Below are 249,395 nucleotides of genomic sequence, written 5' to 3'. Positions count from 1 at the left end.
TACCTGCCTGGCTTGTCACTTGACCAAAGCAGCAGCTGAAACCCTCCAAATGTGGGTCGAACCTCAAATCTAGGGCAGGCATAACCATTGACCACAGTTAATTAAGGGTTACTTCCATGTACCTAAAAGACACTTACGGATTAGCTGTAAATGAAGATCAGAAACGAGAGGCCTGAAGTGGGTTCACAAATGCAGAGTCCTTTGCCTCCAGAGGCAGCGCTCCGTTCAGCAAGCTAGTGCTGGGTTTCCCTGGATGTTTCGGATATTCATCAGAGAAACCACAAGTCCAACTAAGCACTATTTAGGGTTGCATCTGGTCTGGCCACAGAATATCCCTCCTACAAGCTTCACATCCTTTGCTCAAGGAAAGGTATAATTTGAAGCTTAAAAGTAGTCCCCCCACCATATGATCAATGAACTTCTCTGGTAGGGTGTACAGATCGATATGTGTGTGTGTGTAAAGTGCCGCCAAATCGCAGCCGACTTTTGGTGACCCCTTTTTTTTGGGGGGGGGGGTTACATGGCAAGAGACTAAAAGAGGTGGTTTGCCAGTGCCTTCCTCTGCACAGCAACCCTGGTATTCCTTGGTGGTCTCCCATCCAAATACTAACCAGGGCCGACCCTGCTTAGTTTCTGAGATCTGATGAGATCAGGCTAGCCTGTGCCATCCAGGTCAGGGCGCATTATCAATATACCCAACCGAATATAAGCCTGAAATTAGCCGTTTCAGCAATATTCGGGTTTTGGGTTGACTGAATGCCAAAACCTAGGAATCTGCCTGGAGCTGATTCCCGAAAAATCCAAATAGAAGAAGAAGAGTTGGTTTTTATATGCCGACTTTCTCTGCCACTTAAGGCAGAATCAAACTGGCTTACAGTCACCTTCCTTTCCCCTCCCCACAACAGACACCCTGTGAGGTAGGTGGGCCTCAGAGAGTGTGACTAGCCCAAGATCACCCAGCTGGCTACAGGTGTAGGAGTGAGGAAACCCACCCAGCTCACCAGATTAGCCTCCGCCGCTCATGTGGAGGAGTGGGGAATCAAACCCGGTTCTCCAGATCAGAGTCCACCGCTCCAAACCACAGCTCTTAATCACCACACCGAATAGATATTTGCCTTTGCTCAGATGCACAGCTCTATGTTTTCCTCAATTTTTCTATATTTTACTGGTTTTGTTACCTTTGGAGGTAAAAAGGTAACAGTAAAGGTCACCTGTGCAAGCACCGGGTCATTCCTGACCCATGGGGTGATGTCACATCCCAACGTTTCCAAGGCAGACTTTGTTTGCGGGGTGGTTTGCCAGTGCCTTCCCCAGTCATCTTCCCTTTACCCCCAGCAAGCTGGGTACTCCTTTTACCGACCTCGGAAGGATGGAAGGATGAGTCAACCTTGAGCTGGCTACCTGAAACCGACTCCCATCGGGATCAAATCACTCAGTCCCGTCTGGAGGGATATACCCTCCAACTAAAAAACGCCCGCTTCTACAGCTACTAATTGGGCTTTTGTCCCAAAGTTCACCAAACTTCAGTGTCCGTCTAAGGAGAGTCCCTTGCAGCTATGCTGCAAATTTGGTGATCCTATCTCCAAAAATGCCCCCACAGGAGCTTCAAAAAAAATCCCCATAGACTATAATGGACCCAATTTTTTTTCTGTAAAGCCAAAAATAAAGCAGAAATACCCCTTTACTGGTATGGGTACTTAGCTTATTCCGGGTTTACAAAAAAAAAATCAGGAGCAATAAACCCGAAATTTACCTAATTTTGTTTTTTTGCACGACCCTACTCTCTGGTTAACTGGTACACTCTGTAAAATCTGCAATTCTGGAACGAATGGCACCAAACAGATTAAAGTGACCAACCCCACTCCATTAAAAAGGAAAAAGAGATATCAGAACTAGGATACCATACCTCCCTTTAGTTTACGGGGCTGTGTGTACACCCAAGTGTCTAGTTTACTAATAAAACGAGAGCTTTACACCATTTTGTCGGAGGAACAGACGCTTGGGGGGAAATGGGGCCCAGTTCACACATTCAGCCAAATGAGGGGATGGAATGCTGAAGTGTTAACAACTGGACTGAACCCGCTGCAGAAGAAATAACATATTTTGACAGGCACCCCTATGTTAAAAAAAACCCTGCCACTAGCAGACCAGCATGGGTGGGGGAGGAGAGAGGGGGGTACACTGATATTCAGAGATACGCTGCCTTTGTACATGGCAGTTCCATTTTGCCACCATAGTTAGTGTGGCATAGCAGACAGGGCATAAAACGTAGACTCCGGGAGACCAACCCATTACAGTCTCTTGTGCCAGGGCTAGCGCACACCACAGCTGCTAAGAGACTGGTCCCTGGGGCGGACACTGAAAGAACAACAAAAAGACTCGGGATTAATAAAAGCACCAACTCCTGGGCAAAATCACAAGTTGCAACAAGAGGCGGGGAGCTTCGAATGTTTGCAGTTGAAGCAAACCCTGCCTGGAGGAGCTTCCTGCAACTCCTCCAGATCCCAAAGCAGTTTTCTGGGGGGAGGGCAGGCTATTCCCCTCCCCCCTTGAACCTGCAACCCAATGAGGTCATTTTACAGAAACAAACCTTTGAGACATAGAGTTCCCTTGACTCCCATCTGACCATAATAGGCATTTCCAAAGCTGCAGCCCTTCAAAATCAGCAGATGAGAATTCACCAGCAGAGCCTCAGCGCCTCCCCCCACAAAAAGAGCCCATGAAATTAGAATTTTGTTTAGAAAACACACACGCAGTGATGGTATGGAACGGAAACACACACACCCTCCCCGCAAGAAACATGAAACAGCCCTCTGGTGGGTCTCAGTGACAACTCAGCAGCTGTGCGCCACCCATGTGGTGGCAAAAGATCAGGAAAAAAAGAAGAGTTGGTTTTTATGTGCCGACTTTCTCTACCAGTTAAGGAAGATTCAAACAAGTTTACAATCACCTTCCCTTCCCCATAACAGACACCCTGTGAGGTGGGTGGGGCTGAGAGAGCTCTAAGAGAGCTGTGACTAGCCCAAGGTCACCCAGCAGGCTTCATGTGGAGAAGTGGGGAAACAAATTCAGTTCACTAGATTAGTGTCCGCCGCTCATGTGGAGGAGTGGGGAATCAAACCGGTTCTCCAGATCAGACTCTACTGCTCCAAACCACCACTCTTAACCACTATACCACGCTGGCAAGATCCCAAGATGGGGGAGACCTCCCATCCATTCCAGCTTACCCTGTAGGGTAGGGGACTCAAAAGTCTTCTGGAGGGCTGGGAAGAAAACGGGGCCGATCTTCCTCCAACTCTTCCTGTACTGAGACAGGAGGCAGAGGGAGCAGAAGAAGAGCTCTGTGAATGCATCAACACTCTTGTTTCCACACAGCACCACCAGCATTTGCAAGCAAAGAAGACCACTGGCTCCTGCCCCGAGGAGCATCCAAATGGAACAGGTGCGAGCCAACACAGCCAAGTCACCATGGGGGGGGGGATCTGAAGGGGAATAGTTGGCCCCATCAGGCAGATGGGTGTGCCAGGTGTAAGCAGGTCACTTAAGAGAGAGCCAGCGTGGTGTAGTGGTTAAGAACGGTGGTTTGGAGCGGTGGAGTCTGATCTGAAGAACTGGGTTTGATTCCCCACTCCTCCATATGAGCAGCAAAAGCTAATCTGGTGAACGGGGTTGGTTTCCCCAGTCCAACACATGAAGCCAGCTGGGTGACCTTGGGCTAGTCACACTCTCTCAGCCCCACCTACCTCACAGGGTGTCTGTTGTGGGGAGGGGAAGGGAAGGTGATTGTAAGCCAGTTTGATTCTTCCTTAAGTGGTAGAGAAAGTTGGCAGACAAAAACCAACTCTTCTTCTTAAGGGCAGAGCAGACTTGGACCGGAGGTGGAGTTCTGAAGGTCGCAGGAGGGGAGACAGTAGGAAACAATTGAGGCTGAAGACACAGGGCCTGGCCCAGCCGTGGTTCCAGCTGCCCATTTCACAGAGAAGTAAATTTTGCTTGCGTGTGTGTGTGTGTGGGGGGGAGAGATGAGGAGGCCCATCTCGCCATAATGAGAATCCAATGTTTTGGGGAGATGCATCCTCTGCAGGGATCAGTGGAACTGCCGAATGATCGGGACACGGAGCAGCCAAAAGGAGGATGGGGCAATTTATTTTATTTGCTTCTTTTATACCCCCCCCCCCATTTCTCCCCAATGGGAACCCTAAGTGGCTTACACCCTTCCCCTCTCCTCCATTTTATCTTCACTGCGACCCTGTGAGGTAAGTTCGGCTGAGAGCGTGCGACTGGCCCAAGGTCACCCAACAAGCTTCCATGGCATGAGTGGGAATTCGAACCTGGGTGTCCCAGATCCTAGTCCTACACTCTATTCACTACACCTCGATGCCAATGAGGGCGGCATGCCGGTTCCTTTCAAAGCCAGGCAGGAAAGGGGAGGTTGGCTTACCCTGCAACCCCCCACACACACACACAACAGTGAATGGTAGCTGCCCCCCCCTTTCTGCATCTGGTTAGCCTACCAACTGCCAGTGGATAGAGACAAAGGGGTCACTAGCCCCACATGTTCCTCCTATACCCCCAAACCTTTAAGAATCTCTCTAGCTCAAAGGGTCCCCCCCTTTCTTGGAGTTTAAAGACACAACTCAACAGAGAGCATGCACAGCACATGCCAGGCAGACACTTTTCAGAGGTGCGCAAGAAGCAAGCGCCACCTGTTTATGGTCCACCCAGCCCCAGTATAGAACTCAGGATCCTAAGAATCACAGTAGGAAAAGTCAGAGGCGGCAGGAGACGGACCTACTCCGTAAAGGAAACCACGCCACCCCCCCCTTTGCAAAAGCTGAGCGGGGCTGTTCAGAAGGCGCCTCGGTGGGCATGAATTCATGGGGTCGCCAGGAGTCGAAGCGACTTGACAGCACTGAACACACACAAAAATAGTGGCTTTAAATAAGAACAAAAAGTCTTGTTCTCAAGGCCTGTAGAAGCCTTGCTTATACCTGATATTTACAAGCCTCTCCACAATCTGCCTTACAGCATGTTAGAATCATAGAGTTGGAAGGGACCACCAGGGTCATCTAGTCCAACCCCCTGCACAATGCAGGAAATTCACAACTACCTCCCCACCCCACACCCCAGTGACCCCTACTCCATGCCCAGAAGATGGCTAAGATGCCCTCCCTCTCATGATCTGCCTAGGGTCATAGAATCAGCATTGCTGACAGATGTGGGGGGGGGGATATGGCTAGAGAGTGAATGCCCAGGGAAGGCATTTCAGTTGGTCACAGATTGGATATTGGCGGGCGAGAGGGGGGGGGGAGGCTTTGCAGATTTGCCGGCTTGTAGGCTGCAGGGAGCTCCGCCGCCCCGTCCCAAACTGCCTAAGCCCCTGCCTCTGCGCTTGCGTGTGCCAAAGAGAGCCCCCGTTGTTTTCCTGCAGAGCAGCTGCCGGCAGGAGTGCCGCCCCCGGGAACTTTCCCCAACAGAAGGCAACCCGCCCGGCGGAGGGGTCCCCCAGTCCCAGCCCAGGAGCCGCCCGACAAGGGAGGGAGAGGCCGCCCCGAGGATCCGCGGAGGCCCCGAAGGTCCCCCGCGCCGTTCCCGGCAGCACGGCAGGCACCAATCCAACCGGTGCAGCTGCGCCCCGTCGACCCGGGCTTGGGGGCCGCCGCAGGCGCAGCGGGGAGGGAGCTCGAGCCGACCCGCCTCTGGCCCCTGCCGTCTAAGGGGCCCCTGGGGAAGGGGCGCTCCGCACGTGCCCCGCCCCGCCCTCCCCCTGGCCCGGCCCTGCCTCCGAGCGCAGGCTGCGCAGCGGCGGGGGAAGCGGCGGCGGGACGACTGACCTGCACGACGGGGCGGCGGGGGCGGGGGCGGCGGGGCTCTCCTCCCGGCCCATGGCGCGCCTCGCCGAGCCGGGCGCTCCGTCCAGCCCGGCGGCTCCCCAGCGCCGCCTTTCCGCCCCGGGCGGCAGGGCGGGCGAGGCGCTGCACGGAAGCCGGGGCGACCTCGGACGGCAGGCAGGGCAGGAGGCGAGGAGGGGCGCCGCGCTGGCTGTCCCGCTCCCTCCAGCAGCCGCGCCTCCACGCCGGCGAGGCTAGGGGGAAGCCGGGCTCCGGCAGGCAGGCAGGCAGGCAGGGAGGGGGCGAGGCAGGGAGGGAGGGGGGCGGAGCCGCCCCGCCCGGCAGACCCGCCCCTCGCCCGGCCGCCCGTCGGAGGGAGCCGCGCCGCCGCGCCCCGACAGCCGCTGCCGCGAGGGCCGGGCGCTGCGGACCCTGGCCTCCACGTGGCGGGCAGCGCAGCCCCGCACGCCTCCCACCCCCCCCCGGGCTTCCGCGCCAAGGGCAGAGGGGAGCCCGTCCCGTCTGCAAGGGCGCTCCCCGAGCGGGAGGTGCCGGCACAGCCGGCGGGTCGGGGGGCGTCGGGCGCGGGCCCCCCTCCCCTCCCCGGCAGGCCCGCGGGGTCGCCACGGCGAGCCTGCCTTTGGAAGCGCCGTCGGGCAGCGGCGGAGCGACCTGTCGGGGCCCCCTGGAGCGTCCGCTGCTGCAGGGCAACACCCAACCGGGTCCAAAGGGTTGGCATTTCTATCGAGGGGGTAATTCACAGTGGGGAGCCGTGTTAGTCTGTTTGCAGTAGTCGAAAAGGGCAGGAGTTCTGGAGAAGGGGGCTGCGGCTCACGAAAGCTCACACCCTGCCAGAAAATATTCTTGTTCGTCTTTCAGGTGCTGAAGGTACCTGAAGAAGTGAGCTGTGGCTCACGAAAGCTCATACCCTACCAGAAAATATTATTGTTAGTCTTTAAGGTGCTGAAGGTATCTGAAGAAGTGAGCTGTGGCTCACAAAAGCTCACACCCTGCCAGAAAATATTCTTGTTCGTCTTTCAGGTGCTGAAGGTACCTGAAGAAGTGAGCTGTGGCTCACGAAAGCTCATACCCTACCAGAAAATATTATTGTTAGTCTTTAAGGTGCTGAAGGTATCTGAAGAAGTGAGCTGTGGCTCACAAAAGCTCACACCCTGCCAGAAAATATTCTTGTTCGTCTTTCAGGTGCTGAAGGTACCTGAAGAAGTGAGCTGTGGCTCACGAAAGCTCATACCCTACCAGAAAATATTATTGTTAGTCTTTAAGGTGCTGAAGGTATCTGAAGAAGTGAGCTGTGGCTCACAAAAGCTCACACCCTGCCAGAAAATATTCTTGTTCGTCTTTCAGGTGCTGAAGGTATCTGAAGAAGGGAGCTGTGGCTCACGAAAGCTCACACCCTGCCAGAAAATATTCTTGTTAGTCTTTAAGGTGCTGAAGGTATCTGAAGAAGAGAGCTGTGGCTCACGAAAGCTCATACCCTACCAGAAAATATTATTGTTAGTCTTTAAGGTGCTGAAGGTATCTGAAGAAGTGAGCTGTGGCTCACGAAAGCTCACACCCTGCCAGAAAATATTCTTGTTCGTCTTTCAGGTGCTGAAGGTATCTGAAGAAGGGAGCTGTGGCTCACGAAAGCTCACACCCTGCCAGAAAATATTCTTGTTCGTCTTTAAGGTGCTGAAGGTACCTGAAGAAGTGAGCTGTGGCTCACGAAAGCTCACACCCTGCCAGAAAATATTCTTGTTAGTCTTTAAGGTGCTGAAAGTACCTGAAGAAGTAAGCTGTGGCTCACGAAAGCTCACACCCTGCCAGAAAATATTCTTGTTAGTCTTTAAGGTGCTGAAGGTATCTGAAGAAGAGAGCTGTGGCTCACGAAAGCTCATACCCTACCAGAAAATATTATTGTTAGTCTTTAAGGTGCTGAAGGTATCTGAAGAAGTGAGCTGTGGCTCACGAAAGCTCACACCCTGCCAGAAAATATTCTTGTTCGTCTTTCAGGTGCTGAAGGTATCTGAAGAAGGGAGCTGTGGCTCACGAAAGCTCACACCCTGCCAGAAAATATTCTTGTTCGTCTTTAAGGTGCTGAAGGTACCTGAAGAAGTGAGCTGTGGCTCACGAAAGCTCACACCCTGCCAGAAAATATTCTTGTTAGTCTTTAAGGTGCTGAAAGTACCTGAAGAAGTAAGCTGTGGCTCACGAAAGCTCACACCCTGCCAGAAAATATTCTTGTTAGTCTTTAAGGTGCTGAAAGTACCTGAAGAAGTGAGCTGTGGCTCACGAAAGCTCACACCCTGCCAGAAAATATTCTTGTTCGTCTTTAAGGTGCTGAAAGTACCTGAAGAAGTGAGCTGTGGCTCACGAAAGCTCACACCCTACCAGAAAATATTTTTGTTAGTCTTTAAGGTGCTACTGGACTCTTGCCCCTTTTTGACTATCGAGGGGATATTCCGGTATTTAGCAGAGTGCCTTAAGCTTAGCAGCAGCTATACAGGTGTGCCTGTGTGAAAATTAAAAGGAGCATCAGTCGTTGGCTCTAATCAAACTAAAGTACATTTATTGTGGAACTACACACTGGATAGGAAAGGGCAGACAAGGGTTCTCTATCCTGATCTACCTTGCTAATTCTCTAGGTATAAAAGGGGTATCTGCCTTCCGCTCCATCTTGGGGTGGGAAGGCCTGGACGCGCGGAGCGCCCGGCTCCTAGATCTCGCTTGGATGATGGGCGAGAGGGAAGAGAGCGAGAAGGGAAGTTTCCCTGACAATACATCCTCTAAACATCAAAGGGGCAGGAAATGAGGGCAAGGTGTCACTAGAGATGACCTCCCCCTGTCCTGTCTCTATCTGACTTTGTGGTCAGTTCCCCCTCTCAATGTGCAGGCAAGTGACACCGTCCTTGAAGGGCAGATTTTCCAACACAAAGGGCCTTGCTAGGACCTCGAGGCCCAAATGGTGGCAAACAGGGTGGTGAGGTGGAGTCCTTGAAAACGGGCCAGACATATGGTTGCCAACCTCCAGGTGCTAGCTGGAGATCTCCTGCTATTACAGCTTATCTCCAGCTGATAGAGATCAGTTCCCCTGGAGAAAAGGGCCGCTTTGGCAATTGGACCCTATGGCGTTGAACTCCCTCCCCTCCCCAAGCCCCACTCTCCTCAGGCTCCGCCCCAAAAACCTTCCGCCGGTGGTGAAGCAACCCTGGCAACCCTAGCCATACAGTGAGTCCCTTCCCACCAGCAATGAGGTCTTCCTCAATGGGGTTGGTTCTATGGCAGATCACCACAATTATTTTAAAAAAATTAACGACAACATCTTTTAACACTAAACATTACCAAAGATATAATCAAAAACTTACCAAAAATAAACATAAAGAAAATTTGGAGGAACGAAATTCACACCACCCAACGTCAATGCACAGAAAAAAGTATTGGTTCACAAGAGTGCGTTTTCCTCAACAAGGGGATGGAATACCAGCCTGATGGAATACTCTTCCGAGTAACATCAAGGCCCTGCGGGACCTTCACAAGTTCCGCAGGGCCTGTAAAACAGAGCTATTCCACCAGGCCTACAACGGAGGGAAACCACAGGCTGTCATCGTTACTGGTCTTCCTCCCCCACAGGGCTTCTGATAAGAGGATTTGGCTGCTTGGTAAGGCCTCCAACAGCCCTGTAATTATATGAGTAAAGGTAAAGGTCCCCTGTGCAAGCACCAGGTCATTCCTGACCCATGGGGTGACGTCACACCCTGACGTTTACTAGGCAGACTTTGTTTACGGGGTGGTTTGCCAGTGCCTTCCCCAGTCATCTTCCCTTTACCCCCAGCAAGCTGGGTCCTCATTTGACCGACCTCGGAAGGATGGAAGGCTGAGACGACCTCGAGCCGGCTACCCGAACCCAACTTCCGTTGGGATTGAACTCAGGTCGCGAGCAGAGCTTGGACTGCAGTACTGCAACTTACCACTCTGCGCCGTGGGGCTCCTAAATTAACTGTATTGATTGTGTTGAATGGTTTTATGGAGATTATATATATATATATATGATTTTATTGTGATTGTTACCTGCTGTCAGGTAAGGGAGAGGAATGGGGATCTTCAGTAGCTGCCACCACTCTGGCGTGGGCCTAAACTCAGGCGGGCCCAGGGTACCCTCCCTGCCCCTGGCTGCTGCTTCTCCAACAGGGTGTACTTTCTAGGTGACCAAATGATGCGTGAGGACCCAGGCAGAGTAACAAACAGTTTATTAAAGAGGTCTTAACAATAATGATAACTCAAGCCACAACAGGATGACAAAACCAGTAAAGGCACGCAATCAAACAAATAAAAACCCCAAGTCGTCTATCTTTACTGTCCCTAACTGTCTCTTGGCACTAGGCCTCAGGCTCACTCACCCCTTCCTGGATGAGGGGATCCCTCCATCTGCAGCAGCCTCTCCCCAGCCCTGCTCCCTAGGCCTTTTATTCCTTCTCCCCAGCCACCACTCCCTTACCTCCGATTGGCCCTAGCCTTCCCTCCAAATCCTCTTCCACCAATCACAAGGCCCAGAGGGTACCTGGGAGATGCAGGTAACTACTTTAATATAGGCCTCCCGAGTGGCCTGTAGGCTGCACTTGAGGCCTAGAATCATGACACCCGCCCTAAGCCTGGCTTTGACCAGGAATAAGAGTGGGCTATAAATTTAACTAATAATAATAGGAAGGCAGAAGGTCATCAGAGGGGGCTCATTAGGATAAAGAGGTGAAAATCTTATTTTTGGTGTTAAAATGTACAAGCGAGAAGAGAGCAGCCTGCATTGAGAATTCAGATGTCTCTTTTTGGTTCCAATTGGCTCGCCTAAGGGCTGAGCTATAGAACTATTAAGCCGTGCACCAACGAAGGATTTGAGGATCCAGCCGCCAAAATGAAAGTCCTCCGAAATGTCCTATCTTTGACAGCCTTGCTCAGATCTTGCAAATTGAGGGTCGTGGCTTCCTTTATTGAGTCCGTCCATCTCTTGTCGGGTCTTCCTCTTTTCCTGCTGCTCTCAACTTTTCCAAGCATGACTGTCTTTTCTAGTGACTCTTTGTCTTCTCATGATGTGACCACAATACGATAGCCTCACTTTAGTCATTTTAGCTTCTAGGGTCAGTTCAGGATTGATTTGATCTATAAGGGTATAAATCAAATAAAATAATGAATACATAATAAATCATTGCTTTTACTTCTTATCCCAATTAGAGAGTTTCTTTTAAATGGCTGGGGTTCCAAGCAGGCCAAAATAGTTTTTAGTATTAAAAATAAAATATTTTATACTAAATCAAAGCCTTTTAAAACAAATTCAGCTTACACAGCCATATAAACAGCCCAGCCAGATTTTCAGAGGTTCCTCCATGGCCTCTCCCCCACCCCCCACACACCCAAACAGGGTTTTATTTTAAACTAAATGTGTAGGAAAAGACGATCTTTTGTTTCCCTGGGAGCTCAGCTTAGCAGGGCCCGCAACTCCTGTTTTGCACAAGGGCGCCTCTGTCTCACCAGAGCTTCTTCCTTCCTTCATTGGCTTTCTCTGGAACTCACACCATCTCAGAGACCCAAGGAAGCAGAGCCAAGCCCACGCCAACTCTTGCGTGTCTTCCATGACAGCCAAGAGCCAGGGTCCTTCTGAACTCCCTTTCTGCACAGCTGGCTTTTACGAGCCCCCCTTTCTCAAGCAGCCCAAAGCTCCAAACAAAGTCTGAGGGGTCAGTTTCTCACTTTTCATACTTGATATTTTAAAAATATCAAAGGGACCCGTCGGCCAAAACATTGCCCAGGGAAGCAAGCCCTGTTTACTTTTTTATTTAAAAGTAGATTTAAAAGTAAAAAAGTAAGTCTGATCTGCCACCTGGTGGCCACTGCAATGATTGCCCTGGGCATCTGAAAGCCAATGAAAAAATCTAGTGGCGCTACAGATTTAACAAAGTGTGTGTGTGTGTGTGTGTGTGTGTGTTACGTGTCACCAATTCGCTTCTGACTCATGGCAACCCTATGAATCAGAGTTCCTCCAAAATGTCCTATCTTTGACAGCCTTGCTCAGATCTTGCAAATTGAGGGTCGTGGCTTCCTTTATTGAGTCCATCCATCTCTTGTCGGGTCTTCCTCTTTTCCTGCTGCTCTCAACTTTTCCAAGCATGACTGTCTTTTCTAGTGACTCTTATCTTCTCATGATGTGACCACAATACGATAGCCTTACTTTAGTCATTTTAGCTTCTAGGGTCAGTTCAGGATTGATTTGATCTATAACACACTGATTTGTTTTTTTTTTTGGCAGTCCAGGTATCCGTAACACTCTCCTCCAACACCACATTCCAAAGGAATCTACTTTCTTCCTATCAGCTTTCTTCAATGTCCAGCTTTCATACCCATACATAGTAATAGGGAATACGATGGCATGAATTAACTTGATCTTGGTGGCCAGTGACACATCCTTACACATAACGTTTGCAAATCAGATGCATAACATTTGCAAATCAGAGCCAGCATGGTGTAGTGGTTAAGAGTGGTGGTGTGGAGCAGTGGAGTCTGATCTGGAGAGCCAGGTTTGATTCCCCACTACTCCACATGAGTGGCGGAGGCTAATCTGGTGAACTAGATTTGTTTCTCGACTCCTACACACGAAGCCAGCTGGGTGGCCTTGGGCAAGTCATTCTCTCTCAGCCTCACCTACCTCACAGGGTGTCTGTTGTGGGGAGGGTAAGGGAAGGCGATTGTAAGCCGGTTTGATTCTTCCTTAAGTGGTAGAGAAAGTCGTCATATAAAAACCAACTCTTCTTCTTCATATCAGCTCCCTGAGTGGGTGAGGACCACTCCCTACTGTGGATTGATAGGCATCTTGTTAGGGATGGATGCGTACATGCGTCTGATTAAAGGAGCGCTGAAATTTATGCTGGAATAAATCCTGTTGGTCTCTGTGCCACTGGACTCCTGTTTTACTTTGCTTGTACAGACCAACATGGCTGCTCCTCTGAATTAAAAGCCCATGGTGTGTCACAGGCAGAGAACACATGAACATATGAAGCTGCCTTATACCGAATCGGACCCTTGGTCCATCAAAGTCAGTATTGTCTACTCTGACTGGCAGTGGCTCTCCAGGGTCTCGGGCTGTCTTTCATTTCACCTACTTGCCTAGTCCCTTTAACTGGCGATGCCAGGGATTGAATTTGGGACCTTCTGCATGCCAAGCAGATGCTCTACCACTGAGCCATGGCCCCTTCCCTCAAGAGATGGTTTGACTCATTCAAGGAAGCCATGGCCCTCATGAACACATGAAGCTGCCTTCTACTGAATCACACCCTTGGTCCATCAAAGTCAGTACTGTCTACTCATACCGGCAGCGGCTCTCCAGGGTCTCAGGCAGGGGTCTTTCATTTCACCTACTTGCCTAGTCCCTTTAACTGGCGATGCCAGGGATTGAATTTGGGACCTTCTGCATGCCAAGCAGATGCTCTACCACTGAGCCATGGCCCCTTCCCTCAAGAGATGGTTTGACTCATTCAAGGAAGCCATGGCCCTCATGAACACATGAAGCTGCCTTCTACTGAATCACACCCTTGGTCCATCAAAGTCAGTACTATCTACTCATACCGGCAGCAGCTCTCCAGGGTCTCAGGCAGGGGTCTTTCATTTCACCTACTTGCCTAGTCCCTTTAACTGGAGATGCCAGGGATTGAACCTGGGACCTTCTGCATGCCGAGCAGATGCTCTTCCACTGAGCCACGGCCCCTCCCCAGGACAGCAGCCAGGACACATTGTATTGCAGTGACGCTGTGAACAAAGCACTGAGGAAAGAGGTCACGTTACGCAATCCCTTGACACCGTATTGCTTCCCACCGGATGTTATTAGGGTACTGTGGCCTTTATTGTGAAAGCACCATTGTTTAGGAAGGCGGGTGCCAAGGAGAAGATTGAGGATGCATTCCCTTCCTACGCACTTCCCTACTTTGGGCAAGATTGCAACCTTTGATACAGCCGGAGTTGGAGGTGAACCTTAGTAGCGGCACAGGGGCTTGTTTTGGTTGCAGAGAAAGCCTTCCCTAACCCTCAACCCATACTTCTTCTACAAAATTAAGTAGTAGAAAGGAGTCAAGGAGCACCTTAAAGACTAACAACATTTCTGGCAGGGTAGGAGCTTTCATGAGTCAGAGCTCACTTATTCAGATAACTCACGAAAGCTCCTACCCCGCCTGAAATTTTGTTAGTCTTTAAGGTGCTCCTTGACTCTTGCTCTTTTCTACTGCTACAGACAGACTAACACAGCTATCCATTGTGATTAAGTGAGGAGCCGTGGCTCAGATGCAAAAAATCTGCATGGCAAACAGAAGGTTCTAGGTTCAATCCCCGGCATCTCCAGTTAAAAGACTAGGCAAGTAGGTGTTGGATAGGCTCTCCGCCGGCCCCGGATAGAAACAAGATGGTTTCCCCCACGGACAAAATTGAGTCCTTTTGCACTCCGTCCCTCCCCGTTTGCACCTGGTCTCCTGCCCAAGATCTGCAGCTCAATGGAGACCCGCCCCGGTAACGGCTGATCTGATACCGGGTCCCGCAGAACAATACTGGGAGCCCGGGAAGATCAGCCACTTAACGCACGCATTTTACTCTGAATACTTTTGCTCAAGTCTTTACCGGTAGTTTGCTTCGGTATTGTGTCTTTGTTTCCAATAATACAATCAACCCCATTGTATCCACCCTATATATGTTTCAATATTCCCCCATACCTGTATGCTAGCCTTAAGTCTTTTGACCTGCTGAAATCGCTGTTCTTCTGAAATAAACTTTTTACTTGCTGTATCGTCTGGAGGAAAGTTATTGCTTGGAACGCATCGACTTGCTGAGGCCTGACAGTAGGTGATGTGAAAGGCCTCTACCCAAGGCCCCTGAGAACTACTGCCAGTCTGAGTAGACAACAGTGACTTTGATGGACCAGTGGTCTGAATCAGTATAAGGCAGCTTCATGTATTCATGTGAAGAGAAATAAGTTTAGGGGTGGGGCCATGGCTCAGTGGAAGAGCATCTGCTTGGCATGCAGAAGGTCAGAGGTTCAATCACCGGCATCTCCAGTTAAAAGGATCAGTAACATAAAGACCTCAGCCTGAGACCCTGGAGAGCCACTGCCAGTCTGAGTAGACAATACTGCACTGACCTTGATGGACCCATGGTCTGATTCAGTTTAAGGCAGCTTCAATAGGGGCTGAGGCTCAGGGGTAGAGCATCTGCTTGGCTTGCAGAAGACCCCAGGTTCAATCCCCGGCATCTCCAGTTAAAAGGACAAGTAGGTGATGTGAAGGACCCCTGCCTGAGACCCTGGAGAGCTGCTGCCAGTCAGAGTAGGCAATACAGCCTTTGATGGATCAAGGGCGTAAATTGGTGTAGGGCAGCGTTACCTGTCCAAAGCACAGGGGCCGGGTGCTGAGGAGGCTCCGGCCTGGCTCTGATCTGACCCTTGTTGAGCCGGAAGGCAGCCCTCTGAAGCCAGAAAGAGCTCACTCTTGGCAAGGTGGCGTGCCTCAGACGGCAGCGCAGCCGGAAGAAGAGCCTTTCTGGCCCGGAAGCACCAGGCTTGCCAGGTCCCTGCAACCAGCGGGAGGTTTTTGGGGCGGAGCCTGAGGAGGGCGGGGTTTGGGGAGGGACTTCGATGCCATAGAGACCAATGGCCAAAGTGACCATTTTCTCCAGGGGAACTGATCTCTATCGGCTGGAGATCAGTTGTAATAGCAGGAGAACTCCAGCTAATACTAGATAATAATAATAGAGCCAACGTGGTGTCGTGGTTAAGAGCGGTGGTTTGGAGCAATGGGCTCTGATCTGGAGATCCGGGTTTGATTCCCCACGAGCGGCGGAGGCTAATCTGGTGAACTGTGTTGGTTTCTCCAGTCTCACACATGAAGCCAGCTGGGTGACCTTGGGCCAGTTACAGCTCTCTCAGCCCCACCTACCTCACTGGGTGTCTGTTGTGGGGAGGGCAAAGGAAAGCGATCGTAAGCCAGTTTGAGTTTCCCTTACTAGAGAAAGTAGGCATAGAAAAATCAACCCTTCTTCTTCGAATACCTGGAGGTTGGCAACCCTAGCACCCCCTTTCTGACAGCCCACCAGGTGAGGGTGGAAGTCCTGGACCTGCGTTTATCCCCAACCTCCGGTACTAGGGTTACCAACCTCCAGGTGGTGGCAGGAGATCTCCTGCTATTACAACTAATCTCCAGCCGATAGAGATCAGTTCCTGGAGAAAGTGGCCGCTTTGGCCATTGGACTCTATGGCATTGAACTCCCTCCCTTCTCCAAACCCCGCCCTCTTTCGGCTCCGCCTCAAAGCCGGTGGCGAAGAGGGACCTGGCAACCCTATCCGGCACAAGAGGATGGACTGCTCCTGAACCTGGAGGCTCTGCTACCCAAGAGCGGCCGGCTTGCTCTCGAGGAGGCGGGCGGGATGGGGAGGGCTGCAGCCTTGCCCCTTGAACACAGATGAAGCTGCCTTATACTGAATCAAGACCCCCTTTGGTCCATCTAAGTCAGTATTGTCTACTCAGACTGGCAGCGGCTCTCCAGGGACTGAAGTCTTTGACATCACCTACTTGCCTGGTTCCTTTAACTGGAGATGCCAGGGATTGAACTTGGGACTTTCTGCGTGCCAAGCAGAGGCTCTACCACTGAGCCACAGCCCCCTCCCCATGGCTCTCAGGCAGGGGTCTTTCACATCACCTACTTGCCTGGTTCCTTTAATTGGTCTTGCTGGGGATTGAACCTGGGACCTTCTGCATGCCAAGCAGAGGCTTTACCACTGAGGCATGGCCCCTCTCCATGGCTCTCCAGGGTCTCAGGCTGAGGTCTTTCACATCACCTACTTGCCTGGTCCCTTTAACTGGAGATGCCGGGGACTGAACCTGGGACCTTGTGCATGCCAAGCAGATGCTCTACCACTGAGCCGCGGCCCCTCCCCTTCGGGCAGGCCGGCCGCCTGGCTCTTTAAGATCCCCCTCCCAGCCGCCGGCCCCAGCGGAGGGAGGAGGAGCCGGAGGGCGGCCCTGGCAGAGCCCAGGGAGGAGAGGAGGAGGAGGAGGAGGAGGAGGAAGGGCTGCCGGTGCCGCCTGGGCAGACAAAGGGCGGGCGAGGCGGCTCGCCCGGCTGAGCGGGGCCGCCGGCAGGTAAGTCTGGGCGGCTGGGGCAGAGAGGGGCGGGGGCTCAAGCCCCCCGAGCCCCGAGCCCAGGGGCTGCTCCCCGCAGAGCCCCCCCACCGCGCCCCTCCCCTGGGAATGGAGGTATGGGGGGGGGACCCTGCTTGGGGATGGGAGGGGGCGAACAAAGGAAGCCTGGCTCAGAAGCCTGGAAAGGGGCGCTTGGGGTTCTCCAGCGCAGTGGGGAGAAGGGGCTTTGGGGAGGGGGGGGCAGGCTCCAGGGATTTCTTTCTAGGAGGAAAGGCGAAAGCGGGGGCTGGGGAGGGGGCTTTTAGGGAGGGAGGTCAGGCTGGAGGCTGAGAAGGTCATGAGGATGGGGGGGGGGCTGGGGAAGGATTTTCCCTCGTGGAAGACTCGAACTCAGGGCCACCTCCTGGAACAGAAGATACAAGATGGACAAAAAGAGCCCTGCTCCGGCCAAGCCCCCCACAGGAAGCAGAGTACACATGAACACATGACGCTGCCTTCCACTGACTCAGACCCCCTTTGGTCCATCAAGGTCAGTATTGTCTGCTCAGACCGGCAGCGGCTCTCCAGGGTCTCAGGCAGAGGTCTTTCACATCACCTACCGGCCTTGTCCCTTTAACTGGAGATGCCGGGGATTGAACCGGGGACCTCCTGCATGCCATGCAGAGGCTCTACCCCTGAACCTCAGCCCCTATTTAAGCTGCCTTATACTGAATCAGACCATAGGTCCATCAAGGTCAGTGCAGTATTGTCTACTCGGACTGGTAGCGGCTCTCCAGGGTCTCAGGCAGGTGTCTTTCACATCACCTACCTGCCTAGTCCCTTTAACTGATGCCGGGGATTGGACCTGGGACCTTCTGCATGCCAAGCAGAGGCTCTACCACTGAGTAGGGGGGCACATGGTGGCATCTGGCCTTTGGAGCGCCCTCCCCCTTGAGGCTCACCTGGCAGGTACCTTTCGGGGTGGGCCAAAACCTTTCTTGCTACCCAGGCAAAGGGGGGGGTTTCCCCCTTTTCTTCTGGCCTGTGGCCGGTTTTATCCAGGACATTTCAGACTGCTCTATTTTGAGCGCTTTTATACCCGCCTTGCTTTTATTGGCTGTCTTTGTTGGTAAAGTTCTTGGCATTTATTTGTTTTATCGACTAGACCCCAGAGTGGCTGTCGTTATCCACTCCTCCATTTTTATCCTCGCAACAACAACCTTGTGAGGTGGGTTCAGCTGAAAGTGTGTGACCGGGATCTCATGACAGAGGTGGGGATCCAAACCTCCCGGATCTCTTGACCACTGCACAACGCTGGCTGTGGATTTCATTGATATTTTTATTCTTATTGATACTGTTTTTTCAAATGCCTCAAGCAGGTCTGCAGAGATGGCATACAGATTTTCTACATACAAATGTAAAACAACACACCAAAGGGTTCACAGCTATCAGTTTCCCCGGGCCGACAGGTGAGTCTATGATCTGCGAGACCCACCTTCAGATCCCCACTCGTGCCACGGAAGCTCGCTGGGTGACCTCAGGCCAGTCACATATTCTCAGCCTGACCTACCTCACAGGGTTGTTGTGAGGGTAATATGGAGGAGAAAACAATGTAAGCTACTTTGGGTTCCCGTTGGGGGGGAAAGGCAGGGTATAAATGAAGTAAGTAAGTAAATAAATAAATGTTCTGAGTCTGGCCCTTTGCAAGAAGCTGCCGTTACTTCTGAGTGCCCTGGGACGCTTGGGGGGGGGGGGGGAGGCGGTGGCTAAGCAATCCCTATGAGCCTGTAGAAGTTTTACTTAACCCCACACCTTTGGATAAAAGGAATCTTAGGAACCGCTGAAGCTGCTTTCTACCACTTCGGACCCACCGTCCTGGGGTGGTTTGACCAGCAGCTGCTCTCTGGGCCCCGGGGCAGGGAAAGTTACTTCCCAGGTTCTTCCAGCGAGCCTCTAAGTCAGGGATGTTGAACTCATTTGTTACGAGGGCCAGATAGGACATAAATGTCCCTCAGCCGGGCCAGGCCTCGCCAGCCCAGCTCGGGACTGGAGGGGGGTGGCTGCCTCGGCTGGCTCACGGGTCGGATAAAAGCTCTCAAGGAGCCAGAGCCGGCCCACGGGCCATATGTTTGACACCCCTGCTCTAAATGGCCCTTCTGCGTGCCAAGCAGGGGCTCTGCCCCCAAACCACAGCCCCTCCCCAAATCTCAGGTGTACCATACCTGCATGACCTTTGCATGCAAGTAACCATATTTGTTCTGAAGAACAAACATCTGAGTGCCCTGAACAAACTTTACTTTTGGGACAGGCCAGGGCTCTTGGAGCGGGAGCTTCAAACCCCCCCGCCCCAAGCAAAATCAGCAAGACCCAGATGCCGCCAGGCAGCACTGGAGGTGCCACTTCCAGTGGGGGGGGGGGGGAGAAAGAGAGACCACCTTTTCGTGACAGTGCAAAATGCCTGTTGGGGCAAGCCCCTCTGAAGGGGCTTGCCCCTCCTCCGAGCAAGAGCGGGGGAGGGTTAGCCACTGGTGGTGAAAGTGTTGGAACCCCCCCCCACGCTCCAGCTGCAAGCAAGAGATTCCCAGAGCGACCCCTCCCCCAATTCCAGCTCAACTCTGCTGGTTGAAATGCTCGGCTTTCTTGTGCCCCCTGCCCGACTCTGCTGCAAATCCGAGCTCTCTCCACCAACCTGCTCCAGAGGAGTCCTTTGCTAAGATTTCCCACTTTCTTCTTCAACAGTAATGAACAGCTGGAGGGAGCACAATTTCGATCACAGCATGGCCCTCCCGATCGGGCTATACCCTCCTCTCATGGACACCATTTCCCCTGACTGAACCTGCTGTTAGAAGAAGAAGAGCTGGTTTTAATACGCCGACTTTCTCTACCACTTAAGGGAGACCCAAACTGGCTTCCAATCGCCTCCCCCTCCCCACCACAGAAACCCTGTGAGGTAGGTCGGGCTGAGAGAGCTCTAAGAGAGCTGTGACTAGCCCAAGGTCACCCAGCTGGCTTCATGTGTAGGAGCAGGGACACAAATCCAGTCCACCAGATTAGCCTCCACCGCTCAAGTGGAGGAGTGGGGAATCAAACTCGGTTCTCCAGATCAGAACCCACCACTCCAAACCACCACTCTTAACCGCTGCACCACGCTGGCTACCTGGTTAGCCACTGTGTGTGTGCATGCGGGGGGCAGAAACAGGTACAATATTTTTGCTTTCCCCCCCCCCATGTGGCTGATAGCAGTGCCGTGGGGTGGGCCATTTTTGCAAGGGAAACAACTCTGTGGGAAACATGAATCCCCTTCCCTGATCCAAAATTGGACTTCCCACGACGGCTTTTTCATGGTACTGAAAAATGGGGAGGCCAGCCACCGGTCTCCTTCGCCACAGGTGCCGTTTGGGCCTCAGGCCCGCCTCTGCCAGGGGTTGTGCTCTGCCCGTCTCTTGCCTTTGGGGCACAGGCTCAGCCAACGGAGGCCGTTTTCTTTCGAGTGCCGGATGTTCAGGCCTGTGTGTGTTTTTTTCCCCTTATCATTAGAGCGGGCCTTCCCCTTTGCTTCATAGAAGCCGAGTGTGCTCCCTTCAGCTGCCTCCCGCCCAACGCTTCCTCTATTCCAGGGACTTTGCTCTGACCTTCCTGGTCTTACCACGGAGCTTGTACCGAATGCTGCAGGGGTCTACACCCCCCCCCCCAAAGAGTTTGCAAACTGGGATCTGCAGCCAGTCCTGGGCCCTGGACAATAAGGGGTCTTGGCAGTTCTCACCCCTTTGGCCTGACGTTGTGGACCCACCTTTGGCAGCAAGGGGTGTTTTCTTGAAAGCAATACGAGGATCGGCATAGGCCTCCCGGGGCCTTCAGAAACCGCCACGTAAATTACTGCCAAGGACATGAAGCCTGTGTGTGTGTGGAGGGGGGGTGGGGAGGAGGAAGAACTGGGTGAGTTACTCAGCAAGGGGACGGACGGGATGACTCGTTCAACCAGATTAACAACCCGCTTTGTTGCCAGGTCCTTTTTCTATTCCCCCCTGCTACGTTTGCAAAGCAAAGGCTACAATACTGTTACGTGTAATACTGTAAGCTTGCAAAAGTATTGTTTTGGGTCTCCCCTACCTTTTTTCCCCCTGAGCCCACAAATTGCAGTCAGGGTGTGCTATTTTTCCTCTTGTGCCACTGTCCTCTGTGGCCACAGGATCTAAAAATACAACTTCGACAGAAGTGAATACCGGTTAGCTAGTCTGCACGCACTTGGGGAATTTGGCGTTGATAAACATTTTGCAGGTTCTGATAGGGGTGGGCCAGCCAATATTTAGGGGCGGGGTACCTTCTGCAAGACACTCTTTGTTTATGTGTGTCCTGCCTTCCCACCCAATAAAAAGTGCCCATGGTAACGCTCCAAAACATACACAGGTAAACCACTTCGCCCAGAGAGACACTATTTAATCTACTAAAAGCGGCAAAGCATCCATTAAAAAAGAGTAGCCCTTGAAGGGCTGCCAGACAGCCCCTCCCCCTACCAACCACCTGTGGGCAATCTTCCAAGGGAGCCTCACTTAGGACACGTAGCAATAGGGGAACCTGGACGTTGCTAAGGCATACAGAACTGCGGCCAGATCCGTTCTGCCCCAGAGCGCTCCCACCTGGTGACTCAGCCTAAATTGCCTCGGCCTAAATTCTCAGCCACCGTGGCTGGCCACGGTCTTTGGGATCCTGCCATTTTTCACAGGTGGAAGCAAAGTTTTAAAGAAGCGAATGGAGGTTCTTTCCTCTTGGTTGGAAAAGTCTCTCGAATGGTTTATTTATATAAAATAAATGACATTGTTTATATAAAATAATGATTATTGATCAAGTAAGCAAAACCATATTTGAACAGCCAATTCTTTTTACAGCTAGGTTTGCAAATCAGAAAAGGCCGGAAAATACGTATGGGCAGTTTCAATCTTTTCCCAGTACATTAGAAATGTGGCCCAATATTCATAACAGTAGAAAAGAGCAAGAGTTGAGTAGCACCTTGAAGACTAACAAAATTTCTGGCAGGGTATGAGCTTTCGTGAGCCGCAGCTCACCTCTTCAGATACAGCTCATACCCTGCCAGACATTTTATTAGTCTTTAAGGTGCTACTGGACTCTCACTGTTTTCTACTTCTGGTGAACTGGATTTGTTTTCCTACTCCTACACATGAAGCCAGCTGGGTGACCTTGGGCAAGTCACACTCTCTCAGCCCCACCTACCTCACAGGGTGTCTGTTGTGGGGAGGGGAAGCTAACATGATTGTAAGCCAGTCTGATTCTTCCTTAAGTGGTAGAGAAAGCCGGCATATAAAAACCAACTCCTCTTCTTCTTCAACTCTCCTCCTCCACCTCTCTTCCCCAAGGAAGTGTTTGGGACAAATGTCCTGGGTTGCATAAGAGGGGGTGATAAAAATAGAAAGATCAGAGTTAGTAGGAAAGAGCTTTGTGCCTTTGGAAGCCCTGGTCTGATTTACTGGTGTCAAACATACCTCCTATCGGAGCAGACGTTAAAGCTTGAGGGAGCAGGGACTGAATTGGTTATCGGGCAGCTGTTAAGAGCGCCTGGTTTACAAGCAGGTGGTTCCAGGTTCCACCTTGGGCATCTCCACTGAAGAATCTCAGCCAGCAGGTCTTGGGAAAGGCCTCCCCCTGCCCAAGAACCCCAGGAGATAGGCTGTAGCTCAGTGGCAGAGCCTCTGCTTGGCATGCAGAAGGTCCCAGGTTCAATCCCCAGCATCTCCAGTTAAAGGGGACTAGGCAAGTAGGTGATGTGAAAGACCTCTGCCTGGGACCCTGGAGAGCCGCTGCCAGTCTGAGTAGACAATACTGACTTTGATTACATTGTGAATTTTATTTGGAGTTTAGAAGATCCACAATTGAACCCTGGTTACAACGATTTGGCCTTTTACATCAATCTATAACCAAAGAGAGTTTAATGATTCAATTTCTGCTCGAGGATAAAAATCCTGCCCCTTATCCTATGATGTAGCCAAATTTTGTCGGAAGGAATTCCAAAAGGAATGCTCAAAACAGAAGAGGTTATATTATTTGTGATGCAGTAGATGATGAGTGATGGATGAACCAAGGTTTTTCTTCTTCTTTCCCCCCCCCCCATGTTGATAAATGTATTTTAACTTGTCTGTTTTAGGATATATATTTTTTATTCTCTTCACTTAACGGCATATATGTACCTGCATTGTTTTGTAATTTTATGCTGGCCATTGGCTGTAACAACAATAAACACAATACTGACTTTGATGGACCAGGGATCTGATTCAGTATAAGGCAGCTTCAGGTGTTCATGTGAGAGACGTTGCCACTGCTGGACTCAGCAGAAAGCAGCTTCAGAGATTCTCTGCGTAGGGCAACAGGGACGGGGCAGTGTCTGGATTCCACCCTGTCCGCCCACTCGAGGGACCAAACCTTTTCCGTGGCCTAGATTCACTCAGTTCAGCTTCCTCCCACTCGCATGTTTTTAGCACTTTGAAACACAGAGCCCTGCGTAGACAGAAGCCCATTGCTATTAACGTCCAAAAATCCTGAGGAATCAAGGCTCCTTTCTTGTGAGTATTTTTATGCTGGGCGGGACATGCCAAAAGAAGAATGGTTTTCGTTTTCAAATTGTGTTTCAGGGGATCGATCCTCTCCGCGGCCCTGGTTTCCTGGTGAGCTGCAAATCAGGAGTGAGTCCAGAACTCACCCTCTTCCTTTAATTATTCCGTCTTGAAGTCTTAGTTTTGCTCTGAGGCTATGATTTGTTCAGGAAGGACTAACCCTTCCCACAAGAAGTGAAAAGAGAGGGGTGGCAGCGCTGAATCCAGTAGCCGCAGCTATTTCACGGCCAGAGATAGAAAAGTGGCAGCCGTCTTCCACATAAGATTTCCAGGGCGTGCCCCCTCCAGCAGTGTCTGGAGCTGGCTAAGCCCTTCTCCCTCTTGTTCCTGCAACTTCCAGTGTCTTTGGTTTGGGGAACTTTCACCCCCCCCCCCCCAGTTCCTGACAGCCCGCTCTGCTCTGTCTTTTCAGGGGGGCAGGTGAAAATGAAGCTGAACGAGCGGAGCTTGGCCTTCTACGCCACCTGCAGCTCCCCCACGGACCAGGCCGGTTTCCTCCACAAGAAAGGCGAGCGCAACACGGCCTACCACCGACGCTGGTTCGTGCTGAAGGGGAACATGCTGTTTTACTTCGAGGACCGAGAGAGCCGAGAGCCGGTCGGGGTCATCATCCTGGAAGGCTCGACGGTGGAGCTGTGCGAGTCCACCGAAGAGTTCGCCTTCGCCATCCGCTTCGGCTGCGCCAAGTCCCGCACCTACATCCTGGCGGCCGAGACCCAGGCCGCCATGGAGTCGTGGGTGAAGGCTCTCTCGCGGGCCAGCTTTGGCTACATGCGCGTGTTGGTGAAGGAGCTGGAGAAGCAGCTGGAAGAGATGCAGCGGAACCTCTCCGGCTCCCACCGGGTCCAGAGGAGGTCGCCCCTTTACCGGAAAAACAGGTCCGCTCCGAATTTGGAGCCAGCCGCCTCTGGCCCAGCCCTTCCTCAGGCGGCGCCGAGCCTCCCGATCAGCATCCTGCCGAAAGAAAACGGCTGTGCCTTATGGTATAATTCCGAAGGGCCTCGCAGCCTGCCCAGCGGGTACCCCCCAGATGAGACAGGGGCATCTGGGGGTAACAGCCACGAGGGGGGTCTCAAGCCGCCCCCTTTGCCACCACGGAAAAGAGCCTCTTCAGGGAACTGCTGTGGGGCCGGGGGCTCTGGGGTCGACGCCCTGGTGTACTCAGACAGCGCTTGCTTTTCCCAGCTCCACAACTGGTACGGCAGGGAGATTCTTGAACTGCGAAGAGTGTGGATGGAGGGGCAGAGGGGCGGAAGCCTATGAGCCGATCTGGGGCCGAGGGAGCCCCCTCGGAAAGGCTGAGCTGGACTGGCGTCTGGCAGGGCATGATGGCCGGTCATCAGGTGCTGTGACACAATCCTGGCTGCTGGAAACGTTGCCTCTCAGTCACAGGCTGACTGCGCTGGGCCCCCGCCGGAGGCTCTGGGAAAGCACCCGCCACACACAAGTCCTACTTTCCCGTTGCCCATGGGACGGTGGCTCCCGGCTCCCCCAGAGTCCGACAATTTCTTAAGAGAGGCCACTTTTAGAAAGCCCTCGCTTATAACAGTTGGCCTCCTGCTAGTTACAGATAAGCAGGAGATGCATTTGAAAGCAAAAACCATCCAGCGCGGTCAGAACCGAGCGCTTCACTCACCTGCGCTGGCTGCACCGATTTTGTGAAGTGGATCCTCCCTTGTTGCCAGGGGACTGAGACACGGGCAGGCGGGCGGGGTGGTGGTCCTCTGATGCTCTATGGGCAGATGTAGGTACAGATGGAGAAACGGTAGCAAAAACATTCTGGGACGTGTATGGATTTATTTGCAAGGCTTCCACAATTTCTAAACTTTTTTTCTAAAAAAAGGTTACTTGACCCTGTTTCCTCTGCATGCTGTCAAGCAAGGGGAGGGCAGTGTGGAATTTCGGGGGGGAGGCAAGGGGGCCCCTCAGGGGCTGGATGGACACCTTGCTTTCTGGGGGAGCAGCTTTAATTCTGAATTACACAGAAATGCTCAGTGGTGAGGGAAAGGCACTCTGTACGTGCTCTAAGACAGGTTATTTACTTCTTTAAACAGAGCACAGGCAAAGACAGGGTCAGTGGTGGGGACCAATGGGTGTGGTTAAAGAGGGAGAGGGCGGGGCTCTGCTATCTGACCAATCGCTTTCCCTTCTTACATCAGTGTGCAGACTAGTCCCAACAGGGAGCCCAGGGGGCTTCCGAGCTGCAGTTCAGACCCTGCCTGCCTCCTGCAATAATGGGCCACGTTTATTTTCATGGGGTTTGAAAAACAAAACCCTAAATATTAAAGGAGAAGACGGTGAATTCTCGGTGCGTTTGTGGTTTTCAAGTAACAGCAAAACTATTGGAAGCAATCGGGGGGTCTGTTTTTTTGTAAGTCAGAGGCAAAAAAGAACGGGTCCTGGCATCTATTCAACAGTTTCCCCAGCCAGGCTGTCATTCCACTGGAACCGATAAAAGTCAGGTTTCTTGGAGGCTGGTGCAAAGAAGATGTGCAGAAGTGGTCTTTCGGGGGGGGGGGGGGTGCATCAGCGGCTCAGAAGTTCCTGCTTCTCTCTCATGGTCTCATCTGCCACAAACCAGATTCCCGCATGTGAGCTCTTCCCCACCCCCATGCCATATACTTACTCTGTGGCGGGGGGGGGGGAGGGCTTCTGCAGGCCACAGATTAACATTTCTCTCTGTCTTCAATGTTGAAAACCGCATTTATGCAAAAAATGTAACAGAAGCCCCTCTTACAATTTGAGGTTTTCAGCTACATGCCAAGGTTTGCTGAAGTTCCTGGGAAATTGTAGCAGAACCTGAAATTGGAAGATGAATAATAGTAAGCAGGTTTCCTTGGAAGATCCACCTTCCATGGCTTCCCTTGTAATTTGTAGCTGCAAGTGAGGGTTTTTTTTGGGGGGGGGGCAGTCTGGGTTTATGTTGCCAGTTCAAGGTGGGGACAACCTGGGCCTCTGATGGGGTATGGACTCCAAAACACTTCTCTGTAATCTTCTTCAATTAGCGAAGTTTCCTCGGCAGTCAAGTTGGCACGGAAAGAATTTCCTGAAGGTACAGATTCTGGATTACTGCTCACCGGGTGTGTTGAAGCTGCTGGCAGTTATTTAAAAGGAAGTAGGTTTCTGAGGCTTTATGATGGGGAATCACATCTTCCATTCATAGGAAGCCAGGTCAGCTGTTTGTCCGTGAGTGAGTAAGTCCGAGCACATGAGTTAGCAAAGTGGGTGATGTGTTATGCCCAAAGGTTTAGTTTAAAAAAAGAGAGAGATGTGACAGGCAACCCCGTTGGTTCATGATACGCCTGAGGTAGGTTTCCTGCCAAGCTCTCCCACACCCTCCTTGTGCGCAAAACTTGAGGGAAGTCTTTTCTGGCTGGGTCTTACTGCAATTTCTTGCGAAATCTGGATTCAGGCACTTACTAATGGGAGCTTCTTTTCCAGTCCCCAGGATTCCAAACTACAGTTTAATAGAGGGACATCTGAATGCATCCACTGTGAGGACCCTTCCCCATTCTGTCATGAGATTGTGCTGCTTGTGCTGAGCATTACATGTCAGCAGGGCCTCTTTTCCCCACTCCTCACACATCAGTCGCCTCCACTCGCTTCAAGCAACCTGGCAACTGTGCTGATTATTTCCGTGCGGTGGCCAGCATTTCTACCCAAAGTTAAAAACAGTGTGCAGTGCATTTCGCTGTTGTGACTTCTGTTCCCCAGAGAATGTCAAGAAATGTGTTTTTGGGAGGGCGCTGAGAATGCACGGTGAGATCATCCTAGCTTTGGCACCCAAAATTCTTCGGCTGGAAGCCATGACAAGTCCAAACAGATTTGAAACTGCTTTAAATGTCCAGCGTAGATTTGCCTTCAGCTCCGAGTAAGGGCCCCTGCCCAGAGCAGCACAGGGCAACCTTGGTAGTGCAAGGTACCTCTTTTTTACATGCGAAGTTTTGCTGAATCCTGGCTTCTGCATCCACAAGGGGGTGAAAAGGAGGCATGTGAGAACCATACGTGGGAGGGCCTTGGGTGCCATCTCCATGCTGTCCTGGTGGTGGAAAGTGCTGTCAAGTGATAGTTGACTTATGGTGACCCCTCAAGGGACTTTCAAGGCAAGAGATGAGGAAAAGGTAGGTTGCCATTGCATGTCTCTGCGTGGCAACTCTGGACTTCCTTGGTGGTCTCCCATCTGAGGTATAACCGAACATAAGAAAAGCCATACTGGATCAGACCAAGGCCCATCAAGTCCAGCAGTCTGTTCACACAGTAGCCAACCAGGTGCCTCTAGGAAGCCCACAAGCAAGACAACTGCAGCAACATTGTCCTGCCTGTGTTCCACAGCACCTCATATAACAGGCATGCTCCTGGAGAGAATAGGTATGCACCATCACTAGTATCCATTTTTACTAGTAGCCATGGATGGCCCTCCCACCCATGAAAATGTCCACTCCCCTCTTAAAGCCCTGGCAGCCATCCCCACAGGGAGTTCCACAATTTAACCAGCTTCCGAGATTGGGCCAGCTTGGGCCATGCACTGGCTGAGCAAGGGGAAAGTTAGGCAGAGGGGGAGAGAAGAGGGTCTGAGACTATAGAAAGCCTCCTGTTTTTATGTTTGTCTCGGCGTTGCTGAGCAGCACCAAAACCAAACCAAAATCCTGCCTCCCCATCAAATGGAGAAGGGGGTCCGTAGAATGGTTATTGCAGTTTTTGGTCTGTCCCATTTGAAAGGGCCTCTCCCCTGCAAAGCCCCGCCCCTGTGGAATTTGCCCCCTTCTTTGTTTGGTGGTGTTTGCACAAGTCTGAAGACTGCTTGCCTTCTGTTGTCTTTCTGATGACCCAAGGGTTGTGGCCCATTCATCTCTTCCCTTCACCTTTGAAAAAGAAACTACATCTAGAAGTTTACCCTTGAAGGACGGAGAAGCGAAAGTAAACATGCTGATTGGCACACCCCTCTCTTTCACAACCTTTGCAGCACACATCAACTTGGGTGTGAGTGGTGTGACAGGAACCGGCTCAAAAAAGTTTGCCCTGCCTGATGAAGGCCACAAACAATACTTGGCTGATCAGAAATTACTTCCGGGTTCCCGGGAAAAAAAAAACATTATGAAGTTGGGGAAAGGGGCAGGGGCCAGATGCACGGAATTGTCATCTCACCACCTATTTCTGAGGCTGTTTCATGAATGAATTTATTTAGACCACACAGGGCAACGCAGAACAGTTTAATAATAAAAAACCTTGAATGCAGCAAAAAAAAAAAACAAAAAAAAAAAACCTTCACCCAGGAAAATATATCAACAGTATATTTTATGTGAGAGAGGCCTTTTATGCAATCTCAATTTCCTCATGTCTAACTTCCTGTTTGTTCAGGAATCCCCCCCCCCCCAGTTATGCACTGGTTTTGCTTCCTCTGATGGTTAATTCAATATAACATCAATTTTATGAAGCACAAAAGGCTGCTGCTTTAAACTACAGGGAGAAATGCTTCATTTAAAGCTGTGTGATGTCGAACCGACCATCAGAGGGAGCAAAACGCATTCAGAACTGAAACCTCCCCCCCCCCCCCCGCTCAAGAAACTGGAAGTTAGACATGAGGAAACTGAGAATGCACAAGGAACATTGGGAGAAAGAAAAGGAACTTGGGTCTCTTCCAGAGCCCCGCATGCGGTTATCAAAACTGTTATGATGCTTCCACAAAAGGAAGTTGAAATGTGATGTGGTTGTAGACCAAGATTCCTTGATTACCAGAAATGTTTGGAAAGATCCCCAGCCTTTCTGAGCCTGTGGGCACATCTGGAATTCTGACGTGGGGTGGTTGGCGCAGCCACAAAGTGGCTGCCATGGGAGGTGGAACCAACCACGCACAGGAAGCCCAAGTGCAGGGGAGAAGAGGGGAAATTAAAAAATACACTGGGAAAGAGAGGGAATCAAACCAGCACTGGTGGCAGGTACCACTGAAACCAATGTTTTTTTAATATGCATAGCCAATCAAACCTTCAGTGAAAAATCAGAAGCCCCTACTGAGCGAGAGCCCCACCTGGCCCCACCCACTTTCTAAAAACACAACTTGGTGGGTGCCAAGAAAGGTGCTGGCAGGCACCACTGTGCCCATGGGCACCAAGAAGAAGAAGAAGAGTTGGGTTTTATATGTCGACTTACTCCACCACTTAAGGAAGACTCAAACCGGCTTACAATCACTTTCCCTTCCCCTCCCCACAACAGACACCCTGTGAGGTAGGTGAGGCTAAGAGATGTGACTAGCCCAAGGTCACCCAGCTGGCTTCATGTGGAGGAGTGGGGAAACCAACCCGGTTCACCAGATTAGCCTTCCCGCTCTTGTGGAGGAGTGGGGGAATCAAATGCAGTTCTCCAGATCAGAGTCCACTGCTCCAAACCACCACTTTTAACCACTACACCACGCTGCCACCTGCATTTCCCTGCTAGCTTACTTCTAGAACCTTCCCACTTTGAAGCAGGCATTCTGCGGGTAGGAAGTCTCTGTCCAGCTGCAAGTCTGAATCTGATCCCATGCCATTCTCATAGAGTCATTCCATCCGCTCTGGGGCACCACCACACAGGAAATGCTGCCAACCTGGGATAAAACCCACACCCCGCTCAGGACTGGCCAGCCAAACCTTCAAACACAATAAGACACCAAACATGTTATTAGACAACTTCTGTATTTTTTTTTAGTGGCTCTTTTACAGAACTTGTGGTCCTTTTTCTTTAAAATGTTTAACCAAGTTCAATCTTGTAGAAACTTTTTAAAGTACAGTACGTGAAACTAAGAAAAGATGACTGACACCCCACCCGCCGTGAGCACAACAGGATTCCTCTCCGGGTTCAAAAGACGATACCTAAGTGCTTCGTTCGAATCCTGCTCTGCTACAGCAAATCTCTAGTGCGTTCGGGGGGGGGGAAGTCAACGGAACTGAATCAGCCTTTCATTTCCTGCCAGCTTGCAAGCAATTAAAAAGAAACTTTTTTTCAGGAGCGTCTGAAACCTGGATAGCGTTTCTGTGCCTTCAGAGGGCCAAATGGATTGGGCCGTGTAAAATATATATGTATGTGTAAAAATATTCTCCATTTTGAGAGGACTGCATACAGTGAAAAAGCAAACACCCCGGTCCAGTGCGGAATCTCAGAGCTCAGGTATCAGGTTTTCTTTCGACTGTCCTTTTAGCACCTATCTTCACCTTGCAAATATTTTAAGTCCTGGTGATGAACAGACAAGCGGCTGGGCAGAAAAGGGTGGGGGCAGACTAGACCTTTTGCATACCAGGAAAGGTTTTTTTTGGGGGGGGGGAGGCTGCTGCCCTTGGGGGGCCCCCACTAGGATTGCCAGGAGAAAGCTGAGCTGATTGGCTCTTGTAGTGCCGGCAATGCCACCAAGAGGCCGTTGCCTCCACTACTTGGGGGGGAGGGCGTGCACTCAGCCTAGCTTACTCCTGGGCTATTTTACCACCGGGCAGAAAGCTCCGAGAGAACAGCCGTGCCATCTGAAGAGCTGAAAATAAACAACAACGCCCACCCCCACAGATGGACAAGACCACTTCTCTCTGTATATGTGCATGTAGATAGATCATGATGGGTAGCCGTGTCCGTCTGTCACTAGCAGTAGAAAAGAGTAGTCCAGTAGCACCTTAAAGACTAACAACATATCTGGCAGGGTAGGAGCTATGAAGAAGTGAGCTAGGGCTCACGAAAGCTCCAACCCTGCCAGAAATTTTGTTAATCTTTAAGGTGCTACTGGACTCCTACTCTTTTTTACTGTATGTGCGTGTGGTTTTTTTTTGGGGGGGGGTATTTCTCCAAATACTAGGCCCAATGCAAATTGGCCCTCCCAATGCAGCTGAAGCAGGACAACCAGAAGAAAAGATCATGGCTCTCCCATCTACCGTTGTTAGTCCACACACAAGCAAAATCTCAACTTTTGAGGACATCAGAAGGAAGCTTCAGTGTCAATGAGGAAAAAGGAGAATGTGGTAGCTGTCGGAAGTGTGGGAACAAGGTCCAGGAGCCACGGAACTCCCATCCATTCTCCTTTGTTCTACACCAGTAAGCCAACAGCAAGGAGAACATCTCCATTTGGCATGGATCTCATTCTACAACAGTTCTAAGAAGTGGGGGGCAACATACGCAGATTTGCTGATCTGATCACACACAGGGACCAAGGCCGGCACGCTCTGTTCAGATCCTTGGCAGAGACGGGGTTCTGCGCCTAAACCATTAGCAGCCGGAGCTCAAGACGGCCTGGTCCCAGCTCCACAAAGTCCCCAGCCCAGGCTTTTCCTCCTAAAGTCTGACCGACTGTACTATACAGACCCAGAACCGGATTAGCAACAGGTGCTGCTGAACGGGACATGGGCTCTGCGAGAAGAGGCATCCTGCAGCCATGTCCCTCCGCCTCTGATTTGCAGGTGCATCTCAACCTTGTTAAGACCCTCTGTACAAACATGAGTCTATTTTATATACATTCAGTAATGATCAACTCTATTACATATATATAAGCTTTGAGCTTTTATACAATTATTATAACATAAATGCATAAGCTTTTGACAAAGAGGTGCTTTCACACATCCTGAATAATCCACTTTCAATCCACTTTAACGATCATTTGCAAGTGGATTTTGCCGTTTCACACAGCAATACATCTGCAAAGTGCATTGAAAGTGGATCGAAAGTGCATTATTCTGCATGTGTGAATGCACCAAAGGTCTTGTGATTATTTTTCCTTGTTTCATGTGTTGCTTCCTCAGAAGTCTGTTGGTTTTAATTCACAGGAGAATCTTAGCTGCTTATGAAGTCTTACTGACTCTTTTCCCTGTTCTCTATATAAAACAGAGTTGATAACATAAGTTTACTTTTCCTATATTAACTTATTTATTATACAAACAAAACAATATTGTTATATTTACCGAAGCAAGTATTCAGTTAAATCAGACAGACCACGCTCTGGGCTACGAATCAGTAAGACTTCATTAGCAGCTAAGATTCTCCTGTGAATTAAAGCAAAAGACTTCTGAGGAAGCAACACGTGAAACAAGGAAAAATAATCGCGAGACCTTGTCAAATGCTTATGCATTTATGTTATAATAATTGTATAAAAGCTCAAAGCTTATATATATGCAATGTAGTTTATCATTACTGAATGTATATAAAATAGGCTCATGTTTGTAACGTGAGATCCTTAGCTTGAGTGGCCATCCAGTAGGGCCTGCTAGCAACAGCTAACCCTTGGCATGCCTGTGTGAACGCCACTCACCCCCATCTGATGCCGTCTTGCATGCGCATGGTGGTTCTGGAATGCCCACAGTCCCACCAGATGCACAAAATGAACAAGGACAGCTCTCACGTGCCAGAGCTCGGGGTGCGCATCAAATCACATACAGGACACTGGACCGAGTTGGTGATTTTAAAAACTTTAGTGCTGCAACTGGGGGCAACCTCAACATTGGCTCCTTCCTGAAAGAGAACACTGAGCCAACACCTTGGGGACGGGTGCTCACTTGCACAAGGCGGTGACTTTCATGCACAGAAAAATGTAAACTGGTATGAGTTTGTCTTGGTTATCATTCAAGTCTCTCCTTGCCAAACCAAATAGATCCCAGACTTTTGAGCGGCCGAATTCACCTTTTTGAAATACGAAAAGATTTCAACAGCAGGCAGAAAGAAGGCAGCCTCCAACTGCAGCTGGATTCTTCTTTCTTCTTGCATTTTCTTCTTACTGTTTCTGTTTCTCAAGGGTTGCTAGCTAGAGGAAGCATCAGGACTACAGAATCAGTTCTCAAACCATGCTACATCGTGTTCAGGAAGGCTATTGAAAACATATTTCTACAACATATACAACGGCACGCAACACTTTCTTTTTCCTGCGTTACAAAAAAAGGGTTTCAAAACATACCACCAGAACTAAATAATGGACTCAGGATGGCATCGCAGATTCCAAATTTAGAGTCTTTGTGGACTATAAGACAAGTCTCTGGAAAGGTCGTAGCAATGAGGCGTCTTACAGACAAAAGTGGGGAAAAATACACCCCCTCTGGCGACTTAAAAGTGTGGTAAAATTTCGGTCCGTCTCAGAGTGCTTCTCGATGGCTTTGATCAACAAGTCTGGGTTTTTATCTTCTTAATTTTTAATCTCATCCAGTGGCAAACTACAGGACTTCAGTGGACATTTAATGACACAACTGATACAGTTTATAGCTATCTTTTTCATATCAAAGCAGCTAGAGCTGTTAGTAAATTCCAAAGTTTCCTTTTATTAAAATATCTAAAAGAGGTCTATAAATATTATTTTAATTTTTTTTCTTCTAAAAGTGTTCCCGGGTTTTTTTTTTCCACATTTAAAAACAAACAAAACAGTCAGTTTTTATCTTCCTGTCCAGAGCTAAGAAGAAAGAGTGAATAGGAATAGCTATTAATCGGTTTCCCACCCACCCCCAACGAAAAGGAGTTGGGTGTTTTTGTGTCTTCCTCAATCCTTGGTGAAATTAATAAAATATATATGTGTGTGTGTGTGGGTGTGTGTATATATATTTGTATATACACTCCACTGTGGTCCCCTGCTTTCTTAGCATATTCCAGTGAATTTGCATCAGAATTCCCACTCCAGGGCCTCGTCTCGATTAGCCGCCCTTTCTAGCCGATGGATGATGCTGTTGAGGTTTGCCATCTTCTCATGCCGCCGCTGGATGTTCGTACTGAGCTTGGCGTGCTGGGCAGCGCAGCCCGGGTCTGTGGTGGGACTCCAGCTCTGCGCTTTGGCGGCTCCCGCAGTCGGGGGCGACGGGGAGATGGGGGCCGAAGAGGACGGGACGGGAGAGACAGACATCATGAGGCCCGGAGAGGAGGCTGCCGATGGAGAGTTCAGGGAGACCTCTAAACTGCAGTGGGAGGATTCGGAAACAGATTTAAAGCTAATGGGGTCGGGGTGAGGCCTCTCCCCACTGTCCAACTCCACGGAGTTGTTGTGCACAGAGGAGTAATCCGGAGCGCCGGATACATGTGTTTTGCTGTGTGGGGTACTGCCCCATGTGAGGCTAAGAGTCTCGTTTGACCCTTCTGTGCACGCCGCTTCCTCCACCTCTTCTTTGAGGACCGACCCAGATAGAGGCTCCGTCTCTCCATCCAGGCTACCGGAATCCCCATGGTTCGAACAGTCATCTTTCTCCCCCGCCTCCACCTGCTCTTCCTTGATCTGGACCTGCGACTCGTTTTCCCTCTGGCACTCGGCGTCTCTGAATGTCGGTTTCCTGTCCTCTCCTTCCGAGTCGGGACTCTGAGGCTGGGGACCCTGGAGCGAGTTGCCGGCTGGGGTCACGCACTGCTCCGGGTCTGTGTCATCCTGCGCTCCCCCCACCAGCATCTCCCGGCGCATGCGAGACCTGCCAAAGAAAAGTCAGTGCAGCTCACAAGGGCAGATGCCAACAGTTTAGCAAGAACGAGAGCCGCTGTGGTCCAGGGGACAGAACACTGGAGGTAGATCTGGGAGATCTTGGGCTCGAGTCTCACCTCTCCCAGGGACTCTTTATGTGGGCATGGACCAGTCTCTCTCTCTCAGCCAGAATGCCTGCACTGTAAAATGGGAATAAACATGGCATACCTCAGTGGGCTGTGGTGACAGCAAGTGAAAAGAGAGAAGACAGTAAAGCCCTTTGAATTTTCACAAGAACAATCAATACCTCCTGTAACCCACTACCTTCCTGTGGCTTCATCTGGCCTGCCCCAGAGTTGAGTGAAATGCACTTGAGTGGGCTGCAGTGTCCTTTGAGGTCACCTCTTTAACTGTCAGCGGGCAAAGGTATTAACTTCACTTAAACTCTGCCCTCTGCTTAAAGAAACAGCAACCCAGGCGGAGCTCCTAAACGGCAAGGTAGTGAGCGAGGCGTCCCCCAGATAACCCGACCTATTCTGTACCTGTAGTTATGGAACCAGTTGATCACGGTGTTGGTCTTGAGATTCAGCTGGAAAGACAGCAGCTCAATGGTCTGTTGGGAAGGGTATGGTTCCAGCTGGTAGGCCTTTTTGAGGGCCTCCTTCTCTTCTGGGGCCAGGACCACTCTGGGCTTCTTGATTTGCAAGAGGCTAAGGTCTTGCGACTGGTGGCTCGGGCTGGGACATTCTGAGTGGGTGTTGGGAGATTCGCTGTCCGAACTGGCAGTGATCAGTCCATAGCGGCGCTTCAAATACGCTGCAAACAGAACAGAAAGAAAAGCATCTGGCCTTTAAGATATGCTGTTGTGTTCTCAGCTCATCAGGTGTTTCCTGCTTACAAACCAGGAGGAACGTCTCATGAGCCAACCTGAGCTGAGCAGGACAGTAGGATTCACCCTGTGGCTCATGGAGAGCCACATTCACAATTACCACCAACCCATATTTGCAGTTTTCATATTTAGGAACACACAGCACATATTTACAGCTACAGGTAAGTGTTCCCAAATAAAGCAGCTGTTTCTGAAAAGTTATCACAGATCCATAATTAGACAGAGAAGAAGAGTTCGTTTTTATATGCCGACTTTCTCTACCACTTAAGGGAGACTCAAACCGGCTTACAATCACCTTCCCCTCCCCACAACAGACACCCTGTGAGGTAGGTGGGGCTGAGAGAGCTGTGACTGGCCCAAGGTCACATGACTGGCTTCATGTGGAGGAATGGGGAAACAAATCCAGTTTCCCAGATTAGCGTCAGCCACTCATGTGGAGGAGTGGGGAATCAAACCTAGTTCTCCAGATCAGAGTCCACCGCTCCAAACCACCACTCTTAACCACTACACCACACTGGCTGGGGAGAAAACCCCCCAGAATATAATCTATGGCACAGTATGCAGAAAACTGCCACACACTGGTGTTTTGAGAAACAATCCAGCATTATGTGCAAGAATGCTCACTATTTAGAAGGTGAACAAATGTGAGAAACTGCCTGGCACTATGCATGATAGCAACTTGGAAGGAAGAATGACGCCTGGTTATGCTAGGATGTAAAATATCTTGCAAACTGTTCCAAAAAATCCCACAATTGTTAAAATTATCCATCTGCTTTTGCAGATAACTGCTAGATTCCAGTCCAGTGGCATCTTAGAGACCAAAAAGATTTTGGGGGTACTCTGACTCTTGAAAGCTTGTACCCTGACTCTTGTCGGTCTCTCAGGTGCTACCAGACTTGAATTTTGCTCTTCTACTGCAGACCAACATGGCTACACTCTGAAACAATTTCGCAGGCAAGCGTCCTGAACATATAATGCAATTTTTGTCTAAACATCAGGAATAACTTTCTAACAATTAGAGCGGTTCCTCAGTGGAACAGGCTTCCTCGGGAGGTGGTGAGCGCTCCTTCCCTGGAAGTTTTAAAGAAGAGGCTGGATGGCCATCTATCAGCAATGCTGATTCTATGACCTTAGGCAGATGATGAGAAGGAGGGCACCTTGGCCATCTTCTGGGCATGGAGTAGGGGTCACTGGGGGTTTGTGGGGAGGGGGAGGTAGTTGTGAATTTCCTGCATTGTGCTGGGGGTTGGACTAGATAACCCTGGTGGTCCCTTCCAACTCTATGATTCTATGAATTTATCAGCTAAGTGGAAATGGGAAGGAAAGCCCGACGCAGTTTTTTGCTCTGTAGTTTTGCTCATTTCCCCATTCAGCTCAAAGGAACTTGTGCTGGAAATGCTGGTCCTCATCACAGCCCCCCAGCCTCTTGGCAGCGTCCATAGCGGGAAAGAACAGGCACGAGCCCACAAGACACACTGATTGGGCTGTGGCTGCTTTTACACTCAACTTCACTCCAGCGACCCCGGAGAGCAACCGCTGCACTACGGATGCACTCCTGGGTCTCAGATGCTCACCTTTCTTCTCCAGCTTCTTCATGTCCCGGAGCTTTTCGACGTTGTGTGGATCGTTCAGCCAGAGCTGCATACGGACAAAGGGCTCCCTCCCTTTCAAGCTCAGCTTGTGCCACGGCTTGGGCCTCGAGAGGAGGTCGGAGACCGATCCCTGGGTCAGGCCCAGGATACTCTCTCCGAAAAGTCGCTGGCCTGGTGGGAGAGACAAGTTGGAAGGTGAGACCATGGCATGTCCAACAGCGACCAAGAAGCTGTTTTGATACTGCGATGGCCTCGGAAGCAACCGTTGCCACTGCAACGCAAATAGTAATCATTTCCACATGGGGATTTTGCCTCATGTGTACATCTAGATGCCTCCTCTTTGTGAGCTTCCACATAAACATAAGAACATAAGGGTGACAGATTCAAAACTGATAAAAGGAAGTATTTCTTCACACAATGCATAGTTGAATTGTGGAACTCCCTGCCCCAGGATGTGGGGATGGCTGCCCACTTGGAAGGCTTGAAGAGGGGAGTAGACCTGTTCATGGAGGAGAGGGCTATTCGTGGCTACTAGTAAAAATGGATACTAGTCATGATGCATACCTATTCTCTCCAGGATCAGGCCTATTACATTAGGTGCAGGATAAATGCTGCTGTAGTCGTCTTGTTTGTGGGCTTCCTGGAGGCACCTGGTTGGCCACTGTGTGAGCAGACTGCTGGACTTGATGGGCCTGGGTCTGATCCAGCAGGGCCTTTCTTATGTTCTTATATTCTTATGCTGGATCAGACCAAGGCCCACCAGGCTAATGAAAGACTCCCGAGATTTGCAGCAAACCACAGTTTGTTGTCCCTTCCAATCTGCACTCATTAGAACATAAGAACATAAGAAAAGCCCTGCTGGATCAGACCAAGGCCCATCAAGACCACCAGTCTGTTTACATAGGGGCCAACGAAGTGCCTCTAGGAAGCCCCCAAACAAGACGACTGCAGCAGCACCATCCTGCCTGTGTTCCACTGCACCCAAAATAATAGGCATGCTCCTCTGATACTAGAGAGAACAGGTATGCAGCATGACCAGCATCCATTCCAACTAATAGCCATGAATACCCCTTTCCTCCATGAACCCTCCCCTCTTAAAGCTTTCCAAGTTGGCAGCCATCCCCACATCCTGGGGCAGGGAGTTCCACAATTTAACTATGCGTTGTGTGAAAAAATACTTCCTTTTATCTGTTTTGAATCTCTCACCCTCCAGCTTTAGCAGATGACCCCGTGTTTTAGTATTATGGGAGAGGGAGAAAAACATCTCCCTGTCCACTCTCTCCAAACCATGCATAATTTTATAGACCTCTATCATGTCTCCCCTCAGCCGCCTTCTTTCCAAGCTAAATAGCCCTAAGCGTCTTAACCGCTCCCCATAGGACAGTTGCTCTAGTCCCCTAATCATTTCGGTTGCTCTTTTCTGCACCTTCTCAAGCTGTGTAATATCCTTTTTTAGGTATGGTGACCAGAACTGTACACAGTATTCCAAGTGTGGTCTAACCATAGATTTGTACAAGGGCAGTATGATATCAGCAGTTTTATTCTCTATTCCTCGTCTAATTATGGCCAGCATGGAATTTGGCTTTTTTACAGCAGCCGCACACTGAGTTGACATCTTCATTGAGCTATCCACTACCACCCCAAGATCCCTTTCTTGGTCTGTCACTGCCAGCACAGATCTCATCAGTGTATATGTGAAGTTGGGATTTTTTTGCCCCAATATGCATCACTTTACACTTGCTCACATTGAAACTTAGGTGGTGGTTCAGATGGAATGACACGCTCTGGTTTGCCATCAGTCCAGAAGGGCATCTAGTCTAGAAGCTGCAATTGTGGGCATGGATTCCAGTAGCCCAGAGGACTACAGTTTACTTTGGTCTGGTTGCCCTAGAGCAGCACCCTAACATTCTTGTAGGCCTCCCTTCCTCCCTCCATGTAACGAGCTGGGTGCAGCCCCAAATCCTGCTGCCATATGTTGGGGGACTCCCCAAGTATCCATACCAAGGTTGTTATCCGTTAAGACCTCTTTGACCTTCTTGGTGATGGAGTAGGTGTCCAGCTCTGGCGACATGGCCACTATCTCCTGGATGCCCACCGACCCCTGGCTGTTGGGACACGTCTTCCCGCTCAGCACGGAAGCCGACCTGCTCTCCGGCTGCTGGTTCTCTTTGCTGCTTTCCAAGGTTAGAATCAGCGGTTCCTGGGGGCTTTTCTCTTGCTCTGAAGGACTGGGTGGTGGGGAGGGGGAAGACTGGGTCTCCCCAGGACTGGCTGCACACAAAAAGGGGAAAGAGGGAAATCAGGTAACAGTCAGAGTGGAACATTGGTTTAATTTAAAAACACACATACTCACACACTGAAAAAACCCCTAGTGGTGTATGGGGTAGAAGAAGAAGTGTTGGTTTTTATATGCCGACTTCCTCTACCTCTTAAGGGAGAATCAAACCGGCTTATAATCACCTTCCCTTCCCCTCCTCACAACAGGCACCCTGTGAGGTAGGTGGGGCTGAGAGAGTGTGACTAGCCCAAGGTCATCCAGCTGGCTTCATGTGGAGGAGTGGGGAATCAAACCTGGTTCACCAGATTAGCGTCTGCCGCTCATGTGGAGGAGTGGGGAATCAAACCTGGTTCTCCAGATCCGAGTCCACCGCTCCAAACCACTACACCATGCTGGCTGTTGGGACACGTCTTCTCGCTCAGCATGGAAGCTGAGGTCATACTGTCCGGTTGCTGGTTCTCTTTGCTGCTTTCCAAGGCTAGAATCAGCGGTTCCTGGGGGCTTTTCTCTGCCCCCACTGCCAGGAGACTGGGGCAGGGAAACTCGACACCTGGAAGCCCTGTTGCCCCTGTACTTTATTGGGGAAACTGCACATGCCTGTCTCTGGGTGGGAAACCCTTTCCTCCTCTCAATACTGCATTTTGGCCAGACTGGATCAGGTCAGTACCACAAAGGTTGCAAAGGTGCATGTGCGTGTAAAGAGACATGAAAAATCAAATGTTACATTTTCAGCGCCTGCTGGCCAGAGCCCCCACAAAGAGGGCAAAGCTCTTAACAGCACAGCCAAGGGCCAGGCTTCGACCTGGGGGGAGACACGTTTTGCACCATTTTGACTGCTGCAGGTTTCTGATATTTTACTTCCGCTGCTGTTTTGCATTTCCTTCTTTTTTTTAATCTGTTGATGTTTATGTATTCAGTCTTCTTGGTATTACTGGAGAATAGCGAGCTGACAGGCAGATCTCTCCAAAGCAGGGCAAAAATTGCTTAAATAAGTAACTGCTACAAGGAGAGAGGAACCTCAAACCTCACGGCGGTGTGTGTGTGTGTGTGTCAGTTTTGGATTAAAGGGAGTTATATGCACCATTAACATGAAACTCCCAGTTGCTCCTCAGTCCTCGGCACAAAGTTTTGAAAACATTCCTTTCAAAGAGCTGTTTGAAGGAGACACACAACAGTTTTATCTCCTTGAGCATACTAATTAAGGAGGCTGGAAAGAGAGGCAGATGTGTCAAAACATCCGGCATCGGAAAGATGTAAGGAGCTGCCTTTTCAAAACTAAAAAAACACAGTGCTCTGGGTTTGTGTGTGTGAGCACCATGTGCTTTTTTTGTTGCTTGGGCTGTGAGATATCCCAGAGTCAAAAGGGAAGTGATAGGGAGTTATTTTTGTTAAGGAGAAAGAGCCCAAATTGTGTTTTCTAAAAAGAGAATTCTCTCGGAGCCAGTGTGATGTTGTGATGATAGGGCCAGAATAGGACTGGGGAGACCTGGGTTCAAATCCCAACTCTGTGACGAAGCTCACCTTGGTCCAGTCACAACCTTTCCCTCAGCCTAAACTACCTCACAGGGTTGTTGTGACTATACCACCCTGAGCTCCTTGTCAGAAGGGCAGGATAAAAAAATTAAGACAGGCATCAGCCTCCTTGCTTACTATGTTCCTCTCAAGGGGACTGCCCAGTATTTATCCACACGAATGTAGAAGATATTTTAATGATAATGTTTCATTGCTTGGTTTTCATCTGTTTTTCAATATCTTGTTTACAATTATTCAAATTGCTTTTAGAAAAACTACTGAGTTATGAAAAAGTCGTATGAAAGTGTCTCGCTCAATGTGGACCACAGTGGACAGGAGTTCGACTGGTTTGCTGTTGTGGTCCAGAGAACAGCAGAAAACAAACTGCTCCAGCAATACGCTGGAAGAGTAGACAGCTCATGGCACAACATGTGTATAAATTGGCACAACGTATAGCACATGTTCTGATCCAACACCTAACCTCAGCCACGGACTCACTAGGAAATGTTTGGCCCCATTGCAACCTGTTTTCCCTGTTTGCAATATGGGGATAAGAATCCCACAGCCGAAGCAACAAAACATTACAGGGATGTTGGAAGGAATACTGAAATAATATATGTGAAATTCTCACCACTTTTAACTCTCGTTTATATATATCTATATATATCGATCGATTGATAGATAGATATAAGGTTAGGAGTTTTCCTTGGCGGTCTCCCTTCCAAGTACCAGCTCTGCTTAGCTTCCGAGAGGTGATGAGAGCAGGCTATACACTGTGCTACCTCCCCTCCCTAGACTAGAATGTACCACTTCAGAAGGCAGGTGGGACAGACCCAGGAGCCGGACTTTCAGCCCGAGCCTGTGGAGAGGCCCCCCCTGCGGAGGCGCCGCAGGACACTTACCGTGAGGCTGGCCGGCCTGCTGGCTGAGCCCCTGGCCCAGCTGGTCCGTGAGCCACAGCTGCATCCGGATGAACGGCTCCCGCCCCTTCTGGGTCAGCTTGCTCCACGGCTTAGGCCGGGACAGCATGTCGCTCACACTCCCTTGAGACAAGCCCAGCACCTACAGCAGAGGAGAAGGAAGAAGAAGAGGTGGTTTTTATATGGCAACTTTCTCTACCACTTAAGGAAGAATCAAACTGGCTTCCAATTACTTTCCCTTTCCCTTCCCCTCAACAGACACTCTGTGAGGTAGGTGAGGCTGAGAGAGCTCTAAGAGAACTATGACTGGCCCAAGGTCACCCAGCTGGCTTCGTGTGTAGGAGTGGGGAAACCAATCCAGTTCACCAGATTAGCCTCCGCCACTCATGTGGAGGAGTGGGGAATCAAACCCAGTTCTCCAGATCAGAGTCCACCGCTCCAAACCACCCCTCTTAACCACTACACCACGCTGGCTCTCCTGCTCTTAACCACTATACCATGCTGGAGGAAAGAGACAGGCTGGGTCCGCGCACGGGCCTGGCTGCTAAAACAGCAACATGATGGCAGGAGGGGAAAGGGACTCGGATGGGACACGGAGGGGAGTTTTCAGGAGGAGTTACTGAGAAGGCGCAGTGGTCGAACTTAACCTTAGCCTGGGGTTTCCGGGTCAAGGCAAGAGTCAGGCAGAGGTGGTTTGCCATTGCCTGCCTCTGTGTAGCAACCCTGGACTTCCTCGGTGGTCTCCCTTCCAAGTACTAACCAGGACCGACCTTGCTTAGCTTCCGAGATCTGATGAGATCGGGCTAGCCTGGGCCATCCAGGTCAAAACAGCCTCAGAAGTCTCCAGCTATTCCCCAGGCCCAGATTTTTCGGCAAGGCTGAGATACCTTTTCCCCGAAGATACGCTGGCAGATCCCGTTCTTGGCCAGCTTCTCCTTGACCTGCCTCGTCAGCTCCAAGGTGTCCACTTCCCTGTACATGTACATCTCATACTGCTCCGGGGTCAAGGGCGGCACGGTGGGCTTAAGGGTCCTTGGCACGTAAGCTGGGTAATAAGCCAGGCGGCCGGAGCCCTGGGGATCGGGGCCGGCCCCTTCCGACTTGACCTCCAGCACCCTGTGCGGCTCATCCTCGGAGGTCAGGAGGTCTTCCTCGTTCGGGACGGCATCACCAGGGTCTCCTCGCTGCCACCCCCGCCCGTTGGCCATGCTGGAGTAGCTGGAAGAGGAGGAGAGGGAGGGCGACACCGAGGTGTAGGGGCGGCTGAGCAAGCTCCTCTCGGATGCCCAGTGCTGGTCGAAGTACGAGCCGGCGTCCCCGATTTCAGACTTGACCTTGCGGATGATGCTCTGCACAAAGGCAGCTGGGGAGAGCACCGTCAAGGGTGCCTGTGCTGTGCCGCCTCCGGCGTTTGGGCATCCCAGCATCCCTTCCTCCTGCTTGATGTAGGCCTGGACAATGTTCTGGCTGACGGCCGCCAGCGTGGAGCGCTCTGCGGGTGGCGTGGCGAGGGGCCTGCTGGCGCCGCCCGATTCTATCTCCAGCAGGGCCTGCTGCTGAGCCTGCATTTCCCGGCGGGCCTGCTCCAGGATGCTCTTGATGGTGTCTTCCGAGTTGCTGCCGCTGGTGCCATTGGCCACTGCCTGGGGGGCCGAGGAGTTCTTGGCATCCCCTGAGGAAGGAGCAGCCAGAAGAAGAGTTGGGTTTTATATGCCGAATTTCTCTACCACTTAAGAAAGAATCAAAACAGCTTACAACCACCTTCCCTTTAACAGAAATGGAACAAACTAGACAAGAAGGTAGAAGTTCCTTGCAGAGCTCCTGAGCATTTCTGTCCTCTGTAAATGCAGCTTCATGCACCGGAATTGGGACCATGAGCGGGGTGTGTGTGTGTGTTATGTGGTTTCCTCCTATGTCACCTTCCCAACATGAAAGGCTATATATGCCCAGTCAGAGGAAAAAGTCCTAGCATGCCACATGTTGTTTGTATCTTTGCCCAAATGAAGAAGAAGAGTTAGTTTTTATATGTCGACTTTCTCAACCACTTAAGGAAGAATCAAACCGGCTTACAATCGCCTTCCCTTCTCCTCCCCACAACAGACACCCTGGGAGGTAGGTGGGGCTGAGAGAGCATGACTAGCGCAAGGTCACCTAGCAGGCTTCATCTGTAGGAGTAGGGAAACCAATCCGGTTCACCAGATTACAGTCCACCGCTCCAAACCACTGCTCTTAACCACTGCGCCATGCTGGCTAACATGGGTGAGGGTGGAAAGCAGGAGGGGAAGGCTATGGTTGTGGCTCAGTGGAAGAACTTCTGCTTGGCATGCGAAAGGTCCCAGGTTCAATCCCCCTGCATCTCCAGTTAAAAGGACCAGGGAGTAGGTGATGTGAAAGACTTCCGCCTGAAACCCTGGAGAACCACTGCCAGTCTGAGTAGACAATAGTGACCTTGATGGACCAAGGATAAGGCAGCTTCATGTGTGAAGAGCTCACTGGGTGTCAACCGAGTCACCCTGATGGAAATTTAATTAGCCAACACGCACACACACCCTTGCTCTGCCCCACGGCACCTACTACCTTGAACACCCACGAAGCTGCCTTATATGGAATCAGACCCTTGGTCCATCAAAGTCTGTATTGTCTACTCAGACTAGTAGCCGCTTTCCAGGGTCTCAGGTGGAGGACTTTCCCATCACCTACTTGCCTAGCCCCTGTCACTGGAGAAGCCAGGGATTGAACCTGGGACCTTCTACATGCCAAGCAGAGGCTCTACCACTGAGCCACAGCCTCTCCCCTATAAATACACGAATCTGCCTTATACTGAATCAGACCCTTGGTCCATTGAAATCAGTCTTGTCTACTCAGACCGGCAGCGGATCTCCAGAGTCTCAGGCAGAGGTCTTTCACATCACCTACTCGCCTAGTCCCTTTAACTGGAGATGCTGGGGATTGAACCTAGGACCTTCTGCATGCCAAGCAGAGGCTCTACCACTGAGCCATGGCCCCTCCCCTTATTGCTGGACCGGGCCCCCTTTATCCAGAACTTGGCCACTCCTGAGGAGGTCAGCCTCAGGTGATGTGTGGGGGGATTGTGTGGGCCACAACCAACCAGATGGGGGGAGAAGGAGAAGTAGGATCTATGTTGTCTAAAAAAGCATGCATGCATTCCTAACCAAAAGCTCTGGGGCTGATGCCTGATGCATTCCTAGAGGGCTTCTACTGTGCTGCACAGTTCCTGTGTAGCCAGCACGTGTGCCTTGCCCCAGAATACACCGGGGACCCCTTCAGTGGCTGTCAAATTCCTACATGGAAGTCACCAGCAGAGGGCAATGCACACCACGCTAATTAGGACTCCGACAAATCCTGTGTATTTCTCCTCTCATGCAGAATTTCAGCCACCCCAAAGCGATCATTTTAAAAAGTTAAAGCAGCCGCATTGAACATCAACAAGACCGAAGGGAGGAAGGGTCCTACTTTAAGAGCATTCGTATACAGGACTCATCCCACATTTCCATCTTTTTATCTTCTTGTGGCTTGAACATGGACACACGTGAACACTGAACATGAATATGGACATGCACGGACACACATGAATCTGCCTTATACTGAATCTGACAATCAGCCCATCAAGGTCAGTCTTGTCAACTTGAACCGGCAGTGGCTCTCCAGGGTCTCAGGCAGTGGTCTTTTGAATTGTCTACTACCTCAGTGGAGGGCTGTGGCTCAGAAAGACCCTTTTAAACTACTCAGCATCCTCTAAAGCAGGGGTCCCCAACATGGTGCCCGTGGGTGCCATGGCACCTACGGACACCATTCCTGGTGGGTGGGGCTAGGGAGGCTTTTATCCAGCAGGGCTTCTAGTTGTGCAAGCTCAAAAGCATCCTGTTAAACAGAGCCTCTACCTGAAAAGTTGAAGAGTTACTATTAGAGTTTTATATCACCTTGGTCCCTGACATTTTGTGGCCGCCTCCGCCTCCTGCAGCAGCCATTTCATGGCTGGTTCCACCCCCTGTGGCAGCCGTTTCGCGATTGTGCCCACCACCCCATGTCAGAATTCCACATGCCGGCAGGCTCAAAAAGCTTGGAGACCCCTGCTCTAAAGCAACAGAATATGTGAAAACGGGCAGATCAATTAGGCCGAGCCTCTCTGGTCCCGTACCTCCTTTCTGTGACTCAATCTCCTTCTTGGCTTGCTCTAGGATGTTCTTGATGGCGTCATCGGAGCCGGTTTCTGGAGTTCTGATCCTTGGCGTGATGCTACCTGATCAAAGAAACACAAGAGCAAGGTGTTGCACTGCCCTCTGCTTTGAACCGGCTCAACATGTGTAATGTCAACAACAGAAGACACTCGGTTATTTTTAGGAGGTCCTGTTGGAAACAAGCAGCTCTCGACATCAGCCTTATTTTATTTATTTATGAAAACATTTATACCCCGCCTTTTCCTTGTGGTTCAAAGCAGCTTACAACCCGGTGGCTGGGGAGGCCAAAAGTCTCCTTACTACTGGCCTCGCAGATATGAACCTGCCCATTTGCAAGGTGACTTGCTGAAGCGCCGCTTACAATAAAGGGTGGGTGTTTTTGTCAGAGATGGGCCTTTTTCTCCCCGCTGACACCCCATCCGTGGAATGCCACCCTCAGGGATGTTCACCAGATTGCCCTCACCAATATTTTATTTTTATTTTGACGGTCACTTTGATCCCAAAGCGGCTTACAACATTCTTCTCCCTCCTCCATTTTATTCTAACAACCACCACCCTGTGAGGTAGGACAGGCTGAGAAAGAGTGACTGCCCCAAAGTTACCCAGTGGGGCTTTAATGGCACAGGGAGGATTTGAACCCGGGTCTCTCAGATCTTAGTTCGACACTCTAATCCAGGGGTGTCAAACTCATTTGTTACGAGGGCTGGATATGACATAAATAATAGAATCATAGAGTTGGAAGGGACCACCTGGGTCATCTAGTCCAACTCCCTGCACAATGCAGGAAATTCACAACTACCTCCCCCCCCACATGCCCAGTGACCTCTACTCTGTGCCCAGAAGATGGCCAAGATGCCCTCCCTCTCGTCATCTGCCTAAGGTCATAGAGGGGGCGTAGCTCAGTGGTAGAGCATCTGCTTGGCATGCAGAAGGTCCCAGGTTCAATCCCTGGCATCTCCAGTTAAAGGGACCAGGCAAGTAGGTGATGGAAAAGACCTCTGCCTGAGATCCTGGAGAGCCGCTGCCGGTCTGAGTAGACAATACTGACTTTGATGGACCAAGGGTCTGATTCGGTATAAGGCAGCTTCATGTGTTCATGTGTTCAATCAGGATTGCTGACAGATGGCCATCTAGCCTCTGCTTAAAAACCTCCAGGGAAGGAGCACTTACCACCTCCCGTGGAACAGACCCTCAAGAGGTGATAAGTGCTCGTTCCCTGGAGGTTTTTAAGCAGAGGCTGGGCCGGGCCCAGATCGGAAGTCGGGTGGGGTGTAGTGGCTGCCTCGGCACAGTGGGCTTGCCAGCCCAGATTGGGACTGGTGTGTGTGTGATTGCCTCATCTGGCTCACGGACCGGATAAGAGCTCTCAAGGGGACAGATCCAGCCCACGGGTTGTATGTTTCACACCCCTGCTCTGACCACTGCATCTCCTCTAGATGCCAAGTAAAAGCTATTTTATTTACCAAGGCCTCAGGTGGATTTTGAGCCCCATGGCGCAGAGTGTTAAGCTGCAGTACTGCAGTCAAAAGCTCTGCTCACAACCTTTCGATCCCAACGGAAGTTGGTTTCAGGTAGCTGGCTCAAGGTTGACTCAGCCTTCCATCCTTCCAAGGTCGGTCAAATGAGTGCCCAGCTTGGTGGAGGTAAAGGGGAGATGACTGGGGAAGGCACTGGCAAACCACCCCGTAAAACAAAGTCTGCCTAGTAAATGTTGGGATGTTCACCTTTTACCTGGGTGTATTTTAATTATGAACATTTGAAAGTTTTTTACATAAGCAACTCTAAGCATTTACAAATAAATAAATACATATTCTGATGTGCTGGAGCATCTTATCCCTGGCAGGATTAGGCCGCCCCTCTCCCTAGTCCCACTGAACCCGTCTGTCCCTTTGTTAAACAGGAGCTTTTCCTGCTTGTGTCTCGCCTTCTACTGGAATAAGGGTGCTCCAGAAATGCACCGCTCGTTTCTCTTCAAGGGAAGGGCCCTGCTGCGATCTATTTATTTATTAAGGGATGTTTTAAAAGGAAAACAGGACTCAAAGCCCAGCAAGCCCGCATGGCAAGAAGAATTATGATGAATAATTAAAGGCCATTTGTCGAAACAGACGAATAAAACATATTTTGCAAGGCGTCTGGTGCAGTTTCGTTTTTGACGTGTCATTTCCCAAGCCGGCAGGGATCCCAGCTGGAGCCCCTGAATGGCTAGCAGTGGCCGCTTTTGACTAGGTCACATTTGATCTTCTGTTCGGTGTTTGGAGAAATTTTTAATTCAGCAGAGTCCTGATTTCTACATATTTCTCCTTAGGCCGAGGGTTACTGACTGGAACCAAATATAGCAGCAAAAATCTGGGTTCCCCACAAGGGAGAATCAAACTGGCTTACAAATCACCTCCCCTTCCCCTACCGACAACAGACACCCTGTGAGGTAAGTGAGGCTGAGAGAGTGTGATTAGCCCAAGGTCACCCAGCTGGCTTCATGTGTAGGAGTGGGGAAGCAAATCCAGTTCACCCGATTAGCCTCCACCGCTCATGTGGAGGAGTGGGTAATCAAACCCGGTTCTCCGGATCAGAGTCCACCGCTCCAAACCACTGCTCTTAACCACTACACCACGCTGGTTCTTCAAGGTTTTACCAAGGTTAAAGAGCATAGGGGAACCTATCTGTACTTCCCTGAATGAACTGCTCTTGGTGCAAAAAGGAACACTGTCAACCATGTCTGCCAGCAAACTTCCTACCTGGTCCACTCACCTCTCTGGCGCACCTGAATGGTCCTCAGAGCCAAGACGTTCTGCTCATCAGAGAGAAACTGCTTCATCTTGATGAACGGCTCTTTTCCCTTGACGGTCAGCTTGCGCCATGGCTTCGGCCTGGCCAGAATCTCGCTGACGGAGCCTTGTGAGAGGCCCAGCACATAGTGGCCGAAGACGCGCTGCCCGATGTTGTGCTTGAGGAGCTGCTCCTTCACCTGGAAAGCGATCTCGGCCGTGTCCAGCTGCTCCTCGTCCAATGAACCAGTGGAGCTGCTGCCTTCAGACTGGTCACTGGGCGGGCTCGCCTCGCTGGCTGGGAGGGTTTGACTGGGGTTGCTGGGCAATATGGCCCCTTTGGAGGCATAGAAAGGGGACGGGAAGGCCCCCGCGCCGCTGTTCTCACTCTTGTACGCGGGAGGCCCCATCTGTTTGGGGAGGAGGGAGTCTAAGGGGATCCGTTCGGCAGCGCCCAGGCTAGGAAACGGAGACAGCGAGAAGGTCCTTGGTACTTCCTGAGCCACGGCGGGACCCAGTAGGGGCTGGATGAGTGTGGGGGAGGCAGAGTCTTCCCTGGGCGTGTGCAAGAGCTGCTGAGGGGAAGGGTAGGACTGGTCCGTGCCCATGGAGTCCTTCACCGACTCGTCCTCCGAGGGGTCCTCCTCTAGAGACCAGAGAGAGAAGGAGAGACACACACCAACTATAGCTTCCCAGGAAAGTTCTCATTACCACGCAGAGTGGTAAGCTGCAGTACTGCAGTCAAAAGCTCTGCTCACGACCTGAGTTCGATCCCGACGGGATTCGGTTTCAGGTAGCCGGCTCAAGGTCAACTCAGCCTTCCATCCTTCCGAGGTCAGTAAAATAAGTACCCAGCTTGCTGGGGGGTAAAATGTAGACGACTGGGGAAGGCAATGGCAAACCACCCCTTAAACATAGTCTGCCTAGGAAACATCAGGATGTGACATCACCCCATGGGTCAGGAATGACCCAGTGCTTGCACAGGGGACTATCTTCGCCTTTAAAAAATAAAATATTTTTCTATTATACAATTGTATCTTTTCCACCCAACCTTGGGTACCCAGCTTTTGGTTTTTTAGGTTAGGTTTCTCTCCCCCCCCTTTTTTTTTTTTTTGGTTCGGTGAGAGTAAAATGGGCAACAGCCTGACATGGACATCTAGACACCTAGAAGAATGGGGAAGGGGGTGTTTCTCCAGACATTCAATTTAAAAAAAAATTAAGGTAACATTTTTCAACAGCAGTGGCACACCTTTATGCTTCAATCCCCAAAAGGTTTACTTTTTAGATTGTTTGAATCTCACCTCTGCCACAGGTTGACCAGGTGGCATTTGGACAAGACACTCTTTTAGCCTGAGAATCACATACTCATCTACCTTAAGAGGCTGTTGTTGGCATTACAGTCAAGATGATAAAGGAAAGCACTCTTAAAAGAGCAACGCAAATGCTAACTGTTAATAAAAAGACCACCACCATTTTGACCTGAGCCCAGAAACTCAACAGCAGCAGTTGCCACTGAATACACCTTTGCCCAGGTAGGTACAAATCTACCTATAAGCAGAGACTGTTAGACCCCTTTGTCAGACTCCTCAATATTTATGTTATGTTCTTAGGAGGGGACCGCTGCCTTTAAAGGGGGAAAAACTCTTCTCCTGCCGAAACCAACAAGAAACTAAAAAAACTCTATTTCAACACTCACCATTCCAACATCAATATTTCCAACTTACCAGTATTGTGCCCAAGGCTGGGTTTTTCCAGCAGATACTTCTGAGATGCGAAGAAAGATTCTTTTCCCAGAAGCAAAGCGTCGCTGGGTTTTGATATGCTCTAAAGGAAGTTAAAAAAAAGAAAGATCACGGTTTGGGAAGCTTTCCTCAAAAAGGTCATGGGATTTTGCTAACATTTCCTGAGCAATCCTTCATGCCGTGCGTACTTGCCTGTGAAAGGCTGCAGTTTGAGGAAGCCAGCTTCATTGCCTTCAAGATGCTGAAAGAGAAAAAGGGCACACACAAATGTACACACTGAGCTGCCTGATACGGAATCAGACCATCAGACAATCAAAGTCAGTCTTGGTCTACTCAGACTAGCAGCAACTCTCTAGGGTCTCAGGCAGAGATCTTTTGCACCACCTACAACCTGATCCTTTTAGCTGGAGATGCCAGGGATTGAACCTGGGACCTGCTGCATGCCAAGCAGATGATGTAACACCGAGCCACAGCACTTTCCCCAGCTTTAGCGGCGGGCTGGAGAAAGGCCCAGATGTGGGTCTCAGACCCTTCTTGCTCACTGAGTGGCTAGGCTTGCAGGACAGTACAATCGCCAAGGATCTGAGCTGTGAGCCTCAAAGGCCCCACTTATTCTACTCTCACATGAACACATGAAGCTACTGTCCCGAGACGGCCCCTCGCTCGGTCCGTCCGGGACTACGGGGCCCCGATGCCTCTAGGACCCCACAGGAGGGGAGGACTCAGGAGGGGGTGGGGGACACCCAAGGAGCCGACACCTTACCTGTCCGTGTGTTTATTCCCACAGGCTCCGCAGCTGGCAAGGGAGCCGCCCGCAAGGAAGACCCGGCCGGGGGGGCGGGCCGGGAGGGAAGAGACGGCCGACCCCCGAGAGAGGGAGGGGGGGGCCGACGGACGGGGGACGGCGTTGGAACCCCGGGCGGCCACGGAGCACACAGGGGTCTTGCCGCCCCAGCGGGCCACCGGGAAGACCAGCCCTCCGAGCAGCTGACAGGCGGGCGGGCGCGGCCTGGGCGAGGCCGCGGCAGTCCCGAGGCGCCCCGGGCCGGCAGGTTCCCCTCAACCCTCACAAGGGGGAGGGGAAGAGAGGCACCGGCCGGGAGGTAGGACCGGAAGCAGAGCCGGTATGGCGACCTGCTTCCGGAGGAGGGCCCTTCATCCCTTATAAGGTCTCGGGGGCGGGGCCTAGAAGGGGGTGGAGCGCAGCCAGGCCTTTATAAAGGCCAGAAGAGTGGAGGCCAGGGAGGAGAGAGGTCAGGTGTCTCCTTGACTGTCTGCCGGCAGTAGAGAGACTCTGGCTGCATCGGGGGGAGAAAGTGACTCTGATTCTCCCTCCGCATGTTCTGAGGCCGATGAAGCCCCGTTGGCTCGCCGGGGAGAGGCAATAGAGGAGCAGGGGAACCCACACCCCAGGGCTCCAGCTCCTACAGCTACCTTATATGAATCAGATGCTTGGTCTATCAAAGTCAGTATTGTCTAAGACCAGAAGTGGCTCTCCAGGGTCTCAGGCAGGGGTCTTTCACCTCCACCTACTTGCCCAGTCCCTTTAACGGATGCTGGGGATTGAACCTGGGGACTTCTGCATGGAAAGCAGATGCTCTACCACTGAGCCACAGCCCCTCACCGCCCCAAACCTGAAAATCTGGGGACAGAAAAATGGGCTGGGTGCCCAAGTTTGGGTGGAAAAGATAAAATTGTATAATAGAAAAATATTTTTATTTTAAGGCACTTACATCTTGGTTAAAAACATTAAAAATTATAAAACAAGGCGCAATGGCAACTCATAAGGTTGATAGACCTGAACCACACAGACCATGCGGGTTTCGGCCTACAGGCCTTCCTCAGTGGTCAAATAAAAACTCATATAATACACACACAAGTATTAAACAAATGTACGACCATACATAGATAGATAACTTTATACCAGCCCAGGCATGTATATAGGATGTATAAACAATTTCAAATTAGAGATCCCTCTATGTAGAATACCTACTTGCATCCACACTTTGCATGAGGCCCAGGGTTTTTCTACTATACAATTTTCTTTTTTACCCAACCTTGGGTACCCAGCTTTTGGTTTCTTAGATTGGGTTTCTCCCCCCCCCCCATTTGTGTGTGTGTGTGTGTGTTCAGTGAGAGTAAAATGGGCAACAGCCCGGCACGGACATCTCAGTGCCGAGAAGCAAACAACTGCCGATGAGGCCACCTGGAGGCCCCAAAGCACTGGGCGGGGGGAGAACACAAAGAGACTGTGGATATATTGGGAGGGGGGTACCTCAGTTCAGTCTTGATCTCCTCATAATCCGACTGGGCTCTGAGTTTGTCTTCCAGTTTCTAGGGGAGAAGAAAAGTCAGAATTGCGTAAGAACAGCCTACGCTGGATCAGGCCCAGGGGGTCCGTCTCACCCAGCCTACTGCTTCCCTCAGTGGCCCCACCCCACATCCCCCAGAAGGTCCAGAAGCAGGACATGAAAGCCAAAACTTCCTTCTGTGGTGCCCCCACCCACTGGCGCTCAGTGGCACAGGGAACAGGGCAGGCCATGCCCCCACCCCCCAGCACCAAGTCTCTGGGAGAGCTAGATGCAAGTCCAGATTCAAGCCAGCTTCCCTGACTCTCGAAAGTTCTTCCCCTAGAAATCTTGTTGGTCTCTAAGGTGCGGCTGGACTCGAACCTAGCTCTTCCACCACAGACCAACAGGGCTACGCTCTGAAACTATCTTCATGCATGTCTTTGGAGAAACCCTTGTGCATTGGAATCCCCGCCTACTTCGATGGCCTCGTTTTTGGCTGCCAGCTGCCGCTCCAGGTCTGCAATCTGATTGGCTGAAGACTCTTCCAGCTCCTGCATAGACGTTTGCAAATGCTGGATCTCTTTGAGAAGCCGGAGGATCTCCCGGTCCTTGGCTGCCAGCGCCGCCTCAAGCCGTGGCCCCGGACACAAGGAGTAATTCACTTTATCCTACAAAAGAAGAGCTTTGAGGGCAGGGAGACTGAAACCTCCCAGGACAGACATGCAAAAGGACCTTGCAGGCAACCTGTCAGGGGAGGAGGGATGTCTTGAGAAGCTGCCAGGGCACGTCCAATGGCGATTCGCACCTAGTCCAGAAAATATTGTTTTCCCTGAGCCAACATGGTGTTGTGGTTAAGAGTGTTGGACTAGGAAGATCCAGGTCTGAATCCTCACTTTGCCATGGAAGCTTGCTGGGTGACCCTGGGCCTGTTACACACACTACCTCACAGGGTTGTTGTGAGGATAAAATGGACGAGAATGACGTAAGCCACTCTGACTCCCCCACTGGGGAGAAAGGCAGGCTTTAAATGAGGTAAATAAAAGAATATTCCCTTCTGCCTTATGCTACTAGATCCACTTTGGCATATACGTTAAGTTTGAGTCACCGGTTGACCAATTTAACAATAATAGAACGAACTACACAAGAAGATAGAAGTTCCTTGTGGTGCTCCCGAGTATTTCTGTCCTCTGTAAATGCAGCTTCATGCGTTGGAATTGGGACCATGAGCTGGGAGGGGGGTTATGTGGTTTCCTCCTATGTCACCTTCCCAACATGAAAGGTGCTATCTATGCCCAGTTGGCGTGCCACATGACATTTGTATCTTTGTCCAAATGGGAAAAACAGCCACTCCATTGGGCTGTTAAAATGGGGTGGGGGAGCTTAATCCCCCCACATCTGTATCAGTCTCCCATGTGCCAGATACTTATAAAGTAAAACCTCTCAGGAGTTCCCAACGTGAAACTTCCAGCATGCCTTGCCTAGCTTGGCCTTCAAATGGAGACTATGTCAGAGGCCATTTCCTTCCGAGCCTGAAATGCTGCTGCTACTAGGCCTGAGTACAAACGGTCCCTCATAGCTCACTCAGCTGTCCCAGGCCAGAGAGATTCCCCAGTTTGGGCCCCAGAACCCCCAATCGACAGTCTTCAGTTCAACATACATGAAGCTGCCATATACTCAATCAGGTCCTTGGTCCGTCAAGATCAGTACTGCTTAGTCAGACAGGCAGCAGCTCTCCAGGGGTTCAGGCAGAGGTATTCTGCATTACTTTCAACCTGATCTTTTTAACTGGAGATGCCAGGGACTGAACCTGGGACCTTCTGCATGCCAAGCAGATGCTCTGCCACTGAGCCACAGCTCCTCCCCAGAACACATGAAGCTGCCTTCTGCTGAATCAGACCCTCGGCCCATCAACATTCAGTACTGTCTACTCAAGACTGGCAATGGCTCTCCAGGGTCTCAGGCAGAGGTCTTTCATATCACCTACTACCTGGTTATTTTTAACTGGAGATGCCGGGGATTGAACCTGGGACCTTCTGCATGCCAAGCAGAAGCTCTTCCACTGAGCCACGGCCCCTCCCCTGAATTGTTTCTCACAGGATGCCTGGCATCAAAAAGGGACCCAACTAGGTCACTTCCTGGTCGGCTGACCGCTGACGAGCACCCCCCTTCTTGGTCCTCACCCCACTGGGTCCCTGCGGAGAGCAGCAGGCCAGGCGCAGGGAGCTGTTTACGGACGCAAGCTGTTCCCGAAGACTCTCGACCTCCCTCTGGGCAGCCTCGGCTCTCTGCCAGAAGAAGAAGAGACAAAACATCACAAGGGGCTCCTCTGCATCTCGCTGAAAATGCCAGCAACGCGCCTCAGCCCCAGCTCCTTACCTGATTGGCTTTTTCGAGATTTGTCATGATCATGGCCACTTCGTCTGACCTGGGGCAGCAAAATAAGGACAAGTGGTTACAAGTCAGAACACACGATGCTTGGCGGAAGACACCTGTCACACAGCACACACAGCTCTAGAAGGCGGAAGGCCAGCGGGGAGCCTGCGTTTGGCCCCCAGTGCAATTTCATCTGACCACTGGGATTTAGTGGGAGGAAAGGTCAAAAGATTGACTGCAGTTTTGCTCTTAAGGGAAAGGGCAAGGAAAAGAGATTGTCCACACTCTAAAAAGACAGGACTCATTTTTGGTTTTGTGTGCGATGTGTAACCCTGGGGAGGGGGTGGAAAGTGCCGTCAAATCGCCGCCAACTTATGGCAACCCTGTAGGGTTTTCAAGGCAAGAGATGTTCAGAGATGGTTTGCCATTATCCGCCTCTATGTAGGGACCCTGGAGCTCTTTGGTGGTCTCCCGTCCATGTACTAGCCAGGTCTGACCCTGCTTAGCTTCTGAGATCTGAAGAGATCAGGCTAGCTGGGCCATCCAGGTCAGGGCATATCTAACCCTACAGTCACTGTAGGTCACTTAGCTCAAAGAACAGCACTGGCTTGATTATGCAGCCTGGGCCGTGGGCAGAGGATTGAGCGGGTGGGAAAATTCACTTCAGGCAACATCTGGGGGAGTCACCTTATTGCCTGCGGCAGCCCAAATAGTAAAGAATCTTGGGGCACCTGAAAAGCTAACAAAGCCCAGATTGTCAGATACCTCACATGCATCTGAAGAAGCAGACTCTGGTTCACAAAAGTGCAGACTGCAGTATTGGAGTTAGTCTTTAAGGTATCATGGGGGGGTAGGTGTATTGGGTCAGTTTTTGCGGGAAATAATTTATTTAAATTTATGTATGGAACATTTATAATCCTGCCTTTCTCCCAGATAAACGAGATCCAAGGAAAGAAACAACAGTAAAAAAAGTACACCCCCCTCCCACATAATTCTAAAAACAATGGAATTAATACAGCTAGTGGGGAAAAGAAGCTTTAAAACATAACACTAAAGATTATCATTTTTTCAGTATACCCACAGAGCACAATTTTGAGGCGGCCGGGTCTCTTCTAAAGCAATCTGTTTTACAACCCCCCTGGAAATGCAAGAGAGGTATAGATCTTCTAACCAGACCCTCTCTAACCCTCTTCCACCCAGACTGGCCCTCTGGTCTATTTATGCCTCTCTGGTTCCTGCGTGGATCTGCCCTATCCAACTCTTGTGTACAGTGTGCCATCTGGCTGGTAGGGATCAGGAATGAGAGTGCCCGCATATCTCCCCAGAACAGCCACTTGGGACATCCACTCTTCTCCGGGACAACTTCCAGAATGTGATTCCCCACCTCCTTTCAGTTCTTCCACAGTCATTTGTCAATGGAGGAATATTTGCAGCCACTTAATTGCTTCCCACTCACCATTCCGCCCCAGCAGCCCCAAGACATGCTGTCATGCTCCATTTTTTGTGGCAGAACAAGCATCCAAAGCTTCCAACATGACATCTAACTAACAGCTTTGTAGGACGAGGGGATGGAGCCCCCAGAGGAATGCTGGTGCCAAGGAGCAGAAGGGTGTCCTCTCTGCCCCCAACCCCAGCTTCATTCTCCCTCAGGCAGAATGCACCAGCTACAGCCTTAATCAAAGACATTATTTACCATCCTGCACCCAGGCCAACGGGCACGGGATATGATCACAGAACATCTGCTTTGGTATGATATGATTAAGGGTTGCAACTCGGTTGCATCATCAGAATGAGAAGTTTGGGGGTGGCAGCTGAGGTTGACATTAGCAAGAACATCAGAAAGTTTAAATAGCTGGGAGGGGGCGGGGAAGCCACCCAGTTTTGGCAGCTTCTTGGGTTTGCTGCCGCCAAGAAAGGAAACGAGAGCGGAGGAGAGAAGGCAAAGAAATCCCCTTTCACGCATAAAATAAACACAAGCAAACAGGTTTCATTAAGGCTGTTAAATGTAATCTCCATCCTCGAGGCGGGGTGCGTCTGGAGGGTTCCTCTTGCTTCTGGGAGCCTGCCAGTTAACGGAGAAAGGCTGATTTGCATGTCTGGGTTCTCTTCCATACACAGGATTGCAAAAGGAGAAAACTGTTCATGTTCTTAGCAGAGGAGCATTAGGGCTGTCGATTCGGTTCATCCTGAACCAAAAAACAGCCGAATTTTCCCTGATTTGCGGGTTTCTAGTTCTGATGGAACCAAATTCAAAAAAGGCGGGAAAACGACGAGGCGAGTTCGGGCGGACACCGAATAAATTCAGCGCCCCCAAAGCAGCATTCTCCCGTGGCCAATCGATGGCCAAGCTGGGTCTTTTTCTGGCCAATCAGTCGCGGTTGAGTGCGTGAGCCCAGCTGCTGTGCGGCCTGGGGAGAGAGAGTGTCTGTTTGTGTGAGAGAGGGTTCCCGGTGTGTGGGGTGCATGTGCACATTTGTGCCTTTCCGTGGCTCTGGGGGGGGCATGTTTGGAAGTAGAGGTCCCAAACTTTCAGTGTAGATTGAGGGAACCCTTCTTGCAAGAACCCCCAGGTTTTGTAAAGATTGGGTCGGGGGTCCAAAGTTATGGGGCCCGGAGGGGGTCCCCCCATCCTTAATGTGCATCTTTATTCCATTTACAGTTATGCGGTCTCCCCCATCCACCCACCGGAATGATTGGGAGCAGGCGATCCTGTTCATCTAGAGAGCGGAAATTCCAAGGCAAAACCTCCCGTGCATAAATGGAATCGTATTGGATTACTCCTGAGTCCTGACTCCTAGTCCCTGCTCCTGATGGAAGAGAAGACATCCACAGTAAGACCCATTTTGGGGCTTTTCTCAATAATTTTTTTCCTGTGTATGTGGGGGGGGGGAGATTCTGTGTGTGTGTGTGTGAGAGAGAGAGAGAGAGGGGAAGCCAAAGGGGGGTGGGTTTACCTGTTCTGCTGGGAGGTGGGCTTGATTGCCTCTGTGGAGTGTAATTTGGGGGGGAGTTACCTGTCTTGGGGGGGAGGGTTTGAATTCTTTGCGAGTGTGATTGTTGCTGTAGAAAATTTGAATCCAGCAGCATTGAAATCTATCAATACTGAAGTTACGCAATTGGCGCAGGTCGCACTTACGCTAGAAGCCTTATGAGATGCACTTTGGCTGTATTGTAATGAAAAGATACGTTACCCATGCTAGTTATGCTGTTTACTTATGCTTTGAGCATTGTTGGATGCACTTTCAGAATAGTTACATTGGATGGGGGGGGCATAAGTCTGGACCCCCTGACCCAATCTTTACAAAACCTGGGGGTTCTTGCAAGAAGGGTCCCCTCAAGCTACACTGAAATTTTGGGACCTCTACCTCCAAAAATGCCCCCCCCAGGAGCCGCAGAAAGCCGCGACTGTGCTATAAATGGAATAAAGATGCACATTAAGGATGGGGTGACCCCTTCCAGGCCCCATAACTTCGGACCCCCTGACCCAATCTTCACAAAACTTGGGGGTTCTTGCAAGAAGGGTCCCCTCAAGCTACAATGAAAGTTTGGGACCTCTACCTCCAAAAATGCCCCCCCCCCAGCTGCGGAAAGGCACAAATGTGTTTTTAATGGCTTTTAACGGCCGAATTTTTCCCCGAACTCCGAACTTAGTGCCGAATTCCACAGATCCGAATCGGGGGAGTTTGGACTTCGGCATTTCCCAAATAAAAACGGGCCAAATTTTGCCAAATCCGAATTTTACCGAATTTTTTTTCAACAGCCCTAAGGAGCATTACCGAAGATGCGGCTGGCTCGGCCAAGATCCGTGTCTGAAATTCGGACCCTGCCCACCCAGGCTTCCCTTCTTGGCCTGCAGGTACGGTGGCCAACTGATCAGGAAGAAAACACAGCCCTGCCTGCTCTTCTGCCTTTAAAAGGGATTGGCAAGAGGGTACCCTTCCTCATCCCTGAGGCTTGTGAATCTCAAGGCTCCCTTCTATTTGGTCCATTTTTCATCCATCTCTTGGCTGCCCTGTTCCTTTAGTTCCCCACCACCACCACAACTTCTCAGCTACCTTTCTGTATTCATCCCTCTTCCCACTCACTTCTCTGCCCCCCATGCTCATAAATGTCTTTTTCAAGTACAGCTCCATGCCAAATTGTCCTTTCAGCTCCTTCATAGGAACTTTGAAATTCTGCGGCTGATCTTCCTCCCATGCACTCTCAAGCAAATACAATCTTTGCAAACATCCCATGACATCACAGCAATTCAACCAATGGCTTCGAAGGAGGACTGCAAGGGAGAACCAGCACTAGCTTTATATTGGTTTATGAGTATTTTGGCGTACCACGGCCAGCATTCCAGCACAGAGCAAACCGAGCCAAAGTTGGGATGTAATGCTGGTCTTGGGGAGTTCCGCTGATCCTTCCGCCAGGAATGTGCATCTGTTCATGCAAACTGTAAACTAAATGGACTAGAATCTTTACAGAGGCACAATTTCTTTCGCCATCAGTGATTCCCAACCGATTTATAACGTGTCAAGGAAGGCTTGTATGCTGAAGGTACAAAGTTGTCCAACTTACTTGGAAGCGGCCTCTTCATCATACTTGCAGCGCAAATCCACCAGTTCCGTCTGTGTGGCCTTTAGTGCTGACCAGCAAGGGGAAAACAACACAACAACAAAAAAGAACACACACAACTGAAGGTGAGGTTCATCACTCAGTTAAGAATGCCCTACTGGGCATTGTCCCGTTTTCTGAATTTAGGAGGGTGAACACCAGGGATGGGGCTTCTCAGTTGTGGCCCCTCTTTGGTGAAACTCCCTCCCATACAGAAATCTGGGGCAGCTGTGACTACAGGAAATGTCAGAAAGGTGTGCTTGGAGAGTGGGGGGAGGCACCAAACGGAGCCTAGAAAATGAGGAAACCTGTCTTTGAGGGGAGAGGCCATGGCTCAGTGGAAGAGCCTTTGCTTCACATGCAGAAGGTCTCAGGCTCAATCCCCGGCAGCTTACAAGTTCACAAGGTTGGAAGAGACCCCAAGGGCCATTCAGTCCAACCCCCTGCCATGCAGGATCCCACAATCAAAGCACTCCCGACAGATGGCCATCCAGCCTCAGCTTAAAGACTCCAAAGATGGGGGCTCCACCACCCTCCGAGGCAGCGCATTTCACTGTCGAACAGCCTTCACCATCAACCCTCATCTCCAGTTAAAGGGACTAGGCAAGTAGGTGATGTGAAAGACCTCTGCCTGAGACCCTAGAGAGCCACTGCTGGTCTGAGTAGACAATACTGACTTTGATGGACCAAGGGGCTGATTCAGTATAAGGCAGCTTCAGGTGAGTGCAACAAGACACCTCCGGATCCTTAAACTACCTGAATGGAGAACTTTGATCTTTTCCTCTGCTTCCCCCAACCGAGCAGCCAAAGTGATCTGTGCTTCCTGTAGGCCCCTGGAAGGGGAAACACATCAAAACAGATCTCCTTTTATTTCCTTCCAGAATGGAGTACTCAACACATGCCAACAATTAGGATGTTCATTTATAAAAATTAATCATGTCCTTTGTGAAACGTACTATGCTTAAGCTTCCCTTTCGGCCCCACAAAGGACTTTATTTTTTAATTGCCACAGATTTTATATAAACATGAATCTCTACTCTATAATTCAATCTTTATGTGAATAAAAGTTATACAGGATTAATAAGTCTTCAGTATTTCCTGTCCCATTCCTCCATTTTAACAACAGATCGTGGACTCTGAAACACCAGCCTGTTAGTCAACACAGCAGCGCCAGGAATCCACTCCCGGCCTGTTTCCCAAAGTCTCCAGAAACGCAGAGAATCCAGAGGAGGGGAGGCCTGCTAACTATGCCTATGTAGGAAGCGTTGCAAGAGACTTGTACTTCTTCCAACCTTTGCAAAAGCTCCGTGTGAACTGGCACAAGCACTGGACTTGGGAGAAAGGGGTGGGGTTGTTTTTCTTGGGAGAAGGAGCCCCACAGGGCCACTTGCTTTTTCTTTCCCAGTGGGTCCCTCAAACTGCTTTAGCCTTCAGTGAAGTCCAGCACAAAGTGAGGAAGACCCCTGCCCTTCCCAGAGCCCTTCGGCACAAAAAAAGAACTTGGGAGACAGGTCATGGATAAGCACAGACTTCAGTTGGCTATGAAGCCAAGCCAAAGTTTGTGAAGCCCAGAAAGGAGAGTTCACTGGGGTGGGGGTGGTGGGGACATAGTGTGAGTAAGGTCAGCAGTTCTGGTTTGGGAAATACCTGGAGATTTGGTGGGTGGAGCCTGGGGAGGGGATGGACCTCAGCAGGGTATAATGTCCTAGAAGCCATCCTCCAGAGCAGCCCTTTTTTCTAAGAGAACCAATCGTGGCCATCTGGAGATCAAATGTAATAGTGGGAAATCTCCAGGTGCCTCCTGAAGGTTGGCAACCCTAAGTATGAGGATTCTGCTGCCTGGGAAGAGGTTGAGCTTGACTCGCCTCTCCTGCCAGCCCTGCAATTTTCAAGTACGCATGCACACACAAACACGTCTGCACGTCAGCTTCAACTTCTACTCCTAGATGAACATCCTCTACATGGACATTAAGGCCCTCATCTCAGTTTCTCCACCTTACGTACTTTTGCTTCTCAACCTCATTTCTCTGCAGCAAGGTTTCTGACCGGAGCGCTCTGCTGTCGATGCTCGTGAGCTTGGCTCCCTTAGGCCCGGCAGGCTCAGCTGGAGGCGTCCCTTCTTTCAGTTCTATGGGTAAAAAAAAAAAAATCCACGTCAACAGCATGAGAGGCATCAGGCGGGAGGGAAAATAGGAGCACAGGGTGGCAGGAAGCCTTCCAAGGCCCAGAGAATCAAGGGTTAGAGAATCAAGCATCAGGACTTCAGCTACAGATTAAAGACGTCCAGCAGCTTCCACTGTTCAACGGCACTGCAGAGTCACAGCGGAGGCACAGGACTCTGAGAGCAGGCCTGGAACCTGCCGAAGGGGCTGCTTTATAGCTATTAGCCTCCTTCGGACCACTTCAGTTTCCAGCGGTCGAGACAGCTGCCAACAGCCCTGCAGGGCTGACGGAGTTGTGCCAGAGCAGGCCTCGCCAGTCCTGTGTCCAGATAATGCTGCAGAACTTTGTCTCTCTTTGGTTCTTGTAGGTTATCCGGGCTGTGTAACCGTGGTCTTGGAATTTTCTTTCCTGACGTTTCGCCAGCAACTGTGGCAGGCATCTTCAGAGTAGTAACACTGAAGGACAGTGTCTCTCAGTGTCAAGGGTGTAGAAAGAGTAATATATAGTCAGAAAGGGGTTGGGTTTGAGCTGAGTATTGTCCTGCAAAAGTATTGTCCTGTAAGTATCAAGATAATGTGCTAATGAGGGTATGGTATGTTAATATGGAACCATTGTATCCTGAAGTGATCTGTGTAATCCAAAACTAATCTGTATGGCTATTGTTGAATGTTGTCTTTGTCTGGAGGTGTTTCAGGGCAGGAAGCCAAGCCTTATTCATTCTTAAACTCTCCTCTTTTCTGTTAAAGTTGTGCTGATGTTTGTGAATTTCAATGGCTTCTCTGTGCAATCTGACAAAATAGTTGGTAGAATTGTCCAGTCTTTCAGTGTCTTGGAATAAGACCCTGTGTCCTGTTTGTGTCAGTCCATGTTCAGCCACTGCTGATTTCTCAGGTTGGCCAAGTCTGCAGTATCTTTCATGTTCTTTTATCCTTGTTTGTATGCTGCGTTTTGTGGTCCCGATGTAAACTTCTCCACAGCTGCAAGGTATACGATATACTCCTGCAGAGGTGAGGGGGTCTCTTTTGTCTTTTGCTGATCGTAGCATTTGTTGTATTTTCTTGGTGGGTTTAAACACTGTTTGTAGGTTATGTTTTTTCAAAAGTTTCTCCATCCTATCAGTGACTCCTTTAATAAATGGCAAGAATACCTTTCCTATGGGAGACTGTTTTTCTTGAGTTTTCTGATTTTTGTTTGGTTCAATGGCCCTTCTGATTTCATTCTTGGAGTAGCCGTTTGCTAGCAGTGCGTGATTTAGATGGTTAGTTTCTTCCTTGAGAAACTGTGGTTCACAGATCCGTCTTGCACGGTCCATTAATGTTTTGATTATTCCTCTTTTCTGTCGGGGGTGGTGGTTGGAGTTTTTGTGTAAGTAGCGATCTGTGTGAGTTGGTTTCCGGTAGACCTTGTGACCTAACTGAAGGTTTGATTTACGGATGACAAGGGTATCAAGAAATGGGAGTTTACCCTCAATTTCCTTTTCCATGGTAAACTGAATGTTTGGATGGATATTATTAAGATGGTTTAGAAAGTCCATTAATTTTTCTTCACCATGGCTCCAAATGGTAAATGTATCATCTACGAACCTGAACCAGACTGTAGGTTTGTAAGGTGCTGATTCTAATGCTGTCTTTTCAAAATATTCCATGTAAAAGTTTGCTATTACTGGACTGAGTGGACTTCCCATAGCTACTCCATCAATCTGTTCATAAAATTCTTGATCCCATAGGAAATAACTTGTTGTCAAACAATGGTGAAATAAGGCTGTTATATCTTCTGGAAAAATCTGGTTAATCAATGAGATTGTGTCTTTAACTGGAACCTTGGTAAAGAGGGATACAACATCAAAACTGATTAATATATCCTTTGGATTGAGTCTTAATGGACTGATTTTGTTGATGAAGTGAGTTGAATCTTTGATGTAAGAAGTGGTTTTTCCAATGTGGTCCTGTAGGAGGGTGGTCAAATATTTAGCTAATTCATATGTTGGGGAACCAATGGCACTCACGATGGGTCGGAGTGGAACGGAATCCTTATGAATTTTAGGTAGTCCATATAATCGTGGTGGTTGTGCTTCAGTCTTGCATAGTTTTCTGTGTGTGTCGGGATGAAGAGTGGAATTCTTGATCAGAATGCTAGTTTTCCTGGTAATTTTGCAAGTTGGATCTCGTTTTAGTTTTTTGTATGTGGCAGGGTCCAGAAGTTCCTCAATCTTCTTTTTGTATTCTTCTGTTTTCATGATCACTGTGGCATTGCCTTTGTCAGCTGGTAGAATAATGATTTCTGGATCTGCATTGAGGGTCTTGATGGCGTTTCTCTCCTTGCGTGTTATATTGCTAGTAGGGGGCTTTGCTTTTCGTAGAATTCTTGCTGTCTCTCCTCTTATTTCCTCAGCATCTTCTTCAGGTAGATTACGAATGGCAGATTCTACATTTGCAATGATGTCTTCCACTGGAATTTGGGTGGGAGTGACTGCAAAGTTTCCTCCCTTAGCTAAGATGGAAGTTTCTTCAGGTGAGAGTTGTCGGTCTGTCAGATTGAAGATAATCCGTTTGTTGTCAAGTTTTGGACTGTTCTGTCTTCTTTCCTGTAATTTGTTAAACTTCTTTAACTTTTCTACTACGATGCAGAGACACTGGAACCATTCCATCTTTTCTCACAAGTAAAAGAATCTTTAAAACTTCACGAGCTAACCGCATTTATGACCATCTAGAACGGGCTCTCTTACGAGAGAGAATTCACACTACCCGCAGAGAACTTGCTGCCACAGACAAGGAGTTGTTTTCCTTACATATCAATACTAGCCACAAAATGAGAAGCCATGATTGGGACAAGATTGATAATCTCACCTACAGAAAAATGGAACAGGGGTTAACCAGCCATACTTCCAGACAGAAGCAAAAGTTTAACAAATTACAGGAAAGAAGACAGAACAGTCCAAAACTTGACAACAAACGGATTATCTTCAATCTGACAGACCGACAACTCTCACCTGAAGAAACTTCCATCTTAGCTAAGGGAGGAAACTTTGCAGTCACTCCCACCCAAATTCCAGTGGAAGACATCATTGCAAATGTAGAATCTGCCATTCGTAATCTACCTGAAGAAGATGCTGAGGAAATAAGAGGAGAGACAGCAAGAATTCTACGAAAAGCAAAGCCCCCTACTAGCAATATAACACGCAAGGAGAGAAACGCCATCAAGACCCTCAATGCAGATCCAGAAATCATTATTCTACCAGCTGACAAAGGCAATGCCACAGTGATCATGAAAACAGAAGAATACAAAAAGAAGATTGAGGAACTTCTGGACCCTGCCACATACAAAAAACTAAAACGAGATCCAACTTGCAAAATTACCAGGAAAACTAGCATTCTGATCAAGAATTCCACTCTTCATCCCGACACACACAGAAAACTATGCAAGACTGAAGCACAACCACCACGATTATATGGACTACCTAAAATTCATAAGGATTCCGTTCCACTCCGACCCATCGTGAGTGCCATTGGTTCCCCAACATATGAATTAGCTAAATATTTGACCACCCTCCTACAGGACCACATTGGAAAAACCACTTCTTACATCAAAGATTCAACTCACTTCATCAACAAAATCAGTCCATTAAGACTCAATCCAAAGGATATATTAATCAGTTTTGATGTTGTATCCCTCTTTACCAAGGTTCCAGTTAAAGACACAATCTCATTGATTAACCAGATTTTTCCAGAAGATATAACAGCCTTATTTCACCATTGTTTGACAACAAGTTATTTCCTATGGGATCAAGAATTTTATGAACAGATTGATGGAGTAGCTATGGGAAGTCCACTCAGTCCAGTAATAGCAAACTTTTACATGGAATATTTTGAAAAGACAGCATTAGAATCAGCACCTTACAAACCTACAGTCTGGTTCAGGTTCGTAGATGATACATTTACCATTTGGAGCCATGGTGAAGAAAAATTAATGGACTTTCTAAACCATCTTAATAATATCCATCCAAACATTCAGTTTACCATGGAAAAGGAAATTGAGGGTAAACTCCCATTTCTTGATACCCTTGTCATCCGTAAATCAAACCTTCAGTTAGGTCACAAGGTCTACCGGAAACCAACTCACACAGATCGCTACTTACACAAAAACTCCAACCACCACCCCCGACAGAAAAGAGGAATAATCAAAACATTAATGGACCGTGCAAGACGGATCTGTGAACCACAGTTTCTCAAGGAAGAAACTAACCATCTAAATCACGCACTGCTAGCAAACGGCTACTCCAAGAATGAAATCAGAAGGGCCATTGAACCAAACAAAAATCAGAAAACTCAAGAAAAACAGTCTCCCATAGGAAAGGTATTCTTGCCATTTATTAAAGGAGTCACTGATAGGATGGAGAAACTTTTGAAAAAACATAACCTACAAACAGTGTTTAAACCCACCAAGAAAATACAACAAATGCTACGATCAGCAAAAGACAAAAGAGACCCCCTCACCTCTGCAGGAGTATATCGTATACCTTGCAGCTGTGGAGAAGTTTACATCGGGACCACAAAACGCAGCATACAAACAAGGATAAAAGAACATGAAAGATACTGCAGACTTGGCCAACCTGAGAAATCAGCAGTGGCTGAACATGGACTGACACAAACAGGACACAGGGTCTTATTCCAAGACACTGAAAGACTGGACAATTCTACCAACTATTTTGTCAGATTGCACAGAGAAGCCATTGAAATTCACAAACATCAGCACAACTTTAACAGAAAAGAGGAGAGTTTAAGAATGAATAAGGCTTGGCTTCCTGCCCTGAAACACCTCCAGACAAAGACAACATTCAACAATAGCCATACAGATTAGTTTTGGATTACACACATTAACAGATCACTTCAGGATACAATGGTTCCATATTAACATACCATACCCTCATTAGCACATTATCTTGATACTTACAGGACAATACTTTTGCAGGACAATACTCAGCTCAAACCCAACCCCTTTCTGACTATATATTACTCTTTCTACACCCTTGACACTGAGAGACACTGTCCTTCAGTGTTACTACTCTGAAGATGCCTGCCACAGTTGCTGGCGAAACGTCAGGAAAGAAAATTCCAAGACCACGGTTACACAGCCCGGATAACCTACAAGAACCAATGAACTCTGACCGTGAAAGCCTTCGACAATATTTTGTCTCTCTTCTTCCTGGGGAGGTGGTAAGCTCTCCTTCCCTGGAGGTTTTTAAGCAGAGGCTAGATGGCCATCTGTCAGCAATGCTGATTCTGTGACCTTAGGCAGATCATGGGAGGGAGGGCACCTTGGCCATCTTCTGGGCATGGAGTAGGGGTCACTGGGTGTGTGTGAGGAAGGTAGTTTGGAATTTCCTGCATTGTGCAGGGGGGTGGACTAGATGACCCTGGTGGTCCCTTCCAACTCTATGATTCTATGATTCTAACTCTATGATTCTGCATCTTTGCACTCCAACAGATTCCCCACCAACACACATATCACTTCGCACACATATCGCACACATATCACGTAATCATTTACAGAGCTGTAGAACAGAGTCCTGAGTCTCAGATCTGGGAATGGGGGAGGGCTGTTGTTATAGCTCTCTACCAACTATACTACCACGAACCTACCCATGTACTCCAGTTGCCTTCGGAGGCCTTGCTTCAGTTCCCCCTGCCATCTGAGGCTAGACAGGAGGCCACCCGAGAAAGGGCTTTCTTGGTCCTGGCACCAAAACTCTGGAACTCCCTCCCCAGAGAAGTCTGCCTATGTCTTCCACCAGCAGGTGGAGACTTTTTCATTTTGTTTGGCATAACCCCCCAAAACAGTTATTGGCCCTCCTCCCTGGTTCTGTTTTGTACGTTTATGTGTTGTTATTGAATTGTTTTATAATTTTTAATGTTGTTTTTCATTGTTCAAATGTTTTTAGGTCCACCACCTTGGGAACCCTGATCGGGCAGAAAGGAAGCATAAAACTGATTTTACCGCTATCCTGCTTTTCTGTTCAAGAATATGCATACTAATATATATTACGCAGACACATACAACATTTATTTATTTTTCTCAACGTTGAAGAGGAAGAAGGCAACAAAACAACCCTACCCACTAAGACTGACTCTACGAAGAGGCAAGGGGAGGAGAGGGCTGTGGGTGACAAGATTTTGGCGAGCGTCAGCTTTCCCTGCCAGTGCCTTGCCCCGTTATGGCCATCGCCACCTGCCCCTTTTCGGGGAGTTCACCCTCCTTCCCTCCTCACTTCCTAAGTGCCTTTGACAGTGTGGAAAGCCATACTTGCCCAAGAACACTTCTTGAGCCTTTGGCTTTTGAAATTTCAACACACATTTTCCCTCACCTTTCTGATAGCATCTTCAAAGTCATAAGACCTAGAAACTCGGCCAGGGGAAAGGGGGTAGAACAAGACCTGGGAATTTTCAGCAATCTCTGCTCTGTCCCTAATCCCATCAATTTTGTGCACTGCTGTGAATGCTCATGACACGCACTGCCTGATCCTCTTGGCTTGTTGCCAAGTGTGGAGCTGTGGACTCTGATCTGGAGGACCGGGTTTGATTCCCCACTCCTCCACATGAAGCCTGCTGGGTGACCTTGGGCTAGTCACAGTTCTCTTAGAGCTCTCTCAACCCAACCTACCTCACAGGGTGTCTGTGGTTGGGAGGAGAAGGGAAGGTGATTGTAAGCTGGTTTGATTCTTCCTTTAGTGGGAGAGAAGGTCGGCATATAAAAACCAACTCTTCTTCTTCTTGAATGACATACAGATTCAGGCCGAAGTGCCAGGTAGTGGCTGGTACCTTTTGGGCAGGGGAGCTCCGAGTTCTTCTTCCACTTCCTGTTCAGCTCTTTCAAAGGAGGGTTCTCAGGGCAATGCAGCTGCTGCAGCCGGCTCTCTAGGCTTCGTGCCGTTTCCAGGAAGGGAACGGGATCTAGACAGGGAAAGGCACAACAAGGGGAGTGAGACCTCACCACCTCAGCGGAGCGAGCATGCCAGCCCCGCCCCAAACAGGAAAACGTTCAAAGCAGGAATCCCAGTACCACCCGCCATGAGAAGCGCCACAGTCCACTCTATCACCTCGTTTTCTTGGATCAGGCCTGGTCTATTCCACAAAAAGAGGAAAGACTACTCAACCAAAGACGACTGGGTAAACCAAAAAGGTTGAGAAAGCAGGGAAAAGAAAAATGTCTAATGCAGTGCACAAATCGTGAGCAGTTGAGTTATGCGTACATGGCACTACACAGATAGTTTAATTTAACAACAGCTCAGAAAACAGAATACAACTGTTCCCATACAATAAGACAAAACACCTCATTTTCCTGGATCCGACCTGGTCTGTGCAAGCGGCAAAGTGAGGAGGCAGAGCAGACTCCACCACTCTGGAGGGTGTCCCTTGTTTTTAAAGATGCCTCTCCTGTGTAAGAAGCGTCCTGCGAGCAGAAAAACTAGCAAACCAGGGAGGAAAGTTCTATTGCAACCTGCTCCCTGCAATGTTAGCTTTCTGCTTTCAGGGAATATTAAAAAGTGATTTTCCCCTCACTTGCAATCTGGAATGATAAAATCCACTCCGCAACCTCAGGACTCTGCTGCCTCACTGCTGTCTCAGTGGTTGGGAGCTTCTCCTTGGTTCCATCCCCCCCCCCCCAGTTTATACCCCCAAAGGGCCCTCTGAGCAGCTTGCAAAGAATGAAAAAGCCATTTAAAAAAAGAAATACAACTGTCATGTAAACACTGTAAATAATCAATGAGAATATCCACAGCAGGGGTGCCAGCCCTGCGGGCACCTTTAAAATTCTGACATAGGGTGATGGGTGCGGCCACAAAATGGCTGCCACAAAATGGCTGCCGCAACACTATATTGGTGGCTGGTGGGAATACTCTTACAAAGACAATCCTCTGCTGATTTCCCCCCATTAAGGAACCCCAAACATAGCTGCCAATCTCCAGGTGGTAGCTGGAGATCTCCCGCTATTACAACTGATCTCCAGCCCATAGAGATCAGTTCACCTGGAGAAAATGGCCACTTTGGCAATTGGACTCTATGGCATTGAAGTCCCTCCCCTCTCCAAACCCCACCCTCCTCAGGATCCACGCCCAAAACCTCCAGGTATTTCCCAGCCTGGTGCTGGCAACCCGAACCCCAAATAAGGAAACCAGACTTCCACAGAGCCGTATTTACAAAAAACAAAACAAAACACCAAAACATCCTAATGGATACCAATCTCACTCCTGAGGAAGACATCCCAAAAGCAAGACTCTCTCTGAACATCTAAGGCTTGGCTCATACATCTGGGAGAATGTGGTGGCAGAACCCAGTTAGGGGTCGAACTGACTACCCTTTCAGAGAGCGAGGAGGGTGGGATTCTGGCTTTGAAGGATCCTTCACAACTAAAGAAAAAGCTCACTGCAAGCGGAAACTAGCCCAGTACAGAAAAACGTTCCATTCCTTAGCTGCTGGTTTTCTATGTGTAGGGAAGCATCCCAAAATGCAAACCCTATGGCCTGAAATGGTCCGGTGCATTCTACCACCTCATTCCCTTGTGTGTGTGAACCAAGCCTAATGGCGCAGGGAGATTCAGCCTCCTTCCTTTCTCCCTGGGCCCCCCCAAAGTAGTGCTGATGTACGTGCTGCCCTCCTTCAGAACACGGAGGCCCTGTGTACCGAGCACGCCTCCCTCGGTGGAGGTTATTAGTACTTTCAACTGTTTGGTAGGAGCAATCCCTGGCAGATGCCTGGTCCTTTGGCAGCGACCTTTCTCTATTTAAGACAGTATTTTTCTTCTTTAAAAAATGAAAAAGCAAACCAGTATACACAACAAATGATAAACACATTAATTCAAATTAAATGTCAAAAAGTCAGCATCAGCATAAGACATATCTGTGCTCTACAACTATGTATTAAAAGTGTGTGGGGGGGGGTGAGAAATGAAGGCCAGAGGAACTGAAGCAATGGAGAGCTTTGTTTACTTGGACAAGTAAGCCTGGCCACTCATCTGGCTTTGAGATTTCAGCAGACACTGTTTCAAGAATATCTTTCATCATCATAAGAGCTAGAAACATTATTTTTTAAATACAATATCAAGGTTCTCAGGAAGCTGAGTTTTCCACCTTGCTCCACGTTCGGCACAATTTTTCTGAACTCCTGCGAAATCACGCCACGAAGAGCCCTGTTTGCTACCGATCGGAAGGGAAGAGGCCAGGCTGAAAAGTGGGGTTGCCAGCTCCGAGTCGGGAAATACCTGGATGTTTTGGGGGCGGAGCCTGAGGAGGGCGGGGTTTGGGGAGGGATTTCAATGCCGCAGAGTCCAATTGCCAAAGCGGCCATTTTCTCCAGGTGAACTAATCTCTATCGCCTGGAGATCAGTTGTAATAGCGGGAGATCTCCAGCTAATACCTGGAGGTTGGCAACCCTACTGAAAAGCCGGGGCTTCCTACTGTCTCTCTGCTAGTGAGGAACAGCAGCCCAGGAAGGCCAAGTCTAGCAGCCCTCTGCGACTGCCAGCCACCACCTGGGGCCGGCCCGCTAAGCCTCTCCCATCCCCAGCTTAGAGGATTTTCTGGCCAGGTCGGCTCCCTCCCGCAAAGCTGCCCTCTGTTACCATCCAACGGCACGTTCTGCCGATAAGGCCTGTTTGCTTAGGCGCCGGCAGGCGTGGACAACGGCGCTTTCTGCGGAGGTAAGCAGGTGCATTCCAAGCAGGGCCATCTTCTCCCTTCGGCAGCGGCCGTCATTAGCCCGCCTCGGCTCAGCGGGGGTGCGCCATTATGCCTCCCAGGGCCGATGTAATTATACATTGACATAATTAACCCAGCAAGCCCATTAGGAAGGCCAGCTAAAAAATTCATCCATAATTATTTGTTGTGTGCATGCTAATGAGCCCATCTGCACCGCCATTGTATAACACGAACAAATTAATTTACAAGTCCGGATCTTTTTTAATAAGTTCAAGAAAATGGCTCCTATTTGCTTGGCTCATATTCTCCTCTTCTACTCTCCATGCCAACACTTCCCCCCACCTTTTATTTTTGAGAAGCAATAAAAAACAAGAATAAGAAAAATTGATTTTTATATGCCAACTTTCTCTACCACTTAAGGGAGACTCAGACCAGCTTACAATCACCTTCCCCTCCCCTCCCCACAACAGACACCCTGTGAGGGAGGTGGGGCTGAGAGAGCTCTAAGAGAGCTGTGACTAGCCCAAGGTCACCCAGCTGACTTCGTGTGTAGGACTGGGGAAATCTAATTCACCAGATTAGCGTCCGCCACTCATGTGTAGGAGTGAGGAATCAAACCCGGTTCTCCAGATCAGAGTCCACCGCTCCAAACCACTGCTCTTAACCGCTACACCACGTGAGAATAGGAGAGGAAGCAAGCTTTTCCTGTCCAAATGGCAGATTAAACCAGTGATAAATCCTCAATTAATCCATGAAGAAGAGTGATACAAAAAACCCGGAACTAATTACAGGTGAGGGTGGAGAGGGTCTCAGAAGGAGATGTCTTGGGCCACCTCAGAAAACAATAGTACTGAAGCCCCATTTGCCCAAGGGCCCAAAACCTTTCTGCAAAGATCCAGAAATGGCAGAACTGTCATTTGCTGAAAAGCCCTCCCCACGACCATGTCAAATATCTAGAAGAAGAAGAAGAGTTGGTTTTTATATGCCGACTTTCTCTACCACTTAAGGGAGACTCAAACCAGCTTAAAATCACCTTCCCTTCCCCTCCCCACAACAGACACCCTGTGAGGTAGGTGGGACTGAGAGAGCGTGACTAGCCCAAGGTCACCCAGCTGGCTTCGTGTGTAGGAGTGAGGAAACAAATCCCCTTCACCAGATTAGCGTCCGCCGCTCATGTGGAGGAGTGAGGAATCAAACCCGGTTCTCCAGATCAGACTCCACCGCTCCAAACCACCACTCTTAACCACCACACCATGCTGGCTCTACTTTCACATCCCACACCTTGACTTGGCAATCGGGAGGGCCTCAAGACAGGCAAAAATTTTACCCGAGGTTACAGAAGGGGTGGGGGAGGCATCACCACAAGCATCCTTTCAAAACCACATAATCCTACCCTCTGCGTTTAGGACACCTCTGTCCAGATTGAGCCCCAGATAAAAATTTTCAGATTGAATCAGAAAATGAAGGCGGCGCAGGAAGGCAACGGTTTTGCTCTTAGGCCAGATAGTTGAACTGCCGGCTCCCTCCGGCGGTTCGGTTAAGGCAAGGCGATAAGCAGACGGTGCAGGCCAAATGTAATTTATCTGGACCCTTCTGCCTTAGAAGCAGCCCTCCACACTTTTTCGACTGTGCCGCCACCCTTATCAGGACAGGACAGAGAAGCGATTCGTCTCTCACGCTTGACCCAGTGAGGGTTTCCATCCGCAGCAACAAGGCTTTATCAAGCCTGCACATCCCTCTCCTCGTCCCAAAGCAAACTTACACCCTCAGCCTGAAACCAAGAGCCAGTTAACTAGACAGACTTTACAGCCAGCGCAAACCTTGCCTTTGGACGCAGTTCCAGGTAGTGCCACTGGACATCAAAATGGGGAGAGGGCAAGCACTCTCTCCCACTTGCCATCTTGTGAAGAGGGGGCAAGCAGAGAGAGGCAAACGTGTCTCAGCAGAAAAAGCTGATTCTTGGTTTTTAAAAAGCTCCGTGCCTTCCTCAGTTGTGTGCCAGGCCAAAATCCAGCAAGCAAAGCTTTCCCCATTTATGCATCTCCAGCCAACATCAACAGCTGAATTTCTGCCTGTTAAGTAGCCACTGGATGATGAAAGCTCTACACCATGCTGGCTCTCATAAATGCTGGAAGCTCTCATAAACTGGAAGGTCCTACGCATAGGCATGAATGCACAAAGCTGCCACATACTGAATCAGCACCTTGGCCTTCCAAAGGCTTCTCTATTGGCAGTGGCTGTCCAGGGTCCCAGGTCTTTCACATCCCCTGTCACCTGATCCTGAACCTGGGACCTTCTGCGTGCAAAGCAGATGCTCTTCCACTGAGCCACAGCCTCCCTCCTACAGTAAGTCGTGGCCTCAAAGGTCTCTTCTTCCTCCATCAGTCAGCTGAGTTAATATTCCTTATCAGCCACATCCATATTACTTTTGACAGCTGGTGCAGATGTGGGGCACTTCATGACCTGAAACCCCCCCATGCCAACTCCTGTCTCTCCCATTATGATTGTCCAGATTTAGCATCCCTGCCAACAGACTCTCTCAGTCTGTTGAAAGAAACACACAAAAATACACACATGAAGTGGCAGATTTCACACAACCAGCTCCAGACACGATATCACTGAGCAGCCTTTGGCAAGTGGCTCTCTTTCACTCCTACCCCCTTACCCCTTATCTGCAAAACAGGGATAATATTATAGGCCTACCTTGAAGGGTTGGTTGCTGTCATAAGGACAGACAAGATAAGAGATGAGAGGCACCCTGAACCTTCAGCAAGCGCTAGATAAACACGAACGTCAGCAGAAAGAAGACACCGACTTTTCCTATTTCGCACGTGCTTTTTAACGCAAACAAACACATTTTGTCCTTAAGTTAAAAGGCGAGCAAGTAGAATCCTGACACCCGAGAAACCACAGAAGCCAGCTTCCCGCTCTTTCTGGCAGTAATAAAACCGGAAGGCAAGACATTCAGAGGCAATCAAAGAGCAGCCCTGTCTGTTGGATGGCTCACAATCCACCTGTAAGACTCCCAGGAGGGGTGGGGGGGGGAGAGGTAATCAAAGGAGACACCAAGCATCGCTGTGTTTGGGCAGAGAAGAAGAGCTGGACTGGATAACTTTACAGCCGTTAATAATGTTTGCAGCTGTGCCAGTTAAGATAACAATACGGGTAATTAAAGTGCATGCTTCAGTCTGCCAGCTGATGAGACTGCGCTGGCCGGGAAAGTACGTTCCAGCCTCCGCACATCATTTGGGTGGGCCGGCAAGCCTTCCTTTCGGCACAGAGTTCTTTTGCAGCCGGGGCCGAAAGCCAAGAAGATACATGGCGAAGTTCCCTGGTTCAACCTCAGGAAGCAAGGCCGGGCAAAAACCTGAGCGCTTGGTCTTGGAGAGCTGCTACGAAGCTGAGGCAGTTGGGGCTAGAGTCTAGTGTTTTTAGTAAACGTTGTCATTCAATTTCTGATTGACAGGGCACTTCTGATCACATTTGTAATCTGCCTCGAGTCGCAGTGAGCAAGGGGGACTATAAATGAAGCTAATGAGTTGTGGGCTAAACTATTCAGATGCTCCAGATCTCTGAGTTCAGATCCCCAGAAACATAATGGAGCTTCAAAAAAAAAAAAAAAAAAAAGGAGCTTTGGAGAATTGGGGGAGGTGATTCATCAGAGCACCAGGGAATAGAGGGTTAATTTTTCTATCCCGGGGCATTTCCCCATAGAACTGGCTGCCCTGGGCAGCTTTAAGCCCTGGAGGAGAAAAACAACTTGTTTTTACATTAGGAAAGGTGGGATATCAATAGCTGAAATATATTTGAAATAAATTAAATGTAAATCTTCCTGGGACCTAAAGGAGGGGACCCCCCCCCTACATACACCCTGAGATGTTCCAGTTTCATGAGCGGCATCTGTACATCTAAGAACATAAGAAAAGCCCTGCTGGATCAGTCCAAGGCCCATCAAGTCCAGCAGTCTGTTCACACAGTGGCCAACCAGGTGCCTCTAGGAAGCCGACAAGAAAGACAACTGCAGCAGCACCATCCTGCCTGTGTTCCAGGCACCTAAGATAACAGGCATGCTCCTCTGATACTGGAGAGAATAGGTAGGCATCATAACTAGTGTCCATTTTGACTAGTAGCCATGGATAGCCCTCTCCTCCATGAACATATCCTCTCCCCTCTTAAAGCCTTCCAAGTTGGCAGCCATCCCCACATCTGAATCATCTCCACCACATTTTCTTCCTCTGCGAGGTCTACTCACATGCTTGGGCAGACACTGGAAAACTTTAACCAAAACAAAGTAAACCCCAAGACTGCCAACCTCATTTCTGCAGAAACTGCCACACAATAGACAGGTAATGTATTTTGACTGTGTAAGGCAGAATCCTCACGGGAGATCAGAACTGACTGTTTCCCCCAAAAACGCTTAACGGCAAACTGAAATAAAAAAACAACTCTGTTATTAAACAAATATTAGCTATTTGAAGCCTAGCCACTAGAGGGCAATGTTGCATGCTTCTAGAAAGCTACTGTTTGTTCCTGAAACCCGTTTTTGGATCAACCCGTAAAACTTTCCAGGTTATTCAGGTTGGGCTTTTGAGTAATAAAGCATCGGCTCCTAATGGCTTCCAGAAGGGAACACACACACACACACACACACACACACACACACACGTATTTATTTTACAGGTGGTGATGAAGAAAAAAACAAAACATTTTTCAACATTCTGTGAAGGAGGGGTCACATAGACTGGGCACAGACCATTCACTTTTTTTTCGGTTTTGTGGCTCGTATGCATGAAGATCAGAAAGGGAATGCAAATCAGGGTTGTTGTTTTTAGTGGCAAGTCACAAACCCTGCGGCTTTTGCTGAAGGAGTTCTCCTGGAGAGAGCTTCTACGGGGTAAGGTTGCCAACTCCGCACAGGGAAATTCCTGGAGATTTGGGAGTGGAGCCTGGAGAGGGCAGGGTTTGGGGAGGGACCTCAGCAGGCTATAATGCCCTATAGTCCACCCTCCAAAGCAGCCTTTTCCTCCAGGGGAACTGATCTCTGTAGTCTGGAGATCAGTTGTAACCCTGGGAGATCTTTGCGTGCCACCTGCCGTTAGCACAGTGGCCGGCCCGACTCGACATCATTCCCTCTACGCTGCACAGCGGAGCGCCACTGAGCCAAACAGTGTCGTGAGCAGCTCATTCCCAATGGAAAACAATCCAAAGCAGAGTACCACAGAAGCCTCTATAATACACAAGTTGAAAACAGAACACACACCCCGCATCCAAAAGAAGAAGAGTTGATTTTTATATGTCGACTTTCTCTACCACTTAAGGGAGACTCAAACCGGCTTACATTCACCTTCCCTTCCCCACAACAGACACCTGGGAGGTAGGTGGGGCCGAGAGAGTGTGACTAGCCCAAGTTCACCCAGCTGGCTTCGTGTGTAGAAGTGGGGAAACCAACCCAGTTCACCAGATTAGCCTCCGCCGCTTATGTGGAGGAGTGGGGGACTCAAACCTGGTTCTTTAGATCAGACTCCACTGCTCCAAACCACTGCTCTTAACCACTACACCACACTGGCTCCACAGCTCACCGTACCAATTTTCTAATTGTTTGGGTACTCAAAAGTGGCACAGTTTCGAGCACAGAAATTCAAAGCATGATGCAAGAGTTTGCAACAAAGCTTCTGCCCATCTTTCAGAAGCAGGGAGATGAACGGAAGTGGACACCCTCCCTCTGGATCAGACCAAAGGTCAATCTAGTCATGAAGACATGACACACGAAGCTGCCTTATAATGATTCAGACCCTTGGTCCATTAAATCAGTATTGTCTACTCACACTGGCAGTGGCTCTCCAGGGTCTCAGGCAGAGGTCTTTCACATCACCTGTTCTCTTTAAATGGAGATGCCAGGGATTGAACCTGGGCCCTTCCGTGTGCCAAGCAGATGCTCTGCCACTGAGCCACGGCCCTTCCACAGCCTGACTTTGCCAACAGTGGCCAGAGATGGCAGTGTGGTGCAGTGCATAGGGTGTTGGACTAGGAGAGGCAGACCCAGGTTCAAATTCCCAGTCTGCCATGAGGGTCACTGGGTGACCTTGGGCTAGTCACTCTCTTGGCTGAACCTACCCCACAAGATTATTGTGAGCAGAGGAGAACAATGTATGTTTCTTGAACTGCTTGGAAAGGCAAGACAAATATGTTGCTCCCAAGCACAGTTTTCTTTCCCTGCTGCCTGCCTCCAATGGTTGGTATTCAGAGCTACAGTGCCCTTGAATACGGAGGTTCCATTTCACAGGTTTGTTCAACAGCTGGTGATAGCTCATGAGTTTATTATATTTTCTTTATAGGAACGGAATTATGAAGCGATTTAGGGGAATGAAGGCTAACCCCCTCCCCAACCCCCTGAAATCTTATTCACCCACCGCTATAGCTCCTGGGGTTTCATGAGGCAATTTCAAGTTTATTTCTTCCAGCCCAAAATCTGGTTTTGCACCTAAAAGCACAATGAAGAAATCAGCCAGCACCACTGCACAAGTCAAAAGGGAGGCTTAAATCAAACCATTCTCAACAACAATGACATTAATTATGCTTTTAACGCAATTTTACTGCTTCCCCCCATCCTAACACGCAGACGCATGCACATCCCGCTTCTTCACGCCACATCTGTGTGAACAATATCAAAAAGATTTACGATTTTCTTTCCGTAATTACAGACATCCATGCCGAGGCTCACTTTATCAAAATACTTGCTGAGCAATCACACTTGGCCGCTTTTCTTCGTTTGAGGTTTGCGTTGACAGAAGCCATTCGGGGGGGGGGGGATAAGAAACCCGCAAAAATGTTGAATCAGGAACTCATTTCTTGCTTTTACAAAGAATTTGCTTGTCAACAAATATATGTGTATTTATAGGTTCCTACCTGCAGGGACGTTTCATTCTAGGAGAGAGTCATGAAGGCACAAGGAAAACCGAACGCGGATGTGTTGTTGAGGGAATCGGGAGGGGGCCACAGGGGGGCGGGAGGGTGACCCTAAAAGGAAAGCGGCTCTCCTGACACAGGGTAAAATTTAACAAGGGTTTAAAAAAACAACAACCCGGCAACACATAATCCCTTCAGCCGGCCTTAATTCCCTCAAGAAACCATTAAAAACATTTCTGCCATTCCTAAATGTCTAGAAAGTGAATTAATGTTCCCCACCACAGCTCTCTTGAATGTCTCCAGCAGTTCGGAGCTCTCCAGACTCAGCATGGTGGCGCATCAGACGGAGAACGCTGGCTCCGGCAAAGAGAGACCGTCAAAACGGCACTCCTGACGGGGGCTGGACAGAGCCACAGCCGCTCAATTTGGATGCACGGCAGCATGAGGTCCCCTGCCCAGTGTCCTCGCAGCTGGACATCAAGCCGGAGGGCAGCAAGGACTAACCATGGAAGGACAGAAGGCCCGTCCCCAGAGCCAGTGTGGAGTAGTGGTTAGAGCGTCAGAACATGATCAGGGAGACCAAAATCCAAATCTCCCCTTCGCCACGGAACCTTGCTGGGTGACAGGATTGCCAACCTCCAAGCGGTACCCCAAACCAAAATAATTAGTGCTGTATATTAAAGTTTACCAAATTCACAGCACTTATGGCTATAACACAATTACAATAATCAAGCAGTATTAGTGTTTATATACATATATTTAACCGAATGCGTGCAATCCTATATCTAAGCTAGCTTACTATCTGTTACAATAATACAAACTAATGGATATCATCAGTACACTAAACACATTAAGAATCAGCACAATTACATCAATCCAGTTCCACGTTATGTTGGTTATGTTAATGTGGAACTGGATTGATGTAATTGTGCTGACTCTTATGTGTTTACTGTACTACTGATGGTATCCATTAGTTTGTATTGTTGCAACAGATTGTAAACTAGCTTAGTTAGATATAGGATTGTACACATTCGGTTAAATATATGTATATAAATACCGATACTGCTTGATTATTGTAATTGTGTTATAGCCATAAGTGCTGTGACTTTAGTAAACCTCCAGGGGGTGGCTGGAGATCTCCCAGAATTACAGGCGACACAGATCAGTTCGCTTGGAGAAAATGGTCACTTTGGAAGGTGGACTCTATTTCATTATATTCCATTGATGTCCCTCCCATCCCCAAGCCCTGCTGTCCTCAGGCTCCCCCCCCCAAAAAAAATCTCCAGGTATTTCCAAACCCAAAGTCCGCAACCCTACTGGGTGACCTTGGCCCAGTCCTACACTCTCGGCCTAGCCCACACCACCAGGGGTTGTTACGAAGATAGAATGGAAGAGAGGAGAATGACAGAAACCACTTTGGGTCCCTAATAGGGAGAAAGAAAGGGGGTATAAATGAAGGAAATAAACAAATAAATACAAACATATAGCAGGCCTTGGTAAGCTTGATACTGCCTACCAACCAGAGGGGATACTGCTGCACACTCCCATCTCTAGGGTCTCTCCTAGAGGTGTACATCAGATAAAGCCAAACCGAAACCACCCACCCTGAAAAATACCTTTTCGGTATTTGGAGGGGGGAGGTTATACCGAGAAAATAGTGGCAATAAAAGGAAGCCGAAAAGGGGATCCCGTACAATGCCAAATTTATTCAGCATTATTCAGGGCCACTTTTGCTTTGCGGCCATTTTTAAACCCCTCTTCCCCTCCCTCACTTACCTGCTGGCTGGGTCCGCCGCAGCAGGGGACGCCAAACTGAAGGCTGGGTTCTCTCTCTGCACCATGTATTTTTTGGGCTCGGGTTTATTAACACGAAAATTTTCGATTTTCCGGGAAAAAGCAGAATAAGTTTTTGGCTTTCCCCAGATTTTTCGAACATTTCCAGATCTATTAAACCCGAACCTGAAAAATACCCGGAAAAAATTGGTGCACACCCTAGCCTCTTCTACTGCTTCATCTGTAAGGATCAACTTTCCCATTTCGCTCTTTCTACAAAAATCCCAGTCGGTGTTCCCCCAACTATGTAAAGTGTATTGGATGAGATGAGCTCTGGGGGAGACATTTTTGGAGGTAGAGTTCCCAAATTTTCAGGGTAGCTTCAAGTAACTCTCCTTGCATGAACCCCAAAGTTTGGTGAAGATTGGATCAGGGGGTCCGATTTTATGGGGTCCGGAAAGGGTCACCCTCCTCCTCCATAGAGAAGCATTGCAAACTTTACCATACTTCTCTATGGAGGATGGGGGTGACCCCTTCTGGACTCCATAAAATCGGACCCCCTGGCCCAAACCTCACCAAACTCTGGGGTTCATGCAAGGAGAGTCCCTTGAAGCTACCCTGAAAATTTGGGAACTCTACCTCCAAAAATGCCCCCACACAAGCTTAAAAAAAAACCCCTATAGACTACAACGAACCTGATTTTTTTCGGTAAACCCAGAAATAAAGCCAAAATATAAATTTACCAGTATGGGTATTCGGCTTATTCTGGGTTTACACGGAAAAAAATGGGACCAATAAACCCAAATTTACTGATTTTTTTGGCCCAACCCTACTCTTAAATAAAAGCTAAGACACTCCATTAGAATTCCAAAGCCTGTGCTTGCAAGTTGTAAACGAGAGCAGACCACTGTGCTCCTACCACTAAGACCCTTCGCTGGCCACCTTTCCCCAAGCACGTGAATGTTGTTTGCTGGGAGGAATACCTGAGAGGCACAGCCATGCACTTTGCAACACCCTCTCCCGCCCCCAAGCCCCTCTGATCTGAATTCCATTCTCTGCCCCTCTGCTGCGAAGAGAGTTTAGTCATCTTAGTTAAGCGGCCGTCAAACAGATGAGCGTGGATCGTTGCAGCGTCATTACAAGGCCTGAGCAAATGTATTCCTTTTCTATTGTCAAGAAAGATTTGGCTCAGCTACTGAGATATGGCGAGAGCCAAAGACGTTTCCACTTGTCTGTTGCGCCAGCACTTGGAAATGGAACACAAGGGACACCGGCTCAACGCTTTCCCTTCCAGCAGCACGGGAAGCCGTTTGGCGAAAGCAATAAAAATGGCTCGAGTGATGTAGGACCGTCAGATGGCGCTTATGCAAATAAATAAATCAACAGTCTGCATCAAGGTCACTTAGATCATCTGCACCAGGAAAACCTGGATTCTGTGACCAGTATAAATGGCACTGTAAAAGGTAGGGGAAGCATTTAGACGGACAACACAGGCTTTGTCTCCAGAAAACCCTTGGCATCTACAGGTAACAAGACTTAGGACAGGCCTCCTCTGCAGACCCTGGAGTGTAGTGGCCTCTAAGGGGAGACCCAGCCGGGCTACAGAGCTGGTGTCTTCAGTAGCTAAAACACTGAACTTGGAAGCTGAGAATCTCCAAATCTCACCTCTGCATGAACACATTGGAGGTCTTAGGCCCTGACTCGGCTTCATCCTCCTAATCTGCATTATGGGAATAATAACCTATTTGCTGTAAAGATTACAAGACACTGTATGTGACGTGCTTAGATGTTGTAATAAATTCAATCTTTTATCGGCAGCAGCTCCTTGTACCTCTCCGTTTATTTGTGCTTATTAAATCATTGTTCATTTTATGCACTCCTTATGTAAATGCCAAGCTGCCTTATACCAATTCAGATCCCTGGTCCATCTAGCCAGGTAATATATTGCTTTGACTGGCAGCGATACTCTCCAGGGTCTCTGGGAGAAACCCCCCCACACACACCTGAGATCCTTCGACTGGAGGAGCCCAGGATTGAACTGGGGACCTTCTACCCGCAAAGCACATGCTCCTCCACTCAGTTTTGGCCCCAGTCCTTGTATGACTGAGACCTGGACAGCCAGGAAGAAAAAGATATCTCTTAATACCTGCTGAGTGAAGATGATCTTATGTGAGGATGTACATCCGGAGGGGGGGGAGTAGCCCCCATGCCACATGCATGCACACATACACAAGAATCCCTATGCGGCCCCTGAAAGAAAGGAAGCACACAGACTCTGCAGTCATGGCTTCAGGCTGAGATGGGAACCCCAAAGAAACAGGTCCTGGCTCCCTGCTCTACCAGGTCTACCAGCCAGAGGAGAGAACATATGAACACATGAAGCTGCCTTCTACTGAATCAGACCCTCGGTCCATCCAAGTCAGTCTTGTCTACTCAGACCGGCAGTGGCTCTTCAGGGTCTCAGGCAGGGGTCTTTCACATCACCTACTTGCCTAGTCCCTTTAACTGGAGATACCGGGGACTGAACCTGGGACCTTCTGCATGCCAAGCAGATGCTCTGAGCCATGAGCCATGGCCCCTCTCAATGGCTCTCCAGGGCCTCAGGCAGAGGTCTTTCACATCACCTGCTTGCCTAGTCCCTTTAACTGGAGGTGCTGGGGATTGAACCTGGGACCTTCTGCATGCCGAGCAAATGCTCTACCGCTGAGCCACGGCCCCTCCCCAACTGCACGTACATCCAAGGTGGGACATTTGGCCAACAGCCCAGCCTTCTCCCAGCCTGCAGAATCCCCACCCAGCCAGTCCCGTCCGATTGACTGCTACAGGACAGTTCACCATTCTGCTCTCGGCCAGGGCAACACCACCAAAGACGGTCACTGGGTCCTCACTCTGCACCACCAAACTACCAGTCCCCCAGCGCCCGTCTGATGCTGGACCCAGGAGTGCCTGCCTGCCCCAAAGAACTTTCCAGTCCTTGGGCCTGAGCTGGTCAGCCTTGTGGACTGGCAGGACACCAGGGCACCCAGAAGGCCCTGCACACCTGGCCTGCAGGAGAATGCTCAGACAGTGCCCCCTTGCCTACAGCGTGGTGTCGTGGTTCAGAGTGGTGGTTTGGAGCGGTGGACTCTGACCTGGAGAACAGGGTTTGATTCCCCACTCCTCTACATGAGCTGCGGAGGCTAATCTGGTGAACTGGATTTGTTTTCCCACTCCTACACATGAAGCCTGCTGGGTGACCTTGGGTTAGTCACAGTTCTGTTAGAGCTCTCTCAGCCCCACCTACCTCACAGGGTGTCTGTTGCGGGGAGGGGAAGTGAATGTGATTGTAAGCCAGTTTGAGTCTCCCTTAAGTGGCAGAGAAAGTCGGCATAGAAAAACCAACTCCTCCTCTTCTTCTTCTTCTCTCTTGCTCTGAGGACACTCACCTCTCCACTCCACCTACCAAGCATTTCCCCTCCAGACCTGTTGGCAACGACTAAAAGAGCAAGAGGGATGAATGAGAATGCCCCGTCATCTCCCTGCTGCCTGTGTCCTTGGCAAGAGCCTCCAGGTCTTCAAGGGCTGTCATGGCCCAGCCAGGTTCGGGGGGCACCGATGTCTCCTCTGATGAAGAGTCACCCAGCAGCCCTGGCTTCTATACACAGCCAGCAGCGGAAGTGGCACAGGAAGAAGCAGCCCCTGTGGGGCCAGGCCCAAACCCGCAGCCGGGGACCAGCGCAGCAACTCCTCAGTCCTCCAGCCCTAAGTCAGCTGCAGAAAGCCAGCTGCCTGTCTGCTCCCCCGCCCCCATCATCAGAGCCTCAGGAACGGCGCAGGAGGCGAACACGTAGGACTTTACAGGATCAGAGGTGAAGTGCTAGACTGGCAGTACGGACAGCGGGGATGAGTGTTCGCAGGAGCAGGTCTGAGGTGGCTGGCAGGTGCATGGCATTACAGGCTGCCTGAGTGGTGTGCTGTTGATAAGCAGATGGAAAGAGTGTAGCTGTGTGGAAGCAACACGCCTATCTACTCCTGGCCTTGCAGTGAACTGTGCCTCGTGGAAGCCCACAGGTGCCTCCAGGAAGCCCCCAAACAAGACGACTGCAGCAGCACCATCCTGCCTGTGTTCCACAGCACCTAAGATAATAGGCATGCTCCTCTGATACTAGAGAGAATAGGTATGCAGCATGACCAGTATCCATTCTAACTAATAGCCATGAATACCCCTTTCCGCCATGAACATGTCCACTCCCCTCTTAAAGCCTTCCAAGTTGACAGCCATCCCCACATCCTGGGGCAGGGAGTTCCACAATTTAACTATGCGTTGTGTGAAAAAATACTTCCTTTTATCTGTTTTTAATCTCTCACTCTCCAGCTTCAGCAGATGACCCCGCGTTCTAGTATTATGAGAGAAGTTTTTCTCCCTGTCCACTCTCTCTATACCATGCATCATTTTATAGTTCTCCCCATAGCCGCCTGCTTTCTAAGCTAAACAATCCCCTGTGAGGTTGAAACGGTTTGGTGTGTGTGTGCGTGTGCGTGTGCTGGGGGATCACGACAAGGGCAAAGGCCTCGCTCCCTTGTGACGTCGCCTCCTGACAGGGCAGAGTTGCCCAATACCTGCCGTTGTTCTATAACAAGGTCCGGAACGAAGCTGGCTCAGTCCATGAGATCATGGCACGAAGAAGCCCACGCAACCCACCGACGGGCTTCTTCACCTCAGGAAAGTCCCCAGGCTGAGCCTGGGAGCGAAGGCTGATGGTTAATCGCTCCCAATCCCCGGGAGTGGCCATTTTCCTCCTCGACTCAGCCACAGCAGACGAGGCGTTCCATACCTGGCGCTTGGATTAACTGCTTGTAAACAGTCAGGAACGCAGCTTCCGCCTCCTTGCTTCTTTTACTAAGAGCAACCACCTGAAGGGGGAAAGGGGGGACACAAACAAAAAGACAGAGGAAGTGAGGAGATGCAAAAGCAAGGAAATAAAAGACGCCGTCCAGAAGAAGCCTCATGGCATCACATGAATGCATGAAGCTGTCTTATAATGAATCAGGCCCTTGGTCCATCAAAGTCAGTATTGTGTACTCAGACTGGCAGCAGCTCTTCAGGGTCTCAGGCAGAGGGTCTTTCACATCCCCTACTTTCCTAGTCTCCTTTAACTGGAGATGCCGGGGATTGTACCTGGGACCTTCTGCTTGCCAAGCAGATGCTCTACCACTGAGCCACAGCCCCTCTGACATCAGCTGTCCAGAGTGCGGGAGCGAAGTTGCATGTAGTTAATCCACACGCCTTTACCAGATGGGGCTTCAAACACTACTATGTCTGCAGCAGAAAACCCCAAAGCCCCCCTCCTTCCCACCCACCCCCACTCCTCACAGGTAAAAAAATAATATACTAAATAATTGATAATCAGATGACTTTTTAGTACTACAAAATCAGCTGCCTCAGCCTGGCTACTTCTATTTGTTGATTAAAATATTTATACCCTGCCTTTCGCACAGCCTTCAAGGCAGCTAATTGTTCATACATAAAACCAGAGCAGAACAATAAATGAAAGGGCCATCAAAAATAACATCAATCAAGGAGCCACCCGCACCTAAGGCAAAAACATCAGTACAGGATGCAGCAGACAGGAATACATCAAACACCACACACATTTTGGATTCAAATCACATCGTGCCTGAAGGCAAACAGCAACTGGGCGAGGCAAACCACCCTGGGGAGGGAGCATGCGCCCTAGCTTCGGTGCCACTTTGAGAAGGCCCTGCCACAGGTGGCCACCCTCTACACCTCAGGCAATGTGCAATAGGGTCTCAGAGGAAGATTGCAGGCTCATGCAGGAGACAGCAGTCTTTGATACTTTTAGGAACCAGATGGATTAATTTTTTAGCGGTCATAAACAGCACATTGAATGGGGCCCGGGCACCAGTGGGAAGCCACTGACGGCACTGCAACTCTGACAGTACATGTGCTGATCAGTACTTTGGTGGCTGCGTTTTGAACCAATTATAGTTTCTGAAGGCCTCACAAAGATCCAGCCTAGATGGCACTAGGGCATGTATTGTTGTAGGAAGGCCTCAGCCACAAAAGGGCATATCAGACTGACGGCAACCACCACAGTCGCCCGGTGGGGTCTGTCTCCTGGCACTTACTCTAAATAAGTGTATTCATAAACTAATGGCCTGTCATTGGTGGCAGTGTGTGTGTGTGGGGGGGGGGTCAATGACATGGCAAGACCATCCCTTCCCCTCCACTCAGCTCTTTTGCTGATGGATCAGGGAATATCTACGCTGCAAATTTACCTCAGGGTTATGGCACTTTAGACCATCATGGCTTCCTCCAAGGATTCTTGAGGAAGTGGACAGCCCCCTCACAGAACTACAGCTCTTCAGCAAGAGGGAATGGCTCTTAAATCAGTCTTTATTGTATCAGGCGTCTCTGAGTTTAGCCACAGAGGATATTCAGCTCATCCAAGATGGCTGCCATAATACTACTTGGCTGTTGGTCGATTCCTTTCCCTCCACCTTTGCTGCAGGGGTAGATAACTCTGTCTCAAGCCACAGCCAACTCTTCACGACTGCCTCTTTTCTTTGGAAAGCATTTCCAGACTCCGACTTTTGTCACGTATTCTGATACGGCACTAAAATCCAGACTATGTATTTTGAAACAGAAGTCCAGCGCGATGTGACTTTTCATGCCGCATCAGGTTTTTCTGAGCAACTTTGAAACTCCACAGTTTCTCCAAATCCAAGCAAAACTGCTCAACAACGTGGCCTGCTGTGTTTGGAATCTTTCAGTACGGATGGCCCAATTTTGCAGCCTGATCCATGGCCCAGTTTTACCCAACGGCTGAATTTCAACCAATTTATTCATCTGTGTAGAATAATGAGGATGGTGCAAGTATCGGCAAGGATCTCCTCTCCTCTGCCCACAGCCCAAATCTCCTCCCTCCCACTTCCCTGGGATCAAGATGGTTAGTGAAATCCCATGGTAAGTGTGTACCGCATATCAAACCTCTTCCCCAGCTGCCATTCAAACTGGCAGGAAGACCCAAGAAACAATTAATCTCCTCTAATTATATGTCAGACATGTGGACCAGCCTTCTCTTCAAGCCTTCTGTCTTAGGTGGAGCTAAAAGGAAGTGGAGGAAAAAATGAGCCCGTACACATCCTGCTGTACAGACTACCAATGGTAGAGGAATATCATGGGGGTCTAGGTTTGCCAGCAGGGGGCTGGGGGGACTTACTGCGTAGTGGGGACCCTCGCTGGCAACATGCTGACTTTGCCAACGATGTGCTGACATCCTTTCCTGTGTGCACTGCAAATAATGTCAGCACGCTGCTGGCAATGCACTGGAACTTGGGCAAAACTCTATGGTTTAACCATAAATTTTGCCCGAGTGTCCCCAGCATCACCCAGGGATGTGCTGATGTCACTTCCAGGCACACAGGGAGTGACATCAGTGTATCAGGACACTTCTGACATCCCTGTACCATTTTGGCAGCATTTGTCCCCGCCGCCCAGCTGTGTAGCTGCAGGGAGGAAGGGCCTGGCAACCCAGGTGTGTGTGTGTGTGCTAGTGGGCTACTACAGATGGCAGGTGTCAACCGCTCACATGCCACTCAGCTTTGAAACAGGCAATCTTCTACAGGTGTGGCATCCACTGTCTTCATCCCATCTTCTCCAACACTGTAATTGATATACTAGTAGTACTTCCACCTTCCTCCAGCACTCTTAGGAGAGCAGTGCTGGGTTGCAAATGGCACTAAACACACGAAGCTGCCTTATACTGAATCAGACCCTTGGTCCATCGAAGTCAGTATTGCCTAAGACTGGCAGCGGCTCTCCAGGGTCTCAGGCAGATGCTCTACCATTGAGCCACAGCCCCTCCCACCTCTTCAAAGCTGCCATTTGTAGGCAGAGCAGATAGAACAAAAGCCCTCCTATGCAGAGGAAGGAACTTTGGTAGGCCCCAGCTTCAATCGGTGCTGCAGCAAGAGGATGTGACAAGGGTTGGAAAAGGCAGCACTTCATCATGCTGCTCATGTGGAGGAGTGGGGAATCGAACTCGGTTCTCCAGATCAGAGTCCACCGCTCCAAACCACTCCTCTTAACCACTACACCATGCTGGCTCCCTGTACCCAAAAATTCAGCAGTTTCTGCCTGAGAACGTGAGTGCTCGTTTTTAACTCTGGACACTTTTAGATTACAGAACAATAATCCTAGCAGTCCATGACACATTAAGAATTCCCTCCCTCCCGCTACAGTTTGATAGCCAAAGCATCACCTTTCCTTGGACAATCTCACCCAGACAAGACATATATTAACAAAAGGCAGTACCAACTCAAGCCCATTTACCATTCTGGTTCTGGCGTGGCATTACATGAAAGCGCCCCGTGGCCTTGGGCAAAATCTTTAATGCTTCCGTAATATCGTGTCATTGTAAATCTTTGATGCTCTCTGAGTAAAGGAAAATTATAATTTAATGGCAGGTTTTAAATAAAAAATCAGATGCCTCCGCCCATTTTGTTTAGTGTTGGAGGAAAGTGACCCTCAGGAGATGGCTGCCAATAGCTCCTCCATCTCCCCTCAGCTTGCCAGAACATCCAAGGTCTTTTAAGAGAATTTGGGGGGGGGGAGAGAAGAGACCCAGTCCTATGAGGAAAGGTTGAAGGAGCAGGGTAAGTTTAGCCTGCAGAGGAGAAGACTGAGAGGGGATATGAGAACCATTATCAAGTACTTGAAGGGCTGTCATAGAGAGGAGGGTGCCGAGTTGTTTTCTGTTGCCCCAGGTCGGACCAGAACCAACGGGTTGAAATTAAATCAAAAGAGTTTCCGTCTAGACATTAGGAAGAATTTTCCAACAGTTAGAGTGGTTCCTCAGTGAAACAGGCTTCCTCGGGAGGTGGTGAGCTCTCCTTCCCTGGAGGTTTTTAAGAAGAGGCTGGATGGCCATCTGTCAGCAATGCTGATTCTATGACCTTAGGCAGTTCATGAGAGGGAGGGCATCTTGGCCATCTTCTGGGCATAGAGTAGGGGTCACGGGGTGTGTGGAGGAGGTAGTTGTGAAATTCCTGCATTGTGCAGGGGGTTGGACTAGATGACCCTGGTGGTCCCTTCCAACTCTATGATTCTAAGAGAATCAAACCCTTTACATCTGTGCTTCTTCCTCATTTCACAAACCAAATACATTCCCCCAAGATGGGATTCACGTCTCTACGATGTCCGGGGACACAAAATAAAACCCTTCATTCTGCTATTGAGCTGGTGGTGGTGGTGGAAGGTGTCATCAAGTTGCAGCCAATTTATGGTGATCCCACAGGATTTTCAAGGAAAGAGATAAACAGAGGTGTTTTGCCATTGCCTGCCTCTACATAGCAACCTTGGACATCCTTGGTGGTCTCCTAACCAAGTACTAACCACAGCTGACCCTGCTTGGCTTCTGAGATCTGACCAGATCAGGCCAGTCTGGGCCACCCAAGTCAAGGCAAGAGATGAACAGAGGTGGTTTGCCATTGCGTAACAACCCTGGACTTCCTTGGTGGTCTCCCATCCAAGTACTAACCACAGCCGACCCTGCTTGGCTTCTGAGATCTGATGAGACAGGGCTAGCCATCCAGGTCTGGGCATTCTAGGCTTACCCCCTGCAAAAAAGCAGGCACGTCCAGAATACTGTGATCTGGGAGGTCCCTAGTTCAAATCTTGTCTGTCACAAAGATGGCCTTAGGCAAACGACGTTCTTCACCTCCGCCCCCCTTGGCAACACGGCCTACCTTCCAAGACCATGGTAAGGACTACAAAATAATAGACAATATCCAACCATCCCTGCACAAACGTTTTCAAATACTCCTGAAGCCCCTTTCCAATTCCCAAAAAGATAATTCCTGGGGTTTCTGGGATCCGTGCAAAGGAACAGCTGTGCAGGTTGGTGGGCTGGAGTGAGGAGGGACTGGAGGATGAAATCCACCCCTTTCCTCAGCAGAGCTGTGCTTGCAGAAAAGGTAGAAGGAGACATTTCTTGTCATTCCAGCCTTCCGGCTCTTCCTGCACACGGGTTCTGCAACTCTGAGTCCTCCTGGGAATCAGAAGGGGCTGCAGGAATGGAGAGGAACATGGGAAAACTCTGCATCCTCTGCATGGAGGGTAGGACACTGCCCAGTGTACGTGAAGCTATTAATTACAGTTATTGCTGTTGTTGTGGAGGGAGGCTGGAATATATTAAGGAAAGCAGATTCCCTCCTCTCAGGCCCGTGCTCAGCTCTCCCTCTCCCCAAAACTCTCTCTCCTTGAAAATCTCACAAGCTCTTAAGGTTCCACAGAACACTTTTGCACCCCTGCTAGGGAGATCACTACCTCAAGGCAACCACAAAGTTCCGGGTGTGTGCTTACACATTATGTATTCTGGGGAAATGTGCTGCTTTCCTATGTAAAAACTCAGGCATTTTTCACAACTCCATTTGACTCCGGCTGTAATTAAAACTTTGTTCAGAACTTGGGTTCAACTTCACGCCAGGCATGATGGATTCGCCACCAAGCAGCTTCCCCCCACCCCAGCTTTTCCGTTCTGCTGAAGTCAGAAAATCATCGCTTGTCATCTTACAGTTCTCACATGGCGGGGCGGAGGGGGGGAGGAGGCTTAGCATTAACCCGGGGAAGGCAGCAAAATGCAGGAAATGACAAATCTCATTCCAAAAGAGAATTCGGGTGTTAATATGCCTACTGAGCTGACGATTTATCACAAGGCATAAACAGTGAAATGACACTCCAGGGGAGCACAGCAGAGGAAGAAGGGAGGAGAGGTGTGGCTGAGTGACAGAGCATCTGCTTGGCATGCAGAAGGTCCCAGGTTCAATCCCTGGCATCTCCAGTTAAAGGGACTAGGCAGCCTTAGACCCTGGAGAGCTGCTGCTAGTCAGAGTAGACAATACTGACTTTGATGGACCGAGGGTCTGATTCAGTATGAGGCAGCTTAATGTGTTCACGTGAGTTAAGTTAGGTCTGGTAATATTTCCTGAAGTTCTGGGATGCTGACGGCAGAGCCAGATTAATCCTCCTGAGTACCCAATGGTTTCTCCGCCCATTAGCCTCCACCCCACCCCACCCCATATTGGGATCCCTCAAAACAGCTCTTTCCCCTTAGTTGCTTCTTTAATCTCAGTATTCTTTGGAGCTGAGTTAAAATAAAAAAGAGCAGCTCCACCTGCTGACCGTTACAGAAAACAACCCCACCGAGTACTTCAATACATTACAGTGTGGTCCAGCAAGCCTAATGCATTTTGAATAATTCCAGAAGTGCATACCAAGGTGAAGTTCATTTTGGGGAGAAACGCGGCAACCGGTCTTATGACAGCTGTAACATATACTGAGGCTAAATCCAGTTGCTCTTTCCAATCCGTTTACCTTTGGAAAGTACAATGGCAGGCAAAGCTTGTGATCTCAACACAGCGAGAGCATTCACAAGATCACCCTAAAGTCATGTCCCCTTTAAAAAGGAACAACCCTATAGAGCTAAAAATAAGACTTCTAGGTCTTGATTAGCGAAAGCTTTTCGAACTGTGAAATCTCGCCCGTGCGGCCTTCCAGAAGCCGCCTTCTATTTGGCTCTGCAAACACGCAGCTAAAAACTCCAAAGGGCCCTGCCACCTACATCCGAACCTGGCAGCGCTGTTATTAGCAAAAGTGTGATCATCAGTTACAGCCAATCCCAAGCGGCCGATTTGATAATTATCAAATGAAGTCCGGCCCTGGTGCGGTAGCAGCTAAGCCAATCTATTGAATCTACAAGGGGGGAAAGGAGACGGATTCCCCCCTCCCCTTTCTTTTTGCTGCTTCAAAACCGCTTCCACACAAGACTGAATTTAAATTGCTTGTCATTCACCACAAAAGCTGCCCCGCTCATTTGTAATTCACCAGGCCACCTGAGCAAACCAACTTCCCCTCCTTCTCCACTCCTGGGCACTGAAGCACAAAGATCTTTTTTATTTCCCTCACCATTGTTAACATTTTGCAAGCCGCCTGTCTTTTATACAGACCTAAGCTTTCACATTGTTTTTTCTTTACATGCTTCCAGCAGAAGCGGAAATTTTGCAAAGAGTTTCTTTCTCAGTTTCCAAAAACCAAAACCGCCCTTGGAGTGTTTCGTAAAACCACAAACTCAGTTCTACTGAGCTTGTAACCTCAGCTGAAAATGACTGGAGCTGTTTAGTCCAGAGCGCACACACAGCGGCCTTTCTTAGCATTACTATTTCATAAGTAACCATGGTTCAATTATTGTACCTAAGAGATGCAATCTCTGGCCAGAATAATTGCAGTCTACCAAAGGTGCCATCAAGGTAGAAGAAGGAGTTGGTTTTTATATGCCGACTTTCTCTACTACTTAAGGAAGAATCAAACAGGCTTACAATCACTTTCCCCTTTCCCCTCCCCACAACAGACACCCTGTGAGGTAGGTGAGACTGAGAGAGCTCTAAGAGAGCTGTGACTAGCCCAAGGTCACCCAACTGGCTTCATGTGGAGGGGAAACCAACCCAGTTCACTAGATGAGCCTCCGCCGCTCATGTGGAAGAGTGGGGAAACAAACCTGGCTCTCCAGATCAGAGTCCACCACTCCACACCACTGCTCTTAACCACTACACCATGCTGTGTTGTGTTTCATAGATTTTATCTTTGCTGTAAGCTGCCTTGAGCTCCATGAGGAAGAACTGCAGCTAATAAACATTTTAAATGAATAAATAAAATACTAGCCCCTGATGGACCTGTCCTCGGTGATCACCCTTTTAAAGCCATCTAAACTAGTGGCTGTCACAACATCCTGTGGCAGGGAGTTCCTTGTGTGAAGAAGTCCATGTTTGTTTGTCCAGAACCTGCTGCCCACAGAGGAGGAAAAGAGGTTTCTTCGGGATGACCCAGATGTGGTCAGACGGCTCTAACAGGGTCACATGGCTGCCTGCCTTCCTGGCTCCCTTAGGCTGACAGTTTCCACTTCAGTTGCTGGAACTAAATGTTACATTTTCTGCAATGTGACCAGATAGATTACAGACTGGTATTGTACCTGAGTTCCTACCTGACTCTTGTAAAAAAGAAAGAAAGAAAAGATGACGCTAAATGTCACCGTGCAGCCGTAATCTGGCATTCAGTGATTAATGAACCAAAAGCTTGCTTTCACATCTGAGCTTTTCTCCAGCCAACGGGGGCCCCTCCAGCTCTGTTGCTGGTTGGAAATCTACACTGACTTCACTTCGGCACATGGGTCAGCAGCATCTCGGGGGCAGGTAGCTTGGAAGCCAGGCGAGGAGTTCGCTAGACAACTGTCCTCAAGTCGGGCTTTGCTGCCACTTCTGAAAAGCCAGTGTGCACGTCTTGGTTGCCCAACGAAGCCCATTTCAGGTTGTAGCTGCCACTGCGTACACCATAGAACCTTTTTAAAAAAAATACACACACACCTCACTGGGAAAATGTACATCCTGACCTCTTAGGAATGAAATTGACTACCATGCTGCTTTCCCGATGTAGTCAGTTTTACTGTTCTATTTGCTTATATTGCCCTGTCCTGAATGAACACATGAACACACATGAAGCTGCCTTATACTGAATCAGACCCTTGGGTCCACCAAAGTCATTATTGTCTACTCAGACCGGCAGCAGCTCTCCAGGGTCTCAGGCAGGGGTCATTCACATCACCTACTTGCCCAGTCCTTTGAACTGGAGATACCGGGGATTGAACCTGGGACCTTTTGCGTGCCAAGCAGATGCTCTTCCACTGAGCCACAGCCCCTCCTCAAATGGCCCAGGCTAGCCTAATCTTGGAAGCTAAGCAGAGTCAGTCTTGGTGAATATTTGAATGGGAAAACACTAAGGAAGTCCAGGGTTGCTACGCAGAGGCAGGCAATGGCAAACCACCTCTGAACATCTCTTGCCGCAAAAACCCTACAGGGTCACTGTAAATTGGATATAACTCAGTGGCACTTTCCACCCCCATTCGCTTATATCGAATATGGTAAACTGGTTGTCATTTAGGAATGAGAAAAAGAGAGCGCTCCCCCCCATGCAAGTGAGACTCCCACTCCACTCCATTTCATTTTGTGGTTATCAAACTATCACTGTTGGATAGGGGCTAATGCCAAGTCCTGCTACAGCATGGTGTAATGGTTATGAGCAGTGGACTCTGATCTGGAGAACCGAGTTTGATTCCCCACTCCTCCACATGAGTGGCGAACTCTAATCTGGTGAACTGGGTTGGTTTCCCCACTCCTCCGCATGAAGCCTGCTGGGTGACCTTGGGCTAGTCACAGTCCTCTTTGAACTCTCTCAGCCCCACCTCCCTCACAGGGTGTCTGTTGCGAGGGGAGAGGAAGGGAAAGAGATTGTAAGCTGGTTTGATTCTCCTTAAAAGGTACAGAAAGTCGGCATATAAAAACCAACTCTTCTTCTTCGAGGTCTCAATCTATTGACTGCACTGACTTAAACTGTGTAACCCATTTTGGGTCCCAACAACAAAGGCAGTGTATAAACATAGTTAATAAATAAACAAAATTTAGTATGTGTTATCTATCTGCTATTTGCTTTATCCTGCTCTCACTATACCGTTTATACCTATGTAATACCATTTTTGCCCTGACCTGACGGCCCAGCCTAGCCCAATCTCACCAGATCACGGAAACTAAGCAGGGTCGGGGTTGCTACCCCGGGGTAGGCACAATGGCAAACCACCTCTGTTTGTCTCTTGCCTTGAAAACCCTACGGGGTCACTATTAGTCCTCTGCGGCTTGATGGCCCTTTCCACAACCACTGATAACCATTTTCCGCATTGCGCAACATCTCATGTCTAACTCTTTATGCTTTTTTCAGATTTCAGTTTTCTGTAAATCTAGTCCTATTATATTGCTTATTTGAGGTCTGATCCACTGACTTTGTCTGCCTTCAGTGAGAAAGGCAGGCTATAAATAATGTAAATAAATAAAAACAAATAAAAAGGGAGATTCTCTGAAGAAATAGCCATCAAGCATACAACATTCAAGTCAGGCTTTCTGCTTGAGAGCCAGCGTGGTGTAGTGGTTAAGAGCAGTGGTTTGGAGCAGTGGATTCTGTTCTGGAGAACCGGGTTTGATTCCCCACTCCTCCACATGAGCAGGGGAGGCTTATCTGGTGAATCAGGTTAGTTTCCCTGATCCTACACACAAAGCCTGCTGGGTGACCTTGGGCAAGTCATATAAAACCCACCACCACCACCATCACCTCCTCCTCCTCTCTGCTTCTTGTTCTTCTTCTCCTTTACAACACTTTAAAGGTTCTCTGGCTGGCCTGAAAACTGGTTCAGGCTCCAACCCCAGCCTTTGTTATGAGCCATAAGCCACGGGGCTGAATATCAGCACCCCTCCCCAATCCACTCATGATGTAGTCCGTTTGAGATAATGAACTGTACATATTCTGCTCTCTCAACCCCCTGTGAAGAAAGCGGGTGAGTCCTCAGCCTCTCACTTTTATACACTGATGTATCATTAACTTTTGTGTGTGTGTGCCTTTCCACCATGTGCACCAACTCAAGGTGAGAAAACACAACTGTGCACAGCAACGACTCAAGATTGATGAATTACATTTCTGTGCTGGGTCCTTTTCATGGCTGGTGACTTTCCAGCAAAGCAATTATCACCGTAGAATGCATAATGGCCTAATTAATTACTACTGTCAGGCTGGCCCCTGTGCTATGATTATACCTTATCAAGCCAACTTAAAAAAAAACATTTGGAAGCAAAAATATTATTGTAATTGACGGGTAAAAAGGGTTGCGTTCTTTTTCGCTCTGTCTTTATCTCTTTGTTGATACGCTGCCCCCCCCCCCCGATCAAGGCTTGGTTAAACACAAACAGATAAAAAGTATAATCGTCTCCAGGTCTAATTGCAACTGAAGGAGATCTGGAATCAGCCGCAAGCTCACGCCAGTCTTTCAAACCACCAGTCTGATGACAATTACGTTTTAATTCAAATTGCCATTAAAAAAACGAGAGTCGAGTCAGAAGCCTGAACTTGAATAAGCATCCTGCTACCTACAGATCCCACAAAAATTTACTGGGAAGGAGGAGGAAAATCTTGTGCCAATTCTTAGTTCTCTTTAGTTCAACGTACACAGCTACTGCAGTTATTCCAATGATAATGCTACTGTTGGTCTTCATCTATAAGTGATCGTTCCTTCTATAGTAGCAAAGTTCAAAGTCAAATGCCTATTGCTAAGGTAGCAAAATGGGGCCCAGGATTCTGGGCACTTTCACACATGCTGAATAATGCACTTTCAATCCACTTTCAATGGATTTTGCCATATCACACGGTAAAACCCATCTGCAAAGTGCATTGAACGTGGATTGAAAGTGCATTATTCGGCATGTGTGAAAGCACCCTCTGTCTTGGAGGATAGTAAGTAATACATGAAGCTTCCTATACTGAATCAGACCCCTGGTCCATCAAAGTCAGTATTGTCTACTCAGACCGGCAGTAGCTCTCCAGGGTCTCAGGCAGAGGGTCTTTCACATCCCCTACTTGCCTAGTCCCCTTTAACTGGAGATGCTGGGGATTGTACCTGGGAGCTGGGACCTTCTGCATGCCAAGCAGATGCTCTACCACTGAGCCATAGACTTTCCCCAAAGTAAGAACCATCTCCAGAAGCAGCAAACGCACTCAATACTCCCATGGAGGAAGCCCTCCAAAGGAAAGAAGGAAGCCTTCCATCCCTTGCTCCTCTGCTGGAAGCTATTATCTCATCCTACGACTCTGATAAACCATCTGCAACTCATTTCAATGGCCTTATACCGGAGCCACTCTCCTGAGGACTGCACTGCAAGATCTGAGTTTTTACATTCCAAGTAAGAAACAACATTTCCACGAGGCCAACACTAAAACAAAGCAAAAAAGCCCAGAAAAAAACCCACAAGCCAACCTCAATTCATATTAAAAAGATCAATAATCTGAAACTAAAGCACAAGAATTCTAACTAAAGAGAAGACTGTTTATTCAAGACTCTTCTCCCCTAAAAACGAAATCAATATTATCCTTTAGATGCTGTTATTCCTAATAAGAGCGATACCAAAGATCTGCAGTGAAGGACTGCTTAACAGAGGGGAAGGGGGGGAAGGGAGGGGGCTTTAAATAATTTACTTCGCCAAGACGCCACTGCTGAATCAAAGATGGCCAATGCTGATAGCCCTGAGTTATGTTGTAAGACTTCCTGACAAGAGTAATGAAGTTCTGCCTGGGGTTCTTGGGTACCAAAAGCCAGAGGACGCTAATATCATGGGCACTCAACCAAGGCGGCCTCTGCCTGGAGTGGCACAGCCAGGACACCGCAGCTATGACTGAGTGGACTTAGGCTGAAATCCCCACTCAGAATCCCCATCAGCTTGATCCACCTTACAGGGTTGTTATGGGGATGAAACAGGGAAGGAGAATGCAAGGTGCTAGACTGGTCTTGTCTCTTTTTAAAGAGGCTGCCTGTTGTGTCTGTGTGTGTCCTGGACCCACCTGTCTCCTTCTAGTAAAGACATGAAGTCCATATCAGTCATTTGTGCAGAAACGTGCTGGGAGTTTTGCGATCCTCTAGGGGTAGGTGATATCCTACCATAGGCTTACTAATAGCCTGGCTAGATGTGACATTCCCTGTCTGAAAAGCAGCTCAACTCGGACAGGCATTTGGGCAGCACCCAGGAGCAGTCTGAGCACAAGGAGAGTCTGAAGGGCCTTCTCTTCACGTCCTGCTGAGAGAAGAGGTGGCTCTGTTGGACCCTGGATTTGTCTCTCTCTCTCTCTCTCTCTTTATCTCACTCCACTAATTTCCTGTAGCAACCTAAGCAGCAGGGGAAATTAGCCAGGAGAGATAACAGGAAAGAAAAGGCCATCCTGCTTTTCTTAAATGGAGACCTTGCGGAGCCTGTCTGTTTTTTCATAGTAGCAGTTAAGCTCTTTGGGATATAAGCTTTTGAGAGTCCCAGCTCCCTTCGTCTGGGGCTGCTGGACTCAAATCTAGCTGTTCTACTGCAGATCAGCATGGCTACCCCTCTGAAGCTAAGATCTGAAGAGAAGGAGACTGAGAGGAGATATGATAACCATCTTCAAGTACTTGAAGGGCTGTCATATAGAGGATGGTGCAGAGTTGTTTTCTGTTGCCCCAGAAGGTCGGACCAGAACCAACGGGTTGAAATTAAATCAAAAAAGTTTCCGTCTAGACATTAGGAAGAATTTTCTAACAGTTAGAGCGGTTCCTCAGTGGAACAGGCTTCCTCGGGAGGTGGTGAGCGCTCCCTCCCTGGAGGTTTTTAAGCAGAGGCTAGATGGCCATCTGTCAGCAATGCTGATTATATGACCTTAGGCTGTTCATGAGAGGGAGGGCATCTTGGCCATCTTCTGGGCATAGAGTAGGGGTCACTGGGAATGTGTGGGGGAGGTAGTTGTGAAATTCCTGCATTGTGCAGTGGGTTGGACTAGATGACCCTGGTGGTCCCTTCCAATTCTATGATTCTATTATTCTATCTTGGAACCCAAAAGGCTTGATTTCAGAATGCCTCAAATTTTAATCCAGAAAAGAAGAGTTTATTTCACTAATCAGCAGCTCAGAAACAGCAAATGAGATGGTTATCCACAATAGCTAAATGGAATCTCCGTGTTCTGGGACAGTATTCTTCTAAATACAATTCTGCCACTGCAGAAATAACCAGGATTCTTCTGACACCTTAAAGACTAATGAGTTTATTGGAGCACAAGCCTTGAGAGCCAGAGTGTACTTTGCCAGGGGCCCTGAATACCCATCTTCTTGGATGGGGTTGGGGGGCAGCCAGGGGGACCTAACGATGTCATGCCAGGCTTAAGGGCCTTCCAGGTGGCATCTGGTTTGGCAGCCTCAGTGGAAAACGGTATGCTTGACTGGAGGAACCCAGCAGGGCTCTTGTTGTGTTATTATGAGGAAATATATTTTAAAACAATAACTCTAGTACCCAAATTGTTCTTTCAAAACAATTGGACAATTCTGATAGGGCTTATTTAAAAAAAAAAAAAACACAACTCCTCTAGCAATCCATGCATCCACCAATACTGCCGACCTGCCCACACCGATGCCCCATCTGAAGTCAAAGAGCTGAGAGGAGGTGATTGGTTTTGGATGGATGGCCCAGGAAGGTCAGACTGGAGATGTGCTGTTTTCTTTCTTGCTTTCTGAAATGTTTGGTTGCTTCAAGGAAAGATGCAAAAAGTGGGGGGGAGAGAAAGAGAGCTTCATTTGGTAGAACCCAAGTTGAAGAAAGGGAAGGAAGAGAAGAAGAAACTTGCAGCAGATTAAAAAGTCTTTTATGAGAACAATTTACATTCCATTTTTTACAATTTACATTCCATTTTTTACCCACCCACCCCCGGAGTAAATGAATTGCTTAGCAAGACTGTTCCAGTGTATCACTTCTTTAAAGACAGCCAGATCTCAACATCTTCCCATTTGTGAACTCACAGTACTAGTAAGAATGCTGCAGCTTTAATTAATAATTTAATCAATTCATTTCTAGCCCGCCTTTTTCGCCAAAAGGGACCCAAAGCGGCTTACGTCGTTCATCTCTCCTCCATTTTATCCTCACAGTAACCCTGTGAGGTAGGTGAGGCTGAGAATAAGTGGCAGGCCCAAGATCACCCAGCGAGCTCCCGTGAAAAAGTGGGGATTCAAACCTGGGTCTCGCAGATCCTAGTCTGGCAACTCTAACCACTACACCACCCTGGCTCTTATCTGCTTCCTCTTGGTCCTAAACCTGATCCACCTAAACCTGTCACATCACAGGACTTGGGGGGAAGTGCTAGCATTTGCCCTGGAAACTCTATGGTTTCCGTACAGTTTGAGGGGAAGTGTCCCCCTGGTGCGATTCCGGTGCTTCCGCATCGCGCCGGAAGTGACATCATCACGCAAGGAAACTGATGGCACCCCCCCTTTCGGTTGGGCCTGCTTCTGCCCGCTGATCAGCTGAGTGTCGGCAGGCAGGGGCAGGAATCGTCAGGAGATGGTCCGCCCTTAGCGGGCAGCTGGGAACCCAGGGATGAAAAGGGTTGTGCAGCTCAGTCGAAAGAGACCCCAGAAAAGCACCAAGGTTCAGCCCCATCTCATCTCCACAGAGAGGGATTAAATCCTGAGCAACCCTTCAGGACCCAGGACTTCAAGGGTACATAATTAGACTTGCGCACAGGCTCTGTTTCGATTGGAACACATGCAGAATTCCACTTCCCAATAATCTCAGCTGTCATGTTTAAAAAGGCAAGCTGCTAGCCCTTATGATTAACAATGCATGAGGAACTGTATTAGTGCCTTAATACGTCGGTTTACCTCACTTGTCAATAGCAAAAGCCAAATAAAACTATGCAAATTAAAAGAAAGTGGTATAAGTTTGTACAGGTTGTAGAATTCCCCTTTTTACACGGAGAAAGTATTTTTAAGAATGCAGGACCTTATGTTTGACCCTTGCAATAATCAGTGTCCAAAACCTACACCACTCATACACAATTCCACATTCATATTTAAGGAGGTATTACCGTCCAGGTGATGCTATTTACCTCCATGCCATGGAAAGCTTGATTAGAACAGAGGTGAAATGTTTGGGGGCAGAAAATTAGCATCTTTAGTGAGATAAGAATCCTATGTTCTTATTCAGCCTTGAGTGGGGGGGAATCCATAGTTTTGAACTTGTGAATGAACTCAAGTTCAGAAAGCTCACAGCAAGCTCACATTGTTATCTCCTCTTGAAGCTTCTCTGTTTGAGGATTGCCACTCTTAGGTCAGAAATTGAATGACCTGGAATATTGAAATATTCTCCCACTAGTTTTGAATGTTGTGGTTTTTAATGTTGGATTTGTGTCCATTTATTTTTTTGCATAGGGACTGACCTGTTTGTCTGAAGTAGAGAGCGAAAGGACATTGTTGATAGCATATATAATATTGGAAGATGACTAGGACTCAGAGATCCCCATTCTGACTTGTATTGATGACGGGAGCTTTGACTCTCGACAGCTTATACCTAAAAATCTTGTTGGTCGCCAAGGTATTACTGGACTCTTCTACTCTTCTGCCGCAAACCAACATAGCTACCTTCTGAAATTGTTTATTATTACTTACTGATTTTTATCTTTCCCTTCCTCCATTGAGTTGCAGGGCAGCATATATGATTCTCCCTTCCCACAAGGCTGAGAGATCCTGCCTGGCTCATGGTCAGCCAGTGAGCTTCATGGCAGGTGGGGATTTCAACCTGGGTTTCCCCAGGACATGTCTAGCTCTCTAACCACTACCAGCATGGCAGAGAGGGACAGGATTGGTGCCTGGCCCAGTGGTTCAAACTGGCAAGACTGAGCCAGAATCCAACTCAATAGATTCAAACTGCTATACAACCTATGTAGCCCGGAGTAAACTGTGCTCACCCTGAAAGTAAAAAGAAGAAGAGTTGGCCTTTATACGCCGACTTTCTCTACCACTTAAGGAAGAATCAAACCGGCTTACAATCACCTTCCCCTCCCCTCCCCACAACAGACACCCAGTGAGGTAGGTGGGGCTGAGAGAACTCTAAGAGAGCTGTGACTAGCCCAGGGTCACCCAGGTGGCTTCATGTGTAAAAGGGGGGAAACCAACCCAGTTCACCAGATTAACGTCCACTGCTCATGAGGAGGAGTGGGGAATCAAACCTGTTTCTCCAGATTAGAGTCCACCACTCCAAACCACCACTCTTAACCACTACACCACACTGTAAGGAACTAGCTATGACTTTCCATTCAGTGTCATGGCAGTCTTCAATCTTATAGCCCATATGTTTGCAGCAATGGTTTAGTCACCTCAAAAGGCCCCAATGCTTGGTTCCCGTGACTCACCGGGAGTACCGCTAAGGCACCCTGTCCATTATGGCAAACGCCGTCCATCCCCAAGACAAACGTCAAGCCACACAAAAAAATTCACCTTCACTACAGATGTACCCAAACTTTTAATTTAAATTTTTTTCATCCAACCAACAGAAGGAAAAGAAGGAAGAAGAAAAACCAGGAGGGAAAAAAAATAAAGTTTCAAATAATGACTGTAATAAATGAAGGCAATTAATTGTAGTTTGTTCCTTAACTGTCTAGTCAGCTTAATTTTACCTTTTCATCTAATAATGAGAAAATAATTTTTGTGCTCTGAGGGTTAATGATATGTAACTGCAAGAGCTGCTAATTGCATGTTGCAAACTATTCATCAGAAATCCCCATCTGTGCTACTTGATTATGTTTGCTAAATTATTGCTTTGAATTATCTTTCATAAAGCAACTTTTGTAATTAGCGGGGTTCTGGCTTTGCTCTTTTCTCCGCGAGCAAGGAGACTCACAAACTTTGGCCATTTCAAGCTGTCGCCGTTCCGCACCCATCACAGGAAGCCTTTTGTCTTCGCTGCGACAGAAAATTAAAGCTGGGTTTTATTTATTTAATCAGGTTACCAAAAGGAAAGCGGCTGCTTCTCTCGCTCTTATCGGCTTCCCCCACGAAGATGCACTGTATCCCTTTCTCCACCACCAGGACTATGAATTAGAACATAAGGGAAGAGAGGGGTCCCCTTCCATAGAGGGTACCTTGAAAAGTCCCCCCCCCAACTGAAAGGGTGCTGTGGAACTTTTCAGGTTATGCCCTTGACTGGTTTCCCAATGCCAGTCATTCCTTGCCTAGATAAGAATAGAAAGCATAAGTCAAGAAGGTGCAATGTCTGTCTATCCAGTAGTACCTAAACCATAAAATATATAACAATTACATGTATTCTCAGACACAGTATTGAACAACCATACATAAACAGAGTAATGAACAACCACACAACATATTCCATGGAAGTCTTTAGACTAACCCATAGCATTTTCTTTATCTTTTGCAGGAGATGTGAAAAACGAATACATCACAGGAAAAGGTGAGTAGAAATACAGTTGACCATATGTCTTGAAGCTTGTGTTTCTTTCCTTATCTCTGCAGGTAACTTATACAGAAGACAATATCTTTCCAAAGGAGAATCTTCAAAGAAGAGGACGGCCAGGCAGCCTCATTCAAGAGCAGTTTCGCATTGCTCAAATTGAGCTAGGCTTTTCCAGTTCTCTAAAATAATATTCTTATAAATTCATCCCCATACAGACAGCATCATATCACTGTTGTGTCCATCCTGGTGGATCAAATCACTTATTTTATGATTTAGGTACAGATAGATAGATAGATAGATAGATAGATATTGCACCTTCTTGACTTATGCGGTCTATTCTTATTTAGGTTACATTGTAGTATAAGGGTATTCCAGTTTTGTACCATCCATTCCTTGCCCGTCAAAGAATCACCCTGCACATGGGAGTGGGGTGTCTTTTGCCCAAGATGAACCAAATTCCTACAGCCAGCCCCGCCTGTTATTTCCCACCCATTTACTCCCTCCTTCCAAATATTAAGTCATATATAAAGACTTGCTTAACATATCAAAATGATGCTGCCTTATACTGAATCTGACCCTTGGTCCATCAAGGTCAGTATTGTCTGCTCAGACTGGCAACAGCTCTCCAGGGTCTCAGGCTGAGGTCTATCACATCACCAGCTTCCTGATCTTCTTAACTGGAGATGCCAGGGATTGAACCCGGAACCTTCTACGCGCCAAGCAAATGCTCTACCACTGACCCACAGCCCCTCCCTCGTCTGGTACTGATGATGTCACATGCACAGTTGCATTCCTCAGTTCTAACAAGCTTCCATGCAAACTAGGAAGGCAAAATCTGGCTTGCTTTTCCACCTGCACCACAGGTGAACAAACAGCAGTACAGGTTTACACGGGTTCCCTGAGTGGCCCAGCAAGCCGAAAGCTCAAGGGCTTGGTCATGATGTTGTCAGGGCCCCCCTCCCCCCCTGCACTGCCCTGAAGATAGGCAATACTTTTGGGTTTCAGGCAACTGGTTTACAGTTGAATGGGGGGGGGGATATTCCACTAGTTGTGAGTCAAAGATGTATTTGAGATACCCTTCAGGTACCAGAAGAATCCCACTGACCCCAGGGGCCTATTCATTTAGCCATTTATCTCCTGCCATTCCCAAGTTCAGTGCAGTTCACCAGTTCACAATCAAACCAACAATGCAACCTTCAGTACAATCACGACAAAACTCCAGCAGCAGCAACCACATTAGCCCACAGGAAGAACTCAGCAGGGGGCATTAAACACTCCCATGAAAAGAAATCTCCTGCACCCTTTTATGACAGGTTAAAGGAGGATCCGATGACCTCACCTTATCTGGAAGAGCATTCCAGAGGGCTGGAGCTGTCACCAAAAGAGAGCCAGCATGGTGTAGTGGTTAAGAGCGGTGGACTCTGATCTGGAGAACTGGGTTTGATTCCCCACTCCTCCACATGAGCGGCAGACTCTAATCTGGTGAATCGGGTTGGTTTCCCCACTCCTCCACATGAGCAGTGAACTCTAATCTGGTGAACCAGGTTGGTTTCCCCACTCCTCCACATGAAGCCAGCTGGGTGACCTTGGGCTACTCGCAGCTCTGTCAGAGCTCTCTCAGCCCCACCAACCTCATAGGGTGTTTGTTGTGGGGAAGGGAAGGTGATTGTAAGCTGGTTTGATTCTTCCTTAAGTGGTAGACAAAGTTGGCATATAAAAAACAACTCTTCTTCTCCTCCTCCTCTGTCTTTTAGACTTCAGGGGGTGGACAGGAGCCACAATCAACGGCACATGTTGGTCGACTCTTATTTGTCAAGGGGGCTCATGAATGGAGATGCAGACCTTCCGGTAGGTGGTTCCATTTAAAGCTGACACTCCAAACCTGGATTCACTGCTGGGCCCTCTCAAGACTTAATGCTCCCAATCCCACAGCTGTTGTGAAAGAGTTGCAATCTGGACTGCGGGGTCATGGCTCTCTCCCCTGCCATTCCACATCACCAACTGCGGGCAGTTCCCTCTCGTAGCACATCCCTCATCCTCTCCCACAGGGTCTAATGACGTCTATTGTGAAAGAGGCAGTATTTAAAAACTCTGGAAATATATTCCAATTGTTATCATTCTCTTTTATGTGTTTACGCCGAGCATTTCGGAATGAATCAATACCGGATTGCCCTATAAATAAATAAGCATATCAGTAAAAACCGGGTAATAAAATGAAGTGATGAAAAATATGGAAATCAGCTCGCATTTGTGTAAATCCAGTTATTGTTTACTTTAATATTTTCCTTATGCCGTTATGTCGTTCCAAAGAGACAGATTTTAAAAGTAACGCAAAGCTCGCAAGATGACAGACTCTAATGTGTTGTTGCCGAGTGCTGGCACCTCTCTGGGGGTTTCATTCTAAGCATGTTAGAAGCGGCGCAAAAGGCAAAACACCTCCTCCTCTCTCCCCCCCCCACTGAAAAACGAAAAGAACGATCATTTTAGGAACATTCCCAAGTGTGATATTTCTCCCATGCCTGCTCCCGCACCCCACCCCGGAAGGATTTAAATCTCTCAGCGCCACAGCTCTGTTTAAAGCCAGCACGGATGTTGTATCCTCGCTCAGAACTCAAAAAACAAAACCAGCTTCGATAGACAGAACCAAAGAACGGAACAAACACAGTCTGTCTGAACTTGGAAGTATGAGGATTTGCAGAGGGAAAGAAAATATGGATTTGCCCCAAACAAGACAGCCATGTGCAATGTGTGGCATGCACATTCCTCTTGTACACATATTTTGACACAAGGAGATCCCCATGTGCATACAGAACTGGCTTCTTCCTGTGGCATGGATGTACCCTTTCAATCTACTACATAGTGTAGCATGGTGTAGTGGTTAAGAGCGGTGGACTCTAATCTGGAGAACCGGGTTTGATTCCCTGCTCCTCCACACGAGTGGTGGACTCTTAACTGGTGAACCGGGTTGGTTTCCCCGCTCCCACACATGAAGCCTGTTGGGTGACCTTGGACTAGTCACAGTTCTCTCTGAACTCTCTCAGCCCCACCTGCCTCACAAGGTGTCTGTTGTGGGGAGGGGGAGGAAGGCAATTGTAAGCCAGTTTAGGACTCCTTAAAGGTAGAGAAGATCGGGGTATAAAAACCAACTCTTCTTCTTCTACATGTGCCCTGGCATTCCCATGTTCACAACAAACTGCAGAATTAGGGACAGCACGACAACGTTTTTGTGTTGATCAGGAATCTCAGACCCGGGACTATGGGAGCAGAATGCACACAGGAGGACGTTGCACGACTACTGGAGCTGGCCAGAGGGAGGACCTGCTGGTCTGCTCTCTTACAGCACCACCACCGTGGATGGCCGGAAGTGGTATTGCTGCCACCAGCTCTGCCAGCGGTCAGGTGACACCTGGTCCTATACACCTGCCCCTGTTGGGAGCGGCTCCTCCTTTTCAGCACTTCCTTACTCAGATACAAACCAAACTGCTCTCCGACTGTACTCTGAACCCTTTACTTTCTAGTTGAACTACTGTGTTCTTCACATATTTTATCTTCTCTCCCTGTCCCATCACAATCCCCAGGATCAACCAAGACTCCTTAAGAAGAGGAAGAATTGGTTTTTATATGCCGACTTTCTCTACCACTTAAGGGCGACTCAAACTGGCTTACAATCACCTTCCCTTCCCCTCCCCACAACAGACACCCTGTGAGGTAGATGGGACTGATGGAGCTCTAAGAGAGCTGTGACTAGCCCAAGGTCACTCAGCTGGCTTTGTGTGTAGGAGTGGGGAAACAAATCCAGTTCTCCAGATCAGAATCCACCACTCCAAGCCACCGCTCTTAACTACTACACCAAGCTGGAGACATGCTTAAGTCCAGAAGATCTCAGCCCCACGTCAATTTTTTTGGTGCCAAAATCCACAGAAAGTTGTCTTTGGTTGGTGCAAAGGTATCTCTTTAAAAGGATGGTACGAACGGTTCCACTGAGTAATAAATGCAAGCCATTTGGGATTTCCGACAGCAGAAAATCCCAGCCTATCTGGAGACCAAGTCCCCCCTTTGCTAAGGGCTGGTTTATATAACCAGCGGATTCACATACTAAATATGATCCCTGGACCAAACTACTGCATGTTTAACACAACAGCATGTTTCATTATCCCCCCAAACAACAACCACTCATAGAAAAAATAGTATATCAGAGAAAAGTCTAGTCTGAATCCTCCACCCCAACATGCTAGTTTTCTACATGAACACACATGAAACTGCCTTATACTGAATCAAACCCTTGGTCCATCAAACTCAGTATTGTCTGCTCAGACTGGCAGCAGCTCTCCAGGATCTCAGGCTGAGGTCTTTCACATCACCTACCTGCCTAGTCCCCCATAACTAGAGATGCCGGGGATTGAACCTGGGACCTTCTGCATGCCAAGCAGAGACTCTACCACTTAGCCACAGCCCCTCCCCAACATTAATGAACACGTGAAGCTGCCTTATACTGAATCAGACCCTTGGTCCATCAAAGTCAGTATTGTCTGCTCAGACTGGCAGCGGCTCTCCAGGGTGTCAGGCTGAGGTCTTTCACATCACCTACCTGCCTGGTCCCTTTAACTGGAGATGTCGGGGATTGAACCTGGGACCTTCTGCATGCCAAGCAGATGCTCTACCACCGAGCCACAGCCCCTCCCCTGTAATATGCAACCCCCCTCCCACTTCTGAAAATGAAACACTCCAAGATGTCAAATGACTGGGATCCTTTAACTACAAAAAGATAGGCTTCTAAATGCTGTCCTAGTACCTGTCAAGCTGCTGGCCTGCTAGGGACTCAAGCTTGCTATGAAATTAATAGTTTGACATGGATTGAAGAGCACTCCTTCCTGCCCCTAAAGAAACCTGGGCCTTGTAATCATATAAAGGCACTGAGGATTACTGGACCGATCATTCTTTGCAGAATGACATTTCAGGGTTCTCTGACCGAGAGTCATCAGGAGGATAGACTTACCACTAGCTGTAAGCAATGATAGCTAAATGGAACCTCCATATACAAATGCAGTCTACACACGAGTCCCAGGTGCTAGAGGGACACCTTAGGGAAAGGCCGGTCCCTCCATACAGTCACCTTGTATACAGTCACCAGGGCACACCGAGCGGGTTACTGTTAGAAAGGGGATGCTGAATTAGAAGGGACTTCGATCTGGTTCAGCAGAGGGCTTCTGGCATTCTTACAGAGCGATGCCTATAGCATAGACTAACTCAAAAGTCAGAGACGATGCTAAAACCTGGAACAAACTTTGTCCTTTGGTCCTGTACATTTTGCCAATCTCGGGCTCCCCACACCTTGTGCGGGTTCCCAGAGCTGTTTATAGTTGCCACCACAAGGGCCAAAGAGTACCCGGGGCACAGATGGTTTCTTACCTCTGCCTGGAAGCTTTTTAAAACAGGCGCCACCATCTCTCGGACTTCCTGAAAGAGAAAATGGGGGGAAATGTTGAGGGCATTTTTATACAGAAAAAGGACTGCATTATAACAGAATTATTTAGGAAGATGTTTCGCTGGAGGGACCGGGTCTGTGGCTCAGTGGTAGAGCATCTACTTGGCATACGGAAGGTCCCAGGTTCAATCTCCAGCATCTCCAGTTAAAGGGACCAGGCAGTAGGTGCTGGGAAAGACCTCTGCCTGAGACCCTGGAGAGCCGCTGCCAGTCTGAGTAGACAATACTGACTTAGATGGACCAAGGGTCTGATTCAGTATAAGGCAAATTCATGTGTTCATGGCTATACTGTGTGTAAAGTGCCGTCAAGTCACAGCCAACTTATGGCGACCCCAGCAAGGGGCTTTCAAGGCAAGTGAGAAGCAGAAGTGGTCTGCCATTGCCTTCCTCTGCAGAGTCCTCCTTGGTGGTCGCTCATCCAAGAACCAGCCCAGCTTACCTTCCAAGATCTGATGAGAATGGGCTATACTATACCATTTCACATCCTGTGGACTATACTACTAAACTGTAGTATCTGTTGCAGTATGGTTTTATCTTGCTCTCCCTGCATTATACTTGTACTTACATAATTCTATTTCTTGCATAATTCCATTAACAACAACCCTGTGAGGGAGATAAAGATAAAATGGAGAAGGCGAGAACCATACCGATGCGAGTTCCTTGGAGGATGGGCCCAACAAAAATGTAAGAGATACAAGGTTGAGTTCATCAGATCTGTGACAGGGGCTTCCCAGGGTCTCACGAGGATTGAAAATGGGCAACAGCAAAAAGAAAACCAACCAAAAGATGGCAAGAGACAGAAATTGTGGGGGACAGTATTAGAGTGATGTGCCACCACAGTGGAAAGGATTCATCTGTGGCCATGACCTACCTCACTTCTGTTGTCAGAGGAGCCAAGAGAAAGGTCTCTAATGATAACCATCATGAACAATCAAGTTCTTATCAGAAGAGGCAGCCCTTGAGATCCACCGAGTCGTAAGAACATAAGAAAGGCCTTGCTGGATCAGACCAAGGTCCATCAAGTCCAGCAGTCTGTTCACACAGCAGCCACCCAGGTGCCTCTAGGAAGCACACAAACAAGACGACTGCAGCAGCATTGTCCTGCCTGTGTTCCACAGCACCTAATATAATAGGCATACTCATCTGATCCTGGAGAGAATAGGTATGCATCATGACTAGTAGCCATTTTTACTAGTAGCCATGGATAGCCCTATCCTCCATGAAAATGTCCACCCCCCCATCTTAAATCCCTCCAAGATGGCAGCCATCACCACATCCTGGGGCAGGGAGTTCCACAGTTTAACTAAGTCCAGACTGCTGAGACCTTTTACTGAACCCCAAAGGTGACTGGGAGTAGGGAAGTACCACACAGTCACTGTGGCAAGGGAAAGAATGTGTGCTTTATATGCAGGAGGTCTCACATACAATCCCTGGCCTCTCCAGTTAAAAAGGAACAGGCAGTCGGTGATATCAAAGACCTTCACTTGAGACCCCGGAGAGCCATAAGCAGTACTGAGTTAGAGACACCAACAGCATGACCTGGCGTAAGAGAGCTTCATGTGTTCAGATTTCGGACCCCTGGAAGATTCTGAGAGGTCTTCAAAGGCAGCCCTGCCTGGAGCATGTTGTAGAGGATGTCCTACTTCTCCAGGCTCCGTTTTGTTTTGAGCAAGGATTGTAGGACCAGCGATAAGAGCTCCACCTACCAAATTAGATGTGCGCAATCTGAGTTGCAAGCAAAGGGCACTTCCAGCCACTCCGTAGCCAGCGTGGTGTAGTGGTTAAGAGTGGTGGTTTGGAGCAGTGGACTCTGATCTGGAGAACCAGGTTTGATTCCCCACTCCTCTGCGTGAGTGGCGGAGGCTAGTCTGGTGAAATGGATTTGTTTCCTCACTCCTCCACATGAAGCCAGCTGGGTGACCTTGGGCTAGTCACAGCTCTCTCCGCCCCACCTACCTCACTGGTGGTCTGTGGTGGGGAGGGGAAGGGAAGGTGATTGTAAGCCGGTTTGATTCTTCCTTAAGTGGTAGAGAAAGTCAGCACATAAAAACCAACTCTTCTTCTTCTCCTCCCCAGATGAACAGCAAGGGAGGCTTTGGCACAGTCTCCCCCCCCCACAAATTATGCAATTAACCCCCCCCCATCACTGAGCCCAGACAAAAGCAAGCAAGAGTGAGCAGCCAAGGGGCATAAGAGGAGGGCTCTGGGGCGGAGGAGGCTGAAGAGCCCTTTGCCTGGACATTATGTTAAGAGAATGGAGGCTCTTTTGGGAACCAGCTGCAAAGCGCTTCCGGGCCAGATCGAGCCTCGGGGACGCCAGTTGCTGACCCCTCTTCTAAGGGTCAGATGTGCAGAAGGCATTCTCACTGATTAGGAAAGAGACATGAAGGGGTACTTTTCGTAAAAGTTGTTTACTCCCTTAATAATAGAAGGTCTTAATTGAGACGCAAGAAAAAACATAATTAAGAGACTGGCAAGAGGATGGGGGGTGGGGAAGCCCTCGACTGTCAAACTGATAAAAATAAAAATTATTTTGGGGGAAAAAAAGAACAGCAACAACGATAACAACAACAACATGCTTCTCCATCTGGCTCAGAGAGGCGGGTGCCAGGATTTCAGCAAGCAGACTTCAATCATTTGCTTTTTATAAACCACTCGAGGAAGAAGAAAAAAAGACGCCAAGACCCTCTTCCTTGAACAGAAAGTGCCATGGGCCCGATCCTCTGAGGTACTCAGCATCCCTGGTTTTCAACAGTTCCCGAAGTCTGGAAGAACCACCCCACCACCACCACACTGCTCAGTGCCTTTCAGGATTGGGACCCGGGGCCCTTTTTTGCAAAAACGGCACCACTGGAGGTAGAAATAATAAGCAATAATTGAACATTTGAGGCTATAATTTGTCTTTGTGGCTAATTACCTTCTTCTTTCCTTGTTAGTCACTGATGTCTCCAGTTTGTTTAAAAAAACACACACACACATTTGAGCATGAGGGGGAAGAAAATACGCCTACCCACCGAGTTAATTCTATAATAGGAAATATACTGTACCTCAGGTACATTTTTCTTAAATTCCCGGCTGAGCTCAATTAAATGTTTATGAGAATGTTCGCTTTCTTCCTGCCGCGCCGCCAGTTCAGAAGCCACAGAATTAAGCTCCTTCTGGAACAAAACAAAAAACACAACATACGAAAAGGGGAAGAGAGAGACAGAGAGAGAAAGATGGGTTGGGCTGTTCGGCATCTTACGGATCATGCATAAAAATGCTCCTAAGCAAGCTTTCCCCCAGCACTGACGAGGAGATCAAAGATGGGTGCTGGGTGTTTCCAGGCCTCAGAGAAGGACCGTCTGTGCCCCATCCATCCATCCATCCATCCATCCATCCACCCACAAGATAGTAGGGCACACCAATAGTGGGGGCAAGAGGCAACAGCGTTCCTTTCAGACAGATGAAACTGGGTTGTTGCATATCTGCTTTTCGCTTCTGCCCCAGGAAAACAAGCATGACAAGCTTTGTTAAAGTGATCCTAGGCCTGTCGGACCCTCTCATCCTCAGCTACCTCACAGAGTAGAAGTAGTAGAAGAAGATGAGGAAGAGGAAGAGGAGGAGGAGTTGGTTTTTATATGCCGACCACTTAAGACAGAATCAAATCGGCTTACAATTACCTTCCCCTTCCCTCAACAGACACCCTGTGAGGTAGGTGGGACTGAGAGAGCTGTGACTAGCCCAAGGTCACCCAGCAGGCTTCACGTGGAGGAGTGGGGAAACCACCCCGATTCATCAGATTAGCCTCCGCTGCTCATGTGGAGGAGCAGGGAATCAAACCTGGTTCTCCAGATCAGAGTCCAGTGAGGAACAAACGAGGAAGGCAAAACTAGCTGCCCTGAACTCTGCTAGACAGATAAGCCTGCAGCTGAATTCAGTTTAGGGTTGCCAGGTCCTCCCTGGCCACAGGTGGAGGATACCAGATCCAGGTTGGGAAACTCCTGGATCTGGCATCCCCCACCAGTGGCCAGGGAGCCTGAATGGAGCCTGAACACGACAGGGGCCTCAGTGGGGTAAAATGCCACATAGTCTGCCCTCCAAAGCATCCGTTTTCTCCAGGGGAACTGATCTCTGCCCAGGTCCCACCTGGAGGCTGGCATCCCGAAGTCAGTCTAAGGCTGCTCCTGTTTCCACACTTTGTTTTCAACAAGCGCGTGTCCCCAGAGTCCCCCCCCTCGCCCCCATTCTATATAGATGAGGAAGGACCTCACGGGCAGGCTGTAGCCAAACCCATCTTCACCCCAACTCGTGGAGGGGGTCCTGGTCACATCCCTGAGAAACGGGCTGTGCCACGAGTACAGTTTGACTGCACATGCCTGCCAAAATGAAGAGGCATCTGCCCGCTGCCCCCCGTGGGGCACAGGGCTGTTCTTCTCTGCTCTCCTTCCCAACCCACAGCCCAGGTTTTGGTTATGGTGCCTGCCAACCCCTGCCACCTGACACGTTTGGAGCACAGGGGGGAGTCTGTTCTACAGCCAGAAAAAGAATCCAGACTAGAGAGGTTTCCGTGTAAACACATACAGATGGGGGTTCAAATTAAAAGCAGCACTCGGCTGATCGATACTCTTAATATCCTCCCTCCCCCTCTTTCTTCGGGAGCCGCAAGGAAAACACAGCAATAGTGTCAAAATACTAAAGGAACAACATATTGCGTGGCGTGATCGCTTTTCTTCACTCCCAGCCCAGCCCACCCCCATGAATATCAGCCGAGAAGGAAGATGTCCAAGCTATAACTTACTTATGCTTTTAAGCATTCATAAATAAGCTTTTAAAGACCTGTATGGCTTTTTAATTTCAGTGGAATTTGGGGGTGGGGGGAGACTGAAAGCGCCAGGATTAAGTAAACTGACCTTTTGTGTACTGTGCTGTAAATCAAGCGCAGGTCACTTCAAGAGCAGGGAAACATTTCATTAAAGAATTATGGATTCATACCATGCTGGTCTGGAGGACATAAACCTGCATGCATGAAAACCATTAAGGAGATGTGGAATTTTATCTCTCTCTCTTTTTTTTTTAATGAAAGAAGACAGGTTTCAAAAAAATAATAATCAAAGGAGACGGGCTGCATCTATAAACAGGAAGCTAACCCACCCCAGGATCGGTGTGCAAAGAGGACCACGACAGAAATGCATTTGGCATCCACTGCCCCACCTCTGGGTGGGGCCTGGAGATTTACCAAAATTACTGCCAATCTCCAGACTACAGAGATTTCATCTCCTGGAGGAAAGGGCAGCTCTGAAGGGTGGGCTCTATGGTATTGTGGCATGCTCAGACCCCTCCCTTCCCCCCACGCTCCACCCCCAAAACAAATCTCCAGGAATTTCCCAAGCAGAGTTGGCAACCCTAGTTCCACTGCGCATTTCAGCAGAATTCTTCCTTGCCCTGCTGCTGCCTTATTGGTTGCCATGTAATTTGTTTGCTTTGTTTCCTTTAAAAAAAAATTTTTTTTCTGGGGTCAGTGTCAGAACAGACAAAGCTAAACATGAGGGACCGGTGGTGGAGGAACTCTGCGTAAGGCAGTTTCATAGGTCCCACAAAGCTGTCCTTAAGAAGAGCACTGAATTCCAGGTCCAGCTGGGACCTTCCTTAATTCAGGGGAAGGGCTTAGTGATGGAGCATTGGTTTGCATGTAGCAGACCTCACGTTCTGTGCCTGACAGCAGCAGAAAAAGGAGAAGAAGAGTTGTTTTTTATCTGCCGACTTTCTCTACCACTTAAGGAACAATAAAACCAGCTTACAACCACCTTCCCTTCCCCTCCCCACAACAGACGCCCTGTGAGGTAGGTGGGGCTGAGAGAGCTCGAAGAGAGCTGTGGCTAGCCCAAGGTCACCCAGCTGGCTTCATGTGGAGGAGTGGGGAAACCAACCCAGTTCACCAGATTAGCCTCCGCAGCTCATGTGGAGGAGTGGGGAATCAAACCACAGTCCACCGCTCTAAACCACCGCTCCAAACCACTACATCACGCTGGCTCTCTTCTGAAGGACAGCCTTGCTGGTTCCACAAAGCTGTCCTTAAGAAGAGCACTGAATTCCAGGTCCAACTGGGGCCTTCCTTAATTCAGCCCCCCACAGAAGGCCCACAATCATGACATGAAAACCAAAGCCCCACTCGCAACTGGTATGCAGATGTATGCTGCCCTGAACACAGTGTCCTACTCTGCCCCCACCCCCCAGGACACCATTTCATGCCAGCGCTGCCTCTGAATGCCCACCATGAACCTCGCAAGGCCTCAGAGATCATCACGTTTAACAGAAGATGCCTTCAGAGACACGGCTGGGTTCTTGCACTTCTGTTTCCAGATCTGCAAGCGAGATTTGGACTCTGTTGCGAGGTTGGCTGGGGAAGGTTGTTAAAAAGGAGGGGAAATTGGCTTCCCTCAGTGGCAGGGATGCCAGAGGAAGGTGACACGGAGAGGTGCCGTCTTGCTGCCACGCTTGCAATGCAGGACAGGGCACGACAGGCCGCAGAAGGCAAGACGGATTGCCCTGTGCCCGGCCTCTCGGTAGACAGGCGGGTTTCCTGGAGCTATCAATCATTTTCCTGCGTATTATGTAAATTCCTGATGCTAAAGATGTATGGAGTCAATTACCAGGGGTCACGGCAGGGGTGTTAAATTCATACAACAAAGCTCCTCTCGGTCTCCAAAGAATTGGAGAGAGATTGCAAGCTTTCTGCTTTTTATTGGACCATATAAATATTTCACTGTTAGATATAAAAAAATATTGGAGAAAAAGCAGATAAAACCAAGTTCCCATGTGTATACAGAGAAACAAGGAGCAAGAAAGAAGAGTCAGCAGCTTTTTAACAGCCTTGCGGCCTGTTACAGGAATGCCACAGTCCGGAGGCAAGTTTTTACCACGGGCTTCTGCATTGCTCAGGACAGGGGTTGCGTTAAGGGCAGCCTCCCATTTTCACCCTTCTAGATGCCGACTAGACCAAACAAGTGGGGAAGCCGCTCAGTCAGAAATCCCTAAACTGCATGCTGCCAGAAATATAAAAACCCACCCAACACAGAAGGCTGCCCAATATGCGTCTGCTCTGACTCTGCTTCCTTTCAATTCGTCTCCTCCGAGGCCAGTCTGGTAGGTTCAGAGCAATGGTTCCCAAACCTTTGCATGCCACTGCCCACTTGGTTCCATAAACCCATCCCCAGTGCCCCCTACCCTACCCTATAAAAAGCATTATTCAGACTAACGGTTTGCACTAAGGCAGACAGTAACGATCAAGTTCAAAACAGTAACAACTTGGAGTGAGATTTGCCAGGATGGTGCTAGAGCTTGGCCAATCATAAACAGGTGAACAATGCGGTCAAAGGGCCCCTCCTCCAGCACACCCACCCACTTCCTTGCCTCTTAGTGCCCCCCAGGTAATCCCACCTCCCTCCAAGAGGCAGTACCGCCCACTTGGGGACCCACTGGTTTAGAGCAATCACTGCCCCTGACACGGAGGCAGCAGAATTCCCTGTCTTCAGAATATGCTACCCATTGCCCCTCTACAGAGATGATGTTCTAGGCTTGATGGTAGTGGAAAGTGCCATCAAGTGACAGCTGATTTAAGACTACCCTGTGTGTGTGTGGGGGGGGGGGGTCCCCCTTGGGGCTAGGGTTGCCAACCTCCAGGTGGGGCCTGGAGATCTCCCAGAATTACAACTAATCTCCAGACTACAGAGATCAGTTCCCCTGGAGAAAATGGCTGCTTTGGAGGGTGGACTTTACAGCCTGAGGTCCTTCCCCTCCCCTAACTCCACCCTCTCCAGACTCCACCCCCAAATCTCCAGGAACGTCCAGGAATCTCCATTCCCCTTCCCCCTTTGGTTTTCGGAGCTAAACATGGTTCGCATCATGCCATGGTTTCCATCGATCATGCTTGGCTCCTTTTGCAAACCTGTTCCTAACTATCATTGCACAAAATGGGGTTTGGAGCTAATTGTGAGGCTGCTTATACAGACGAGAGTTTGGAAACGGAAATGCGATTCGATAGGTAGAAATGGCAGTGGTGGGGGTGGGGGGAGAATTCCCAAATAAGAGAGGAGAAACCTAAGATTCAATGGGGCATTTCTGGTCACCTTGCCTGGGCCAGGCAATCCAGAAGCATTACATCTTCCATTGATGCCCAGTATCAAGGGCTGAAAAGGCCATTGTTGTGGGTAAATAGTCTTGTGTTTGAACAGATCACCTATCGCCCTCCCTCTCTGGACTCCCTGGCAGATGCAGCTTCTGTTTGTAATATGTTACCCGGCATCACTTGATATCCCCCTCTTCCCACCCCCGAACATCAACTTTAATATCTTCCCCCAGAATGAACATCTAATGCGCTTCTGTCCTTCTCAAGATCCCATTACAACCGTTTTGATAAAGCACCCGAAGCCAGAGATTCCATTTTAGATTAGGGAAGATCATAGTCGACGGAGAAAGAGAGAGAGAACAGGATTGTCTCCAAAGAGCTGAGCTGCGTGGCCTGCTAAAGCTTAGATGAGACACAAGCAGAGATGTTTTTGGAGACGGAGCATTTTAACTTTTTAAAATTTATATCCCCTTTTCGCCCTAATCAAGACACAAAGTGGCTTATCATATCATTCTCCCCATCACCACCTTATCTGCATAACAACAACCCTGTGAGGTAGGTTAGGCTGAGGTTGTGATGGGCGAAGGTCACCAGGCAAATTTCCATGGTCAGAGCGAGGATTTGAACTGGGCTGACCTGGGTCTTAGGCTGACACTCTAACCACTATGCTAAATAAAATTATGCATGGTGTGAAGACAGTGGAGAAGCTTTTCTCCCTCTCTCATAATTCTAGAACACGGGGTCATCTGCTGAAGCTGGAGGGTGAGAGATTCAAAACTGATAAAGTATTTCTTCACACAACGCATTGTCAAATTGTGGAACTCCCTGCCCCAGGATGTGGTGATGACTGCCAACGTGGAAGGCTTTAAGAAGGGAGTGGACATGTTCAGGAAGGGCAATCCATGGCTACCAGTCAATATGAATACTAATCCTGATGCACACCTATTCTCTCCAGGATCAGAGGAGCATGCCTATTATATTAGGTGCTGTGGAACAAAGGCAGGATGCTGCTGCTGCAGTCGTCTTGCTTGTGGGCTTCCTAGAGGTACCTGGTCAGCCACTGTGGGAACAGACAGCTGGACTTGATGGACCTTGGTCTGATCCATGGCCATGGCCTTGCTTATGTTTTTATGTGTGCTACACCTGAACATACAAAGTAACTGTGAATGACTCTGAGCATGTGCAAAGTATCCAGCTCATTACAGTGAATAAATGTAGCTTGTCCCTATACATCATAAACTGGTACATCATGGTAGCTCAAATCACACCTTTGCCATGTGCTTCACAGCTGTTCTCTCAGCCTTCACCTTTCCAGTATCGAGAGAATATTGGCCTTCCGAGGTCGAAGCACTGCTGTAAGGCTTGGCAATTTATCACCCGTACCCAGGGCCGGTGCCACCACTAGGCGAACTAGGCGGTTGCCTAGGGTGCAGACCTCAGAGGGGCGCAGAATTGGCCTGAGGGGCACAGTTTTAAACAGATTTGTTTCTTGAAAAAAAAAATGCAACTGACAATTTATATATATATATTATTTTAAGATAAGTACCCCAACAGTGCTATGGAATATAATTAATTATAACGTTTTATAAAAAGTTTTGTAGGAATGCATCAGGCTTTTATTTTTTCTACAAGATATCTGTTTTTGAAAATTGGTTAGCAATGGGGGGGGGCACAAGTAGTTATCCTTGCCTAGGGTGTACCTAACTCCCTCCAAGGAGATCAGCGTGGATTACATCACTGGGCAGTCTCCCACCCAAAAACACACCTGTTTCATTGCAATGGCCTTAGGTAGACATGTAGTGCATCTGAATCTGTCATTGATTCACCAAGTTCAGTATTGTCCACTCTGAATGGCAATGGCTCTCAGGCAGAGAATGGACCTCCCCAACATCTCCAGACCAAGATCAGCCCTTTGGTCCACCTAGCCCAGGATTGCTTACTTTGGCTGGCATGGGCTCTCCAGGGTCTCAGGCAAAGAAGCATCCATCCCAACACCTGTGACCCAAGATCCTTTTAACTGGAGATGCCAGAGGTTGAATCCAAGTCCTTCTGCGTGTAAAGTAGTGCTCTAACCACTAAGACACAGCCCCTCCCCTTCCAGTATTCCGCAGCTACCAAAATAATTTCACATGAACCACCCTGAAACTTCGAACATGCTGAATAATTCCATTCATGCAAAATACAGAGTTGAGAATTCAGTGTACCAAGATGGGAGAATTTCCCCAGCAGCTCTTAAAAACACAAGTGGCTAACCCTTACAGCTGCAAAGTAATGCTTAAAGGCATGTGGGGAACACCTGCCCCTGATTGCCACTCCTGGAGGCTGGGTTAAGCACTTGTTGCAAAACCCTATGTGGCACTGCAGCCCAACTAATGATGAACGCTAATTATGCAAAGATGGGAAGCATGGCATTTGCAGTCTCGGTTTAAGCAGAGACACACCACCCACTATCATGAGGGTTGCCAACCTCCAGGTACTAGCTGGAGATCTCCTGCTATTACAACTGACCTCCAGCCAATAAAGATCAATTCACTTGGAGAAAATGGCCACTTTGGCAATTGGACTCTATGGCATTGATGTCCCTCCCCTCCCCATCCCCACCCTCCTCAGGCTCTGCCCAAAAAACCTCCCACCAATGACGAAGAGGGACCTGGCAACCCTAACTATCATGCCTAGCCCCACCCTCACGCATCCTAAAACAGGGGTATCGAACTTAATTGTTACAAGAGCTGGTATGACATAAATGTCACTTGGTCGGGCTGGGCCATGCCCCGCCAGCCCAGATCGGGACTGGGGGGATGGCTGCCTCGGCTATCTTGCGATTCTCCCTGGTTCCCTTCAGCCCTACTGGCACTGACCCCAGAGAGGGAGGGAATGGGGTGATTGTGGTATGCCTTACCAGTTTCAGGGCAAGGTGTGGCTACATGCTCTGGAAAGGGCTTCTAAGCTTAAGGGGCGACTAGAAAGCCAGAAACTCTTGTTTTTTTGCTGTGAGTCTTGCATTTGTAAATTTTATATTTAAATTAGACTGCCTAATGCCTCCCAAAGTCTTTCTTTGCCACCCTGGCTGGGTCACCACCTTGATCTTCAAGACCTTGGGATGATTTTCATTTCCAGGCTTTGACCACCTGGGATTCTCACACATCATATTATGACACCACCATCAATCCTGGTGACCCAGAGTTGCACCCAAAGGGCCTCCCCAGCTCAACAGGGGTGTCCTTACAAAATGGATTGAACTGACCGGGAATTGCAATCAGCCTTACGTAGGGCACAGCTGGGACCTCTCAGTGAATTATGGACCTCGTTGCATATGATTCTGCCTTCGGTGCACGCTACCCTTTGCCTGGCTCCTGAGAGCGTCAGCCTGGCAAGAGTGCTGCTCCCTGGTGCCGGCACCTTCTCCCACATCTGGCTTTTGGGGACGGCACTTCGACTGCACTGCCACAGGAGTGATATACGTTTGGAAAGCAACACATAGTGCTGTACTCACTGGGCATTTATCTCACAGATGTATAGGGTCTGTTACAATGGCAGGAAGGAAAGAGAATTTGCAATTTGGGCTCACAAAAGATATGGAAATGCGTTCATCAAGAGACCCATTATTGCCTGGCTCACATGCCAGCAGCAAGGAGCCACCCAGATAAACCGATCAGCTGCTTATGACAGCTCAGCAGTGAGCCTTTCCTTACCAGGCTCCGTTGCTGTGCTTTGATAAATTCCTAATTGCAATAAATTTGTACTCCCCCTTTGAAACCATCTCACTGTGTTCCTCCATCCGTGCCTTCATGGGAAATAATCTGTTAGCAATGAGTTCACAGGACGATGTTCCGCCATTCTGGGGAACAGGAAACAGCATCTTTCATTGAACTACGCGGGGGGGGGGGGGAATCCGGGCAACCCAACGGAAGTAGGCCATCAGCCACAGTGCTTACATTCCAGCCCTAAAACTACCCCTAGCCCTGACTGTTTGTGAAGACATAATTACTGAAGGTACTAGCCAGAAAGAAGAAAATAAGAAGGAATTAGCTGCTTGGGGTCCCCCCCCCCCTCCTGTGACTTCCAGTGGGCATACCTTGGTTTACATGCAACTGCACGGATGCGCTACGCCACGCATATAAGCGTTTTATTGAGATTATTGTTCTAATGATGTCGATGATTTTATGTATTTTAATTGTTGTTACCCGCCCTGAGCCTGGCTTGCTGGGGATGAGGGCAGGCTATAAATTTGAAAAATGAATACATAAATAAGTTTGAATGTTGCTCCAGGTCTACGGGACCTGGATGAAGGTCCAGAGGAAGAGGAAGGGGGGCCACCTGCCTGCAATGAGAAACCACCCCCAAATAATCACTTTGTGGCCATTTCAAGTAAAGAGGGATTTCCTTCCAGCAGATGCCCAGGTAGTCCTTACCTCTGCTGGGGAGCCATATCAAGTAGTCCCCGGCTAGCTGGGCCTGTCATCTTCACCCATCCCCTCTCATCTCTGGCTTAGCAATCAAAGGCCCAGGAGATATTTTCTAGGAGGGCGCATCAGACACAGGGGCCGATTTTCACCACAGAGCAGAGCTCAATGAGTTGCTGACAGCGTGTGGTAGGGCTGCCAAGGCCTGCCAGACCAGACCAGGAGGAGCCATGGCCCAGTGGCAGCCGTCAAGGTAAGAGCTGACATCGGCTTCCTGCCTGCCATGGCGGGGGGGGGGGCTTTCAGACCAGCCGAGGAAGACGCCACGGGGCCCAGCCATGCCATTATACACTTTTATTGATGCTGTTCCGAAGAAAGCTAATCAATATATTAGATTTCCCAAAGAAAGAAAAACAGCAGCTGCCAGAGAGTTTTCCACCGGGCTCTGAGAGCTTTCAACAGCGCGGGCTGAGGTCATCGTCAGGAAGGGGACGGACTCTGGTTCCTGGCCGCGTCGGTTCCCGAAGAGGAAGAAGAATAGGTCTGAAGAAGAGGCAGAGGGAGGCCAAGTTGGGCCGATAATCGGCGCGGTTAAAGCTATCGAAAGAACTGGAGGAGTACAAAATGTGCCCCAGCTAAAGCTGGACAACAAGAAGAGTTGGTTTTAATATGCCGACTCTCTCTACCACTTAAGGAAGAATCACATGAAGCTGCCTTATACTGAATCAGACCCTTAGTCCATCAAAGTCAGTATTGTCTACTCAGACCGGCAGCTGCTCTCCAGGGTCTCAGGCAGGGGTCTTTCACATCACCTAATTGCCTGGCCCCTTTAACTGGAGATGCAGAGAATTGAACCTGGGTCCTTCTACATGCCAAGTAGATGCTCTACCACTGAGCCACAGCTTCTTCCCTCAAACCGGCTTACAATCACCTTCCCCTCCCCACAACAGACATTCTGTGCGGTAGGTGGGGCTGAGAGAATGTGACTTGCCCAAGATCACCCAGCTGCTGGCTTCATGTATAGGAGCGGGGAAACAAATCCAGTTCACCAGATTAGCCTCCGCCACTCATGTGGAGGAGTGGGGAACCAAACCCGGTTCTGCAGATCAGACTCCACCGCTCCAAACCGCCGCTCTTAACCACTACACCACGCTGAGACTTGTTTCCTTAAAAATAACAGAGACAACTACCTTAAATATAATGCACATTATCAGTAATGTACGTTTAAGTTATACAACCCACTGCCAGAAAATACACTGATGGCCACCAGCACAGATGGCTTCAAAGGGGGTAGATAAATTCATACAACCCTTAATGGATGTTAGTCAGGATGGCTAAATGAAACCTCCATGTTTGGAAGCAGTATACCTCCCTTCAGGGTGTTGGACTACACAGGCATTTGGCCTGATCCAGCAAGGCTTGTCTATCGTTACAAGGGTCAGGATTAGTGTGTAGATGGCCAGCAGCATTTTAGAAGAGGCAGTGCCACCTTGAGTGAGGCATAAGGAAGAATGTCTCCTCCAAAATGTACATTTTCTGCCATAGGTGAGTGTTACAAAGAACAAAGAAAGCACGGTCTTTGCTACTTCAAGAGCAACTGCTTTTATTCGTATGCAGCTTTAATCTATTATTAATTGCGGAAAACCAATACAATTGACGAAGATGCCATTAATCCAGGGGCAGCCTGGGGTGGGAGGGAGGAAGAAGCCCTTTCTACTCCTGGGTAGCCAGAAAGTTTGGACTGCCTGTTGAATAAGGACCAGGGCTGCACTAGGCTGTTTCAGGCGCTTTGTTACCTTGTAAGTTGTAATGCTCATGACAATCCTGTAAACTAGTTAAGTGTCAGCATCCCCAAACGCAGATTGGGAGGACAGGCTGAGGTACGTCAGCTTACAGCCATCTAGCAAAAAGATCATGGCACAGGCAAAGCGACACTCGAACGCAAGACTCAATTTAAAATTCTCTCGGCTATTATTTCATGAGCCCTGACCTGGATGGTCCAGGCTAGCCCTATCTCATCAGATCTCGGAAGCTAAGCAGGGTGTACTTGGGGAATACTTGGATGGGAGACCGCCAAGGAATACCAGGGTCGCTACACAGAGGCAGGCAATGGCGAAACGCCTCTGAACATCTCTTGCCTTGAAAACCCCACTGGGGGTCGCCATAAATTGGCTGCAACTTGATGGCAAAAAGAAATTCCTGAAGGGAAAAGCAATTGCAGGGGAGCAATTTAAATTAGGGAAAATGACAGTAAGAGAAGAAGAAGAGTTGGGTTTTATATGCTGACTTTCTCTACCACTTAAGGGAGAATCAAACCGGCTTACAATCACCTTCCCTTCCCCTCCCCACAACAGACACCCTGTGAGGTAGGTGGGGCTGAGAAAGCTCTTAATAGAACTGTGACTTGCCCAAGGTCACCCAGCTGGCTTCATGTGGAGGAGTCGGGAATCGAAGCCGGCTCTCCAGATCGGAGTCCACTGCTCTAAACCACCACTCTTAACCACTACACCACGCTGGGTTAAGAAGGGGTTAAGAACCATACCACACCTCCTTGGTATTGTGGCCCTAATCTGGTTTTAGACTCCCACCATATGGTTATTTTTAATTCTTAAAAAAAAATCAGGTGGCCCGTTTCAGGTTTTTTTTGGGGGGGGGGGTCAAGTCACAGCTAGGTTCAAAGAACTATACTTTGGGGTATATCCCCCTTCTCCCCAAAGTAGCACATTTTAAAACGATTCAGTATGGTTACTTCTTGATGAGCAATATGGAAATACAGGCACATTTAAGTAATGCTCACACAGGATTTCTGAGCATCTTTCCAGGTGCCTAGGTAGATTTTTCTGGTGTCGGGGTTTGCAGGATCCACCGAGAACCAGGGAGCCCCTCAGGGCCAATCCAGCACCCAGCAAAGTATCCTCACCTGGTGACCAGTTCCCCTCACAGTCAGAGTCCACACTCATACTACCTTTGCGGTATGGGAATCCCTGGGGTATATGCCAGTGGTTCTCAACTAATGGTTCGTGTACCATCAAGTGGTAGTCTAGGTGGGATGCAGGGTTTTCGTAACGATTACCGAGAACTGTCTCTCTCTCTCAGTCTCCATATCCATCTGCAAATGTTACGTGCCATCTCATGATGACCCCCCCCTCCCACCACGGATTATCCATCTGGAGAGCCAGTGAGGTGTAGTGGTTAAAAGCGGTGGTTTGGAGCGGTGGACTCTGATCTGGAGAACCGGGTTTGATTCCCCACTCTTCCACATGAGCGGCGGATGCTAATCTGGTGAGCCGGGTTGGTTTCCCCACTCCTCCACACGAAGACAGCTGGGTGACCTTGGGCAAGTTACAGTCCTATTAAAGAGCTCTCTCAGCCCCACCTACCTCACAAGATGTCTGTTGTGGGGAGGGGAAGGGAAGGTGATTGTAAGCCGGTCTGATTCTTCCTTAAGTGGTAGAGAAAGTCAGCATATAAAAACCAACTCCTCTCTTCATCGGTGATTTTTTGACATCCTGGCAGTAACCCTGGACACTCAGTTTTTCTCTGAATCCCTGTCCCTCCCCCGCCCACCAGTCAGGTGTCTTTGATGTGCCACTTCCTGCCGACCCTACCTGCCAGGGATTATCCATTGTGCTTCTGCATTTTTTTTGTCCTTGAAACCTACCCTGAATGATAAATACAACAGAATGCTTGAAAACTTAGAAATGTCCATCTGTGTTTCTATCATGGTGTGATCTGGCAGAGTGGTTCATGGGATGTAAGATATGAAAGGATGCGAAACAACGGGTAGATGCCATTTGGCTTCCACACCACCAGGAGCCACGGCTAGGGTTGCCAACCTCCAGGTACTAGCTGGAGATCTCCTGCTATTACAACTGATTGCCTGCCGATAGAGATCAATTCACCTGGAGAAAATGGCCGCTTTCGCAGTTGGACTCTATGGCATCTAAGTCCCTCCCCTCCCCAAACCCCACCCTCCTTAGGCTCTGCCCCTAAAACCAGTTGCCAAGAGGGTCCTGGCAATACTAACCATGGCTCTGTGACTCAGCAGGGCCAATTGCATGCAGGAAGGACGATCTCCAGTTGAAGGGGATCTGATACCAGTTGCTGGAAAGAGCTCCTGGGAGAGCTGCTGCCATGAAAAGGAAACAATGTTCAAATAGACAAGACCAAGAATAGACCCCACTGAGCAGGGTGGTAACTGGGCCAACAGCAGTGGCTAGGGGAGGAGCAGAGCCAAAGCACCAGCTCTCCTCCTGTTGCCAGCATGGCGCATCCACAGGGTTGCCAGCTTTGGGTTGGGAAATTCCGGGAGATTTGGGGGTACAGCCTTGGGATGGAGGGGTATGCGGAGAGTCAGATCTCAGCAAGGTATAATGCCATAGACACCACCTGCCAAAGCAGCCATTTTCTCCAAGGGTACTGATCTCTGTCATCTGAAGACCCATTGTAATTCCAGATCTCCAGGCCCCACCTGGAGACTGGCAATCTAGGAGCACAAGAAGGGGCCCATCTTCTCCCCTGCCAGATTCCGGAATCACAAACATTAGAGACTCGTGAGACCCTTGCAAAGACAGGGACTCCCTATTTCCCGAGGATTGTGGGAACCACACCAGCGATAAAGCAATGATCTGTAATACGACTGCACCAGGCTACACCCAGCCACACCAAAGGGGCTTCTACCGGTAGCACAATCTTTCATCCATCCAGCTGTAAAAGGTTTGGGGGAAGGGAGGGGGATGTGGAAGGGGGGCTCAGAGAGAGGCAAACAAAAGAGGAGATTTAATAAGCAGAAACAGAGGGGGAGGGGAAGAACACAGCCCTGCAGGCCGAGATGGTTTTACATATTTTTTCCAGGGGGCGTGGGGGGGGGGGGCTTATTGCATTTAATTGCAATCAACAGCAGACATCTGACGCAAGTGACGGGCTCAGCAAAAAATTGCTGCTGAGAGGGGAGAAATCTTTGTCTAAAAATAATCAGCCATTCCGCACGCCGCTGGATTTTTCTTTTGCGTTTTTTTTTCTTTTTTGCTATAATGGTAATCGATGCTGGAGGCTTTGAATTCCATCAATTTATAGATCTGCCCCGGCTCTGCGCTGGCGATTGTCTGCCGGCTGGCAGGAGGGGGAGAGGGAGGAAGCAGCCCAGGCCCCCACTGTGTGATTAAGATAAGCTCAGATGCCGTCTATAAATTCCTTTATCAGTTATTAAAAAAACAACACCAAATTCCCCACTAGCCTGCCCGTTCCTCCCCCACAGATGCTCATACCCCCCCTGCCCCCGGAGAAGTTTGCAGCAGTTAAAGATTAGCCCTGGCTTTTCAGACGCCAATTTTTTTTTGAGGGTATCGATCAATAAATCAAATCAGAGGCAAATCAATCGCCCAATCAGAAGCGTCTCGCCGATGCATTACGGCTGGCGCCTGCAACCCAGCCTGGCCTTCCGTGGCTTTCATCAACACAGCCCTCTGCTGGCCCCCCGCCAGCTCCCACTCCCGCCTAATAGACTCCCCAGCGCAAGAGCTCCAGCCCGGCGCAAGAGCAATAAATTTCCCATCTAAGAGCAGATCGAGAAACAAGGTGAACATCTGTTTTGCTGCTATGAAACGCGCCGGGCTCTCCGGCAGCCGCAAACAGGCTCTGACACAGAGCACCCCAAAGGCCGCTTGGACGACCCCCCCCCACACACACACACATACACACACAAATGCTGGAGGGGTTTTCCACCAGTTATTTCTATTAAGTAATTTAAAAACACTTTGCATCCCTGCTCTCAACATCCCCCCTCCAGTCTCCTCCCCCAACCCAGCTGCAGCTGCAAAAGAGAGAGAGAGAAAAGAAGAGAATTGCAGTTTGCTCAGTCGATAGTAAAAGCCGTCCTGGGACCCTGTAGCATGAAGGCAATTTTATGATACCCATTATGTAGCACTGTAACTTCATTAAAAGCTGTTTATCCGCTCTAAGCATTTCAAAGCACTTCCCCTCACCCGTAAAATGGGGACTGGATTAGCCCAGATGCCAAGAAGGGACAACGCCCGGAGGGAGGGGGGTCGTTTGGGCAAAGGGTTCGAATAAGGAACTTTCAGCCTGCCTCCCATCCATTTTCCACTAAGGTAGTCCCGGGAAAGGGCTTAGTCCAATAAGATGTCGCTCCCAAAATGCGGGAGCACAGAGCATCGCTGGGCGTAAGCCAGTGTAGTGTCCTGTTTAGATTAGGCTCTTGCAGATCCAGGTTCGAATCCCTCCACTGCTGTGGAAGCTTACTGGGTAATATTGGGCCATATATGCCCTCTCAGCCGAGCCTACCTTACAGGGTTGCTGAGTGTATAAAATGGGGATGGGAGAAGTGACCTATGTTGCCCTCACCTCCCAGGAAGACGAGTGGGATAAAAAATACATCAGACAGGGCCAGACTGGGTGAACCTCAGCACAACCTCCTCTATAAGGTCATTGTGAGGATTAAAAGGGGCCGTCACTCAGCGGTAGAGCATCTGCTTGGCATGCAGAAGGTCCCAGATTCAATCCCCGGCATCCCCAGTTAAAGGGATCAGGCAAGTAGGTGATGTGAAACACATCTGCCTGAGACCATGGAGAGCCATGGAGAGGGGCTATGGATCAGTGGTAGAGCATCTGCTTGGCAAGCAGAGGGTCCCAGGTTCAATCCCTGGCATCTCCAGTTAAAGGGACTAGGCACTTAGGTGATGAGAAAGACCTCAGCCTGAGACCCTGGGAAGCCACTGCCGGTCTGAGTAGACAATACTGACTTTGATGGACCAAGAGTCTGATTCAGTAGAAGGCAGCTTCATGTGTTCAAAAAGCTGCCTTCTCCTGAACTACCCATCTTGCATAATGTCATCTACCTCTGACTAGCACTAGACTCCTCAGGGTCTTGGGCGAAGCAAGATTTTCCCCCAGCACCCCCCAGCACCCCCCAGCAATGCCAGGGACTGAACTTGCTCTTAATTGCTCTTCTGCACGTGAAGCAGATGCTCTGCCACTGAGCTCTGGATCTATTCAAATACAGCTGTTTCGTACAAAGCCAGACCACGGGGCTATTTAGTTCACTGCTGTCTCCTCTGCCTGGCAGCAGTTTAGGCAGAGAAGGGCCTTTGGAAACACCTGTCCTCTGAGGCACCAGGTACAGAACCTGGGCTTCCCTACCAGCAAACCAGGTGTTCTAACAGTGAACTAGAGCCCCTCTCCATCTACTCCCCCCCCCATGAAAAGTCTGAAAACCATTGCAACTATCACCTCACCTGGGTGTTGTATTATTTCATTACTTAAAGGGGGAAAGCAGTCTATATATTTTAAATCCTATTATCATGGTTTCAAAAAAAAAGACAAAAGCTGATGGATCTTCACCTAAGAGGGAGACAATTTAGGTAAGTCAAAGGTCTGGTTTTATTGTGTACATTGATAAAGGGGGGGAACAACCCCTTCTAAATGAAAGTGGGGGTGAGAAACTGGTTCAATACCATACTTTTACTGCATATAAATAAGACCTTTATTACAACTTTGATATATCCTCCCCCTAACGACTTTTAAGGGCAGCCCAATAAAGTTGAAAGGGAACAGGGAAGGAACCAACAAATGTTTAATATTCAATAAATGTGTCAATTTTACATACGGAGGCAAATAGGCCTTTATTGAGGAATTGGTAAATTTCCTTGGAGGAAAGTAAGTGCATTTTAGCCTTCAAGGGGTCCCCAGTGAATGAAAATGGAATGTGATTTGTGATAAAACTCAGCTGCTCCATAAAAGACGTTAAATAAATGTTGCTGTTTCACTTGGGATATACAGAATTGATTGCATTATAGACCTGTTCTAAGATGCACAATTCCCCCGCAAGGTATCTCGCTCCTTTCCGCGTGTTTTGAAGCCAGGGAGCACAGACGATTTAGATTACATCTTAACTCGCTGGTAATGGTGGCCTAGAATTTGCTAGAGAAGAAGAAAAATACACATTAAAAGGTTTGTTCCTCCTTTGTTTGAGGTTTACGTGACGGCAACGAGCTCAGACACCTTTAAAGAGGGTTAGACAGATTTGCGGTGGGAGAAAGAGAGGCCTATCGGCATGATGGCAAAACAGGACCTCCATGGATGGAGGCACGGTGGCCCTAAATACCAGTAGCTGTGGGGGGAGGGGGCCTCCTTACAGGTTTCCTGGAGGCATCTAGCTAGTCCCCCATTCTGTGGAAAGCAGGATGTTGCCCTAGATGGACCCACGGTCTGATCCAAATGGTAATTCTTGCATTCTTTAATCCTCTACTTTGGTGGGGAAATAAAGCCACCCTGTTACCTACACTGGAGATGTCCAGCCTGTTTTTCAGGGGACTGCTATAGCGGTCCAAGGACTGGAAGCATATTTGATGCACAAAATTGAGGAGTCGGGATTGAGAACTCAGTTGAAACATAACAGTAACCACTTCTCGAATTGCAGAACAGATTACTGAGGTGCAGCATTGCTTGCAAGAATGTATCTGCAAAAGAGCAACGCTACATTAAAACTGCAGAATTTTACAGTTTTTCTTCCTTTCAAGTGAAATGATGTACAATAATTGGATGGTAATTTTTCAGGGCTGTTGGAGGCCAGATATGGCTGAATCCAGCCCCAAAAGTCTTTGTCTAAATTTCCTTCTCTCAATTGCTCAAAGGCTCCCACAAATCCAATGTTAGAGGTACACTGGTGAGAAGGGCCAACTGGAAGGGCTTTTCAGTTCTGCACTAGAGAGGTCCAAGGAGAAAGGTGAGGATGACTCAGTCCCACCCGCCATGCTTAAGGTAAAGTGCTTGCATGGATCTTAGCTCTGTCTGAACAACAGGACAAAATTTTCTGTCCTCTGAGCATACACAGATTACCTGTACTCTTTTTTTCTATATTCCCACAACCACTTCATCCAGGCTGAGATATAATTATGCTTGTGGCCAGCCAAGCAAGCTTGAGAAAACCTCTGAGCCTGGTTCATCTTCCTCCCAATTCTTCTTCTTGCAGGGCCTGCTGGCACCCAACAATGACCACGTTACAAGAACTGGACCTCATTCTAACAGGGGAGGGACCATGGCTCAGTGGAAGAGCCTCTGCTAGGCATGCAGAGGTCCGAGGTTCAATCCCCGGCATCTCCAGTTAAAAGATAGTAGGCAATGTGAAAGACCTCTGTCTGGGACCCTGGAAAGCCGCTGCCAGTCTTAAGTACACAATACTGAGCTAGAAGGACTAGCTGTCTTGCTTGGGATACAATTATTTCATAGGACCATGGCTCCATGTACATGCAGGTGGGGAGGACCTGTGGCTCAATTGAGCCAGGTTCAATCCCCAGGGTCTCTAGTTGAAAGTAACAGGCAGTAGGTGATGTGAAAGATCTCCATCTGGGACCCTAGACAGCCACTGCCAGTCTGAGTAGTCAATACTGATTTTGATGGACAAGTGGTCTGGTTCAGTATAAGGCTTCTTCATGCGTGTTCAATCAGAAAAACACACAGAAAAATCTGGATGAGCCTAAACATAAGAACATAAGAAAAGCCATGCTGGATCAGACCAATGTCCATCAAGTCCAGCAGTCTGTTCACACAGTGGCCAACCAGGTGCCTCTAGGATCCCACAAACAAGACAACGGCAGCAGCAGCATCCTGCCTGTGTTCCACAACACCCAAGATAATAGGCATGCTCATCTGATCCTGGAGCGAATAGGTATACATCATGACATCCATTTTTACTGCACGATTCAGAAGGGTGGGAGACAACTTGAAGTCATGTGACAATCTGACCTCCCCCTCCTCTCCCTACCACCTCCTGCAACTGAGTGGTCTTAAAGTCTGGGAACTGTTACCGGTCACACTCACACACACACACCCCACCTAAAATATATGATAAATGCAAGAATGTTAGCATGCCATAACCATGCTAAGCAAGCGTTTGAAGCTGGGGTGGAAAGAAAGGGAGGGAGGGAGCACCGCGTTCCGAGGGCAGTCAATTATCCCCAGATAATCACAAACAGTAATAAGACAGCCGAGAAATAGTAAATGAAGCCCAGCACAGTGAATGTAAACAAAGCAATCTTCATACAGACAAAATGCTGGGGGCGGGGGGGGTGAGGAAGCGCCACCACGGCGAGCCCAAGCCGCAAAGTCAGCATGCTGCTCCAGCATCCCCTAGAATCAATCACGGCCTGGGGTTGCCACCGTTCGGCCCGGCCCGAATCCCCCGCTTTGCCAGGAATCAGCGTGGCGTTTAACAGTCTGGCAGCTCCTAGCCAAGCTAATCCATGGGCTGGCTCTTTCAGCCTTGCTGGCGTTTTAAACAAACCTAAACTCCGATAATTGTTTAATGCTTATTTTTCTTCCGTTTTGGTTCACATCCTGTGCCTCTTCATGACAGAAATTGATATTTGCCACTTAGGGTTTAAAAAAGGAAAAGGAAAAAAAGAGAGAGAGAAAGAGAACACTCCGTAGATTTCTGTCACGCAATTCAACAGGAGAGGTAAACTTGCGTCGCCTACATGAGATAAATGGTTCTTGCAAGAGAACTAACTTTATTCAATCAAGTAATCAATGGCGAAAATCTTCCTCAACCCCACGTAAGCGCTTCTCTCTAAAAACAATGAGAACCAGAAACTTGGGTGCCTTCACACAAGCTGAATAATGCACTTTCAATCCCCTTTCAGTGCACTTTGTGCGCCAAAATCCACTTGTGAACTATCACTTAAGTGCACTGAAATCCGACTGAAAATGCACTATTTAGCATGTGTTCTCTCACCTTTAAAAACAAAAACTGCTAGAAATTTAGAACGACATTGCTGCTGATTTTTTTAAGGTTAATCGCTGATGATTTTTGAAAATCCAGGGGGAGATGTTAGCTCCGTTCCTTCCCTTCAAGCCCCATGCAGGTCCTTTACCACGTGGCTATCTTCTCTGTCGCAGGAAAATGACTGTTGACTAGTTGCCTGGGTCCTACAACAATCGGCCAGCCCTGGTCATCCCTGCTGACTGGAGCCTGCCAAACGCACACGATTTTTAGCAACACCCATCCTTGACAGAGCCTCCAGCAGGGCAGAGCCATGCTGGTCTACAGTAGAACAGCTAAAGTCTTGCTCAGCAGCCTGAGGCCTAACAATCCTACATATGAGGAAGGACGCTGGACTTAAATGTGGTCAGGACTGGCTCCACTGAAGTACCTGGAAGAGGTGGAGCTATAGAGGTAGGTAGAAAACCTTTCAGTGGGTGCCTGGGCTCTGCTGCAGCAACAACTCTGCAGACCAGCTCCTTGGCATGTGCTTTGGGTTGCCAGCTCCGGGTTGGGGAATACCTGGAGATTTTGGGGGGTGAAACCTGGGGAGGGACTTCAATGGGGTATAATCTCATAGAGTCCAGCACCCATTTTCTCCAGGTGAACAGATCTATTTGCATGGACATCAGTTATAATAGCGGGAGATCTTCAGCCACCACTTGGAGGTTGACAGCCCTACATGAGCTACGGACTGGGCAGCTCCCCCAGGACATCCGCAATCTTGCCCTGAATGTGGCTAGCCAGCTCCCCTGAGCTCCCTGCCCTGCTTCATCTACTAGAACCACCGTGATGTAGTGGTTAAGAGCAGTGGTTTGGAGCGCTGGATTCTGATCTGGAGAACCGGGTTCGATTCCCCACTCCTCCACATGAGCAGTGGAGGCTAATCTGGTGAACTGGATTTGTTTCCCCACTCCTCCACATGAAGCCACCTACCTCATAGGGTGTCTGTTGTGGGGAGGGGAAGGGGATTGTAAGCCAGTTTGAGTCTCCCTTAAGTGATAGAGAAAGTCGGCATATAAAAACCAACTCTTCTCCATCTGTGAGACCAAGAATCCAAGTTATGAAGCTCCCACATTGACAGGAACATGTCACAAGTTGTGCCTTACTGAGAATTTCTCATTTCATGAGAAATTTCTGGAAAGAGGGCACTCAACAGCTCTGGCAGAAGAGGTCACCTCTTGTGTGTGTGAGCGCATACAACCATAGCTTGGCCTAAACAACATCCTTTGCCCAACACTCACTTCCCATTTTGTCTTTGAGCCTGGGTTGAAGGTGCCCCTGGAAAACCACGGGAAAGTGATGACCCCCTCTCCCCCAGGAGATCCATCATGTCATATCAGCAACTCAGTTTCTTATTAGCAATTTCCCATCCTATCGAATTAATATTTGTTTTCACTGATACAATGCAGAAGTCTTATCAGATTAGCAACTTTCGGATCACATTAGTGCCAACAATTACTAATACGATACAATACTAATATGACGGGCTCTGATGGGAGACAGCTAATGTGAGACGACTTGTGATCTGCCATGTTAGTAGCGTGTTCCTGCAGGTCTCAAGCGGGTGAAGGTTGTGTCTTTCTAAAAATACCAATTCATGGCACAGAGGAAGGTGAGTACACCTGTCCCCTCAAAGCAGGGAGCATTGCTCAGGCAGTGGATTAACTCTGAGAAGTACACAATCTTGCTAATGCAATTAGAAGGGAGCCATGTTGTGGGGGCAGCTGCACCCCACCAACCTCTACAGACAATGCTCCAGCCGCCATTTTAAGGAGAAGGAGAAGAAGACGACTTGGTTTTTAACTGCCGACTTTCTCTACCACTTAAGGAAGAATCAAACCGGCTTACAATCACCTTCCCTTCCCCTCCCCACAACAGACACCCTATGAGGTAGGTGGGGCTGAGAGAGCTCTAAGAGAGCTGTGACTAGCCCAAGGTCACCCAGCTGGCTTCATGTGGAGGAGCGGAGAAACCAACCCGGTTCTCCAGATTAGAGTCCGTGCTCATGTGGCGGAGTGGGGATCAAGCCCAATTCTCCAGATCAGGGTCCACCGCTCCAAACCACCACACCACACTGACTAGAAGCAAACTAGCTGAGGCTGCATGACCAGCAGAAGGATCTAAACACTAAGTCACCGCCATTTTTACTCCAGAGGTTCCATGAGCGAATCCTTGGGCAGCATGGCCCACCCTTTCCAGGTCAGGGGGCCTAGAGGGTCAGTCGACTTAGTGGGGTAGCAGAGAAAGGCTTCTAGGAGGGGTAGGAAGGAAAAGACCTATATTAATTTAAATTATCTGGAATTAGGGGGGATTATATAGGAACGTCTGGATCTCGAAACTAGGATCCACCACAGAAGAACAGTGTTTATTTTCTGCTGTTTTATTTACTTCATTCTGCAGCCAAGGAGTTTCAACCCCATTAAGAAGTTTTCTGTTCTCAGCAAATTTTTGGTTCTACTGAATTAAGAATTTTGTATTCAATTAGTGTTCGTGTTCCCTAATATGATACAAAAGCGTAATCATGTTAGCAACTTTGAAGTCACATTAAGACTGCATAATGGGAACACATTTCTGCCTGGAATTGCTAGTTCTACTGTTCTTAACACATGGAAAAACCAAAATTATGGTCAGATGCTGCACTGCAGCACACAGATACCTAGAAGCAAATTTCATGGAAACCAGCAAGAGTAAAAGTGGTCAGGATCCAGCTGAGACTTGCTTTGCTCTTGCATAAATATATAGCCTGGTGAACTTACTGTGTTCAAATACCTGCAATGGAGGCATGGGGAAAGATGGCAAAAGGGCCCAAACGCTTAGGGCTGTTTAGTTTGGAAAGAAGGCAGTTAAGGAGAGACATGATAGAGGTCCATAAAATTAAGTATGGTATGGAGAGGGTAGACAGGGAGAAGATTTTCTCCTTCTCTCATAATACCAGAATGTGGGGTCATCTGCTGAAGCTGGAGGGTGAGAGGTTCAAAACAGACAAAAGGAAGTATTTCTTCAAAAAAAGCAAAGTTAAATTGTGGAACTCCCTGCCCCAGGATGTGAGGATGCCTGCCAAATTGGAAGGCTTTAAGAGGGGAGTGGACCTGTTCTTGGAGGAGAGGGGTACTGATGGCAACTAATCAAACTGAATACTAGTCATGATGCATCCCTATTCTCTCCAGGATCAGAGGAGCATGCTTATATTAGGTGCTTGGGAACAAAGGCAGTACAATGCTGCTGCAAATCATCTTGTTTGTGGGCTTCCTAGAGGCACCTGGTTGGCCACTGTGTGAACAAACTGCTGGACTTGATGGACCTTGGTCTGATCCAGCAGGGCCTTTCTTATGTTCTTATCCACAAGGATTCTGACAGGATTCCCACTGATAGGAAAGGGAGGTGCCCAAATGAATTTCTGAATTGTGTACGGACATGTGAAGCTGCCTTTTGGTGGGGTCAACCACTGACCCCGCCCACTTGCTAGTGTCCACTCTGACCGGCAGTGGCTCTCCAGGGGGACTATGCAGGCTGAAAACAGTCTTTCCCAATACCTACTAAATGCAGCTAGTAGGAACTGAACCTGGAACCTCCTGGACGCAAAGCAAGCTTGCCTCTTCTGAGCCATGCCCCTCCCCAACTCTGGCTCAGAAGACCTTCCAAGGGGGTAGTGCAAGCTGCTATTTCCAAGCTGAAAGACATCTCCCATTTTCAGAAACCAACTGCAAACCTTTGTGTCGTTTTGATGCCATGATTTACAGGGACGTTTTCCTCCTCCTTTGCCCTCACTGCCCTTGGCCTTCTTTACCCACACTGTCATTTAGTTATATTAGCCATGATGTCATTTTTGTCACCGATATCACAGTGTTATGTTTGAGCTGATGACGTCTCAGATGTCTGTACACAAAATCATACAGGTCACTGCAGCCAATTAGACACGGTGGGGGAAACAAGGTGCAGGACAGCGAGGGCAAACACGCAGAAGGGAATGGTTCCAAGAAGCAGCAACAGCAGCGGGAAAACAAAAAGGATAACACAGAGCAATAATTCAGTGTTTTTTTGTGATAACTGGATCAGTTATGATGAATATGCCACTTTAGAAGCAAATATCAAAACATATTTCAGCATAATCCTGTTTAAAAACCAGACATGTTTTAGCTGAAATGTATGATGCCAGGGTTTCACTGCTTCCCCCATACCCAGTTTCTTCAGTGTTTCCCATGCCAAGTCTGCGTGTATTTTGCCACCATGCACAAATGCGGTGCTTGTTTCACAGTGGGCGCATCACTCAGAATCTCAGCTTTTTATGTTTTCTGTTAAAAGCAAATCTATAACCCTTATGGCCGCTTTAAAGAAAATCCCATCAAAGTGCATGGGAAATGCCTGAGGAAATCTCAGAAGAGGATTCTGAGTATCCGTTCAGACAACCAATTTACTTCAACAATGGTGTGATTTTGGCAGGAAGAAAGTGACTGGCCAAACTCAAAGCGGTTGTGAAAACTGGCCCTAATTTGAGGAGCTACAAAGAGACGGATGAAAGTTTCAATTCCACGCTGCAACCTTAACTCCCCCCACTTCAAGTCCCTTGAGGCCTAAGCTGGAAGGAACCTGTTTTACATGCTGTACAGACAGAGCGCATTTATGTGGCGGGGAATTGATGGGGACAGGCAGGGAAGGCGGCAGAATTCCTTCACGGGTTTGGAGGAGGCGAAGTTCTCTGCCTTACAAATGAAAAACACTCTGCCTCATTCAAAATGAAAGTCTCTTAAGGCAGCGGAAGTTGAATGGCTTCCAACCCGCCCGCCCGATTTCCCCCTACGGGCACTGGTGACCATCCCTTTTCCTATGTATCCATTAGCACGAGGGCTTGACAGGCCAGAGCTGCTACCCAGCAGTTTTTCTAACTGCCCTGTTCATTTTGCAGTTTTCATTTTCTGGGATTAAATAACATGTTCAGATGCCAAAAATAGCCCCTCAGGGCAGCCGGAAGTTCCTCAGCCCCTGAGGGCCAGAGACCAGGCCCAGGAGCTGAGCAGAAGGCCCTGGTTTGCAAAATGAACTCACCGCAGCGGTCCTTCCCACAGAGTTTCCCATTAGCTGTCTGAAGCCAGCTTTGACTGGATGAGCCCCTCATATAAACTGTTCCCTCTGCCCTCATAGAATCATAGAGTTGGAAGGGACCACCAGGGTCATCTAGTCCAACCCCCTGCCCAATGCAGGAAATTCACAACTACCTCCCCCCCCCACACACCCCTAGTGACCAGAAGATGGCCAAGATGCCCTCCCTCTCATCATCTGCCTAAGGTCACAGAATCAGCATTGCTGACAGATGGCCATCTAACCTCTTCTTAAAAACCTCCAGGGAAGGACAGCTCACCACCTCCCGAGGAAGCCTGTTCCACTGAGGAACTGCTCTAACAGTTAGAAAATTCTTCCTAATGTCTAGATGGAAACTCTTTTGATTTAATTTCAACCCATTGGTTCTGGTCCGACCTTCTGGGGCAACAGAAAACAACTTGGCACCATCCTCTAAATGACAGCCCTTCAAGTACTTGAACATGGTTATCATATCCCCTCTCAGTCTTCTCTGCAGGCTAAACATCCCCACCTCCTTCAACCTTTCTTCATAGGACTTGGTCTCCAGACCCCTCACCATCTTTGTTTCCCTCCTCTGGACAGGAGGACAACAAAGATAGTGAGGGGTCTGGAGACCAAGTCCTATGGGGAACCCTCCACCTATGGTTGCAACCTTCAGGTTATACTTACTATAACATCAACTGTCATGGGTATCCCCATAGATGGCTCTCAAAGGGGATTAGGCAAAGATATGAAGGAATGGCTACTTAGCCATAATGGTGAAATTGAATTTCTATGCTCAGAGGCAGTACACCCCTTAATGCCAGTTGCTACTGGGAGGAGCAACAAAGAGAGACGTTTTGGCCTGTATGCCCTGTTTGTGGGGCCTCAGGGGTGTTTGGCTGGCCACTGTAGGAAACAGCATGCTGGACTAGATGGACTTCTGGTCTGATCCAGAAAGGTTCATCAGGCAGGTTAAAAGCATCACCATTATAATTACACCAAAGAAGTGTTTTAATCATATTATTGTTTTTGCTGTTTTGACATGTATAAGGCCGAGCAGTTTCAGGTCTACCCCACTTAAATTGATCAGTGAACTCATGCTTAAAATTCATGGCCAATTACCCAGCCAGTAGAATTAGCAGCCAGCTGTGGGTGCCCAATGAGGCAGCCGAGAGAGAGAAAACGTGTGCGCCCACGTCCTGCGAGAACTTCTGGTTAGGGTATGCAATCTGCAACCCCAATCCACCCTAGAGTACATTGTTCCCACAACCTGAATAGCATCTTTATCTCACTTTCACCCACGTGGCTATAGACTGCTGCCCCCATCCGAGCGCCGGAGCCCTGAGAAAATTCCAAATTTGCTCCACCGGTGCTGTATATCACTTTGAGATATATACCATATTAGCCAAAAGAACTGAATTATATTGCATTCATGATGCAATTAAACACTTCACTAGGAATCAATGTAAAACCGATGAGGCCTGAAAGTACTGCATATGGCTTAGAACATTATAAAACATTACCTTCACTCAAATCCTTTTCAGTAGCAATTTAAATCTTCTTACAGTTACCGCTGCCAATGGTAAACCATCTACTGATTCATAACAGCGCAGGGGAATGGATGAATTAAAAAAAAAATTTATTCAACTACTAAATTACCCATGAAACCGGAATAGCTGACAGTAGTAATCTGAATTATTATTGGGCCCGGCAAGTAGTCTGCATTAGCCAATTTAAAACCACGGCTCATGGGTAGAAGCCAGTTAATACAGGCAGGGTGTTAAATGACGACCACGGTTCTTCGTTTTATTGCTGCTTATGTTTAAAAGGTCAAGAGATAAAAATTACAGATGACTGCAAACACAGAAAGAGTGTTTATCTTTTTCTCCTCCACCTCCTCTTTTACATTCCCTCCTCCCTGGCAAAATCTCCTCCTTCGGTCAACCATAAACTACAAGGGGGGGGGGATAAAAGATAATCACATATGACTCTTAGGGGAAAATATGATTTGTTAAAAAAAAAAACTCAGCTTCTTTTTTTAAAAAGACCCAGACAAAACAACATAACCTTTTCAGCTCTTCCCTCTGCCTCTCCAAGAACTTTTGTGCACAGTAAGGTACCAATTTGGTCGACCTGCCTTTGTAGTGGGCCGGTTATAAGCCTTAGGGCAATTGAGAATGACTTCTGGAGTTTATTAGATGGACTTGGCTAGATTCCAAAATTCACTCCCCCCCCTCTCTCAGCACAACTGGTTGGGATTCTGTGGGTTTGGTAACATTTTGGCACTTCTCTGCAAGATCAGGATCGCCTTGGTGTTTTTTGAATCAGGGCAAAAACAGGCAGAGGTGTATTAGCAGACATTTGCAAAGAGACTTTTACCTGGTTGCTTGTGGCAAGTCAGAACTGGCTTCAGACAGCCAAGTAGGGAACATTTGTAGAAAGGTGGCAACCCATTAGTTCGTATGTGGCTAGATACAAGCGGAAAGACCAGTTAGTGTGGACAGCTGAAAAAGATGGAGGAGGAGGAGGAAGAAGAAAAGAGCTGGTTTTTATATGCCAAATTTCTCTACCACTTAAGGAAGAATCACACTGGCTTACAATCCCCTTCCCTTCCCCTCCCCACAACAGATGGCCTGTGAGAGCTCTTAACAGAACTGTGACTAGCCCAAGGTCATCCAGCTGGCTTCATGTGGAGGAGTGGGGAAACCAACTCGGTTCACCAGATTAGAGTCTGCTGCTCACGCGGAGGAGTAAGGAATCAAACCCAGTTCTCCGGATCAGAGTCCAGAGGACTAGGAACCTAGGGGCTTTTAAAAATAAGGCTGCATATGGAACAGGCAGTGTAGAGGACAGTGGCGGACCTACATTTTGGGGGCCCTGACGCTTGAACTGTTATGGGGGCCTCTTCGCAACCAGCAACAATAGGGCAACATCCAACAAGGCCAGGGCCCCAGCCTGATGGAACGTTCTTCCAAGTAACATCAGGGCCCTATGGGACCTTCAGAAGTTCTGCAGGGCCTGTAAAACAGAGCTTTTCCACCAGGCCTACAATTGAGGGCAACCACAGGTTGTCATCATTACTGGCCTCCCTCTCCTCTCCCTCGGGGCTTCTGATATGAGGATTTGGCTGCTTGGCCGGGCCTCCGATGGCCCTGTAATTATATGAGTACCATCTTGTTAACTGTATTGAATAGTTTTATGAATTTTATTGATTACTGATGAATTTTAGATATATATGATTTTATTGTGATTAAAATATTGTCGAAGGCTTTCACGGTCAGAGTTCATTGGTTCTTGTAGGTTATCCGGGCTGTGTAACCGTGGTCTTAGTATTTTCTTTCCTGACGTTTCGCCAGCAGCTGTGGCAGGCATCTTCAGAGGAGTAACACTGAAGGACAATGTCTCTCAGTGTCAAGTCTGTAGGAAGAGTTATAGTCAGAAAGGGGTTGGGTTTGAGCTGAATCATTGTTCTGCAAAAAGTATCAAAGGTAATGTGCTAATCATTGTCCTGTACGTATCAAGATAATGTGCTAATGAGGGTGTGGTATGTTAATATGGAACCATTGTATCCTGAAGTGATCTGTTAATGTGTGAAATCCAAAGCTAATCTGCATGGCTATTGTTGACTGTAGTCTTTGTTAGTCTGGAGGTTTTCAGGACAGGAAGCCAAGCCTTATTCATTCTTAAACTCTCTTCTTTTCTGTTAAAGTTGTGCTGATGTTTATGAATTTCAATGGCTTCTCTGTGCAATCTGACAAAATAGTTGGTAGAATTGTCCAGTCTTTCAGTGTCTTGGAATAAGACCCTGTGTCCTGTTTGTGTCAGTCCATGTTCAGCCACTGCTGATTTCTCAGGTTGGCCAAGTCTGCAGTATTTTTCATGTTCTTTTATCCTTGTTTGTATGCTGCGTTTTGTTGTCCCGATGTAAACTTGTGATTTATTGTGATTGTTGTTACCTGCTGTCAGGTAAGAGAGAGGAATGGGGATCATCAGTAGCTGCCACCACTCTGGTGTGAGCCTAACTCAGGAGGGCCCAGAGCACCCTCCCTGCCCCTGGCTGCTTCTTCTCCTAACAGGGTATACTTTCTAGGTGACCAAATGAGGCATGAGGACCCAGGGCAAACAGTTTATTAAAAAGGTCTAATAATAATAACTCAAGTCACAATAGGACGACAAAACCAGTAAAAGCAGGTAATCAAACAAATAAAATCCCTAATGTGTCTAACTTTACTGTCCCTAGCCTTCTCCTGGCACTAGGCCTCAGGCTAACTCTCCCCTTTCTGGATGAGGGATCCCTCCATCTGCAGCAGCCTCTCCCCAGACCTGCTCCCTAAGAGTGAACTCCCTCATTTTTCAGGCAAGGCCTTTTATTCCTTCTCCCCAGGCACCACTCCCTTACCCCTGATTGGCTCTAGCCTTCCCTCCAAATCCTCTTCCACCAATCACAAGGCCCAGAGGGTACCTGGGAGATGTAGGCCTGGTCACTACTTTAATATAGGCCCCCCTAGGGCCTGTAGGCTCCACTTGAGGCCTAGGATCATGACACCCACCCTGAGCCCGGCTTTGACCGGGACTGAGGGTGGGCTACAAATTTAACTAATAAATTTAACTAATAAATAATAATAATAATAATAATAGGGAGGGGTCATCAGAGGGGGCACATTAGGATAAAGAGGTGTTAAATGCATAAGCGAGACGAGTGCAGCCTGAATTGAGAATTCAGATGTCTTTTTATGGTTCTGATTGGCTCCAGCCTAAGGGCTGAGCTATAGAACTATTAACCATGCACCAACGAAGGATCTGAGGATCCAGCCGCCAAAATGTAGGCTATGAATAGATTCTGGTGAGCTCAGTGAACCCTTACAGCTGGAGGTTCGAGCGCTGCAAGCCCCCAAGAAAATTTTGAAATCTGACCAATTACAGGAACCAATGACAGGGCCATGTGAAATGGGTATTATTAAAGCATATTCTAAAGTCAATATGAAGTACTTCAACCCATTGGCTTATGATTCTATCACTAAAAAACTCCATCGATTTTGTAGAGAAATTCACTCATTAAAAAAAAGTTGCTTCGGGGGCCCCTCCAGGATTGGGGGCCCTGAAGCTTAAGCTTCATTAGTTTCACAGTAGATCCGTCCCTGGTAGAGGATCCTTATGCAGAGCTGATGACTGGTTCTAGCAGAAGCACGCCAGAAAGCCAAAAACACAGCAAGCCCTGCTACTGGCCTCTAACGTCTAGGTTTCAGGCATGGCGGACCACCCCAATGCCTTACTAGAAAAGTTCCCAATGGCCCTCCACCCTGAAGTGCCACCCCCCACCCCGAGCTGCCTGGAGCAAGTTCAACAAAGTGACTCCTGTAGAGTCGCCACTAGAATCATAGAATAGAATCATAGAGTTGGAAGGGACCACCAGGGTCATCAAGTCCAACCCCTGCACAATGCAAGAAATTCACAATTACCTCCCCACACAGACACCCAGTGACCAGAAGATGGCCAAGAGGCCCTCCCTCTCATCATCTGCCTAAGAGGTCACAGAACCAGCATTGCTAGACCTCATCCTGATATACATGACATTCAGAATTTTTACCCCAACACTTTATTTTTATTTACACAGACTCTCATACCCAGCTCCTCTACCCATTCATCCAGGATGAAGAATTCCATTTGGAGCTCTCTGCAATTCACTAAGGTTTTCATCACCCTCAATAATTCAGAGGGTATAGCCATGTTGTTCTGCAGTAGAACAACTAGATTCGAGTTCTGGAAAGCTTATACTCCCAAATTCTTGTTGGTCTCTAATGTGCTACCGGACTCAAGTCTGAAATTTAGTATCAACCACAAACCTTGTGCTCAACTTAATGATTGCACATATTTTATGAATAGGGTTGCCAACCTCCAGGTACTAGCTGGAGATCTCCTGCTATTACAACTGATCTCCAGTCGATAGAGATCAGTTCACCTGGAGAAAATGGCCGCTTTGGCAACTGGGCTCTATGGCATTGAAGTCCCTCCCCTCCCCAAACCCCACCCTCCTCAGGCTCTGCCCCAAAAACCTCCCGCCAGTGGCAAGGAGGGACCTGACAACCCTATTTATGAATCAGAGTAGTAGCACCGGTCCTTGAAAGACCAGCTGCTTACTTCTCTCCTGTGCAAAAGCTGTCTGTTCGGACCTACCCTCTGCTTGCTGTTCTTTAACCAGGTATGATGGCCACTACTGATTTGCTTCCGTGGCCCCCCAGATTTTCTGGGTGGCCCCCCAGAAAAGAAAAAAAAAGCTGTTGATCAGGAAGGCATCCAAAACTAATTTAAACAACGTGACTTCAAAATTCATGGTCTGTAGCATGAAAGGAAAGGAAGAACCCAACAGTGTCTTCTGAAAAACAAGCAGCTATCCTGGAATAACAGGTGAAAGTCGAAGGAACAATTGTACCACCATAAATAAGCACGGAAAAGCAGCAGGGAGCCTCATCACATTAATATAATGAGGAACGCACAATAAACCGACAGTCAATCAAGACACCATAAATCCACGGGTTTTATGAAGCTGTCTGGGGTGGCTGGCATTTCTCCTCCCTGTTCAGCCAGACAACCGTGCTTCATTTATTCAAGCAGAAGCTCAGCTGAGTATATATTTCCAGTTGTGGGGAAAAGGACCAACTAAATTCATTCACTCCCCCCACCCCCCTGGAGCTATACAAAACTACTGCATACTGACTGGATCTACTTTCCATCTCAGGTACCACAACAGCAGCAAGCAAGCAAGCACTTCATGACACAGGAGAGGCAGTATGGTGTAGTGGTTAGAATGTTGGACTAGGACAGAGGTGGGGACCGTGACTTCGTGGTAGAGCACCAGCTTTGCACGCATACAGCCCTATGTTCAATCCCCGGCATTTCCACTCAAAATGATCAGGTAGTAGGTGATGTGAAAGGCTCTGTACCAGAAACCCTGGAAAGCTGCTACCCTTCAGAGAAGACAAGAATGAGTTTGCTAGACCAACACCCTGATTCACTAGAAGGCATCACTTCATGTGTGTTCCCCTTGGCTCAAATCACAGAATCGTAGAATCATAGAGTTGGAAGGTACCACCAGGGTCATCTAGTCCAACCCCCTGCACAATACAGGAAATTCACAACTACCTCCCCCACACACCCCAGTGATCCCTACTCCATGCCCAGAAGATGGCAAAAATATTAACAATTAAAAACAACAACCCTCCAGGATCCCTGGTCAATCTGGCCTGGAGGAAAATTGCTTCCTGACCCAAAATGGCAATCGGCCATACCCTGGATAGGCAAGAAAGGGCCATGAGAGCCAAACACTGATGCCAACCTTCCTGCCCTCCCTCTCAGGATCTGCCTAAATCCCTACTTGCCATTCAGCTTCCACGTGACCTTGGGACGGTTACTCTCGTTCATTCTGACCTCGCAGGACAGTTGTGAGGATTAAATGGAGGAGCAGAGAACCGTGTACATCATCCTGGGATGCTTAGAGGAAGGGTGGGATAAAAGTGTACTAAACAAATAAAAGCAGAGATGAGCTACTCTGCCCTGGGAAAGAAGAGTCCCTTTGCAAGGAGTTGAAGGAATAAAATGGGGATTGATCTGTTATTTATACGTATGAGAGCCAGAGCGGTTAGAGTGCTGGACTGGGGTCAGGGAGAACCAGGTTCAAATCCCCACTCCGCCACAGAAGCTTTCTGGGTGACTTTGGGCCAGTCACACACACACGGTCTACCCTACCTCACAGGGTTGTTTGTGAGGATAAAGTGGAGGAGAAGATGATTATGTAAACCACTTTGAATCTCCACTGGGGAGAAAGGCGGGATATAAATGAAGTAAATAAATAAATAACAAATATAGCACAGCAGATTGTTCACCAAGCTGATCAAGGGCCCGCGAAATGCCTTGTGCTTTGCCTGCAGGCCCAAAGTCTTGGCGGTGTTTCACACACACTAAGATTCCCCATGTTAAAACAGCAGCAGATAAGCGATGGGCTCAGAAGCCCAAATCGGCTCACTCAGCTGCCTGCTGCTGATTCCACACCCCTGTGAGGCGCTATTTGGGAGAAGTCATTTGCAAATAACCATAAATAAACATATTCCAGAATGGCAGCTGTGTCCATTTGTGCCAGCTACATCATAAAGAGGACTTTCGCCCCCTGAAAGAATAAGAAATAAGGGGAGGGGCTGTGGCTCAGTTTGTAGACCTTGGCATGCAGAAGGTCCCAGGTTCAATCCTTGGCATCTCCAGTTAAAGGGACTAGGCAGGTAGGTGATGTGAAAGACCCCTGCCTGAGACCCTGGAGAGCCACTGCCGGTCTGAGTAGACAATACTGACTTCGATGGACCAAGGGTCTGATTCAGTATAAAGCAGTTTCATGTATTCGATATGTGTGTTTTGGAACACATCAAAAGTCACTTTCTCACAGGAAGGAGGAGACCAGAGAACCCAAAATCCGTCTCTCTCCCAACATGGCTTTTCTCCCTTCACGTTCAACTCGCTTAACCTCAGGGTGGTCAAACAGCCGATGAATTTCTCACTTCCATCAGCAGAAACCTGGGGGAAGGGGCCGCTGCCGGTCTGAGTAGACAATACTGACTCTGATGGACCAAGGGAGGTCTGATTCAGTATAAAGCAGCTTCATGTGTTCAACATCCTTTTTTCATATTAATAATAATCTGGAAGAACAGCTAGGACTGATTCACAACTGATGGACCATACCCAAGAGAACCGTGGGGTGGTTGGCGGGGTCTCACCATAGCAGACCAAAGTGGAACTTCTTCTGTGCTTTGGAAGGAAGTGAGGTTGTCACAGTGGGATGTGGGACCATCAGCAGGGCCTTGCATGCGCAAGCAAAAATATCAGCCCCCTTGCTCTCATGCACCCCACCACGGAAGCCCATGGCGGGCTTCAAATAAGCATTCCGCAAGGTGTCCGAACGGCTTCTTACTCTATTTTACCTCATCAATAAAAGGTGACAGGTTCAGTTGGGTTTTCAGGAAGAAAGAACTACGCTGAGGCAGAGGGAGAAAAAAGAGGGGGGAAAGAGAGACAGAGAGAGAAGCATTGTCTCTTTAACTGAACATAACAGTGTATCATCCTTTCTCTTCCCATTCTTGGTTTTATTAGCAAAGCAGCCCAATGTTTATACTGGTGGGTATTACATTTGCCACAACAATTACAGTATGACAAATGGCCCATCAGCGCAATCCATCAACCGGGCCCAGACAGGAATCCTTTAGACGGGGCTGCCATTAATTCCACGGCTCCGCTCTCAGGGGTCCCATACCTCAGTCTCCATGACAACGCAGAAGACGCCGAGCAAAAATGGCATTCCGCCATGAAAGATGGGTACCTTATTGGCACCGATGGAATTTAACCTTTTGACACCTGCACATTAGTTTGTGGCAAGAAAGAAATTATAGGTTCAGAGGCTATAAATATGCAAGGGGGGGGTCTGTCTTGCAGGTCTCCGGTCCTCAAGACCTGCTCAGGGGATAAGGCCAAACACTTTTAAAATTGCTATTGTGGGATGCAAGGGAGGGGAGAGAAAAGCAGGCTTTGAAGGTGGAGTAAAATCCTCCACCATATTTCAAAAGCCGGAATCTGCGAACGTATCACCCTTTCAACAGAGAGCAAGAGTTCACCGACAGGACAAGGAATACGTTGGCAATCCCAGGTACGATTCCCGGCATCTACGTTTACAGGACCTCAGGTGTCGGGTGTGGGGAAAGACCCTTCTTTGACTGAGACCTCGAGAGTCACTGACCATCGGAGGAGACAAAATCGAGCAAGACGGAAAACAGGACTGACTTGGTTACAAGGCAGCTGCGTAGCATCTTATACGGTTGCAGCTCTTTGAAAGATCACTGTTCACAGCAGCAAGAGAGTCCATGACACTCGTCCTGTGTGCAAAATGCGGGCCTTCCAAATGGAGATGCGCTCCAGAAGTCTGACAGTTTGAACACAAAAAGGGCTCCCCCCCCCGCCACTTCCCCTTCTGACAAATCAATCTGGCCCCAACCCAAAGATGGAAGCAGACAGAGACAGCACTGCCTCACCTGTTTTATTAAGCCATTACCAGAATCATTTTATTCCCATTTATAATGTTCAATACATGCTCTGAAGCCTCTTCTAATGTAGTAATTAGATGGAACGCTAGATAGATGGATTAAATTGGGAGCGTGTTTTTTATGCCAACTGCACTGTCACTTTACAGCCTTGATTTAAAACCCCAAAAGGTGCCATTTTAATTTTTCTTTAGCTTCATCTAGAATAAGCTCCCCCCGACCACAAATATTTTATTCATCCCTTTTTAGAAATCAGGTTGTCACTTAACTTAGCAGAATTAAAGGAATCCTTCCCAGTGGGGCTTGTGTTAAAAATACAAGCAGTGGCATCAGAAGCATCACATCCTTGATTCCTACACTTCCCACCGCTGTGCCATGATTTTCATCTGAATTAAAACTGGAAATATCCAGAAAGTCTAGCCTTTAGCGCGTGTAAAGGTAGGCATCTTCCACTCTCAGGAGTCCACCCCCTTGTATATGAGCAAGTTATTGGCAGGAGACAAGCAGAGCTGTGACTCATGCAGAGATATAACATGAACACTTCTGGGTATGTTTAGCCTGAAGAGGATTGAGAGGGGATATGATAACTATCTTCAAGTACTTGAAGGGCTGTCATATAGAGGAGGGTGCAAAGTTGTTTTCTGTTGCCCCAGAAGGTCAGACCAGAAACAACGGGTTGAAATTAAATCAAAAGAGTTCCCGTCTAGACATTAGGAAGAATTCTCTAACAGTTAGAGCAGTTTCTCAGTGGAACAGGCTTCCTCGGGAGGTGGTTAAGTGCTCCTTCCCTGGAAGTTTTTAAGCAGAGGCTAGATGGCCATCTGTCAGCAATCCTGATTCTATTACCTTAGGCAGATGATGAGAGGGAGGGCACCTTGGCAATCTTCTGTGCATGGAGTAGGGGTCACTGGGTGTGTGTAGGGGAGGTAGTTGTAAATTTCCTGCATTGTGGAGGGGTTGGACTAGATGACCCTGGTGGTCCCTTCCAATATGATTCTATGAACAGTTAGAGTGGTTCCTCAGTGGAACAGGCTTTCTCGGGAGGGGGTGAGCTCTCCTTCCCTGGGGGTTTTTAAGCAGAGGCTAGATGGACATCTGTCAGCAATGCTGATTCTATGACCTTAGGCAGATCATTAAGAATTTTCTAACAGTCAGAGCGGTTCCTCAGTGGAACAGTCTTTCTCGGGAGGTGGTTATGTGCTCCTTCCCTGGAAGTTTTTAAGCAGAGGCTAGATGGCCATCTGTCAGCAATCCTGATTCTATGACCTTAGGCAGCTGATGAGAGGGAGGGAATCTTGGCCATCTTCTGGGCATGGAGTAGAGGGGTCACTGGGTGTGTGAGGGGGCGGTAGTTGTGAATTTCCTGCATTGTGCAGAGGATTGGACTAGATGACCCTGGTGGTCCCTTCCAACTCTATGATTCTATAATTCTACTGTTTATAGCCTGCCTTTCTAGCTGAGACCCAAGGCAGATTACACAGTTTAAGGCTATAAAATGGAATAGCATGAGACATCCAACAAAGTATGTGATTTACTGCTAATCTAGAAGCCCCTTCCCCAAGGGCATGTAATCCTGAAGTATCTGCATATCGAGATGATAAATACAAAGACTGTACCCCACAGTTCTCAGCTGAAGCTTCCAAGGCAGCAACGACCCTGGCCGACCTACAAAGGGCAGAAGTTATTCTCCCCAGCAGAAAATCACTGGAAGGAGTTGTCTAGAACTGTTCATCGTACAGAGATGCAGCAGGCAGACCTCTTTACAGCAGTGTGCATTAGACTTGAGTACTTAATTGTATTTCTCACAAACACAGCACACAGTTAAGGAACAGAATGTTTTAGAAGTTAAGCAAAGGATTGGAATCCAAATTTCATGGAGTGTTTTGGTTCACACCGGGCAAAAAGAAGGGGGGGGGGAGTTCCAGCCCCCAAAGAAGTTACACTTTAAAAAGTGACAAGGTGGGAAGAGATGGGAAATGCAGCTGTACAGTGGGCTTCACTGGGGTTGTGCTTCAAACTATACCATTTTTATCCCACCCTTCCTACAATGGGCTCAGCAATCCAGTACCCCATTTGCCTTCACAACAAACCTGTGCGGTAATTTAGGCTGAAAATTAATGAGCAGACTTCCTAGTTAGAGCTGCCAGCTTGCCGGTGGGGCCCAGACTTCTCCCAGGATCACAACAGATCTGCAGAATACAGAAATTATTTCCCTTGGAGAAAACGGCAGCTTTGGAAGGTGGGGGCTCTATGGCATCACATCCCCGCTGAAGTCATAAGAACATAAGAAAGGCCCTGCTGGATCAGACCAAGGTCCATCAAGTCCAGCAGTCTGCTCACACGGTGGCCAACCAGGTGCCTCTAGGAAGCCCCCAAACAAGACGACTACAGCAGCACCATCCTGCCTGTGTTCCACAGCACCTAATATAATAGGCATGCTCCTCTGATCCTGGAGAGACTAGTATCCAGTTTTACTGGTAGCCATGAATAGCCCTCTCCTGATGAACATGTCCACTCCCCTCTTAAAGCCTTCCAAGTTGACAGCCATCACTACATCCTGGGGCAGGGAGTTCCACAATTTCACCATGCATTGTGTGAAGAAAGACTTCCTTTTGTCTGTTTTGAATCTCTCACCCTCCAGCTTCAGCAGATGACCCCACGTTCTAGTATTATGAGAGAGGGAGAAAAGCTTCTCCCTGTCCACTCTCTCCATACCAAACTCTTTACAGTGATGTGCATTAGACTTTCCCTACTGGAAAATATAAATTGTGCTCAGTTAAGGAACTGACGCAGGCAAGCCCTAAAACATGAGGTTTTTTTCCTCCTCCCATCTGTCAGGATTTCCTAAATCATCGCCAAAGCAGTTCTAACCATTTACTGGTGGGACATTAAACATTACGGGCAGCGACTGTATCAAATTACACTATGAAAGATTAAGTTTAGTGGGAAAATGAATTTTTTAAAAAGCTGTTAAATTAAAACCTAACCAGAATAAAATTAGAAGCTTCTAAACTAAAATGGCTTTTTAATATTTCTGCACACACATATATGGGAGTGGGGAGGGAAATATAAGTCCCAAACATTTTTCCCCCAAGCTGACAAGATAGCAATTTGGATTGAAATGTAAATGGAACCAGACAGCCCGAACTCATTAGCAGAAGGACCGGCAGCAGCTGTTTAAAAGAGCTACCCACATCGCCACCCCACCCTAAAACAAATGCCTCCTATAAACATATGTGTGGTTGGCTAATTGTGAACATAAGAACACAAGAAAAGCCCTGCTGGATCAGACCAAGGTCCATCAAGCCCAGCAGTCTGTTCACACAGTGGCCAACCAGGTGCCTCCAGGAAGCCCACAAACAAGACGGCTCCAGCAGCACCATACTGCCTGTGTTCCACAGCACCTAAGATAATAGGCAGGCTCCTCTGATCCTGGAGATAATAGGTATGCATCATGACTAGTATCCATTTTGACTAGTAGCCATGAATAGCCCTCTCTTCCATGAACATGTCCACTCCCCTCTTAAAGCCTTCCAAGTTGGCAGCCATCACCACATCCTGGGGCAGGGAGTTCCACAATTTAACTATGTGTTGTGTACAGAAATATTTCCTTTTATCAGTTTTGAATCTCTCACCCTCCAGCTGACCCCACATTCTTGTATTATGAGAAAGGGAGAAATGCTTCTCCCTGTCCACTCTCTCCAAACCATGCATAATTTTTATAGACACTCTCTGGTAGCAAAAGGGTTTTGCCAGGCCCTTTTACCAGAGCCTCCACACCTGGACCAACTGGGCCACAACCCCTGAGCCACAAGCAGGGTTGGGAACGCCAGGCTGGAAAATTCCTTGAAGCTTTCTGGGAGCAACAGAGTACCTTGGCTCAGCCTTCTCCTGGCTCCGATCACGGGCCATGGCAAGATGGCAGAGCTGCCATTCCAGTTCTTCAAAGGAGAGCTCGGAACCTCCCGCCTCCAGTTCGGCTCTAAGTCCATAGGGAGGCCTGCAGAATGCCCCCCGCCCCCATGAAGAAGAAAAATAAGAGCTGGTTTTTATATGCCAACTTTCTCTACCACTTAAGGAAGCCAGCTTACAATCACCTTCCCTTCCCCTCCCCACAACAGACAACCTGTGAGGTAGGTGGGGCTGAGAGAGCTCTAAGAGAGCTGTGACTAGCCCAAGGTCACCCAGCTGGCTTCATGTGTAGGAGCGGGGAAACCAACCCGGTTTACCAGATTAGCCTCCACCGCTCATGTGGATGAGTGGGGAATCGAACCTGGTTCTCCTGATCAGAGTCCACCGCTCCAAACCACTACACCACAGTGGCTCCCAAGCTGACAGGGCCTCCAATGCAGATTCATGGTCCCCTACACCTGTAGGAATCTGTGCTGCCCCAGAGCCACGACCTTGTCTAGAGCCCAGCATGTCCCTCCTTCAGCACTGCTCCTCTTTCCCATGCCATTTTCCTGCCTTAAATGGGCTGCTGTTGGCCCCATTGGGATACATACAAGGCTTAAACTACCCCACACCGAGTCCCAGACCCAATCAGATCTGGTCCACCACATGCTGTCACTGAGAGGAGGGTAGGGAGCGATTCCTGTCGGCAGCAGAGGATAGGACTCGCAATAATGAGTTTACATTGCAGGCAGAAAGGTACCGGCTGGATATTAGGAACAAAATTTGTACAGTAAGAGTTGTTCGACAGTGGAGTCAGCTACTAGGGAGGTGGTGAGCTCCCCCCTCACTGGCAGTCTTTAAGCAGAGGCTGGAAAAGCACTTGTCAGGGATGCTCTAGGCCAGGGGTGGGGAACATCAGGCCTGGGGGGCATATAAGGCCTGCAAAGTCATTTGGTCTGGCCCTTTGTGGGTCCTGGCAGAACTCTAGCTCAGAAGGATCTAAGACTGGTGATCCACCCCCTCCCACAGACAGGAATAGCCTCTATTCAAGGCGGATGTGAGTTTGTTTTGCTGAGAAAAGGAACCTTTTCCCCCCTTGCAGAAGAGTCATTAGCTATGGAGCTGCTAGGACCGCCCAAGAAACCATGTTAACCCTTTCCCACCTGGGCCGTGGAGAAACATATTTCCTCTGCACTACAAGAGGGCTGGGGGTGGAACTGGTGCCAATGAGGGGTTAAAGGGGGCAGGGCCAGAATGCATGGCCCTCGGATGATGTTATAAATATCCAAATGGCCCTTGGCAGAAAAAAGGTTCCCCGCCCCTGCTCTAGGCTGACCCTGCAGTGAGCAGGGGGTTGGACTCGATGGCCCGCATGGCCCCTTCCAACTCTACGCTTCTATGATAATAAATTAATTTTTTTTTAAATTGCTGGGAGCTCTCTGTCCATGGAACTCCCAATGCCGCGTGTAGTGGAGTATTTTCTGCTCTCTTTGGATGCCCAATGGGTGCCAGGTACACCTTGTGGGCATGAGCAAGGAGGATTAGCCGGAGCTGGTTTTAGCCCCTAGGACTGCCGTCGAATGCCCCACTCAAGACTTTCTCCACAGGCCAGAAGACCCTCCAAGGCTCCTCCCTGACCCCACGTGCACCACCGCTCTCTGGCCTTATCTGCTCACATCTTGATCCCCTGCTGTCTCTGCATTGATAGAAGAGCTGCATAAACAGCCTCGGCAATGGCATGCGTCTATCAATTATTAACACAGGCAGATTTAAACACATACACAATCAACAGTAAGAGGGCAACACAGATCAAGAATGCTGCACAGACGTCTTAGAAAAGCCTCGTTTGAAAGCTGGGATCAAGCTTAATTATACACAGATACACAGCTGTTGTATCAAATCAGCCAGTGTGGTGCAGTGGTTCAGAGCAGTGGTCTCGGATCTGGAGAACTGCATTTGATTCCCCACTCCTCCTCATGAGCAGTGGACGCTAATCTGGAGGACCGGGTTGGTTTCCCCACTCCTACACATGAAGCTAGCTGGGTGACCTTGGGCTAGTCACAGCTGTCTTAGAGCTTTCTCAGCTGCATCTATCTCACAGGGTGTCTGTTGTGGGGAGGGGAAGGGAAGGTGATTGTAAGCTGGTCTGATTCTTCCTTAAGTGGTAGAGAAAGTCGGCAGATAAAAACCAACTCTTCTTCTTCTTCATTCTTAGGCAGAGAGCACCGATTCAGACACCCAACAACTACCGCTAACAGTGACAGTGGAATTGCTGCAGACTTTCTCTCCCCCTCTCTGCTGAAGCCCCAAGGCGCTTTCCCAGCCTGGGTACTTACCCTTAGCCCCACCTCTTAGCCCTCAAAGTGGTCCTGAACTGGAGCTGGGCCTTCCCAAGCCCCTCCCAGCACTAAGGCTCAGCTCTGGCAGATAAGAAGCAGTCAGGAAAAGACATTATCGAGGTCTATAAAATTATGTATGGTATGAAGAGATTGAACAGGGAGAAGTTTTTCTTGCTCTCTCATAATACTAGAACGCGGGGTCATCTGCGGAAGGTGGAGGGGGAGAGATTCAAAACTGATAAAAGGAAGTCTTTCTTCACACAACGCATAGTTAAATTGTGGAGGAAGAGGAAGAAGAAGAAGGAGTTTGTTTTTATATGCTGACTTTCTCTACCACTGAAGGCAGAATCAAACCGGCTTACAATCACCTTCCCTCCCCCTCCCCACAACAGACACCCCGTGAGGTAGATGAGGCTGAGAGAGTGTGACTAGCCCAAGGTCACCCAGCTGGTTTCATGTGTAGGGGTGGGGAAACAAATCCAGTTCACCAGATCAGAGTCCGCCGCTCCAAACCACCGCTCTTAAACACTACACCACGCTGGAACTCTCTGCCCCAGGATGTGGGGATGGCTGCCAACTTGAAAGGCTTTAAGAGGGGAGTAGACATGTTCATGGAGGAGAGGGCTCTCCATGGCTACTAGTAAAACAATACTAGTCATGATGCATCCCTATTCTCTCCAGGATCAGAGAAGCATGCCTATGATATTGGGTGCTGTGGGACACAGGCAGGACAATGCTGCTGCAGTCATCTTGTTTGTGGGCTTCCCGAAGGTACCTGGTTGGCCACTGTGAGAACAGGCTGCTGGACTTGATGGGCCTTGGTCTGATCCAGCAGGGCTTTTCTTATGTTCTTATATTCTTATGGGTCAGAGGCTACAGTTGTGCAAGAGCCCTACGGCCTCCTACTTACACACTGTCTGTACCTCCAAATGCTCCCACAATGACACACACATCCTTTCCCATGCGCACGAATACCTCTCACCCCACCTGACTCCAGAGATCTTCACTACCTCCCAAAGTCTCACAAGAAAAGGAAAATTGTGTCCCCGTTCATAGGAAGGAGCTATGGGCAACTGCTGCACAAGGAGGGTTTGCAGTCAGTTTCCCCTAAAGCAGTCCTACAGACCCCATTCAGCCCAGGGTCTCCCTCCACTCAACCCCATCTGTATGTTCGGCACTGTGTCGTGATAAATGTGATGGCACAGAACAAAGCCAACTGCCCTCTCGCCGGGCATCCATCAAGTTAAATGCCTCCAGTCCAAGCCAATTTTAAATTATCACCTAGGCGCATTTCGACATGTTGCAAGACACTCTGCTGGTTTCTCTCCCCCACCTCCACTCATCAATATATCATGGAACTAGCTGAACATGGAGGGAATTCAAGCTGTCCCCCTCATTCTGATGAGCAGATAGTGATACTCAGCAAGCGGGGCCTCCCCGTCCTTCTAATGGTTGGGTTTTAGCCAGGAGGGGACAGAAAAGTTACCATAGAGATTAGTGGGTTGTAGTGGCCAAGAGTTCAAGGCAATGGTATTCTTCAGTGTCATTGCTTCATACCACCGTGAAGTTGCATTCACAAAGCACTGAATTGCTCCTTCTAATAGGGAATGTGAGCTGGGTTTAAAACACTGCGAAAATGGTTAGTTTTACCCTACTGATGATATGTTCTTACAATAGTAACCTGGCTTAGTATGGCAGGAACTGCCCTGACCTGAATGGCCGAGGCTGGCTTGACCTCATCAGCTCTTGGAAGCTAAGCAATGTTGGCCCTGGTTAGTACCTGGCTGGGAGATCACTGAAAAAGTCCAAGGTCGCTATGCAGAGTTAGGCACTGGAAAACCACCTCTGCTCATCTCTTTTTTTGAAAAGCCTAAAGGGTTGTCAGCCCTGACCTGGATGGCCCAGGCTAGCCCGATCTCGTCAGATCTCAGAAGCTAAGCAGGGTCAGCCCTGGTTAGTATTTGGATGGGAGACCACCAAGGAATACCAGGGTTGCTGGGCAGAGGAAGGCACTGGCAAACCACCTCTGTTAGTCTCTTGCCCTGAAAACCCCAAAAGTCGGCTGCGACTTGGCGGCATTTTACACACACACAAAGGGTCGTTCTAAATTAGCTGCAACCTGACGGCACTTTCCACCACAATAGGAACCGCAGGGCCTTGGTCATATGCTTAGCTGAGGAGACAGTAGGGTGAAGTGGCCCTCCAGGTTTTGGGTTCCCTGGGTATGCCCACCACCTGCTCCCTTTCCACCCACCCACCCATATTTACTCCCTGTAAATCAGTGGTTCCCAACCTTTTTTTGACCAGGGACCACTAGGACTTTTTTGTTCGGTGCAGGGACCCCAAGGTTCAAAATAAAAATTCCAAGGATTTGAAAATAAACTTTAATCATAACTGTTAGTTAAACATTAAACTTAGAATAATATTTGAATATATATTTTTATAATAGAGAACTTTTAATTGAAAATATTAATTTATTATGGGTTTATAACTTTGTTTTGCGGACCTTAATTTAGTTCTCGAGGACCCCTGGGGGTCCGTGGACCCCCGGTTGGGAACCAGTGCTGTAAATAGACAAGGACTTAAAAAACAATTCCTCCTGCCACTGCTTCTAGCGGCAGCGAGCAATGGGACCTGGGGGTGGAGGAATCTGCCCCCATTGGCTGCTTGGCAGCCCTGGTAGCACCTGCCAGGGCATCCCTTGGCACCCACTGCACTCTTCAGGAAGTGGGCGGGGCCACTGTAAGGCAAGGCTTGTTATTGGCTGCCCTCATTCCAATGAAAGAGTTCTCCACGGTTGCAGTAGCAGCAGCTGCCAATGGAGGATCAGGAGGAGGAGGAAGAGTTGGGTTTTTTATGCCACCTTTCACTACCACTTAAAGAAGAATCAAACCGGCTAACAACCACCTTCCCTTCCCCTCCCCACAACAGGCATCCTGTGAGGTAGGTGGGGCTGAGAGAGTGTGACTAGCCCAAGGTCACCCAGCTGGCTTCAACTGTAGGAGTGGGGAAACATATCGAGTTCACCAGATTAGCATCAGCCGCTCATGTGGAGGAGTGGGGGAATAAAACCCGGTTCTCCAAATCAGAATCCACCACTCCAAACCACCGCTCTCAACCACTACACCACGCTGGCCTCCTCCCTAGCAAACATCCAGCCTTGAGGTTCCATTCCACCTTCAGGCTTTCTTCTTTTTATTCCCCCTTGAACACATGAACACGTGAAGCTGCCTTATACTGAATCAGACCCTTGATCCATCAAGGTCAGTATGGTCTACTCAGACCGGCAGCGGCTCTCCAGGGTCTCAGGCAGAGGTTTTTCACATCACCTCCTTGCCTGGTTCCTTTAACTGGAGATGCCGGGGGATTGAACCTGGGACCATCTGCATGCCAAGCAGATGCTCTACCACTGAGCCACAGCCCCTCTCTATGGCTCTCCAGGGTCTCATGCAGAGGTCTTTCACATCACCTGCTCGCCTTGTCCCTTTAACTGGAGGTGCCGGGGACTGAACCTGGGACCTTCTGCATGCCAAGCAGATGCTCTCCCACTGAGCCACAACCCGTCCCCTTCTTTCCAGGCTTTCCTTTCTTTTCTTTCCCTTTCTGCAATCCTTTTGCGAAACGAGGAGGGAGGTATTGTGTTTGGCTCCGGCTCCCCCAGCAGCCATTTTGGGTGGCTACACCAGCTGTGGCAGACATTTTAAGGCGGCGCCCACCCAACCCCTCTCCAGATTCCAAAGATGTCACAGGCTCAAAAAGGTTGCCTTACAGCAGCAACTTCATTCAGTGGGGCGGACCAAACAGCACAGGTCCTTCTGAGGCCCACCTGGAGGCCTTTGGCAGCTCCTTCTTGACCCACCCTAGAGGCCCAAACAAAACATTTGCCCAAATGCACCCCCCCCATGCTCAGCCCAGACTGTGAAGCAGCAACTGCCTTGAAAGCAAAGAATAGGTTGCTGTTATGGGGGGGGGGGCAGGAGGGAGAGAGATTAAAACTATCAACAGTGTTGTTTAACACGGACAGGATCCTTTTACAAGGAAATGAGGGGGGGCTTTGAGCTGCAAGAGTCCCATAATGCCTCCCATGCCCGTCGCGTCCTCTGCTCCTATCAAATAACAGCCACATCGCAGCCGCCTAACTTTTTAAATGGTCTTTTATCTGCAGATATTATTTATTGCTCTGTTAAACTGGCAGCTCCCTGCATGGAGAACCTCCCCCCCCCCACACACACACACATACACTTGTTTCTTTTTCAGAAGATCGCAGACGAGGGGGCTAGCCTTCCCGACGCCAAAGGAATCATCTTCTTTCAACAACATTAATTATCTCCGGCTTTCCATAACAAGGGGGGGGGGACATCGTGACCCCTCGGCTTGCCAGCAGTTAAGAGAGCCTGAAGCAGAGAAGTCTTTTATCTTTGCATCACGGGAAAGAATAGCCTTTGATCTGCCTCTTTCTCCCCCCACCCCATCCCACCCCCACCCCTTCTTTATCAGGGTTTATCAAAAATTTCTTGCAAAAAATAACTCGGAGCCAGCTTAGAGGGGATGGGAAGATGGAGATCCAATCGCGCGGGTGAGAGTTCCATCCTGTTCTTACTAGTGCCCCCCCTAGCCAAATTCTTGGCAACACTTCCACAGAGAGGGGCTGAAAACCACTGCCTCCAACTTGGGACCCTGACGGAACATTTGTACCCATGGTCCAGCCGCCACTGCAGAATCTTCCCCATCTCTTATACCAGAGGGCCTTTCGATTGGACCTGGCAGGCACCGAACCCAGGACCTTTTGCTTGCATAGCAAGAGGCTGCTGCTTGTCCCTAGGGCAAAAGGGGAGGCACCCAGTCCCCCAAACGAGAACATACCAAAAGGGGGGGGACACACCTGCTTTTGCCCACTTCAGAAACCCAGGCACCAGAACTGACCCTTGAGGTTGCCTCTTGGTGGCTGGAATTTTGATTTCCCCCCTTTCTCTGCTATTTGTTTTTGAACCTTTCAAGCACTTATTAAAATCCCCACGATGGCTCCAAACCCCTTCCGCTGTGTACTCACAAGCCCCAATTTGATTCCCTTTCCCACTCAATAAATATCTTCATAAGTAATGAAAATATTCTGTTCCTGAAAAAATGAAAAGGTAAAGAAGGATGCCAGTTTGGAAAAGAGATTGCTTTAATTTTAAATTAAAGTTCAGGATTAAAGGCAACTGGGGCTCTTGTGCGCTATTGTGAAAAGCATTCTCAAAAAGTCCCAAGTGGTTAGCCCATAATCTTTTTTCTTAGTGCTAAATTTAGAATTTGTGTATACATGCTCTTTGGGAGTATAAGCCACAGAGTTACAAGAATGTAGGACTTCCTCTTTGCTTTTAGTTCAGTAGGTTGCAGAAAAAGAAATGCATTTGGCACCTGAAAAAAAACCTTTAGGTTGTGTTGAACCCACAGACTGCAGCCTCTTTGAACAAATCCACCAGTGGACTAGAGAAACAGGACTGGGGGTGCAGTGCAGTTCCTTTCCCTTCCCTTTTGAACACATGGAACACATGAAGCTGCCTTATACTGAATCAGGCCCTTGGTCCATCAAAGTCAGTATTGTCTACTCAGACCGGCAGTGGCTCTCCAGGGTCTCAGGCAGAGGGTCTTTCACACACCTACTTGCTTAGTCCCGTTAATTGGAGATGCCCGGGATTGAACCTCGGACCCTCTCCATGCAAAGCAGATGCCCTACCACTGAGCCACAGCTCCTTTTAAATAGTCAACTAACTAGGAGGCTGCCACCTCCCCAATGTCCTCTCAGGATTAATGCTGAGCCGAAAGGTGGGGACCCTTTCCATCCCCACTTTGAGGTTTTTGCAGGGAGGGCCTCTGAAAAGGAGTCAAAGTGTTTGACCTCTCAGAGATAGAGCAGGAAGAAGGGCCCTTGCTCTGAACTGGCTTTCCAACAACGCACCCTAGCAGGAAAGCCTCACAGGCTACATAATGCAGTAAAATTCACAATACGATTCACCAAATGGCTGAGATCATGTTCTCAGGAAGATGCCGCAGTCTGACTAGAGAGACAAGAAGAGGAGGGTTGAGATGCACAATCTGCCCTCGATCCAAAGAACTAATTTTGCACAAAATGTTGCCAGGGGACATTTGTCGCTGCCATGTTCACAGTTATTGCAGGCGCCAGCAACCGGCCATGCTGGGCTCTTTCTAGATAAGACCCAAAAAGGGGCTCAGCAACAGCCAACTCTTCCATGCCTCTGCTCTCACTGGGCGGTGGGCCCAGGTAGGTCCCAGGAAATGTGCCCCAGCATCTGGCCAGATCCCCCCAAGTCAGCTCAGGGCAAGGTCTCCTTGCTGACAGGGTCCAGGGGCCTACAAAGAAGAAGATCGGACACACCTGGATAGCAAAACCATGGCAGGAAGAGGGCTCTCAGCCATAATCTACAACTCTATAAGCCTCTTCTTTGAAGAGTGAAAACCCGTGCATGATTTGGAAGCACGGTGCAGTATTTCTTGTTCAAAATTAAGGCAGCCTCATGTCTTTAATCGGCAAGAGGTATCGGCACCCCACTTTGATTTAATTGGAAAAAGAGACAGAGTGTGTGCTTAAGCAGTAGCCTGCCCTAAGCTCTGGGGATGGGCAGGGCAGAAATTCAAATATAAAAATGCCATCATCACATCTAATAAATAAAAACAATTGACTAAGTTCATAGCTATTTGAGATGATGAATGCTTGCAGATATATAACCACTGTTCAGGCAAGTACTACATTACATGTAAATCAATACCATAAAGAACAATTTGCTAAAAATATCAACACCCTGTTTACTTTCAGACTGTATTAATAACATTTGGATCCTCATGGCCTATAACTAAGAATCCTCCATTCGTTCCCGTGGTCAGAGTAAGGCCAGAGTTCTACTGAATCCCCACGCGGCCATGGAAACTCAATGGGTGACCTTGGCCAGTCGCACACTCTCAGCCTAAGCTTCCTCACAGGGTTGTTGTGAGGTTAAAATGGAAGAAACAATAACATAAACTGGTTCTTGTAGGTTATCCGGGCTGTGTGACCGTGATCTTGGTATTTTCTTTCCTGACGTTTCGCCAGCAGCTGTGGCAGGCATCTTCAGAGGAGTAACACTGAAGGAGTGTCTCTCAGTGTCAAGTGTGTAGGAAGAGTAATATATAGTCAGAAAGGGGTTGGGTTTGAGCTGAATCATTGTCCTACAAAAAGTATCAAAAGTATCATTAGCACATTATCTTGATACTTACAGGACAATGATTAGCACCTTTGATACTTTTTGCAGCACAGTGATTCAGCTCAAACCCAACCCCTTTCTGACTATATATTACTCTTCCTACACACTTGACACTGAGAGACACTGCCCTTCAGTGTTACTCCTCTGAAGATGCCTGCCACAGCTGATGGCTAAACATCAGGAAAGAAAACACCAAGACCACGGTCACACAGCCCGGATAACCTACAAGAACCAATGAACTCTGACTGTGAAAGCCTTCGACAATAAGCTGCTTTGGGTCCCCACTGGGGAGAAAGAAGAGGAGCTGGTTTTTATATGCCAACTTTCTCTACCTTTTAAGGAGAATCTAACCAGCTTACAATCTTCTTCCCTTCCTCTCCCCACAATAGACACCTTGTGAGGTAGGTGATCCTGAGAGAGTTCAGAGAGAACTGTGACTAGCCCAAGGTCACCCAGCTGGCTTCATGTTTAGGAGTGGGGAATCAAACCCGGTTCTCCAGATTAGAGTCCATCGCTCCTAACCACTACATCACGCTGGCTGGGGTTGGGAACAAATAAAATACAAAAATTAAAATAAAATGAAACAAACTTGAAATGGGGCTACTTGAAAGTAATCTCATTTGAAAACCAATGGGACTCGCTCCCAAGTAAGCACGTTTGCTTGAAGCCTTTGATATCTTGTGCACAATAAGGTCCTTATATAGACCTTAGCCAGGATTCACCCATTCAGCATGTGACTAAAGCCCTTCTCATGCACCAGACACAAGCCCAGATTTGCTGCCAAGCGCACATTTAACAGAGAAAACTCTAAAATGTCACAACAGTGCACGAGGTTGCACATTTTGCATCTTGGCTGTGCTCCAAGATTACCCGGAGCACTGGTCTTGACAGAGAGGTGGAACCCATACACTTGGAACTGTCACTTCCTTGCATGTATATTCTGCCTTTACTTCTTCATCGAGCGCAGGATTCCAACGGGAGGTCTCCCCTCCAGGATGTGACTGGGCCAGGACCTGCTTAGCTTCAAGCAAACCAACTGCATCATGTGTCTTCCAACCAAACTCATCCACCATCAACAGGGCCAGCGAACCTCCTCTTCCGTTCAACCACATGACAAAATAATGAAGTCAGAAGACCAGACAAATAACCCCCAGGCCCTATAGCCCAAACAGACAAGATAATACAAGCTAGGATAACTTGCCCCGGCATCAAGGACTGGTCTGGCAATCGCAGTATTTCCCAGGTACAAATGACACAGGCTACCCAGCTATATTTCAACCCACAACTTTGAGTCAAGCGCCCCAAACCACAGACACAAAAACTAGATTTTTGGTCCTTTTCAGTATTTCCTCCAGCTTTTACCCATTGCTGTTTTATCCACTGCATGCATGTCTTTCCTCCAAAGAGCTCAGGAAAGCATAAGAACATAAGACCATAAGAACACAAGAAGAGCCCTGCTGGATCAGACCCAGGCCCATCAAGTCCAGCAGTCTGTTCACACAGTGGCCAACCAGGGGCCTCTAGGAAGCCCTGATCCTGGAGAGAATAGGCATGCATCATGACTAATATCCATTTTTACTAGCAGCCATGAATACCCCCCTCTTCCATGAACATGTCCACTCCCCTCTTCAAGCCTTCCAAGTTGACAGCCATCACCACACCCTGGGGCAGGGAGTTCCACAATTTAACATAGAAGATCAGCTTCCATTTATACATGCAGCCACCATGTGAAGCACCTGAGCCTGGAGAAAGGGATTGGCTGAAAGACCGTTTCATGGCTGAGCAGAGGTTTCTACTGGGGTCTCCAAGGTATAAATCCAACACTCTTGTCTATCACACTGGCTTGCTGATGGAACTCCCTGCCCCAAGAAATGCCCTACCCTATTCAGTTTTAGAAAGCTGGAGTAGACCAACGGTGTTTCATCTTTAATCCACTCCATCCACCAAATACTCAGCATTATCACTTAAGCCTCCCGAACCACAAATAAAAAAATCAGGACACAGGAAGCAAACCTAACATTAAGGAATTGGCTATCAGGTGCAAACATCTCATGGGACGTACATCTGAGATCTGTGTATCATGTTCATATGTATGTCTTGCCTGGAGTGCAGTTTCTGTTTGCACCTGACAGCCATCAGACAATTCCTTAACATTAGGTTTGCTTCCTGTTTGCTGCGTTCTAGCTTTTTTAAGGGCCCAGTGGAGAAATCTGGGAAGTTACCCTCAGGGTGAGGTAACACTCAGCCATGGCTGTCAAATGTCATTCCTAGTGGGAAGAAGGAGTTATCTGAACCCCCAATGGGGGGGGGGTTCCCTTTCTGGGAAAGCTTTTAGTGTCTTAATTTCTGTCCTGGAGGGGGTTAATTTTAAAAATCTTGTAGATAACTTTATAATATATTTATAGATTGCTGGTTTTATTTTTGGGTCTTGTTCATAATTTGGATTGCTGCAAGACATGTGCTATATTAAATAATATGACTACAAAATATCGGAGTATCTATTTAGCTGATTCTTCCAAGCAATGCAAATTCCATTGTTCATTTTTTTAAATTACATGTTCACCATTGTTTTCCAGCCCATGGCATCTTCTAATCACCATCTACAACTAATTCAATCAGGATTAGTTTCAACATATCTAGAAGACCTGTGAAAAAGAGAATAAAACTGCTGATATCATACTGCCCTTGTACAAATCTATGGTGAGACCACACTTGGAATACTGTGTACAGTTCTGGTCACCACACCTAAAAAAGGATATTACAGAGCTTGAGAAGGTGCAGAAAAGAGCAACCAAAATGATTAGGGGACTAGAGCAACTGTCCTATGGGAAGCGGTTAAGACGCTTAGGGCTGTTTAGCTTGGAAAGAAGGCGGCTAAGGGGAGACATGATAGAGGTCTATAAAATTATGCATGGTTTGGAGAGTGGACAGGGAGAAGTTTTTCTCCCTCTCCCATAATACTAGAACACGGGGTCATCTGCTAAAGCTGGAGGGTGAGAGATTCAAAACAGATAAAAGGAAGTATTTTTTCACACAACGCATAGTTAAATTGTGGAACTCCCTGCCCCAGGATGGGATGATGGCTGCCAGCTTGGAGGGCTTTAAGAGGGGTGTGGGCATATTCATGGAGGAAAGGGGTATTCATGGCTATTAGTTAGAATGGATACTAGTCATACTGCATACCTATTCTCTCTAGTATCAGAGGCGCATGCCTGTTATTTTGGGTGCGGAGCAACACAGGCAGGACAATGCTGCTGCAGTCGTCTTGTTTGTGGCTTCCTAGAGGCACCTGGTTGGCCTCTGTGGGAACAGACTGCTGGACTTGATGGGCCTTGGTCTAATCCAGCAGGGCCTTTCTTATGTTCTTAAAATTCTACCTCCTTATAACAAATTGTAAGGATCTCCATACTAATTACCACCTGTAAATTTTCCTTACATGCTAGAGTTCAACTTTGTCAAAATCATTTAAATATAACTGCATGGTTGTCTTACAAATTAGTGCTGAAAACGTCTCAAGAATTCATGATAGTGACTAATAGTGACACTCCCCCCCACCAATACAAGAAGCCTTCCTTGGCCTCTTGCAATGGGGAAGATACCACCCATTAGGGGAAGGGACCCACGGGGACCCCATCCATAACATCTGTTGCATTCAAGAGCACTAAATGAGGTTGTGAATTAGGACATGCCAATTACATACTAAGAAACACTTGTTTCAAAATATACCAGCCTAGCAGAGCAGGTTCCACAGGAGTCTCGGTTGCCTAAGCAGGGTGCCTCAATCCATAGAATCCACCAGTAGATCCCCTGCCCAGCAAAGGGAAAGGGTGTGTTTACTTGTTTGCTTTGTGGTAAGATTCTGGAATGGGTGGAAGTTGAGCTAGTCTCTCGCATTGCTCTGACCATTCCAGGAAAGCCAGCCCAAAATGGAATCTCAGTGTCCCGTCCTCTGCTTCCAAATCTTATAGGGAGCACAGGACAAAAACAACGAAGCCAACACCGTCTGTGTTCTGAGTCCTAGCATTTGCCCATCCTGGATGCCCTCTGCTTTTTGCCATGCTTTTGAAGTGGTCCAATTTGCCTGAAATTTGGGGATTATTTAAAGGACAGGCACCAGCAGCTCCCTGATATCTGGATCTGGAAAATATCATTTTTGTTAAGCTGCACATCCCTAAAGGCTACTAGACTGTTCTATTTCCCAAACTGCCTCCACAAGAAGCCCTTCCCCCAAAAGTGACTCCACAGGTAATTTCCTAACTTTGTGACCAAGAAATAAATGAAAAGGCTCCCTTGAACCCCCAGGAGGCTGCCTGCTGTATCTCTGCATGATCTGCTTCTCTGGTATGCCTCCTTCCAACCCACCTGTGCAGAGGATGATGAATCGTGCCATGTTTCTGCATAAGACTTGATTGGATTTTTCCATTTCTCCTGATTTAGAAAAATGACCTGCCCTGGGAAGAGTTGTGACTCTGAATGAGTCACTGATTTGCTCTTGCCTCTTTCCAGTCAGGCTGCAGACTGCAAGAACAGCACATGCCTTCAAATTTAACACTGTGAACTGGGAAGAGCACCTCTACTACTGTAAATTTGGGAAACCCAGACCTACACACAGGGGAGCTACACTTCACGCATAAAAAGCCCCTTCCTCTCAACTCACCTGGAAACCAGGTGCTGACTGTTTCAAGAGATATCTGCAGTTGTAACTACATAACTCAAAATAAAAAGATGAAGCTCTAACACGGTGCAATTAAAGCAGGAGGTATTGATTTCTGCACATTACTGGCCTGCCTCATTAATTCCAGATGCTCCTACAAACCAGGCCTTCTTTGCAAAGGAGGCAAAACAGGAGGATATTGAATTCTGGAATTCCTCCGCACAGCCAAGAAGCAGGTTAGGAAACAGACACCACCAACGTGGCTCACTTTCTCCAGACCAGCTTCCTCTGTGGCTCCTACAACAAGCCCCATGTGTATTGTCCGATGGTGCCAAAATATTGCCATGTCCAATGCCGCGCAAAGCATATAAGAAATGTCACAAGCCACCTGCTGGAGCAGACCAGGGACCCTCTTAATTCTGGCCCAGCAATCTGCATTCAGCAATTACCAGCCATGTGACTGCAAATACGGGGACCTGCCCAAAACCAACACAGATTATTGGTCTATATAGCACAGGATGGTCTTTGCTGATTGGCAGTTGGGTAAGACCAACTGAAGTGCTTAGTCAATTAATTACGGTAGTTAAATCACTTTTTAAAACCCCTTCTGATAGACTAAAATATACTCCCCAGTTAACTGAGGAACAATTTTTAAAATTATAATGCAAGTATATATAAAAACACCAGCCGGCATGCGCCATCTTAGAAGAGGCATTCCTCAATCCCTCACGCAAGGGAAGGCATGCCACGCCTAAGAAGATGCCGGCTGCCACAAGTACATCTCCTTTAAAAACAAAGATGATGTGTTTTTCTCCCCCTGCCCTTGGAACCATTCTTTGTAAGGATACACTTCTACAAATTTAACATTCAAACCAATTTGTAATTCATGTCCTCAAAACAACAACAACACAACCCTACAATTCTATGCATAATTTCCTTGGAATAAACTTTACAGATGGCATGAGACTTACTTCTGAGTGAACATGCATTGGCTTGTACTACTGCTAGTTTTGTTTTGGGTTTTTTTTTTGGCTAATCTGAACAACAGTCTTAAATAAAACATTAAACCACAGTGGTGCGGTCACTGCATGTCATTCATGGTCAGCACGCCAAAGTTCCCCAAAGTTTACACACTTTTTGGACTTGTAGCTTTTGGTTTCAAAATTCAATTGGCGAATGTTAATAGTTCCAGTTTGCTGCTTTTCCGTCCCCTGCCTGATAACCAAGAAGCCCCCCTGCTTCAGATGAAGGGCTTTCTTTGTCTGGCTGCTGCCCCCACTCAGATATTGGGCTGACAGAGGGGCGAGTGGCATTTTACGGTAAATAAAGCGCCAGCTTTTGAACTGGCAGTTTGGTTGCCCACATCGCTCCTCCGTTTTCGCAGCTATCATGATGAACAGAACAAAGATCATTTCATGCACCAAAGACCATGTAGTTTCAATTGCCAATTCAGAATTCTCACAGTTTTAATGAACGCCAAATCTGGGTGTTTTCCCCCCCTTGATAATCTCCAACGGGAGCTACAATCACAGATGAGGAGGGCAGGGGGAAACCATGTCCTGGTTTTCAACAAAGGTTAATAAACAGCAACAGCATTAAGTCTCTTCTTATTAACCGTGGTGAAAGACACTGTTGCAGTATGCAGCATGAAATCATTATGGGATTGAGCACATCACATAAAAATTAAACACTAGTTTTTATCTTGGGCGCCTGCACTCCCCCTCTCAAAAGCTTGTTTGAATTCTTCACCAACACACACAGAAATATCACTGATCAGTCTGTCTCTACCTGCCTTGTTATGGGAATGGCATTTTTTTCTTTTTGTGCAAAGTATTTCACAATAGAAGTCAAAAATGAGGAATACTATAAATTAGGCCCTCCCTTTTGGATGCACACCTTAACATAGTGAGGGTTTTTGTGTGTGTCAGGGAAGCTGAGAGCAATACCGTAAGGGGTCTAGACTCAATCAAGAGACTAAACTCCTAGCAGAGTCACTCAAGACGGAATGGTCACAGCTGAGACACCAGACGAAGATGCATCCACCCCCTTAAGGGATCAATGGCCACATCCGCAGAAGAGAACAGGCAGCTCCAATGGTGATGGGAACAGAGCAATCCTTGAAGGTTAGCTACTGGGCAGCCGAAGTAGTGGAAGGTGACACTGGTGGAGGATCTTTTGTAGACAATGGCAGTGCTACTACAGCTAACCCTAGTTAGTACTGCACAGAAGAAGGCACTGGTAAACCACTTCTGACCAACCTTTACCTTGAAAACCTTATGATGAGACAACAGGATGTTGATTCATAGGGTTGCCATGAGTCGGAAGCGACTTGACGGCACTTAACACACACATAAATTAGGCATTGACTTTCTGCTCACTGCGCCCCCCAGGCCTGCTGAAACACTCACAAACACCTGGAAACACCTGGAAATCCTCCTGTTCTGAGGAGTCAGGTGACTCAAGAGGATCAGTTCGGTGCCACTAGCTCATGCCACATGTGCTCACCACAGCCAGCTTCCACCAGTCTGGGAAACCTCTTGTAGGCAGGTCAGGTTCTTGCTCTTGACTGACATACCCTTGGTCTCCTGACTGCCCACCAATACACAAGTAGGTTGCAGGTTTCTAGTTAGCAATATCCAAACCACATCCCAAAAACTCAGCTTTAAGAACAAGCTAATCCCCAGCAGTACCAACTGGAGCAACAAAAGGTTATTGGTATCTTAACCAGAAACTGCCCTCACCTGGATAGCCCAAGCTAGGGGAGGGGCCGTGGCTCAGGTGTAGAGCATATGCTTGGCATGCAGAAGGTCCCAGGTTCAATCCCCAGCATCTCCAGTTAAAGGGACTAGGCAAGGAGGTGATGTGAAAGACCTCAGCCTGAGACCCTGGAGAACCGCTGCCGGTCTGAGTAGACAATACTGACGTTGATGGACCAAGGGTCACATTCAGTAGACGGCAGCTTCATGTGTTCATCTCATCAGATCTTGGAAGCTAAGCTGGGCCAACCTGGCAAGTATTTATTTATTTATTTATAATTCTTATATCCTGCTCTCCCTGGCAAAGCCACGCTCAACAAAATCACCATACATATAATAAATTACATAAAATGATTTAGCAGGCACTCACATTCACAGGCACGCTGTACCCATTGCCATGTTTCCTATGCTTCTGGGAACCACCGGTATGCACAAAGCCTGGACGTCAGAGAATCAAGCACTTGCGAGCAAGGGGACATTGACACACATGCCCAGAGTGCCTTTTTAAAAAAAAGCATTCCAAAAAACCCAGTTTCAACAAACGGGTTTGTTTTTCCTGTACTTTCGATTGTCCCTTCCAAGTTTTCAAAAACATCACACAAGCAGACACACACAGAGTGCAATCGCTCAGGGGTCACTGCCTCAATCAGGAAAGGAACTCCTTGGGGGGCCGCTGCTTTCCCGTGGCTTTCCCAGGCTAAGGCCACCACGTAGAGGGGATATCGTTTGGGTAGGGGGCCGATAAAGCCTTTGCATCTGGCTGCGAAGAGATTAAGGCTGGGACCAGGCCCCTCCCCTCCTGCCGCTGAGAGAACAGACAATGATTTAGTAGATTGTATTTCCAAGTCCCCTTAAACTGTAATGAGCAGTAAAACGTGGGGCTTACGGACGGCACATCCATTTCATCGGCGCCCCATTAACCCACCATCCCCCCTCCGCCCCCACCTGACGCACAATCTCTAGTCCCTCACTGCCTTTCCAGTGCAAAGCACTCAGCAGGGATATTGCAGGGGCCCACGCTTAGCCAGCCGTTTGGTTTTGGTATCTGCTGAGTCCTCACGCCCAGCTAGGGTTGCCAGCTCCAGGTTGGGCAATACCTGGAGGGCAGGGTTTGGAGAGGGGAAGGACTTCAATGCCATACAGTCCAATTGCCAAAGCAGCCATTTTCTCCAGGTGAACTGATCTCCATCGGCAGGAGATCAGTTGTAATACTGGGAGATCTCCAGCCACCACCTGGAGGTTGGTAACCCTACGCCCAGCACTTGACATGCAGAACCACCAGCATAAGAGTGCCCTCAACTATATGCTCAACCCAAGATTGGGCCAAGATACTGTGGTACAAAAGCAGTGCAATTGGTGGGGGGGGGGAGGCAAAAGATAACCTCAGCCTACAAAAGCCAAGTTCCTCTGAGACCACCAAGGAATACCACAGCCGCCACGCAGAGGCAGGCAATGCCAAGCAACCTCTGAACGTCTCTTGCCTTGAAAACTTGCCATAAGAGAGCCAGCATGGTGTAGTCGTGAATAAGTGGTGATTTGGAGCGGTGGACTCTGATCTGGAGAACCGAGTTTGATTCCCCACTCCTCCACATGAGTGGTGGAGGCTAATCTGGTGAACTGGATTTGTTTCCCCACTCCTCCACATGAAGCCTGCTGGGTGACCTTGGGCTAGTCACAGCTCTCTCAGCCTCACCTACCTCACAGGGTGTCTGTTGTGGGGAGGGGAAGGGAAGGAGATTGTAAGCCAGTTTGATTCTTCCTTAAGTGGTAGAGAAAGTCGGCATATAAAAACCAGCTCTTCTGCTGCTGCTGCAACTTCACAACTTTCCACCACCATCCACCAAGTCTACGCAGGAGCGCAGTCTTAATTGACTGAAGTTTTAATGACTAATCTGTAAAATGCAAAATTTCATCCATGGGTCTGCGTGTGAAGAGAGTCCACATGCTTAATTTTAAAGCTGTTACACCAGAGGAATATTAACGACCACCTTCCTTTCAAATAAAGAATAGTAGCTTTGTTTATGAAATGGAAAGTCATCTCAAAAAGGCATTGAGGATTCGGCAGTATGGAAATGTATATAAATTGACACTCAATTTAAAAAGGCAGATTACCACTCAACTGAAAATTCCTTAAATCCAGTTGACGGTCTTAATATCCCAGCAAGCTAACCAGTCATCACTTGCAATTACAGTTCACAACAATAAAGAAGATTTTAACACTAAAATGTTTATTTTACGTTTCCAATTCTGATGTGTGTCTAAACAACGGTTCCTACAGTGAAACCCAATTGTTTCATTAACCTCTTCGCTCCCGCTTGGGTTACAATCTCACTGCAGCAGCTCAGACCGGGCTGGCAACAGAACTTTTCCTTTTTTTGATGCAACGTATTTGCTGCCAATTAAAACCTTGGGAAGTCAAGGCGGCCACAAGAAGAGGTCAATTTAAGTAAGTTTGAAATATACCTCTCTATCATCTGAAATACCTTAAACAGAGCTGGCCCTGGTAGTTGTGTTTCTCTTTGCTTTGACCCCACACCGAGACTCAGAATAGCTGGCTATCCCATAATTCCATGCACCAAAGAGAATGGATGAGACGGGCACTGCAGAGAACATTCTGCCCAGCTGTTTACACCCATTTGCATTCAAAGGACAATCAAAAATATCGGAAGGGCGTCTCATATACACATATATCTACGCTGGCTTCCAATTTGCTTCTGGGCTTACTTCAAGGTGCTGGTATTGACCTTCAAAGCCCTGTACGGCCTGGCACCAACATAGCTTAAGGACCGCCTCCTCCCAAAAGAACCTACCCGAACACTCCGGTCATCTTCGGAGGTCCTGCTTTGATCGCCCCCATCATCTAAAGCTAAAGGGATTTGTGCACCAAAACTTTGGAACTCCTTCCTTGGGTAGATTTGTCTGTCTACCTCTATCAGTGTCTTCAGCAAGTGGCAGGATCCCAATCAGGTTATTGGGCCTCCTTCTAGTGTTCTTTATGTGTTTTAATTGGATTATTTTATAATTGTAACTGTACCTTTAATTGCTTAAATGTGTTAGTGTTTTTTTGCATTCGCCACTTTGTGTTTTAAATAAAAAATAACCGTATCTCAGAAACCCTGCAAAGTAGGCCTGTCTTATTGGTCCCATATTGCATGCTCCTCAACTCTCCCTTATTTTCTGACCCGTCCCTAGTCTCTTGTTTTCACCTTTTCTAAATACGATACATAAATGTTGTGACGTTGCTTCATCCTTCAGGGTTCAACTTTTCGCCTTGGAAATGCCTGTGCATGAACACTAAGGCACAACGCAGTGCGCAGCTTGCCTTTTGTTAGTCTTTAAGCTGCTACTGGACTCTTGGTCTTTTCTACTGCTTCAGACAGACTAACACGGCTACCCATCGTGATCTATCTCCACAGCAAGGCTCCCTGTGTGTGGTACATGCTATCTATATAATGCCATATGCATTATCACATTCTTAGTGTGTTGTGTTTCTACTTATGCAATACCATTTGCTGCTTTAGAAAAGAGCAAGAGTCCAGTAGCACCTTAAAATTTCTGGCAGGCACAGAGCTTTCGTGAGTCACACCTGAAGAAGTGGGCCATGACGAAAGCTCTGTACCCTGCCAGAAATTTTGTTAGTCTTTAAGGTGCTACTAGACATTTGCTCTTTTCTACTGCTCCAGACAGACTAACACAGCTACCCATCATGATCTGGCTCCATGAGATTTATAACGATACCAAAGGAAGGCTGTACTCTGCAAGAATGGAAGAAGTCAACTCTTTCCGGAAACCTCAGAGCCTTTCCAGAAACCTCGGCAAAATCCTAACAGCTGACAGTCAAAAAAAAATTGGGGGGAGGGGAAGTAACTCTTAAAAATTCCCAATGTCAAAGTATGTCTCCATCAGGCAAATCCTATTTTCTTTGTTCAGATCAAAGGGTTGACCTACAGATGGGACTTTGATTCTTTGGCTCCTTGATGAACAGTCCTCAATGGAGGCACATCAATTAGCTTCTGGCTTGAGCATCACCCTCCCCAAAGGTCATGTGTCATTGACCATGGCCGCCATGCATCAGCCAAGTGCAGACTGCTCGCTGCAAAATCCAGCCAAAGCATGCTGGGAGCTGGGAGAAGAAGCCCAGCATCTGCTTTTGCTAAATATCAAACACACCGTGCTGACGAAGCAGAGCCCCCACAAAGCAAAGAGGGGGACGCTCAGGGTCCATCCCTCCATGGCACATCTCCACGTTTGCCCAACAGGTGTGCATTTCGCCACCCACAAGTCTCAGCACTCCCAGCCATTAACTGTCCCCTAAGCGTCTTCCCAATCTGCAGTTTCAAATCCTCAACAAGAGAGAGAGGGAGAAACCTCCTGGTGCCTGTTTTCACAGCCACCCACAACCATGCCACCAAGCCATCTGGCAAATGAGTCACAGCTCAGGGGCAGAGCACACATGTTGCCCGCAGAAGATCGCGGGCTCAATCCCCAGTTAAAAACGAGCTGGGAACCACCTCTTATTAGCTGAGACCCAAGAAAGCCATTCAGAGCAGACAATACTAAGCTCAACAGAACAACTGATTTGACTTGGAATAAGGGTGTTTCCTACCCTGACCTGGATGGCCCAGGCTAGCCCGAACTTGTCAGGTCTCTGGAAGCTAAGCAGAGTCAGCCCTGGTCAGTATTTAGATGGGAGACCATCAAGCAAGCCCAGGATCCCTACACAGAGGCAGGCAATGGCAAACCACCTCTGAACATCTCTTGCCTTGACGTGGATGGCCCAGGCTACCCTGATCTTGTCAGATCTCTGAACAGGGTTGGCCCTGGTTAGGACTTGCATGGGAGACCACCATGGAAGTCCAGATTTGTTACACAGAGGCTGGCAATAGCAAATCACCTCTGAACATCTCTTGCCTAGAAAACCCTATGGGGCTGCCATCAGTTGGCTGTGACTTGACAGCACTTTTCACCACCAAGGACGTCTCCTAGGGTCATCCGATACGCTCCCAAAAGAAACATCACCTAACCCATAGCATTATCCATGGTGATGAGGACAGTACAGCCCACCATAAGGGAGGAAGTCACAACTTTCATGAAGACCCACTTTTCGAAGCAAGAAGGAAAAGACTCAGATGGCAAGAAAAAAAGGCCTGACTCCTCCCTGCCAACTTCCAGCCAGAATCTCAACTGGTGGAAAGAAACAAATTCTGCCAGAAAACAGTTTGCCTGTGTGGACTCATCATCTCCTCCCAGCACAGTTGCAGGAGTGAGCACTGGGGGTGTTATGGGCATGCTCTTGGTTTGCACGGGGCAGCACCACCACCCTATGGGTGTGGTGCGTGAACTGTGTATGCACCGTAGAACACACTCCAGAAGAGTTTCCAACACCAGCCGCCAGGGCTTCCTTGGTGGACGAACTAATGTAAAAATGTCTCCTGAGGATAACCAGCTTGGAATCCCCTCTCTCAAGCAGGACTAGTTTGCGCTTCCCTCCATGGCCCAAGATTCAAGTTGATTGCACCTGCCACAAGGAAGTCCCGTTGGCTGCTTGCTTTCCCATTGCTACCTTAAGTGGGTGGGATCCTGGGCGCCCAATCCACTAAAAGTGGCACGTCCCCCCCAGCATGGAAAGCCGATCACAAGAGGCTCTTCAAGGCTCTTTGGGGCAGAAAAATCCCAACCCATGGTTCCAATCCCACCAACGAACAAGCAATTTTGTATGATGATGAAGATGAAGAAAGAAGAGTTAGTTTTTATATGCTGGCTTTCTCTACCACTTAAGGCAGAATCAAACTGGCTTACAATCACCTTCCCTTCCCCTCCTCAGGGTGTCTGTTGTGGGGAGGGGAAGGGAAGGTGATTGTAGGTCAGTTTGATTCTGCCTTGAGTGGTAGAGAAAGCCGGCAACTCTTCAAGATATTTTCTTGGAGACAAAAAGGACCCTTGTTTATTTCTTTTTGATATTAAATAATATTTCAAGCAGGTGACAATGATGTTTTGAGAAACTGATCAGTAATGAAAGGAGCTTCATACCAGCATGCCATCAGTCCCCATTCCCCCTCCCCTCGATGTCAACCGACTGTCCCCCTTTGCAGACTTGTCAAAAGATGACTGACAGCTGTCAGTCAATATTACGAAGTACAATTAAAAGGGATTACAGGGTTGATCTCGGGGCCTGGGAAGCAACGCTGGTCGGAGCCAGCTGCCACCTGAGGCAGGAAGGGGAGGACTGGAACTCGGAGGCAGAGACAACGCAAAAGCAGGCCCCCTTCCCCCAAGGGTGAACCGTAAAGATCTATTGGCTGATTTGAATCCAGTACAGCTAATAGCAGCCAAGTCCAGATCTGATTCAGGTCTGAGGAGCGTCTACCAGGAAGCGAGGAGCTTATTTTAGCAAATGGATCTGCCAGAAGCAAAGCTACAGAGCTCTTTTCTGCTCACAGCTTTCCTTTCTCTTTGAAAGCAAGGGAAGAACCGCAACCCATCGCTGGAGAGGTGGGACACCCCCCCCCTTTGCGCCTCACTTTGAAAGAGAGAAACATAAGCATTCTTGTTTTCCAGGAAAATAATTAAAATAAAAAAATTCCTTCTAGGATGGTTATCACTGGCTGATCGGTGCACTGTTTGTGCAACCTCGGGTACCCAGCAGTGTCAGGATCACCTGGGTCGATGGCCCTTGCAGGAAGCCAACAAAGCAACATGACAGAGGAAGAAAGGACCACGTTGTCCCAGGCTTGGCCCACCATGGCTCTACCGGCCCCGTTGCCTCCTGCAAACTGGCCTGCCAGCAAGCAGAGTCTGGCAGGTGAGCAACATGAAAAACGTACGCCGTCAGCAGCTTTCCCAGGGACTGAGCCACAGAAAGGTCTTCTCCAACTGCTGCTAGTTAAGCAGAGACAACAGGAGTTGAACCCAGGACCTTCTGTGTGCAAAGCTATGGCCTTTCCCAGGCTTCTGCTTGCCGAATTGCTCTACTGTTCCAGCTTCCTTCAGAGGGCTGACGGTCAACTCTGCTTCTGGACCGACCCTCCCTTTTGACCTGCCCGATACTGACACAGTTCCAGTCCTGCAGAAGTCGTGTCTCCATCTCACACGAACACATGAAGCTGTCTTATACTGAATTGGATCATCAAGATCAAAGTCAGTTATTGTCTACTCAGACCAGCAGCGGTTCTCCAGGGTCTCAGGCAGATGTCTTTCCCATCACCTACTTGCCTCGTCCCTTTAACTGGAGATGCCGGAGATTGAACCTGGGACCTTCTGCATGCCAAGCAGAGGCTCTGCTACTGAGCCACAGCCCTTCCCTATGTGCTTGTCTGCCTGCAAACCACAATGGGTCAAAAAGAAAAATTCACCTTCTCTTCTGTGAGAGCCAGCGTGGCGTAGCGGTTAAAGTGTTGGACTAGGACAGGAACCCCCAACTTTTTTGAGCCAGTGGAAACCTGGAAGAGGGTGGAGGGCACAACCGCACAATGGCTGTCACAGGAGGCAGAGCCAACCGCAAAATGTCAGGGATTGCGGTTATGCACAACTCTGATTGCAGCTCTTCAGCATTTCAGGCAGAAGTTCTGTTTAACAGGATGCTTTTTAAAACGAACACATTGTTTACTAACATTTTCTTGCATACATACAAGTATACACAGCTACCTAAGAAACACTCATCTGGCAGTATCTGGTAGATCTCCAGTGGCCCATCAGAAGACCTGTTGGCCCCAACAACTTTCAAAAAACATCTAGCGGGCACCACGAAAGGTGTGCATGTTGGGGGTCCCTGGATTAGGATCTGGGAGACCGAAGTCCAAATCCCCACATTGCCATTATAGGTAACCTTGGGCCAGTCACACTGTTTGAGTCTCACCTGCCTCACAAGGTAGCTGTGAGGATAAAATGGAGGACAGGAGAATGGTGTAGGTTGCTTTGGGTTCCCATTGGGGAGAAAGGCAGGATATAAATAAGGTAAATCATCATCATCTGAGCAGTGGGAAAATGCAACTTCCCCCAATCCTTAGAACTGCCTTCATGAACAGGCCCTCCATTGAATTAGAAAACAAATACAGAGGGGATTATATAAATATTAATTTGATAGAGGAGGGGAGAGGGGAAGTCAGAAAAGTCAATACTGATTAGGCTGATTAGTTTGAAATGGTTTTATTTTATGTAACTCTGCAGATGACAATATTGAAATTGAATGTGACTTAATAAGAAAAAAAAATGAACAGGCCCTCCAAGAGAACTCCAAATTCAACAGGTTGGAAGCCCCTTACCGGGAGCCCCCCGTGATCTTCTTCCATCCCGCCTTCCTCCATGCAGCCAGAACGCTCTTCGTGTGCACAGAATAGCTACTGAATTACAGTAATCAGTAATCTCAGAGTTCCAGGACTCTGCACTTTTCAGCCCCAAGCATTCTCCTATGTTTGCAGCTATTGATCCTTCAGTGTGTTCTTTGGAATCACAACCTATTCTTTAGCGTTCCCCAACTCCCACCCCTCTGCCAGCATCTGTACATATTTTCCGAGGTCTCTGCTGGGATTTGTTGCTAAAAGGATTTCCTTCCACACTGCTGCAGACACCCACACGGTTCACGTGAAGCTGCCTTCTCCTGAACCAGCCCTTGTCCAGCAAGGTCAGGGCTGCCTAGTCAGACCAGCAGCGGCTCTCCAAGGTCTCAGTCTTTCTGCGCTTTAGCACTGAGGGGCTTCTAGCTTCTTTGAAGCATGACTCCTTTAAATCCTCATGGCAAAAAATCTTAGATGAGAAATCATCATTGTTGGGCTTCACGCTGGATATGACATTAGATCTTGGGAAAACTGAAGCATTCGCCAAAATTAAAAAGTGCATTAAAGAGCTCGATTATAACCGCACCACCACCACATGGTTTGCCCCTTATTTGACAACTCCTTGTCATTCTAGAGCAGTGATGGTGAACCTTTTAGAGACCGAGTGCCCAAACTGCAACCCCAAACCCACTTATTTATCGCAAAGTGCCAACACGGCAATTTAACCTGAAAACTGGGGTTTTAGTTTAGAAAAAACAACTCATACGTTAACATCTTTTGCCTTAAAAGAAAAACACAATAGCAGAGCTTTCAATGATACAAACAACTTTTTATTGAAAGGCATGCTTTTGAACAATTACTGTGATTTTTGCTGTTGTGTGCATGCTGATAATTTGTCTACCCTTGGCTCATATTTTGTAAGTCTGAGAGCAACACATGCAGCACTCAGGTCATCTGTTAGTCTGTTTCTGGTGTCAGATTTGATATAATTGAAAGCTGAAAACAGCTGCTCACAAGCATAAGATGATCCAAACAAAGTAAGGAAAGCAATCCCAAGTGCTTTCATGGACTTACAATTATTTGGAAGAGAATTCCACACTTTAAGGATTTCATTTTCAGAACTAACTGTGCTATCCTTTGTCATCCATAAAATTAAATCATGACAATGACTGACAACACTGTAAATTTTCCCCATCTGCATTCTCAAAACTCTGCAGGGGGGCTTATTGTTGAGTTGTGCATCTGAGTGGCAAATCCAAGGCAAAACCTCAATGCCCAATAACCCCCCATGCAGAGTTTTGAGAATCTGGATGGGGAAAATGTGCATCTGAGTGGCAAATCCAAGGCAAAACCTCCCATTCACAAATGGCCAATAACCCCCCAAAACCCGGCAGCGCTGTGAGGGGAGGAAAAGGGGGGGAGGAGGAGGGCGCTTTACCTCACACACTGTCCTGCGACCAGCCCTTCCTGGGGCGGCGCAGGCTTTTCCCCGGTCCCACCTCTCACCTGGAAACCGGGAGAACCAGGAGGCGGCCGCAGCAACCTGCAAGGAGGGAACGGGGGCGGGGTCCGGCTGGGAAACCGGCCGGACGATCCAGACGGCAGGGTGGCCAGGAGGGCGGTGGCGAAGGAAAAGGGTGCCGCTGTAAGCCCACGGGAGCTGGGTTGGCGCGCCTCCTCCTCAGGGGACCCTCCTCTTCCCTCCGCAGGCTGGCAACCTGACCTGGGATCGGGCGGAGGTCCCAGGGAGATGCACCGCGCAGGGCCCAACAGCCCCCAAGAACGCAGTGGACCGCTGCAGGGGCGGGCGCCAGGAACCACGCGCCAAGGGGGACGAGCGAGGGGGAGGCGAGGGGAGGCGGAGACACGCGCCGCAGCTTCTGAGCGGCCAGCTGGGCGTCGGAAGAGCACGGGCGGGGCAGAAGGCGAAGGGTCAGACCTCAGAAGCTGACAGCGCGTGTCTCCGCCTCCCCCTCGCTCGTCCTCCTGTCTCCCGGCCGTTTGTGGGGAGGTCCCTCGCTGTGCTCCTCTCTCGTGCCGGCAGCAGCTCAGCTGAGAGAGAGGGAGAGAGCTGCGTGCCGGCAGAGAGGGCTACCCGTGCCGGAAATGGCACGCATGACATAGGTTTGCCAACACGGTTCTAAAGCCTTCTGTTTAGCTAGACTGAATGCAAACCCCTCTATGGTTATGCAGGGCAGGATTTTGAACATACCCTACCCAGACAGGACCTGTCCTTGCTCTTCTGGCTCTACTGATTCATTAGCCTCCTGCCCTCTTGGAATGCCACTTTTATGAGGAACTCCGATCACGTTATCTCTCTCCCCTTTTAACATATAAATCTAATGCCTCTGTGTCTGACATAATGCCTTTTTTATTAAGTGACAGGGATCCCAAGGCTACATTGTCAGTGGCAAGATTTATTTCAGTCCTTATATCCCTCAAACATTAGATTTAAAATTATGCTGCTCAAGATCAATGGATCAAAGAGCTTCTAAGGCAGGGGTGGGGAACCTTTTTCCTGCCAAGGGCCATTTGCATATTTATAACATCATTTGCGGGCCATACAAAATTATCAACTTAAAAATTAGCGGACCAAGCCCCAAGCAGGTATCTGCCCCATATGACACCCCCCACGGCGGGCAAGCAGGCAGGCATCCAACCGGTGGCGTACTCGCCCACCTGGTGGCACAGGATGGTCTGTTGCACCAGCTGGGCGTAGTCATCCAGCCGCACGCCGGAGTTGCTCCTGCTCTGCATGGTTGGGGCCGGATTATACAGCCGGCTCCTGCTACCTCTGCCTGCAGGGATGAAATGACACACTGGCTAAGAACTCGCACCCCCCACACACACACACCGCGCATTCTGGCCCTGCCCCCTTTAACCCCTCCATTGTCGCCACTTCCGCCCCCAGCCCTCTTGTAGTACAGAGGGAATACGTTTCTACATGGCCTGAGTGGGAAAGGGTTAACAGTTTCTTCGGCGGTCCTAGCAGCTCCATAGCTAACGACTCTTCTACAAGGGGGGGGGGGGGAAAGGTTCCTTTTCTCGGCAAAACAAACTCACATCCACCTTGAATAGAGGCTATTCCTGCCCCCTGGAGGGGATGGATCACCAGATCCTTCTGAGCTAGAGATCTGCCAGGACCCACAAAGGGCCAGACCAAATGATTTCACGGGCCTTAAATGGCCCCTGGGCCTGATGTTCCCCACCCCTGAAGGGATAAAGGAAAATCACCTACTACCCCACCCATTTAACTGGAGATGCTGCAAAAAACCAGAAGTGATGCCAACGTGCTGTCATGCCATTGGCACACTAGGTTCCACTCACTATTGCTGCAGCCTGGTAACCTAAGCACCACAAAACACATCAGCAGGCATCATGGTGCCCACAGGCATCACACTGGGGACTGCCATCCTACAATGTGGTCGAATTTGTTTTAGGCAGATGCCTACACAGACAGCCATGCCTTCTGTTGACTGATGCTTACTCTTTACTTACAATTTACTTATTCAGTTTACATGTAGATGCTGGGTCTTTTTTGCAGCATCTTGATATTTTTGTCTCCTAGCTGTGGCAGAGATGAAAGCCAAGGCAAGTGGCCCAAACTCCAGCAGTAGCAAAAGGAGAGGAGGAAGAGGAGGGGGAGGAGAAGAGTTGTTTTTTATATGCCAACTTTCTCCACCACTTAAGGAAGAAACAAACTAGATTACAATCTCTTTCCCTTCCTCTCCCCACAACAGACACCCTATGAGGTAGGTGGGGCAGAGAGAGCTGTAAGAGAGCTGTGACTAGCCCAGGGTCACCCATCTGGCTTCATGTGTAAAAGGGGGGAAACCAACCCAGTTCACCAGATTAGCGTCCGCCACTCATGTGGAGGAGTGGGGAATCAAACCCGGTTCTCCAGATTAGAGTCCACCACTCCAAACCACCGCTCTTAACCACTACACCACGCTGTCCCCATCTCCCTTTTGGGAAATCCTTCCAGGATCCCTGGGAAATGGGCAGAAACAGTTGCCTGTTCTAGAAATGCGGCTATGAAAGGGCTTCATCTGCCCTCCTGTCCCCAATTAAGCAGAACTACTCATCTGGCCAGCCCAGGCAGCTTTGTTTACCCTTCCTGATACTTGCACACAGCTGGTGGGCTACGCAGCATCACAATAACATCTCATTCATTGTGTGATCCCTGACTGGGTGGAATCACTGTGAAAGAGACAGGAGCCCTAATTGGGGGGGTGTCCGTAGCTGCAGCAGCTCCTCGCAGCAGACTCCGGTGGTGGTGGGGAGGTAATGTTCCTAGAGTTCAGGAAGTTTTTTGGGTAAGCCCAAAAGCACTACAGTGATCAGAACAGGCAAACGTTCAGCCTGACCTCTCCTTTTAAGTCGTTAATTTAGCATTTTGCAAGACTCAAGTTATTATTATGCAGCAATCTATTTATACACACACACTTTATTGACACTCAGAGCATCTTAAGAAGAGTTGGTTTTTATATGCTGGCTTTCTCTACCACTTAAGGAAGAATCAAACCGGCTTACAATCGCCTTCCCTTCCCCTCCCCAAAACAGACACCCTGTGAGGTTGGTGAGGCTGAGAGAGCTGTTACTAGCCCAAGGTCACCCAGCTGGCTTCATGTGCAGGAGTGGGGAAACAAACCCAGTTTATCAGATTAGCCTCCGCCGCTCATGTGGAAGAGTGGGGAATCAAACCCGGTTCTCCAGATCAGAGTCCACTGCTCCAAACTGCCGCTCTTAACCACTACACCATGCTGGCTCCCACACCATGCTGGCTTTAGAGCTCAAAATAACAGCCAGGACAGGGCGTGTGGCAGAAGGCAGGGCAGGCAGGCCACGGGGCCACCTGGAAGTGGCAACCAGTCGCCCTGGGGCGTGGGCAGCCATCTCCTGATCCTTGGTGCCAATTGCAATCCTTGGTGCCAATTGCAATCAGTGGATGGAGGGGGAGAAAGTTTTTTATTGAAGTGGCTCCCCCACCACGCTCTCTTTATCCTGCTACCAACACAGTGTGCAAACTGAAGAGTTAATGAATTAACATTTTAGATGGTGGGAGAGTGTTCTGCTCCTCCAGGGCCTCCCACTCACTCTGAGGGATGCGCGCCGTCTCCTGTTCTTGTTTTTCAAACAGATTAGCATGGCTTGCGGGGAAGCGAAATGAACAAACCCACTGGGATGGGCCTCAAAGTTAAAGCAAACAACCGCTTTCATTCCCTGCCGCCCCGGCCCCACAAATGCCAAACCTCAAATCAAACCCTGCTAAACAATGTGCTTGTTTGGGGGTCTCCGCAGATTTTGTTAACTTTGCAGGGCCCACACAGGCCTTGCAAAGTAATCTCCTCCAACGCAAACACAGAGTTCAAGCAGAAGAAGCAACCAACTCTGGCAACATCCTAACACAGCAAGCTCTAAAGCTTAAGAATAAGGGCTACAGTATATCCCGGGACCTCTGTGCATAGAAATGGCCAAAAGCAATCAAATCCAATATTAGCAGGAAAGCCATCTGATTGCACCTTTGCTGACTACAAAACCCTGAGCAATCCGCTTCTCCTAGGGTTGCCAACCTCCATGTAACTGTCGCTGTTACTATTCCTAACTGATTTTATGGTATCTTCTGATTGTGCATGAACTCCCTTGGAAGTGTGGCGCTGAGAGGCCAGGGAGAAACAGGTTGGATAAATAAAACCAACTACCCTTTACCTTTCTTTGGGGAGAGGCTGTGGCTCAGTGGCAGAGCTTCTGCTTGGCATGCAGAAGATCCCAGGTTCAATCCCCGACATCTCCAGTTAAAGGAACTAGGCAAGTAAGTGATGTGAAAGACCTCTACCTGAGACCCTGGAGAGCCACTGCCGGTCTGAGTAGACAGTACTGACTTAGATGGAACAAGGGTCTGAGTCAGTAGAAGGCAGCTTCATGCGTTCATGTGTTCTTCACAACCAACAGAAGTGGGATTATGGGGAAATTAAACGCACACAAGGTCATTTTACAAACATAATGTAGACGGGTGCAGAATCTTCATTTTCCTTGTGTCGGATTTGGAATTTTTTTACACTTTCCCAAACTAGCTGTGGATTTGGCTTAAGACACAGAGGAAGCAATGTGCAGTCCCAGCCTGCCTTGCTAAACCACTGGAGAGGGAAGGGCTCTTTCAGGGCGCCCTCTGAGGAGGCCTTCTTTTCAACAGTGGGAGAACCCCCGGGGTGAGACTAATGAAACCCAAACCTGGCCATGCATCTTAAAGTGAGTTCCTGAAGCCCTCTGAATGGGCCGTGGGACTCTGAATGAGAAATTCCACCGCCATGCAACTAATATACTTAGGAGGCCATTAACAAAGTTTCCCTAGACTCCCCGTTCTGCATACTGTTGGGGTTTTAATCGCACTAGCCATTTCTTAATTCTCGGGCTGGTGGGAACAGTAGTCTGCTCCCCACCACCACCACACACACCCAGAATATCTGAGAAGCAAGCAACACAGAAATGAGACAAGGTGAACAAAGGAATATTTCTAGCTCCCCCTCTCCAATTGGAGGTGTCTGCAGCTCTCTGCCAGTCTTTGCAAAGTACCACTGCCAGCTTGGCTATCTCTCCCTGCTGCCACTGCAGGCTCCTGGGGGTGGGGAGGGAAGAGAGGGCAAGTTCTGCCCTCTGACACAGAGGCAAACAGCTCCCAGTTCAAGTCAATTAACCGACAGACATGCCAGGCCAAGTCCTGCCCCCTCCAAGGCATCAACAAGTTTAACAGGAAAGGCACCCCAGATTTCTTTTGCAGAACAGGAAGTCTAAGGCCATTTATGCACGGGCACTTTCACTCACGTTCGCCCCTGGTATGTCTCGGTTGTTCCTTGGAGTTAAGCATGAGTTTTCCGTCCATTAGAGATGACCTTGCTGCCAGCCCTCTCAATGTCCGGGTCTTCCCATTCCTCTGTTAACCCAACTCTTCCATCTTCCTTGAACAAAGCCCGGGTGAAATCCCCATGCAGAAGGCAAAGTGCGGGGCACACAAGCTTGGTTTCTCTCACAGCTAATTACAAAGCAGTGTGTCCAGAGGCAGGGATTGAAATGCTTCCTGCTTCCCGGGAGCTCTTTCTGAGCAGAAGAAAATCTTTTTAAAACCGAGGCTTGGTTTGCTCCCCTCCCCTTTCAGATTGCTTTGTTTTTTATGTTGTTGTTCTTCAAATGCTTTTTTATATGGCAATTGGGTTTGGGGGGGATTTTCTCTCACAGTGAGCACTACAAGTAAGCCAATTAAAAAGCAGCATTTAAAGGGGTGGGGATTTGATTTGAACTTGGAGACTGTGGGGCAGAAATACCCAATTGGTAAGGGTGGTTCCAGTCAGCAACAAACCTAAGGTAAAATTCCCATGCATAAATGGCCTTGGCTACAAAACACACCACAAATTCAAAATTGCAAAATGATGCTAAGGAGGCTAAACATTGGAACCTGCCCATTCTCTGCATGTGCAAATCCACCGCCCCCTTTCAAATCCCTACTCAAAATTAATTCTCTTTGCAAGGACTTTAACCCCCTGTCCCCACTGGAAATCCATTTAGGTGCATGCAACTTCCATCGGTTTCCTCCATCCAGTGCCTTGGCTTTCCTTCCCCATGCCCTGCTGCAGTCTGTATGCCCCTTGGGGGCAGAGACCAGTCTCTCATTTTGCTTACCCCCTGCTTTGGGTATGGCCGGAGATTCCCCACATATCAGGGGAGGGGGATCCGGGCCTCTTCGGCTTTGCTCAGTTCAGACCCAGCCAGCTGAAGCAGTCCAGATGGGACTGAAGAGTGTCAAAAGGTGAGCAGCAAAACAGTCATCCGGAGCCTTCCACATTTCCCAGGATTATCGATCGCAAGGCAGTAACAGCTGATATAATTTTGCTTAGCTTCAAACATTTGGCGGATTGCGGACGTTTTGGCCGTAAGGTTATAAAGCATTCTCTAAAAACATGAGAAAAAGATTAAGCTCGCTTATAGCTAATAATGCCCTGTATGCTGTCCATCAGGGCTTGCCACCAGAAGAAGCTACTATTCGGCACTTATTTAAAAGGCCTTTCAGAGGCTGGTCAGAGAAGTGCAGCTATGCATTCCCCGCCCCCCTTGGCAAGGAATACTGGAGATAAACATCAATTCACTCCTGCAGATCACAGTAGCAGTAAATAAATTTTTCAGGAACCAAAGTTCCACACAAAGGGCTCTGGTTTCACACAACATCAATGTTTTTGGCTGCGGAGAAATAAAAACCTCCAAGGTGGCTTTATCCAAAAGCTAAAATTATCAGTTGCCACTGCTTAGAGGAAAAAGGGGCAGAGAAGCTGGGGCAGAGAAAGGAAAAGGAAAGGGAGAAATTCCCCAGTGGTGTTTTGATGGTAGGGTGCAGCAGCCAGTTAGCTAGTGTGGTGTAGTGGATAGAGTGGTGGACTTGGACCCTGGGAGACCTGGGTTCGAATCCCCGCTTCTCCCATGGAAGCTCCCTGGTTGACCTTGGGCCTGTCACAAATTCTCAGTCTGGCCTAACTCACAGAGTTGTTGTTGTGATAAAATGGAGGAAGAACAACGTTCTAAGCCTCTTTGAACCCAAACTGCGGGAAGAAAACTGGGATAAAATTAAATAAATGCAAGACATTCAGTACCGAGTGCCAGATTCAAAATGCAGAACATGCCTCCTTTTCAAAAAAAATATAGTAAACAATCCAACAAAATATTGCAAGAAATGACGTTTTGAATTCGAGTCACTGTCCTCAAAACACATTTTGTTTGAGAGTGGCAAATTCCTGCCTTCAGCCAGCTCTGGAGAAAATAAAACCGCCAGGGATGATATAATATGCGTATTTAACCTTCTGAAGTCACTAATGTTTTTAATCAGGAGCTGATATATCTTGTGTTCCGCTGACACGCAGAAGAGTGCATAATAAGCCATTACTGCGGTCATTACTGAGCTGCCTGGATCTTCCAGGTGGTTTTTTAAAAGCTGCATTTATGCTATTGTCATAACACAGGGAGTCTGTATTAAGGTAGGACAGGAGTTCCTCTGGTAGCAGGCACAGGAGAGGGGAGACACCCCCACAACCCCCTCCATCCAAGCTATTTTTGCACAGGGAAAACCATTGGCCCTGGTTTTTTTCCAATCTGCGACACCTTTATTCCCCCTCCACACACCTTTTCCCATAAAGGACTCAAGGCAGGATACTTTGCAAGTGTTAAAAAAACAGGATAAAACACAATCACACAGAAAAGAGGAATAACACTAATGGGGCACCTCACTAACAACACTCACCTCGTAATACCAAGGCCTCGACAAGGCCAATCCCCCATTTCAGAGATGCACACTGAAACCTTTTGGCAACTACCGTGACTTCATCAGGGAGATCAGGTGGGGGCCACCCCTGAGAATGCCCTGTTTCAAGCAGACATCCATTTTCTCTGTCTACAGGATGGCTGTTGCGTATTATGTCCATGCCATCGTACAACTAAGGTGTGAAATGTACACAGCCTCTAAGGTGGACAACTTATGAACAGCACAGCTGTCAGCCAGGGGAGCAGGGCAAAATGGGAACATCCCCACGGCCTGACGCCAACCATACAAGAAGAAGAAGAGTTGGTTTTTATATGCCAACTTTCTTTACCACTTAAGACGGAATCAAACTGGCTTACAATCACCTTCCCTTCCCCTCCCCACAACAGACACCCTGCAAGGTAGGTGGGGCTGAGAGAGCTCTAACAGAGCTGTAACTTGCCCAAGGTCACCCAACTGGCTTCGTGTGGAGGAGAAGGGAAACAAACCCGGTTCACCAGATTAGAGTCCGCCACTCATGTGGAGGAGAAGGGTCTGAACTTCTGGGGCATCAGAAAACAACTCAGCACCATCCTCTTTATGACAGCCCTTCAAGTATTTGAAGATGGTTCTCATATCCCCTCTCAGTCTTCGCCTCTGCAGGCTAAACATCCCCAGCTCCTTCAACCTTTCTTCATAGGACTTGGTCTCCAGACCCCTCACCATCTTTGTTGCCCTCCTCTGGACACGTTCCAGCTTGTCTACATCTTTCTTAAATTGAGGTGCCCAAAACTGAACACAATACTCTAGGTGAGGTCTAACCAGATCAGAGAAAAGTGATACCATCACTTCACATGATCTGAGCACTATACTTCTGAAGGGCAGCCCCGAATACTTCCTTTGTTAAGGCGTTCCAGCAACTGTTTCTGTATTGTGGGGAAAGGTGATGCTGTTTTTAAAATAATTGAGGAGGAATATATAAATATGAGATTTTTTTAAACAAAAGAGCAATCCATAACATTCACAGATATATAAACCGCGGCCTGATAATCAAGTTATCTCAAACAGAAAACCGCCAGCATTACAAGGCATTGGAACGCTAATTTAATTAGGTCAGTCGGTCCCTCTGTGCCTCCGCATTTTCCACGAAAGCCAGAAGCCCCGTTCCATTTCACTGGCTTCTTTTTTTAAACACACAAAACAGAAAAGAGCTGAATGCACATTCAGATGTTCCAGAGATGCCCGACTCGCACTGTTCCTTTCTTAGCTTTGCTCGTCTGACTGAGCAATCTTACTTGGGGTGCCCAAAAGCCAATACCAAAACTCAGAAGAGCTTTTACTTTGGCAAGAATGACTGCCCTTCCTTCGGCGGTTTTGGAGGGCAGATATAAAAAAGTGCCATACTCAAATAGAACATGTAGATGCTCACATGATAAAGCTGAAACTACTGTAGATATGATCACGGAGCGTCCTACGTTTAATGAGCTGAGGGACAGTTTAATTAATCCTTTATTTATACATATGGAAAAGTCCAACAAGGCATCTTGCAGTACGAGGACGCGGGTGACGTGGCTACTATCAGATACAAATGACAGATGGAGGATAGAGGATAGAGAGAGGATGGAGGATAGAGGATAGAGAGGATGGAGGATAGAGGATAGAGAGAGGATGGAGGATAGAGGATAGAGGGAAGATAGAGAGAGGAGAGAGAGAAGAGAAGAGAGAAGAGAGAGAGAAGAGAGAGAGAAGAGAGAGAGAAGAGAGAGAGAAGAGAGAGAGAAGAGAGAGAGAAGAGAAGAGAGAGAGAAGAGAGAGAAGAGAGAAGAGAGTAGAAGAGAGAAGACAGAGAGAAGAGAAAATAGAAAACAGAGAAGAGAGAGAGAAGAGAGAGAGAAGAGAGAGAGAGAGAGAGAGACAGACAGACAGACAGACCAAAAGCCGAGCTGGTGCATCTCGCCCCGTGGAGACTCTGCTCCCTGGCCCTCTTCACTAGATGAAGTCATAACATTTCTAGGCGGGTCAAATTCCAGCCAGGCCAGGGAATCCCTTGGCCCACCAGAACTTTTCATCTGGTCCTCAAGCCGCACTGGCCTGTTAGACAAGGGCTAGCAAGCGGGCCAATGCGCCTGAAAAACTGCTTGGGGGCCGAGGGCCATTAAGAGCAGTAGAGTGGGAGAGAGCGCCACTTCTGGGTCTGCAGCCACTCTGGAGGTCCCCGAAGACCTGCCATCAGAACTGGAGCCCCCCCCCCCCCAAAAGCAGACAGAACCTCAGATATGCTCCTCAGGCTGAACTATCTCCCTGCTCCTGAGCTAGCCAATCCCTAGCCAATGTAGACCGCCTTCTCCTATATGAACCTGCCCATCCACTCTGGACATCATTATAGGCCCTGCTTCGGGTGCCCCCATCATTTGAGAGTGGAAAGGTTGCAACCTGAGAAAGGGCCTTCTCAGCTGTGGCACCACAATTTTGGAACTACCTCCCCAGAAAGATCCGTCTGTCTCTCACAATCATTGTCTTCCGCCTGCAAGCGAAGACAATTTTTGTTTTATTGGGCAAACTGCCAATAACTGCTATTGGCCCTCCTCTCTGGTTGTGCTTGTGTGTTTATATGTTGTTCTTGAATTGTTTCTTTTGCATATACTTTATTTTAAGTTGAATATCTTTAGTGCAGCTCCGCCACCAATAGTGTTCCTTCCAACCTGAAACCACCCAGCCCCCCCCCCCCGACACTTTCTCCATTTGAGACTCACAGGCCTGCTCACAGCCAAGGGAGAAGGAGCACGTCTGGAGATTACCATTCTCGATTCCCAGTGCTGAAGCCACTCCGGATCAGGCCCAGAGCGCTCCTTGCTGCTTCAACTTGCCTTTTACTTTTAAGCATCATAGCAGGGGGCGGGGAAGGTTTTTGAGTGATTGAGTCAGTACTAACACAGGGATCACGTAGTGGGACTCGAGAACCTCTTGCAAGAGGAGGATGCATTTTCCAACCACGATGCCTCCGTGGCGCAACCTCAGAGTGGTTTCGCACGCAGCCTCTCGAGCACAGGAGATGGGCCAGAAGCAGAAGCTGGAGCAGCAAAGGGTCGTTTTGTGGGAAGGCTCTTAATGGTTTTGTTTCTGAAAAAGGTTGTTCATAAGAGCCTCTCGATATTTCCTGCACGTCATTTTATCCTTGTATTCTTTTGCTGCCTTGTTTATCGGGGAAGCGGGAGTCATCTTTTATTTTATTAAAACATTTATATCCCCCATGGCTCAAGGCAGCTTACAATGTGTGTGTGTAAAGTACTTTCGAGTCACAGCTGACTTATGGCGACCCCGTAGGGATTTCTGGGCAAGAGACGTTCAGAGGAGGTTTGCCATTGCTTACCCCTGCGGAGCAACCCTGGACTTCCACGGTGGTCTCCCATCCAAGTGCTAACCAGGGCCAACCCTGTTTAGCTTCCAAGAACTGACGACACTGGGCTAGGGTCTGCTCTGGTTAGCACTTGGATGGGAGACCACCAAGGAAGTCAGGCCGCACCTGGAGTATTGTGTGCAGTTCTGGAGTCCTCACTTCAAAAAGGATGTGGACAGAATTGACCGGGTGTGGAGGAGAGAAATGAGGATAATCAGGGGCCTGGAGACCAAGCCCTATGAGGAAAAGCTGAGGGAGTTGGGAATGTTTAGTCTGGAGGAGGTTGAGGGGGGACATGATCGCTCTCTTTAAGTATTTGAAGGGCTGTCACTCACAGGAGGGCAGGGAGCTGTTCTTGTTGGCAGCAGAGGATAGGACTCACAATAATGGGTTTAAATTGAGGGCGGAAAGGTACCAGCTGGATATTAGGAAAAAATTTTTACAGTAAGAGTTGTTCGGCAGCAGAATCAGCTCCCTAGGGAGGTGGTGAGCTCCCCCTCACTGGCGGTCTTTAAGCAGAGGCTGTACCAGCACTTGTCAGGGATGCTCTAGGCTGATCCTGCGTTACGCAGGGGGTTGGGCTAGATGGCCTGTATGGCCTCTTCCAACTCTATGGTTCTATGATTCAAGGGTCACTACACAGAAGCAGGCAATGGCAACCCACCTCTGAATGTTTCTTGCCTTGAAAACCCCATGATCCTGGGGTCATCATAAGTTGGCTAAAACTTGATGGCACACAACTATTATTATTATAGATGGTCCTATTTGGGCAAGCATTCAGCCGAGTGTCTCCATTTTCCTTGCAAATGCCGTGACGGCAGGCAACTGAAGAGACCTCAACCAGAAATGTGGTGAGCCACCACATAGTTGCAGGCAGAAGGAACACATGAACATTGAACACATGAAGCTGCCTTATACTGAATCAGACCCACAACATTAAGGAATGATTTATTTTAATTTTATTTTACTCTAACCTTTATCCTTTTATATACTGCAGATTGTACTATGCCAATAAAGGTATTTGAAATTTGAAAAAAAAAATTGAATCAGACCCTTGGTCCATCGAAGTCAGTATTGTCTTCTCTGACTGGCAGCAGCTCTCCAGGGCCTCAGGCAGAGGTCTTTCACATCTACTTGCCTAGTCCCTTTAACTGGAGAAGCCAGGGATTGAACCCGGTACCTTCTGCATGCCAAGCAGATGCTCTACCACTGAGCCACGGCCCCTCTCCCATGGGATTCATGAGAACAGAAGGCTTAAAGATTCAAAAACAGGGAGTAACTCAGAAGAAAAGGAAAACCTTTGGTGGAAGCCACTGCCTGAAGATGTCCAAACGCCCCCAACCGACCTGGCATCCTTGCATCAAATTCAATCAGCAAGTGGTAAATGGAGAGCAAGCCAAATTCTCTTCTCTCTCTCTCTCTCCTTTTTTCCGTCAAGACAAGGAAAACAATATTGCTGGTGTAGCTGCAATATTGCTTTTTAATTGAATTCAATGGCGGCGTCAGACTGACAGGTTGGGGTGATGCCGAAGAGGGAGCAGCAGAGGGGACGAAGCTAATACTTGAATTAGATTAATCATTCTTACCAGAAAGAGGAAAGGGTCCCCCAAAATGAGTTCTGAAAATTGGAGCAGACCCCTCTTCCAATTTAAGGTCCTAAAGGGATTTCACAGTCTTGCTGGTGCAAGTACAAAGTTCTCTAATACTGACAGTAAGTAACATTTGAGCAGCTGAAGAACTGGAACCGTGGTGCTCGTTTTTAAACAAAATCTCATGGCTCAGCGGCTGTCAACGTGTCGAGTAACACTTGCTAGAAATCAGAGAGAGCCTAAGTTACATCTTGAAGCTAACTGAAGACTACATAAACTTTTCATCTCTTGCAGTGACAAGGTTGTGGCTAGGAAAAAACAGTGTTGCTTACCTGTAACTGTTGTTCATCTAGTGGTCTTCTGTGCAGGCACACATGGGTACTGAGCACGCGCAGGCCAGCCGCGGAGAATTTTATGCTGGAAAGCTCTAGAAAGTTCGAGCCGCTCGCACTCCTCCCCCACCCAACGGCTCTTCCCGCCAAGCGGTCATGTGGCAGGTGAGGGGCAAGTGGCCGTCCCTCCGGTTCTCCACTTCACCGCCGCGGTACTGTCCCATAAAGAGAGCAACCCACAGCGGGGACGGAGGGAGGGATGTGTGCCTGCACAGAAGACCACTAGATGAACAACAGTTACAGGTAAGCAACACTGTTTTTCATCGGCGTGGCTTCTGTGCAGTCCCACATGGGAGAATAGCACGCTAACAAAACACAGGAGGCGGGAGTGCGGTTGCAACTAACAACCGTACTGAGTTCAAAACTGCCTCACCCACCGCTGAGTCACAGCGGGCACCTATATCCATGGAGTAGTGGCGAACAAAGGTAGCCAGACTGGACCAGGTCGCAGCCCTACAAATATCCACTAATCTGGCCGAGCCTTGGAAAGCAGCCGAGGACGCCACTGCCCTGGTGGAGTGTGCCTTTACATTAAGCGGACACTCCTTGCCGGCTGACTGATAGGCAATGGAAATGGCCTTGGTTACCCATCGTGCGATGGTATGTGCTGAAGCCTTGCAACCCTTCTTTGGGCCGAAAAAACATACAAACAAGTTATTATCTTTTCAATACTGTTTGGATCTATGCAGATAAAATAAAAGCGCTCGTCTCACATCCAAAGTGTGCAAGCATCTTTCTTTGGCCGACAGAGGGTTAGGAAAGAAGGTGGGCAGCACAATATCTTGAGGTGTGAAATTTAGAGACTACCTTAGGGAGGAAGTCGATGCTGGTGCGAAGGACCACTCTATCGTTATGCACCTTCAGGAACAGAGGGTAGTGACACAGTGCGGATAAATCACTGACTTGCCTGGCCAATGTAATGGCCACCAAAAACGCCACCTTATAGCTGAGATAGTATAGCTCACAGGAGGAAAGTGGCTCAAAGGGCTTGGCCATCAATTGGGATAACACCCTGGTCAGATTCCACTGTGGCAACGGTGCCTTGATGGAAAGGAAAATATTATTAAGGCCCTTTAAAAACTTCTTGCACAGGGGGTGGGAAAATAGGGAACGATCTCCTACACCCTCATGCAACGAAGAGATAGCTGCCAAGTGCACCTTTACCGACGAGTTTGCCAACCCTCTCTCCTTCAGAGATAGCAGATATTCTAGTACCCGGGCCAGGGGACATGAGCTTGGGTTAAGACCTCTCCCTGTTGCCCAAACTTCAAACCCCTTCCACTTGCTGCTGTACGAATGTCTGGTGGAGGGTTTCCTGACTGCTACCAGTACTTCCATCACCTCTCTAGGGAATTCCTCCACTACTGAATCAGCCACGCTGTCAGGTGGAGTGACGTGGGATCGTGGGGCCACCCCTTACTGTTATCATGTCTGGAAGTTCCCAGAAATGTCCCTGAGTCAACTTCCACAGCGTCAGGAACCACGGACGGTCTCTTTGGCCAAAACGGGGCTATCAGAATCACCTGAGCTCTGTCTGCTACTATCTTCCCCACCACCCTGTGGATTAGGGGAATCGGGGGGAAGGCATACATCAGCTGCCCCGTCCATGGGACCTGAAACGCGTCTCCTATTGACAGTAGCCCTGCAGCCCTTGAGCAAAAAATGGGGCACTTTGTGTTCTCTTTTGTAGCAAACAAGTCTATGGAGGGAATACCCCAACGATCCATAACCCGTGCCAGGACGTGATCATTTAAGGACCACTCGTGCTGTCTGTCCAACTCTCTGCTGAGAGCATCGGCTACAACGTTCGACTGCCCTGTGACATGAATGGCCGTCAAAGAAGCGCAGTGCTGAACGGCCCACTCCCAAATGTGGATGGCTTCCTCGCAGAACCGTCGCGATCCTGTACCACCCTGCTTGTTTATGTAGTACTTCGCGACCATGTTGTCTGTTGCAATCAGAATCCGTTTCCCTTGTATTGTCCCTGTGAAAGAGATCAGAGCGTATTTTATAGCCCTGAGTTCCAACAGGTTAATGTGTAGCTGGGACTCCTCCAGAGACCACCTACCCTTGGTCCGCAGGTGGCCACAGTGTGCCCCCCCCCCAGCCTATCTGGGAAGCATCCGTGAAGATCTGAATGTCATGAGTAGCCACCCCAAATAGTACTCCTGCGAGCAGGTTACAATCCCGTCCCCACCAACTGAGAGATTTGACCACAGTCCTAGGGATGGAGAGCATCTTTCCCTGGTTATCCACATTCAGACGGAAGTGTTGTAGAAACCACAGTTGAAGCGGTCTCATCCTCAGTCTAGCCATAGGTATCACCGCCGTGGTGGATGCCTTAAGCCCTAATAATTTTTGGATACAGATAGCCTTCTGAAACCTGTTTCTCTAAAAGGCCTCTACCATCGATTGAATTGCCCTCACCCTCTGTAACGGGGGGAACAATTTGGCTGAGAGTCTAATACAGACCCAATGAACTCGATGTTCTGAGTAGGCTCTAGTCTAGACTTGGTCTCATGTTTGGCGTTCAAGGGGTAATGACGCTTCAATACTAGCACTGCCTGCCTTTGAGCTTGGCTTCTGCGCCCATCAAATACATAAGAACGTAAGAAAGGCCCTGCTGGATCAGACCAAGGTCCATCAAGCCCAGCAATCTGTTCACACAGTGGCCAACCAGGTGCCTCTAAGAAGCCCACAAACAAGACGACTGCAGCAGCATTGTCCTCCCTGTGTTCCACAGCACCTGATATAATGGGCATGCTCCTCAGATCCTGGAGAAAATAGGTATGCATCATGACTAGTATCCATTTTTTCTAGTAGCCATGAATAGCCCTCTCCTCCATGAACATGTCCACTCCCCTCTTAAAGCTTTCCAAGTTGGCAGACATTCCCACTTCCTGGGGCAGGGAGTTCCACAATTTAACTATGCATTGTGTGAAGAAAGACTTCCTTTTATCTGTTTTGAATCTCTCACCCTCCAGATTCAGTAGATGACCCCATGTTTTGGTATTATGAGAGAGGGAGAAAAGCTTCTCCCTGTCCAATCTCTCCATACCATGCATAATTTTATAGACATCTGTCATGTCTCCTCTTAACCACCTTCCTTTCAGGCTAAACAGCCCAAACGTTTTAACCACTCCTCAGAGGGCAGTTGCTCTAGTCCCCTGATCATTTTGGTTGCTCTTTTCTGCACCTTCTCAAGCTCTGCAATATCCTTTTTTAGCTGTAGTGACCAGAACCGTCAGTAGATATGAAGGGACCTTTCGCTTTGACTCTGGAAATTGTATACCCCCAAAATCTTGGGGGTCTCTATGGTGCTGCTGGACTCAAATCTGTCTCAATTAACACTTTGTTTTTACCTGCCCTTCCTCCAAAGAGCTGAGAGTAGCATAGATGCTTCTCCCTTCTTTCATTTTGTCCTTACAACAACAACCCTGCGAGTTGAGTTAGGCTGAAAGATCGGCACTGGCCGAAGGCATTCCATGAAGCTTCATAACCAGGCAAAGATCTGAATCGAGATTTCCCCAAATTCAAGTTTGGCACTCTATCCATTACACCACAATGGCTCACTGCAAAGATTTTGGTCCTCCCACCCAAGGAAATGGATGCAGTAATGATTTTACTAATCCAATAAAGCCACAATGTAATATTCCACATTCTAATATAGCAAAGATGCCAAGGTGCGCCCTGGCGACCACATGCCCCATTACCCAGATGACAAGCTATTGGCAGCTCCCCCCCCCGCTCCCCCCCACCCCCACTTCATCCATTAAGTAGAATTTCCCCATTGGCAAGTCAATAAGAGCGGATAACGGACTCAACGTTTAGCCAGCGCTCTCATCTCTTAAGCCAGGACCAATGGATTTTCTAACAGATGGATCAAACGCACACGATTTGGGAGTCAGGAGTTGTTGTTGTTGGTGTTTTTTTTTATAAGTGGTCAAATTTATTTCGAGGTGGAGCTTTGTTCCAGCCGTGAGCATTTGCGTATGGCGAAGGAACAAACCCCACTCCTGTAAATAAGCCAATCCCCCTCCTCCATCCCCTTCGCCATGATGCTACGCTCTTATTGAGTAGGTCAGATGTTCTGCTGATTAAAAATTGATCCATTTCAAAATCTAATCAAGAGAATAGGATTCTTTCATATGTTATCAAGCCAGCTGCTGACAACAACCAAGGATAAACCCGCCCCCAAACCAAAAAAAAAGAGCCTGTTATTAACCCACGAACCTCAATGACCCAGCCCTGCCGGAGACCAGCCAGTGTAAATTATTCAGTGGTCCAAGAGCGATATTGGAGGCCTGATGAATTTACACACCGGCTGGAGCCTTGGTGGGTTAAAGCCAATATCACAGACCCCGCAGTCCCAGGGGAGCGCAGGTCATGACATGCTGCCATTCTGTGTCATGACTGGGAATACATTACCGGTGCCTCGCATACAAACCCCTCTCCTCCTCCTCTATAGTTTTCAGCTCAGAACCACACAACTCAAACTGCTTCCTTCCCTTCCATGGCTGAAGAAGAAAAAGAGTTGGTTTTTATATGCCGACTCTCTACCACATAAGGAAAAATTCAACTGTATCCAATCACCTTCCCCTCCCCACAACAGACACCCTGGGAGGTAGATGGGGCTGAGAGAGTGTGACTGGCCCAAGGTCACCCAGCTGGCTTCATGTGTAGGAGTGGGGAAACCAACCTTGTTCACCAGATTAGCATCCGCCGCTCATGTGGAGGAGTGGGGAATCAAACCCGGTTCTCCAGATCAGAGTCCACCACTCCAAACCACCACTCTTAACCACTACACCATGAAGTTTCCCACATTCATACAATGTACATACATAGGTGCCTTATACGGGACCCTTGGTCCATCAAAATTAGTATTGTTTGACTGGCAGTGGTTCTCCAGGGTCTCAGGCAGCGGTCTTTCACATCACCTACTACCAGATCCTTTTCACTGCAGATGCCATGCTGGCTCAGGGCTCCTGGGAGCAAGGTCCCATCTTTTAGGCTTATGGAAGGGCCACCACCCTCAGAAAGCTGTTTTAATACATAGATGGTACACATTTGTTATTGAAAACATTTCTATGCCAGGCTCTTACAAATAAAATTGACCAAGGCGGTGTCCAAAATAATGCAACCCCAGAGCAAAACAATAAAACACAGACCAATAAGGGATACTAAATCCGCTGCCCTGAATTCCTCGGAGGAAGAGCAAGACAAAAACGAGAGTGAACAAGCACAAATAACTCAATAAAAGATGTACGGCTGATGCAAAAAAAGTTCACAACGTGTAATGTTATAACAACCATCACTAACAAACAGACAAAAAAAGAACTAGCAGCCAGCACAGATAGAACAACTGCCGGGCCCCTCTGGCCATCTAGAGCATCTTTGTCTTGTTCCGGCCAGGCCAGGAGATGAATCCTAGACCCAGCAAAGATTCCAGGAAGCTGGAGGCGGGTTTGGCTGTTCAGCACCTGGGACAGCTCACAAGAAAGACCTTGCTTTCTGATCAGAGCTCAGCAGAGCCTTTTGATAGCACCACAAGGACTATAATGAAGGCCCAAACCCAACCCCTTTGCAAAGAGCTCAGAGCAGTTGCTGGTGGGGCTCTATTTGCTAGGAATCAAGGTGCTATAGATCCTGGTTCTCAACTCAGCCTTGGGATAGAGTCAGGTATCAAGACCTCGTCTTCTGGGTATCCTTCAGGGTACTCTCCCGTGGGTCAGCCTGGGTCTGCCAGAAGCCATAGAGGTCTTCACTGCCTCAGAACCACTGATCAAGGTAAATGAGGTCTAGAAGAGGACCATTTTGCCCCTCAAGTCAACACTCCTTAGCTAGGAAAAGAACCAGCTCTGACAAGATTCAGGCCCTTCTCTTGCCCTGAGATGCCTGACCCTGGGGGGAGAGGCACAAGGCCTGTTACATGCATCACAACAGAAAAGGGAAAGGGTTTGGACAAAGCAACAACTGCAAAACTGCATGAACCTTAACAGGTGATTGTTCACACCCTCTCTGGTCTTTATGCTCCAAGGCTGAGTCCACATAAGAAAGGCCCTGCTCGATCAGACCCAGGCCCATCATGTCCAGCAGTCTGTTCACACGGTGGCCAACCAGGTGCCTCTAGGAAGCTCACAAACAAGACGACTACAACAGCATCCTGTCTGTGTTCCACAACACATGGGCAATAACAACTGTAATTGGATCTTATTTTCTATAAAGCATTTTGGACAAGCCACTTAGAAGTGCCATGATAACATGATCAGTGCCAACTGCCTGTTTTCCCCACCCTTTCAACCCTGCTCAGAACCCCCTTTTTGCCAGGAGGCCCTTGACTTAAAGTTGCAGTAAAGTTGAAGTATACGTAAGCTGAATTTGCAACCTTTGGCCAATGTCTGGTGCAGACTGCAAGTTCCTTGGGGCAAGGACTTTGTGTGTATGCATGTCCACATGCATATGTTTTGCTTGTGAACTCTGTACAGTGTCATGGATCTAAGATATTTCTATTCCATCTTTTTGGCCTATTACTATGTATGGGTGTGAAAGCTGTACAATGAAGAAAACTGATAGGAAAAAGGTAGATTCCTTTGAAATGTGGTGTTGGAGAAGAGTGTTACGGATACCAAATCAGTGGGTTATAGATCAAATCAAGCCTGAACTGACCCTAGAAGCTAAAATAACTAAACTGAGGCTATCGTACTTTGGTCACATTATGAGAAGACAAGAGTCACTGGAAAAGACAATCGTGCTAGGAAGAGTTGAAGGCAGCAGGGAAAGAGGAAGACCCAACAAGAGGTGGACTGGCTCTATAAAGGAAGCCATGGCCCTCAATTTGCAAGATCTGAGCAAGGCTGTTAAGGAAAGGATGTTTTGGAGGACACTGATTCATAGGGTCACCATGAGTCGGAAGCGACTTGATGGCACTTAACACACACACAAAGCAAAGAAAACACACAATCCTGACCACGCTGACAGCTGAAGGGCCCGGCCTCTATCACAGAGAGCAGCATACAAAAATACTGCAAAGACCTAGTACAGAAGAGAGAGGGGACTTGATTGGGTCTCAGGGAAATTCACCAAGCAACACTCCAGGAGCGCTTCTGTAATCCAACAATGATGGCACAAACCAGACAGGTCTGAACCTCCAAACTGCTCCAAAAGTCCATCACCACATCCAGTGGCTCTGAGTCCCACAGCTAAAAAATATATTATTGTCTGATTCCATCCTTGGAATTTTACTGCCAATGAGGATCAGGCCCTCCTGACGGCCAGCAAAAGAAGCTGGAATTGACATGCACCAATGTTCCCAAATCCCTACCCCCTCCTTTTTTTGACAACACAATTCAATCTTGGAGTTACTGGGTTAATTCAGGAGGAGAAGCAGCCATAAAACATGACTGAGTGGAACTCTGGCGCCGCAGACCCATTGAGCCCTGTCTAGCTTGAACCGTCTCTTAAACAATAATATATTTATAAGCATGGATATCACTCTGACCTCTTCTGGAAACCAAAACAATCAACCCAAGGGGGCCTCTCAGACCTGATCATATTGATCTTGTCTGGCTTGTGATTCCACAGCAGGATGTCATGCAAATCCACATCATAAGGGGCTGTGGCTCAGTGGTACAGCATGTGCTTGGCATGCAGAAGGTCCCCGGTTCAATCCCCGGGATCTCCAGTTAAAGGGACTAGGCAGATAGGTGATGTGAAAGACCCCTGCCTGAGACCCTGGCGAGCCGCTGCCGGTCTGAGTAGACAATACTGACTTTGATGGACTGAGGGTCTGATTCAGTATAAGGCAGCTTCATGTGTTCAATATGCATGTTTCAGAACATATCAAAAGTCACTGTCTCACAGGAAGGAAGAGGCCAGAGAACCCAAAATCTGTCTCTATCCCAACATGACTTTTCTTCCTTTGCGCTCAACCTCAGACTGAGCAAAGAGCTGATGAATTTCTCACTTCCACCAGCAGAAACCTGCAGGAAGGGGCCCACTCAACTTCCCCAACACAGGATTCCCATCTTATGTAAATTCCCAGAACAAACAAGACAACTGCAGCAGCAGCATCCTGCCTGTGATCCACAGCACCTAATATAATAGGCATGCTCCTCTGATCCTGAAGAGAATAGGTACACACCATAAGAACATAAGAAAATCCCTGCTGGAAAAGACCAAGGCCCATCAAGTCCAGCAGTCTGTTCCCACAGTGGCCAACCAGGTGCCTCCAGGAAGCCCACAAACAAGACAACTGCATCAGCACCATCCTGCCTGTGCTCCACAGCACCTAAGATAATAGGCATGCCCCGCTGATCCTGAGAGAATAGGGATGCATCCTGACTCATTGCGAGGCGACTGTTGACATCACCCTGCAGCCGGCCTCATGACTAGCTCTGCCCTCTCCCCCCTTTGTAAGAACTATGCCTCCCCTCAAGGCTCAGCTCCCATTGCTCTTGATGTCAACACCAAAGTTTCTAGTCCTCAGCTTTGAAGCTTCTCTCTTCTCTGAGCGTGTGCTCTCAGCCACCTTTCCCCTTTCATCCCACCTGGCTCCGTGCCCTTCGTAAACAGATTGGGCGACTTGTTTACCTTGAGCAAACCCTGGAAACTGGCGCAACGCTGTTCAGTCCGCCTCGACCATTCCACTCCCCAGAACATCCTGTGCCCCCTTCACCCTTCCTTTTGATTTCCCTGCATGCCTCCTCTCCGTTTTTTCAATGATGCATGAAGTTCATCCAAATTATTGCTCTAGGAAAATCTCGATTCCACAGCTTACATAAATTATGCAAATTAATTATATTTTCATAATTTATTCAGCCTCTCGAGGCACTAAAGCCTCATCCAGTATCTCCTGCAATGCCTGCTCAGCCTTCTAAACTGCCCTGAAACATGTCCATGGGCCTGTTCTTTGCTCCACAGGGGCTAGAAATTGGCTCAAAAAAAAAAAAGAGATAGCGGCTGGTTTAGAATAGTATCCAGGAGAATAAACTGTGATCCAGCAGGTTGCTGGCTCATTTCTAAACTCAGCCACCAAATAATCCAAGTGGCTTTAAGCCAGCCCTTCAACCCCCCCCCCCAACAGTCATAAGCAGATTAATGACATTGGCCTATCGTATAGGGCTTTTGTGAAGATTCCTAGTTGGCCACTGTGTGAACAGTTAGATGGCCATCTAACCTCTTTTAAGAAGAGGTTAGATGGCTTTTGTGAAGATTCCTAGTTGGCCACTGTGTGAACAGTTAGATGGCCATCTAACCTCTTTTAAGAAGAGGTTAGATGGCCATCTGTCAGCAATGCTGATTCTATGACCTTAAGCAAATGATGAGAGGGAGGGCATCTTGGGCATTTTCTGGGCATGGAGTAGGGGTCACTGGGGGTGTAGGTGGGGGGGGAGGTAGTTGTGAATTTCCTGCATTGTGCAGGGGGTTGGACTAGATGACCCTGGTGGTCCCTTCCAACTTTATGATTCTATGATTCTAACAGACTGCTGGACATGATGGACCTTGGTCTGATCCAGCAGGGCCTTTCTTATTTTCTTACAGCAACCCTGGTTTTTACTACTGAGATTTCCCAGTTCTAAATAAGACGCTCCATCCTGTCAGCCCCAAAGTCTCTCAGCAGAGTCCTCGTCTCATTTACCCGCCTGGCTATTCTGCACAGACAGGACAGGACCCCGTGACGGCACTTTCCAACATGCCAATATGCCAATTTGATGGTTTAATATCGTTACCGGTAAATGTCAATGGTCCATTTCTCCTGTCACTGTCTAATGAAAATATCACACCGATTTGGACACAGAAGAACGCCGCAGTTTTCCCTCCTGGATAAATCCAATATGTCGGATGATTTCGTTAGGCGACAAGGTAGATATTGGTAACTTGATCTCGAAAAAGATGCGCAGCTCAAAGAGGAGTTTTGGAAAGCTTGGAAATTACTAGGAAGACAAGAAACACACACACACGGGCGCTCATATAAAGCTTTCTTTGGTTTCATATTAAGATCAATAGAATTATAGGTCTAAAAAGGGGAATTAAATCAGGTTTCTGTATGCATACTCTGAGCAACCCTAAATTCTCAAGGTGAAGTACAAGACCAAGTGCGACGGCATTTATCCCCCAGCTCTTTACTTTTTTGGTGCCAACCGAGTGCTTTTAGAAAGTGGGCAAGGCTAGGTGCAGGGCTGGGTGCAGCCCTGCCCAAAAGGCATCCCGTTAAATAGAACCTCCGTCTGAAATGTTGAAGAGCTAATATTCGAGTTATATATAACCTTTTACGTAGCGCTCCAGGGTGCAAAGTTCTTCCTGAATATTATTATCTTGTTGCCTCACAACACCCCTGTAAGGCGGACCAGCATTCTGCTTTGGTCTCTGGCTGCTCTCCAGGCCCCAAAACACCTTCTCCAACGTTGATTTCCCACAATTCAATACTGGGGCTTGATCTTGGGGCATTCTGCATGCCAAACAGACACTCTCCCACTCAGCCACGGCCCCTTCTGAAACAGAAGGGACTTCCCAAAAGCTATTTGGAACACGGGCTGTTCTGCTAAGGGGAAAAGAAGTTATCCACAGTGGGATTTGGACTTCATCCTCCAAGTAAGCGTCAAGTTTTGCCTCCAGGCTGCATTTCTGGACAATGTCCCAACCAATCCTCTTGGAAGAAGTAGGGAATTTACTTCTGTGCACAAGTGTGAAAGCATGGGCGGCCATTGTTCCAAAGTTACCTCTAGGTGTCGGCATTCAGAAGAGACCAGATTGCAACAGAGCCACCAAAGCAAAGGATCACAGTGCATCATGGGGGGGGACGGGACAGTAATAAACAAGGCAGCAGGCATTCAGTGCAGGAGAGAAGTGTTATTTAGAGTCTCCAACCAAGCCTACCATCTCCCATGGCAGCCAACCAGATGTACCTGGAGGCTTACAAGCAGAGCCTGGAGGCCAAAGCCCCTCCCCATTGTAGCCCTCTAGCAACTCATATCCAGAGATATACTGCCTCTGCACATGAAGGTTCCACTTAGCCCTCATGTATAATACCTGAGGAAGGACCTCTCCTACTGGAATCTCAAGAATCTCAACTAGCAGATGTCATATCAATGTACTATCATGGGAGGCATCCGTTTAAGAGAGGCCAACTACCTTGCTCTCTCAAGCACACACACAAGAAAATGCTTCTAGCTGGCTTTTGCAAGTACTCATGTTCAAAATAAGTTTTTTCCAATAGTCTGCTAACCAAATAATCAAGTGACCTTTTACCTTGGTGTAATGGTTAAGAGCGGTGGACTCTGATCTGGAGAACCAGGTCCGATTCCCCACTCCTCCACATGAAGCCTGCTGGGTGACCTTGGGCCAGTCACAGTTCTCTCTGAACTCTCTCAGCCCCACCTACCTCACAAGGTGCCTGTTGTGGGGGGGGGGAGTGAAGGCAATTGTAAGCCGCTTTGAAATTCCTTAAGATGGAGAAATACAGGGTATAAAAACCTACTCTTCTTTTAAGGGATCAAAAAGGTTTTTAACCCATTAATCTGGCCCCGCAGCCCTGATTATTTGCTACAAACTCCCCACCCCCACACACCAAACAGTTGTTGTGTTGGGAAGTATTCAGCCCTCACCAAGTTAAAAGCAGATGCCACGCCTCCTTTTTCTCCCTGTTCAGAACCTAACAATTGCATTTCTGCACATCACGCCCGCAGCCCCTAATGAAGAAAGACGACATCCTTGAAGAACCAACAAGCAGACCAAAAAAAAATTAAGATCATGGAGCATTAAAGTGTTCCCCCAAAGGGCCTGCTAATCAAACAGCCAAATCTTTCATAAGCAACCAATCCCAGCAGAGCAATTAAATCCTTCCCCTTTTAAAAGACTCATGCTTGTGTCTAGGGACGCACACCTCCCGCCACCGACCAAACAGAAAATTTGCAAAAATTCATTTGATAAATTAACCAGGGGAAAGAGAGAGAAAGACAGAGGGCTGGGAGTTTTTTTTTTTTTTTAAAAAAAATCTTTGTTCTTTTTTTTTTAATTACAGAATTCACAATGCCTGAATAATGTTTAATAAGAACTATGAAAAATTCCTAACAGCATTACAACGCAGCACAAAAGAATTAACCTGCTTACCGTGAAGAACTGCATATTTAATTAAGAACAGAGAGTTCAAAAACTATCCAGAGACTTCCAAAGTACTTTTGCCGGAGGGGGTGAATTACATGCTCGCGGGCTGCTAACTGCACTCCGGCGCGCCGCCGTTACCCGCGAGTCCCCATTAAGTGACAACAGGCAGATGACAGCAAATTCATTCCAACAGGCAACAGGAACCGAAGCGCTCGCATGGGGTAGCTGGAGAGAAAGCAGACTACCCTGCTGGTAGAAATCAGACCCCTTGTTGATAGAGGCAATAATTAAAGAATAATGTTAATTAGCTGCTTTTATTGGAGAGAAAAGTACTGTCGCAGGAGGCGCAGCGGCAGCACGGTGCTTCTCAGCATCCGCTCGCCTGGCAGAAGAGCCGGCTTTGCCTTCGACAAAAAGACGTCTCGGGGTTGCCACAGTGCGGGTTTTGCTAATCAGATATTTACTGCAGCAATACTCTGAAGGCCGGATTTCAATAGAGAGGAATCAAATTATAGGGGGAGAGGGAGGGAGAGAAGCAGCATTTCGAATGCAGGAAACTCACAAGCCTCCCTCCCGCCCTCGCTCCCGAAAAGGGTGTGGAGATGCAATCCCAGTTGTTATTTTGCCCCCGCCAGTTACCAAGATGGCCAGAGAGTGTGCGCCTTGGAGGCAGGGACCCAACTGCTTGCAAAGGGAAATTACATCATGGGCAAGATGCCATCATTAAACAAGCACACCTTCTCCCAAGCGGTCCTCCACTCAGCTCCTGCTGAGCATTAAGGCCCAAGGTGAAGAATCAGGAGCAGAAGGCTCTCCGCGGCACAGCCTCCTGAGAATTTTTTTTACTCCATCTATACCCTACCTTTCTCTCCAATGGGTATCCCAAAGCAGCTTACATCGTTCCCCTCTCCTCCATTTTATCCTCACAACAACCCAGTGAGGTAGGTTAGGCTCAGGAGCATGTGACTGGCCTGAGGTCACCCACTGAGCTTCCATATGGGGATTCGAACCCAGATCTCCCAGATCCTAGTCTGACACTCTAACCACTACACCATACTGGCTCTTTCTCAGCGCCAAGCGGCCCAAACAGAGGGAAGGTGGCTGATCTGGGAGCTTTATACCAGACAGTGACACCTGACTGGCCCTCACCTGTCTCACTGGGCCAGGAGGGCGGTGGGTTGTTTCAAGGATGTCCCACCTGGGGAAGCCTGCAGCTCCCTCCTCCAACCAGCAAGGAAGCAGGCTGACCAAATGCAACCAAGACATTCTGTGCTTCTTCTGCCTTCTGTAGAGCTGAAGCATCCCCCCAGCCCTCAATGCACAGGGCTTCCCAGCATACAGAGCCCGGAAGCTTCTGCAGGCCTACGCAACCATCGCAGGCTGCCTTAGAGAAGCACAACTGTGAGTGGTTCAGTGGGAATGACGCACAGCCCAGCTCCCACAAGGGCAATATTTACCCGGCCCCCAAGATTGGTTATTTACTTTTTGAGGGATCCGTGTCACGGAACCACCGCCGAGCACACGCCACGCCAAGCAATTCCTATTAAGACCGCCCTGCGTGAGCTGTGAGTCACTTCAAGCTGCGGCTAGATCAATACTCCAGGGTCCTCTTGGAGCTTTTGGGAAATCATTTAATGTTGCACCAAAGCAGTAAAAAAAGCAAACACAAAAGCCAGTAATTACCCAGCGAGGCCGCATTAAAGGGCTCCGCAAACTGCTTTGTAAAAAACAGAAACAATGAAATTGTTTGCATACCTTATTGTATGCAACCACTGATCTAAACTTGTAAAAAGCAAAGCAAAACAAAAAATTACACACACACACACACACACAACTTCTTTGTGGCGCAATTGCGCCCACTGATAGGAAAGTCTTTCTAAAAGCTGTGGAAGGAAAATAAATGCACGAAGGAAGCAAAACACATGTCCATGTGACCTGCACGTTACAATCAAATCCTTGCAACTGTTATGTCTTTCCCCAATGATAAATACCCAATGATTTATTTTTATTTATTTACAAAAATTATATCCCGCCTTTCTGCCCTCACAAGGACCACAAAAGCAGCTAACAAATTAAAAATATACATCATAAAACCACGTTTTAAAACCATTAAAATAAACCCCCAACACTCATTTAAAACTATTTTAAAAAGAGATTTTTAAAAATTAAAATACACACAAAACATAAAAACAGCAATTAAAACATTAATTAGGAAGGAGGGGTCATTAAGGGAATGCCACATGAAAAAAGCCTTCACCCACTGGTGGACGATGACAAAGGAAGGGGGCAGATGAATCTCCCTGAGGAGAATGTTCTGGAACTTTGGTGGCATGACCAAGATGGCCCGGGTTGCCACCAGCCTACTCTCAGAAGGTTGGGGCACCCACAGCAAGACCCCTGAAGACGACCGCAGTGGTAAGGGAGGTTCATAAGGGATTAGGTGGGGATGGCTGCCAACTTGGAAGGCTTTAAGAGGGGAGTGGACATGTTCATGGAGGAGAGGGCTATCCATGGCTGCTAGTGAAAATGGATGCTAGTCATGATGCATATCTACTCTCTCCAGGATCAGAGGAGCAGGCCTATTATATTGGGTGCTTTGGAACACAGGAAGGCAGTGCTGCTGCAGTCGCCTTGTTTGTGGGCTTCCTACAGGTACCTGGTTGGCCACTGTGTGAACAGACTGCTGGACTTGATGGGCCTGGGTCTGATCCAGCAGGGCTTTTCTTATGTTCTTAGGTGGTCCTTCAGGTATGTTGGTCCCAAACCATATAGGGTCAAGACCAGCACCTTGCATTCAATCCTACTGACTATTAACTATTTGTTGGGTGGGTAACCTTTTCTACACAAACAGAGCTAAAACCACTTCCCAAGCTAAAACCACTTCCCAAAGGTCCACTCAAATGTAGAGGTCATTTGGGTGGCAGCAGACATGGGGTTTGTTCTCAGAGCCACCGCCAGACGGCAGCCACACCCTGCACCCCTGAGGGCTTGAATCACACCTGTCCCCCTTGCAAAAATTCCACACTAGAAACGTGCAGTTGTGGAAACTGAGCAGGCAAACAGAACAGCAGAGGCAGGAATAGAAAGGAGGAAGAGGAGAAATCAGAGAAGCAAATTTGATCAGTGCACACCGGCTGATCTCTGCTCAGCCAAATAAACATCCTTCACCCTTGTACTTATTTTCCAGCAAGGAAAGATTGTTTCAAGGCAACAGAGGTGGATAAACAAAAATAACAAAACCTCTGCATCCAAAAAAAAAAAGGGGGGGGGGGTAACATGTATAAGTCAAAAGAAAACAAATGAACCCAGGAAATGAGAAGTCTACAGAAGGGCTACACAAAGTAGAAGCAAAAAGGGAGTTCTTCATTCATCAAGTCATAGGCATTCTCCCTGTATCAATTCATGAGATTAACTGAAGCCCCAAGAAGGCACAGAGATTGAATAAATATCGATAATGACCCCAGCAGAAGTCAATATCAGCTTATTAACCACCCAATATGAAGAAATGCAGCTTTGGTGTTTTCTACATAGGGAAAGGTTTGAATGGTTTCTTCATTCCTGATCCAGCTACCAACACAGCGCACTGGCAATGGGGCTTCCCCACAGCTGGATTTCCCACAGCTTCTCTGCCACAGTACCGCAGCAGGAACCACCCCACCCTACCCCCGGGCTACCAGGGGTTTTTAGCTTCTGATTCTTCAGATTTAACATCACATCATCGTATCAAACTTTGTATCGTGGTCACTAAATTCCCAGCTCTCATTTTCAAAAAAAGTAAGACCCTGGCCTCTTTTGTTATATAGATATGCCTTTCCCCTTATATCTCTACAACAAAAAGAGCCAGTTAAGTAGCTTCCTTCTCAGTGTGCCTTGTATTGCTCAGGTTGGCTCATGTTGGTTGGGGAAGATCTTGTGACCCATTTCCCCAAAGGGCCAGTCCGGCTCAACATTGCTTCATCTTTGATTGGGATCCTTTTGGCTCTTATGAGGGTTGACAACATTGCAAACCCGCTTCGTTCAAGTGGTTGTTGGTGTTTAGATGAGAGAGAAGAACCCCCGCAGACTTTGGGTCTCTGCACCAGGCACCAACAAACGCTGAACGGAGAGAGAAACATTTCGCTCCAATATGTCTGGGGGTGGGTGCAGTTGCAACCACACTGCAGTTGCAACCACATTTCCTCTACCGTGAAATCTAAGATGCATGGGGGGGGGGGTCCCTCTCCAGGCAGATGATGATAATAATAAAGCCACAAATTCCTCTAGCGAGGTTCACACGTCCCTGCATTTACTTATTTTGTTAAGCAGGTCAACTTTAAGCAGCTCTCCAGGACAACTGGTTCTCAAGGGGGCCATGTGGGGAAAAATAACCAGATGCAAACAACCAACATCAATGATATTAAAAAAAAAACTATAAAAACAATCAATAAGCATTCCATAAACCAGAAACATTTAGGACCAGGAAAAACATTAAGGATTTAATAGCAGCGGAACAGCAAGAAAAACCAGGCAGCTTAAGCCTTTTAAAATATTTTTTGGAGAAATATCTTAAAACAAAAACTCCAGCAGAAAAACACAAAACTGCCTTCAGTAGAATAAAGAGGAAAATGCAGATATTGACTATGCATGCCTTGGGGGGAGTTGGGGGCCCACGCTCCACCCCATTGTCCTATCTCCACCTCCTCTTGCAATGGTCTTTCCCATGGCTTTGCATAGGGGTTTGTAGGCCCCAAAAACACAAAAAGACTTGGGATCAGGTAAACGGGGTGGGGGGGATTCCATAACTGGGAAGCCACCACCGAGGGACTAAGCCCTCTGGGATGCAGTACCCCAGTTACTTGGTGCGCTACAGAAAATGGGAACAGACGGGCCCGAAGAAAATCTCAGTTGCCAGGTCATGTAGGAGCAGACAGTTCAAAGACATTTCCTGTTTCAAGACAGTTTTAACACACACGCACACTCAAGGCAAAGATCTTTATTTGAACAGTCTAGAGATTGCAACTATAATCATAAAGCCTTATATTTGATATATTTATTGATAACAACCCCCCTTCAATTCCCTGACGTCAATGTTGCAGTTGCAAATGAAATGCGTAGGTTCAGCGCAATCAATCACTTGCTTATTTTTGACTCAAACCTGAACCCTCCACCCACACCCTGCAGACTCCAGGTGGCTAGCAGTATGCTAAAGAAAACAATATTTGTAAAGGACAGGGAATTTAAATAATCTTCCCAACTTCATGCTGCTTGTTGTGGGGGAGGGGTTAAAATTTTTTTGGCACCGAAGACCGACACAGCCTATCACAAACATATACATGTCAGATTCGGTCAGGACTTGAACCAGGGACTTACCAATCTGCATGAAAGCGCCCCCTCCGGAAAGGATGTAGATTGAGGAAATGGGTCACAAGATCTTCCCCGACCAAATTGAACCAACCAGAGCAATACAAGACACACTGAGAAGGAAGCTACTTAACAACCAGAGGAGGAAAGGAGATCCCTTCTGGCCTTATAACAGCTTCCAGAGAAACACACGAGTTCATACCCTTGAAAGGACCCACAATCAATATAAGACGCATAAGTAAGTTCAGGAAGAAGGGGGAGGAGCCACAGAATTTTTACAATATTCAGCTCAAACAAGATTTTTTCAGAGAGTAGCTGTGTTGGTCTGTAGAATAAGGTTCCAATCCTTTCCATCCCACACTGGCACGCCGAGCACTAAATCTGAGTCTAGTAGCACCTCAGAGATCAACAAAATCTTTGGGATATGAGCAGTCAAGAGTCAAAGCTCCCTTCGTCAGATGCAAAGGAAGCTCAGACTCTCGAAAGCTCATACCCCGAAAATCTTGCTGGTCTCTAAGGTGCTACCGGACTCGAATCTAGCTCATCTCAAACAGGGTAACTTCATCTGTTTTCTGGCTACTTTTCAATGCAGTTGTGGCTCATGGGATTTTCTTTTTTACGTTTGTTTTACAGATACTTTCCAATTTAATCATTTATACAGCTTCAACGCACCAGTATTTTGTGTACCTTTAGCCAAAAAAAGTTGTGTAAAGTTTCTGGGGGTTTTTGGTAGTATTTTTCAAAGAACTGGAGCTCTTCAATGGCTCTTCTCATTGGGAGCTCTCAAAAAGAGACACTTCCTTGCAATGACCTGAAAGTTTGTTCCCCACACCGACCACCTGTGGCAAGAGGTTTCCTCAAACCCAAAATATAGGTTTTCTTCCAAATCTGCTACCAAAAAGAAGCAAGGAATTTTAACCTTTAAAAAAAAAAACACCGCCATTTGCAAGCTGATTGTCAAAAAAATTGTGGAGTGTAAAGGAAAATATTTATTTGGGGATCAGAACACGCGGTGGTAATGCCTGCATTTTTATTTTTAAACCTCTGAGGGCGAGAAGAAGAAAAGTGTGGGAGAGCAGCCTTGCTTTGCCGGCAGATGGAGAGAGACCGAGCGCAGCTTGCGCCAGCTCGGCAAAGGTTCTTGGTTCCACAAGAGCGTCTCAGAGGTGCCTCCAGCTGGAACGTGCCAGAGGGCCCAACCCCACTCCTCCCCTTGGAGGCAAATTTGCCAAATCAATTAATATTCACCAGCAGACCCAGCCCAGGACCGCACGTCGATCTTCCGAATTTGCTTCCTTGCAGTTAGTTTGAATGCCTTATGATCCTGTCTCTCCAATAGGAGACACCCTGTGAGGTAGGTGGGTCTGAGACAGTTCAGAGATAACTGTGACTAGCTCAAGGTCACCCAGCTGGCTTTGTGTCTAGGAGGGGGGAAACCAGCCCAGTTCACCAGATTAGCATCCGTCGCTCATGTGAGGAGTGGGGAATCGAACCTGGTTCTCCAGATTAGAATCCATCGCTCTTAACCACTACACCATGCGGGCTCTCTGAAAGGACATTTTCCTCCAGCAATGTGCTTCGTCCTTCTTTGATGCCATTAACACATCTCGGGGTTTTGATTTCTGCAAGCTCAGCCTGGGGAAGGGGCTACAGTTTAAGGACAGAGACCCCGTGTTGCTTGCAGAAGGACGCAAGCTCAGTCCCTGGCAGAAGGTTCTGGGAAAGACTTTCCTCTCCGACAGACCCAGAAGCACTGCCGCCAATCCAAACAGACAACATACACTGCAAAGCCAAGCGAGCCCTTGGTGTGACTCAGAAGGCCACGCCTCCCCCCATTTTATCTGCACCTCAACCTTCAGGCCCCCCGCCTCTAATGAGCTGCACCGTGCACACAATTAATTAATAGGTTTATTAATTAGGAAAGAAGTCCCTCTTTGGGCTGCAATTGAGGTCATTCATTTCTCCAGCCGGAACAGCTTGTGCTAAAGATTAAAAAAAACACACCATCTTCTTTGGCAGAGATTTCATCTGGCAGAGCCTCAATTATGCAAACCACAGAAAGGGGGGGGAGCAGGCACCCAGGCACTCCTGGGTCACTTTCCCCACCCCACTTTCTCTCCCACCTGTGGCCGGATTGAAGGAGGCAGGAAATACCTCCACCACCCACCGCTGCGCCCCTCTGTCCCGCGGTGACTTGAAGGCGTTCCTTGGGCTCGTGCCCGCGTCCTCTGGCCGGCACCCACACACTGGACTAGTTGAGTGACAGCAAATGTTCTCAGCTGGATCACTCTGTCCACACAGCGCCTTAAGAGTCCAACAATGTTTCCAGGATCTGAGCTTTCGAGAGTCAAACATCCCTTCCTCGGGCATCTGGTGGAGCTTTGACTCTCGGCAGCTCACACCCCCAGGGTGTCTGTTGTTGGGAGGAGATGGGAAGGTGATTGTAAGCCAGTTTGAGACTCCCATTCATTGGTTGCCTGAGAGAGCAGGGCTCTCTCTTAGGGTCTGATGCTAGGAAATGAAACCCTTTGGGATATTTGTACCAATTGATAGGCCCAGGTATGTCTTATGTGGGGGTGCAGGCAGGGCAAGTTCTGTTGGGGGGGCAGGCATTTGTCACTGGTTCATACTTTGTGCAACCGGGTGCATCTGGCAGACCCCAAAGCGCTGGCAGAACCATTTTTGAAAGCACAGCCCATAAGCCTGAAGCCCGCCCATTCCGGCAATAGAGTGCTATTGACACTGCTATAAAAATATTCCCTAGAGCCCCATCATCTCTGTGGCTGAGGGTCAACCAGCTGTTGAAATCTCCCTTCTGCACTGATCCCAACCAGGTAACCTTAGGCAAGCTGCTAATCTCTCCGCCCAAGGGCCTCAGCATTCATCACGCTGAGAGCCAATGTGGTGTAGTGGTTAAGAGCAGTGGTTTGGAGCGGTGGACTCTGATCTGGAGAACTGGGTTTGATTCCCCACTCCTCCACAAGAGTGGCGGAGGCTAGTCTGGTGAACCGGGTTGGTTTCCCCACTGCTACACATGAAGCCAGCTGGGTGACCTTGGGTTACTCACAGCTCTTAGAGCTCTCTCAGCCCCACCTACCTCACAAGGTGTCTGTTATGGGGAGGGGAAGGTAAGGTAAGCTGGTTTGATTCTTCCTTACGTGGTAGAGAAAGTTGGCATATAAAAACCAAGTAAACTTCTTCTTCACCTTCTCCCCAGATCCTCCACTTAAACGTGTATGGTAATTTTTTTTGCAGGAAACTTAATCCCCCAGGCGCATGCAGGGACAACTTGTATCAGGAACACAGCATATGGATAGAGTGGTCTTAAGCTATCTGTCTTGTTGGAGAAACCTCGATATACCCCATCAGTGACTGTGGAATCCATACTGGGGCCAAAAGCACCCCAGGGCCATTACAGGTCAGGGTAACAGCAAAAGGAGAGAAAATTGGAGTCCAGTAGCACCTTAGAGACAACAAGATTTTTGGGGTATAAAATCCCTTCATCAGATACCCGACTCTCAAAAGCTTACACCCTGGAAATCCTATTGGTCTCCAAGGTGTTCCTGGACTCGAATTTTGTTCTTCTACAGCAGACCAAACAAGGCTATCCACCTTAGATGACATAAGTGTACTGGTAAGTTCATGTGGAAGGATGCAGTCCTTATGGTATCCTGATCCCAGATCCAGGATTAACAGGTAATAAGCAGCTATCGAATTACATGCAAGGTAACTTCCCATTTGGAGAGGTGCCACAGCTCAGCAGAGTACACTTACTTGCATGCAGAAGATTTTTGGAAACTGTAGCAATCCAAAACAACAGTCAGCTGCAGAATAATAGCAATCTTAGAAGAAGCACATAGAGCACAGAAATTTTAGAAAGCCACAGAGAGAAAAATAGAGTCATAAAACCAACAGTCCTAATAAAAAACCAGTTCAAGGAACAACACACACCAAACGCCCTCCAGAACAAAACCATTCCCCCAAGTTCCTAGAAGGCCAAAAGGGAGGCTGATGTACTTTTTTGGGGGGGGATTCCTCAGTCTGGGGGCCATCGCTGAAAAAGCCCCGCCTCGTTGGCCTACCAATCTGACCTCTTCTGGTGTAGGTATGTAGAACAGGAGCCCCCCAGCCCAACTGATTCCCATTTTACAGATGGAAAGACCCTAAAGTTGTGAGCCAGCCTGGATGAATTATGAATCCATGGCAGAAAATGGACTCGAACCCAAGACCCGAGACCAGCTTCCTTCCATTTGAGGAGAAGCACACCTGAACCAGGCTGCATCCACGGTTATCCCAGCAGCAGTGCCTCCGCCCGGCCCTCCATTTTAAGTGCACCATCTCCCAAGTTTCCCAAAGTTAATGGGACTGATCACTTATTTATTGCTGTCATCCCAGATAAAGAAGAATTTTGACATGTCGTTAAATGATAGCACGTTTAGGTAAGTCAAGCTGTCATCCCATTTAACGGATGTCTCAACCAGCTGATATATATGTAAAATTTATGCACTCCAGAATATCACATAGCAAGAATATTTTAATCAACATCCCATCTTTTCCCCCACTAAAATTCTGCACAGTGAAAACGTTCTGTCAAGCAGTTACATACTCCACAGGCCTCCAGTTACCAAAGATGCAAAACATGCAGCTGAAGGGGGGACCCAACACAGATACAGATACATAAATGCCTTCCAAATTATCTGACTAAGAAGGCATGTGACCCAATTTAAAGCCCACAGGACTTCAGAGAAAGTTAAATGGAACCTCCATGTACAGAAACATTCTACTTCTGAACCACAGTTCTTTGCACAAACCTGCTTGTGGTCTTCTCAAGGTGCTTCCCCCCTTTTTGTGTACCTCTCACGGCAACTGCAAATGCAGAGGCATCAGTGGAAGCAACGGAGAATCCACCCACCGGTTTTCCTTGCCTTGTCTCAACCCCCTGAGGCTGCTATCCCACCCTCCACCACTAGGGGGCTTCTTAAAAATTCAGCAATTGCTGTATCGCTAGAACGTTATGATGACTGATCCCCTCATTGTCTGCTTTCCATGTTTCCCTCCTGCTTTGCTGCAGTCTTTCCCAAACCTGGTTTGCTATGGTCTTTTTTGAAAGATCACAGTCGAAACACCATTTGGATGCTGTGTGGACAAAACTGTGTGCTTTTTTTACGGGTCACAGCGGCGTTGGCATAATTTTCTTGGCCTCAGCTCTCCCATCCCCCCCACCACCACTAGAGGGCTTTTTTGGGCATTTAGGAAAAATGACATTTGACATATTGGTATAGCACTATAACCATGAGCCGAGCTTTTGACTGCAGTACTGCAGCTTACCACTCTGTGCCACGGGGTTCCCCCCTGCAAAAAAAAATTCACTCCAGTTTGGATCGCAGACTAAAGCCAAACCTTCATGTGGAAGCAGATGCACAGGCACCCGACCATCCTCTGTTGGAAGCAGGATGCTGGACGAGAAGAACCTATAGTCTGATCCAGCAGGGTTCTTCTTGTCCTATCATAACTTCAGGAGAAGCAGCTGAGTTCACAGGGAAAGAAAAAATGCCTGCCCACCCTGACATGACCAAGTAACCATTCCCTCTCCCGCTGATATTGCTCTGCACAAATTCAGTTATGTTCTAACGGACTTATTAGATCCCTCCAATGTACATTAGTACTTATTAATCGCCAATAAATATTTATTCAACAGGAAGACTGCTTGACCAGAAAACATTTCAGGTACCGACGCCTCTATGCAATACATCAAGCATCATTTAACAAGATCAGCTGTGCTGGATCAGACCAATGGCTACTACTAGTTCTCAACCTCCAGTATTTCAGATGGCACACTACCTCTGAACATGGAAGCTCCATTGAGCTAACAATGTCCACACATGCCTCCACTTGCATGGCTAACATGAAGGATCAGATCTGCTCTGTTACCAGTGGCGTTTTCTCCCAGCACAAGAAAGACTGGCCTGCCACAAGAGGGAGACGCTCTTTGTGTTGGGAGGGAAGAACCACTGTGAATGGAACAGATATGAGCAATCCAACTCATAATCAAGGAGCATTTTAGCGGGAGGAGTTTGTTCCCAGACCCCCCTCCCTCCCCGCAAATGGTACCCAGCCCATGCAAAGCGAAGGGAAAGTCTTTGTTCAGCATTTAGCAAAAACATGCATATTCTACCAGGTTTGAAAGCACAATTCTTAGGGCAAAATCATCCATTTTCTGTTCCACACACCCCCAACTTCCCATTTTAGCATACACATCAAAACACAACTGAAACTGCCTTAGAACATAAGAACATAAGAAAGGCCATGCTGGATCAGGCCAAGGTCCATCAAGTCCAGCAGCCTGTTCACACCGTGGCCAACCAGGTGCCTCTAGGAAGCCCCCAAACACAATGACTGCAGCAGCATTGCCCTGCCTGTGTTCCACAGCATCTAATATAATGGGAATGCTCCTCTGATCTTGGAGAGAACAAGTATGCATCATGACTAGTATCCATTTTGACTAGTAGCCATGAATACCCCTCTCCTCCATGAACATGTCCACTTCTCTCTTAAAGCCTTCCAAGTTGGCAGCCATCCCCACATCCTGGGGCAGAGAGTTCCACAATTTAACTATGTGTTGTTTGAAGAAATACTTCCTGCCTTCTATTGAATCAGACCACTAGTCCATCAAAGTCAGTACTGCCTACTCAGGCTGGCAGCGGCTCTCCAGCATCCTAGGTTTTTCACACCACTTACTGACTGGTCCTTTTTAACTGGAGATGCCGGAGACTCAAACCAGGGGCTTTGGCATGCCAGACAGAGGCTCTATCAATGAGCCATGGCCCTTCCCTGCCTCTCCCCACAGCTAGCTAAATCAGAAGAAAATCATGCCAAGTGGCAAGAGAAGCACAGAAAAAGCACACTGGGTGAACTGATGGCAATAAAAACAGAGCCAGTTAAAAATGGAAAAAAGAATCCAGAAGTGGCAAGGCGCCTGCAAGCACAGTAGACAGCAAGGAAAGGCCGGCCATGTTGGGAATGCCCCCCTATTAAACAACCTCGCTGCCTAATGAAATATGCCTACCGTCATTTCTGATACAGTTTTTATCTGTCCTCATTTCCGAGAGCGCCGGCTTGCTGCAGAAAAACAGCCGACGCCGTGATCAAGGCACTTGCAGGGACTATCGCGTTATCAGCATGTATTACAGGCGGCCTCCGTTTGTCAAGGTTGTCCAAACTATGCCTTTTTCCAAATCCCTGCCTGCCAGATTTTACTGGGAATGCCCAAAAGTGCAAAACGCTGCACTGGATGTAGAATTTGGCTCTGAGAGTCTTAGCTTCCATTCTTCAAAAACAAAACAAAACGTTCCTGGCCCCCGTGCTACGAGGATATGCAGGAAGTGTGGGGCAAACCCTGCTACTATGTCAGAAGTCAAAGGTAGTAGAAAAGGGCAAGAGTCCAGTGGCACCTTAAAGACTAACAAAAATATTTTCTGGTAGGGTATGAGCTTTCGTGAGCCACAGCTCACTTCTTCAGAAGTCAAAGGGGCAGCTGAATTATGAAGCTACGGGGGGGGGGGATGTGGTTGCTGTGAGGACCCTCCAGACTCTTCCTCTGGTTTGGCAAAACCAGGACAAAGAGACATTTCAGAAATGAGCAAACTGCATGCAGGTCTTTCATGGTGCAGAATCGAGACGGTATAGGTGGTGCAGTGGTCAAGAGCAGCGGACTCTACTCTGGAAACTAGGTTCAATTTCCCACTCCTCCATATGAAGCCTGCTGGGTGACCTGGGGCTAGACACTGTTCTCTCAGAACTCTCTCAGCCCTACCTACCTCACAAGGTGCCTGTTGTGGGGAGAGGAAGGGAAGGTGAATGTAAGCCATTTTGAGATTGCTTACAGTACAGAAAAACAGGGTATAAAAACCGACTGCTCTTCTTTTTCTTCTTTAATGGCTGAAAGCACCCTGTTCGTGCGCACCTGCATCAGGGCCCTTTCAATTAGAGGACAGAACAACTCTTTGCATGGCTCCACTCTCAACAGACCTTTCCAACATGCTGTGCAAAGGACCTGAATCAAAGATGGCCAGCCGAGGGGAAAGGGCAGCCCCCCCCACCTGAGAGGGTCTGGCCCACCCCACCCCCACAGGGCTCCTGTAATCAGGCAGCCCCACCAGGCCTTGCAGGGCTGAGCAGGGAAGTCCTCTTTGGCCAAATCTGGGCACTTATGTGGCAGCCAGGAAGGCACTGAGAATGTGCTTTTAAAGGGAAGCAACCCCAGATCCCCTGACTGCTCCAGCCCCTTTCCTCCAGTGTAACCAGCTCCCTGTGGCCTGAAGGATCCAAAAACCACATGGGTGATTGCAAGCAAGTGTTATCCAACTGAGCGGTTGGATGAATGGAGAATCGGCAATTTCTATTTGCACCACTGATCCCTAAATTTAAAGAATGGCCCACATTACACCACCATTAACTCTAGAAGAAGAAGAAAAAGAAGAGTTGGTTTTTCTATGCCGACTTTCTCTACCACTTAAAGGAGACTCAAACCGGCTTACAATCTCCTTCCCTTCCCCTCCCCGCAACAGACACCCTGTGAGGTACGTGGGGCTGAGAGAGTGGGACTAACCCAAGGTCACCCAGCTGGCTTCATGTGGAGGAGTGATGAAACAAATCCAGTTCACCAGATTAGCCTCTGCCACTGATGTGGAGGAGTGGGGAATCAAACCTGGTTCTCCAGATCAGAGCCCACCACTCTAAACCACTGCTCTTAACCACTATACCACGCTGGCAAGAGATGTTCAGAGGTGGCTTGCCATTGCCTGCCTCTACGTGGCAACCCTGGACTTCCCTGGTGGTTTCCCTTCCAAGTACTAACCAGGGTTGACCCTTCAAAGGTTCCAAGAACTCATGAGATCGGGCTAGCCTGGGCCATCCAGGTCAGGGCGTGCAAGAGGTTAGTAACTGCTTAATCAGGCACTAATTGTCCCTGCTAGAAAAAAGAAACAACCGAATCACAAATGGTGCATAGCGAATGGGTGCAGAATAGGCACAGAATACAGGGGCAATGATTCCGGTACAAATCACACACACGGATCCACACAAGTCCTTGAGCGAGGCCTACCCTCCACGTAAATCAGAAAACGCCTCACCATCTTTACAGATGAGCACCCAAACACAGCGACCCGTTCAGTCGGAACATTGGCAAATTAAAGCGCCGCGCTTGGCAGCAACGGAGTGCAACCGCTCTCCAGCCCAAGGTTTCCCCAATGCCAAACCCCCACCTGCCAGGACTCTTTTCCGGCTCTTGCTAAACTGTCTAACTCACTGCAGCGCTCCCCCTTTGAGGTCATGCACATCTGCCTCTGTGGCACTGAGGTGCCAAGGAGAGGGCTGGCCCGCTCATATCCCAAGGGTCTCGGAACAGATCTAATCCACGCTCGCCAAACCCTCAAAGGCCAGCAAGAGTCGGGCCAAGCCGGGAGTCTCGAGCGCCTGGAAAATGCCGAGGCCGGGCACCACGGCTGTGTCGAGTAAGCTCCTTAAAAGATGAACCGCAAACCGCCAATACATTACGTTACCAAAGCATCGTCAAAGCATCCTTACATTTGCTCACGCCCCTGCGAACCACGCAGCATTTTAAACCTATTTAATACCCTCAGAAATTGTGTCTTCCTCTCTCGTCTAGCAACGCTGTGCCGTGCCTGCAGCTTAGCTCAATCCAGTTATGCACCTTGCCTAGGAAGCGATCGCTTTACTGAGTCTCCTGGTCAACAGCTGGTTTCATCGGGCCCACGTTACGAATTCAGCACGGGGCAAAAAAATGGCTGCACCCTCTACTGGGTCCCATGGGAACCGAGACGCAGCCTGGGGGCCCTTAACTCCCTGCTCCCCAGTATGGTCGGTGTGGGATCAGATGCGCTCGCTCACATGTGTGTTGGGTGCAGCAACAAAACACACAACCAGATATGCACCAAGGACAGCCACAGCACAATTTAATTTCCTTGGATGAGTGTAATGGGAACCTAGCAAGACCCCACAACACTCGCACATGGCAGATTGGTCCTTGGGAAGTTTCTAAGCAGATCTCATTGCGCTTTCAACCGTGTTACACAATACCTGTACGTTAACTAGCCCTGTCTCTAGATCAGAGAATCATAGAGTTGGAAGGGACCACGAGGGTCATCTAGTCCAACCCCCTGCACAATGGGCCGGATATGACATAAATGTCACTTGGATGGACCGAGCCATGCCTCACCAGCCCATACCGGGAGCATGGATGGTGGCTGGCGAGCCTACAGCGAGCTCACCAGCCCAGATCGAGAGTGGGGGAGGGGGGTGGCTGCCTCGGCTTGCTCGCAGCCCAGATATGAGCTCTCTGGGGTTCAGATCCAACCCACAGGCCTTATGTTTGACACCCCTGCTCTAGACCGTTGAAACATGTGCACTGAGACACACGAAATTACCATAACAGAACTGCAAACATGCCAGGAGAAAGAAAATTAACACAGAGACTCCTATGAGCATAAGCACCTACCCCCAATGGAGGCTGACTGTTATATCTCTGCCTGAGTCACAGCTCTGGCTTTGCAGAGCAGTCCAGCTCCCATCAGGGGAGTGATTCATGAGCGATCACTCCAAACTGAAAGATGCAGCAGAATAAGGAGGATGCCTGTTGTGGATCAGCATGAGTCACTGCTCTGTGCTTTGCCTCCTTCCAACCCACCTCAACTGTTTGTGAGGGGGTGTGTGGAGTGGGATAAATTTGGATCAATGACTCCTGATATGAGGCCTGCATTCCTGCCAAGAAATGAGTGCCTGTTGCTTCTCTGGATGAGTCTGCCAATCAAGAGGCACACCTAAACCAATAACCCTCCCAGAAACACAAGGGGGTGGGGCTGCTCTGTAAGCTTTATTTCCCAAGGATCCCAATCAAGTGAGGCTCCAGTTTTAACTAAAAATTTTTGGGCAAGCCCCCTATGAAATGAGTACCGCCAGTCATCACACCTTGCCAGGTATGGGCCCGGCTATTAGGGCAGCCCTGAATGTTGTTGCTGCAGCAAGAAACACCAGAACTGCACCCATGTTTTCCACGGTGGATATGAAGCGCCAACCCCTTTGAACACCCAGAGCGCCCAAAACCCTGGGAAGGAGAAGATGCACAAAGAGGCGTGAGAGACGAGTTAGGCGCTGGCCGTGGTTAGCGGCAGGGTCTCCTACCTGACAACCACCACAACGCAAAGGGGGGGGGGGTTGATAAGTGGCACCCAGAGACAAATAAGCTCCAAATACCCACAGCTTTCATCTGCTTCTTGGGTCCTCAGGATCCGAAGGGAACTCACAGAGGGGCAGCCTGGAACGGGTCCGACTCTCCTCTCCCTCCGCCTCTTGTCATGCATAGTGGTACCGAGCATGGGTCACAAATAAAGAGCGGGCGCCCTCCGAATGCCGGGGCTCGACTGGCAAACCCCAGCAGCCAAGACCCGGGCAAACGCCTCGCCGCCCACCCAGTGCAAGCGAGATGGGGACAGGGCACCGGCAGCGCTGGCACGGAAGTAAGCCCGGCCGCTTTTCAGCGGGACCGAAAGTAAGTGGCAAGCGTGCCCAGGATTGTGGCCCTGGCCTCGAAGCACCACCCTGCCCCCCCCCCACTCCCACCCTGCCAGATTTCCATGTTCCTCTTGGGGGGCTCCCTCCTCCAGCCCCAACCTTGGGCCTTCCCTTTTTCCAAAAGGCAGCAAGTCCTTCTGGGCAGCCAGAGCGGGCGGGAATGCGCCCCCCCCCAGCCGGGGAGAGAAAGACCCCCCACACCCACTTTGGGGGTCTTTCTCTCCCCGGCTGGGGGGGCGCATTCCCGCCCGCTCTGGCTGCCCCCCTCCCCGGGCACTCTCGCTTACCTGCTTAGTCGAGGGAGGGGCGAAGGGGCGGCGGCAAGGAAAGGGGGGATTCAGCCCCGGGGAAAATGCCTCCCCATCCCGGGCGCGACCCCCGGCCAGCTGCCCCGGCCGCGCTGGTGGGGGGGGGGCAGGAAGGCGGCCGCCTCGCGCCCCGCAGCCGGCAGAGTCGCCCCCAGGCCGGCGCGGCTTGGCGAGCGAGGGATGCCCGCCGGCAGCGGAGGCGCGCTTGCCGGGGGGGGGGGCGACACGAAGCCCTGGAAGGGAGGCGGGGGGGGCAGAGTTCCGGGACCGGCGGCGGGGGCTCCCTCGGGGGCTCCCCCTCCCCCCACCCGCAGCAAACAAGGCGAAAGGCGCCCCGCGAAGTTGCAGCGGGGGTCGCCCGGGGGGGGAGAAAACTTTGCGGGGGGGGGAAGCGCTGCAACCCGGCTGGGGAGGGTGGGCCGCCCCGGTTCCCAGCACCCTTCTTTCCCCCCCCCCGCCCGGGGACCAGAACCTCCCCCCGTCCCTCCTCCTGCCCGCCCCGCGGCGCTGGTCACCTTCACAGCCCGGAGAAGTTGGGCGCCGGCAGGCGGGCCGTGGCCGGGGCGGGCGGGGGCCGGCGGGAGCGGCGGCAGGAGCAGCAGCAGCCCCGGGCTGCCCGGCGGCGCCTCCATCCAGCCCGCCCGACCAGCCGGCCGCCGCCGCCGCTCCTCCGCCTGGCCAGCCCGCCTCCTGCTCGGCGCCGCCGCCGCCGCCGCCGCGGGATCAATGAGCCGCCCGAACAAAGAGCCGCGGCGAGGAATCAATCGCGGATACCTATCGATGGGGGGGGGAGGGGAGGAGCGGGCCGAGGGGAGGGGAGGGGAGGGGAGGGGAGCGCCGGCCGGCAGGCAGCCCCCTCCCCCTCCGCCCGCAGGCGCGCGCGCGCCGCCCCCTCCTGGCTGGCTGTGGGGGGCCCCGCACTCACTCACCTGCAGGCGTCCGGCCGGCCGGCCGCCGCTTCCGAGGGCCAGCCCTCGAGCCCGCATCGGCGGCCATCTTGGGGGCCCGCGAGGAGCCCCCCCCCCGCTCCCCCCGGCCGCCTCAGCCCCAGGGGGCGCGCCCGGGCCGGCGCGGGAGGGGGGCGGGGGCCGGCTGCACCGCTCGCCTGCCTGCCTGCCCGCCTGGGGAGGGCTCTTTGGGGCTTGTTTCACGTTGAAACTTGCAGGGCGGATCCCTCCGGAGAGGCCCGCCAGGCGAAGCCCGTGCATGGCCCTGGCCGGAGGCTGGAGGCACCATTCTGAGCAAGGCGGCCGGGGGGGGGGGAGCTGCTTCGCAAACTGCGGGGGGTTTGCCCGTGCGCGTCCCAAAGCGCGGACGCGCACACACAAAGCAGCGCCCTCCGGCTCAGACAGCTTGCAAATAATAATAATTATTATAATAATTATAATTATTATTATTTGGCAAAGCCTGCTTTGATTTCTAGTGCGTAGCACAGTTCCTCAAAGTTTAGGGATTACAGACCCTCGGTCCATCCAAGTCAGTATTGTCTACTCAGACCAGCAGCAGCTCTCCAGGGTCTCAGGCAGAAAGTCTTTGACATCACCTACTTGCCTGGTCCCTTTAACTGGAGATGCCAGGGATGGAACCTGGGACCTTCTGCATGCCAAGCAGAGGCTCTACCAGTGAGCCACGGCCCCTCTCCAAGGCTCTCCAGGGTCTCAGGCAGAGGTCTTTCACATCATCTACTTGCCTAGTCCCTTTAACTGGAGAGGCCGGGGATGGAACCTGGGACCTTCTGCGTGCCAAGCAGATGCTCTTCCTCTGAGCCACAGCCCCTCTCCATGGCTCTCCAGGGTCTTGCCTAGTCCCTTTAACTGGAGATGCTGGGGATTGAACCTGGGACCTTCTGCATGCCAAGCAGATGCTCTACCACTGAGCCACAGCCCCTCTCCGTGGCTTTCCAGGGTCTCAGGTAGAGGTCTTTCACATCACCTACCTGCCTGGTCCCTTTAACTGGAGATGCCAGGGAACCTGGGACCTTCTGCACACCAAGCAGTGGCTCTACCATTGAGCCACAGCCCCTCCCCTACATGTGGACACAGGAGAAGCAACCTTGCTCCCACAGTGCCCACCCAGCAGCGCTCTCCCAGACAGCCATGGGGCACCCTGGCTACGTTGCAGGCTGATACACACATGCATGAGTAGTCTTTGCTGTCTCCACACTTGCATTCCAGACTGTGTCCCTGATTGTATTTATTTAAATCTTTGAAGCCTGCCTTTCTCCAGACCAGGACCCAAGGATGTCTCCATCCTGCCAAGCATAATCTTGGAGGCTATATGACAGTCCTGCCTGAGATGTGTGGTCAGTGATGGCCAGTTCACACGTGCAAGCCAATCCTTGCCAGTTAGTGACAGCCAATCGTTTGTCGCTCCAGCCACCAAGCTGATTTGGAGGAGTTTTTTTAAGGACTTCCCTTCCATGTGATCACACATTCACACATACTGGCCATCAAGTGGTGAACAAGTGTTGGCTCTTCATTTCTAGACTGTTGTATTGGTTTGGAAACAGTCTCAGCCCAAAATCTGTCGGTCAACAGGCATGATTTAAAATACATTAATCTTTCCCCCATAGCTTCTCAGCCTAATTTAAGATTTTTTTCAACAAAAAAGGTGGACTCGGTTGATAACATTGCTACTGAGATGAGGCATAAAAATAACCTAACCTAAATCACTCTTAAAATACTCTAGTGTGCAGTTTAATTTTAAATATAGCCCCTGAGCCATTGTATCAGGTCATAAATCTTTACTGGCCTACTAAAGTAATTCTCCCCCTCTTTAAATAAATCCCAAACTATATCCTAATTTTCAACAGGATAAGAAAATGTTGGCTTGCCAGTTACTGCAGATGAATACATTAATTTTCCAAAGTTGTGCTAGATTAGACTACTGTAATGCACTCTACATGGGGCTGCCCATGGAGACGGTACAGAAACATTTCATAAAAATAGTTGAGGCCAGACTAAATGCACGAGTAAGTAGATACCATATTACATATGTGCTGAAATACTTTGGCAACTAATTTGTTTCTGAGCCTAATTTGAGATGCTGACTCTGACAAGTGCAGTTTTAAGCAGTCTGCTCCTGTAGGGAATTGTGCAAACTCTGAGGTCAGCAAGAGAGGCCCTGCTGCTGCTGCTAAGACCCTCCTACGCAGTGGCAGGAATGGCTTCACAGATACACGGCCTTCTTTGTAGCAGCTCTGAAGCTATATAATCTGTCCTTGATTGATTCATTTGGTATCCTCCTTGCTGGCATTCCATTGGCTCATGAACACATGAAGCTGCCTTCTACTGAATCAGACCCTCGGTCCATCAAAGTCAGTATTGTCTACTCAGACCGGCAGCGGCTCTCCAAGGTCTCAGGCAATGGTCTTTCACATCACCTACCTGCCTGGTGCCTTTAACTGGAGATGCTGGGGTTTGAACCTGGGACCTTCTGCATACCAAACAGATGCTCTATCACTGCGCCACGGCCTCTCTCCATGGCTCTCCAAGGTCTCAGGCAATGGTCTTTCACATCACCTACTTGCCTAGTCCCTTTAACTGGAGATGCCAGGGACTGAACCTGGGACCTTCTGCATGCCAAGCGGATGCTCAACCACTGAGCCACAGCCCCTCCCTGATATGGATAGACTGCAAAAACATCTCATTAAATTAAAAGCAAAAGGGGGGAAAAAAGGAAAATGAATGTTCTTGAAAAGAATTGGATTCCGTTCACTACATTCTGTCAACCTAATCCTTCTGCATTTTAATACTAAAAACAACTTCAAACGAATATAAAAGGGGGAAAGAAACCGTTTATTAACAATTATGAATCAAGTATTATTAAGTGACTGTTTTGCGCTTTACAGCTAACTTCAAAATAATCTTGTTGTTAAAGGATTATTTTCAACTGAAAGTCTTCAAATTAATTAATTTTTAAAATTAATTGGTCACTGGGCACCAATTAATCAGTTGGTGGCTATTTGACTTGTTAATGTTCTTAAATATACATCAATATTATTTTTTAAGAACAAAAAGAAATCTTGTTTCCGCTTGGCCTTTGGCAGGTTAAGACTGGACTTTTATAGCCCCTCAGTGGTTTCACACCCCACTGTCCACTCTTTAGTCCTGGGGGGGGGTGAAATTTTGTCAGGGGGACATTTTACTATTGGGAAAAACTCTTTATATGGCTTGTGGCTTTTGTTCACCACTTTGAAGCTGAGGTAAAAAATTGGGGTATTGGGGTTCAACTTCTGATAGGCAACCAGCCTACTTATTTGTAGCCATTTCTATCCCACCCTTTCCAAAGTTCAGAGCCGGGCATGCCAGATAGCAGCCAAGACATGATAAAAAGCAGACCAATAACCAAGAACATCCTTAAGAACAAATTAGACCAATTTTCTGGCCCAATTTCACTGAAAATCGGTCTAGAAGAGTTTAGAAGAAGAAGAAGAGTTGGTTTTTATATGCCAACTTTCTCTACCCCTTAAGGCAGAATCAAACTGGCTTACAATCACCTTCCCTTCCCCTCCCCACAACAGACACCCTGTGAGGTAGGTGAGGCTGAGAGAGTGTGACTAGCCCAAGGTCACACTCCAGCTGGCTTTGTGTGTAGGAGTGGGGAAACAAATCCAGTTCACCAGATTAGCCTCCGCCGCTCAGGTGGAGGAGCAGGGAATCAAACCCAGTTCTCCAGATCAAACTCCGCCACTCCAAACCACCACTCTTAACTAATCAATTTTTTAAAAAATTTCGATAAAATATCAGCTCTGAATAAAAATCAAAGTAAGGTTAAAATAATAAAAAGTTGATGGTTTTTGGAGGGATGATTTGAAGAAGAGGAGGAAACATCTTATATGGGGAAAGCTTTTATGAACCCCACAAGACCGGGGGCAAAATTTGGCTACTTGAGTGATTATCTCCCAAGAGGAGTCAGCTAGGAGAAGGGAAACTTTAGCTTCTTCAGATCTCTCAGGAAATGATGACAATACGGGGAGAATGTACTGCGATCTTTTATTGTTGTAGAAGGAACATTACAGCAGAACATGTTCTATTGTTTCTACCTTCTCTGTTTTGCATGGGCATAATCATTGATGAAAAGGAGTACGGAGATACCTGCCTTCCAGGAGAGCTGAAGGTAAGGCATTGAAACGCTCACGAGTAAAGGCCCTTCGATATTTGGATACTTCCAGAAATCCAAGGTAGTCTGCAGAGTGGAAAGGTTTGATGTATTGCAAGATGGGTGAATATTTATGTATCTGAGCCCTATTTATGAATCTGAGCCTTTCGGCAGCACATATACTAAAATTGGAATGATACAGAGAAGATTAGCATAGTCTCTGCGCAAGGATGACACGCAAATTCGTGAAGCGTCCTTAACCTCTACACCACGTTGGCTTTCTACTGAGCATCCAGGCGGGTGCTTTGTGGACTTCTCCCCAAGGACTGTTCTGAAAGGCGGGCCCTGCCACTGAGAAAATGCAAACCCTGGCAGAAGGAAGGGGGAGAGGACAAGAGCTGCAGAGCTGCTGGTCTATGGTGACCCCACTGGCAAGCTGGGCACCGTCAGCCTCCACAGAAATCACCACCGCAAATGTGACTTTCTATTCAATAGCTAGGAGAATCCAGTAACCCAGATTGGGTTTAGTTTTGTTTTTAAAGATGAAGATCTTCTTGAAAAATGACTTTAAATCCAGCTACTCTTTGAAAAATTCCAATGATTTTAAGGCTGAGAAAGAGATCAGATAAAGCTGAAATATATACCTCTGAATGGGAATGTTTTTGCACTGACCAAAAGAGGGGGGGAAATGGATTTGCTGATTGAGGGCCTGATCCGCTTGTGATTCCTTCTGCATTATTGCTCACATTTCAGGACTGGCAAAAAGATGCACAGAAATAAATTGCTCGAAAAGAAGAAGAGTTGGTTTTTATATGCTGATTTTCTCTACCACTTAAGGAAGAATCAAATCGGCTTACAATCACCTTCCCCTTTCCCCCCCCCACAACAGACACCCTGTGAGGTAGGTGGGGCTGAGAGAGTGTGACTAGCCCAAGGTCACCCAGCTGGCTTCGTGTGTAGGAGCAGGGAAACAAATGCAGTTCACCAGATTAGCCTCCGCCGGTCATGTGGAGGAGTGGGGAATCAAACCCGGTTCTCCAGATCAGAGTCCACTGCTCCAAACCACAACCACCACACCAGACAAATACAGCCATGATGTGGGGGAGGGGGCTTTTTTGGGGGGAGACTGAGAATTACAGAAGGGGTTAGTCAAAGCCTGTAAGGAAGCCCACGCCAGAGTCAGCAGCCTCCTAGGAAGAGAAGGATTCCGACTGGCCCTTGAAGGCACCAGACTCCGGCTGAGCTGATACCTGCCCTCTTGCCCCTTGGCCATCTGTTGTGGTGGCGCCGAAATGCTGGAGAGAGGAGGTGAACATATTTCCCTGACCTGGGGGGAGGGGGGGAAAGCAAGTGGGAAGGAGCCATTTTAATTGGGGAAAAGTGGGAGAGATTAGCATTCCCTTCCTACCCCTTCTGCTCCGTTGAGTTTGGGTGTTTGTTTTTGTATTTTTAAGGCAAGCCTTTGTTGCCAGCATTTACATCTAGTGTGGAACTTGCCTCGAAATCCCAAGGCTGGAGTTCCTGTAGGATTGCCAACCTCCAGGTATTAGCTGGAGATCTCCTGCTATTACAACTGATCTCCAGCCAATAGAGATCGGTTCACCTGGAGAAAATGACCGCTTTGGCAGTTGGACTCTATGGCATTGAAGTCTCCAGCAAAAAGAGAAAGAAAATGCCAGCTACATAACACAGCCACGGGAGAAATGAAACAGCCAGTACCTTCTTAGCAGTTTTCCCATGGAAGCAAAAGGAGCAAGCTTGGTGGAGGTTAAACTATATGCTTGATCAGGGGTGGTCTTAGCCATGGGGCAACTGCCCTGGGCCAACGCTGAAGGGTCTCTCACCACCCAGCCACTAGCTACTGTTGCTGCTGGTCTCCCTGCAATCAGCCCTACAGCCTGATTGCTGCAGCTGCCACACTCAGTGATCGGGATGGATGTGCCCACGATTTATGGCTGTGTCCCCCCAAATGGCAGACTCATTGGACTCCAATGGATAGGGTTGCCAACCTCCAGGTGGTGACTTGGAGACCTCCTGCTATTACAACTGATCTCCAGGCGACAGAGATCAATTCATCTGGAGAAAATGGCTGCTTTGGAAGGTGGACTCTAAGGCATTATACCCCACTGATAGGCTGACCATATTTCCTTGAGACAAAAAAGGGACATTGGGATGGCAAAAACGGAACAGGGGTTATGTAATATTGGTGTAACCCGATCGGAGCACTGTTTCTATGAGAATTTACCCAGCCATGCCTGCATGCAGCATAAGAAATGTCAGAACTGAAAGAAACAAACATTGGAAGTGTAATGAGGTGCAAAATGGGAGAAAATTGACACTGATAAAAACGGGACTGACCAGTTCAAAATAATATGTATGGCCAGCCTACTCATTGAAGTCTCTCCCCTCCCCAAAGCCCACCCTCCTCAGGCTTCACCCCCAAATCTCCAGGTATTTCCCAACTCAGAGCTGGCAACCCTACCAACGAACAGGTCCTGCTTAGAGCAGGATCCCAGCTCTCTCAAAGAGACATAAAATGCCTCCATCCTAGGGTTATTAAATGGTTTAACTAGGGCTTTGTTTGGGTTTGGGTTTTTGTTTTTTTTTGCATTCTCATTAATAATTTAAGTTGTTGCTTGTTAATGTCTCAGCCTATTACAGCAGGCGATTTACTTTAGCTCTTTGGGATCTGCTCACCTCTGCAAGGTTTCCTTCCTCCATGGACTGGTAACTGCACTAATAATTTAAAAGGCTCTCTGGCATTATCAGTACAACAAAGTCAGGCCTATTGGTCAAAAGCGCCACCTGGTGGTTATAATGCAGCCACGCAGGTTTCAAGGTAGCGAGAATTCAATGACATTAATTAAAACTAGGAATTCTCAAGCGAACGGGCATGCAGAGATCTCAGCCTTCCATCTTCACCCATGGGAAAGAAAAAGACTCAGTCGTAAGGGCCGTCAGGCAGTAAAGGATTGAGATGGGATACGGCAATGCTGTGTAGTGGTTAGAGTCCACCCTCACCCATGAGCCACCTACTTCACAGGGCTGGTTTTGAGGATAAAACGAAGACAGGATGGAGGAGAGGAACATGAACGCTGCCTTTCCAGCACTTGCCGCCTGAGAGATCCACTCAGGGGAGATGCTGGGGCTTGAACCTGGAGCCTTCAGCATGCAAAGCAGAGGCTCGGCTGCTGCCCCACAGCCTCTCGACTGCTCTACTTTTCTTCCCCTTTTAAAACCACTTCCTGTTCTGTTTTGCCCTCCCATCATGCCCCAGTGTCACGAGCCCACTGCCTTCGCCACCACGCCTGGGTCAAGGGGTCTGCCTTCACCACCAAAAACTCCTCCACTCTCAGCTCCCTATCAGCAGGCAGCAGATGTCAAATGCTTTTCTCCCAGCTGCCTCTCCTTATTTCTGCAGTCTTCTGGCAACAATTAGTGCATGATCTTTAATTAGTTTTCCTATTTGGCTGCCTGGATGCCATCCTCTTAACTACGGAGCTCTTCAGCATTGGATCTGCAAGGCCCAGATTTAGAATCTCACCTTGGCCATAGGACAGGGTCTTGCTCACAGCCAATGGGTTGCTCAGCCTTCTGGTTATAATACTTCAGACTGCAGGTGGGGATTAAATGTCCCTCTATTTAAAAACACCTGTGTGCAGAAATCTAGGTGTCAGGGAGAAGCCTTCTAGCCAAACTGCCCCTTGATGTGTCAGTTTTTTAAATTTATTTTAATTTTATTTATTTACATCCCACCTTTCTCCCCAACGGCTACCCAAATAGGGTTACATCATTCTCCTTTCCTCCATTTTATTTTATGTGCAGCGATATCTTTATTTATGGAAGGTCATTCAATCATCTGAGTTCCTACCTTCAGGCTGAAGTGATGATTTATTGCTTTCAGCTGCTACTTTGCGCCTGGCAGGGCCATCTTAACGCATGGGCCCGATGGGCTCTTGCCCGGGGGCCCCACGAGCATAGGAGCCCTATGCTAATCTGTGTATGGTAAGTGACTTGCCATAAATAAATACTATTATCGACCATTTACTTTTTATTCCTGTGAGTGGTTGTCGTAGGGGCCCCAGCACACTGGTTTGCCCAGGGGCCCATAATGCTGTTAAGACGGCCCTGGCGCCTGGTCTCCTTGAGCAAGCTGTTCCGTCTGAGCCTCAGTTTCCCCATCTGCCAAACAGCTCTATCAGGGTTCTACCCGTCTTGGGAGAATCATTCTGCAAACAGGGCTGCAAAAAGCTGTTACAAGACAAGGGACGCAAGGGTTTCTTGCTTCCTTCCACCACTCCTGGCCTTGTGCCTCTTTCTCCTCTGCCCCATCCTCTTCCAGTGCTCATTTCTCCATTTTCTTTCTCAAACCTTCTCTTCCTGTTTTGTCTGAGTTGTAGGGTTGCCAACCTCCAGGTACTAGCTGGAGATCGCCTGCTATTACAACTGATCTCCAGTTGATAGAGATCAGTTCACCTAGATAAAATGCCCGCTTTGGCAATTGGACCCTATGGCATTGAAGTCCCTCCCCTCCCCAATCCCCACCCTCCTCAGGCTCCGCCCCCAAACCTCCCGCTGCTGGTGAAGAGGGACCTGGCAACCTTACAGAGCTGCTATCTTTCCCTTCTGACTGCCTAGGCCCCTCTGTGACATCAAAGCAGCTCAGCCAATGACTGTGAGCCACTTTAGTCCCACAACAACAATTCGTTAGCACATGACAATACAGAGAGTAATGCAGGAGAGGTCCAACTCTACATGCCTCCCACATTCCAAAATAAAATTAAATTCTAACCTGGAGAAATTGGAGAGAATTCCAGTCTCCGAACTGGGTCTAACCAGAGCAGAGTAAAGCGATACCATCACTTTGCGTAATCTGCACACTATACTTCTGTTGATGCAGCCCAAGACCGCATTTGCCTTTTTAGCTACCGCATCACACTGCTGACTCATATTCAGTGTTTTGTCTACTATCACCCCAAGATCCTTTTCGCACCCCTCTCTGAGTGGATTCTCCCTGCCAACTTTTAAACAGCTGGGATCCCCACTTCATTGGCAATTCCAGACAACAAATCACATGCCAGTTATAGGCAAAACACTGGAAAAGAAGGGCCCTGGTTCATTCCTTCTAATTGTCAATTAATGGAGCTTTTGGGTTCATCTTTTCCCATTAATCTGGAAACCAATTCCTGCTTTCCCGTTGTCTTTTGTCACCAAAGGCAAGAATAGATCTGCCCTCATTACTTCACAGCACCACACCAAACAGTCAAATATTCCCAATACTTCCAACATCCAAAGATACATTTCATTTTTGCGCCTTCCCACATTCACCCACCAAGAGAGAGAGAGAGAAAGGGAGAATCTTTTTTAAGGGAGGCCAGGATTTCTTTGCAGGTCACAAAGGAAGATGTGCAAATAAATTATTTTTATTACAAGGGGTGATACTCCTTTGCATGAAAATGGAACTCAGTCACACACAGCTGTTAAATTAAGCCTGCCTTTACCCCTCAGGTACAACCAGAATGTGTTCAGACAGAAAACCCGCACGATGGAGAAGAAGGCAAGGTGGGAAAGGATTAAGCAGATGGGTGGAAGAGAGTCAGCAGTCAAATCCTTTTGGCAAAAAAAGAGAGACAAAACTGGTTATGTGGTTGGGGAAACAACCTTCTGAAAGTTCTTGCTCATGAGGAGAACTAGCAGTTTCTGGGCCCTTGCTGCTGCACTCCCCAAATGCCTGCTCAACCTGTACATTTTGTGGACGTGCAGATTATTGCTAAAATATCATAAGCATCCATTGCTGAGTCCTCCAATGCAAAGTAACCTCACATCGATGGCCTTACGACCAGCCCCACTCTTACTGCCGTGGGGCGGCTGTTTGAGCGGTCCTGCTACTAGTACAAACTATTGATTCAGCATCCACATGTGGCACAGGACACAGAAAATGTTGCTCCCCCTGCCTAGAAGGGGTCTATGAAAATGAGGCAGAGCGCGAAGAAGGTGAATAAAGAGAACTCTTTTCTCCTCTCCCATAATATTAGAACACATTCAATTAAACCGATGGGCAGTAATTTCAGGACAAACAAAATGAAGTTGCTCCTCACACAACACATAATTAATTTGTGGAACTCACTGCTGCAGGATGTAATGATGGCATCTAGCTTAGACACCTGTAGACCAGGATATCCAACCTTTTGGAGCCTGCGGGCACCTTTAGAATTCTGACACAGAGTGGTTAGGCACAACAAAAAAATGGCTGCCACAGGAGACAGGACCAGCCACAAAATGTCAGGGAGGGAGGCTGTGCATAACTTTAATAGTAACTCTTTAACATTTCAATCAGAAGCTCTGTTTAAACTTTAACAGGATGCCTTTTAATATGCAAAGCCAGTTAGATCTCCAGTGGCCAATCAGAAGCCCTGCTGGGCAAAAGAAGAAGAGTTGGCTTTTATATGCTGACTTTCTCTACCACTTAATGGAGAATCAAACCGGCTTACAATCACCTCCCTTCCCCTCCCCCCAACAGACACCCTGTGAGGTAGGTGGGGCTGAGATAGTTCGGAGAGAGCTGTGACTAGCCCAAGGTCACCCAGCTGGCTTCATGTGGAAGACTGGGGAAACCAACCCAGTTCACCAGATTAGCGTCCGTCTCTCATGTGGAAGAGTGGGGAATCAAACCCGGTTCTCCAGATCAGACTCTACCGCTCCAAACCACCACTCTTAACCACTACTCAACACTGGCTCCCTCATCTGGCCCCACCCACTGTCTAAAAAAAAGGTGTTGGTGGGCACCATGTTGGGCACCCCTACTGTAGACTAGAGGAGAGGTTGGCTATTAACCATACCAGCTAAATGAAACCTCTGTGTTCAGAAGTAGTATACCCCTGAAGGACAGTTGTTGAGAGACAAGAACAGGGTGAAGCCTTAGTCTAGATGCCCCTGCTCACAGGCCTTCTAGAAACAGCCTGGCATAGCTCAGCTGCTGCACTACAATCTGACCCTCTGCGATATGCCTGAAGATCGTCTGGCTGATTGATGGGACTGGCTATCCTGCATCTTTGTGGAGCCCGAGATCACCCAGCCATTCTCAGGTTGACCAAGAGGGCTGAGCAAATTCATTTGGCTCCTCAGCAAAAGGTTTCAGTGAAACCAAGAATTTACGTATTTGGAAAATGCGTGTGCCACCTCTCTGGACCTCCTCAAGGCAGCTTACAACACTAAAATGAGACCAAGCAGACCACGGCTTGGAGTCCAGCAATGAGCAAGCGGAAAGATTAGTAGATTTAGCACAGTTCCACCAGCACAAGATCTTGTGCAGCACCTGGTGCTTTCCTCCTTGTATCTTATTAATGCCCAGAAATTGCTTGCAGAACACCTTGTGCAAGCGGAAAAGCAGGGTTCGTTTTTCACACTTCCGCTTTTGCAATGACCTCACAGATCCTAGTCACTGGAAACAATAAAACAATGCAAGTCACTAAAAATGCCAATAAAAATAGCAAATAAAAGCAAGCCAGGGCATAAAAGCATGTGAAATGGAGCAGTTTAAAATTATATTGATAAAACTATCCTCAAGTTAAGAGCAGACCATAAAACGGCTCAAAAAGATGGAACTCCTTAGTTAAAAGCCTGGAGAAGGAGAAATACTTTGTCCTGGCACCTACTTTGTGTCAGGTGAGCCTCACGGAGTGGGGGGACATTTCAAAAGCAAGGTGCCACCACTATAAAAGCCCCATCTCCAGGTCACCCTCTGCAGGCAGGAGAACTAACAGCAAGGCTCGAGAACAGGATCTTAACTGGTGGGCAGCACAAGATGGAGGAAGCCGCCAAGTATCCTGGCCCCATAGGCACTTATAGGTAAGAACCAGCACTTGGAATTGTGCCTGGTTTGGATAGAGGTGGGCGGAGGGTATAGATCTTTCAACCCAGGGGCCGTTCGATCCCTGTATCCTGCCTGGCTGCAGCATTTTGTAGCAGTTGAAGTTTCCAAACAGTTTGCAAAGGCAGTCTCACACAGAACAGATGACAGTAACCTGACCTAGTTGTGATCAGAGCAGGGATCTCCACAGCCAAAAAGCAACATGCTTTCTGAGGAATGGCCATAACTGGTGTATCAGTGGAAGGCCAGGACAGATGATGAAGATGAAGAAGAGGAGGAGTTGGTTTTTATATGCCGACTTTCTCTACCACTTAAGGAAGAATCAAACTGGTTTATAATCACCTTCCCTTCCCCACAACAGACACCTTATGAGGTAGGTGGGGCTGAGAGAGTTTTAAGAGCTGTGACTAGCCCAAGGTCACTCAGCTGGCTTCATGTGTAGGAGTGAAAAATCGAATCCAGTTCACCAGTCTAGCCTCCGCCGCTTATGTGGAAGAGAAGGAAATCAAACCCGGTTCTCCAGACCAGAGCCCACCGCTCCAAACCACCGCTCTTAACCACTATACCACGCTGGCTCTCCTGCTGAACCTACTGACTCTCCTGCTGAACCTGCTGCTTCAGGGAGAGAGCCACCCACTCCAGGACAGGCTGACTCCTCAGTCCTCCAGCACTTTTCTCACTGATAACTACTACCTCAGTCTTGTCTGGACTGAGCTTCAGTTTATTGGCCCTCATCCATCCCATTACCCTCTGCAGGTCTTGATGCATTCCTTGCTCCCGGAACATTGATGTGGGTTATGGAATCTTGAATGTGTTCCTCAACTCACTCTGTGCATGCACAGAGACCTGGTACAACCTAGAGATATTCCTCTTTAAAATGGGCCTGGGACCTACCAGAATGGAGAATCTATTTTGAAAATCATTCCTCTTTTATTGGATTTCCCACATAAATCAGGGCAGGGCCATATCTGCCTCTATTTCTTGTGTGTGGGGGGTGGGTGGGAGAGAGAATGTATATCCAGCTGTGAAACTCATCTTCAGTATGCAGTATCTTTTAAGAATCCATTCTTTAATGTTTTAATAACTTTTTCCCCCAAACAGAATAATCATTACCGGTAAACAAACCTACTGGCTAATGTACATAAACAGCAAATTAAGTAGCTACTCAAATTTGTCACTTCAAGCTTGCCCCAGTTCGGCACAGTTTGGCCATTTGGGCTAGTATTGATTTCTGGAAACGTATATTATTTTACACTGTAAAATAATACCAGCAGTATGTTGTCATTAATGTATGACAGTTAAATTTAAAATGCATTAGTTTAATAAAAATGCATACAGTAGAAGAGGACTGCATTAGCTGCCCTGCAAAATTCAATTTCATAAATATTAGCTCATGTTAAAATGCATTGATTTCCAGTGAAATTGGATTGGTCAGAAGGAAGTTATATTTGGGCAGAATGGGAATATATCCATTCTGTATTAGTTTAGTCAAATGCATTCGCCCGTAAAACTCACACATACATATTATATACAAACATCTACCTGGGAAAGTGAAATGTATTAGTGAGTAACTAGAAAAGAGGGGGCTAAGCAAACATCCCCCAATGCATTGGCTTTGATGAGACCTTGTTGCAAGACAAAATTTGGATCATAAGAGAAGGAGAAGAATTTCCTGCGTTGTGCAGGGGATTGGACTAGATGACCCTGGTGGTCCCTTCCAACTCTATGATTCTAAGAAGAAGGAAGAGAGTTGGTTTTTTATATGCCAACTTTCTCTACCACTTAACGAAGAATCAAACTGGCTTACAATCACCTTCCCCTCCCCACAACAGACACCTTGTGAGGTAGGTGGGGCTGAGAGAGTGTAACTAGTCCAAGGTCACCCAGCTGGCTTCATGTGTAGGAGTGGGGAAACAAATCCAGTTTACCAGATCAGCATCCACCGCTCCTGTGGAGGAGTGGGGAATCGAACCCGGTTCTCCAGATCAGAGTCCACTGCTCCAAACCACCATTCTTAATCACTACACCACGCTGGCTCTCTAGAGGAAATTTATCAGAGTACATTGAGCAGAGAAGAGAGGACAGTTCTAGTTAGGAATTACCAACAAAAAAAGAGAAAGAGAATGTATCTTCCATCTCATGGGATAACAGACTCTATGACAACTGCAAGACAGATTCCATTTAGATGTAGCCGCTATTGTGACAAACCACCAGATTCCCAAATGACCAATGATGGGGAAATGTTCTACTTTACAGCAGAGAGAGACAAAGACAGCGAAGAATAAAAACCAAAGATTGATGAGCAAGGTATGGGAAGACCAGCCTAGCGTGGCCACTGGCCTATCTGTAGCTTGGTAGCAGAGCAATTGATTTGTATGCAGAAGATCCTGGCTCTGGTCCCTATTAGAGTAAATCAGGGCTACCAGAGCTAGAAGAGATTTCTGCCTGAGACTTTAGGGAGCTGCTGCCAGGAAGTCCTGGGTGGAGCAATCATCTGACTCCATATAGTGGGTTCCTGTGCTCAGACAGCTGTGAAGAGCAGGTACAACCAATTACAGGCCTTCAGCACCAGGGACAGCTCCCAGACACAGCAGGAAGTTCATCCACAAGAGTCCTGAGGAGGGATGATCTGAATCAGGCGAGAAGGATCGTTTTGCATTCCTTGTGTCAAAGCAGGGCAAAACCAGACACCCATCAAGAACACGGGCCAGGCAACGTCATTTGTCTCAGTGACATCAACATATAACTAACTGATTCTGGCTACGTAGCAATATGTCGACAGACTGTTCACTGGGACCACCCTGTTCGAGGGAGAAGAATGCCCAGTTTTGAAGAAGGTGCTTCTGAAGCAGCCATGGCTCAGCGAAATAATTTTGGTGAATGGGAGTGGGGTAACATTTCACTTTGCCCCACCCACCCCGTGTCCTCCCATCACCAAGAAGGGCATCATGACTGCCAGTGACCTACAAAGACGGGTCTCGGCCCTGACGATCTCTGCTTCTACATCTGTTGTTGCCATTTCTCTGTCTTCAGCACTCCTAACAACTTCAGCCTTCTGGATCCCACGAGGCCTTAACAGATGAAGATACAGATGGAACCAGAAGGTCTAAAAAAACAAAACAGAAGCAGCTGGGGTTTTAACAGCATCTTCTTGTGGTCCAGGAGTTGGCTGCTGTGGCAGATGCAGACACCTCTAATACCAAAAGGAGAGTGTTTGTCTTCTGTTTTGAAAACCAACCCCACAAGGTGCTCTGGCATGCTCCAGTCTGAAGGTACAGGCCAACAACAGCGGGTTTGGGGTTTGGCCCAGTTTAATTGTAAAAACTTCCTCGAAAGCAGGGGTCTTCAACTATTTTGAGCCTGTGGGCACCTCTGGAATCCTAAACAGGGTGGTGAGCACAGTCACAAAATGGCTGATGCAAGAGGTGGAGCCAACCACATAATGTCAGGGAGCAAGGTTATATGTAACTCTAATAGCAACTCCTCAACATTTCAGGCAGAAGCTCTGTTTTACAGAATGCCTTTTAATGTGCACTAGATGACCCTTGAGGTCCCTTCCAGCTTTATGTTTCTGTGTAATGTCTTCTGCTTTTGATGCTGTCTGGGGCTTCGCCATGTTGTATGACTATAATGTTTTCAACTGTTTGTTAGGTAACACCTCCAACCATTTGGAGAGGTGAACTAGGAATAAAAGAAATAAATGACAACCCTTCAAGCAGGGGTCGTATGTCTTTCTTTCTTTTTTTGGTATGCCGTACAATGTCCTGCACTCAGAGGGCACTATCTGAACTCCGCAGGAAGAGGCATTTCTCCCCACCTCTGGCAACCCGTCACCCTGTAAGTTTCAACCAGTGTTGTGTTGCGTGAAGGCGCTGAAATTTCAAAGAGAAGGACGGCACCCACACAGTGCGGCTGCCCTGCTGGGAAGGCATGTAACCAAACAACGGAAACACAGCTCTAACGGCAGGAGAATCAAGTATCTGCTCTCCTTATCTGCAAAGGACGCCATGTTTTACATGAAAAAAGACTTTCTAATTAATAGGCCAGCCCCTCTTGCGTTTGATAAAAAGAGGAAGGAAGAAAAGATTTGATTAACCCGGGTTCTTTTTTTCAATTTGCCATGTTCTGCCTGAGCGAGGCGAGCAGCCTGCGACAGCAGAGGATGCTCCCGCTTTCTGGCGAGGGCCGATAACATTCTTCTCCTTTGCAAAAAAACTGCGATTTATCCCTCTGTGCCACAGAAATGGGAATTCCGCACCGGAGTCTCACGCTGGAAAGGCAGCGGGGTTAATTAGCTTGCCTGATTGCATGTTAATTTAGCCGCATGAAAAGCAAGACGGGAACAATGGCGCTGGGTTTCCTCTTGCATTAGGGATGCCGCAAGGTGGGGCCCCAGCCAAGTTGGAAGCCTGAGGTGAGAACCCACAAGTGTCACGGGAGGGAGTCTCTGAACGATGTGGAACGTGCACCATGTAATGCAGACAAGGAGACAGGGCCAGACAGGTGAACGCAGGGAGGGGCCTGCTCCCAAGTCAGACCATTAGTCCACCTAGCCTAGGACAGGCTCACTCAGGGGCCTTAGTACTAGGGTTGCCAGCCTCCAGGTGGGGCCTGGAGATCTCTCGGAATTACAACTGCTGAACACATAAAGCTGCCTTATACTGAATTAGACCCTTGGTCCATCGAAGTCAGTATTGTCTAAGACCGGCAGCAGCTCTCCAGGGTCTCAAGTGGAGGTCTTTCACATCACCTACCTGCCTAATCCCTTTAACTGGAGATGCCGGGGACTGAACCTGGGACCTTCTGCATGCCAGGCAGATGCTCTACCACTGGGCCACGTCCCCTCCCTGCTATCCAGACCAAAGAGATCTGTTCCCCAGGAAAAAAATGGCTGCTTTGAAAGGTGATCTCTATGGCATTATATCCCACCGAGGTCGCTCCCCTCTCCAGGCTCTACCCCCAAATCTCCAAAGATTTCCCAACTTGCAGTTGGCAACTTTTCTCAGTCCCGCTACCCAAGAGATACCAGGGATTGGGCCTTTCTACATACAAAGGATTCACTCTGCTAGTGAAGCAAACATGGTGTAGTGGACAGAGTGATAGACTTGGATCCTGGGAAACCCAGGTTCGAATCTCTATCATGCAAGCTTGCTGGGTGACCTTGGGCCCGTCACAAACTCTCAGCTTGGTCTACCTCACAGGGTTGTTGTGAGAAAATGGACGATGGGAGAACAATGTTCTAAAATGTTCTGGTTTGAGTCCCAAATGGGGGGGGGGAGTGGGATATAAATAAATATAAATGCAAATGCAATGCAAACGCAGGGCCTTCAGCAAGACCTATTGCCAGACCTAAACTGCAGTAGAAATGGGGCTGGGATCTGGAACCTCCATTCAGGGTGCTAGAATGAGAGGCTGGGGGGCAGCTGCCCCTCTCCTGTGCTGGAGATCATGGTCGATTCTTCCTTCAGCACATCTATATGTCTGGTGATTACAAAAATAACTCAAGCAAATGCACTTAACATGCTCTGCTTTCTTGCAGCATTGCCTTGACCGGATTTACGGGCAGGCCTTTCTCATTGGTTGGGACACCAGGGGTGGTCCAGGACAAAGCAGGAGGTGGGGAGGGCCTGGTCTGCTACTTTTGGGGTCAGGACCGGCCTCACTGTTCTCTGGCCAGAGCAGACCCAGGAGTACGGCAGCTCCATCCGCAGGATTCCCAGCAAAGACTGGTGAGAGAACAATCCTGACAGGCCCAGGGTGGGGCCCCCTTGGTGCAAACCTTTCTTAGCAATAAGGGCCAAGCCTCTTTCCCTGAGGTTTTTTTTTGGGGGGGGGGACCTCCCTTCCTCCCTCCTTACATTTCTCACCTCCCTGGCAAATGCCTGCAGTTTTCCCACCTCCTGCCATGATCAAGATGCCTGGGATTACATCTGACAACTGAGAAATGAGCCATGCAGCAGATGCAGAGTCTTCAAATTACCCTGGAATTATCCCCCGCCATCTGCACCCGGGTGCCAGCCAGGATTTTTTTCTTCTGTGCTTGGGCTCTCCATATGCAATCAGATGGTTGCAGCATCCAAACGAGGGGGATCACGTCTTGTGCCTCATTTCACTGCACAGAAGCGCAATCCACGCCTTCCAATACTAAATACTCTTTAAAAAAACACACCCTGGCTTTCATCCCTAGAAGCCCCAAGATGCCTGCCTTCTTCATGAGCAAATAATCCAATAATTCCTCCCCTAATAATAGGGAAGGGGCTCTGGTTCAGTAGAAGAGTATCTGCTTGGCATACAGAAGGTCCCAGGTTCAATCCACGGCATCTCCAGTTAAAGGGACCAGGCAAGTAGGGGATGTGAGAGACCCTCCACCTGAGACCCTGGCGAGCCGATCTGAGCAGACAATACTGACTTTGAAGGTCCAAAGGGCCCTGATTCAGTATAAAGCAGCTTCATGCGTTCATCTGTTCCTCCCTGGAGAGTTTCGGGGTCAGCTACTCAAGCATGAGCCCCCCCCCCTAAGCCAAACATTTGGGCTGTGGCAGGATTTACCAAGTGCAAAACTGCAAAATCCTACTTGGAGGCAGGTAATAGCTTTGATAACTTTTTTTAACCCACATCGTTTAAGGCTTGGTAGCCCACCCAATGCCTTTGTGCTCTCTGGCCAGGATCCTAGAAGGGGCATATTCCCTTACAGAGTTCCCCTCCTGTAAGCCAGTTTGCCCCCCCACCTGCCTCCAGCTTCCAAGGGCTGTCCATGGGCCACCACCAGGACCACCACCCCGCCATCCTGGCTGGCTCTCACTGGGTGTCCCCCCTCCCCAACGAATATGTGTAACACCACTTTCATTGTCCTTTCTGGCAGGGGTTGGACTTGGATGGTGAAAAAGCGGGAGGAAGGGAGGGAGGGATGCCGGCTAGCATTGGGTGATCGGGAAGAATTCTGCCTGTGCCTTTCCCAGTTGGCGAATGCTGAACAAGGCCAAGGAAGGAGCCTGGACCATCCCTGAAGGCCCATGGAAGGTCGTCCTGCCACCACGAGGCTACTGAAGCCACCTCCACTGGGCAGGGACACCAGGGGCACGGATGGCAAGCAAAGTGAGGTCGCCCAGTGGTGACTCTCTGACGAAACACATGCTGGGGCTCAGCTCCAGTTGGAAGCTCAGCACAACAGTCTGGCTCTGAACCCCCCAGCTCTCCTCCTCCAGCCTGATTGTGGTTATTCTGTGCTGAGGGAAAGGTGTGGGAATGGGCAGGGCAGAGCATTAGTTAAATTGTGGAACTCCCTGTTCCAGGATGTGGGGATGGCTGCCAACCTGGAAGGCTTGAAGGGGGGAGTGGACATGTTCATGGAGGAGAGGGCTATCCATGGCTACTAGTAAAAAAAGGATACATGATGCACACCTGTTCTCTCCAGGATCAGAGGAGCATGCCTATTATATTAGGTGCTGTGTAACACAGGCAGGATAAATGCTGCTGCATCCGCCTTGCTTGTGGGCTTCTTAGAGGCACCTGGTTGGCCACTGTGTGAACAGACGATGGGTCTTGGTCTGATCCAGCATGACCTTTCTTATGTTCTTATGCTGGGGAAGGCTTTCTTCTGCCTCGGACACTGGAGAGCTGTTTCTGCCAACCAGGGCAGACAACTTTGAGATATGGACTGGTGATGGGACTCAGTAGAAGACTGCCAGGTGGGGGAAGCATTCCCTCTGCTTAAGCTCAGTCCTGCAATAAACCTGGCCCACACTGGAGAGATGGGACTACAAGTCTTACCAGCACCCCCTGCATGCACACAAACACACAAAAGATTTGGCGACGTCCATCGTTCCCGTTGCAGAATGCAGGGAGATGCTCCTGCAAAGCAACACGAAGAAAGAAGCTGCCAGCAGAAAGGACCTCTGCCTCCACCTTGCAGGATCCAACCTCTTTCCAGCATGGTATAGTGGTTAAGAGTGGTGGTTTGGAGTGGTGGACTCTGATATGGAGAACTGGGTTTGATTCTCCACTCCTCCACATGAGTGGCAGATGCTAATCTGGTGAACCGGGTTGGTTTCCCCACTCCTCCACATGAAGCCAGCTGGATGACCTTGGGCTAGTCACAGCTCTCTCAGCCCCACCAACTTCACAAGATGTCTGTTGTGGGGAGGGGAAGGGAAGGTGATTGTAAGCTGGTTTGATTCTTAAGTGGTAGAGAAAGTTGGCATATAAAAACCAACTCCTCCTCTTCTTCCTCTTCTCTGCAGCTGCCTTCTGTTTGCTGGTTGGGGGGGTGCTCTCAAGCCCCCCACTCCCCCCCCATTTTGCTGCTCTGCACTCAGCTACCTGTGAGGGCTCAACAGGAGAGCCAAGGGGACTCGCAGAGTGGCAGGTATGACAACTCACATTAAGCAGCTGCATGTTCCTTCCTGACATTTATAGATTTTTGCCTAATGCTTGAAATTAAGGTAATTGCACCCGGGGCCAATTAATTTCTCTGAACTTTGGAGGTGAGCGAGAGGCAGCCACCCAAGTTTGATTAAAAGTGAAGGCTTCAGAGCTGGCTTCTGCCAGGCAGGCGGCTCTCTCTGGGCTTCTTTCAGCCCAGGAAGGCTGAGCCACAGAGAGCCCGGCTCTTCAAAATGATCCACAAAGCCACACTACTCAGCAATCTGCAGAAATTGTGTCACTAAATTTGGTTTGCAAACGTTTGCTTTGCTGTGTGTCTTTCCCCTCAGATTCAGGTATTCAGAGCAACTTAAATTTATTTAATGATTGGTAGCTGTGTTAGTTTGTCACTAGCAGCAGAAAAGAGCACGAGTCCAGTAGCATCTTAAAGATTAACTAAATTTCTGGCAGGGTATGAGCTTTCGTGAGCTGTGGCTCAAGAAAGTTCATACCCTGCCAGAAATTTTGTTAATCTTTACGGTGCTACTAGACTCTTGAACTTTTCTACTGTTAAATTTATTTATTTGGGTATGGGGGAAGGAGACTCAGAGAAAGGGAAGTCCATGAGGTCTAGAAACTTGTTTTTAAGACGTTTGTTTGTTTGTTTACCCTATTTCCATACTGCTTTCCTTCATTGCTCAACAATCTTCAGGATAAAAATCTCATGGTTTGCAATTGCCTGCCTCTGCATAGAGACCCTGGACTCCCTCGGTGGTCTCCCATCCAAATGTTAACCAGGGCTGACCCTGTTCAGTTTCTGAGCTCTGGTGAGATCGGGCTAGCCCGGGCCATCCCGGTCAGGGTTCTCGTGTGGGAGGCCTTCTCGGGGAGGGCTGTGGCTCAGTGGTCGAGCATCTGCTTGGCATCCATAAGGTCCTAGGTTCAAACGCTGGCATCTCCAGTTAAAGGGACTAGGCATGTAGGTGATGTGAAGACCTCTGCCTGAGACCCTGGAGAGCCGCTACCAGTCTGAGTAGACAATACTGACTTTGATGGACCAAAGATCTGATTCAGTATGAGGAAGCTTCATGTGAAGCTGAGAGCTGCCAGCCCGTGGGGGGTAAGAGGCTGAACGATCAGCACTTCAGACAGCTCCCAGCTTGTGGAAGGCTCCCATGGGAACTCTGTGCAAATTCTTCTTCTTTGGTTGTCCTAAAGGAGGAGGAGGAGAAGGAGAAGAAGAGTTGGTTTTTATATGCCGACTTTCTCTACCACTTAAGGAAGAATCAGTCAGAAGAATCTGCTGCCAGTCAGAGTAGACAAGACTGAAATTGATAAACCACTGGCCTGACTCAATAGGAAGCAGTAATGTATATATGGCCTTATGAGTTTGAGCAGGCCAGTTTCTTCCTGACACCCCCCCCCCACACACACACACACACCAATTCTCAGAGGCTCTCACCATTCCATGTTTTCTGGGGATGCTCGGTCCGTATCAAGGCATTTTGAAATTTTGTTTTGGTTCATTTACAAAGGGTTGTGGGGGAGTTGTTGTTTTGTTTGTGGGTTTGTTTGTTTGCATATTTAAGGCACCCCACACACGTAAACACCCGGACTTTGCCTGGTTTTGCTGCTTTCAGGATTATACCAGAGGCCAGGCACTTCGTTATTGTGTATGTGTGTTAAGTGCCGTCAAGTCGCTTCTGACTCATGGCAACCCTATGAATGGAAGTCCTCCAAAATGTCCTGTCTTTGACAGCCTTGCTCAGATCTTGTAAATTGAAGGCTGTGGCTTCCTTTATTGAGTCAATCCATCTCTTGTTGGGTCTTCCTCTTTTCCTGCTGCCCTTAACTTTTCCTCCTTCTAATAACTTTGTTATTAGAAGGAGGAAAAGTGCTTATTACTGTAGGAATCCAAAGCAAAGTTAACCAGCACTTCAATAAGCAAGCAAAAAAGTTTGAGGAACGGGGAGGTTCTTTTGCCCGGTCCAATCTGCTCTCTCTTCCTTGAAGTCTTGGTGTTATTCCCTACAGTCACCAAGAGAGGGCAATAAAAGCTTGTTTTTATTTGGGAAGAACACAACCTGTGGGGGCCAGCTTCACAGCTGTTGCCAGCCCTGTGCCTCAGCAGACAGCCCTTCCAGACCGTTGGCCACAATCCTCTGCCATACACGGGAATATACCAGGCTCCACACTGAAGCTGGCCACGTGAGCAAGTTGGGGACCTTTTTTAACACATACATTTTGCCTGAATTGTGTAGATGGTTGCTTTGGTTAATAAATATTTTATGGGTAAGGTCAGAAATATCTATAGTTGCGCTCCTCTCACAACATAAATTCTTGTGTTAGAAATTCATCTTGCATGAAAGGGCCTTTCAACTACACAGTCTCTTCGAGAAGGAGGGCAATTCTTCCCAAAGGTTGTTTTTTCTTTTCAAGGGGCAATAGTGCACGGCCAACTCCGATTGGCTATGCACCATCATTGTTACATTGGCCCATTCACTATGTGATCCCTGGTGAGCTGGACTTGCTTGTCTAATTATTCCCAGGAAGGAAGCAGGACTTTATAGCAAATGGGCTTAAGGAGCAGCAGCCTTAGGAAACAAAGACAGAGAGCAAACAATGAACCAGGGCGATATTTGCATAAGCAGGGGCTGGGATTTGGGAAATATTTTGGTTCCTAATATTTTTTGGCCCTAAAAAATGAAGTAGGAAAACATTCAGTACAAAAGAGAGTAAGAGTGTATGATTTCTAGATAAAGAGATGCTGAGTCTTTAGCAACACTTGGAAATGCCATCCTCCGAATCGGAGGTCCTCCTCTGGAATCCCTGGTGTGGTAAAGGTGTAGAGGTAATGCACTCTGCACATGCCCAGCAACATTATAATCTGTTCTTATCGCATATTGCCCAAGGCTGAGTGAGCCTTGGCACTGAATTAATTGCTGGAGGATTAAATGTATCAAAGATTGAGGAAACAGCCCTTGGGGGCTCTTCTTTATTATCAAGTTGTATGTTATCTCAAAATTAGCACCAGTTATTGAGGTTTCAGAAATATGCTAGGTATTATGGTAATTAGTCTAAAAGTCTGATCGGCTGACTGTTATTACTGTGCTAAAATTCCAATGACTAATGGTCTTGAGGAAAGGGTTTGAGGCCTGAGGGGCAGGTAGGGTTGCCAGATCCCTCTTGGCCACCAGCGGGAGGTTTTGGGGGCAGAGCCTGAGGAAGGCGGGGTTTAGGGAAGGGAGGAACTTCAATGCCATAGAGTCCAATTGCAAAGCGGCCATTTTCTCCAGGTGATCTGATCTCTATCAGCTGGAGATCAGTTGTAATAGCAGGAGATCTCCATCTAGTACCTGGAAGTTGGCAACCCTAGGGGCAGTGGGGGAGCAAAGGCCCTGGTGAGGGAATGACCCGTTGGTTGGCTTTTCCAATGCTAACCCCTTGAAATAATTGAGCTTGTGCATCATTAAGCGCAGAGGAGCTCTGGCTCTGTCAGCAGATGGATTAACAAGGTCAGGCCCAGATTGCTCAGGACCCCTCCCTTCTGAGATGAGGTGAGCTCTAATCATATCAAAGGTTATCCCAGAATGAGAACATGAGAAGCCCAGAGGGTGGGACCAACAAGGAACCTCACCAATGATCCGGGGGCTAGAGCAACTGCCCTATGAGGAGTGGTTAAAATGCTTTGGGGCTGTTTAGCTTGGAAAGAACGCAGTTAAGGGGAGACATGATAGAGGCCTATAAAATGATACATGGTATGGAGAGATTGAACAGGGAGAAGCTTTTCTCCCTCTCTCATAATACTAGAACATGGGATCATCTGCTGAAGCTGGAGGGTGAGAGATTCAAAACAGATAAAAGGAAGTATTTCTTCACACAACGCATAGTTAAATGGTAGAACTCCCTGCCTCAGGATGTGGTGATGGCTGCCAACTTGGAAGGCTTTAAAAGGGGAGTGGACTTGTTCATGGAGGAGAGGGCTATCCAGGGCTACTTGTCAAAATGGGTACTAGTCATGATGCCTACCTATTCTATCCAGGATCAGAGGAGCATGCCTATTATATTGGGTGCTGAGGAACACAGGCAGGATAATGCTGCTGCAGTCATCTTGTTTGTGAGCTTCCTAGAGGCACCTGGTTGGCCACTGTGTGAACAGACTGCTGGTCTATTCACATCACCTACTTGCCTAGTCCCTTTAACTGGAGATGCTGGGGATTTAACTTGGGACCTTCTGCATGTCAAGCAGATGCCCTACCACTGACTGAGCCACGGCCCCTCCCCTGCTTCACCTACCTCACAGGGTTGTAGTGAGGATTAAACAGAGGAGACGAGAATGTTGTAAGCCTCTTTGGGTCCACATTGGGGAGAAAATCAAGGTATCAATGAAGTAAGTAAATATGCCATCAGAAGGTCCCTCTGTAAAACAGCCCTTGACATACGGTATGCTGAAGGTTTCTGTCATGATCCATGAAGATGCACACAGAGGATTCACACACACACACCGAGAGACAGGCACACACCGACCGGACTGTCAGACCAGCTCCTGGGTTTGGAATGAGCAACCCAAATGTGGGGTTTATTCTTATCCTTGGCTCTTTTGTCTTTCCAGGCTTAGCTGCCCTTCTGTTTAAATCCCTTTTAAAATGCTTGGGCTCTGGGCCCTTGGATAGCTGGCATACTCTCCCTCCCTCTTTTGTTCAGCCCCTGTGCCTTTCTATCGCTGGGGAAGTGACAGGCGACAGCCAGGCTGTGTTTTTCTTCCCTCTCCTGTGGAAGGAGGCCCTTGCCTCGTTCTGGCTGCCCCTTCCTTCCCCTTCTCAGCCCTTGGCGGCAGCAGCAGCAGCGGGGGGGGGGGGCCTGCTTCACCTGCCGCCACCTGCTCCTCTTCTCCGGTCTGCTCCTCCAAACCATCTGCTCCATTTCAGCTCTGCCTGTCCAGCTTACAACAAGCTTCAGCCCAGGATAGCTGGGATGGTTGGCTAGGCCTCCAAAGCCCCTGTGAATTCGCATCCAGCTATGGAAGAATCCAGTCCAAAGGAAAGGCTTCTAGTCACAATATTTAAAAAATTGTTTTTAATGTTAAGATTAAACTTCTTTATGATTGCAAAGAACTCCATAGTGTCCATCTGGAGGGCAGAGTGGAGGGTAGGGTTGCCAACTTCCAGGTACTAGCTGAAGATCTCCTGCTATTACAACTGATCTTCAGCCAATAGAGGTCAGTTCACCTGGAGAAAATGGCCGGTTTGGCAATTGGACTCCATGGCATTGAAGTCCCTCCCCTCCCCAAGCCCCGCCCTCCTCAGGCTCCGCCCCAAAAATCTGCCAACACTGGCAAAGAGTATGGATGGCCACTTTGAAGGCAGGCTTGAAGGGTGTGTGTGCGTGTTTGTGTGTGGCATCCCACAAAAATAACTAAGCGGGGGGGGGAGTTAGTCTTCTGTGCACATACATATCTAGGTTAAATTGTTTGTGGCAGCAGTTTAAGACTATATATGGTCACCTGAAGAGGATTCTTATGCACAGCTGGCAGTCAAGTGAGAGGGTTTGTTTGGGGGGGGGGTGTTGTTGTTCTTTTGCAAGCCTGCACAGGCTTTTTAAAGCCCAGGAGACACATAAAGGCTCAAAATTGCTTTCCATGCTAAACAAATGTTGAGCCCAGGAGGAATTAAGTATTCCCCTCCAGAATACCAAAGCTCCCAGAGACTTCAGCAGGCCAATTTGCATCAGCACCCTTCTTCTTTTCTTGTAACAGATGCTCATCTTGGGATGGAATTAAATATGGCACGGAAAATACAGTTTAAGAAAATACGGTTTCAGAGGTTTTCAATCGCAGCTTTGACTCTGGAAAGTTCATACCCTGAAAATCGTGTTCGTTTCTAAGGTGCTGCCGGACTCGGATCAAGGAAAATATGGATTCACAACCTCAGTTTCCCATGTTAAACTAATGGGAAGCTGGGAGGGCTTTTGTCAGGGAGATATGGGGTGGAAGGAAGCAGGAGCCCCCTCTCATGTAGTGGTGAAAACATTCCCCCAAACCAGCCATTTGCCCTGCAGGGGTTCGGAGTCTGGACTCTGCTCTTTCTGAGATGAGGTCTCATCTGGCCCTCAGCCAAATCACTACTCTTGCAGCATTAGCCTGCAGTCTGCATTAGGGGTATAATGGTTCTGTCCTACCATACAAGGTTGTTGTAAGGGTTTTGCAATTATGCCCATTTTCTTATACTTTTAAACCATTCCCGGCATTATCACAGATGACGGCTTCCTTCTCTTAAATCAACTTATAGTTTAGTTAAAGTATTTAGACCCTTAGTAACCAAGGCAACTGTTCTGATTTTTCAAGACCATCCAACATTAGGACAGACAGGCCCGCTTGGCTCAAGAAACAGACGGGAGGATGCCTGTCCTATTCAGAGGGCTGCTTTGCCCTTTCAGATGATGGAGCCCTGTTGTTTGCAAGCCTTGTTATGGATCAGCCCCCTGCCCCAGCCTGGTTGCCTCAGTTCACCCCTCATTGGATCCAGCAGGCTGAGTGCCAGAAGTAGGGATGCCAGCCTCCAGGTGGGACCTGGGGATCCCCTGGAATTATAGCTCAACTCCTGACTACAGAGATAATTTTCCTGGAGAAAATGGATGCTTTGGAGGGTGGACTCGATGGCATCATGCCCCACTAAGTTCCTTGTCCTCCCCATCCCCACATCTCCAGGAGTTTCCCAGCCTGGATCTGGCAACCCTACCCCTCATGAACACAAGCTGCCTTCTACTGAATCAGACCCTCGGTCCATCAAAGTCAGTATTGTCTACTCAGACTGGCAGCAGCTCTCCAGGGTCTCAGGCAGAAGTCTTTCACATCACCTCTTGCCTAGTCCCTTTAACTGAAGATGCTGGGGATTGAACCTGGGACCTTCTGCATGCTAAGCAGATGCTCTACCACTGAGCCACGGCCCCTCCATCCCCTGCTGGTAGCCAGGGGACACCTGGCAAGCCTAGCCAGAAGATAGCAACTGGTCACCATGCTGGATGTCTTAGGTAGGATTGCCAACTCTGGGTTGGGAAATACCTGGAGATTTGGTAAGGGAGCCTGGCAAGGACAGGGACCTCAGCAGGGTCTAATGCCCTAGAGTCCACCCTACAAAGCATACATTTTCTCCAGGGGTGTTGATCTTGGTTATCTGGAGATCAGCTGTAATAGTGGGAGATCTCCAGGTGCCACCTGGAGGTCGGCAACCCTGGTCTTAGGTGTGGAAGAGGAGGAAGATAAGACCTCGGAGGGACAGGCCTTTGTACAGACCGTGGCTGAGGAACAGAATGGGCTTTCGCACTGCCCTCTTTGCGGGGAGGAAGGGCCCTTCCTCCCCACAAAGAGGGCAGCGCAAAAGCCCATTCTGTTCCTCGGCCTGAGCAGCAGCTGCTGGCCCGTGCGTTCGTTCCCATCATGTGCTGCTGAGACAGCTGCAA

General features: G+C 48.6%; 3 protein-coding genes and 1 non-coding gene across 4 annotated transcripts; 2 read left to right on the top strand and 2 right to left on the bottom strand.

Moving 5' to 3' along the window:
* The first annotated feature begins 24,009 nt into the window (after positions 1–24,009).
* PHETA1 (PH domain containing endocytic trafficking adaptor 1) lies at positions 24,010–24,855 on the top strand. Its single transcript, XM_056859404.1, has one exon. The coding sequence runs from the start codon at positions 24,019–24,021 to the stop codon at positions 24,853–24,855; it is 837 nt and encodes a 278-aa protein (XP_056715382.1). The 5' UTR covers positions 24,010–24,018.
* A 9,311-nt stretch (positions 24,856–34,166) lies between these two features.
* On the bottom strand, positions 34,167–221,174 carry CUX2 (cut like homeobox 2). Its single transcript, XM_056859406.1, has 22 exons — positions 221,122–221,174; positions 112,082–112,192; positions 108,959–109,006; positions 85,465–85,543; positions 69,096–69,227; positions 62,122–62,245; positions 60,874–60,950; positions 60,082–60,148; positions 55,522–55,570; positions 55,326–55,430; positions 53,622–53,813; positions 53,130–53,188; positions 51,047–51,095; positions 50,837–50,936; positions 49,096–49,758; positions 46,308–46,409; positions 43,036–43,820; positions 42,131–42,290; positions 39,440–39,709; positions 37,421–37,609; positions 35,500–35,773; positions 34,167–34,967 (listed from the first exon to the last, which is right to left on the bottom strand). Exons 3-22 carry the CDS (start codon positions 108,992–108,994, stop codon positions 34,178–34,180), a joined length of 4,302 nt encoding a protein of 1,433 aa, XP_056715384.1. The 5' UTR covers positions 108,995–109,006; positions 112,082–112,192; positions 221,122–221,174; the 3' UTR covers positions 34,167–34,177.
* On the bottom strand, positions 220,636–221,814 carry LOC130485960 (basic salivary proline-rich protein 2-like). Its single transcript, XM_056859100.1, has 2 exons — positions 221,528–221,814; positions 220,636–221,380 (listed from the first exon to the last, which is right to left on the bottom strand). Exons 1-2 carry the CDS (start codon positions 221,812–221,814, stop codon positions 220,636–220,638), a joined length of 1,032 nt encoding a protein of 343 aa, XP_056715078.1.
* A 4,052-nt stretch (positions 221,815–225,866) lies between these two features.
* Positions 225,867–225,971, top strand: LOC130486631 (U6 spliceosomal RNA). Its single transcript, XR_008933753.1, has one exon. It is a non-coding gene; the product is annotated as a U6 spliceosomal RNA (small nuclear RNA).
* Positions 225,972–249,395: the final 23,424 nt, after the last annotated feature.

This window comes from Euleptes europaea, chromosome 13 (genome assembly GCF_029931775.1).
Source record: "Euleptes europaea isolate rEulEur1 chromosome 13, rEulEur1.hap1, whole genome shotgun sequence".
NCBI lineage: Eukaryota > Metazoa > Chordata > Lepidosauria > Squamata > Sphaerodactylidae > Euleptes > Euleptes europaea.
The sequence above is the reverse complement of the archived record's forward strand: the minus strand, read 5'-3'. Positions and strand labels throughout refer to the sequence as shown.

What these genes read in the sequence shown, in the direction of transcription:
- PHETA1 (XM_056859404.1), top strand. Translation starts at nt 24,019, where the DNA reads ATGAAGCTGAACGAGCGGAGCTTGGCCTTCTACGCCACCTGCAGCTCC.
- CUX2 (XM_056859406.1), bottom strand. Translation starts at nt 108,994, where the DNA reads ATGGTGGCGCCTGTTTTAAAAAGCTTCCAGGCAGAG. An exon ending in GATGAAGAGGCCGCTTCCAA is followed by an intron (nt 55,571 to 60,081) that starts GTAAGTTGGACA and finishes TTGCTGCCCCAG; the next exon opens with GTCAGACGAAGTGGCCATGA. An exon ending in CAAACTGCAGCCTTTCACAG is followed by an intron (nt 50,937 to 51,046) that starts GCAAGTACGCAC and finishes AACTTCCTTTAG; the next exon opens with AGCATATCAAAACCCAGCGA.
- LOC130485960 (XM_056859100.1), bottom strand. Translation starts at nt 221,814, where the DNA reads ATGCACGGGCTTCGCCTGGCGGGCCTCTCCGGAGGGATCCGCCCTGCA. An exon ending in GGACGCCTGCAGGTGAGTGA is followed by an intron (nt 221,381 to 221,527) that starts GTGCGGGGCCCC and finishes CCCCATCGATAG; the next exon opens with GTATCCGCGATTGATTCCTC.